Source organism: Bos mutus, chromosome 6 (assembly GCF_027580195.1).
Source record: "Bos mutus isolate GX-2022 chromosome 6, NWIPB_WYAK_1.1, whole genome shotgun sequence".
Classification (NCBI taxonomy): Eukaryota; Metazoa; Chordata; class Mammalia; order Artiodactyla; family Bovidae; genus Bos; species Bos mutus.
Window position 1 is genome coordinate 61,667,203 of NC_091622.1, and position 288,358 is coordinate 61,955,560.

General features: G+C 38.9%; 1 protein-coding gene and 1 long non-coding RNA gene across 3 annotated transcripts; both read left to right on the forward strand.

The window, feature by feature from the left end:
- Positions 1-20,609: 20,609 nt before the first annotated feature.
- On the forward strand, positions 20,610-154,601 carry GRXCR1 (glutaredoxin and cysteine rich domain containing 1). Its single transcript, XM_070372936.1, has 4 exons — positions 20,610-21,011; positions 88,436-88,678; positions 138,970-139,035; positions 154,377-154,601. The coding sequence occupies exons 1-4, from the start codon at positions 20,610-20,612 to the stop codon at positions 154,554-154,556; spliced, it is 891 nt and encodes a 296-aa protein (XP_070229037.1). The 3' UTR covers positions 154,557-154,601.
- Positions 154,602-185,123: 30,522 nt separating this feature from the next.
- LOC138988304 (uncharacterized) lies at positions 185,124-226,173 on the forward strand. 2 transcript variants are annotated; one of them, XR_011464618.1, is made up of 3 exons: positions 185,124-185,260; positions 212,415-212,572; positions 226,077-226,173. It is a non-coding gene; the product is annotated as an uncharacterized lncRNA (long non-coding RNA). The 2 variants fall into 2 exon arrangements; XR_011464617.1 differs by lacking the exon at positions 226,077-226,173 and adding an exon at positions 215,069-216,048.
- The last annotated feature ends 62,185 nt before the right edge of the window (positions 226,174-288,358 follow it).

Sequence of the window (288,358 nt, forward strand, 5' to 3'; positions counted from 1 at the left end):
CAGTTTTCCACACATCTTCAAACATTTATGTATTTAATTTACTTTCTGTCTATATATTTTAAAAATAGAATTTTCTTGTCTCATTACTTCCAAAAGTGTTCGGCAGTGGATTTTTTTTTTTAGATTTAGCACAATATTCTAATGTTATATTCAAAGTTAGGTCTTAATTATTGGACTGTCATCATTTGTTTAACTGATGCCCTGTTTTGTAATATTCAAGAAAATATTCTTCCAAGATAGGACATAAACAAGTCTACAGTTAAGGCAATATAATTATCAAAATAATTAATTGAATCTTGGATATTTGGACCTAAGAAATAGATTCTGACTCATGTCCAAATACCCGTGATTCAACTATTTAATTTGATAATCATATTGCCTTAATGATAGACTTGTTTATGTCCTGTCTTCTTGCTTGGAGGATTCCATGGAGAGAGGAGCCTGGTGCAGTACAGTCCATGGGGTCGCAAAGAGTCGGACATGACTGAGCAACTTTCACTTTCACTGGGATCTACATCTTAGCAATCGTGGAGTGTTGATAAATGAAATATTTTGGTTACAGGAAACTAATGAAATTTTGACTGTATTAAAAGAAGTAATTCATTAAGTAAAAGGATAAACTGAAAAGAAATGAGAACATGAGTTCCAGAGCAATTCTATCAAATTGCTGTGCATGCATGTAGCCAACGGAAATAAACAACACGATCAGGTATATCATATCCTTTATGTAGAGGGATACAGAAACTAAGTGCCTAAACTCATTGAATGGAATTATCTTAGGATAGAATATAATTAAAATGATAAACTCCCCAGTTTTAGCAACTGTTTACTTTTCATGTGCTAAACTTCCTTCTAAGTTTCCTTATCAAGTTGAGTAAAATTAAGCCAATGTTTGTGTTACATTCTTCAGTGATTTAATGTTTCAAGTGTTTGATGTGTGTACTGATTACTCCTTCACACACACCCCCTCCCACACCATCCTTGATACAAAGAGATACTCACTGTATTGAATGTTAGGGTGATACTATGATACTTTCAGATCATCAGTGATTGGCTATAAATTACTTTTGGAGAATTCAATATTGACCTGTTGAGCAAGATATCTGATATTAAAAAGAATTTATTTCAGCAAACAAAAATTAAGCATATTCATAGGCTTTGATTAAGAAGTCTTTGAAAGAGAGTCATTAACCTTTTAGATTGTATGCATGTAATGCACAAAATGATGTACATAAAGGAATTTTAGAAACCTTAGTGTAAGAAAAAGAAAGATGAGTGCTGGTCATTATCCTTTTCTGAAGTATAATATTCTGCATCGTCTGAAATTTAGCTAGACTTTTCTTAAGGGAGTGAGGAAAACTTAGGGAAAAAATGAAATAACCTTACATAAAAATGTTCTCTTTCGGTGATAAGATGTTGTTCACCACGCACTGTGCTTTGTATCAGAGCAGCATAATTTAGGTTACTTATTTATCAAGGACAACTATATCCTTAATAGGAGAGCTCACAGAAGAGTTTATACTAGGAAACATCTCACTTTTTTCTTGTCTACTTCCTTGGAACAAGGGAATTATTTTCTGTGAAGAACACTATGTTTAGAATACTACCATTTTAAAACTAATAATTGCAGGTACCTTGGGAAATGTTAGAGGTTAAAATATTCCTATTCAACCACTCTGTGTTGGTATTTGAACTGTATGACAACTTTAAGAGGAAGATGTAAAGCAAGTCACTTTCTGTATGAGCAAGAATTAGCTTTGTTTGTGTTTGCACAGGCAGGACCAAGGCCAGTGCTGGGTACATGAAATATGCTAAAAATATTTGCTGAATAAATTAATGAGTTGAGAAATTAGGCAATTGAATTTGCAAAGGGAAAAGTGAAAATATAAAGATGAGGATTCACTTTCTGAAAGGTTACCTGCATTCAACTTCAAATGTTTCATTTACATAGGACCCAGCTGTGGGGTCAACAATGAACTGAGAATGGTTTTATCTCTTCGTGTCTCACTTCACTTTCTTCAGTCTGGAAAGTGGATATATTCATATTTAATGCCTATCTTTATTTTCCCTATGCTTCTCTTTTCTAAATTGTTTTGAATTTGTTTTATGTTGCTATAGTATATGCATTTCTATAGACTTCTTTTAGTCTCTGTAAGAATTGTGTAAACATAAATTGAAGTAATGATAGCTGTTTTGCTTAAAATCAAATTAGAGCACCTCTAAGGCTTCAAAATTTCTTTTTTATTAAAAATTTTATTTTATTTTATTTTTTTAAATTTTATTTTATTTTTAAACTTTACAATATTGTATTAGTTTTGCCAAATATCGAAATGGATCCGCCACAGGTATACATGTGTTCCCTATCCTGAACCCTCCTCCTTCCTCCCTCCCCATACCATCCCTCTGGGTCATCCCAGTGCACCAGCCCCAAGCATCCAGTATCGTGCATTGAACCTGGACTGGCAACTCGTTTCATACATGATATTATACATGTTTCAATGCCATTCTCCCAAATCTTCCCACCCTCTCCCTCTCCAACAGAGTCCATAAGACTGTTCTATACATCAGTGTCTCTTTTGCTGTCTCGTACACAGGGTTATTGTTACCATCTTTCTAAATTCCATATATATGCGTTAGTATATAATCACTTGTAAACATATATGAAGGATTATTATTAACAAACACCCTGCTTATCACTGTTCTAAGTAAAATATAAGATTATTTCCCCCCATCATCAGTCACCATTAATGGGCTGCTCTAGCTCCAAAATCTATTGGCCCATGTTAGCGTTAGTGCATCTATTTCATGGGAAATAGACGGGGAAAGAGTGGAAACAGTGTCAGACTTTATTTTTTTGGGCTCCAAAATCACTGCAGATGGTGACTGCAGCCATGAAATTAAAAGACGCTTACTCCTTGGAAGGAAAGTTATGACCAACCTACATAGCATATTCAAAAGCAAAGACATTACTTTGCCAACAAAGGTCCATCTAGTCAAGGCTATGGTTTTTCCTGTGGTCATGTATGGATGTGAGAGTTGGACTGTGAAGAAGGCTGAGCGCTGAAGAATTGATACTTTTGAACTGTGTGGTGTTGGAGAAACCTCTTGAGAGTTCCTTGGACTGCAAGGAGATCCAACCAGTCCATTGTGAAGGAGATCAGCCCTGGGATTTCTTTGGAAGGAATGATGCTAAAGCTGAAACTCCAGTACTTTGGCCACCTCATGTGAAGAGTTGACTCATTGGAAAAGACTCTGATGCTGGGAGGGATTGGGGGCTGGAGGAGAAGGGAACGACAGAGGATGAGATGGTTGGATGGCATCACTGACTCGATGGACATGAGTCTGAGTGAACTCCAGGAGTTGGTGATGGACAGGGAGGCCTGGCATGCTGTGATTCATGCAAAGAGTCGGACACGACTGAGTGACTAAACTGAACTGAACTGAGAGTTAGTGCCTGACTTACTATTTAGTCTTATCCATAAAATGGATATTTCATAAGCCCCTATGCTCAGGAAGGGGCTTCCCTAGTGGCTCAGTGGTAAAGAGTCCACTCGCAATGCCAGAAATGATGGTTCAGTCCCTGGGTTGGGAAGATGCCCTGAAGAAGGAAATGGCAACCCAGTCCAGTATTCTTGCCTGGGAAATCCTATGGACAGAGGATCCTGGAGGGCTACAGATATGGGGGTTGCACGGGTCGGACACGAATTAGCGACTAAACCACTACCACATTCTCATGAATGTTATGATATTAAATAAGATAAAAGGCAGTGTTCTCTGTCTATTTAACGCAGTTCGTTCCTCCCCATCCTCACAGCTGGCAGGTTGCATTTGTGTTGTGAGAGGTGATCAACATGGGCAAGAGAAATCTTGGTGGCTTCAGAGATGCTTCATTCTGAAATATCTGACGGACCCGAGCCTATCCCATAGAAAGGTGAGAGGAGCCAGAGTCTGGCTTTGATCACACAGAGTGAGAGTCAGATGGAGCTGGGGTCCTTGGAGGAGAAGAGAGCAGAGGAGGAAGATGGGGAGGAGATGGGAACTGGAGGAAGAAGTCTTGGATATCCCTCTGAGGCTGACTTTATTGGCTAGAAAGGTGACTCTACGGAGACTGCAAATAAGTGAATGAACCATTCTCGGGACCCCAGTGTCCTGACAGGCTTCTAGTAAAAATACCTGTTTCCAGGTAATGAAGTTCTTTGCTGCCTGTTACTCTGGATGTTAAATAAAAGTGATACGTATATGAATATTGTGGCATATGCTCATATTTCATTGACTCTAAGATGCTATTAATATTAGCTGTAAGATGCATCTTTATTTTATAAACTATTAGGAAAGTAAAAAAAAAAAACCCTGCTTTTTAATTTAATCAAGGTACAATATTTTGTTACTTGAAATTTTTAGTTTAAACATATGGAAAAAGCTTTTAAAGGTATATTTACACATAGATTACTCATATGTATTACTTTTGAACATACATATAAAAGCAAATAAATGTGAAATAAATTAATTAGGATGTTTCTAAATGTGTCCATATGCAGAGTTTAATTATTATGAATCACCTTTCCTCTTAGAGTAATTGATATGTGTGCTTTTTAACATAGGGCTATCAGTCCTTCCTGCAATCAAAAGTACTGATGATGCAGTGTTTCTTAAACATATGCTATGTCATTGTCTCAGAGTTTCTTCCAAGCCAGTGACAAGAGTCTGCAAGTTTAATGTGCAGGCAGTGACAGCTTTGTCATGACTGTCACAGGGTGATCTGATGGTCAGATGCCCAATAATTTCAGAGATGTTAACACAGTGAAAAACGCAAGTCTTAGAATGGATGAAATACTCAAATATCCTGGGACCCTCAGATCCCTCTGTAACGCCTTAGACAGCATTCCAGGTTGGGTCTTGCACATTTAATGAACTGGCGAATATGTGTTGCAGCTTCCATAGCTGGAGCGAACACGTGATTTCTCAGTTACAGTGACTCCAGCCTTCAATAGATGGATGGATGGATGGACCTCAAGGTTCCCAACTCTAAAACCTCCATAATTAAAGAAAAGGGGGTTCAGTGAGTCTCACTTGAAAAATGATACAACTGTTTGTGAGTGTAGCCCCGTGTGGCACGTATTCTCCCTTTGGCTTATTCCGATCATTACCCATCACACTTGAAGCTGCCTAAATATGCCTGACAGATGTCAGCTGCTGCCCCTGCCCCTTGTGAGCCCCAGTGTCTGTGCCCAAGAGCACTGTTTTCTAAAGCTCTCAGTGATTTTTATCTCCAGGATGTGAGAGATGTGGGAGTTCTTATGCGTAGTGGGGACGACGGATGGTCTTCTTAACACTTCATTTCATTTTATTCCCTACTCCCAAAGGAGCAAAGTTCATTCCCAGAGTCCCTTGAATCTTCCAGGAGACTTCTGGTTTCTGGCTGTCATCCTTGCAATATTAGGGCTTCAAAGCATTCCAAGTTTCTGAGAGGTAAACAGATACCAAGATAACATCTCCATTATTCCCTCGCATCCATCACCTATACTCTCTCATGCCTTCCTTGCCAAGGCAAAATATATCACTTATCACTCTCTCATACTTCTTTTAGCCACAAATCAAGAGTGATCCCTGTGCATTGCAACTGGTGCAAAATGAAGAGGCAGAGGAGGTATGATGATCCATGTTCTATCACTAGTTTTAGCCTCATAGGAATGATGTTTTACCGTTTGCACACATATTTCCTTCTTTGTATGAACTTAATCTTAATCTTAGTTTGTTTCTCTCAAGAAGATGATAAACTTTTTGAGAACAAGGATTATCTCATGTATCTTTCGTGAATATCTTCTAGTGGTGGGCAGTCACTGTAAATGATTATTTTTATTTAGTTTCATTTCTAACATGGCATATATTCATAGCGAGAAAAGATTCTATTTGCAAACCAAGCAGATGAAAGCAAGTTAGTTAAATTATCTTAAAGTTTCAAGCTTATGTATGAAAAAGCTCAAAAGCTTTGGAAACTGCATGAACTCATTTTGTAAAAGATGCTGCAAATACATGTCTGCAAAGTCCATCTCTTTAATGTGTATTTGGTACTTTGGGAGAGTTGAATGAACCCTGTGTTTTGTGGGGTGATGTGATTTTTCAACCAAGAGCTCACATTTCATACCCCATCATGTCTTCTCTGCAGGGAAACTCCCTTGGTCTCTCTTGGGCACCACTTTTGTGCTCTTAAAAAACTTTCTAGTTTACTTTTGGACTCAGATTACAATCTTACCAGGAACACAAAAACATTTCCAGATCTCTACATGAACATAGAAAATTTTTTTTTTTTTGTCTTGCTGGCTCCCTGTTTTTCCTTTCCTTGCCAATTTTAACCTTCATCTCAGACAGTAGAATCAACAGGGCCCTGTTACCTTGGCAACAAAGATAGGATAATAGAATTAGAATGTCTCAATGCTTCATGCTAGCATCATGCTCTTGGAAGCAAAAGAAAACACAATTATGAAATATAACTTGTGGTACTTTAAAGTGGCAGTATCCATTCATTTTAACTATATGCCATTTATTAATGAAAGATAATCTATGTTGAACTTTCAGTGATTTAAAAACAGTTCAACCACAAGAATAAGACAGGAAGTCTGTCTCAGGATAAGGTTTTCATATATATATATATATATATATATATCTAGTCAGCTTTGCGTGTTTCTTTTGACATTCTACTTTTTCATCAGTTTAAAGATAATGACCAAGAAAAATTTATCAACAGGGTAGTCTTTGAGAGAGTTGCCATTTTATCTGAAATAGATTTGAAAATTCTTGAAGCTCTTTCTACTTTCTAAAAGCACATTGTCACTATAGAAAAGTAAATTGACACTCTAGGGATTTACACTTCCAAGCTATCACATTCAGCACTGAAACTCTGTTGAAATATGCTGCTGATTTGGAAAGGGGGCTTTTGCTGATGTTTCTAATAGTTTGGCTCCTGTGTTTTTTTGTTTCTGTCCTAATTCTGGAAAATCTTAAGTATAAACCTGGTCTTTATGATATCAAGAATACCTTGAGTATTTTTGGGTCTGATTCAGTATTTTTTTCAACTGACATATAGTTGATTTACAATGTTGTGTTACTTTCAGGTGTACAGCAAAGTGATTCAGAACAATACAAATATACATGTTATTTTCCAGATTATTTTCTATTAGTGGTTGTTATAAGATATTGAATATAGTTCCTATGCTATAGAGTAGATCCTTATTTATCTATTTTATATGTAGTAGTGTGTATCTGTTAATTCCAAACTTCTCAAGCTCCTATTTTACCCTGTCTCTCCTGCTTTCCCCTTTGGTAACCAAAAGTTTGTTTTCTACATCTGTGATACTATTTCTGTTTTATAAATAAGTTCATTTGTATTATTTTTTGATTCTATATATGTGATATCATGTGATATTTATCTTTCTCTCTCTGATTTACTTCACTTATTATGATGATCTCTTTTTCCAGTGCTGCAAATGGCATTATTTCATTCTTTTTTATGGCTGAGTAATATTCCCTTGTGTGTGTGTGTGTGTGTGTGTGTGTGTGTGTGTGTATCTCCACCAAAATTTCTTTACCCATTCATCTGTTCATGAGCATTTAGACTGCTTCCAGGTCTTGGTCGTTGTAAATAGTTCTGCTCTGAACATTGAGGTACATGTATCTTTTTGAATTAGAGTTTTTGTCTTTTCCAGGTGTATCCTAGGAGTGGGATATAGCTGGATTATATGGTAACTCTATTTTCAATTTTGTAAGGAATACTTGTACTGTTTTTCATAAGGGTTGCACCAATTTAAATTACCACCAACAGTGTAGGTGGAGGGTTCCCTTCCCTCTACAACCTCTCCAGCATTCATTATTTGCAGAGTTTTGATGATGGAATTCTCACCAGTGAGGCGACACCTCATTGCAGTTTTCATTTGCATTTCTCTAATAATTAGTGAGGAATTCCCAGATGGCACTGGTGGTAAAGAATCTTCCTGCCAATGCAGGAGATATAAGAGATGCAGGTTTGATCCCTGGATTGGGAAGATCTCCTGGAGGAGGGCATGGCAACCCACCTCAGTATTCTTGCCTAGAGAATCCCATGGACAGAGGAGCCTAGTGGACTGCAGCCCATCAGTTCCCAAAGAGTCCAACATGACTGAAGCAACTTAGCATGCACACAATAATTAGTGATGATGAGCATATTTCCAAGTGCCTGTTGGCCATCTGTGTGTCCTTTGGAGAAAGTCTATTTTGGTCTTCTGTGCATTTTTTGACTGTATTGTTTGATTATTTGATATTGAGCTGTATGAATTTGTATGTTTTGGTAATTAATCCCTTGTCAGTGGCATTGTTTGCAAATATTTTCTCCCATTCTGTAGATTGTCTTTTCTTTTTGTTTATGGTTTTCTTTGCAGTGCAGAAGCTTTTAAGTTTAATTTGGTCCCATTTGTTTATTTTTGTTTTTATTCAATATTTTCATTACTGTAGGTGATACATCAAAAAAATATCATTATAATTTGTGTGAAAGAGTGTTCTGCATGTTTTCCTCTAGGAGCTTTATAGTATCTGGTTGTACATGTAGATATTTAATCCATTTTGAGTTTATTTTTGTATATGATGTTAGATAATGTTTTACTTTATTTTTTTACATGTGACTGGCCAGTTTTCTCACCAACACTTATGAAAGGTCTTTTCTTCATTGTATATCCTTGCCTCCTTTGTCATAGATTAATTGACCATGAGTTTATTTCTGGAGCTTCTATCCTATTCCTTTGATCTATATGTCTGTCTCCATGACCATACGGTAATGCTTTGATGACTGTAGCTTTGTAGTATAGTCTGAAGTCAGGGAGCATGATTCCTTCAGTTCCGTTCTTCTTTCTCAAGATTGTTTTGGTTATTGAAGGTCCTTTAAGTTTCCATACAAAATTTGGAATTATCTGTTCTAGTTCTGTGAAAAATCCTATAGTAATTTGATAGGGATTGCATGGACTCTGCAGATTGCCTTAGGTAGTATGGTCATTTTAACAATATTGAATTTTGCAATCCAAAAACACAGTATATCTTTCCATTTGTATGTATCATCTTCAATTTCTTTCATCAGAATCTTACAGTTTTTGCACACCTTACAGAGTGCAGGCTTTTTGCCCCCTTGGGTAGGCTTATTCCTAGGTATTTTACTATTTTAGACATGATGGTAAGTGGGATTTTTTTTCTTAATTTCTCTCTCTGATATTTCATTTTTAGGGCATGGAAAGGCAACAGAATTCTGTATCCTGCAACTTTACCAAGTTCATTGATAAGCTCTAATCATTCTGTGGTAGTATCTTTAGAATTTTCTATGTGTAGTATCATGGCATTTGCCAACTGTAACAGTTTAACTTCTTTCCAAATTTGTGTTTCCTTTTCTTATTTGATGTGGCTAGGACTTCCAAAACTATGTTGAATAAAAGTGACAAGTGGGCATCCTTGTCTTGTTTCTGATCTTAGAAGGAATGCTTTCCGCTTTTCACAATTGAGTATGAAGTTGGCTGTTGGTTTGTTATATATGGCCTTTATTATGTTGAGGTATGTTCTCTCTATGTCTGTTTTCTGGACAGCGTTTATCATAAATGGATGTTATTTTTACCAAAAACTTTTTTCTGCATCCCATATGATTTTTTATTTTTCAACTTGTTAATATGTGTATCAGATTGATTGATTTGTAGATATTAAAAAATCCTTGCATCCCTGGGGTAGATCCCACTTGATTATGGTGTATGATCCTTTTAATGTATTGTTGAAGTCAGTTTGATAGTGTTTTGTTGAGTTTTGCATCTATGTTCACAGTGGTATTGACCTATAATTTTTGTGGGTGTGTGGTATCTTTGTCTGGTTTTGGTATCAGGGTGATTATAGCCTCATAGAATGAGTTTGAAAATGTCCCTTCCTCTGCAGTTTTTTGGAATAGTTTCAGAAGGATAAGTATTAACTCTTCTCTAACTGTTGGAGAGAATTCACCCATGAAGCCATCTGATCCTGGAATTTTGCTTATTGGGAGTTTTTAAATTATTGATTCAATTTCAGTCCTGGTCTGTTCATGTTTTCTATTTCTTCCTGGTTCAGTCTTGGGAGATTGTAGCTTTCTAAGAATTTGTAATTTTTTTTAGGTTGTCCGTTTTATTGGCATGTAGTTGCTCATAGTAGTCTCTTATGGTCCTTTGTACTTCTGTGGTGTCGATTGTAATTTCCCCCTTTTCATTTCTGATTTTATATATTTGAGTCATTTCTGATTTTATATATTTGACTCTATTCCCTTCCAGTCTGCAGTTTCTGCTGAAAAATCAGCAGATAGCTCTATGGGAGTTCCTTTGTATATTATATGTTGCTTTTCTTTTGATCCTTTTAATATTCTCTCTGATTCTTTAAATTTTGTCATTTTGAATACGGGATGTCTTGGTGTGTTCCTCTTTGGGTTAATTCTATAAGGGATTTGGCGCGTCCTGGACTTGGGTGATTGTTTCCTTTCTCAGGTTAGGGATGTTTTCAGCTATTATCTCTTTAAATATTTTCTCAGACCTCTGTTTTCTCTCTTCTCCTTGGATTCTGGGTTACCTATAATGCAAATATTAGTGCTCCTGATGTTGTCCTAGGGGTCTCTTAAACTGCCCTTTTTCTTTTTCTGTTTGGTGGCAGGGATTTCAACTGCTGTGTCTTGTAGTTCATTGGTCCATTCTTAGTTAGTCTACTATTGATTTCCTCTAGTATATTTTTCATTTTAGTTATTGTATTATTCATCTCTATTTGATTGTTCTTTATATTTTCTAACTATTTTTTTAAAACCTCTGACTTCTCACTCTGTGCATATATTTTCTTGGAAAATTCTTTTATCATCTTTCTAATAATTACTGTTAATGGTTTCTTGTGTAGATTGCCTATCTTCACTTCTCTCAGTTCTTCTTCTGGTGTTTTTATCTTGTTCCCTCATCTGAAATATATTCCTCTGCTACCTGTTTTTGTCTAAGTTGCTCTTTGTATTTTTAGGTATGTGGTAGGTTAGTTATATTTCTTGATCTTGGAGAAATGACCCTCTGTAAGAGATGTCCTATGCTTCCTAGAAGTGCACTCCCCTACGGTCACCCAAGGTATATGCTCTAGTGGCTCCCCCTAAATGGGTTTTTTGGGTCCCTCTGTTGTAGCAGGCTGACTATGTGGGCAGCCTGGTGGGCTTGGTTAGTCTCTGGTCTGGTTGGTTGCCAGGCTCTGTGTTATGAGGATGTTGTTTGCTGCTATTTAGTGGGGCCTGGTAACAAGGTGGTTGGTTGCAAAGCCCTAGTGGGCCCTAGGGCTAGTGATGTCTCACTGTGGGTTGGAGTCAAGATCTCAAATGTTCTAGGGATATTGTCACTGGCATGTGAAGCCAGATCCTGGGGTTAGTGGCAGTTGCAGCTGATTCCTAAAGTCTGATGGCAGGTCCCTGGGATCTCAGAGCTCATTTCAGATCATTGATTGGAGTTCCTAACACAGTTTGGTATGGGGCCTGGGGTGTCCTGTAGGTTATTTTGGCCTGTTAGTAGGTCGGAGGGGCCCAGCTGGTCCCAGGATAGGGTCTGGCTTGCTGTTGGTAGGCTCAGTCCCCAGGCTACAGGATCGTAGTTTCATTCCTTCTGGTATATGCCCCCTATGGGTGAAGCTCATCTGGAACCTAGTGCAGGCTTACTGTTGGGAAGGGCCATGTCTGGCCAGGGATGGGGTCTTGGCCCTCTGATGAGTAGGGGCATGTCTAGAGGTGGCTATGGGCTCAGGAAGTTTTAAAGCAGCCTGTCTGCTGATGATTGGGATTGTAGCCCTCCACTGTTAGTTTTTTGGCCTGAGGCATCCCAGCACTGGCATCTATCAATTGTTGGGTGGGACCAAGTCTTGGCCAAGATGGCAGCACCCAGCAGCATTGTTCATGGAAGTATTTGAGTGTTCCCCAATATTTCTCCCACCAGTGTCTATATCCCTAGGGTGAGCCTCATCCTCATCCCACCCCGCCTCCAAGAGACTCTCCAAAACCAGGAAGGAGGTCTGGCCCAGCATCATATCAAACTACTCCTTTCACCTGGAGGGCTTCCCTGGTGGCTTAGCTGGTAAAGAATCTGCCTACACTGTGGGAGACCTGGGTTCAATCCCTGGGCTGGGAAGAGCCTCTGGAGGGAACAGCTGCCCACTCCAGTATTCTGGCCTGGAGAATTCTATGGACTATAGTTCACGGGGTCAAAGAGTCACAGGTTCAAAGAGTCAGACGTGACTGAGTGACTTTCACTTTCACTTTCCTGGTACACATGAGATTTTGTGTGTGCCCTTTAAGGGTGAAGTGTCTATTTCTTTGGAAATAGAGCCCCAGTTCCATGGGGCTCCTGCAGTTAGGCCCTGATGGCCTTTAAAGTCAAATGTTCTGGGCACTAATCTTCCCAGTGCCAGATGCCCCAGGGTGGGGAGCCTTATGTGGGGCTCAGAACTCTCACACCTGTGGCAGCACCTCCGCAATATAATTATTCTCCAGTTTTTGAGTTGCCCATCCATGGAGTATGAGATTTGATTATATCATGTCATCCCTCCTATATTTTGTTGTGTTCCTTCTTTATGTCTTCAGTTGTTTGAAGAACTTTTCTGAGAGGTTCCAGTCTGTTTCACTGATGGTTGTTCTGCAGGTCATTGTGGCTTGGGTGTGCTCAGGAGAGCAGGTGAGATTAGGATCTTTCTACTCTGCCATCTTGGCCACTCTCCCCAGTTCAGTCTTTTTGATGGTTTATTCATTAATATTTATTCTTGAGTGCCATACTCATTCATCCTATCTGACCTTTCTTCCATCCTGGGGCCTTTGGATTTACTTTTGTTATCATTCTATGCAGAATATTGAGAAGTAAGCATTCCACGTGTAAGTTAAATGTATTTTTAATTTCACTCATTGATTTCCTCTTCATTGGGAATTAAGAAATATCAGATTCATATGCCAATATCCTCAGGTAATAATGGAGTAGTTAAAAAATCTTTTTACCATAAGACATATTTATAAGTATTCTATATACTGACAATCTGAATAAAGAAGAACATAAAAGTGACCTTTCTTCCAATCTTTTGAAAGAGCTTTTCTTTGAAGTTTCTTAGCTATATAATATACAGGAAATTCCCTATTCAAGAGAAAATAGCAAAATCCTTGTTTTATGTTTGAGAATGAAACCTGAGCATATAGCTACTTGGTGCTAAGTTGAATCTCTTGGCTTTTATAAGTTGAAGGTAGCCAAGTCAAGGTTTCAACACCTAAATAAGTAACCTTCATTCATTGTTCTTTGATTTTTCTGGGACTGGATTCTACAAGCAGAGTCTACTATTTACTCTCTAGCATTCAACAACTTTTAATATAGAGTAGATGATGCCTTTAATGACACCAATAGCATTAAATGACTCAGATATTTTGCCTGGAAAGTTGTTGCTGTTCAGTCGCTCAGTTGTGTCTGACTCTTTGCGACCCCATGGACTGCAGCATGCCAGGCTTCCCAGTCCTTCCCTGTCTCCTGGAATTTGCTCAAACTCATGTCCATTGAGTTGGTGATGACATCCAACCACCTCATCCTTCTCCTCCTTCTTTCAATATTTCCCAGAATCAGGGAAAGATTTCCAATGAGTCAGCTGTTCACATTAGGTGGCCTAAGTATTGGAGCTTCAACTTTAGCATCAGTCCTTCCAATGAATATTCAGGGTTGTTTTCCTTTAGAATTGATTGGTTTGATCTCCTTGCAGTCTGAGGACTCTCAAGAGTCTTCTCCAGCACAGCAGTTTGAAAGCATCAGTTCTTCAGCATGAAGTCTCTTTATGGTGCAACTTTCACATCCATTCATGGCTATAGAAAAAACCATAACTTTGACTTTTGCCTGGAAAGTAAATAGACGTTAATTCCCACCTTGTATGTAGACTGGGAGCAGGATAGAAAGAGATGAAAGTACTCATGTTAGCTGTTATTTATGTATCTCCTAAATGTGAGGTTGGTTTGTTCTGACATTCAAACTGAATTTAGCTAGTCTTAATTCAGAAAACATTTTTCTGGTTGCTATTTATATGCAAAACATCCTACAAAATACAGTGGAGAAATTAAAGATGAGAATTGAACTGTAAAAGTCTATTTTGGGAAGCTGTTTCTCTGGGAACTCTTTATTGGTCCTCCTTCATTGGTGGCTATGCTAATTTTAAAGAGTTTAGGTAATTATATAATAGAAATGCTGGGTGCATGTTGAGTCTGCTGAGCAGCCTGGAGACTCTGAGACAATCATGCCTCTCTGGATCCATGGTGACAGGTATAAGCCAGCACTGAAAACCTGTGCTCCCAGTACAGCACTTAATATATAGTCAACAGTCCAGAGTTGTATACAGTGAATAAGATTTTGCAAACTGGAGCCCTTCTCCTAGGATCTAAGTGATGACAGACTGGTTCAGCCTTGAAGACCTAGAGTCAGACTAGAAAAAAATTGCTTTGATTCCTTTTCAGTTAATCATGTTCAATGACTCCACATCCTTCTCACTATCCTCCAAACAGTATAGTCAGCCCTCTGTATCCATAAGGTTCCACAATCATGGTTTGGTTTCAAACAACTGCAGGTGGAAATATCTGAAAAAATTCCAGAAAGTTCCAAAGAACAAACTTAAATTTGACATACACTAGCAACGATTTAAATAGCATTTACATTGTATTAGGTATTATAAGTAATCTAGAGATGATTTGAAGAATTGATATAAGGGAGGATGTGTGTAGATTATATGCAAATACTGTGATATTTTAATAAGAGGCTTGAGCATCCATAAATTTTAATATCTGTGGGGGTCCTGGAACCAATTCCTCAAGATACCTAGGGATGACTGTATGTGTGTTTAGCTGTTTTAAGTAAATGATAAGAATTTATAGCTATCATATGATAACAGCATTCTGAATACGTTGTATATATATCATTCTAGTCAGTCTTGCCAAACATTCTAAGCAATAAAATCTACTATTTGACAAATGAAGAAACTGAGGTTCAAGGTCATTTTAGGGGATGGTATATCCAAGGTTTAAACCCAGCGCTGTGTATACACACAGGCCCCATTCTTAACCACTAATCTATAAACTAAGAAATCATCCCACTTTCTTGTTATGTATTCAGTTCAGTTCAGTTCAGTCACTCAGTTGTGTCCGACTCTTTGTGACCCCATGAATCACAGCACGCCAGGCCTCCCTGTCCATCACCAACCCCCGGAGTTTACCCAGACCCACGTCCATAGAATCAGTGATGCCATCCAGCCATCTCATCCTCTGTCATCCCCTTCTCCTCCAGCTCCCAATCCCTCCCAGCATCAGAGTCTTTTCCAATGAATCAACTCTTCACATGAGGTGGCCAAAGTACTGGAGTTTCAGCTTTAGCACCATTCCTTCCGAAGAAATCCCAGGGCTGATCTCCTTCAGAATGGACTGGTTGGATCTCCTTGCAGTCCAAGGGACTCTCAAGAGTCTTCTCCAACACCACAGTTCAAAACCATCAATTCTTCAGCGTTCAGTTTTCTTCACAGTCCAACTCTCACATCCATACATGACCACAGGAAAAATCATAGCCTTGACTAGACAGACCTTTGTTGGTAAAGTAATGTCTCTGCTTTTCATTATGCTATCTAGGTTGGTCATAACTTTTCTTCCAAGGAGTAAGCGTCTTTTAATTTCGTGGCTGCAGTCACCATCTGCAGTGATTTTGGAACCAAAAAAATAAAGTCTGACACTGTTTCCACCGTTTCCCCATCTATTTGCCATGAAGTGATGGGAGCCGGATGCCATGATCTTCATTTTCTGAATGTTGAGCTTTAAGCCAACTTTTTCACTCTCCAGTTTCACTTTCATCAAGAGGCTTTTTAGTTCCTCTTCACTTTCTGCCATAAGGGTGGTGTCATCTGCATATCTGAGGTTATTGAGATTTCTCCCGGCAATCTTGATTTCAGCTTGTGTTTCTTCCAGCCCAGCATTTCTCATGATGTCCTCTGCATATAAGTTAAATAAGCAGGGTGACAATATACAGCCTTGATGGACCCCTTTTCCTATTTGGAACCAGTCTGTTGTTCCATGTCCAGTTCTAACTGTTGCTTCCTGACCTGCATATAGGTTTCTCAAGGGGCAGGTCAGGTGGTCTGGTATTCCCATCTCTTTCAGAATTTTCCACAGTTGATTGTGATCCACACAGTCAAAGGCTTTGGCATAGTCAATAAAGCAGAAATAGATGTTTTTCTGGAATTCTCTTGCTTTTTCCATGATCCAGCGGATGTTGGCAATTTGATCTCCGGTTCCTCTGCCTTTTCTATAACAAGCTTAAACATCTGGAAGTTCATGGTTCATGTATTGCTGAAGCCTTGGTTGGAGAATTTTGAGCATTACTTTACTAGCGTGTGAGATGAGTGCAATTGTGCGGTAGTCTGAGCATTGTTTGGCATTGCCTTTCTTTGGAATTGGAATGAAAACTGATCTTTTCCAGTCCTGTGGCCACTGCTGAGTTTTCCAAATTTGCTGGCATATTGAGTGCAGCAATTTCACAGCATCATCTTTCAGGATTTGAAATAGTTCGACTGGAATGCCATCACCGCCACTAGCTTTGTTCTTAGTGATGCTTTCTAAGGCCCACTTGACTTTACATTCCAGGATGTCTGGCTCTAGGTGAGTGATCACAGTAGTCTCGTTTTCAACAAATATTTTCTTTAATGCACTCAGTTTCATTTTTGATTTAGAAGTTCTCTGCACTTCAAATGAATATTGAACTGTGAATTTTGATTTGCAAATTCATGTTCGTTAAGAAAATATCGGTATTCGGTAAGCTGAAAAGTTTCAGGGGTAGCTTATTTCCCCTATTTTACTGATGGTTGTGCATGTGTGTATGCTAAATCACTTCAGTCATGTCCGACTCTATGGAACCTTAGGTACTGCAGCCTGCCAGGCTCCTCTGTCCGTGGAATTCTCCAGGCAAGAATACTGGCGTGGGTTGCCATTCCCCTCTCCAGCGGATCTTCCTGATCTAGGGATCAAACCTGAGTCTCTTATGTCTCCTCCGTTGTCAGGTGGTTTCTTTATCACTAGTGCCCTTACTGATGGTTAGTAAATCTTTTCCCCCTCTAATTGCCAATGTAGTTAGAAAATAAAAATTGATATGTTCCTTCCACTCAAACAGAAGTTCTGAGAACAGCACTTTGGGAATAAGTCATGATTTATTGTTTCTCTAGGGACATGTCTTGCTGGAGAAAAGACCATTACTTTGCCAATGACTGGCAATATTTCTGCAAAACCAATAAATAAAATAGTAAATATGATAGCTATAAAATAGCAACAAATGGAGACGTTTTGCACATATTTTTTGTGATCCAAGTGATTAAACAATTATCCTTCAAACGCTAGCAATATGGCTAAAATTATTTTTCACCATGCAGTAATAATCACACAGAATGGTATATGTGGCAATATTTGGAGACAAGATGAGAAAAACATAATTATCTTTTTATGTTATATTTCTCTGCAAATAAGGAAGTAATTTGATATTCTGATTAAAAAACTAATGCCAACAAGAAATATCCAGGCCTAGGTCTAGCTGCTAGAGTACTGTTTCTACTAGGAATTGAACAGGGGGTACTTTTTTCTTTGAATACATCATTAATGTTAATTTCCAAAGTAGTTCTACCTTGGTTAATACAATATTCGACCCTCTATAGCTTCTGGAATTTTTAACTTTATATTTTAAATAAATAAATGCCCAGTGGTGTCAAACTTGAAATATTTCTGTATTGGTAATGTGGTTTTTCATGGGAATGGGGTGTTTTTTCATGTTTTGAGGGGTTGCATAAATCAAGGCTTAGCTTAGGAAGGTCTTGTTAGTCATGCCCTCTTTTGAGAAGAGCTTTGGAAATGGGAATTATTCTTTGACCACTTTGCCTTTTTTTAGGTCTTTGAACAAATTTCTGGTTTTCTGCCTCAGGGGCTTTTCAACTACCATTTCAGCTGAGGAAGTATCTTCAACTACTGTTGCCCACTTCAAGTCTTTCATGATCAGTCTTTTAATTTTGGTAGGCCCTAGTTTAATGCCTCCTATTAGGAGAGGCTTACTGTGATTCTTCTAAAGTAGGTTCTCTTCTTTTATATTTTCTAATTGTATCCACCATTCCCCCTTGGTAATGCTTGTTACAATTTTTATTATTACTTCTATTTGTTTACTGACTGTTATCTGTTTACCTCTAAAGGCAAGGATCATGCTTGTATAGATCCAGCAATTCTTTGATATTTAATAGGTGCACAATAAATATTGTTAAATGAATAAATGATTGTAAGAGTACATCTGAAGGAAAAGAAGGAAATTCTTGCTCAGGGGTGGAGGCCAAACTGGCAAAGCAATGATAATGTTGTTGTTGTTTAGTCACTAAGTTGTGTCCAACTCTCTGTGATTTCATGGATTGTAGCCTGCCAAGCATTTCTGTCCACGGGATTTTCCAAGCAAGAATACTGGAGAGGGCTACCATTTCATTCTTCAAGGGGCCCTCCCAACCCACGGATCAAACCTGCATCTCCTGCTTGGCAGGCGGATTCTTCACCACTGAGATACCAGGGAAGCCTTGATTATAATGCAAGGAATAATACACTGATAGTGGTAAAAGGTGGCAAGTGGAGTAGATGGAAAGTGCTATATTCGTATTGAGCAGCTGAGAACAAATTCTAAGCAGAATGAGAGTGGAAACTGTTGAGAATAGCATTGGTGTGTTTTATTGGTGATGACTAGAAATTAGGTTATTTTAAAAAAGAAGGATTCTGTACATCTTAAAATATGCTGTGTTGAGCTATAGCTAATTTTTCTTAGTATTATGTAACCAATGGAAGGTATGGGTCTTAAGTTTATATATCTTTATATTTACTATTGTCTCCTGCTACCCTTGGGGGGCACTCAGTAGATGCTTGTGGGATATTTATTGCCTGAATGAAAAAAGAATTACAAAGATTACCCACTGAAAAGAACAGGTTGATTTTTATTTTAGCTTAAGACAAGTGTGTGAATTGTAATTACCTAGGGTATATTATACATTAGGATGCACATATTCTTATACCAGCAGATACTTCCATTTACTTGTAGTCCAATGCAGTGGTCATGGCTGTGAATTTCCCTGTGACTCAGACTAGCTCATATATGGCACGATTGCTGATGTCATCCAGCTAGCAGATGGGGAAGAAAGAGAAATAGAATGACATACAGTGTCTTGTCAACTGCCTTGGTCCACAAATACCTGTCACTGTTGCACACATCCCCTCGGCAAAAGCCAGGCATTTGTTCTTTCTTCCTTAAATGCAAGAGGCTAGACAATGTAGCTGTATGTATCAGAGCATCTCAGCTTCATAAACACTGGAATAAATTTCCCAAATTTTTAACATCTCTAGGGACAGTAGTTGTGACTTTTATTTTTAACTCTGTACTGTTAATTACTCTCTGAGTTTTCTGAAATAAGCAATAAGCACAGATTAAGTTTATAATCAGGTAAAAGATTATAAACATTAAAATAAAAGGGTCCATGAGAGCTAGCTGAGTGTCCTCCCTCTGGAGGTTTAGATGGGTTGGGGCACCCACTATGGTGTAAGTTTCAATATGTCTTTGTATCTTAGGAACTTCTTCAGGTGCTTGCCAAAGTGACAGAAAATCCACCGTGCATAGTGTAAGGAGGACCCTTCTCTATGCATGGGTGATTTGGATATGACATTTATCAGTGCTGATCACCTGGATTGCCTTGGCTGATCTGGCTGACTTGGAGGATTTTCCATTCTTCCCGTGCAGTTCCATATTTCCTTTCCAAAACCTTTCCTTCTGTCAAAGAGAGGAGTATTTTCTGCTCCCAGAGTGGGAAGGCAACAAAAGAAAAGTTATTTCTTTTTACAGTCTGTTGAAAATCTATTCTTTAGCAAAACCACTTGTGCATGAAGATGAAGGTGTAGATTGAAAATTCATTGTATAAATGTGGGTGAAATCTAATTGATGATTTAATAAGAATTGATATTGATAGCCCTATGCAAGCATGTGGTATGTTCACTGCCCTTTTTTAAGAGTGTGAAAGACAGAAGGAATAGGCAAAGTGAGAAGCCTATGACACCTCCCATCCTACACATTTGATTCCGTATTTTATCTCTGGTTTCCACTCTGAATTTCAGAGGTATTTCTGCTGCTAAGATCCTTTTCAACACTGACCACTGGCTTCAAAGTTCAAGCCTTTCATTTCTTTGCCTCGTACTTACTTTCTGTTTCACTGCTTGCCATTTTCTTGCACTTGTCTTGCTGAAGAGTCCACCATGGCTATTTAATATTTAAAGGTTGGGATCACTTTGCAGGTTTTAGTTTAAAGGTAACCATAGCGCGCGCGCGCGTGCACACACACACACACACACACACACACACATTCATTATTAATAGCAGAGATGCACTGTAAGTTCTTGGGAATCTTCTTTCCTTGCGATGTTAGTTTCATGCAAGTGCTGCTGTCAGTAGAATTAGGCTCTGATATTGCTATGTGGCAGGTAGACTAATGCAGTAACAAGGGACCCAGAACTCTGTGAACTGTTTATCATGTGGGTGGATGGGACCATGCTGAAGCGGGAGGTGAAGCCAGAGACTGACAGGCCACGGAAAGTCCGATTTCGGATAGCATCGTCTCACAGTGGGAGAGTTCTGAGGGAGGTGTATGAAGACGGACGGCCAGCAGGCTCTCTGGATTCTGAATGTGCCAGTATCTGTGGCCTAGATGGACTCAGTGAGTCTGATGGCCAGCAGAATGGCCACATAGGATCGGAAGGTGATGAACAGGAGGATGACCAGGATAACCTGCTGGTGTTAGCAAGGGCAGCCAGCGAGAAGGGGTTTGGGACAAGAAGAGTCAACATTTTAAGCAAGAATGGCACAATCAGAGGTGTTAAATATAAAGTCAGTGCTGGACAAGCTCTGTTTAACAATTTGACCAAAGTATTACAGGTAAGTCATTGTACTTTGTCCTTCTTTCCTGATCTTTGTTTCTAACTCACTGTCTCAACACCTCTGTTCTCCAGGTTAAAGCAAGCCTCTCTTATTCATGACTATTACACATTTTATGAGTCACTTCTGCATCTGGGCTATTATCTCAACAGCCATCAATTAAAAATATGGTCAAATGCTTAGCAAACTAGATTGATTTCTCAAAGCCAAATTCCTAACATTTAAGTAGTCTTCTAGTACATAATGACTAAAACAGAATATATGTTTCTTAGCCAAGGAAGGGAAGAAGACAGATTATAGTGTTCAAAGCATTTGAACAAAGCTTAGGAATTAATTTCTGGTTAATCACCTTTAATACACCAGTTTACCATTTGTCATCACTTGTATAGACATTTAAACTAGAAAAGATTGAGTGCTACATTGAGTGGAGTTGGATTTAGTTGGAATGTTATGAAGATAAAAGGCTAATTGGACTTTCTCCCTTTCCTGGTGAGATTGCAGATTTCATCTAAGGTACTTTACTCCATTAATTTGCCTTAAGAACTCCAGAGCAATACTTGAAAAAGTTATTCTTCTATAAATGTATAGTTTGGATCCAGATTTTATAGTAAGAAGTTAGTCTTTAAAATATGATAGATTATGCACCATAATGTAGGAATGCATTGTTCATCCTGGGGTCATTGGCAATGATCTTATGTTAATACAAAGTTTTGAAATTGCCTGGGAGCATTGGTGAAATGATTTTCTGTTAAAAACAGGAATCTTTATTTCACGAATGGAATTCATAATCACTACCGTTAAAGTAGCAAGCCAATATTTTTTCATTGTAATACCATTGTATATTATTTTCAATATTTAAATAAAATGATCTCTGGTGATGAATATTCCAGTGCCTCGACATTAAATAAGGACGTGGGAGTGGTGAGGAATTTAACCAAAGACTTTTATTTTTCATTTAAAGGAAGTATTGGGAAAGGTCACATTTAGGTCACATTGAAGATTTAGAAAAGAAACTAAAGGGTAAAAGCTTTTCAGATCAAAGGTTTTTTTCATATATGGAATTTACCTATGACAGATTTTATAGATTAGGGGTGGGGGTTAGAAAACATCAGAAATCGGTGAATGTTTTACTAGGTTGACAATAATCCTATGTGGTGTTCTGGTCATTAGGCTGAGTTCATCTGAGTGCCTGTGTGTTTCTCCCAGTCCAGGAACTGTTATTGCTAAAGTGTAGAGCAAGACACGATAACAATCACATTTGTAATTGTTTGCTTTCTTGTGATTAATTCAGCTTGTCATGACTTCACTTGCTTTATAATTTGGAGGGTTATTTACAAAACTACTGAACTAATTTTGGTCCTTGGATTAGAATTTGTTGTTCAAATCTCCCAAGAAACCTATCATTTATGAGTAAATACCTTAAACCTTCAAAGCCTGCAAGAGGAAAGCTTTTCCTCTCTGTGGCTTTATCCTAATGAGGCTATAAACTCAAATACAAAATAGAGGAAATTCCAAGGTCAAAAGATTTTTATGCATAATTCCATCACCCTATTTTGTTTTTTTATATTTTAATTTTTTTAAATTATGAAAGTATATAACACATTTACAGGAGACTTAGAAAAAACAAAACAAGGTTATATACAGTTCCACTATATATTACAATTATTTTTTAAGTAGATAAATTAAGATTTTTACTTGGAGTTTCAATATCAAACTCTCAAAAATTAATAGAATGAATACACAGAGAAGTAGAAGGATATATTAGGCCTGAAAAGCATTATGAGCCAATTCAACATAATTAAGATTTATACAGTTTTCACAAAACAGTAGGATACAAATTCTATTAAAGTTCCAATGGACTGTAAATTTGGAAACACTAGAACATATCCAGGAACATAAAACCAGGTGCAAAAATTTCATGGTCTAGAGGTATTGAAATCATACAGAGTCTGTTCCCTTATCATTGTAGAATTATGCTAGAAATCAATATCAAAAATATTTGAGGATAACCCACATATTTTCAAGAGCAGTGTGACCTTTACCAAGAGAGATCTTTGGCTTAGTCATGAAATGCCTCAAAAAAGTTAGCTTGAGAAAAGTAGAGAGGGTAATTGCAGAGAAGAAAGCATCTAAATGAAAAACTAACATTAAAATGAGAAATTAATACTAAACATAGTTTATAAACAAAATCCCATGTACTTGGAAACTAAATGACCACTTTCAAATGATGGGTGTATCCAAGAAGCCATAATTAGGAAAATTAGAAAATATTGGTAATAGAGTAAAAAATGAAAAGAGAATTTACTAGAATTTGTTCCATGCAGTTGAAGCTGCTCAACACAGTAAAATACAATGTGGAGTCTTGAGTAAGGTATGAAAACAAATAATAGACACTAGCATAAAATTTGGTTCATCATTTTTTTAAATAAAAATCCAACAAAACTGTCATTTTCTAATAATGTAACCTCATTCTATTCACTCCATGCTTTAAGAAGACAATAATGGTTACTAGCAGAGGTCTCTCAAAGTTTGATATTTAATCAGTTTTTTTTTTTTTTTCCCAAGCTGGTCATTCTTTTTTTTTTTTTTTTTTAATAATTGTAAAGAAATCAGCACGTTATATTCACAAATTGTGGCCATTGTCACTAGTTACGTCATCATTATCACTGCCACCATCTTTGTGGGGATATTCGCCCATCTCTCCAGGACAAAATGTTAAAGTCGCTTCTACCTTATATCAGAGCTGCTAGCTGCACCATTTCAAGGGGTTCCATTAACATCACTGTCTGTGTGAACAGCACAGACATCCACACAGTACTATGCTGAGAGCTGACTTGGATACTGCTGCTTGCTAAGAGATATGTATGTCAGTAAGGGATGACAAATGTCTTAGGCATATGTCTTAGGATGACTGAGTCAGTCATGTCCACAGGCATCCCACATGCAGTATCGGAGAAGCCCCAGAAGGTAAAAGCGGAAGTTACCATTCAATTACACTCATAGGTTGGTATAGGGGCCAAAAGTGCCTCTTCCCTGGATCTCTGTATATTTTCCAAATCCCTTGGGAAGTAATTTAACTAGATGGATTTTACTAGATGGAACTGTAATGTAGCAATTTCTCTCAGGGAGGAAAATCTGAGGAGTCAGGAGTCCTATCTTGGATATTTGGTTAAGTTTCACAAACATTCGCACAGTGAATCTTGAAGAAAGGAACTGTGCTGGAAGATCAGGTTGTTCTCCCTGCTCTTCCTTTAAGATACTAAGTTATAAAATCTTAAAGCACTCAACCTGAAACTTGAGAGGAAACCCTAAATATAAATAACATCTTTGAAAAACCATGCAAATCACTTTGCTTTCTCTCTATTAGTTTTCCATTATGTTATTACCATCTCATAAAACACTGGTGACTTGCAAAATTTTCAACTGTGCAAAGAATAGTCATTGAAATAATTTTTACTCCAAACATTTATACTTCTGAGCAGCATTTATTAATTAATAGGAAGTTGTCTATAAAAAGGATATTAGAACAAATTTTTATTTCATTAGTCAATTAATTGCCCTATAAAATTCTGGGTTATTGAAGGTGTGCAGTATGAATCAAGGTTTTTAAGGGTGGTGATGGACCCAGAGAGAAAAGGTTACCTAGATTATCCAGTGGCCCTTGTAGATTGTGGTTTGTTAGTGAATCACTCAAGGGCCTGGTGATGGTCTAAATTATGACTTTTCAGATGCCTGACTTTTTCATCTCTCCCAGAGATCACAGGATGTAATGCTTAAGAGAGGCCGATTTGGAAATCTGAAAGCCTAGAATATAGTCATGGCCTGGAAATAGGCATGTATCAGAAGCTGTTTAGGTTGTTCTTACATATGGTAACCTGAAGAAGGGCATGGCAGCCCACTCCAGTGTTCTTGTCTGGAGAATTCCACGGACAGAGGAGCCTGGTGGCTACAGTCCATGGGCTCGCAAAGAGTCAGACACGACTGAGCTACTTTCACTTCACTTTGCATATAGTAAAGTTCAAGAATTATTGACCAAGATGTAAAAGGAAATTTTAATGAAAAATGATTCATAGTGTTCTTTATGACTTCATTGTTTAATGAGGAAATAAGAAGATATGTATTGACCTATGATTTTTTACTCTGATCAGGTTAGACTATCAGGAGGGTCTTTACTGAGTCAGAGATAAATAAAGATGTACTGATAGACAGGTTTCCTATTGGTATCCTAATTTATCTATCTCTAGTTGGTTTAGAAACAGGTCCAGAAATCTTACCAGTGTAGGTGTTCTTTTTTAGTTATCTTTAAGAAATTCTGCTATAAGAATATTTCCATCTATATAATACTTTTCCTCATTATTTGAAAATTTTAGAAAATTTATTTTTTGTTTAAAAAATTATTCATTGTTATCTCATGCAAGACAAATTACACAATTGTATTGCTCAAGCTCTCCACCCAGTTCATATGATTAAGTATGAGACACACTTTTCTCTCAGCAGCAACATCATTTCCAAAGGCTCTTACAGTGGTCAATGATGCAGATAATTAAGGTCATTAATGTTTTCTGATTTATTCTTATAAAATTACATTTCAGATGGTAATGTTTTCTTGATCTTATCTTCAAACTTGGTAAGCATACTCTGTTAGAATTGCCTAAATAATTTCCATAATTTTAGTTCCCTCTCTTTCTACAAACTTGACATTTCTGTATTAGAGAAAAATAGATGCAAAAAAGTAAAGTAATTATAGCACACACTATAATTTGGTGGCTCTTTTCAAAGAACTCAAATTAGACATATAACCTCCATCTGTGTATGTCTATGCATATCTCTAGCTTGTGAACATGTATTTATGAGCATTCTAATATTTCAAGACATATAATAAAAATAATAATGCACTTGCAGAACAATTATATTATGCAAAGGGTTTTACAAACATTATTTTGCTTAATTGTACTAAATTTTTTGTGAAATAAGGAGGATATTATTATGATGATGTCTGTTTTTAAATAGCTGGATATCAGAGAAATCAGTTATTTGACCCGAAGCTAGAATACTGTCTTTCACTGTTTTAGTTTTGTTCATTTTTAAAAGTATAACACTCTATACAAAAATTCCTCACTTTGCCTTTTGAAATATTGTAATAACAGATATGAAGATATACAGGAATAAATATATCATGATATGATATCATCTGGTCTTTTGAAATTTCAACAACTGGTTAGAAGATTTTTAAATTTATCATCCATTGAACTTTCAATCTTCACCTAGGGGAGGTTTTTCTGCAGCTAAATAGCTTCCATTCAGTTTTAAGTTGTAATTCTATAACATCATTTGATTGAATTGTCATGACATTGGAGAAGTTGAGACAGCAGGGGAATGGCTTGATTCACTCAAGGAAACAGCTGCTCAGCTTTGCTCACTGACCTTAGCATACAGCTATTTATCTGTATTGGCAGAAGCTTCTGGACATACTTCTTATCCATCTCTGGTTCACTGAATCTAGCTTTGATAATAAAATAATACTCCAGAAAAAAGGAAGCAATACTCTTGATGACTCTTAAGTCCCAGTGGTTTGTTTGGACCACTCTGGAAAAACAATGACAATGGTTAAGGCCGCTTAAGTACTTCCTGAAGGCCAGGCACTGTTCCCATTGTTTATGTGCATTGGCATATTTGCTCTTCATTGCAACTCTATAAGGTAGTATCATTATTAATCAATTAATACAGTTTGTGCTTCGTTTCTGTATATGAAACATTAAATTGTGGGATTTAAAATCATATTTATCTGGGGAAATTCTTATGCAATAGTTTATCAAAACAAGCATCTACTAATGGAAATATTGCCTTCTTAGCTATCAGTAGGCAAGAAATTCTAGGATTTTTGATACAATTTCAAATGGTGCAGGAAGCTACGTTAAGAAATTAGGTGGCATCATCAAAGAAGCAGGAAAAAAAGCACCAGAATATAAGTTGGTACTGTTGTCGTTTAGTCACTAAGTCACGTCTGATTCTTTTGAGACCCCATGGACTTTAGCCTGCTGGATTCTTTTGTCCATGGGATTTCCGAGGCAAGAGTACTGGAGTAGCTTGCCGTTTCCTTCTCCATGGGATCTTCCCAACCCAAGGATTGAATCAGTGGATTCTCCAGTGGATTCTTTACTGCTGAGTCACCAGCTACTGATATATTATTGTGTACAATTAAAGAATTGTTGTAAACTGTAGAGTACTGTGACCACTTTCCATGTGCCATCCCTTTGGTACTCTTTATAACAGTATTTATACTGTGATACTAATTAGGACCTCAATAAATATTTTCTTTGAGTTAATGAATTTAGTGACATACTCTTAGTGGTTAACTTCTCTTCGTGTTTGGAGATTTCTTATATTGGATAGGAATAGAATTTGTATGGTGAAGTATTAGTAGCTTGCTCCCATCAATTCTCTAATTGATGTGAGTTATCTTTAATTGATATGAGTTATCATTAATGTTCATTCAATCCTTTATTTAATAGCCATTTACTGCATATCTATTATGGAGCAGGGACTATGCTAGATAAGATGAGGAATAAAACTTAATTTCTGCCTCCATGGAAGATTGAGCAGTGTATTATGAATGGTTGTATAAAGTGATTCCTGGGAGAATTCAGATACAACACTGGCGTTGTTTCCCATCTCCAGAGGATTCTCACCCTCTGTTTGCTCAATGACCTATCATAGCCATGCCCCCATTCTTCATTTGCCAATGCTTATATTTTTCTCAGTTTTAGTCTTTTTTCTTGTCAGACTGTCATTATATTACATTCTTTTCTTCAGCTACTCTTGCTTTCTTTCTAATTTCATTCTGATCTTGATATAAGAACTGAAGGGTAATCTATACAATTAAAGATACTTATTTTGACCTTATAAGTCCCCAATAGTCAGAACTAGTTACTCTGCCCTTTAGCACTCACTTATCCAAGTCCTGTGAATCTTATTAAAATCTTGTCTCTTTAGTGCAATAAATATCTAAATTGGAATATTTCATTTTCCTCTATTTATCAGAATCCTTGTATCATCATGAATTTAAATTTGTAGGAGCTTGGTTTTGTTTGAAGATTAATTGTGTGAAGATCCCATGAAGCTATTTCAATTCTGACTTTAGAACAACACACTGAGCAAACCTGCAGATTCTACAAGATGACTTGAAATGGTTTGATGAACTCTTACTGGCAGCCCATGGTTACCACACAATTAGAGAATTAACACCTGATGTTTCCAAATTTTATAAAAGCAGTTTAACAGTAGGATTAGACAAACATCCTCTGAGTGGCATATTCACAGTTGCAGAGTTTCTGATATTTTCTCCTAAAACCAGTGTTTTGGATTTTGTATAAAAGCAATATGAACATTTAATGGTGTATAAATTGGCATACTATACAATTATATGAACCCCTCAATCATTATTGCTTGGAATGAATTTTCAAAATGATACACAGAATAAAATATACAAATTTTTTGGTTAAGGACAATTTATTTACATACACAAATCCAGTTCCACTAAGAATGTGGATCCCCTTACTTAGTTTTATTTTTCTAATAATTCATTATCTCACCTAGCTGCTGACAATTTATTTATGTCTTAGAACCTTTCATTAGAAGGAAAGAAGTAGATATATTAGATTGACCTAAAATTTCATTACTTTTTTTCCCCATAAGATGCGATGGAAAAACCTAAATGAACTTTTTGGCCAACCCAATATTTGCATTTTGTTTATGTAATCTCCCCCACAGTTAATAGACCAAATTAGAGAAGAATTCCTTATTTTATTGATCTTTAAACAACAAAATTAGGCCATGAAAGAATTAAGTTCCTCCATTATGTATTTCTTATGTAAGAAATGCTATGGAATTAAAGATCTTTCTCATATGAAAACTCTGAAAGCTTGGCTAGTCCACAGTTGGAAAAAGTAGTGAAAACCAAAGTATTGATTTGCAAGAGATAGTCTGTGTTAGAAGAGGAGGCGCTGGGGATTTATATTTTAACAGGTCAGCAGAAAGAGAATAAGGAGAAGTTAAGAGTCCCAGACCGGTGGAGACTAAATGAAGGTCATCTTAGGAAGGGAAGAGAGGTGATGGGCTTTGACCTTAGAGGAAGTTGGTGGGTCTAGAGATTGGGGTTCTGGGCTTCATGGATTAGAACTGGGTCAGCATGGAGAAGCTGTGGACAACCCTACTTATGGGGCCTGTAGAAGCAACCAATGCTTGACTGCTCGCTGTCTCTGCTGCAGAGCCAGGTTCATATGTCACCCCGTGGCTGTTTCATGAGCACCTCCCTTTGACAGCTACCAGCATATGGCTTGTGGAGCATCTAATGGAAGTGATGCCCTCTTATGTCCTGAGATTCTGCCGAACTCCTTCCAAACTGGCCCAAGTAAACACTCCTCTTTTCAATGACGCAGGACTCACGATTTCCTCCTGAAAAGAAAACAAGGCCTTTGGCATCCAGATTAATCATGCTGGGTATGTGAAAAATAAAGCCTGCAGTAATCCATATTCAGGACTTTCCTGGACAGTGATAATGACTCAATGTATTAGTTTATTACTGCTGTTGAAACAACATGCCACAGACTTAGTGGCTTAAAAGAACACAAATTTATTACTTTACAATTCTAGAGATCACAAACCTGAAATGTCTCATGGGGATAAAGTGCAGGTTTTAACTGGACTATGACCTTTCTGTTCCTGCCTTTTACAGCTTCCGGAGGCTGCGCATTCCTTGGCCACGGTCTCGCATCACTGTGACCTCAGCTTCCACTGTTACATCTCTTTGTCTTGTTCTTCTACCTCCTTTTTTCTTTTATAAAGACATTTATGATTACACTGAGCTTTCCAGTATAATCCAGGCCAATCCTTCTACTTTAAGATCATTTAACACAATCACTTCTGCAAAATCTGTTTTGCCATTTAAGGTAACGTATTCACAGCTTGTGGGGACTAGGGCATGGCCCCTTTGGAGTGGCTGTTAATCTATATACCACAACTGGTAGGTGTAGTAGGCTTATTTTATCTATGAGAAAACTAAGGTTTTGTGGCAGATTAAATTATTGGCTGTTTTTTCTCCCTTTTCCCTGTGGCACACTGATGTAGTTTTGCCATTGCCACCTGAAGACAGGAGTGCACTTCTACGACCTTTGACTGTAGTCTTGGACATGTGACTCTTATTGGACAATGACATCTATTGATGTAGCACATGAAGAGGCTTGAAGTGTGTTTGCACGTTTGGGTTTGCCATCTTGTATGCCTTCATTTTATGTCTGGGCTCTTAAAAACAGCACTATCAATTATTCCCAAGAGTAAGAAAAGAACCAAGTGTGTCTAAGAAACAAAGCCCCAATTTCCTTTCTGAGAGAAAGAAGAAACAAATGTCCTAATTCTCTGGTAGCGTCTTAAATGATTTTTGTGCTCTCTTTCCCTCCATTAATGGGTAACAGTATTATTCTCTGGAGGGAGATGGCCTGGTTTCTGATGCAGAGTCTGAAACTCCGAGCTGAGTATCCTAGGGAAATTTACTTAACTTTTGTAAACCGCAGTTTCCTCTTCAGTTAAGTGGGGATAATGATAGTAACTATTTCCCATGAAATGAATGAACTACTGAGTATATAGCATTTAACATAATGCCTAGCACATTGTACATGGTGAATAAAACTGTTATTTCTGTTATTCATCCCTCAAACAAACTGAATCAATCATTGCTAACTAAGTACTCTGGTAGGCAGTGAGGGCACAGTGATGAACAAAGCATGATTTTATCCTCAGAGGAGCTAAATTCCTTCTCATGAGGCAGATAAACTCATAGTTCCTGTCAAACATGGTGAGTACCGTGGTGTTTACAAACGGACAGAGGCAGGAATTCTGACCCGACTCTGTAAGTCTTTAGAGATGCTCTTCTCCTCATATAACATCTTTTAAAACTAGGGCTTGCATGGGACTTCCTGAAAAGACTTCATGGTACAGCAAGCTTTGCTGGCTGCACTCACTTCTCTTCGGGAAAAAACTCAGCTGCTGGCCCTGGGCTTGGCTTAGCCTCTGCTACACAAACCTGTTTTCCAGAGGCCAGTTCCTCCGTTCCAGACCCTGTCTTGGCTCGGTCCCTGCGTGGGCCTTTGTCTTCCATTCTCTTTCTAACCTCCCGTGGCTGCTAGGCCACAGGTGTGTCAGTTTGGCTCTGTACCTGTGAGCTCAGCCAGCCACCCACGTGCCTTGTGTCTGCGCATTCCTCCACAACACCTGTCATCCTGAAAGCCTGGCTTGCTCCTTCTGGGTAGAGATAACTCCCATCTCTTCTTTAGTAATAGCCTGGATTGACTTTTTATACCTTTCAACCCTAATCCAAGGGATTATTTGTATTTATATGGGATGTATTTTGCTATAAGCTATAGAGTAGACTACTAGACATGGCTTAAAATACATTCATTTTTATCAGTTCAGGCGATGTTCAGAAAAGGCTGTTGCTGAGGTTGTTTGATGGCTTGATAAGGGGGTAAACAACCCAGTTCCTGTTTTCTGCTCTATCGTCCTTGGCTTATTTGTGAAATTCCTCCTGGATCCAAGATGGCTGCCAGACCAGAGCCAAAAACAGAAAGGGAGCAGTGGCAAAAGAGAGCTCCTTTGTAAGTTCACCTCTTCTATCAGAAAAGAAAATTCTAGAAATTTCTCAGAAGCATTCTCTTACAGTTAATGTCCAGAATAGAGTTTTATGGCTACTGCTTGCTATAATAGAAAGCTGGGAATATGAGTTATGGCTTTGCCTCTGTGGCAGAGGACAGCATGGAGCCTGGAGTTCGAAACAGCTGTTGGGTAAGCAGGCAACTGTGCCTGCCACACCGTTACCCAAGATCTCTGTTGTTGTTCAGTCTCTCAGTAGTGTTGGACTCTTTATGACCCCATGAACTGCAGCATGGCAGGCCTCTCTGTCCCTCACCATCTCTTAGAGTTTGCCCAAGCTCGTATCCATTGAATCAGTGATGCCACCCAGCCATCCGGTTCCATCCAGATCTGTGATATGACTTAATTTTTACTTTATACAATTTGGCTCACATTGGACCATGCAGAAGCATTTTAATAGTGATCTTATAGTATAATCTGTGTGCATTGTTTTTACCTGTCCTTGTGTTTTCCTGTCTTTTCAAGTTCATTTCTTAATATTTTTTCAGTATCCATTCCTTTTGATTTCTGGCTGCCATACCTGTTTTTTCAGGCCTAGCCCTTTTTCTTGTTGCTTTTTACCTTTTAAAAAAGTTTTTTGAAGCTTTTTACCAGATGGCTTTCATTATTCTAATACTAGAACTTCAGAAACCTCAAATGACATGTTATTTGTCCAGTCACGTCCAACTCTTTGTGACCCCGTGGACTGCAGCACACCAGGCCTCTCTTTCCCTCACCACTCCCAAAGTTTGCCCAAGTTTATGTCCGTTGCGTCAGTGATGCCGTCAAACATCAAATGACATGAGAGGATGGTAAACAACTTATTATCAACTCATTGCCATAAACATCTAAGTATATTACTTATCTATTATATCTAGAGTAGGGCCTGACTGTGTAATTTTAAAAAGGTGCGTGTCAGCCACACTTGATCTAAGCTGAGCCACCTGAAACAGAAATGAACTTCTCCTATACAGTGCATATGGCTTTATTTTTTCCCTCCTGCTTGCCTTCATTAAATCAGAAACAAAATAAAATACAAAACACAGTGACTACAGAGTCAAACTACAGAGTCATGGGGAGGCTTCCCACAGCTTCCTCCTCCACGCCTGCCTTGGAAGCATCCCCTCAGGGCTCCATAGGCAGGGAGGGGGACTCACTTCCCATTTGAGGAGGACAATGAGACAGCAGCTCTCTGCATGCAGAGCGGGGCAGACCTCTCTCAGCAAGCCTCTTAGCTTGCTGCTGCTGCTTTCCAGATTCCACTAGTCAGAAACAAGCTTTAAAAAAATTATTTAAACAATTCTATTGGTATTAATAATGAGAGCAATCCTTTTTTGAATGCCTGCACGTACAGAATTTAACTTAGGTACCTTTCTTATGGGCTTCCCAGGTGGAGCAGTGGTAAAGAATCTGCCTGCCAATGCAGGGGACTCAAGAGACATGGGTTCAATCCCTGGGTGGGGAAGATCCCCTGGAGTAGGAAATGACAACCCACTCCAGTATTCTAGCCCGGAGAATTCCATGGGGTTGCAAAGTCCAGGGGGAAATGACTGAGCGCACACACACACACACACATCTTTCTTATAATACTATTTCTTCAATCCTTATAGCAAACTTGGAAGTCAGATATTAATTTATTTTACATGATATAAGCTGACAACATCCTGATTTGATGAAAAAGCAATGAAAAAACATTTGTCCTCAAATATTTTGACCTTTGTTTTGATCTTCCATCTGAAATTTTTCCATTATTTTTCTTACTCCAGAGATCTCCTTTGTCTTAAGTTGAAGTTCCCTTGAAGGAGAACCTGTGATTGGATTCTTGAGACAAGTGATTTACTAAGGGAACACTCTTGGAAGAAAAGGGGTGGAGGGTACAGTTTAGGGTGGCAAGAAAGCTAAGCAAAGAAGCAATCTTGTCTAGAGACCAGTTTCAGCCTGAATGCTTGGAATACAAATTATACCATGGATTTGTCCTTGTTTTCAGGAAGGGGCTGGCGTTTGTCATGCCTGTGTTGTCTGTCATTGGCTGTTGGGTGTCTATGTGTGTATATAAATGTCTGTAGTAAAAAGGCATCATCCATTCTGCTGAAACATTGATCCAGAGAAAGGGGAAGCTGTGAGCTTTTGGCAGGCACTATTCACAGTGGCTGGGGGTGGTGGTGGTGGGTGACCCAGCGTTTTGGGGGAAACCTGGAGCATCCACTATAGTCCACTTCTTGCACTGTTCAGACTTATTTGCTTCTCCCATGAAATTTATTCCATCCAGGCACAGCCATGCCCCAGTTAATGGGGGAGCTAGTGGGATAAATTATAACCCCCACACTGTAGCTGGTCTTAGAGTGATTTTTGTTTTATCCCTCTCTTACTTTCCACTGTAGACCTCCTCCTCTTAACTAGCATAACCATAGCTTGCATGGGTGAGTGCCTGTATTCTCAGTCCCAGGGGATTCCGAGCCTCTGGTGATTGGTACCCTCATCAGGCAGTGATTGCTGTACTTGCCCATTTACATTTAAAACCGTGAGTACCAAGAGAGGCACCTGAGCACCAAACTGATTTTTATCTGTCCCTAATATATAGCAGCAGTTTATCCCTTTGACAGTCAGGGTCAATTACCCCATCCAGTGTGATAGCTCCTTTTTTATGACAGCTGGATCACTGTTATAATGAGCCCAAGGTAACCACATGTCAGCTGTAGCTTTAAGTTTAATGGGCCCTGTCCTATGCTGTTTAGTGGAAGTGGCCCCTTTTGGGACCAAGGGATTAATGATAGCTAAAGTTGTAGGAAAGGAAAGCACAAGTCAGTCCCTGTGAGTGATGGTGAATGGGAGCATTCTTATATCTCCCCATTGGTTCCTGGAGCCATGAATTCAAGATATTGGCAATATAGCATCTTATAATGACCACTGGCTTAAGGTGTAATTGGCATCCTGAGGAATGATACCTTTTCCCACAAGGTGTCATCACCAAGCTGATGCATCATCTATGCTTTCAAGCTGCTTTTCTATAGCTCTATCCAGTTCTGGATGATGTGGTATATGGTAGGGCCAGTGTTCCTTCCTATTCAAGTAGCTTACTTGAGCCTTCTGAACATGCTTGAGCCTGATCTTATTTCATTTTCTGATGAATTGTTGCTAGACCTACTCGATCTTAAATGACTTTGTGGTTGTGACAGTATACATCTGTAAAGTAGTATACATCCAGACTAATTATATTAGTCTGGAAGGGTAAATGCTCAGTTTCTACCAGGGGCCTGGCCATGCCAGAAGCTGCTTTTCAATACTGTATAGTTTCTTCTGCAGACAGCATGGTTTTGATACAGAACCTAGAGGTTGCTGCTACATCTTTCCTGGCCAGAGATTTGACAGAGTGTCCTTGTCCACTTCAGACAGCCCTAGTAACATGGGATCTGCTGGGCGCTTCAGGGCTACTTGTACTTTGGCCTGTAGCTGTTGCAAAGCCCTTCTTTTTGTGAGCCTTACTGTAAGACTGGCAGCCTTCTGTGCCTCTTATAAGTGGGTGTGTGTCTGCTAACCCCATCCAGCACTGCACTTTTTACTTAGAGATAGAGGGTGCAGGGATTTCCTTGGCCGTCCTGGTTAAGACTGTGCTTCCAGTGCAGGGAGAGCATGGTGGATCCCTGGTTGGAGATCCTACATGCTGTGTGGTGTGGCCAAAAAAGAAAAGGTGCAAAATACAACAACTCATCCTTTCCATTTGAGGGGAAGTTCCAGCATGCCCCAGATCACGAGACTCCTAAATAATTCATCAGGAGTTGCAAATTCTTGGATCTTTATTGGGATTTTCTCCCACATTCTGGAGCATATGTGTCTTACAGTCAGGCACTTAGTAGTTTTTGCTCATCATGTCTTACTTAGATGAGCTGTTAATACTGGTGGGCCAGTATGTGGTTCTGGGTAATGTCCATAATTGCCCTCCCACCCAAGTCTCCTAGATGAAGGGAGTAATTCTCTGTCTAAAGGGAGAGGAAGCTGAGAACAGTTTGCAGCCACCACTCATGACAACAGAGAGTACCAGAATAGTGAAGGGAAGGGAGAGTCAGGGATAGACCCCACAGCATCCACTACACCCTGGAAACATACAATGATATCTGGAGATAGTGGAGGAATGATGCTGAGTGAGGAAGGGATCAAAATTTAGGATACTGGGATCTCTCACTATAGCACTGCAATGGAAAGCAGTTTCATATTGATAGAAAGGAAGTTGGTTGTGAGAATTCTGAGTAGCCTGAGTCCTTTCCTGTGGGAAATGGCAGTGGTGTGGTGGGAAGAAGATGGTTAAGTATTCATAAAATCTGCAAGTTGGTTGTCAAAACCTTTGCAGTTAGAAACTGGCCATGGTGGGAGTGTTCCTAGCACAGAGATCAGCAAATACTACAAATTAGTGCTTTTTTTTCCCCTCCCCTGGAAGCAGTTTACCAGCAGATCATGGCTACCAGAAGCTTTTTTAAAAGAATCGCAAAATAGGAGAAGGTGAACAGCAAGAGAACCCCAAAATCCAAAATCTAACTAATTAGTCATTTTTCCTGGAACCAGAGCTAGTGCATTTTCCTTTTCCTAAAATGCAATCAGAAAGTGCCATCTGGTTAGCCATTTTTTAAGGTCATTATGTTATTTTCTCATTAAAAAACCCATTTACTTCTGGAGATTGCTTAGTAAGTTTATGTTGCAATAGACATGAAGAAACTCTTCCTATTTTGTTTTCCAGCCCCCAGGCTTGCCTTTGGCTGATCATTTCCTCATGGAACTAAAAATCTAATCATGTTACTCCCTTGCTAAAAGTAAGCAAATTGTTTTCTGTAGCATTTACGTATAAAACTTCTCAGCCTGGGATATGAACCTGAGTTCCTCTCAAAATCAGAGCGTAAAATAAGGGTCTATGTGTGGGTAGTTTTTGGGGAGTAATCTCACGGCAGAAGGGAGAGATTGGGGAGTGTGGGGGAGGAAGGAGATAAAGCCGATACGGAGATGCCGTAATCACTGTCATGGGAGACTAGGGTTCCTTCCATCCTGGTTCCCACTGGGGCCTTCTTGGGATTGTCTATAACACCTTTCAGAGTCCACACCAGCCATAAGGGTAAGTATTTATGAACTTTTCCCCTTTGGTGTGGGTTGCCCCAAGAGGTTTACATGTCCCTCACCCCGTCCATGCACACACTTCTGTGCTGTAACACCTAAAGGCTGGGTGGTCTTCCTCCAGTGCCTCTCATTGAGGAGTTGGAGAAAACCTAGGGCAGAAAGCAAAAGATGTGGACACAAACTTTCAGTGAGTTTCTGTCAGTACAAAGTGACTTGACACTTATATGGGACTGTTTCCTGAAGCCAGGATTGTGGGGTGGAACACAAAAGTCTGCTGAAACACATGACATGTAAGGCTCTCCATGAGTTTCCTTTTTACTCTTCCTGTCTCATCCCTGGACATGGTCTCCTTACAGACTGTCAACACCAAAACAGGTATCCTAGTCAGACCTTTTCATTTAATATAACCTGATTTTTTTTTTTTTTTTTGGTGTATACTCATTTCTTTTTTTGAAATGCTACCACTCTTTTCTCTTAGTTAACACAATGTTTTCAGCTAACACCAGATGTGACTTTTTCCTTGAAGCTTCCGTGGTTCCCCCTAGTTAGTGCTAAATGCTTCTGTAGTTCTTGAAATATCCTTATTATAACTCTTATTACAACACTAACTCTAACACCCAAATCTGTTTACTACCCAGCCTTCCACATAGGTTCATAAGGGACTGTATTTTAAATTTCCATATCCTGAGTACCTAACACAGTACTTGACTATATAATAAATGTTCTTTAGGTACTTGAGGACTAAAAGAAGGAGTGCATTTTGATTTTGTGATGCCTTGCTTTTACCTAAAAAGAATCTCTAATCTAAGTCCATTCCAAATAAGTTAAAACATTGATATATTTTGAAAGCAGTGAGGTAAGTATCCAAATCAGGTCAGATCAGTCGCTCAGTCGTGTCCGACTCTTTGCGACCCCATGAATTGCAGCATGCCAGGCCTCTCTGTCCATCACCAAGCCCCAGAGTTCACTGAGACTCACGTCCATCGAGTCAGTGATGCCATCCAGCCATCTCATCCTCTGTCATCCCCTTCTCCTCCTGCCCCCAATCCCTCCCAGAATCAGAGTCTTTTCCAATGAGTCAATTCTTCGCATGAGGTGGCCAAAGTACTGGAGTTTCAGCTTCAGCATCATTCCTTCCAAAGAAATCCTAGGGCTGATCTCCTTCAGAATGGACTGGTTGGATCTCCTTGCAGTCCAAGGGACTCTCAAGAGTCTTCTCCAACACCACAGTTCAAAAGCATCAATTCTTCAGCACTTAGCCTTCTTCACAGTCCAACTCTCACATCTATACATGACCACAGGAAAAACCATAGCCTTGACTAGACGGACCTTTGTTGGCAAAGTAATGTCTCTGCTTTTGAACATGCTATCTAGGTTGCTCATAACTTTCCTTCCAAGGAGTAAGCAAATAGGTCTCTGATATACATAGATATATATGTATATATTTATATACACACATATATAAATATATATATACACATACACCTATATATGTATTTATACATATGTATAGGCAGCTGAAGATGGAGAAGCTAGCTCTATACAGTCAGCAAAAACAAGACCAGAAGCTGATTGTGTATCAGATCATGAACTCCTTCTTATAAAATTCAAACTTAAACTGAATAGGGAAAATCTCTAGACCATTCATGTGTGACCTAAATCAAATCCCTATGATTATACAGCAGAAGTGACAAATGGATTCAAGGGGTTGCATCTGGAGAACAGTCTGCCTGAAAAACTATGGGTGGAGGTTTGTAACACTGTACAGGAGGCGGTGACCAAAACCATACCAAAGAAAAAGAAATGCAAGAATGCAAAACTGTTGTCTGAGGAGGGCTTACAAATAACTGAGAGAAGAAGAGAAGCGAAAGGCAAAGGAGAAAGGGAATGAACCCAAGTTACAGAGAATAGCAAGGAGAGATAAGAAAGCCTTCTTAAGTGAACAATGCAACAAAGCAGAGGAAAACAACAGAATGGGAAAGACTAGAGAAATCTTCAAGAAAATTGTAGATACCAAGGGAACATTTCATACAAAGATGGGCACAATAAAGGATGGAAATGGTAAGGGCCTAACAGAAGCAGAAGAGATGAAGAAGAGGTGGCAAGAATCACAGCAGAACTATATGAAAAGGTATTAATGACCCAGATAACCACGATGATGTGGCCGCTCACCTAGAGTCAGACATCCTGGAGTGTGAATTCAAGTGGGCCTTAGGAAGCAATACTAAGAACAAAGCTAGTGGAAGTGATGGGATTCCAGCTGAGCTATTTCAAATCCTAAAAGATGATGCTGTTAAAGTGTTGCACTCAATATGTCAGCAAATTTAGGAAACTCAGCAGTGGCTACAGGACTGGTAAAGGTCAGTTTTTCATTTCAATCCCAGAAAAGGTCAATGCTAAAGAATGTTTAAACTACCACATAATTGTACTCATTTCTCATGCTAGCAAGGTAATGATCAAAATCCTTCCAGCTAGGCTTCAATAGTACAAGAACCTAGGGCTTTCAGATTTCTAGCTGAATTTAGCCAGGACATGGAAGCAACCTAGATGTCCATCAGCAGACAAATGGATAAGAAAGCTGTGGTACATATACACAATGGAGTATTACTCAGCCATTAAAAAGAATACATTTGAATCAGTTCTAATGAGGTGGATAGAACTGGAGCCTATTATACAGAGTGAAGTAAGCCAGAAAGAAAAACACCAATATAGTATACTAACACATATATATGGAATTTAGAAAGATGGTAATGATAACCCTGTATGTGAGACAGCAAAAGAGACACAGATGTATAGAATAGTCTTTTGGATTCTTTGGAGAAGGCAATGGCACCCCACTCCAGTATTCTTGCCTGGAAAATCCCATGGATGGAGGAGCCTAGTGGGTTGCAGTCCATGGGGTTGTTAAGAGGTGGACACGACTGAGCGATTTCACTTTCACTTTTCACTTTCATGCACTGGAGAAGGAAATGGCAACCCACTCCAGTGTTCTTGCCTGGAGAATCCCAGGGACGGGGGAGCCTGGTGGGCTGCCGTCTCTGGGGTCGCACAGAGTCGGACACGACTGAAGTGACTTAGCAGCAGTAGCAGTTTGGACTCTTGGAAAGGGAGAGGGTGGGATGATTTGGGAGAATGGCATTGAAACATGTATAATATAATATATGAAATGAATCGCCAGTCCAGGTTCGATGCATGATACAGGATGGTTGGGGCTGGTGCACTGGGATGACCCAGAGGGATGGTACAGGGAGGGAGGTGGGAAGGGGGTTCAGGATGGGGAACACGTGTATACCTGTGGCAGATTATGTTGATGTATGGCAAAACCAATACAATATTGTAAAGTAATTAGCCTCCAATTAAAATAAATAAATTTTTTTTTAAAAAAAGAAAAGGCAGTGGAACCAGAGATCAAATTGCCAACATCCATTGGATCATAGAGAGAGCAAGGGAATTGTAGAAAAACATCTATTTATGCCACATTGACTATGCAAAAGCCTTTGCCTGTGTAGAATTCTTAAAGAGCTTGGAATACCAAACCACCTTACCTGCCTCCTGGAAACCTGTATGTAGGTCAAAAAGCAACATTTAAAATCAGATATGGAGCAACTACTGCCGCTAAGTTGCTTCAATCTGGTTCAAAATTGGGAAAGGAGTACATCAAGGCTGTACATTGTCACTCTGTTTATTTAATGTAGTGTACTTCATGCAAATACAAAAAAGATCTTCATGACCCAGATAATCAATGATGGTGTGATCACTCACCTAGAGCCAGACATCCTGGAATGCAAAGTCAAATGGGCCTTAGGAAGCATCACTACGAACAAAGCTAGTGGAAGTGATGGAATTCCAGTTGAGCTATTTCAAATCCTAAAATGATGTTGTGAAAATGCTGCACACAATATGTCAGCAAATTTAGGAAACTCAGCAGTGGCCACAGGACTAGAAAAGGTCAGTTTTCATTCCAATCCCAAAGAAAGGCAATGCCAAAGAATGCACAAACTACCACACCATTGCACTAATTTCACATGCTAGCAAAGTAATGCTCAGAATTCTCCAAGACAGGCTTTAACAGGACATGAACTGTGAACTTTCAGATGTTCAAGTTGGATTTAGAAAAAGCAGAGGAACCAGAGATCAAATTGCCAACATCCGTTGGATCATTGAAAAAGGGAGAAAAGTCCAGAAAAACATCCACTTCTGCTTTATTGACTATGCCAAAGCCTTTGACTGTGTGGATCACAACAAACCATGGAAAATTCTTCAAGAGATGGGAATACCAGAGCACCTTACCTGCCTCCTGAGAAATCTGTATGCAGGTCAAGAAGAAACAGAACTGGTCATGGAACAAGAGACAGGTTACAAATTGGGAAAGGAGTACATCAAGGTTGTATATTGTCACCCTACTTATTTAACTTATATGCAGAGTACATAATGAGAAATGCTGGACTGGATGAAGCACCAGCTGGAATCAAGATTGCCAGGAGAAATATCGATAACCTCAGACATGCAGATGATATCACCCTTATGGCAGAAAGTGAAGAACTAAAGAGCCTCTATCAAGAGGAGAGTGAAAGAGGAGAGTGAAGAAGTTGGCTTAAAACTCAACATTCAGAAAACTAATATCATGGCATCTGTTCTCATCACTTCATGGCAAATAGATGGAGAAACAGTGGAAATAGTGACAGACTTTATTTTTTTGGGCTCCAAAATCACTTCAGATTGATTGCAGCCATGAAATTAACAGACCCTTGCTTCTTGAGGGAAAGCTTTGATAGACCTAGATAGTGTATTAAAAAACATATCCCACTTTGATGACTATGGTCCATCTAGTCAAAGCTATGGTTTTCCCAGTAGTCATGTGCCGGGAGCCAGCATGAGAAACTCTGCCCGTGGCAAAGGTCATGAGGAAGGAGGTTCGGCATATGCAAAGGCGGGATTGAGCCTCAGGAGTCCCCCTGGAAATTCTTGAGCATCTACCCCCAAAACCAGAGTCTACCTACTTTACTGCTTTGTGCTCTCACCTACACCTCTGACTTTATGGGGGGCTGTCCCCCACCACCTCTCTCGGAGAAGGAGTTAACTTAGAGCTCCAGTTAATAAAGTTCCTGGGCGTGACAAGAGTGTTTTAGTTCACAAACTCCTTTGGAAGTCCTCTAGCCTGCCTGAATAGGTTCTTCCGGCCACATGTGATTGTTCACAGCCTCCCAACCGTGAGAGGCATGAGATGTTCTAAACTGTCTAAATACAGATTCCTTTGAGCAGTTAGAAGATTATTAGTATAGTATAGTGGGTTGATTAGAAATTATATTGGTGAAGGGTTTTCATTTATTGGGCCAATGTTTGCTGCTAAGTTTCCATATCCCTTACCTACTATGTCCCTGAGAGTGTATTGATTAATATAATTGGTGTATAGGAATGTAAGTAATAGCTTTAATGTTTGTAACTTTGGATCCTTGAGTTAATTCTTTTCTTGTTATAGCCCACAACACTTTTGCCCTATAGAAATGCAACTTTATCTAATGCTTTCAGAGGGTGGCGCCTGACTTTAGAATAATCACCTTTAGAGAAAAATAAGTTTTCTGAAGAAAGGGTCATAAAATGTTAACAGCCCTCCTGGCCAGAAGATGATGTAAATCACCTAAACTTTTGCATATGATAAGTTTGAAAGCCTGGCTTCGATAGGGATCAAGGACTGCTGTCCTTGCATGACTCTACCCCTTCCCCCATTATCCTCTATGCACAACTTAAGGTATAAAAACTACTTTGGAAACTAAAGTGCAGGCCTTGCTCACCGAAGCTTGGTCTCCCCATGTCGTTCTTTCTCTCACCTTCTGGCTGAATTCCCATCTGGAGTGTGGAGGCTCGCCAAGCCTAATAATTTTGCCTGGGCTTCTAAGATCTGACCAGGGAGGCCTTAGTGTCTCCTCTCCTTTGGGAGAATGGGAGGATGCCTGCAGTCTACATAGGTGGCTCAAATTCCTTGTCTTGGAATTTTATTGGTTTTCCACGTAAACCAAGTTATTCAGCCTCTTTTCTCCACTGAATTTCTTCTCTGAGCTATCCCTATTTAACCACTTTTTATATCTTTAATTCTGTCATATCCTGATCACTGAAGCCGTCTCCCCTTTGAATTCCCTGGATCCACCAGGGCTGGACCCTGGTAGTCATGTACAGATGTGAGAGCTGGACCATACAGAAGGTTGTGTGTTAGTTGTTCAGTCAAGTCCAACTTATTGTGACCCCATGGACTGTAGCCTGCCAGGCTTCTCTGTCCACGGAATTCTCCAGGCAAGAATACTGGAGTGGGTTGCCATGAGCACTGAAGAATTGATACTTTCAAATTGTAGTGCTGGAGAAGACTCTTGAGAGTCCCTGGGACATCAAGGAGATCAAACCAATCAATCCTAAAGGAAATCAACCCTGAGTATTCATTGAAAGGACTGATGCTGAAGCTGAAGCTCCTATGCTTTGGCCATCTGATACAAAGAGCTGACTCACTGGAAAAGACCCTGATGCTGGGAAAGATGACCTTTGAGCCCCTGTGGTTGTATTCACCTAGGATAAATGCTATTCATGTCAGCATCCTTATAGCATTAGCTTGCCAGCTGAGGACTAATGTTATGCATCTGATTGGCAACACCCATTATGTGTATGATGTCAGCATCAAGAAAGCCTAGGACAATGACTTCTGGCTATATCCTGGGGATTCCAGAGGGGGAAACTCTTCAAAATTCAGAAACTATGTTCAGAAGAGATTGGACAGCTTCAAACTACTCTGTCTAGGAGAAAATCAGTGCCCCAGGTAATAACCCCTGTACTATATGAAAGGTAATTGCTACCTTTTAAAGCTTATTTTACTGAATAGGAAGAAAAATAAGGTAGATGGATCTTGTAAATGAAAACTGTAAGGAAAACTAGCCAGATATGCTTTCTCTTTTATTGTTAATATATCTGTATATATTTATATTAATACGATTGTAAAAGATATTCTCACTATTAGAAATTCATGAAGAAATAGAAAAATTATAGAGGAGAAACAAGAATCATCGAATAATTCTACCAACATAAAACTACTTTTACCTATTTGTTTCATACTCATCCATTCATCTAATAAAATTACATAATGTATACATTGTTGTTTAGTTTAAAAAAATGGATGAATACAAAAGGATAAGGAGGCAACAGAGGATGAGATGGTTGGATGGCATCTCTGACTCAATGGACATGAATTTTAGCAAACTCCGAGAAATAGTGAAGGACAGGGAAGCCTGGCATGCTGCAGTTCATGGGGTCACAAAGAGTTGGACACAACTTAGGGACTGAATAATACAACACAGTGCTGGTTGGAACATTGAGTTGGGGCACATCTAAACCTAAAGTTGCAATGCCATTTGATTGGACATCTCTTAGAGAAAATTATTTTGAGCAGATAAATTAAATTCCAGCCAACAGATAATTCTACTCCCAATCCTACACCTGTATGAATCCACTAATCAAGTATAGTAGTAGTAGTGAAAGTCACTCAGTCATGTCCGACTCTTGTAACCCCATGGACTGTAGCCCGCCAGGTTCCTCTGTCCATGGGATTTTCCAGGCAAGAATACTGGAGTGGGTTGCCATTTCCTTCTCCAGGGCATCTTCCCAACCCAGAAATTGAACCCATGTCTCCTGCATTGCAGGCAGATTCTTTACCGACTGACCTAGGAGGGAAGCCAGTATAAGTCTAAGCCTAGAACATAAATATTTCCTCATGTTCAGAGTTCAAGAGAGTTAACCTTGCTCACATCGTTTCAGGAGTAATGTTACTTAAGCATGTACTTTTGTAAAAAATAAAGGTATAAACCAAGAGATGAGAAGATTTGGAATTTAAGAAATACTGGATCCCACTCAGAAGAGCAGTAAAGGAAGATTCCAGGATGAAAGTCTTCAGCAGATCCAGACAGCAACTGGTTCAGATTAGATTAACAGAATAAATGGTAGTCGAGAAAAGTCCTCCTGCTTAAAGAGGGCTACCTGAGATAACAGGCACTGAAAGCCAGAGGAAACAAAGTAAGCTATGAATGCCAGGAAAAACTACAGAAGCTGAAACGTAGTCATGAGCTGAATATGTAGCCAATAAAATTTGTCATTTTTAAGTTGATAGTTCTTCAGCCTTTTTTGGTCTTTTGTGCCACTGGCATTTTGAAAAATATATGCCAGTTGTTTAATAGAATATTTCTTAATTTGTGTTTCTTTGATGTTTCTTCAAGTTACACATTTTTGGCTGGGATATTATTTAAGTGATAAAATATCATACCTGAAGGTACATGTTATTCATTTTCCCCTAAGAGTGATATTAATCTTGATCACTTTATTATGGTGTTCTCTAATTTCTCAACTGCTTAGTCATTTCCCCCACTTTACTTGCTAAATAATTTGTTGGGAGGTACTTGAGGCTATGTGATTCTCTTGTTCTTCATCAGATTTTTACAACCAAGATTAAGCACCCAATGATATTTGCCTGCATTAATTTTCAGAATTATGTTTGCAAAATGATATTTTTTCCCAACGTGATTGATCAGTATTTTCCTGTAATGAAGACTCTTTGTTTCTCCTTTGTTATGGATTCATTTATCTATTTATATCAGTATGTAGACTCATGAATTCTTATCATTGAGTTATAATCTACCAATGTTTTTATTTTGATACTTTAAATATTCCAGTTTTGGTTAGTGGGAGCCCCTTAAGAGTGATGCTGGTGTCTTTTTGACATGCCTCCATCAATCTTTTGAACATTTCCTTACTTGTGGCACAAGATGTTCTAGGCTGACTTTTCCTGCACATCTCAAGAATCGATCATTTCTCCAAAGAGCTCTGGTACCTTCCAGTGAAGAATGGTATTTGGAAACCAAAATCTGGGTGGTGGATTTGCTCACTGCTGCTGGTCCATCATTATCTGTTTTGTTTTTTTGGTGGACAAAGCTAATGATGACGGTAGAAGGAGGGAGCACTATTGTAATTTGCATTGATTTGAAGCTCATGCTCTTCTCTCCTTCCTAGTGATGCTGAATGTATGGAGCATGTGTGGTATTATTTTGTTCCTTGTTGACATTAGTTTTGTGGGAAGGATGTGTAGAGTGATTTGGATTCAGGAAACCATCCTTATCTGAACACTGATAAGAACTTTTGAGATCTGAGGTTTTCTGCTGTTTCTCATATCCAGGATACTCTCAGTCTCCAGGGTATTTAAAATTTAATTAAAGATTTTCAATGAACTGATGTATGTGCTGATGAAAACTGTGAGAATAGGAGTTTCTGCTCCATCTCCTGACTATCTTTCATTTTAATGGTGTGTCGCTGTTTTAGGGTCAAAGAAGGCAGCTTGGGAGGAAACCAGGCCAATAATTACTCCCTTAAAATGAACACTGATAGGAAGATGGCTTTTGTAACATGCTTTTATGCATTGCTTTCACAGGCTATTGATACATTTGCCATTTTTTCTTACATATTATATATATATCACATATAATATATAGCCATATTATATATATCTTAGATACACATATGAATAGTCAAAAGTGTAATCTGTGGCATTTATAAAAGTCTAATCTGGTTTTATTGCTGGAAGCAGAAATACATAGAGAAGAAAAAAAAGTGTTCCGTTTCCTCAGGTACTGATCGCACAAATGAAAGCTTAGTGTTTCATTCTAATGCGCTTGTGGCTTTCATTAATCTCACACTCACTGCTGATGAATGAAAATTGTTTTGTCGTCCCAGGCAGACTGCTCCTGCAGAGTAATTAATCGCAAATGAAGGGTTGGAACAACTATCAGTGAAAATGTTGTATGTCTGCAGCTCAGCTGGGACTCACCAGCCAGGACTTCATGGGCAGCGACTCATGACTTTATGATTCCTTTCACTTACATAGGGAATGACAAATGGAGCCACTGACACTCGCTTTAATCAAATAGTCTCTAAAACAGGTGGCCAGTCAGGATGAAGGAGGTACAGAGGGCTTCTTAGATAAGAGCTTCCTAGAGTGAATGCATTTCATAGTGAAAGAAGTTGTGCTAGGCATAAAAGCTACCTTAGTATTTCTGGGCAGAAAAGAATCAACTGGGATTATGAAGCATACACCATAGTCTCTAATAGGAAGCAAGGTAAGAATTAGACATAATGATAGGAAGAAAGGAAACCCACGAACTATTCACCTTAAGCTTTAGTTTTGGAATATTATGAGATCTAATGTGGAACCTAACTGGTGAATAGGCATTTTAAGATTCCAGTCCAGCTAACACACACTTGTATCTGAAGGTACAGTGTTTTGGAATCAGTTTTATCTGCATAAGGAGAAGAACATGGCAGCCCACTCCAGTATTCTTGATTAGAGAATTCCATGGACAGACGAACCTGGTGAGCTACAGTCGATGGGGTCACTCAGAGTCCGACACGACTGAGCGACTAACATACTTTATATGCATAAAGTGAAAGTGTTAGTTGCCGACGGACTCTTTGCGACCCATGGACTGTAGCCCGCCAGGCTCCTCTGTCCATGGAATTCTCTAGACAAGAATACTGGAGTGGGTAGCCATTCTTTTCTCCAGGGGATCTTACCAACCCAGGGATCAAATCCAGATCTCCTGCGTTGCAGGAAGATTCTATACCATCTGAGCCACTGGGGAAGCCCTTATATGCATAAAATATTTCTCAAAACTCCTCTGGTGCTGTCTCCCTTGCCACACAGCCTCACTTTCATGAAGGGGGGAGCCTAGAATCACAGTCGTGTATTCTTTTTTTTTTTTTTTTTGGCTATGCTGGGTCTTCATTGAGGTAAGTGAGCTTCTCTCCCGAGTTGTGGCACGCAGGCTTAGTTGTCTGGTGGCATGTGGGATCTTATTGCCTGACCAGGGATCAGTCCTATGTCCCATGTGTTGGAAGGTGGATTCTTAACCACTGGATCACCAGGTATACCCCTGCAATCATATATGTCTTGAGCAACTCTAGTTTTAACAAAGTTTTCTCTTTTTCCCTGAGGCACTAAAATCCCCAGGTCTAAGGACTCCTTGCTTCTCAACATGTCATCTAAAACCAGCAGCCTCAGCATCACCTGGAAGTTTGTTAGAGGATTTGGGGCCACAGCCAGACCTACTAAATCAGAATGGCATTTTAACAAGAGCCCTGGTGATTCCTTTGTAAATTACTGTTTGAAAAACCGTGCTGGTGAGGACTAGACCTGGCCAGTGACTTTATGATATCCCTCCATTCTCTCCTCTATATTCCTAGCTCCATATTCTGCCTCCCACTGTTGTGGAGGCTCCTAACACCCCCTGCCTCTGCCCCTGAAAGTACCCATGGGTTCTGCACCGGTGTGCTCTGTCGTTTGAAGAAGAGGGTGACGAATGAAAGGATGCTTGTTCCCATCTCTGCTTCCTGTCATTGACTTTGTAACAAGTTCCTGTGCTTGACCATCTCTCTTCTGATACATCAGTTCTTTTCCAATAGGTGTCTTGGTTTACTCACATGAATAAAGTACTAGAAGACTCTCCTCTTTGGTCTACATGCTAAATCCAAGGGTGAATCTAAGGCTCAATCTAGGAGCTCTGCTGGCTGTCATTTTAATAATAGCTACCATAATGATTTAATAATGTTTTGAGTTAAAGACAGCTTGAATTAGCTTCAATCATTTTAAAATCAGAAGATTTTACACAAGTCTGTATCAGGGGCATGTCTTGACAAATCTGGGTTCGCATTTCCTCTGTCAGCTAGAGCTGTGTAGTGGTTGGCCTGTCAGACAAAATTGCGTCTTCCATCATGCCTCTGTCCTTAATGCTTTTTATTATCTCCTTAATTCCAAGTCCAGGAGTTCTTGGTGTTTATCCTCATACCCACTCTGTTGTTTTCTCATGCTTGGCCCAAGTCCCTCTTGTTTGTGTTGCCTGCTTATCTTTCATGGGCACGTGGATCTGGGGTCCTAAGCCAGCTTCTTAGTCTTCTTTATTAAACATGGTATTTTTAAAGTGTGCCATTTGCTTTTGTTTTTCCACTTAATACAGGTGCACTGTAGAATTTTCATCCCTTTTCAGGGATAAATCTGGATTCCAAACATAGAACATAAGTCTGTGATACCAACATAGAAAGTTTTGGACCTCTTAGCCATCAGTGCCTTCAGAATTGAAAGCTCAATAGAATATGAAAATAATATATTTGGACGACAGAGAAACTCACTAAATCATGTTTTCTTGGTTGTTCTCACTGGATCCTTTAGAATTTGCTTCACCGGCAGGCACAAGGCCATTTCCAAGAACATGTCACATCAGTTCAGTCGCTCAGTCATGTCTGACTCTTTGTGATCCCATGGACTGCAGCACACCAGGCCTCCCTGTCCATCACCAGCTGCCAGAGCTTGCTCAAACTCATGTCCATCGAGTCCGCGATGCCATCCAACCATCTCATTCTCTGTTGTCCCCTTCTCCTCCTACCTTCAATCTTTCCCAGCATCAGGGTCTTTCCATGTCACATACTGGTTCCAAAAAAAAAAAAAAAAATCCCCAAACTCACTGTTTATTTTCTATCTGGAGCTTAAAATTTTAATTTCTAGGGATGAAAATTCCTACAAGTGTTCCTTTCCATTTATATTACTGATTTGGAAATCAGCTGATTTCTGTATCTGTCAAGGAGTCTAATGCATCCTAGTATGTGATTTGCCATAAAATATATAGAATATGTAGAATTATGTATACCTTCATCCTCTGTGCTCTTTGGAAGGCACTGCAGCCTTTGTGGCCCAAGGGAATGGAGCCTGGACCTCAGAGAGGCGAGTAACCAGTCTGGCTCGCGTCTGGGGAGTAGGCAGGAGGTTTGCCTTGCTGACCATCCACTGGCAGAGCTCTTCTGTAGTGTGCTTCTCCTGCTTCACTGCAGAGGGAGTTTATCATAGGACAATGGAAACAGAGGCAAACACTTCTAGAAGAAGCTGCTTCTCATGAAGTCAGCAGTGTTGGAAAGGTGAAGGGGGAGGTTGGGGCAGAAGCACTGAGCATCTCAACGGAGAACTCTTGAACATGTCTATACACTCGCCCATTCAGCCAAGAAGTTTTTTTTCTTTTACAGCTTATGATGAATTAGTATGAGAACTTAATTTGCTACCCCTGCCATCTGTACTTAATGCATACATCAGGAACAATGACTTTCAAAGTCAGTTATGAAATTATGAAATATATGTTGGGACAAGGTGTCACATAGAAATAGCAAAGAGCAGTGTATCATGTTGAGAAGTGCTAAAGCCTAGAGCACGTGTCAACTTGGTATGTGCAGAGCATCCATGAACAGGGCACAGAGGTTCTGCTTCAAATCACAGCTCCATGCAGTGCACAGGATGGCATCCCCTCTGTCAAACCGAATAAATCCTGAAGGATTTAAGATTCCCTTTCTCCCCTCCTCCCTCCTTCCTTCTTTGCCTTCCCTTTCCCCTCTCCTCTATTTCTTAGAAAATACCTTTAAAATTTTTTTCAGATAATCAAACACTTTTAACTCTTCTCTCATTTCTCATACTGAGCTGTTCCACTAATCCTGATGAAATTCATACTTAGTAGTATGAAGAACTGAAGAGTTCTCTCTGAAATTCTTAACCCTTTTCCTCTGATTTTTCTTCTTCTGTCTTTCTTAGTAAGCAGAGGTCAATAAATTATTCTAGCTCACTTCACTGTGGGGTTATCATTCACTATGGAGTTGCAATAATTTCCTTTTAAATCTCTATCCCAGAAAATGAATGCTTTCAGTACCAACATCCCTACTTTTACTCATTTCTAGATTGTTTTTCTAAAGATCTTCTAAATTTGGAAATTCAGAACCATACCCTGCTTCTGGGTACTGAAGAGCCACACAGGAAACACTTTGACAGAGGGCTGCAGGTAACTTTCTCCTGAGCATTTGGGGTGGGGCATTGGTACACAGAGAAACCTGTAGCTGCACACTCAGTCATCACCAAACTGGTCATTGAATAGTCTGAACTTGATGGGATTCAAACAGTACATTGATTTAATTTTTTTATATCACCATCTGAAACATGTTTAATCCAATCTTTTTTTATTTCATCAACATTGAAGACAAATACGATAATGATTCCAAGTTTGTCTACACTTAAAGCTCTCTTTCTCTTATTTAACCCTTAGATTTTCTCTCTCCCACTGCTGATGTGACTTAGGGCTGGGAAGACCTGGAGAGATGAGAGATGTGGTAGAACATACCACCTGCATGCCTTTCCTTCACCCTCTTCCTTTTCTAGGTCCCTATGCCTATGGTGCAGGAAGGAGAAAAGTGATATAAGGTGACAAGTGTTTCTTTTTTATTTCTTGACTAACACTAGTTGGCTTCCGCAGGTGCCCCTCTGTTGCCAGGTACCCCTAACATTTTTGGGGGCCTGTGTTATGAGTATGGATAGAAGCCAAGACATCCTATGTCTAAATACTAAGAAGTTGTATATCAAGCAAATGAAGTAATGAATAGATGTATTCCATGCACTTATATTGATAGACATTTTTCATATTGACCCTCAAGGCCAGTTGGACTGTGGAGTCCATGAACTCCTTGTAATGTTGTGTTAACATGATGGCATAGAATGAACTGTCCTTGTCCTCCTCTCCACCCATGGCCCAAGGCTACCATCTTTATCTTTCCTGGATTTCACACTGACATTTGCCCTGTAGCCCTGTTAATAGTCACTGCAGCCAACAAGTTCAAGCTCTGTTTTACCTCCTGCCACCTGCTGCAAACAGCCACCCCATGGCTACTTTTTGGGCATAGAGGTTTTATTCTTCAGGGGAATGGACCCAGGGAAGAGGTCTGTGTAAATTCTGAAAGCAGGCTTAGGAGCACTTGGAGAGAGAATTCTGGAGTACTCAGAACATGACCTAGAAGAGGGTGCAGACTGGCAAGTCCCTTTGTCCCTCATCTTGTAGGGATGGGCATGGCTGTAGGAGGGCAAGAATGTTGTCCTTAGAGAGAAGGCTAACCACTGCCTCTGTAATGAACCTCAGGTCTCTTTTATCCTCTCCTTATATAAGGTGGGGGGAGGGGTGGAAGTGGGATGAGGAGGTAGTTGGAAGATGGCAGAACTTGTTTTTTAATAAGCCCAGGAGGGACTGTTGGGCCCTCTTATTAGGTAATTTATGCTCTATCTTCTCAGTTTACAATCTGAGTGACCCATTCCAGAGCCAATAAAAAAATCCCTCAATATCCTAATATGCATGCAGACAAAATACCTCTCCTATTAGAGTAGGTAGCTTTGCCAGTAAAAAAGAAAGAGGACTATTTAGCCAAATATTTATCTTGATCTTTGCTTTCTGTGTATAGAAATTTTCTTTTACTTCACAGTTATACAAATAGCATACTTGTAATTTGGCTTAAAAATGTGTCTGGGCAACAAGCAAATTACCAATTTAATCCCTTCTCTTTCTATCTTGGCCCCATGTTTCTATGCCTCCATCTGTCACCAGGCTAGGCAATGCACATACACAGTATTTGCACAAACACCAATTCTTAAAAATCTCCAAAGATCCTCCAATATTTTTTCTTCTGAGACATAGACAATAGATATTGCTCACTTATTGGAGTACTCACTTTCTGGAGTGCTCACTTACCAAGCATCATTTCATGTGCAAGAGGGAAGGTGATGTACAGTCTCCGATATGCTACCTTTACTGCATCTTCTCTCACTCAGGGGAACATTTCAAAAGCTAGAATGTGAGCGTGAAGTTATTATGGGGATAACCTTGAACTCTATTCTATATTAAAAGGTAAATCCCTGATAAATAATGCAGCTATAATCAGTAATAAACTATCTGCCACCAGTTGCACAACTGATTGTGATACTAAAGTTGACAAGAAATTCCCTAGATGATCTAAAATGCAGCAAGCAATAGAGAGCAACAAAGAGAGAGGATCTGATTCTTGAAAGGGACCCTAATTTATGGAGGGCTCTAGATACATGGATCAGATCCTATAATTTACTTGCAAATTCATCAAGCACTCAGTTACTGACATACTTCATCACAGTTGTCATGCTTTTAGAAATATTTATGTGAAACAAAGGAAGAACTGTATATTAAATCATGTGTGTGTATATGTGTACACACACATGTAATATACCAGGAGTAATAATTGATGGATTGATGATTTTACCGAAATTATCATATTTAATCCTTAAAACAACTCTGTTGATGAGATAAAAATCCATTCCATTTTATGTATAAGGAAATAGATGCTCAGAGAACTTACATAATCTGCCCAAATACATACATGTAAGAATCAATGAACTGGTACGGGCACTATGGAGTATGTTTTCCCCAAGAATTTAAAAGTAGAACTACCATATGATACAGCAATTCCACTTCTAGTAACATATCTAAAGGAAACAAAACAGAGTCTTAACGAGATATCTGTACTCCCATATTCATTGCAGCATTATTTTCAATAGCCAGGGTAGGAGAACAAGCTAAGTGTCCGTCAATGGATGAACAGATAAAGCAAAAACTTAAATCTTCTCACTTAAAAAAAAAGGTAAATATGTGAGATGATAGAATGTTTTAATTAACTCGACGAAGGGGATTCTTTCACAATGAATACTGTAGATCAAATCATCGTGTTGTACACTTTAAGTATCTTAACAGTTTTTTTTGTCAATTATACCTCAATAAAGCTGGAATAAAAAGAATTAAAACAACAAAAGTGGTAACAGGAACAGAAGAAGCAATGACCCCGTGTTGCAATTCAGGCCCTTCTGACTCTAAAACCGATTTCCCGAATCACAATTTTCTGCTGTCCCTTTTTTCTCTATTTCTTTCCTTTACTTAGCAAAAATAAATGAAGCACCCATTACGTGAAAGGTATGTTTCCAGGAGTTGGGTATACCCTAAGGACAATCCAAAATTCCTGCCTTTTGAGAGCTTAAATCTATGTGGAAAGCAAGTAATAATCAAGCAAATATATGACTAAATTAATACACAATGCACCTTCAGGTGGTGGTAAATTCTATGAAAAAATCTCCATAAAATGAGGAGATTGGGAATGACAGTTGTGGTAGACAACAGGCGCAGGAGCAGGGTGCTTTTTCCGGTATGGAGGGCAGGGAAGTCTAAGAGTTGACATGCTTTCACAAGACATGGACTGCTTTATTGAAGGGTCTAATTTCCACTGTGGCCCTGTAAACGGTATGCATTTTTTAGAGGAAACCCTCAGGTGCTTTTTGCAATTTGTTTGTAGGGCTTCCCAGGTGGCATAGTGGTAAAGAATCTGTTTTCTAAACAGGAGACCCAGGTTCAATCCCTGGGTCCGGATGTCCTGGAGAAGGAAATGGCAATCCATTCCAGTATTGATGGCTGGAAAATCCCATAAACAGAGGAACTCGGCGGGCTGCAGTCCATGGGGTCACAAAGAGTTGGACACGACTTGGTGACTGACCACACCAGTATTGACAGTGTTGTATGCCTGTGCTGTGAGCCTTCCCAGTGAAAAAGAAAAGTTTGTGAGCCCTTTCTAAAAGCATAGAAAGATGTCTGAGGATACTTAAAAACATTTTGAGTTGTATATGGCAAGAAGGTACAGATCCTGTGTTTAGATTGAATGCCCCTTTAACTCAGGCAAATATTACATGTTTTGAAAGAAGGAAGAAAATTAGACAAAAGAGAGAGGGTCAGTGAGGAATTTGGGAGGGTGTTAGGGAGGGCAAATTGCTGATGGAAGCAGAATGTGAAAACTGTAGATCCATAAATAAAGCCCCACCTTTGTTTTACTCAAAGACTGCAGAAAACCTTGGAATAATTCAATCCTAGAAGCAAATAGTCATTTTACAAAGTGCATCAGCACCCTAATTAGAGGTTCATTTTAAGAATACATCTCAGCAAACCAATTAACCATATTTTGCTAATTTCATTCTTATTTTTTTCAGCAACTTGCTTATCATTGTAATTTATTTCAGCAATTTCCTTAATAACCTTCTTAGAATGGCACTCTCAGATATAAATGGCTTCAAAAAATATGCTGAATCCGTGCATGTAAAAAATTTACAGTCAATTTCCTTCTTCACAGTATAAATGAAATGGAGTCATTTGGGCTTGTGCCCTTCCGCCATCTTTACAGGGGTTTAATGAGGTGGAGTAGAAGGGCAAGTGGGAGAGAAGAGAAAGCACTTGCTTTGACAGAGGCAGAAAGTGGAGGAGGAGGGGTTGTACTGACAGGCAGCTGGTTCATTTGATCCCTCAGACATTTTCACCACCTCCAAAGATCAGACGCTGAAGCTGAGTTAGACACTTCTAACAGTAAATGAGCAAGAACTGCAATATAGAATACCTCTGGGTGGGAGAAGTTCAGCTCACGCTGACTCATTAATTGCTTCGTTAAATATTGCCATGGGATGAACTGCTTTCACCTAACATTTCAAATCTCCTTGAGAGAAATGTTTCTTTGAAATGCGTTCTAGCCATCTCTCTTTCTACCTGAAGATACAATTTTTTAATATTTATTAATTTTTTGAAATATAGTTGATTTGTAAAGTGTTAATTTCTGCTGTGCAACAAAGACATGTATATATGTATATATATTCTTTTTCATTATGGTTTATTATAAGACATTTGAACATAGTTCCCTGTGCTATACAGTAGGATCTTGTTGCTCATCCATTCTGTATATAATAGTTGGCATCTGATATCCTCAACCTTCCAGTCATCCTTTCCCCAGCCTGTTCCTGTTGGCAACCATAAGTTTGTTCTCTGAGAGTCTGTTTCTTTTTCATAGATGGGTTCATTTGTGTCATATTTTAGATTCCACATGATACAGGATATCATATGGTATTTGTCTTTTTCTAACTTAGTATGTACTAAGTACTTAGTATATACTTAGTACTACACTTAGTATGATAACCTCCAGTTGCATCCATATTGCTGCAAATGACATTATTTCATTCTTTTTAATGGCTGAGTAGTATTCCTCCGTGGATATATATCACATCTTCTTGAAGATACATTCTTGATATTTTTTAAATTCTTCTAGCTGCCCTACTATTGTTCCTACTGCTGCTGCTAAGTCACTTCAGTCATGTCCGACTCTGTGCGACCCCATAGACGGCAGCCCACCAGGTTCCCCCGTCCCTGGGATTCTCCAGGCAAGAACATAGAGTGGGTTGCCATTTCCTTTTCCGAAGCATGAAAGTGAAAAGTGAAAGTGAAGTTGCTCAGTCGTGTCCGACTCTTCGCGACCCCATGGACTGCAGCCCACCAGGCTCCTCCGTCCATGGGATTTTCCAGGCAAGAGTACTGGAGTGGGGTGCCATTGCCTTCTCCCTAGTGTTCCTAAGGGAAGAGTAATTCAACATGGCAGTACTCTATTCTAGGTTTTCACAAGTTTTAAAAAAACTTCTAGCAGAGAGTTAAACTTATTTTGATGTTTCCCTCATTCTGAGTTTCTTTGAGTTCAACTTTGGATATGCTTCAAGTTTTACTATAATTTCCATTTTAGAAGAAAGGAAATTGAAGTACGAAGAGGTCAAGTACTCATCTAAGACCACTGCTAAAACAATATCAGAGCAAATGGCTTGAACAACAGCATTTATTTCTCACAGTTCTGGAAACTGCAAAGTTCAAGATCAATGTGCAGGCAGACTTGGTGTCTAGTGAGAGGCCACTTACTGGTTTATTGGCAGTTCTAGTACTCTCACATGGAACAACAGAGCAATGAGATTCCATGGGGGGTCCCTTTTATAAGGGCATTAATCTCATTCATTAGAACTGCACCTTCATGACCTAATTATCTTCCCAAAGTCCCACCTCCTAGTACCATCACACTGGGAAGTTAGGATTTTAACATGAATTTTGAGGAGATACAAATATTCAGTCCATTACATTCTACCTCGACCCCTCTCCCAAATCATGTCCTTCTCACAAGGAAAATACATTCATTTCATCCCAACAGTTCCCAAAGTCTTAACTCATTCTAGCATCAAATTTATAAAGTCCAAATTTTATCTAAATATCATCTCAAGCAGCTAAGGGTGAATCTTGAGGTATGATTCATCTTGAGACAAAATTCCTCCATACTTTCCATCTAGTAAAACCAAACAAGTTATGTGTTCCCAAAATACAATGGTAGCACAGGCATAGGATAGACTCTCTTTTTCTAAAAGGGATAAACATGGAAGAAGGAAGGGTGACTTGTGATATAGATTCCAATTAAGTCCCAGACCTACCAAGGCAAGCTCCATGAGTTCTTAAGGCTTCAGAATAGTCCTCTTTGATGATTAATCCTGGTTTGATGATTTGCCTTCTGGATCTACTGAAGTGGCAACAAGCCCCACAGCTCAGCATGGCCCTGCTCACTCCATGGCTTTCTGCAGTGGCCCCACCCATGCTGTGGTTCTCTGTTGGAGTAAGAATCATGCCCCCAGGGCTCCTCTGGGGTCCTGTTCTTTGATATCAGGTGGTTGTTGTTCAGTCACTGTCGTGTTTGACTCTTTGCGACCCCATGGACTGCAGCACACCAGTCTTCCCTGTCCTTCACCATCTCCCAGAGCTTGTTCAAACTCATGTCCATTGAGTCAGTGATGCCATCCAACCATCTCATCTTCTGTCGTCCCCTTCTCCTCCTGCCTTCAATCTTCCCTAGCATCAGGGACTTTTCCAATGAGTCAGTTCTTCACATCAGGTGGCCAAAATATTGGAGCTTCAGCTTCAGCATCCATCCTTCCAATGAATATTCAGGATTGATGTCCTTTAGGATTGACTGGTTTGATCTCCTTGCTGTCCAAGCGGCTCTCAAGAGTCTTCTCCAACACTACAGTTCAAAAGCATCAATTATTCAGTGCTCAACCTTTTTTATGGTCCAACTTTCACATCCATACATGACTATTGGAAAAACCATAGCTTTGACTAGACAGACCTTTGTTAGCAAAGTAATGTCTCTTCTTTTTAATACTCTGTCCAGGTTTGTTCATAGCTTTTCTTCCAAAGAGCAAGTGTCTTAATTTCATGGCTACAGTCACCATCTGCAGTGATTTTGGAGCCCAAGAAAATAAAGTCTGTCACTGTTTCCATTGTTTACCCATCTATTTGCCATGAAGTGATGGGACTAGAAGCCATGATCTTAGTTTTTTGAATGTTGGGTTTTAAGCCAGCTTTTTCACTCTCCTCTTTCACATTCATCAAGAGGCTTTTCAGTTCCTCTTTGCTTTCTGCTATGAAGGTGATGTTATCTGCATATTTAAGATTATTGTTATTTCTCCTGGCAATCTTGATTCCAGCTTGTGCTTCATCCAGCCCGGCATTTCACATGATGTACTCTGCATATAAGTTAAATAAACAGGGTGACAATATATACCCTTGACATACTCCTTTCCCAATTTGGAGCCAGTCCTTTGTTCCATGTCCAGTCTAACTGTTGCTTCTTGACTTGCATACAGGTTTCTCAGGAGGCAGGTAAGGTGGTCTGGTATTGCCATCTCTCTTCCCTTGTCTTAAAGAATAACCTGTGTTCTCAACTAAATAGTTCCATGGTCCAGTCCTGTAGGAGCTAAGAAGTCTGACATTCTTCCTCCATTTTGTCCTGTTCTCTCTCTTTCACTTAGTTCCAGTTGAGAGTGTGTCTGCTGGTATAATCCCATTTCTATTCCTGGCTAGTTTTGAGATAGTTAAGTGCATGGTAGTTCCATTCATATTAATCTCCTTATAAACAGTTGGTCAGTCATACCCTTGGTGTTCTATTCCAAACGTACTTTCTCACTTTTTGCAACATGGACAGACTGATAATTTTCCAATTAAGTTCTGCTTCCCCTTTGCTTAACAATTCCATCTTTGATTTACTTCTCTCTTCTTGCTTTTTACCATCAACAGCCAAGAGGAATCAAGCAACTTCTTCAACACTTGCTTAGAATATCCTCAGCTTAGTATCTGATTTCATTTGTTCATAAGTTCTACCTTTCACAAAACCACTGCAACTCAGATACAATTTAGTCAAATTCTTTTCCACCTTGTAACAAGGACTGCATTTTCCCCAGTGTCCAATAGCATCTTATTCTCATCTAAGACCACTCAGAGTGGCCTTTACAATCCATATTTCTACCAACATTCTGTTCATGACCACCTAAGTATTCTGAGAAGATGGCTCTATAGCTCTATTCATTCTTTCTCTACAGTTACTCTCTTTTCTTTCTGAGTCCTCATCATAATCACCTTTATAATTCCATCCCTGGTAATCTAGACTTTTTCTAGAGTTCACTTCAAACTCTTCCAGTCTCTACCATTCAGTTCAGTTCAGTCGCTCAGTTGTGTCTGACTCTTTGCAACCCCATGAATCACAGCATGCCAGGCTTCCCTGTCCATCACCAACTCCCAGAGCTCACCCAAACCCATGTCCATCGAGTCGGTGATGCCATCTAGCCATCTCATCCTCTGTCGTCCCCTTCTCCTCCTGCCCCCAATCCCTCCCAGCATCAGAGTCTTTTCCAATGAGTCAACTCTTCACATGAGGTGGCCAAAGTATTGGAGTTTCAGCTTTAGCATCAGTCCTTCCAAAGAACACCCAGGACCAATCTCCTTTAGAATGGACTGGTTGGATTTCCTTGCTGTCTTCTCCAACACCACAGTTCAAAAGCATCAATTCTTTGGCTCTCAGCTTTCTTCACAGTCCAACTTTCACATCCACCATTACCCAGTTTCAAAACCATTTCTATATTTTTAGGTATTTGTTATAGCAGCCCCTCACTTCTCAGTACCAATTTTTATCTTAGTCACCTATATTAGTGGTAGACAGGATGTCTGAGACATGAACTCAACCAGCATCTAGACCCTTAAACTCTAAGCTCTGATTTTTGGTTTTCAGGGGGTTCTTTACATTAATTCTATGTCCATTCTATATCTCACTTTTATCTGCCCTGCTTTATCACCTGTCATCACTCTTGTTCATTTCTTCATCATAAGACATTTGTGTGTAGGAGATTGTTGCTGCTGCTGCTGCTGCTAAGTCGCTTCAGTCGTGTCCGACTCTGTGTGACCCCAGAGTCGGCAGCCCACCAGGCTCTCCCGCCCCTGGGATTCTCCAGGCAAGAACACTGGAGTGGGCTGCCATCTCCTTCTCCAATGCATGAAAGTGAAAGTAAAAGTGAAGTCGCTCAGTTGTGTCCGACTCGTAGCGACCCCATGGACTGCAGCCTACCAGCCTCCTCCGTCCATGGGATTTTCCAGGCAAGAGTACTGGAGTGGGGTGTCATTATCAATAAGCTTAGAGCCTGAGGGAAAGGGGTTCCAGACTAGTCCTGCACTGGTAAAGAGCAACCTAAGACTTATCACATTTCACTGTACTAAAATTTCATCAGCCACTCTTCATCATGGGGAATTTCTCTAGACCACTGCCCTGTCTGAATCAGGCCTTTCCTCCTCTTTCTTCAGCTTCTTCCTTCTAGCAGGTTAATTTCTAATGTCTTTTCTAAACCAACCATTGAGCCTGTCTTTGCACATCCAGAAGTTTGTGTTGGACACGTGCATTTCTCATCAGGTTCTGTGTGTTTTGCCTTTGCTTTCCTTCATCTCTCTATGCAGTTCATTAGCCTCTGGCACCCAGATCACAGCGCTAACGTTGACTCTCACTGGTTAAATATTGAGGCTGGTGATCAAAATATAGGTTCATGGTTTATATATATATATATACATACATATATAATATTGGTTTCCTCAGATTGGAATATTGTGGCGTCACTGAGGTCTGGGTTAAAATCTCAGTTCCTCTGTTTATTTGCATGCAATTTATTACCTCTCTGAACCTCAGATTTCTGAGAGCTACAGTGGACATAGTAATCAGATAATGTACATGGAAGAACCTTGTACATAGAAAACCACTCAGTGATGCTAATTCTTTCCCTCCATTCTTTCCTTTCTTTTCTTTTGCTATAACAGCAGTAATCAGAGGGTAATCAAGGTAGTAAAAGTTCTTATGAGCCTAAGACATGATTTATGTCTTAGGTGTAAACTCTATAGCAAACAGTAGAAGCAGTGGTGAGTATTATATCTGAGTGATGACATGAAATATAGTGGAATATAGGTAAAGATAAATTGCATGTTTAGCTCAGCCTTCCTGAAACACAGATGAAACGTCGTCGTCGTCTTCTTCTTTTTTTTTACAAATGGGACTTGAACCCCAGTTCTCTAACTTAGCTCTCTTTGAAATAGGCAATAGTACTCAAAAGAGACTGAGGGAGTTGGTTTTCTAGATTAACACTCAGGATATGCTCAGACCAGTAGGTTCGTGTTGCAGCCTGGGATTCTGCATTTCCAACAAGCTCCCAAGTGATGCTCTTGTGACTGGTTCAGGCACCACACTGATTACTCATTCTAGAGAACATCCTTTTAGTATCCAGGGGTTTTTTGGCACCTACTTATTTATTTTCACTTTTAGGTCACAGTCAAACTGACAGAAAGAGTCCCATGTCAATGTTTTGTCAAATGTCAAATGGTGAGAAAGTTGTCATGTAGATCTCCATCCTGCAAGCCCGGTACTTGTCCAGCCTCAAGACTGCAGAAAAAGCCTAGAATCAGTGACAGAGACATCACTGTCTTAATGGCTGTGGGATCTTACTTGTCTAAATAAGGGTCCTGGAGAGATACCCTGCAGTGTGCAGCAGACAACAGGCAGGACGTGGTGGCAGGCTTCACTACTGGGGGTGGGGGAAGTTACCAATTATAGGAGGAACTGACATCCGGTTGGCTTATGGGAACCAGCTGAGGGGCATGCTACTGAAGCGACTTAGCAGCAGCAGCAGCAGCAGCAGCATAGTGGAAATACCTCTGATCTAAAGATGAAACAATTACAGCTGGGTCTGGAACAAGTACATAGGCATTTACTGGTTAGGCTCTTGTGATTAAGAAGGAGGGTCAGTCAGGTGACTAGAGTATAGGTGAGGCAGATACTGGTTGAGCAGGGTATGTACGGAGAGCAAAAGAATAGCCGCCTTAGGTGGCCTGACCACACAGTTCAGGAAGCCTTTTAAGTATGTTACCATATTGAATGCACATTTTCTTATCCAGCTATTCCATCAGCCTGCCAGCTAAAATTTACTGAGTACCGGCTCTGAGACAGGAGTCTTTTAGAAGTGAGACATACAACCATGCTGTGATATCCAGAGAGCATTCTAGTTCATTCCTTTAACTCTCCAGTCCTTTTTGGAACGTCAATACCAAAGAGCTGATGACGTGTCCTTCCTGATTTGATATCACCCACAGCAGCTTCAAATGTGGTTAAAGGCATCTCAAAATTCATAAAGGCAAATTTAAATATGACTCAAACTCTCTGGATGGTACAGCATCACCAGCAGGTGAGCATCCTCAAGATGCAAGGATTGTGTCACACAATTAAGGACCAGCACAGTGGCTCTAGGATAAATCCAAGGTTCTGTTTTGTTTTGTTTTGAGTGGGAGTACAGGGCACTGTGCTATGTGCAGGGACTTAAAGAAATGTGAAGCATCTCTGTCCTCATAGTTGTTTCCAGTTTATTTGTTGCAGTTCCTTTGGCCCTGAAATTACAACCAAGACCAAAGCTAAATGTGAAAGACGTTATGTGCTCCTGAGTGTTAGACAGCTGGCAGCAGTTGGGGATGCCTACCTCTCAGAAGGTTCGCTGGGAAAACCTCCTCTTTCATTGACCACTATCCTACCTCTTGAGATGGAGAGAGAAAAAAGGAGACCAGTGTTTTCTCCTTACTAAGCTTAGGAAGGTCAGTGATGAGAGAATGATCTATGATTCTAGGGAGCCTCAAAGAAGGAGAGATGACCACTTTACTCAACCAGTGGACATGTGCTTCCTGAGAGAGTTTTATAACTTTCCAAAGTGCATAGGAAAACAGCAGAAAGAGAATTAGGGAGAGATGGCATGGTGAGAAATTACTGAGCAGAGAGGAAGCCGGGACACATCCCGTGTCTTGCTCTCAGTTTTAGTAGGTCTGGAAGCGTGGCCCCCCCGCCCCCCCACCATACACCTGGCCAATGATAGTGGAGGCTGCAGTCTTTAAGGAACCAGGGCTTTATGAACAAGGAGCACATGAATCAGAGGGATGTTGCCTGAAACCCTGAGCTGGGCATCAGCTAGAAGGATGGTCACACCTCACAAGGGACTGCCAAAGTTAAGAGGTGTTGCATTGCCTATTCGAGTCAGCATCACGCCCATCTGTCCAAGGTCATGAAGCTAGAAGAACTGCCATGACCCATTATGGGGAAGACAGCGTGCTGACACAGTGAGGCAAGAGGGCTGCCATCCTCTTATCTACAAGAATGAGGAACCAATGCTCTGTAGAGGGAGAAAAGGAAGTAAAAACCTGACCACATGATGTCTCTACCTCCTTCTTCCAACTGAGCCAAAAGCAAGGAGAGATATAGCCAAATGGAGCTGAGGGAATGGGAAGCTCTGCTTTACGTTTAACATTGAAGTTTAAAAATTAATTTTTAATTATTATTATTTTAAATATTCAAGTGAGGCAGTTCTAAATTGGAAAGGAACAGATCAGTTATGGAATCCTTAAGTAGGCTTCTTCACTTAGTAGTATTTGATAAAGCAAAGTTATGAGCATTAACTGGAAAGCTAAAACAGTTTTATGCTGCTTTATACATGTCATACATGTATGTTATATATGTATGATAGGACATCATTGATACATAAAATTACCCACACCATTTATCATATCCTAAGTGATATTTTAGTGATAAACAAGCAATAAAAAAGGCAGACAAGATAAACTGGACAATTTTATCATGAAACAAATGGTAATTCAATTTGACACCCTGCCTCTGCACCACACACACCCACACACATACAAGCAACCACAGAGTCTGTTTTTTATGTCTAAACACATGGATTAGCACTTATTTTCATAAAGTTCATATAATTTCTTGAGTATGTTAATCTCTTGGAGTGAGGATTTTGGGGTTGCCTGAAGCAGAACAAATTCTTTCTCTATCTTAGCAAACAGACCACTACACATATTCCTAGTCACTTGCTCTATCACTCAGTAGAGTGTTTACTTGACTTCTCTTTGTTTTATACAAAATATTTTCACATACCTGTTTGTATTAGACCTGATATGTGAGCAAATTTTGCAGGAATAAGAATCACATATGTAACAGCTAAAACTAGTGTTTCATACAGATCTTCCTGCCTTCAGTCTTTCCCAGCATCAGAGTCTTTTGCAATGAGTCGGCTCTTTGCATCAGGTGGCCAAAGTATGGGAGCTGGGAAAAGTTGAGGGCAGGAGGAGAAGGGGATGACAGAGGATGAGATAGCTGGGTGCATCACTGACGGGCATGAGTTTGAGCAAGCTCCAGGAGATGAAGGACACGGAGGCCTGGTGTGCTGCAATCCATGGGGTCACAAAGAGTCGGACATGACTGAGCAACTGAACAGTAACAGCAACATACAGATCCATGTACAGAGACTTGCATAAGAGTAGATGAGGTCCCATGAATGAGCTCAGTGAAAGCTCAGGAGCATGGACAAAGATTATTCTTATGGTCAAAGATGCTTTTCTTTGAATCTTTCAAAGATTCTATTCTTTGGGATAGAATACTAGTTAAGAATGTTTCCTATGGAGGATTGGGATTCTGATTGGAGACTGCAGAGCAGATTCCATACTCTTAGCTTCTGATGAGGGGAGAAAACTTCTTAAACAAGTTTCTTGAAGAAGCAGATTATTTTGAAATGCCTGAAACCCTGACTTCTCAGGAACATGTCAAGGCAACAAGTATTTATTATGCTCCATATGTTAAACATGGCTATCCCAGTGATAGGTCACCATCAAATGAAAGACATTCTCCACTGTCAAAGAAAAAGACACATGTATGCCTTCAGAGACATGTAAACAATGGCAAAGTTAGCATTTTCTCCATGATGGAGGTAGACCGATTTCTAGTGCTAAGAGGTGGTCAGCAAAAACAAAACTTAATAAACGCTGGCTGTTCCATGGGACACATTTGGAGAAGTAAACTGGAGATTATGCAGTAAGTGACAAAGTCAGCATCATAGACAGAAAGCACTAGAGGAAGAAAGAAAGCAGTGGTTGAGGCCAGGAGAGGTCCAGGAGGGCTTTTTGCATAGTGTGACTTAAGCTAGACTTTGAAAGATGGGCAGAATGTGGAGGGGAGGAAGAGGAAGGAGGCTTTTAGATAGTCAGAATATTGTCAGATAGGCACAGTCTTAAGCAAGTCTCAGAAATGAAATTCATCTCCAGATGAAGAGAGAAGAGCTTTGTGAGAGCAGAGGTTCATGCTGAAGGAGTCTGAGATGCGGGCTGGACATGCAATGAAGGATAAGTAGACTGTATGATAGAGGGGCATGAATGCTAGGCGGAAGCATCTGGCAGGATTAAGAACCTTTCCAAATGTGACCTATTACAGAATGTTCTTCCATGAACTTGCCCCTGTGGTTTATATCATTCTACTCAAGTCTCTCAGAGGGCAGCTTGTTTACACCAATGTATAAAATAAGATTTTTGTGCTTCATACATTGGGCAAGCCTTGTATCAATCACTATAAAGAATCAGCCACTCTTTTGTTTTTCTTTTTTAAATTATGAAAATATTATGCAATTACAGGAGACTTCAAAAATACAGACAAAGTTACATATAGTTCCACTATATATTACAATTATTTTTTAAGTAGATAAGATTGTTAGTCGGGGTGTCAGTATCAGACTCTCAAAAATTAATAGAATGAATAGACTGAAACGTAGAGGGATGCAGTAGACCCAAAAAGCACTATGAACCAATTCAACATATTAATAATGAAGATTTATCCAATTTTCACACAACAGTTCAGTTCAGTTCAGTTCAGTCGTTCAGTCGTGTCTGACTCTGCAACCCCAAAAATCGCAGCACGCCAGGCCTCCCTGTCCATCACCAACTCCCAGAGTTCACCCAGATTCATGTCCATTGAGTCAGTGATGCCATCCAGCCATCTCATCCTCTGTTGTCCCCTTCTCCTCCTGCCCCCAATCCCTCCCAGAATCAGAGTCTTTTCCAATGAGTCAACATTTCACATGAGGTGGCCAAAGTACTGGAGTTTCAGCTTTAGCATCATTCCTTCCAAAGAAATCCCAGGGCTGATCTCCTTCAGAATGGACTGGTTGGATCTCCTTGCAGTCCAAGGGACTCTCAAGAGTCTTCTCCAACACCACAGTTCAAAAGCATCAATTCTTCGGTGCTCAGCCTTCTTCACAGTCCAACTCGCACATCCATACATGACCACTGGAAAAACCATAGCCTTGACTAGATGGACCTTTGTTGGCAAAGTAATGTCTCTGCTTTTGAATATGCTATCTAGGTTTGTCATAACTTTCCTTCCGAGGAGTAAGCGTCTTTTAATTTCATGGCTGCAATCACCATCTGCAGTGATTTTGGAGCCCCCCAAAATAAAGTCTGACACTGTTTCCACTGTTTCCCCATCTACTTCCCATGAAGTGATGGGACCGGATGCCATGGTCTTCATTTTCTGAATGTTGAGACATTCAGAAGTTGTTAAGACAACTTTTTCACTCTCCGCTTTCACTTTCATCAAGAGGCTTTTTAGTTCCTCTTCAATTTCTGCCATAAGGGTGGTGTCATCTGCATATCTGAGGTTACTGATATTTCTCCCGGCAATCTTGATTCCAGCTTGTGCTTCTTCCAGCCCAGCGTTTCTCATGATGGACTCTGCATAGAAGTTAAATAAGCGGATCACAACATACAGCCTTGACGTACTCCTTTTCCTATTTGGAACCAGTCTGTTGTTCCAAGTCCAGTTCTAACTGTTGCTTCCTGACCTGCATACAGATTTCTCAAGAGGCAGATCAGGTGGTCTGGTATTCCCATCTCTTTCAGAATTTTCCACAGTTTATTGTGATCCACACAGTCAAAGGCTTTGGCATAGTCAGTAAAGCAGAAATAGATGTTTTTCTGGAACTCTCTTGCTTTTTCCATGATCTAGTGACAGTAGGATACAAATCCTATTCAAGTTACCATAGACTATAAACCAGAAGATACTAGAATATATCCAGGGACATAAAAGAAGGTGCAAGAATTCATGATCTAAAGGTATTGAAATCATACAAAGTCAAGAATAAGCCACTTTTAAGAGCCTCATTTGAAGAAAGTAAAGGTCTGCTTTATCATCCTGTTGATGGCAGAATATTTTGCTACTCTGATCTCCTAAACAGTGACTTTTAAATTCCGCTGGTGAGTAGGTGCATCATGGTTTTCAGAGAACAAGCTAATAGAATCTACTTTTGCACACTTTATGACATGGTCACATTGTTTGAAATTTATTTTCTAATGAAATATTGTCACAGAGAAAACAGAATGGAATTTAAAATTATTTAAATTAAATTTCTTCTTCCTGAATGATCTGAATGCACTGTCTTATTTGGAAGTCTGGCATTCCTTCCTGTGTTAATAAATGCTTTCTGAAAAATTAGACAATGATCATACAAAGTGGGATAATATGTTTTTTTTAACTCTAAGACTTCCCCAACTCTTATGTTAAATTAAATGTGGTTTTCAAGGGGAGAATGCAATATTGCATGAAAGAACTCCCATCCTACTTTTTATTTCCACGAGGAAAAAATTGTCATTTTATAAAATTCAGTTTAGGAATCGTTCCATCAGATATTTACTTACTTTTCTCCTGGGATTTGTAGTCCTGGCCTATGTTAATTTGAGTGAGGGCAACGTGTAGGATGATAAGTATCCTTCTTTGGAGAGATTGTGCTTCTTTGTCAAATGATAAAAATATTAGAAAATAGGATTGTCACTTTAGTTTTGATATCATTTCAATAAAAAATTACAGTAGGCCAGAATCTGTTGATATTTAAGACCACGTCAGATCAGATCAGTCACTCAGTCGTGTCCAACTCTTTGCGACCCCATGAATCGCAGCACGCCAGGCCTCCCTGTCCATCACCAACTCCTGGAGTTCACTCAAAGACCACATACCAGGGTGAAAATTGGCCTTTAATGACGGAACAGCATCCAGCTCTCTAATTTTCATGAATAATTATCAGAGTTACAGCAATTAGTAATATTTTCACATTAATTAATTACTCATGTTAGATTTTTCATGTTTATCAGCCTCTGTTTTTTAATAAATAAATGTTTTATTTGGAATAATTTTTGATTTATAGAAACATTGTGAGGATAAAATAAAGAGTTCCCAAATATCCCACACCCAATTTCCCCTATTACTAACATCTTAAAACTAGTATAGTGTATTTAACATAATTAATAAACCAATATTGAGACATTTTAGTTTTTATTGATATACAGTTGATTTCTAATATTATATTAATTTCAGGTATACAGCATAGTGATTCAGTATTTTTACAGATTATACCCCATTGAAAATTTTACAAGATAATATTGATAGTTCTAACCTCTGTGCTATACAGCATGTCCTTGTTGCTTATCTATTTTATGCATATAATGTATATCTCTTAAACCCAAACCCCTAATTTGTCCTTCTCACCTTTCCTCTCCTCTTTGATAATCACGTTTGTTTTTTATGTCTGTGAGTCTGTTTCTGTTTTGCTTTTCGTTCATTTGTATTAGTTTTTAGATTTCATGTATCAGTGATATAATATTTGTATTTTTCTGTATGACATTTCACTAAGCAAAATATTCTCTGGGTCTGTCATTGTTGCTGCAAATGCAGGATTTCATTCTTTTTTTATTGCTGAGTAATATTCCATTGTGTGATATATACCACATCTTCTTTACCCGTTCATCTACTGATGGGCAGTTGTGTTGTTTTCATGTCTTGGCTGTTGTAAATAGTGCAGCTGTGAATGTTGGGGTGCATGTAACTTTCTGAATTGGTGTTTTTATTTTTTCTGGATGCATACTCAGGGGTGGAATTGATGGGCTATATAATATCAACAGTACTGTTGTTAATTTTTTTGAGGAATCTCCATGCTATTTTCTACAGTGGCTATTCCAATTTACATTTCCACTAACAGTGTAAGGCTTCCTTTTTTCCCACATGCTTGCCAACATTTGTTATTTGTAGACTTTTTGATGATTAAATTTCATAGTTGATTTAGATTTCCTCAGTGTTCACCTACTGTCCTTTTTCTGTTCTAGGAACACAGGTTAAATAGCATATTTCACTTAGTTTCTCAGACTTTCCTTGGTTTTGAAGGCCTTGATTGTTTGGGGAAATATTGCTCAGGAATGTTGAAGAATATCTCTCAACTGGAATTCATTTGATATTTTTCTCATGATCAGACTGGAGTTCTGTGTTTTGGGGGAAAAAAATCACAGAGGTATAGCGACATTTTCATCACATCGTATTTAATGTACATGCTATCGACTTGACTTAGCACAGGTGAAGCTAAACTTGATCACCTGGCTGAGATAGTGCCTGTCAGATTACTCTCTCTCCCATCTTCCACACTGTGCTTTTTGGGAGGAGGTCACTGTGTAACCCACATTCAAGGACTGAGAAATTGTCTTAGAGTGCATTTTCACAGGGGTTTCTTTTCCCTTCCTCCTGCCAGAGCCTAGGGCATCTTTCTCGGTTCTTTACTGTGAGATCTGTGGGAGTTCCTACAAATAAAACTCATAAAAGTTTTAGGGGCCACCTAAAAGAACAGCCCCTTGCTTTTTCACAATGTCATGCTAGTCCACATTTATCAAAATTATCATTTAAGTGTCCAAGGACTTCAGCTCCAGGTAAGTGGAGCTCAGCTGTCTCTGAATGCATCTGTCTCTCCAGGTTTCAACGTGGCAGTTTGCCTTGCAACCTTACTTCTATGATGGACCCAGAAAAGTCATTGATTTTAGTTTTGTACAACTTTTTCTTCTTATAAGTAACAGCTTCCAAACTCTACATGTTGGAGTTGAAACCAGAAATTCAAACTATTAACTTTTAAGGGTTATCAATCTCATTTGGTATTTTGGATTAAAATAGTTAATTCCTATAATCATTATTGCAGCTATAATATGGTCTAATAATTGGGTCAATTTGACCCAATTATAATTGGGTCAAATATAATTGGGTCAATAATTGGTTTCTATAAGCTTTTTCTAGTTTTATTATTCTGATTTTATGACTATATTAACTTTCATATGACACTGATAAACACATTTTCTTTAATTTTAAAAATTATCAACATTTTAGACAATTGACTTTTTATAAAAAAATATCCTTATTCTTACTCTCTAGTTTTTAATAACAATTAGTCCTCTGAGCACACAAGGCTATTTCAGTAATATAGAGGCATTAAAAATAACTTTTATCATTTATTATTTTAATGGAGTAGAACATTAAATAATGTTGCATATGAAATATTTCCTAACTTTCAAGTATTACTTTTATCCTTTGTTAAGCCTCTTGATTAAGGTTTATAACTTAAATATTGAAGTAATTATGAAATTGATTAAGCCTGGCTTGCTCTATTGTTTGGTACTATTGTAATTCTTATACATACAGAAATGTCAGTGGATTAGCTTGGACAAGTTATTTCAACTACCTATGCTTCAATTTTTCCCTTTGGAAAAGCAGATTAAACAATAATAATAATAATAATATTATATACCTACCTCGTTGCAGAGTTATAAGGACTAAAATGAGTTACTGTAAATTAAATGTTTAGCTAAGAGCTAAGAGACTGATGTATAGTAAGCACCAGATAAATGTTAACAATTATTATTATCTAGATTATAAGGTGGTTTCAATTACCATTACTTGTGATTTCAGAAACACATATGGTTGGAGGTAGAAGGTACTTGAAAAACTATCTAGTTTAGGGATTGTAAATAGTCTGTGGGCTGGATTTGACTTTCAGAGGCTTGGTTAACACAGTGTTTTTAAATTAATTCAAATACTTTTTGAGAGAACATAAAAATCCAGTTTTTCATAATCCCTGCTACCCCCTATTGTCTTATACTATCATTTTGGTTCTCACATTTGCTTTACCTGCATAGCTCCTGAAAAACCTTTGAAAATTTAGTCCTTGATCTACTCCATCCCTCTCATTTAATAGAGAAGCACATGAGTTCCAGAGGGATATAGAAAAGCCTCCAAATTGTGACCAAAGTAGAAATAAGATCCAGGACTTCTGATTCCTAAGCCATTAATTACAACATGCTGCGTGCTTTAGTTAGAATGCTTAGATCAAGTCCCTCTTGAACGACAATAGATCGAAGGACCTAAAATTGAGCTATCATCTTATAATACATATCCATGGGGAGAATGTGTAAATTTTTGAGGACAAAGTTATCCTCGCAATTGAGAAGCAAAATAAAAAACAAAACAAAACAGACTTAAGGTATGTGGCAATATCGCTCTTCCCTTTTTAAAATGATATAGATGAGTCAGGTTAGGAAACTATCAGAATTTTTTTTTTCCTTATTAACTTGGCATAGTTCCTAAATTAAAACAGCAACCTGAGCACATCATTTCAACTTCTGCTCACAAGGTTTTCCGTTCACAGCTTGCTTTTGTGCTCTCTGTAAAAGAGGGAGTCAAGCTAAAATTATTTGTGTGGGCCTGGGGCATTATAATAGAAAACTCTTCTGGTTGTGGGCATGGTAACAACAATGAATCATTTCTACAAAATATAAGAGAAAGAAAGATGACATCATTAATTTTGAACACTCTGAATCTGGTAAGTTGGATGCAATGTGCAGCACATACAAACAGAAAAGTTGGTGAGATGGACGTTTATTTAAATGAGATGAGTGCTTTGACAAGGAATTGGATTTTGTATAAGATTTCACTGTCACATTTCTTTTACAAAACTGAGAAAGGACAGCATAGGTACCTGAACCTGACTTCCTGTCAACTCAGTGGGAGGTTTTAATTAGGAACTCTTCTTTCAGTAAGAAGGAGACAATGAGAATAAGGTGACAAGTCTTATCGGTTGACAGTCATAAGGACTAGGCAAATTTCCTATAGAATTGTTGCTTACCCTCCACGGGGACAAATAGAATATGCTGTTTAAAAAGATGGCAAGAATATCGAGAGACTTCTGGTTTCCGGGATTTGCAATCTGTAGTTTGGATAAGAGTTGTCCGGGGTACTTGCTGCACAGGCAGGGCTGTTGCACTAGAATCTGTGGGCGGGGGTGATGGTGCTAGGACTGCGTCCCAGGAGATCTGAAACAAGTGGTCTGCGGACCATACTTTGAGGAGTGATGGTGAGGCATCTTGTCTCCTGTAAGAATTTTAAGAGTTCATCTTGCTCTCTCCTTCCTTCTCTCCCTCCCCCCTTCCTCTCTCCCCTTTTCCTTCCCTTGCTCTCTCTCCACTTTACTCTTCTCTATTTTCAATTCTAATAGCAGACAATAATGGAAGACTTGAAGATCTGAACTTTGCTTCCAAGTTACTCCCAATCTACTTGTTAGACATAATGCTACTAATAATTGACACGAGGAAGCACAGATTGAAGCACACGGGTAAACAGAAATGTTTGCATTTGCATCTGAATGCAAGAAGAACTGACACAGCCTGTGATGAAATGGCTGAGATGTGACCAATTAGTGGAAAGCACTGCGTTATCGATTTGGGAGGTAGACTTGCTAGGGGTCAATTCTAGTTTTCCACATCACATCTGTATAATCCAAGGCAAGTCATTTTGTATCTCTGAGTCTCAACTTCCACATCTTTTTAAAAAGTAAAAGCTGCAAAAGTGGGGACGGAGGGAAGGAAAAAGGCTTCAAACATATATAGAAAGAATTGATACTTGATTTATGGAAAATGGGGGTGGTGAGGGAAAGTGCTGGAGAAATCAGGGCCTTTCCCAGATTTTCAGCAGTTGATTAACTAGGTTTAGTGGCAATGATGTTAGTTTCAGGCATTCTCAATGCAAGGTATGAAGGCTGTGTCCCTCTGGGTGGAGACGTTATACTGATAACTGGACATCTAGTCTGGAGTGCTGGAGTGCAGTCTGAGCTGAAGTTACACCCTTGGGAGTTCACAGCCTTCAATTAGTTATTGAAATGTTGAGCTCATCCAGAGACAAGGAGGTGGTCCAAGCTGAGAGTCCATGGGATCGAGAATTCTTAAGGGAAGAGTGACTCTAGCTGAACATGAATAGCCAGACACGTAAGAGGAAATCTAGGAAAGATGGATGTTATGTATGCCAATGGAAAACATTTTTATGAGTTTGTGCTTTGAACAAGTTTACAGTCTCCCTGTGACTTATTTACTTTGGCAATGAAAATGAAATAGCAATATCTTTTGCATTTTGTTTTGTGAGGATTATAGTGATAATAAATCTATTCATCTGCTATGATGCCTATAGCATAAAATTCATCAATGAATATTTTTTCTGCTGCGTATGTTGATTGAATTATGAACAAAATGGTTGATATTAAAATCTTCCACCTAATGAGACATTATTTCCTTCAAATATTCAGCCAGGTCTCTTTCCTAATGACTGAATTTCCAAAATCTGATAATTAGCTCCAGTAAGGAGTTCTGCCAACAAAAGTCCGTCTAGTCAAGGCTATGTTTTTTCCAGTGGTCATGTATGGATGTGAGAGTTGGACTGTGAAGAAAGCTGAGCGCTGAAAAATTGATGCTTTTGAACTGTGGTATTAGAGAAGACTCTTGAGAGTCCCTTGGACTGCAAGGAGATCCAACCAGTCCATTCTGAAGGAGATCAGTCCTGGGTGTTCATTGGAAGGACTGATGCTAAAGCTGAAACTCCAGTACTTTGGCCACCTCATGCGAAGAGCTGACTCATTGGAAAAGACCCTGATGCTTGGAGGGATTGGGGGCAGGAGGAGAAGGGGACGACAGAGGATGAGATGGCTGGATGGCATCACCGCATCAATGGACATGAGTTTGGATAAACTATGGGAGTTGGTGATGGACAGGGAGGCCTGGCATGCTGCAATTCATGGGGTCACAAAGAGTCGGGCGGGCACGACTGAGTGACTGAACTGAATTGAACTGAACTGAAGGAGTTCTGATATCAAAGGAAGCAGTGTCTGGTGAAGAATATTTTTATTTTCTTCCTTCTGATAATACTGTGATTAATCTTGTTTGAAAATGCCTGCATTTATTTCTTATTTGAATATGCAGTCAATATCAAGTGCTTATTTTCCTTTAGAAAATTGCATTGGTCATCCCAGATAGTACAGAATACACTTGAAAAAAATTATGACTTTTATGGTTTTGAGTATTATTCTTTACATCAGCTCCTGTAGGCTTCATGTGCCTCACAATTTAGTTTCTTTTATTAAAGCAATATAATTTTGGGAAAATGAGATGAAAAGGCAACATTTTCTTGCTTTTGAAATCTTATGGTTATTTGCTTTGAAGTTGAACTGAAAGACTTAGCTAGGTTCCTTTTTGGAACACATAAACAAATTCAACCTCTGGCTTTATGCAGAAATTTCAAACATTTTTATTTGTGCTTTTCTTTTCATATAGCACAAAGCCCCTCCCTTGTTTCATCATGCTTAGCATCTGATTTTCAGAGCAATATCTAAGGCTTGTTTGACAATTTGAACAAAGCATATTGCAAGGTAAGAGGTAGAAAAGAGTAGAAAAGAGAGATGAGACACACTGAATTGATAAAGATCGAGCAAATCTTTCTTTAATGCACTTGCTTGTTTTTAAACTCTTTCCATCTCTTCAGTAGCAACTTGGAGAAAAGTCCTGCTCACAAATGATTGTATCGAGGTCTTATAAGAACAATGTGTTTCATGCCTGTCTTACTAGAAATACCCGTATTTTGTGTTTAACAAGCCAATAGGTACAATGAGGATTTGGTCTACTAGAGGTTTGAGTGTATTCTTGACACTGTCATACATTTGTGCAAGCTGGGCTAGATGATCTCCAAGTTTCCCGCCTGCTTTAAGATTGTGTAACTTGAAGTCTTTTTATTCCTAAACCTATGATCTGTGACTGTAAAGTCAATCTATCTCTATTTACCTGCCTATATATCTCTCATATGGAGAAGGCAATGGCACCCCACTCCAGTACTCTTGCCTGGAAAATCCCATGGACGGAGGAGCCGGGTAGGCTGCAGTCCATGGGGTCGCTAAGAGTTGGACATGACTGAGCAACTTCACTTTCACTTTTCACTTTCATGCATTGGAGAAGGAAATGGCAACCCACTCCAGTGTTCTTGCCTGGAGAATCCCAGGGACGGGGGAGCCTGGTAGGCTACCGTCTATGGGGTCACACAGAGTCGGACACAACTGAAGTGACTTAGCATAGCATAGCATAGCATAGCACATCTATCATAAACTCAACAATAGTCTCCCTAACCCCAAAGCTGTTTTTATCCTAATTCCCGAATGCTTGGTCGTTCAGTCATGTCTGACTCTTTGAGACCCCATGGACTATAGCCCACCAGGCTCCTCTGTCCATTGGATTTCCCAGGAAAGAATACTGGAGTGGGTTGCTATTTCCTTTTCTAGGGGCTCTTCCCAACCCACAGATCAAACCTGCAGCTCCTGTGCCTCCTGCATTGGCAAGAGTGGTAAAGAATTCTTTACCACTGAGCCACCTGGGAAGCCCCACCCTAATTCCTAGAGTTTGCGAACATGTTGCCTTACAGCAGAAGGGACTTTGCATTTGTGGTTAGCTATGGATTTTGAGATGGAAATATTATTCTGGATTATTGGATGGGACCAATGTAATCACAAGGGTCCTTGTAAGAAAGAGGCATGAAGGTCAGAATCAGAGAAGAGGTGTGACCATGGAAACAGAGGTTGTTACAGTATACAGTTGACCCTTGAACAAGAATGGAGGTTAGGGACACTGACCTTCCACACAGTCAAAAATCCTGTATAATTCAGTCAACCTTCACCGTCCTGGGTTTATTCACACTAGCAGTTTGCATTTGAGGATTCAACCAACGTTGGATCAGATCGTGTAATACTGTAGTGTTTATTATTGAAAAAAAACTGTATAAGTGAACTTGAACAGTTTAAAGCTGTGTTGTTCAAGGGTCAGCTGTACTTTGAAGATGGCAGAAGGGATGGAGACACAAGGAATGCAGGTGACCTCTAGAAGCTGGGGAAAATGAGGCAATAGATTCCCCCCTGGAGTTCTAAAGGGGAGGTGGTCCTGCCAAGACCTTGCTTTCTGCCCAGTGGAACTTATTTGAGACTTCTGACCTCCAGAATTGGAGATAGTTAATTTAGAGATAATACATTTCTGTTGTTTTAGGCCACTACATTTGTGGTAATTTGATACAACAACCCTAAAACATATTAAACTTTAGGATTCATTTCAGTTCAGTTGCTCAGTCATGTCCAACAGAACTGAACTGAACTGAACTGTCCAACTGAACTGAACTGAACTGAACTGCCCAACTCTTTGCGGCCCCATGGACTGGAGCGCACCAGGCTTCCGCTTCCCTGTCCATCACCAACTCCTGGAGTTTGCTCAAACTCATGTCCATCAAGTTGGTGATGCCATCCAACCATCTCATCCTCTGTCATCCCCTTCTCCTCCTGCCCTCAATCTTTCCCAGCATCAGGGTCTTATCCAATGAGTCAGTTCTTTGCATCAGGTGGCCAAAGTATTGGAGTTTCAGCTTCAGCATCAGTCTTTCCAGTGAATATTCAGGACTGATTTCCTTTAGGACTGGTGACTTATGAAACTTTGTTGTTGTTGTGAAGTTGCTCAGTCGTGTCCGACTCTTTGCAACCCCATGGACTGTAGCCTGCCAGGCTCCTCCGTCCATGGGATTTTCCAGGCAAGAATACTGGAGTGGGTTGCCATTTCCTTCTCCAGAGGATTAATAAATCCTATATCTGTCCCTCTAACTTCTTTTTACTCAATGAGATGGGGTAGAAATGGAGTCAAAGTCAGGAAGTGACCTATAGGATCATATAAAGATTTGAGTTCTGTGGTTTACTCAGATCAAATACTGGCTCCATCTCTTGCTACTTGTCTGACTTTAGGCTTGTCACCTACTTTGTTTTCTCATCTGCAAAGCTAAGATAATGATAGCATCTACTTTCCTTATAGAATTAAAGGACTCAGTGCTCATAAGATACATGTATCAGCTTTCTGTGCCAACTTCCAAGCTTCCCATCAATGCTCTCCAGCAGTTTCTTCCCCTAAATACAGTGTTTAGAATCTGGAGAAGAGGATATTTAGGTGAGGTTGGGACCATGAGATTCATAAGAGTCAGAGTGATGTAAGAGTTAAACCTGGAAGCCTAAAGAAGAGGCAGGGATGAGGGATTTGCCTGAGGCTGGTTCCAGTTTTCTCAACCTCTGAGTTTTCACTGGCTTTGAAATAGACTCTCAGTTGATTCTGGGACTTCTACAAAGACTGAGGTCACCTCTTCATAACAATGGCATTTATTAAAGCATCAAGTTGAGATGAGATGCAAGTATTTCAATCTCCAGAGTAGACTCTTATCATATCCCAACCCACTAAAGAGGACTGACTACATTTAGCTGATTATTCAGGCAGTTTCTTTGATGTAGAAAATCCAGAAAGATTTTAATGTTTTATTGTTTGATTTTGTATTCATAATGTGTATGTCTTTGGGAGAATGGAATAAAAAGGGCACCTTTCCCTTTAGGAAAGCACCAGAGTTTTTATAAAATAAAAAGATGAAAGGCACTATGAAAATGGTCAAGGCAGGACCAAGCACTTAGTATTCTGATGCTATTGTTAAACACTTTAGTCCAGTTTCTTCTGGTTTTGTCACCTGAATCTCTCATAGGATGAGAGGGACAATGTGGTTTTTCAGTATCTCCATTTGTAAGATGTTTCTGATTCATTTGCTGCCTGGTTTTTCACTATGGGTAAGTGCATCATTTTGGGATGGGATGCTCCTGAAATGATGATTTTTGGCATTCACATCAATATTGTGTTACCTGAAGAAATGAGCAGAACTGCAAATGCCAATAAATCATGTTTGTGACAATTTCTATAGAAACCAAGTATTCATGTCAGAAGAGAGATTTTTTTTTTTTTTTGATAGAAAGGTGGCTTCCATGAGATCCTAGCTCCTCTTCTCCAAGATGTGTGACTTTAGGGGATAATGATGGCTGGTGTGTCTGTAAAGTTTTATAATTTACAGTGTCTTCAGGTGTCTTTGGGCTTCCCTGATAGCTCAGTTGGTAAAGAATCCACCTGAAATGCAGGAGACCCCAGTTTGATTCCTGGGTTGGAAAGATTCGCTGGAGAAGGGATAGGCTACCCACTTCGGTATTCTTGGGCTTCTCTTGTGGCTCAGCTGGTAAAGAATCCTCTTGCAATGCGGGAGACCTGGGTTCGATCCTTGGGTTGGGAAGATACCCTGGAGAAGGGAAAGGCTACCCACTCCAGTATTCTGGCCTGGAGAATTCCATGAACTCTATAGTCCATGGGGTTGCAAAGAGTCAGACATGACTGAGCAATTTTCACTTTCGCTTTCTTTCAGATGTCTTTTACCTATGACCCTACGACTCCCTCAGGGGCTAGATTATAGCTGTACCTATATGAGAGAAGAGAAAAAGTAATCCCAGGAAAGTAAACTGATTTCCTCAAGTTCATGCAGGTACTAAGTGCCAAAGCAATGGCTCCAGATGGATTTTCTTTCCCCTGCAACATGTTGCTTCCTAAAAAAAAGTTTGATTCAAATAATTAAAGTGTGAGTCTCAATTTCTTCCTATGTAAAGTGTGCATATGGACTAGATGGTAGTGCTAAGCCACTTTCAGTCGTGTCTGACTCTTTGCAACCACATGGATTATAGCCCACCAGTCTCCTCTGTCCATGGAATTCACTAGGGAAGAATATCGGAGTGGGTTGCCATTTACTTCTCCAAAAGTGAAAGTCACTCAGTCATGTCCAACTCTTTGCCACACCATGGACTATAGAGTTTATGGAATTCTCCAGGCCAGAATACTGGAGTGGGTAGCCTTTCCCTTCTCTAGGGGATCTTCCCAATCCAGGGATCAAACCCAGGTCTCCCGCATTGCAGGCAGATTCTTTACCAGCTGAGCCACAAGAGAAGCCATGGACTAAATATGACATTACAAACTCAGACCTGAAGGGGCGATGCAGGCAATGTTAGTGACAGATATTGTCTAGATATAAAGGAAACAGTATTAAATGTGGCAGCAAGAGCCATGTGTCATCTAAAGCGAGGAGTTGCTGTCAAGCTGTTTTTGCAGAGGAAGGCAGCAAAACCAGTGTTGTCAAGTTTTCTGCTGTTTCAAGAGAAGACAAAAATCTAAATTTTCAAGTGAAATATCCCTGTGTTATATTAATGCTAAATTGACAGAATTATGACCCCCTCTCCAAGGTCAAGGGGTGCGAGGGGGCACCTTCATTTCTATTAACTCTGATGTGCTGGAAAATCAGTATTGTTTCAGGTTAACTTTCTGGAAAAATTTATCTCTTTGGTCTGGAGGATTCATTAGGTTCATTGACTTTTCAATTAATGTCTAGGCCAACTCAGTAATTGATTTGGACAAATAGATAACTTTTAAACCATGAAGGGAAATGAAATATAATGAATGAAATAAAATAAAATCCATTTATTTCTGTGATCTTGGAGCATTGTGAAAACAGAATACACTGTACCAAAATCTTTGTGTGAAGAGATTATGCTCATGTGTTTCTTTGATGCCACCGTGAGGGCAGCTGAACTTAAAAAAGGAGGGATTTTTATGATATCTTATATGTATTCTCTATTGTTTTCCACTCTTAGAATTGATGGCACATCCAAGCAAATTTAAGTAGTAATTTAACTCATTAAAGATATTTATTTTATGACCATCATGTAATTATAAAGTTAAACTTTGCCATTCAAACTTAGGAGGTTGATGACTTGTGTGAATTTGGACTTGTTGATAATAATAATAGTGGTAATAGTACTATTGCTGTTGTGTGTCCAAAACATTTTGTAATAATGATATTAATAATAAATAAATAACATTTATTATTTATTATGTATCAGGATTCATGTTAAGGATTTTTTTATTCATTTAATCATTTAATCTTCACAATTTCCCATGAAGTAAGCATTGATGTCTATTTTACAAATAAAAAAACTGAGACTTAAAGAGATTAACTGCTACAAGATTATGCTGTTACTAAGAGATAGATTCAAACCAAGTCTTAATTCAGTGTATGCAGAAGAGGTCAGGAGGTATTTCTTGAGCATCTATGTACCAGGTCATATTCTGGGTTCTTGTGTACAAAATGAATTTCTGCTTTATTTGTGTGTGTGTATGTGTTCAGTCACTGAGTTATATCCAACTCTTTGTGACCCCATGGACTATGCATGCCAGACTCCTCTGTCCATGGGGTTCCCTAAGCAAAGATACTGAAGTGGGTTACCATTTCCTTCTCCAGAGGATCATTCCAGATCAGGGATCAAACCCATGTCTCCTGCATTGGCAGGCAGATTCTTTACCACTGAGCCACCAGGGAAGCCCTTGCTTTATTTAGGTTATGTTTTATTTGTTGAGATGATAAGCCAATAAACATACACAGTAATGTGCAGCAGCACTAAGTATTCTAAAAGAAAGAACTGCATTAGGGGATGGAGGGTCTATTTTACATGGGATGATGAGGGAGGTATGTCTGAGGAGGTGATATGTAACCAGAGACACTGGAATGAAGTGGAGGGAGGAGCAATGGGGATTGCTAGGATGGTCCCTCCGATAGTCCCTCTGTGGTACTATTCACTGCTCAGTTCTGGAATGGTGTGACCATTGGTTGGTTGTATTTAAGATGGTTGTGGAGTATCTTCCTAAGGCTGTAAGCAAGAATTTAGGAGGAAGACTCAGGTTAAAATTCTGGTTCTGCTCCATTTTCCTCTGAGGCATGTAGTCACCTTAAATTTACCTTCAAGTTTCAGTTACTTTGCCTATAAAATTTGGATAATAATCCTTATCTCTTATGATAGGTGAACATTACACATGTAAAGTTCCCCTCTGCAGGCCTGGAACTGTGTGTGTGTGTGTGTGTGTGTGTGTGTGTGTATACACACACAGGAATCATGCAGCAAATAGTAGTTATTATAGTTATTTTATAACCCGTGTCTTAAAAAGGAACATGAGAAGGTACTCATGGTGTTTGTGATCAAAGTGTGGGAGGGGGTATAGCATAGAAAATCACCATTTACCCTCAGAACTGAATAGGGAGTATGGTCAGAGTGGAGTCAGATTCAGAAACTAAGAGAAGAGAGGAGGACGGTGTGGATAAAGTGGGTTTTCACATCACAGTAGTTAAGTGAAATAATTCAAAAGGCACTTTGAAACAAGGCAGGCAGGAACTTATTTATTTATTTAAGTTTAATATTAAGAAGCATCTCAGAATACGCTTACAGCCACAGGGGTTTACAGAGTGGCACGAAGAGGGAGAGAGAGAGAGAGAATTCCTGCCCTTTACTAAGTAAGGCCCACATCCCTGCTTCCAAAGGCAAGTGTCTTGTATTTAAAATTGATTCCTGCAGCCAGTGGCTTGGCCCAATGCCTAATAATCAGGAAATCTGGGTCCAGTCCCAGCTAGCCCTCTGACATGCTGCATGGCTCTGAGCTAATCACTTCCCCTCTTTGCCTTCAGACAGAAAAAAAGGTCTCTGCACCTTGTCCATGTCAAAGGAATCTTTTTAGACTGAAATTAAAAAAGTTAAAAATGTCCCTCCTGGGATGTTGCTATTAAATGTGGGAGCATAATTTGGTAAAGAGACAAACCTCTTTAAATCATCAGTGTTATCTCACGGGCCTTGAATTAGTTCTACAGTGGTCTGTTTTGGCAATAACTTAATCCTGGGGCAGGGGTAACAAAGCAACAGCGTTGTTCAGGGGTTCTGCTTGGCTGGGTGGAAACACATGAACTTTGAAGTGTATGCATCTGGGCTCCAATTTTCTAATTTTGCTGTAACTTTAACTCCATCATCCTGTTGAGGACACTTATTCTCTCTGAACCTAGGTTTCTAGATCTATAAATAAATATACTAACATCATGTAAATTATTGGGAAGATTAAGTAAATGCAAAGTTATTAGCATTGCAGGAGACGTGGGTTAGATCTCTGAGTCAGGAAGTTCACCTGAAGGAGGGCATGGCAACCCCTCCAGTGTTCTTGCCTGGAGAATCCCCATGGATAGTGGAGCCTGGAGGGTTACAGTCCATGGGGTCACAGAGTTGGACAGAACTGAGCACGCACGCACATACACACTGCCATCAGCATTTTAAAATGTCAGTCTTTATTATATTTTTTAGTTTTGTTTAAGAATTGAATTCCTGGAATTGTCTAGGGACCTCAATTTCAGGAGATCTTGTCAAACCAGGGCCACCTGGACAGGCAAATGGTCAAGTGGAAATAACCCACCACATCTGCCCAAGCCTGCGGAGGTGAGTCTACACCAAGCTGACTCTATTGGGGAGCAGTGGGGACTAATTCTTGGCCTGAGGCGGTGGGACTTACAGTGGATGTGGGGTTCTAGAACTGTTCCTAGATGCCTAGATGACTACAAAACTTACTGTCTGACAGTGGTGATTGCCAGATAAGGTGCAGCTTGAAGATATATGTTGGCTATGTAGAAACCCTTCAGTATCATTCACAGCAAGTTCCCTCCCTTGACAACACATCTATCTTTGCTGCGGGTTGTTGTATGGCTTTGGGGCACCCTGAAGATTCATCTTTTTTTAATCAATGGAAAGGAGGCAATAGCTTGCCTTCACCTAGATTGACTCTCTCAGAACAGGCAGGCTGCAGATGCCAGTGGCTTCTTAGCGCTTTCTCAGACGCCTCCATCCTTCATTACGCTATTCCCATGGTAACACTGAGGAAGGGAGAAGAGGGACAGCTAACCACTGAGAGGCTATTTTTAGATTTCTGGCCAGATGCTTTGACAAATCTGTTGAGGGAAAGAAAATGAAGCAAGTGTAGAAGAGGATTATTTTCCCCCAAGACAATATCATTTAAAATTCATATGATAAAACTGGAAGCAACCTTGAGAAATCATTCAACCTGCTTCTACTTATAGAAAGATCTACTTTCAAATCATATAAAAAACTGTTCAATAAGATCATTTTTATTTACTTAATTACTTACACTTTATTTCCTACCTTGAATTTATCCCAGATTCAGTCTGAGTTTCCAGACCAAAGGAGTTGGGAATGAGAATGGAAATGATGGTTCACGGTGTGGATTACACAACCCTGAGAGCATCATTCGTTTCAGTTGAGTTCAGTTCAGTCGCTCAGTCGTGTCCGACTCTTTTCGACCCCATGAATCGCAGCACGCCGGGCCTCCCTGTCCATTACCGACTCCCAGAGTTCACTCAAACTCACGTCCATCGAGTCGGTGATGCCATCCAGCCATCTCATCCTCTGTCGTCCCCTTCTCCTCCTGCCCCCAATTCCTCCAAGCATCAGAGTCTTTTCCAATGAGTCAGCTCTTCGCATGAGGTGGCCAAAGTATTGGAGTTTCATCTTCAGCATCATTCCTTCCAAAGAAATCCCAGGGCTGATCTCCTTCAGAATGGACTGGTTGGATCTCCTTGCAGTCCAAGAGACTTTCAAGAGTCTTCTCCAACACCACAGTTCAAAAGCATCAATTCTTCGGCGCTCAGCCTTCTTCACAGTCCAACTCTCACATCCATACATTACCACAGGAAAAACCATAGCCTTGACTAGATGGACCTTTGTTGGCAAAGTAATGTCTCTGCTTTTGAATATGCTATCTAGGTTTGTCATAACTTTCCTTCCGAGGAGTAAGCGTCTTTTAATTTCATGGCTGCAGTCACCATCTGCAGTGATTTTGGAGCCCCCCAAAATAGAGTCTGACACTGTTTCCACTGTTTCCCCATTTATTTCCCATGAAGTGGTGGAACCGGATGCCATGATCTTAGTTTTCTGAATGTTGAGCTTTAAGCCCACTTTTTCACTCTCCTCTTTCACTTTCACCAAGAGGCTTTTTAGTTCCTCTTCACTTTCTGCCATAAGGGTGGTGTCATCTGCATATCTGAGGCTATTGATATTTCTCCTGGCAATCTTGATTCCAGCTTGTTCTTCCTCCAGCCCAGATTTTCTCATGATGTACTCTGCATAGAAGTTAAATAAGCAGGGTGAGAATATACAGCCTTGATGTACTCCGTTTCCTATTTGGACCCAGTCTGTTCCATATCCAGTTCTAACTGTTGCTTCCTGACTTGCATACAGATTTCTCAAGAGGCAGGTCAGGTGATCTGGTATTCCCATCTCTTCCAGAATTTTCCACAGTTCATTGTGGTCCACACAGTCAAAGGCTTTGGCATAGTCAATAAAGCAGAAATAGATGTTTTTCTGGAACTCTCTTGCTTTTTCTATGATCCAGCAGATGTTGGCAATTTGATCTCTGGTTCCTCTGCCTTTTCTAAAACCAACTTGAACATCAGGAAGTTCACGGTTCACGTATTGCTGAAGCCTGGCTTGGAGAATTTTGAGCATTACTTTACTAGCGTGTGAGATGAGTGCAGTTGTGCGGTAGTTTGAGCATTATTTGGCATTGCCTCTATACTAATAATGACACTGTTGTTGAGCCTCCCAGGTAGCTCAGCAGTAAAGAATCTGCCAGCCAATGCAGGAGACAAGAGTTTGATCCCCTGGAGAAGGAAATAGCAACCCGCTGCAGTATTCTTATCTGGGAAATCCCATGGAGGAGCCTGGTGGGCTATAGTCCACGGGGTTCCAAAGAGACAGACAAGACTTAGCGACTAAACAACTAGAGCAAAAATGGCACTTGCTAGGTTTGTGCAAATATCTGCTTCACTTATTTTTAAAATATGTAAACCCCTCCCATACTCCTTAAAAACCTTCAGAAATTTCTCATTGCTTTTAGGTTAAAGGCCATAGATCTTTAAAGTGTCTGTAAAATACATCTATTGATCCTATATACATGTCCAAAATCATTCAGTATTATTATAATTCTCCTTCTTTGTGTTTCACCTAAGACTTTCTTTCAGAATCTCAAACATGCCATCTTCCTCCACGTCAACCTCTTTACACTTGTCTATGATATTTTGCCTCATGCTCTCTACCTAGTTAATTTTTGTAACTTCTTATCCTTTTAATCAGAGCTCAAATACCAGAAAATGCTTTCTTAACCTCTAAACAAAAAAGACCCTTCTGCCATAGCCTCTTCTAACAACTTGTGCATTTCCTTTGCAGCACTTACCAGCTTATAATTCTATATTTATTTATGTAACATTTTAGGTTTTTCTAAAATTACTTTAAACTATGAGCTCCATGTTGTTAGGAAATTATTTTGTTTGGTCACCATTATATATCTGCTGCTGCTAAGTCACTTCAGTCGTGTCCAACTCTGTGCAACCCCATAGACAGCAGCCCACCAGGCTTCCCATCCCTGGGATTCTCCAGGCAAGAACACTGGAGTGGGTTGCCATTGCCTTCTCCAGTGCATGAAAGTGGAAAGTGAAAAAATGAAAGTGAAGTCGCTCAGTCGTGTCTGACTCTTAGCGACCTCATGGACTGCAGCCTACTAGGCTCCTCTGTCCATGGGATTTTCCAGGCAAGAGTACTGGAGTGGGGTGACATTGCCTTCTCCATTATATATCTAGTGCCTAGTATATATTGGCAACTTATTCTAATGACTGTGTAAATGACTAGCAGTTATTTTAAAAGGACATTAACCTAGGTTTTCTGTCAAGTCAAACTGTCTATGTGACTTACCAGGGCTCCTCAAAATAGAATGTGCACCCAGATTTCTCAGAAAACTTGTTAAAGAGCAGATTCTGATTCAGTAGATTTGGGCTGCAGCTCATGATTCTGCATTTCCAACTGGTGTCTAACTAGTTCTAGAACTTGGTTGCACACTGAAATTGCCATGTGCTGTGTGCTCAGTAGCTTCAGTCGTGTTTGACTCTTTGCGACCCTATGGACTGAAGCCCTCCAAGCTCCTCTGTCCATGGGATTCTCCTGGCAGGAATACTGGAGTGGGTTGCCATTCCCTTCTCCAGGAGATCTTCCTGAGTCAGGGATCAAACCCATGTCTCCTGTGTCTTCTGCATTGCAGTGAATTCTTTACTGCTGAGCCACTGGGGAAGCCAGAAATTGCCATAGGAATTTTTAAAAAAAACTTCAATTTTGAAATCCCACCCTGTGATTCTGATTTAATTGGTATGTGCTTGGCCTGGGCTTTAGGGATTTTTAAAAGTTCCCTAGTTTATTCTAATATCAAATACTATTGTAGAATCATTGATTTCAGGCAACAAAGCTAATTCTCAACAATAGCTGTATAGGAATATTTTTGTTACCCTTTGCATTAGACAGCATTTAACATGGCCACCAAATAAGGATTCATGGTGTTACTGTTTCTTAAATGTATATTTCTTAGAGACACATAGGAAAGTGGTACCAAGCATTTGTTTCCTGGCAGAGAGAATCCTATGTGAGTCTGTTGTGGTGGTAGCAGAATGGTCCAATCTTAAACTTCCCCATTTCTTCACATAGGGGAGCTGTATTTCTTATCAAATATTTAAAACAATAAGTATACTATTCAAAGAAGTGAAGCATTTTGGTAGAAACAAATGCAGCTATAAGTCTTTGCAGCCAGAGGAACAATGCATAATTACCCAGATAATATCATTAGGAAGAAGAGAACCTTAGTGCTCTTCCAAAAGCTGCAACATTTACTGTGAGTTCAATGATTCCCAGCATGTCCATAAATGTATGAAGAGAATCCAGAGGCTCTTGGGCACTTGGTTACCCTCTTTGAAGATCAATGCTTCTTAATCTAAAGCATAGTAAAAATCCTCCTTTTTGTATTATTAATTTCACTAATGTTTTCCACTGATTTGTTTTTGCTTGTGGTTTTAATCTTAAAAGTTCCACAATGTGGATTGTAATATTTTTGCAGTTATAACTTAACACAGTACTTTATTTTAAGCCCTGCAGTAGTTGTTTTCTTATTTTCTCTTACTTAATCTACTCATCAAATATGTTTGGTATCTACTGCTATTATCACATTCTACAGATGCGGAAACTGAGCTAAATGGCTCAGTAACTTCTCAGAGACACAGATGGCCAGAGACATTGTCCAGGAACATATGATATAACTCCTCGGGACTCTCTCCTTTCCAGCGTTAATAAATTTCCGGTCTTTAAGCCAAATTCAGCCTTCAGTGATATTGGTCCAAGGGTCTCAATATATTTTTTAATGAGGTGCTACTATTTAGAAAGCAGAAAATTTCTTATGAAAATCCAGATGTCAGGTTTATATTTACAATAATCTTATCTGACAACACTAAGTGACATGACTGAAATCCTGAAATTGCCTGAAGCTGAGCTCTGTTTTTTCCTTTTCAAATGACACTCTTCCTGCCTCTCACTAGCACCTACCTCTTTTACTCCTGGCCTGCTCCAGTATTCATGACACAGGCTTTGCCCCTCCAGAGCTCTGGTTTTCAACTCAGCCTCTAAATTCTGTTGAGGGAAGAAATGATTCTTATGTCTTTAGTGCATTTTACCATCAGGAAAAACAAAATGTCCTCTTTCTCAGTGAGGTGTAGACCATTGCATTGCCATCTTCATCACTTCATACCTTTTTAGGACTACCTGTGTGTTTGCATCTGGCTGAGTGGTTCAATTTCGTTGAATACAAAATTGTGGAGCTTAGTATCCTACCTTCTGGTTCTACTAGTTAGCTGTTTGGAGTGGTTTCCAATCAAAGTTTTGATTTCACAGGAGTTTACAAGTTGTGTGGTTGTCTTTCAACAACTGTAGCCCCGTGGAGACTCACGTATCCACGTGAGTCTTGAACTTAGGATATGTAGTTGGGTTCTGTTCAGCCTCCTTCAAGTAAGACTATGCTAAAGAGGAAGAGGATGATGTTGTCCTGGTGATGTCAGGACCACCTAGCTGATATGTGGCCTGCAGTGTCAGCAGGGTTTCGCAGGATTGCAGTCACTGATTTCTAATGTAGCAGGAAACACAGACAAAAAAGGATTCTCTTAGGAGTCTTCACCTTGGTTTTGAGAGTTGTTTGCCTCTGTTGCAGGGTACTATTTCCTTTATTCCTTTCCTTGTCTGGCTTTTACCTGCTGCCCACCTTGGTCTTGGTTTCTATACACTCTCTCTGAGCCACTCAACGTTTTTTCCTAGTGGTGGAGACCTCTCACTGCACATGGAAGCCTGTCACTCAGCAGAACTCATGCACACACACTTAAACCTCAGAACAGCCCTATGATATAGGGTCTTTTACTCTCAGGAAATTGTGGCTCAAAAAACCTTAAAATTTGGTAAGTTGATTAGGAGAAGAATTTTCAAATGGTTAAATTTTAATGTTGACTATTCTGTCCCATGTTTTACTTTGGGTACAAGAGGCCACTATCATAATTGAATGATGTCTACAAAAGATGAGAAAAGTAATTTTACCATTCCTTATTTCATCACATGTCGTGCCATGTGAGACATCATCAATTTTAAGGAACACCATTATCTGATATACTACTAAGAAGAGAAAAAAATACTGTCAATTAAATTATGTCATCTAAATTATGTTGATTGTCATTTGTATTGCAATTATAAATGTTCTAAAATATAAAGACATGTCTTAGAATTGACAAATATGGTACTTATTCAACTTGTACACATTTAACGTGTAAGTCATTGGCTGAAATGTTAATTGTCTTAAAATAATGAGAAGAAAGCAAATGCAAAATATTTACTCTATAATGTTTTCCTTCAGCAACCATCAACTGAGCTGGAATTTGACCGGGTAGTGATTTATACCACTTGCCTTCGTGTGGTACGGACGACGTTTGAAAGGTGTGAACTGGTTAGAAAGATCTTCCAGAACCATCGAGTCAAATTTGAAGAGAAAAACATTGCTTTGAATGGTGACTATGGAAAAGAGTTAGATGAACGATGCCGGCGGGTTTCTGAAGCTCCTTCCCTCCCTGTTGTGTTCATTGATGGCCATTATCTAGGGGTAAGTGTCTGCTAAGGAAAATCTTTTTTATTGAACCCAACCAGTGTTGATACCCTTTCACTTTTCACTTTCATGCACTGGAGAAGGAAATGGCAATCCACTCCAGTGTTCTTGCCTGGAGAATCCCAGAAACGGCAGAGCCTGGTGGCCTGCCGTCTCTGGGGCTGCACAGAGTCGGACATGATTGAAGCGACTTAGCAGCAGCAGCAGCAACAGCAGTGTTGATAGAAATCTGCAAACCTATGACAAAGCAACTTGCATCATAGCTACCAGCATACTTACTGATTTTCGGAGTTCAATCCAGCAGTTTTGAGGCACTTACTTCTATCCCAAATGATGTATCATTACAGTGTTCATCCCTACAGAGTCATAGTGAGACAAAATCAGCATGGAATTGTCTTTTTGAATAGAAATACATTTTAAAAATGGTTAGTTGACTTGAGTTTTTAATTGAGAAGCTTGACATATGGGATAAAAACTTTTTTTAAGTGCAGGTAAGAAAAATGGAATATGAGATATGCATTTGTGAATTCTCCTATACTACATCATTAAGCACTCAATTTCCTACTTAATGAAACTGAGATGACAGTCATGAAATGAAATCAATAAGAAATAGGGCCTGTAGCCAGAATTTTATCTGCTTGTTGTTTAAAATGATTCTTGATTTGAGGAATGCAGGAGTGTGAGACACAAATGCAGGCTTACAGTGAGCAGAGTGGAGAATTCCCAGAGCAGCAAAAAACACGACTCCTCCATTGCTCTCTGAATAACACTGTTAGCATAATAACCCCCATCCATCTATGAATGTGTGTCATCGGTAAGAAGCCCAAGAAGGGGGCGCTGGAGGGGACACTTTAGAGAGAGGGAGAGCAAAGAGCTGAGGGACGCCAGTGGCTGGGAGGTAAGGCTGACAAGGTCACTGATCAGAGAACAAAAAAAGTGAATTGCAATAATTAATTTACATGGCATTCTGTATTTTTCTTGATATTTCTGGTGCCTTGAGTGTAGTGAGAAATCAGTACATATTAATTTTTCAAATCTGGTCTTAACTTTCAGGTTTTAGGGAAAGTTAGAAAAAGCCAGAGATTTTTCTTAGCAGGAAATGCTCCTGTTTGTTACAGGGAGCTTGCATCTGATGTCCTGTCTAGAGCCGTGGCTGTTAGAGGCAGTCTGCCATCTTATGGCAAGATTAATGCAGAAAAGCCATGACTCACTAGCTATGACATCATGCAGTCTTACTTTCAACCAGAGCTGGACACAGATTGATTCTGAACGAGAAGAATTTTGATTGAAGTATTGCGCCTGAGGTCCCAGAAACCCACAGCAGTGGAGCCCGAGGTCCCAGAAACCCACGACAATGGTACAGATAATAATGACAGATAAATACATAGATTTTAAAAAGCACTATAGTATACTTTCAGCTCACATGTGTTATCTCATCTAACCATCAGTCTAACTTTAGAAATGAACTCTCTGGAACACTGGTTAAAAGGCAAGATAGCCTTGGAGTCAGGCAGCATTGTTCTGATACTTCTAATGCTGGGAAATGTATAAATCACTCTGTACCTGGTTTCCTCTTTTGTATGAGAATAATAGTAGAACTTTTCTTAGGCTAATGGTGAGGGTTTTATTATATACGTATGCATTATATTATTTTATTATTATGCACATGTGTGTGTGCAGGGTCGCTTAGTCGTGTCCACCTCTCTGAGGCCCCATGGACTGTAGAGTGCCAGGTTCCTCTGTCCATGGAATTTTCCAGATAAGAATACTGAAGTGGGTTGCCGTTTTCTACTCGAGAGGATCTTCCTGACCCTGAAATTGAAACACATCTCTTGTGTCCTCTGCATTGGCAAGAGGGTTTTTTTTTTTTTTTTTAATCACTAGGGCCACCTGGGAAGCCCCATTATTATATAACTATATGTATCAGTTATATAATGATATAAAATATTATTCAGTTCATATGGTTGGATCAAAGTATGTTTTTAATAAATAGTAGCAATTTTCATCCCTGTTTTGAAAAAGAGAATATTCTTTTGCTCCAAGTAACATAGCTGGGTAGATGGCAGGGCCAGGACTCCATGTTAGGTCAGTCCAATTCCCCAAACCCTTGTACTTTGGCACATCACCTCAAGGAAAGTAATTGTTGTTAGTTTGTTTGCTGCTGTATTCTTAGCACCTTGAACAGAGTTTGTCACAAAGCTCTCAAAAACATACATTACATGGCTGTAGGAATGATGCTATATTGTCTCTTCATAGTCTTTCCTTAAGATATTCTTCCACAAGGGAAAAAAATCTGAAGAACATATCCACACTGGGAAGGAAATCACTGGTAAAAGGTTGTGAGATTTGCTTTTTAAACTGGGAAAAAATTCTTCTGACAATGTAAGATATTTCTCACTGTGGTGTTTTAAGTTCTGTGAAACTGCACAGTTGATCTTAGTGGGTGATCACTAAGATCACTTAGTGGTCAATAAGCTTGGCCCACCCACTGCTCTGATTTTAACCATGCTCATCTTCCTACTTCTCAGTCTAACCTGCCCAAGTGCCTCTCCTGTTGTGTGTCCTTCAGTTTCAGGGATAGAGGGAGAGCATGACAGACAAAGGAGGTTGAGTGCGGAGTTCTTTCTCAATGACTTTGTCTCTGTGATCACTTTATTACACACAAAGTAACCTAGAGGTAGAAGAATCACACATGCTACTCTGTTGCTTCTGAAATTTGAAGCTGATTCCCCAAGTCTGAAGAGAGGTCAGACACAGAGATGTTCCACCCCCGCCCCCCTCCCCGCTTTCTTTTTCTGATAAAAGAGGAATTACTTCTAGATTTATAATTCAAAACGGAGATAAACAGTCCAAAACCACTTACATAACAAACTGCCCTCCTCCTGCAGTAGCCACTTTATTTAGATTCCATGCACAATTGCAAATAGAGGACATTGTTGGGCTTGTAGAACCTTTTCCCTATTTGTGCATCTGAAATGGAAGGATGCCCTCTGCTGGGTTTTGGCATGTGGTGAAGCATAATTCTGGAAGAGGATGAGAAACTGATGTTGGTAGTTTCCTTAACATCTGTGATGTTTTAAACAGTTATATAGAACCACTTGATTTACTTAACATTTAAGTAAATGAGAAAAATCAAGATGTGTGAATCAGCTGCACAAATACAAGTGCCTTTAAGGATGGAGAGAGAGAGAAACAGCCAGAGCCAGAGAATGAAGTAGATGCAAACAGAGGAGTATGGAGACAAAGTGTGGGAGAACATGAGATGGAAAGGGAGACGAAAAGGACAAGTCACGCTACCCTATTTTACTGCCACAGACTCAGGGTGGGTGGTGCCAAAGGAGCTCAGTTGTTTTCGTTGAAGGGAAGCTATCAGGGCTCCATCCGAGGGCAAGAATGGAAACGTTGACAAGGATGCTCTTTTTGTCTGATGACTCTCTTCCCCAGCCAAACTGAAACCTGAAGACGGAAATAATGGAACAGTCAAGGGAGAGAAATTACTTTAGAAAGAAGATCTACACAGCCCTGTGATGCTCAGTGGTAGAAGGGGAGTTGGTGGAGGTAGAAGCAAATTCAGCTTGGAACTTCCCTGGAGTTGCTATTGTTGTTCAGTCATTCAGTCGTGTCCAACTCTTTGTGACCCCATGGACTGCAGCACGTCAGGCTTCCCTGTCCATCACCATCTCCCGGAGCTTGCTCAAACCCATGTCCATTGAGTCGGTGATGCCATCCAACCATCTTGTCCTCTCTTGTCCCCTTCTCCTTCTGCCCTCGATCTTTCCCAGCATCAGGGTATTTTCCAATGAGTCAGCTCTTCATCAGGTGACCATAGTACTGGAGCTTCAGCTTCGGCATCAGTCCTTCCAATGAACATTCAGGATTGATTTCCTTTAGGATTGACTGATTTGATCTCCTTGCAGTCCAAGGGACTCTCTTGGACTTTTCCAACGCCACATTTCAAAAGCATCAATTCTTCGGTGCTCTGCCTTCTTTATGGTCCAACTCTCACATTCATACACGACCACTGGAAAAACCATAGATTTAACCATAAGGACCTTTGCTGGCAAAGTCCTTGGAATAAGTGTCCTGTTGTTTTTGACATCAGAAAATCTTGATGTGAAAAGATTATGTCCCAATAGTTTGGACATAAATAATCTTATAAATTCCAGTTGGAAATGAGTTAGAAATTATGTCTTGATTATGGACCAACCAAAAACCTCTACAGTAAGAGTCCACAAAATCCACATTGGAACATAGCTATGAAACATGTAGAATGAATCCTACATGGATTCCAAAATCCACATTGGAACATAGCTGTGAAACATGTAAAATGAAACAGGGGCCTCCTCTCTAACAGAGAGAGGAATGGAAAGGCTGTTGGTCTAGAGGGGTCTCTGAAATTAGCTGATATTGAGTTGTGACTGCTTGGAAATTCTGTATCTATTTAAAGTACTATTTTATTCAATTTAGGAATGAAGAAATTATTATTGAGCATTGCTAGTAGACACACTAGAAATATAGACTCTAGGCTAGTTTAGAGACTACTTCCAACACTTCTCTGCAGAAATGGGTCACCAAGGAAGCCTTTGCCACCATCTGGAAGTGACCAGCTCTAGTAACTTGTTGTCTTTGCCACGGTCCTCACCAGCAAAATAGATGATGTATTCTCCACCCTTCTTTCTACAAAATTCTCTTCCTAAGTAAAGTCTTGAGTGATGTGTATCTGTTTGTGGTCAATAAATAAGTCACACTTGAAAGCAGCAAGAGAAAATGGGAAATGTGCTTTGTAGGTTTCTAGCCTCTACATCCCGATATTCTCTCTGTAGCACAGGAAGACAGTCTATAAAGTGATGGGGTAGGTTACTGAGTGAGACAAACCATAGTATCTGCTGGATATGCTGCTTTTATTTAGTTTTATTTTAACCAGCTTTATTGAAGTACACTTTACATTTAATAAATTGTACGCATTTAAATTGTACAGTTTAACAAATGTGTACACCCATGTATCTACAAACACATCCAAAATATACAGCATTACCATAAGCCCTCAAATATTCTTCATGTCATTTAGTAGTTAATCCCTTCCTCCTGGCCCAGTCACCTGCTAAACATGGGTCTTTGTCTTAACATAGTTTTCTATTCTTCTAATGTCTATGTCTGGTTTCATGATCAGGGTAGTGATGCCCTCATTCAAGTGAGTTTGCAAGTACTGTAGCCTCTGGAATTTTCATGTCTGGTTCTCTTTAATCCTTGATATAGAGCACCATAGCCATTTGACATCCCTTTTCTGTTTTGTGAAAGACTTCTTATACACTGCTATGTAGTGTGGGTCTGCTGTGGATGAATTCTTTCAGTATTTAAAAGTCTGAAAAGTTTTTATTTCATCTTTATCTTTAAGAAATATTTTTGCTGGATATAGAATTATAGGTTGGATTTTTTTCCAGTAGTTTAGAGGTGTTGGTCCTCTATCTTCTCACATTACTTCTAATAAAACATATGCTGTTTCCCTGATCTTTATTTCTTGGTTTGTAACATGTCTTCTTCATCACTGCCAACCCCAACTGCTTTTAAGCTTCTCTGTTTATCACCAGATTTGAGAACCTCAATTATGGTATGTCTTGGTGTAACTTTCTTCATTTTTCTTTTGCTTAGGGTTCAAGGAGATTCTTGAATCAGTTGTTTTATTAGTTTTTATCAAATGTGAAAAACTTTCAGCTATTTTTTAAATGTTATTTTTATTTTCCCTTCTTTCTCTCTTTTTTTCAGAGGCTTTAATTACATCCCTATCAGGCTGCTTGAAGTAGCTCCATAGCTTACTTCATTTCATTTTGGGTACTTTCTATTGCTATGTCTCCTGGATTCCTAGTCTTTTCTTATGTAATATGTAATCTTCTATTACTCCCATCTGTGTGTTTTTTTTTTAATCTCAGATACTGTAATTTTTATCTTTAGACATTTGATTTCTTTATTTTTTTTTTTTTTTTTAATTTTGAGGGGCAAGACCCAAGTCCTGACCCTAAGTGACAGATCCAAGGATCACAAACAACCACGCCCCAGTGGAGTCTTAACTTCCTCCGGTCTGGGCCCCTTTGCCACTTTCAACCACGGACTTTTTCTGATTTCTTTAAAAAACGTATTTTTCATGTCTCTGCTTAACATGTTCAATATGTTTTTTTAGCTTTTTGATCATATAATAACTTTTAATCTGTTTAACAGTTTCATTATCTGTGTCAGTTCTGGGTTGGTTTTGAAATTCTGAGTACTGTTTTCCACTTCTTTCCCTTCCTGGTAATTTTTGCTTGAATTCCATATACCTGGTTGGATAAAAGTATTTTTATTGGGATATTTTTGTATTCAAAAAAAAAAAAAAAAATATATATATATATATGTATATGTATATATCCTTGTGCTTTTTGCTGAAAGGCAGTCATGTTACTTGGAAATAGTTTGCTATTTTGGGTTTGTTATTAAGATTTTCTAGGTGTCTCAGTTCAGTTCAGTCACTCAGTTGTGTCTGACTCTTTGCAACCCCATGGACTGCAGCACGCCAGGCCTCCCTGTCCATCGCCAACTTCTGGAGTTTTCTCAAACTCATGTCCATTGAGTTGGTGATGCCATCCAACCATACAAAACTAATTATTCCTTAGTATTACTTTGCCAACAAAGGTCCATCTAGTCAAGGCTATGGTTTTCCCAGTGGTCATGTATGGATGTGAGAGTTGGACTGTGAAGAAAGCTGAGTGCTGAAGAATTGATGCTTTTGAACTGTGGTGTTGGAGAAGACTCTTTCAAGTCCCTTGGACTGCAAGGAGATCCAATTAGTCCATCCTAAAGGATATGGGTCCTGGGTGTTCATTGGAAGGACTGATGCTGAAGCTGAAACTCCAATACTTCAGCCACCTCATGCGGAGAGTTGACTCATTGGAAAAGACCCTGATGCTGGGAGGGATTCGAGACAGGAGGAGAAGGGGATGACAGAGGATGAGATGGTTGGATGGCATCATTGACTCCATGGACATCAGTTCAGTTCAGTCGCTCAGTTGTGTCTGACCCTTTGCGACCCCATGAATCGCAGTATGCCAGGCCTCCCTGTCCATCACCAACTCCCGGAGTTCACCCAAACTCATGTCCATTGAGTTGGTGATGCCATCCAGCCATCTCGTCCTCTGTCGTCCCCTTCTCCTCCTGCCCCCAATTCCTCCCAGCATCAGAGTCTTTTCCAATGAGTCAACTCGTCGCATGAGGTGGCCGAAGTATTGGAGTTTCAGCTTCAGCATTAGCCCTTCCAATGAACACCCAGGACTGATCTCCTTTAGGATGGACTGGTTGGATCTCCTTGCAGTCCAAGGGACTTTCAAGAGTCTTCTCCAACACCACAGTTCAAAAGCATCAATTCTTTGGCACTCAGCTTTCTTCACAGTCCAACTCTCACATCCATACATGACCACTGGAAAAACCATAGCCTTGACTAGATGGACCTTTGTTGGCAAAGTAATATTTCTGCTTTTCAATATGCTATCTAGGTTGGTCATAACTTTCCTTCCAAGGAGTAAAAGTCTTTTAATTTCATGGCTGCAATCACCATCTGCAGTGATTTAGAGTCCAAAAAAATAAAGTCTGACAGTTTCCACTGTTTCCCTGTCTGTCTGCCATGAAGTGATGGGACCAGATGAGTTTGGGTAAACTCCAGGAGTTGATGATGGACAAGGAGGCCTGGCGTACTGTGATTCATGGGGTCGCAGAGTCGGACATGACTGAGCGACTGAACTGAACTGAACTGAACTGATGGGGCTGTGATCTTTTGATAACTTTACTCAATACCCCAGTCTGGCTGGTGAAAACAGGTGGTATTCCCAACCCTTCCCCCCAATACTGTCACTTTTCATACTTTCAGGTGGTTCTTTGCTGGCCTTGAGTAGTTTCCTTACATGGATGTACTAAACATTACTCTGCTGAACTCAAGCTGGGCCCTCTGCCCATCTCTGGAGTTCTCTGTGAAGCTCTTTACTCTCTGTCCTATGAACGCTAGCCATCTTAGCTTCCTGGGCTCTAGGTCTATTTCCTTAACTCAAGGAATCTACCTGGTTCTGTTTAAACTCCCCCTTCTTGAATATAACTTGAATAGCTATTATGATAATAAGCCTGGGAGTCCATAGAACTCACTCATTTACTCCCTGCCTCTCAGAGGTGATAGTTCTTTGTTGTTTAATGTTTACTACCATATAAACAATCCATTAAAAATCAATGTGCTGTGCTTGTGCTCAGTCGCTCAGTTGTGTCTGACTCTTTGCGACCCTACAGATTGTAGCCCACCAGGCTCCTCTGTCCATGAGGATTCTCCAGGCAAGAGTAGTGGAATGGGTTGTCATGCCCTCCTCTAGGAAATCTTCCCAAACCAGGGATCAAACCCAGGTCTCCCGCTTTGCAGGCAGATTTTTTTACCATATGAACCACCAGGGAAGCCCATTAAAAACCATTATACTGTTTATCAAAATGAATCATTAAGTGGTCCACTTTTAGGCAGTATAACAAAGAGAAATTTTCAGGCTTGATGTCCATGCCATTTATGAATTACATTTTTTTCTGAATAACAATGATTCATTTTTACAAAAAACATCTCTAAACAAACAAAAAGTCCTGAAGCCTTAAAAATTAGGGGTTTTATCTTTTCTCACATAAAAAATGTACAGGAAGATGCTCCTGAGAGGGTATAAAGTTCCATGATGTCACCTAAGACCACTTTCTATTTTATAGTTCTTAGCACATACCTTCTATCTTTGAGGTTTAATGGACCTAATGTTCCTATAATTAATATAAGTATTGATATCACACTTGCATTCTAGGCAGGATGGAAATGAGAAAGAAAAGAAAAGAGAGAAGTACATTCTAGCTAAAGGAGTGCCCTTTTAAATAATCCATCCAGAAATCTCACCCAACTTTGTTTTTTACTATTCACTTTTGTTGCAAAATAGAATTGTACTCTTCCAGAGGGACACACTGATATGTTGAGAAAAAATCCAGGTTTTTCTTAGAATAAAGTATCATGGATATTGAGTAGGAAGTTAGTATCTGCCACACTGAGCAAAGATCTTTTTCAGTAGTTGACTAGAATAAGCTTCTTCAGGTTGCATGTTTTACACTAAGTGTTTGCTTGAATCAGACAACTCCCTAGTATGCATTCTGTTAAGGAGGGTTGCAGAGATGGTGGACAGATGGGAGGGAATCTTTGGTAAATTTGGTGTTTCTTTATGGGAATGCATTATATGCAATAATAACTATTTTCATAAACCATCAATGTAAAAGTGTTTTGTTAGGTTTTGAAACTCTTTGGTTTTGAACCTCTAAAATATTTACCATATATCTGTGAGAAGTGGTTTATAAATGTTAGAGTTATATGCTTTGAAAATCTGTTGAAAGTTATAGACCATCTCACTGTACATAAGATACAATCTTCTTTAAATATCAAGGGTTTCTGAGAATTTATCCCTAGATAATTAACTTTTCATTAAAAGGAGCACTTTCACGATGGTACCTACTGAATATACCCCTGCTTCTTAGTTACCTTGAGTATTTTATCAAGTAAGCAACTCACTTCATTATAAGTAATTACCATCATACCTGATTTAGATTCTTTAGCATTTAATTGTGGAATAGATGAATTTTAGATCTTTATTTTTTCCTTTTTCTTTGAAATTCATCTTTTTGGTCATTTCCTTGATTATTAACATTTTCCCCAGAGATCTGGATGAAAGAAGAATCCCTTGAGCTTTCAGATCTACTAATTTTTCATGGACCTGATTTGGTAATAGGTACAGCAGATATTCAATCTTTAAGCATCCTTGTGCAGAGTCATGGAATATTTGTTCCTGGCCTGTTCACTGTACTTCAGAAAGTACAGGATGGGGAAATTTGAAATTTAAGCTTTAAGTCAAGCTCTTGGAGTATAAATGAAGCAATAATCTGTCATGTGATTGCTTCCTTGTCCTTTTTTTCCTGAATAACTGAGGATTTTTTTTTTTAAGTTTTTATTTTTGTATTGAGGTATAGCTGATTAATGATGTTGTGATAGTTTCGGGTTAACAGCAAAGGGGTCCAGCCATACATATACATGTACCCATTCTCCCTCAAACTTCCCTTCCATTCAAGCTGCCACATAACATTGAGCAGAATTCCACATGCTCTACAGTAGGTTCTTGTCAGTTATCCATTTTGAATATAGCAGTGTGTACAGGCCTATCCCAAAGAGCAACAACAACAGCGATAGTAAAAGCTAACTTGAATGATACACTCTGCTAAGCTTTCCTTGATCTATTAAAATAAAAGTGTAAATAGTATCCCTCTCATTTCTATCACCCCAAATTTTGTTAGACAAATTAAGAAACTTAGAGAAAATAAGAAACTCTTTAAATACCTTCAGATCACAAGCCAGGATTCAAATTTAAGAGTGTTGGACTCTAGAGCTCAAACTTCCACTCTTCAGCAGCATATTTACATTCTGAGTTATTTCATCACTCGAAAACACTCCACATTCAAGATCTTGACCTTAGAAATGTCCTGCTCTGATCACAATTTTCTGTCCTTCACTCTCTCTCCATTACTGAGCTTGCTCTTTACTATTGGTATTGTTTATCCTTCCCTGTTTCTACTGTAGGCACACTTGATCTCACTCGTTTCCCTATATTTCTGTATTCATGAATATAATAATATCTAGTCTGTTTCACTCACTGAATCAGCTCTCTTGACTTTCCACATTTGTCAGTTTCCAGTCTGGTACAGATTCCTGTGTTTTTCTTCTCTTATTTCAGCACATCAAGGACATTATTGGAAAAAAATCTCAAAATTTTAGCAAAGAAATCTACAACAAAGTTGTATCATCAGCATTATCTAGGCTCACTATTTAATACTCCTGAGAATATCTTGTTGGTTTTCTGTTGTGGTGCACATAACCAACTGCTTTGAATTGTTTTCTAATTTCCCCCAAACAGAAATTTCATTGACATCTCTTCATTCCTATTTTCCACATCTGTTATTATCTTTCACTTTTTCTAGTCTTCAAGTCTCTATACAGTCACAATCTTGTAGGGTCTGTTAATTTTTTTACAGATATTTTACTTTGGCATTAAAAAACACAGAAGACTTCTTCATTATTAGCCTTTTATTCCAATTCTTTGGTTTTGATAAATGACCCCACAATTCTTCCAGTCGGTTGGACTCCAAATCTCAGTTTTCTTTGATACCACGTCATCCTCTTCCTCATATCTAGTCACTTGTCAAGATTTACATTGTATTCCATGGAATCTCAATTTTCACATTGTGGGAGCCCCTCCTATAAAGGAGTAGCAAAGCAGTGGAAGCAGACATCTGAATGCAAGGGTAAGCTGTTTGTCTTACTGGAATGGATGCTTGTCTAGTTATTTAATCTCTCTAAGGTGAAGATAACAAAATACTAATGACTGGGTATTTTGAGAATTATGAAGCATAAAAACTCGCAGTGCCTGGAACATGGCACACACTAAGTAATTCTTTGCTAATATTACAGCAAGAGCTTTAGAGAAAACTTTACATTTATGGGCTGTAGGTGGAAAGAGAGAATGAAGAGAATTAATATAGGATTGGATCAAGAAGTCATGAGAGGAGAAAAGGTGCAGAGTATTATTCTGAGTTCACTTTCACATGTTAATTTCCAAGCAGTCTGATCTATGAGGGCAGGATGCTGCACAGCGTCTGAACTTCTGCATAGTGGTAGTGTTTTAAATATAAAAACTATCGTCAAGGTCATGTTTCAGACACTAGTTTCATTTGAGCTGATACGTGGGCTACTAGCAATATTCCATTGCCATTCATGATACCTTTCCATGAATATTAAACATAGTTATTTAAATAGTGTTACTTTTTTGATTTTAATACTAAGCAATTAAAAATGCTAGTTAAAACATATTAATAATAGTTTATAACATATGAGAGTTAAAAATTATTAACAATATACCTATTTCCTCTGAAAATGAAAGAGAAGGTTTACGTACAAGACACTATACCATTATAGTTTTTTCCTTACAATATGAAACTTTGATTTTCTTCCCTCTCTTTTTAATAGTAAGCCTAATTTTACCTTTATTCAACTCAGAATGAATTTCATTGTATTAACATATGAACAGATGACATCTGATTTGCTCTTATTTCTAAAACAAAGTTATTAAATCTAGAGTGTGTGCCCATCTAAGAAATAGACTGGGTGAAGGAATTAATGCTTTATATTCTCCTCTTAGCACCTCCTCTCTCTCATATTCTCTCAGATTAAGACCACTGGGAGACTGGTGGGACAACTATTAAGATGAGGTTGCAGAAAATCTACTTAATTACTAGGTTTCAAATGTGGTAGATAAATACATGTATAAGTTTCATACAGAAGATTAGAATCTTAGAAGAAATCTTACATGTCATCCTGTCTAATGTCCCTCTCACCACATAATTCTTTCTACCATAACCCTGGGCAGAGATGAACAATCTTTGAACACACCCAGTGACAAAACCTCATACTGTTCAAGTCAGTCTATTGTGGTACTCCTGTAAATATTAGAATTTTTTTTCTCATGTTGATAACAAGCCTGTGTCTAACTTCCTTCACCCATTAGTCTTAGTTCTACCTAGAGTAATTAGAATTAAAATTGTTCCCTCATCCGCTTAACTAAAACTTTGTATACAAAAATGTTGGCAAGTTTTCTCCTTGGTTTATTTCATACTTACTCTTATCTCATGACTTTCTGAGCTTCAAAATCATAATTATTCTCCTTAAGACATATTCTAGTATTTGAGTGCAGCACCCAAAGCTGGAACCAATCCTCTAGATGATTATTTCCTCAGTAGGATCTCTATCCCTCTAATAGTGGTGTCTAGGTTTACTTTAAGCATCATCATGCTGAGTCTGAGCTCACTTAAAAGAATCATGTAATTTTTAAGTGAACTATTTCTCAAGTGAACTCCTAAAACCCTTGGATTTTGTTGCATTTTACTGGGTCCCAAGACCTCTTTTCCATGGATGTGTAGTTGCTAGACAGTAATTAATATCACAGGAAATAAATGTTTTTTAATGAAATATAACCTATGATTTTTGATAACTGTCACTCTCTTTCTGTAAGCAGTTCATTCTGATGCTAGTATCATTCCTCAGATCAGGAAGCAAAGAAGTTATCAAATGTCTCAAACTTCCATCCCCAGAGAAATATGCCCATGGGACTGAAATAAACTGTAGTCAAAGTTAGGGTGCTATGATGAAAATAGTTGTAACAGTTAGCTTTTGCTGTGTAACAAATCACCTCAAAACTTAGTGGCTTTAAAGAATCACTTTGTAGACTGCACTTTTGGCTGGGTTTGGCTGTCTTTTGTGGTCTACTGGTCGATTGGCCAGAGGTGGGTAGTCTAGGATGACATCAGTTACATGTGTGGAAATTGGCTTCTCAGATTTCCTCTTTCCTAGCAGACTAGCTGGGGAATGTTAAATGGAAGCAATGGGATTTCTAGCAGTGAAAGAAAGCAAGCCCTAAAGCTGAAGCCCACTTCAAGCCTTGGATTGAGTCTTGTTTGTTTTTGTCCTGTTTACTAGAGCAGGTGACATTGTCGGGTTCAGGTTTAAGATGCAGAGAACAGACTCCACCTGTTGATGGGAGGGCTGCCTGCATCACATTGGAAAGGGTGTGCCTAGAATGAGAGGTAAGCCGGTGACAGTGACCCTTGCAATCCACCGGGGTGAAGAACTTCATTATCAAACCCTGACTTTCTGCCTGAGTCACGTGTGCTCAGTGACATTTTCATGTTGGAGGACTGCATACTTTTGATTGACTAAAGCTACTTAATTATACTTTAGCACTCCACAAGCCCGAAAAATATTTGTAGAGCAGTTTGGCATTCAAGTACATCTGTGTGGAACTAAACCAATGTACCAAATCCCGCTCAAGTTTCCAGAGTCACATTCTATCATCTTGTTCCTTTAGTAATCCTGTACCCTCCAGTAACATCTTGTGATATCCTTGATCTATTGACCAAATCTTTGCCTTTCGCCTCACAGATTTGTTTTTCTGTCACTTAACCTCACAAATGGAGAAGGCGATGGCACCCCACTCCAATACTCTTGCCTGGAAAATCCCATGGATGGAGGAGCCTGGTAGGCTGCAGTCCATAGGGTCACTAAGAGTCAGACACAACTGAGTGACTTCACTTTCACTTTTTACTTTCATGCATTGGAGAAGGAAATGGCAACCCACTCAGTGCTCTTGCCTGGAGAATCCCAGGGACGGGGGAGCCTGGTGGGCTGCCGTGTTTGGGGTTGCACAGAGTTGGACACGACTGAAGTGACTTAGCAGCAGCAGCAGCAACTTCACAAAAGTAATGCAGAAGTATTATGATTATAGTTTCTTCATCTCATATTTTGGATGCTAAACTTAATTCAATGACATGAAAAGTCATATAATAGTAAGTACCTTGAAATCTGTTTATGCACAATTCAACTTTACTTCAACACTTAGAGTCTATTAAGGAGAGGGGAACTTTGAGGCATGCTGGTACTAAGTATTTCTAAATTATAAACCTAAGGAACAGCTTCACCCATACAGTCTTTCCTTAATATGTATCCTGGCTTTGCTACTGAATCAAATTTAGGTCTACTTGGCTGTGTGCAGTAAAGCCAATATATTGACACCAGGTTGTGGTGAAGTAAAGTGCAGCATTTATTGCAGGGCCAAGCAAAGAGTATAGGTGGCTAATTCTTAGAAGACTTGAACTTCCCAATGGCTTTCAGGGAAGGGTTTTTAAAGACAAAGTAAGGGAGAAGGTCATAGGATGCCTGATTAGCTTGTGGACATCCTTCTGTTGGTTGATGGTGAGGTAACCAGCTGTATTTCGAGAGTCAACATCACCAGCCTTCCAATTGGTCTGAGGTCTACAGGGCTGTGGTCAACAGTCAGTTGACTTTGTCTTACCTGATGTGGATTTGAGTGTCTGCAAAACAGTTGAAGAACATGGCTCAGAATGTTGTCTACAGTCCTTGAGAGGGAACTAAAGATCCTTGAAATTCTGTTATGGATAAACTACTATTATTTTGTCTTGCTTGACTGTTTGCCTTTTGTGCTTCATTTTCTTACTTCTCTGATTAAATTTGTACTTTGGAAATCAAGGAAGGCCTGATTGAAGAAGTTTTTCTACAAACAAGAGGCAGGCAGAGGATGGGCTGGGGGAGGTGTCTGTCCTATGAAAGTCCCACAGCATCCTCCTCAGTTTAGCTTTATCGTTTTGCACATTTTACAAATTAAAAATCCATTGTCACATTTTCCTAAGATTTTGCCACTTTAGTTTTTCCTTCTGTAATTTTCTGTGTGCCAGGATACTTATAAAATATCTGGTAGTTTCACTTTTTAGTTATTTCTATATGTCAAATCCTGAGTCTTAAATTTTGTCCTTCGGACCATGGTTCCATACAAGTACAAAATAGCATTTATTTTCAACTTGGGCATAAGTTAAAAGAAGACATAGAACATGCTACCTAATAAGGGACTCCAGGACCCAATTTATCTACATCTCAACTTAGATATAAATTGCTAAATATTCTTAATCTGACTGAAAAGAAAATGTAGTTGTGCCTGTTTTCTTATTTGGATTTAAAGAGACATAAGGCTTCCCTGGTAGCTCAGCTGGTAAAGAATCCTTGTGCAATGTGGAAGACCTGGGTTGGGAAGATTCCCTGGAGAAGGGAATGGCTAACCACTCCAGTATTATGGCTTGGAGAATTCCATGGACTGTATAGTCCATGGGGTTGCAAAGCGTTGGACATGACTGAGTGACTTTCACTTTCAATATATGCATTTAAGATTTTTTAAAAAATTCTAGAAATGTATGAAAATAAATTAATGTACCATTCTGTGAGTAGGTGAAAGTTAATAGAAAATTTAATGTCTCTATTTTTAATAAACTGATAAAATCAATTTTAATTAAAACTGATTAAAATCAGTTTTAATAAACTGATTTTGAAATCGGTATCTCAGTAAAGAAAACTTTGGTTGATAATGAACTCTGTATCTGCTCTTGTGTATATAGAGATTTACTATCTTCTCAACCACCAGAGGGCTCTCACAATATAAGAAAATATATTAAATGTGTAAGAAAATAAATGGAAATAGAAGTCATTTTTTATATATCTTTTTTAGTGTTCAATTAAAAGTTAAATAACTTAAATATATGGATTGCATATAATATTTCAAATCCAGATTTCATTTCTAGAAATGAAATAGGAGGAACTGTTTAAACATGATAATTTAAAAACTTAAAACAATGAGCTAAATCCTGAATCAAACGTTAATACCATTCATTTATGTTTTCACTGGAAAAAATTAATGGAAAGTGCGTGTATATTTTCTCTGAGAGATTCTAGCCCTAAAGACCTATTTTTCTATAAATATCTAGTTTGTTACTTTGGTATCATATATAATTACAACCTAGTGAACATCCCACACAGGATTTGACAAGGTAAATAGCTCTTGTGCCAAGCAGCACACTTCCTTATGCTCAGGTAGGATTGCGATACATTGTGCTATGGTTTTGTTGAGTTTTTAATCACTCCTTGGACTCCCAATTTGGTTGAGCTTAGCCCAAGATGCCTTTCTTTCTAAAATAAAAAATTAAGCTAATGACATGACCATATGTTTGGTCCTGATGGTGTTTATTCTCTGGATCAGATTCAAAGGATGAATCGAATGAATAAAATGAAGCAAACCACTTGTTCAGCTACAAGCCCTGAAATACTAAAGTCAGGGGCTTATTACTCGCCTCCTTTCTGGGCTGTAATCAAGACGGGTCTTGCAGGAAACCAACAAATTTCCCAGTTCTCGTCCATTTGTTGTGAATTTCAACCGGTCTCTTAGACTCTTGTGACCTGTCTCAGGGACTGTGGAGACTGAATCAGAATTAGTGATTATCAGGACTTCCCTGCTGGTCCAGTGTTTCCCACTCTGCGCTTCCAATGCAGGGGGTGCGAGTTCCGTCTCTGGTCAGAGAACTAAGATCCCACATGTTGAGTGGTATGGCCAACAAAATAAGAATTAGTGGTTATCAAATTGTTCTCTGTGGTTCCCTAGAAGTTCCTTTGACTCTTCCTTAGCGGGTATCTGATGGATGGTATGAATGGGAGGGATTTCAATCTTTCTTTGAAATGCCAAACCAAACCCTCACATCCATACCTGTTATTGTATTCTACATATGGTCTCCCTTGAAAGATTTGAATAAACAAAAAGTTCAGCTGAAGGACTTGGGAAAACAAAGAAAGAAAGGTGTAAAGTTTTTTTTAGCAGTTTCATCATATTTGAATTTCTTGGGTGGGAGAATTACAGGGTGGGAGTGGTGGATTACAATCAGACGGGATGGGTTTGGATACTTCTTTTTGCACTGTCTCTAGGCTATAGTGAAAGTTATTGCCCTGACAGGCCTGGGAGGAACAAGGGGATGAGTCATTAAGCAAACACTGAGTGCCCTCTATATACAAAGCACTGTACACTATTTAGATTCAGAGATTTTTTCATACATAGGCCCTGCCTTCTAGAGTCAAAATTTAAGGAGAGTGTGTTGTGGGGGAGGGGGGAGGGTGCATATGGATACATATTGTATCACTATAAGCTCAGTTCAGTTCAGTTCAGTCGCTCAGTTGTGTCCTACTCTTTGCGACCCCATGAATCACAGCAGGCCAGGCCTCCCTGTCCATCACCATCTCCTGGAGTTCACTCAAACTTATGTCCATTGAGTCGGTGATGCCAGCCAGCCATCTCATCCTCTGTCATCCCCTTCTCCTCCTGTCCCCTAATCCCTCGTTGTACTCATTTAACATACACAATTGCACTCATCTCCCACATTAGCAAAGTAATGCTCAAAATTCTCCAAGCCAAGCTTCAACAGTTTGTGAACTATAAGCTTCCAGATGTTCAAGCTGGATTTAGAAAAAGCAGAGGAACCAGGGATCAGATTGTTAACATCTGTTGGATCATAGAAAAAGCAAGAGAATTCCAGAAAAACATCTACTTCTGCTTTATTGACTATGCCAAAGGCTTTGACTGTGTGGATCACCACAAACTGTGGAAAATTTTGAAAGAGATGAGAATACCAGACCACCTGACCTGCCTCCAGAGAAATCTGTAGTAGGTCAAGAAGCAACAGTTAGAACTGGACATGGAACAACAGACTGGTTCCAAATAGGGAAAGGAGTACATCAAGATACATATTGTCACCCTGCTTATTTAACTTATATGCAGAGTACATCATGAGAAATGCTGGGCTGGAAGAAGCACAAGCTGGAATCAAGACTGCTGGGAGAAATATCAATAACCTCAGATATGCAGATAATACCACCCTTATGGCAGAAAGTGAAGAAGAACTGAAGAGCCTTTTGAAGAAAGAGGAGAGTGAAAAAGCTGGCTTAAAACACAACATTCAGAAAACTAAGATCATGGCATTTTGTCCCAGCACTTCATGACAAATAGATGGGGAAACAATGAAAACAGTGACCTACTTTATTTTCTTGGGCTCCAAAATCACTGCAGATGGTGACTGCAGCCTAAAAATTAAAAGACACTTGCTCTTTGGAAGAAAAGATATGACCAACCTAGACAACATATTAAAAAGCAGAGATATTAGTTTGCTGACAAAGGTCCGTCTAGTCAAAGCTATAGCTTTTCCAGTAGTCATGTATGGATGTGAGATTTGGACTATAAAGAAAGTTGAGTATTCAAGAACTGATGCTTTTGAACTGTGGTGTTGGAGAAGACTCTTGAGAGTCCCTTGGACTGCAAGGAGATCCAACCAGTCCATTCTATATGTATTTTTAGTCTTCTGTTGATGTCCTTTAAACATTTGGATTGTATTTTAACTTTTTTCTCATTTAGATTTGCAAGCTATAAATATATCAAATATATTAACTCTTGTTTCATAAAAAAAATAAAATAAGATAAAGGAAATCAGTCCTGGGTGTTCATTGGAAGGACTGATGCTGAAGCTGAAACTCCAATATACTTTGCCCACCTGATGTGAAGAACTGACTCATTTGAAAAGACCCTGATGCTGGGAAAGATTGAAGGCAGGAGGAGAAGGGGAGGATAGAGGATGGGATGGTTGGATGGCATCACCAACTTGAGGGACATGAGTTTGAGCAAGCTCTGAAACTGGTGATGGACAGGAAAGCCTGGCATGCTGCAGTCCTTGGGGTTGCAAAGAGTCAGACACGACTGAGTGACTGAATTGAATTGAAAGCTAGTTGTGCTAGGTTGTAAATTCATGGTGAAGAAATGTTTATTTAGAAGGAGAAGAAGAAAGACACATATCCATCAGGGCAATGAAGGAAGTTTCTAATAAGGAGGCAGCATTTGTGCTGTGCTTGTGAAGTGAGTAGGATTTCAATAAGGAGTGGCAGCAGAATACCCAGAATTTCATGCCACACATGTTCCTAGCACAAGAGATCTCTAGAGAGAAATCTAGTGCTATGCCTAACCTGTGAACATCTTTGATTTCTTCTAATGAGATGTGATTCAGTTGAGTTCTGAGAAGGATGTAGATGGTGAAATCCAGGGCAAAAAGAACTCTAGGGACTTATGGGGATTTCCTTGAATAAATAACAGCTCAACTTAGATGTCTATAAAAGGTTAGCTTTCTCTGACATATATAAACATAGCTTGACTCCATACTGATTGCATTGAGTTTCCTTATGATCTTTCTTTGAGGTTTCCAGACAGAAATCCTCAAAGGCTTTGGGGTCCACTGAGAGCAGGAGATTTCCTCCTTGTTCTTTTCATTGGGTTCCTCAGATGTCACACATGGTTCAGAGTGTGCTGTGCTCTGGAGCTTGAAATGACCCTAGAGCTTCAGGTTTCAATTTCCCCTTGAGTGAGTCAAGTGAGTCAAGAGAGTCAAGAGAGTGGTCACACACATGTAGCCAAAGGTGTGAGAAGGTGGTTTGAAGGACCAGGGTATAGGAGAGTGCCATGTTGGCATGGGGACTCTGGTTGAGAATCCTGGCTCCACTCTATTATATTTTATCCCTGGGAAAAAAGGGTAAGAGCTACCTTCTAATAAAAATGAGAAATAAATCAATTCCATTCTGTCATTGACCAAGAGCACTGATGCAGAATGACAGCAAATCTCAGTCCTTTCTTGGGCAAAGGATGCAATAAAATATCTTAAAAAATAACAATATCTTTTTTTCTTGAAGACTGTTAAGTCTTGTCTACTCTTTCACTTCAGTTGGTGTGGAACTGAGGTTCAGTTCAGTTCTGTTCAGTCGCTCAGTCATGTCCGACTCTTTGCAACCCCATGAATTGCAGCATGCCAGGCCTCCCTGTCCATCACCAACTCCCAGAGTTCACCCAAACTCATGTCCATCGAGTCGGTGATGCCATCCAGCCATCTCATCCTCTGTCGTCCCCTTCTCCTCCTGCCCCCAATCCCTCCCAGCATCAGGGTCTTTTACAATAAGTCAACTCTTTGCATGAGGTGGCCAAAGTACTGGAGTTTCAGCTTCAGCATCAGTCCTTGCAATGAACACGCAGGACTGGTCTCCTTTAGGATGGACTGGTTGGATCTCCTTGCAGTCCAAGGGACTCTCAAGAGTCTTCTCCAACACCACAGTTTAAAAGCATCAAATCTTTGGTGCTCAGCTTTCTTCACAGTCCAACTCTCATGAACTGAGGTTAAAGGGAGGTTATTCACAATAAATATTCTCTCAACATCACTTTTTTTCCTAGGTTCAAACACATATATTTAAAATGCATTACAATTCGTAGTATACTAACTTATTAGAGTATTATGAGTGAAAATATAATTGAGGGTTTGTTATCTTTTTTTATTTTGTAGAAAGACACTTGATCCATTTTTCCTGAATTTCCCATCACTGATTAGTTAAATACTTTTGAAGTCACCAATTAATAAATGAGTAAGAACCTGTTGTGTTTTGCCCGGCCTTTTGGAAGATTTAGTAGTAAAATAAGCTGTGATGGTTGCACACCAGAAACTTGTAAGACTGTGAAGACATGTGTATATATATGGAGTATACATAGTTGTTTTTTTTTTTTTTTCAGAGTATAAGTGCTATAGGATATCCAAGGAAAAAAAGATTAATGAAAGATGGAGTTATCTGGAAAGACTTCTTGAGTTCATAGGATTCTGTTCTTTTCTAATCCATTTATCTCTATATCTAGCTCAGCTTTCTGATGTAGTGACCTTGAGGAGAGAGGGTCTATGTCACCATCTTACTCAGAAATCCATATGACTGTTTCCAAAAAAAATTCTGGCATACAACCATAGGCTTGGCATTAAAATGAAGCTGATCAAATGTCCTCTTCAGAGGGCTAAATAATTTATTGTGATTGATAATTAATAGGAGAAAGGGGAGTGCTATAAGTCAAAGCTGGAATAATCGTTTTATTGAAATGTCCATTTCTCTGCACACCACAAAGTCACTCTTTCAAATTAATTACAACACAGATGACTAACTTAAGGAAATTTTGTGCTTTATATGTTATAATGTAAGATGTATTATGCTGCAGTTATTTTTCCTACTTTTGAAAATTGCCAACACTTTATTGTCCAGATTCATAACTTTCATTGTTTTCTCTGGTCACAATTTCTCTGCTTAGAATTCCATTATTAGTTTTGAAAAGGGTTGAAAATTAGATTTGTTTACATTATACTTGATTCATTCATGGTGGATCATGCCGTTTCTTCAGTGACCTCAAAGCCCTTTTGTTTTATACTGGGACTCAGAAGCTTACAAGATTTAGTAACTTGAGTCAGGCAAATAGCATGTTGAGAAAAATGACTTTGCATTGTTATAGCAGGAGTCCCCAGCCCCCAGGCCATGGACTGGCACCGATCGGATCCGATCCATGGCCTGTTAGGAACTCGGCTGCAAAGCAGGAGGTGATTGGCAGGTGAGCTAGGGAAGCTTCATCTGCATTTACAGCCACTACCCATTGCTTGTATTACCACCTGAGCTCCGTCTCCTATCAGGTCAGAGGCAGCCAATAAATGTAATGTACTTGAATCATCCCGAAACCACTTCCCACCTCTGTGGGAAAACTGTCTTCCACGAAACCGGTCCCTGCTGCCAAAAACCTTGGGGACTGATGGTTTATGGTCTCATTGTTGTTCAGTAGCTCAGTCGTGTCCGACTTTTTGCAAACCCGTGGACTGATACTGATACTATAGTATCAGTACATTCAGAATATTAAAGTGAGGTGAGTGTGAGTGGGGGGTGTAAACATTCACATGTTTTACTATGGTTACTAAAATATAATTAAAATGGTTTTCTTAAAAAGACTTTAAAGTATTTTTATAAAGATGTTAAAATGTGTGTGGTTCTTTGGTTTATCTATTTTTAAAGTTTCTTACATTTTTTTTTATTGCACTCCCAATTTGGGGAGAAGAATAAAAATGTAGTTTTTCTGAGAAGTTCTTTTTTATTCTCCTTTTCTTTTTTTAGCAAATATCACACATATTAAAATGCATTTCAGCTTTGAAAATGGCAAAGTTCCCTTTAATCAATGGTGGGATTTCCTCCCTTCTTTCTCCCTCTGTTTTTTCCTTCCCTCCTTTCTTCTCTTCTTCCTTCCTTTCCTTCCTTCCAACTGAAGAGTGTTTTATCTGTCACAGGTAAAACATACATGAAATTAAAGGAAGAGCTGAAAATATGCTCCTGACCAGATGGGAGTAGTCCACTTCTGTAACATCTCAGAAACACTCCCTTCATCTTTTTGTTATCCGTCTCTTTCTTGCTTTTTCTAGGTTCTGGGTTATTAATTCCTTGATGTATCTCTGCTTGAGCTGAAAAAGTGGGAAAATATAGTGAGGGTACAGAATTTTACCTTATCCTATTGTGTCAACGTCTGAACCGTAAGCTTTACTTTCTAATGATTAATTTTCAACTAAGAAACATTGTGTGCGTGTTTGTTACGTGTGTAAATCGCTCAGTCATGTCCAACTCTTTGTGACCCCATGGACTGTAGACCCTCAGGCTCCTTTGTCAGTGGGATTCTCCAGGCAAGAATACTGGAGTAGGTTACCATTTCCTCCTCCAGGGGATCTTTCCAACCCAGGGATCGAACCCATGTCTCCTGCATTTGCAGGTGAGTTCTTTACCATTGAGCCACCAGGGAAGCCACATATCATAATCAAAGATTTATCTAAATTCACAGAACATACAACACCACAAGTAAACCCTCATGTACACTGTGGACTTTGGGTGATAATGATGCATTCATATGAGTTCCTCAGTTGTCACAAATGTCCCATACTGGTGGGGGATATTGATAACAAGGTAGGCTATGCATGTGAATGTGTAGGGAATATGTGGGAAACCTTTGTGCTTTCCTCTCAGTTTTGCTGTGAACCTAAAAGTATGCTAGAAAAATTGTCTTTAATAAAAGAAAAATATAATGTTATTGCCCTAATGCAATCATGTTCTTTGTTTCATATTGCCCTCCAGTTTATAAGTATATGCATATATGTACTTTTATGGAGGCATTCACGTTAAATGGACCATTTTTACAGTGTTTGTTAAGCATATTTTATCAAGAGCACTTTTCACTTTCCCTAGTACTTGTAATTAAACCTGAGAATTATTTTATTATGTCATATTGGTGACACATTTGAATTTGTTAAAAAATTTCCCTCTTGTTGGAAATTGAGGTTTCTAGTTTTGAGGTTTGCTTTATAAATAATGTGAATATAGACTTTTGTTCCTGTAGAATTATACTTTTAAGACAAAATTCCAGAGATGGGAGAATTGAGTTATTTTTGTAGCTTAGTATATTCAACAACAAATTTGAGTTTTTCTTCTTTGCACAATTTGAAATGTGCTTTTAATTATAAAGTTTTAAAATGTTTATTTAAACATGTATTTTGTTAGCATATGTAGAAATTATTTGTTTAAAAATATTTCTGGTGGCAATAATCTTTTTTGTTTGGAAGGGTAAGAAGTAGTATATACTATTTTTCCCATTCTTTTTGACTTTGCTGGAAATACACACTTGCACAATTACGTACCAACCACTAGGAGTCACTAGTTTACCACACCCTCATTGCAAACTGTATGCAGAATCCTATGGACACAGCTGAATCAAGCGGCATTGAGGCAAGCCACGTATAGTGCACATCTTACTAAGATGCAAGCACATTTAAAATACTTTAAATAGAACATGAAGTATATGCAAGCCAAGCTTTAGATCAATAAAACGAATTGGTAAATTAGGAAATATTTTAGGTTGTTAGCAGTTCTCTGCTAAGGTGATGTGTGGAGTAAACAGTTTTTATCTTTGAAAAATTGGAGGGTCAGTCAGCTCAGGATAAGGTCTCCTTTAGTCTGAGAGCTTAAAAGTTGTGTAAAGCAAAACTATGATATACTTGCCCAGGACAGATGTCAGACAATACCAGGCTTTACCTGCTACTGTTTAATCTTAACAGAGAACGCCTCCCATATAAACATCCTGAAGCTTTCAGGGCTCTTCATCATGCTACTCTATCATGGGCAGCATTTAATCAATAAATGGATGCTATTTTTTCAGACTAGTGATATTACTTTAGAACACTGTAGAAAAAATCATGTATTTTTTAAAATATGTTTTTCAAGTTGAGATTTAGGGTCAAAATGATTTCATTAGAAGCAAAATTATTATGGAAGAGAAGTAGAAATTTAATTTGATTTATAAATCCTGCTTTATATGCAATGTCACAGAACTCTATCTCTAACATAAATAGAATTATAGTCATCTGTCCTTGTGACTTGTGGTTTGCTCTGCTGTGGCTAATACTGTCTGATTAAAAATACACATTATGGCAGAGTAGAAATATCTTTGGTTACAAAATGACAGGGAACAAAACAAAGACATAAATTTACTATGTTCAGTGCTATTTTATAATCCTAATAAATCATCTTTAACTTTGACCTAAAGTTACATGGAGAATAAATTGTCTTAGTTTTTCCCAACTTGTGCCTTTTGATATGTGGGCCCTTTGGCTTGCACAGTGAAGAAGTCTTGACTAATAATCTATTTAGAGGCTGTATCTTTATAGCTCCAGTAAAATAACAGATTTGCCTGTGACTAAGCTTTTCTTTCCTTAAAAATTGTCAAGTATTCTCTTTGTTGTGAATTTAGACAGCAAAACCATAAATTCTATACATTTAGATTTACTACGGAGAGCTGTCATCTTTAATTATTAGTGTTTTGAGGATGATTCTGTAATGTAGCCTCAAAATAGCAATTATGAAAGACGGTGAAATAACGTACTGATTGTATAAAAAATAAACTCCAGTAACTATTGTAAATTTTGTACATTAATATTTTATACTAATAAAACAGACATATGACTAAAATATGACTGCCTTATACTGTGCATGTATATTCCTCTGTTTATCTTTCCTCACAATGGAATGGCCATCCTTGGTTACTGTCTCTTAGACCTCAAGTAGTCTTGATTCTACTTCCTGAATATTATATATCTCTCCTCCTTTTCATAACAGTTCCTACTACGTTAGTTCAGTCTCTTATCATACTTGGTCTATAGCCATTTTGCCAATTTGTTGAGCAGATGAATGACGTACAAAGTTCTCTGTATGTCTCTGGATAGCTTTTTGGATATATATAGCCTGGCAAGCTGCAGACTGTGTAGTCTTTTTTAATTAAAAAAATGGAAATATATTTGCATATAACATTGTGTAAATTTAAGATGTACATGTTATCCTGATACTTTTATGATAATGGTTACTATTGATTACAGAGTAGATCTGGAAATTGCAATTTTAATAAACAGAAACATTGTGTTCTGTTTATACAAGCCATCTCCTGGCAAATGTTCAAACTCCTACTAAAATTTGTGGCAGAAGAGAATCAAGCATGTAGCTGAAATTGTATTTAAAAAAATCTATTTTTCTGTATTTTCTGATGCTTTGACATCTGGGGCCTTGCTGACACTGGAAGGAGTGCCCTCCTGGAGAAAGTTACTTCCTAGAGAGAGCCATTCATATGCAAACCAATGACCCTGAGACCATACCCTCAGCCATCTTCTCTCTCACACTCAGGGCCTCTATCCCTTTGCTCCAGTCATTCTAAGGTTAAGCTGGCCACTAGACAACCCTTTTCCCTCAGGGTTCACTACAGCTATTCAAATTAGCCAATTCTAAACCTGCTCCGCCTGCTTTGCCTTTCCTGTGGAAACCACAAGAAAGCCTCTTGCCCATTTTCTTTGGTCAAAACCTGTATTCAGTGCTTGGTCCATGCATGACCTGGTGTGCTCCTTCCTCTTGACAACTCTGAGTATTATTGCTATAAGAGCTCCCCTGGTGGCTCAGATGGCAAACAATCTGCCAGCAATGCAGAAGACCCAGGTTTGATCCCTAGGTCAGGAAGATCCCCTGGAGAACGGAAAGGCAATCCACTCCAGTATTCTTGCCTGGAGAATCCCATGGACAGAGGAGACTGGTAAGCTACAGCCATAGGGTTGCAAAGAGTCAGACATAACTGATTGTATGTTGCTGCTGCTGCTGCTTCGAAGTCGCTTCAGTCGTGTCTGACTCTGTGTGACCCCACAGACGGCAGCCCACCAGGCTCCTCTGTCCCTGGGATTCTCCAGGCAAGAATACTGGAGTGGGTTGCCATTTCATTCTCCAATGCATGCATGCATGCTGTCGCATGTTAATTGTCTACTAGTTGGCCTCACCATATCTGAATATAAAACTTATAAAATAGGAGAGAGTTTATTACTTTTTAAAAATCTTACATTTATTGAGCCCTTTGTGACAGGCACAGTGGTAACTGCTTCACATGCAAGATCTCACTAAATCCTCCGAGCTTTACGAGGTAGATGCTATTATTTCCCCTTTTAAAAATAAAAGGACTGGGGTTGTGAGAGATTAAGAAATCTACCCAAAGATCCACAGCAGAAGCGGTGGAGCAAAATCTCAGTTCAGTTCAGTTCAGTCGCTCAGTCATGTCCGACTGCAAACCCATGGATTTTATGTAGCACACGAGGCTCCCCTGTCCATCACCAACTCCCAGAACTTGCTCAAACTCATGTCCATCGACTTGTGATGCCATTCAACCATCTCATCCTCTGTCATCCCCTTCTCCTCCCGCCTTCAATCTTTCCCAGCATCAGGGTCTTTTCAAATAAGTCAGTTCTTCACATCAGGTGGCCATAGCATTGGAGCTTCAGCTTCAGCATCAGTCCTTCCAATGAACATTCAGGACTTATTTCTTTTAGGATTGACTAGTTATATTTCCTTGCAGTCCAAGGGACTCTCAAGAGTCTTCTCCAATACCACAGTTCAACAACATCAATTCTTCGGTGTTCAGCTTTTTCATGGTCCAACTCTCAGATACATACAAGACTACTTGAAAAACCATAGCTTTGACTAGATGGACCTTTGTCGGCAAAGTAATGACTCTACTTTTTAATATGCTTTCTCGGTTGGTCTTAACTTTTCTTCCAAGGAGCAAGCATCTGTTCATTTCATGGCTGCAGTCATCATCTGCAGTGATTTTGGAGCCTAAGAAAATAAAGTCTGTCACTGTTTCCATTGTTTCCACATCTATTTGCCATGAACTGATGGAATCAGAAGCCATGATCTTAGTTTCTGAATGTTGAGTTTTAAGCCAACTTTTTCACTCTCCTCTTTAACTTTCATCAAAAGACTCTTTTTTTTTTTTTATTACGGCAAATCTTCACAATAAGCTTAAAAGGCAGGTATTTTAATTCCCATTTTTTTTTTAATTTTTTATTCCTTTATTTCTTGTGTGTTCCCCATCCTGAACCCTCCTCCCTCCTCCCTCCCCATACCATCCCTCTGGGTCGTCCCAGTGCACCAGCCCCAAGCATCCAGCATCGTGCATTGAACCTGGACTGGCATCTCGTTTCATACATGACATTTCACATGTTTCAATGCCATTCTCCCAAATCTTCCCACCCTCTCCCTCTCCCACAGAGTCCATAAGCCTGTTCTATACATCAGTGTCTCTTTTGCTGTCTCGTATACAGGGTTATCGTTACCATCTTTCTAAATTCCATATATATGCGTTAGTATACTGTATTGGTGTTTGTCCTTCTGGCTTACTTCACTCTGTATAATAGGCTCCAGTTTCATCCACCTCATTAGAACTGATTCAAATGTATTCTTTTTAATGGCTGAGTAACACTCCATTGTGTATATGTACCACAGCTTTCTTATCCATTCATCTGCTGATGGACATCTAGGTTGCTTTATGATAAAAACTCTCCAGAAAGCAGGAATAGAAGGAACATACCTCAACATAATAAAAGCTATATATGACAAACCCACAGCAAACATTATCCTCAATGGTGAAAAATTGAAAGCATTTCCTCTAAAGTCAGGAACAAGACAAGGGTGCCCACTTTCACCATTACTATTCAACATAGTTTTGGAAGTTCTGGCCACAGCAATCAGAGCAGAAAAAGAAATAAAGGGAACCCAAATTGGAAAAGAAGAAGTAAAACTCTCACTATTTGCAGATGACATGATCCTCTACATAGAAAACCCTAAAGATTCCACCAGAAAATTACTAGAACTAATCAATGATTATAGTAAAGTTGCAGGATATAAAATCAACACACAGAAATCCCTTGCATTCCTATACACTAATAATGAGAAAACAGAAAGAGAAATTAAGGAAACAATTCCATTCACCATTGCAACGAAAAGAATAAAATACTTAGGAATATATCTACCTAAAGAAACTAAAGACCTATATATAGAAAACTATAAAACACTGGTGAAAGAAATCAAAGAGGACACTAATAGATGGAGAAATATACCATGTTCATGGATTGGAAGAATCAATATAGTGAAAATGAGTATACTACCCAAAGCAATTTATAGATTCAATGCAATCCCTATCAAGCTACCAACAGTATTCTTCACAGAGCTAGAACAAATAATTTCACAAAAGACTCTTTAGTTCTTCCTCACTTTCTGCCATAAGGGTAGTGTCATCTGCATATTGAGGTTATTGATATTTTTCCCAGAAATGTTGATTTCAGCTGGTGTTTCATTCAGCCTGGCATTTTGCATGATGTACTCTGCATACAAGTTAAATAAGTGGGTGACAATATCCAGCCTTGAAGTATTCTTTTCCCAATTTGGAACTAGTCTGTTGTTCCATGTCTACTTCTAACTGTTGCTTCTTGACCTGCATACAGATTTCTCAGGAGATAGATAAGGTGGTCTGGTATTCCCATCTCTTTCAGAATTTTTCACAGTTTATTGTGATCCACACAGTCAAAGGCTTTGATGTAGTCAATAAGGCAGAAGTAGGTGTTTTTCTGGAACTCTCTTGCTTTTTTGATGATCCAGCAGATGTTGGCAATCTGATCTGTGGTTCCTCTGCCTTTTCAAAATCCAGCTTGAACATCTGGAATTTCTCAGTTCATGTACTGTTGAAGCCTTGCTTGGAGAATTTTGAGCATTACTTTGCTAGCCTGTGAGATGAGTGCCATTGTGCGATAGTTTGAACATTCTTTGGCATTGCCTTTCTTTGGGATTGGAATGAAAGCTGACCTTTTCCAGTCCTGTGGCCACTGCTGAGTTTTCCAGATTTGCTGGCATATTGAGTGCAGCACTTTCACAGCATCATCTTTTAGATTTGAAATAGCTCAACTGGAATTCCACCTCCTCCACTAGCTTTGTTCATAGTGATGCTTCCTAAGGCCCACTTGACTTCACATTCCAGGATGTCTGACTCTAGGTAAGTGATCATACCATCTTGATTGTCTGGGTCATGAAGATGTTTTTGTATGTGTATTCTTGCCACCTCTTCTTAATATCTCTGCTTCAGTTAGGTCCATACATTTTCTGTCCTTTATTGTGCCCATCTTTGCATGGAATGTTCCTTGGTATTTCTAATTTTCTTGAAGAGATCTCTAGCCTTTTCCATTCTATTGTTTTCCTCTATTTCTTTGCATTGATCACTGAGGAAGGCTTTCTTATCTCTCCTTGCTATTCTTTGGAACTCTGCATTCAAATGGGTATATCTTTTCTTTTCTCCTTTGCCTTTAGCTTCTCTTCTTTTCTCAGCTATTTGTAAGTCCTCCTCAGACAACCATTTTGCCTTTTTACATTTCTTTTTCTTGGAGATGGTCTTGAGCTCTGCCTCCTGTACACTGTCATGAACCTCCATCCATAGTTCTTCAGGCACTCTGTCAGATTTAATCTCTTAAATCCATTTGTCACTTCCATTGTATAATCATAAGGGATTAGATTTAGGTCATACTTGAATGGTCTAGTGGTTTTCCCTACTTATTTCAATTTAAGTCTGAATTTTGCAACAAGGAGTTCATGATCTGAGCCACAGGCAGCTTCTGGTCTTGTTTTTGCTCACTCTATAGAGCCATTCTTTGCATCTTTGGGTGCAAAGAATGCAATCAGTCCGATTTCAGTATTGACCACCTGGTGATGTCCGTGTGTAGAGTCATCTCTTGTGTTGGTGGAAGAGGGTGTTTGCTGTGACCAGTATATTCTCTTGACAAGACTCTATTAGCCTTTGCCCTACTTCATTTTGTACTCCTAGACAAGGCTTTCTAAATCCAGAGTCTGTACTCCCAGCTACCAAGCTTGATTATGCTTTCTATCACTCTGCTGTACTTTGCCTAAAAAATTGCCAAATTCCTCCATTCCCTTTCTAGTCATATTTTTATTGATTGAAAGATTCCTTTCTTTTATTAATATAGAAATAAACTTGAAAGGTATGTATACTGAAACTTCAACCTCATCAGTAGAGAGCTCCATATGTTTTTCATAATCAATATGCTCCATGTACATATAACTAAGTAGAGCCAAAGACCAATTCAATCTGTCTCAAAAAGTGGAAAATATGAAAATCACAGTCTGAAGACAATATATTACAGAACTACTAGTTAATGATAAGTTTTAAAAATACAAATGACTGAATATAAATTCATCAGAGGTCTTATAAGAAAAAAAAAAAAAGAATCTCTTCATGTTCTTAAAAAGAAATAGAAAAACCACAGAATCTGCAACAAGACAAACTTGAATCCCACATTTATAACATTTCCCAAAAGGAAATCATTCGTTCTAAACATTACAGGTGCTTCCTGACTTTTTCATAAGGCAGAAAAGAAATAATTACCTCTGAAAATGTAAATTTAAACTGAAGAAAAATATTTTTCACTTTTATTTTTCTTACCTGTAGTCATTGGTTCAATTTTGTATGTTGCAAAGAAATTTTACAAACTGGCTTAAAAAATGCTTTAAAAATGCTTAGCAAATTAGTAGATTTTGGGCACATGTACCTTTTTAAATTCCTTTGCACAACAAAGGAAACTGTAAACAAACGAAAAGATTAGAATGGGAGAAAATATTTGAAAATGAAGCAATCAACAAGGGATTAATCTCCAAAATATACAAACAGCTCATGCAGCTCAATTAAAAAAAAAAAAAAAAACAGTCAAGAAATGAGCAGAAGATCTAAATAGACATTTTTCCAAAGAAGACATGCGTTCAGTTGTTCAGTCATGTCTGACTCTTCGTGACCCCTGAACTATAGTCCTCCAAGCTCCTCTGTCAATGGAATATTCCAGGCAATAATACTGAGTGGGTAGCCATTTCCTCCTCCAGGGATCTTCCCAATCCAGAGATTGAATTGGAGTCTCCTGTGTCTCCTGCATTGGCAGGCAGATTCTTTACCATTGAGACACCTGGGAAGGCCCCCAAAGAAGATACCTCAGTTCAGTTCAGTCGCTCAGTCGCGTCCGACTCTTTGCGACCCCATGAATCGCAGCAGGCCAGGCCTCCCTGTCCATCCCCAACTCCCGGAGTTCACTCAGACTCATGTCCGTTGAGTCAGTGATGCCATCCAGCCATCTCATCCTCTGTCGTCCCCTTCTCCTCCTGCCCCCAATGCCTCCCAGCATCAGAGTCTTTTCCAATGACTCAACTCTTCGCATGAGGTGGCCAAAGTACTGGAGTTTCCGCTTTAGCATCATTCCTTCCAAAGAAATCCCAGGGCTGATCTCCTTCAGAATGGACTGGTTGGATCTCCTTGCAGTCCAAGGGACTCTCAAGAGTCTTCTCCAACACCACAGTTCAAAAGCATTAATTCTTCGGCGCTCAGCCTTCTTCATAGTCCAACTCTCACATTCATACATAATCACAGGTAAAACCATAGCCTTGACTAGACGGACCTTTGTTGGCACAGTAATGTCTCTGCTTTTGAATATGCTATCTAGGTTGGTCATAACTTTCCTTCCAAAGAGTAAGCATCTTTTAATGTCATGGCTGCAGTTGCCATCTGCAGTGATTTTGGAGCCCCCCCAAAATAAAGTCTGACACTGTTTCCACTCTTTCCCCATCTATTTCCCATGAAGTGATGGGACCAGATGCCATGATCTTCGTTTTCTGAATGTTGAGCTTTAAGCCAACTTTTTCACTCTCCACTTTCACTTTCATCAAGAGGCTTTTTAGTTCCTCTTCACTTTCTGCCATAAGGGTGGTGTCATCTGCATATCTGAGATTCTTGATATTTCTCCCAGCAATCTTGATTCCAGCTTGTGCTTCTTCCAGTCCAGCATTTCTCATGATGTACACCTAGATGGTTAAAAAACACATGAAAAGATGCTCAACATCATTAAATTATTAGAGAAATACAACTCAAAACCACAATGACATATCACCTCACATAGGTCAGAATAGCCATCATCAAAAAAACCTACAAACAATGAATGGAGAGGATGTAGAGAAAAGGGAACCCTTCTACACTGTTGCTGCTGCTAAGTCGCTTCAGTCGTGTCTGACTCTGTGCGACCCCATAGACGGCAGCCCACCAGGCTCCCCCGTCCCTGGGATTCTCCAGGCAAGAACACTGGAGTGGGTTGCCATTTCCTTTTCCAATGCATGAAAGTGAAAAGTGAAAGTGAAATCGCTCAGTCATGCCCGACTCTTAGCGACCCCATGGACTGCAGCCCACCAGGCTCCTCCATCCATGGGATTTTCCAGGCAAGAGTACTGGAGTGGGGTGCCATTGCCTCCTACACTGTTAGTGAAATGTAAATTGGTGCAGCCTGTTCTGTATGGAGGTTTTTTAAAATACTAAAAGTAGAGCTACCCTATGATCCTGCAATCCCATTTCTGGTCATATATCTGGAGAAAACCATATTCCAAAAGATACATACACCCCAGTGTTCATTGCAGCAGTATTTATAATCACCAAGACCTGAAAGCAACCTAAATGTCCTCGCCCCTTTCTTTGAAAGGAAAGCGATTCTTTGTTTCCTATACAGCAGTGAAGCCATTCTCCTGTGCTCCTTCTGAGCTTCTACTCCTATCCTAGCCCCAGGCCCACTTTTTTCCCTCAAGATACCCCCAAATTGGGACTTCTCCCCAAAACAGCTTTAACCCTTAAAAGGTATCTTGCTTGGAGCAATTGCTAGAAAATTTAAAAGTTTGTATAAAATCATCCTACACTGAATTAAGAGAATAGCGTCAATTCACTAACTGCTAAGCAGCAAACTCTTAAACCAGTCCAGAGTATATGGTTGGCTTATTGGTTTGTAAGCATCAGTTAGTAAACAACAAGCCCACTGAATTCCTAAGATGGTTGGATATCAGATGGTCGCTGGAGATTAACTTCTATTTAATGTACATTTTTTTAACCTGTTGTGATGTATCAGCCTATGCTGATTGGGTTATTACCAAAACATGTTGGGGGAAGGGTGAAGACTATATTATCAGTTCATACTTTTTCCAGTCATATACTAGGGACAGTGTGTATAGCTATAAGCATTTCTTTCCTTCTACAATTTAATTCCTGCATCTTTCTCAGAGATTACTGATACCTTTATAATACCTTCAAAGTTACCTTCTTTGGTCATCTGTCAACTGCATTTGCAATGAGACTCTACTTTGTTCCTTTTGCTTGCCCCAAATAAAGTTGTCTTGCTTATAGCTTTTTTCTGAATTCACCTTGAGCAAGGGCTAAGGAGCATCAGGACTCAGTGGAGGATAGTTTGACATTAAGCTTGATGCTAGACTTTGCAAAGGGTGCAGCTTATTCCCTTCATTGAGTTTTTGACCCTTGAAAAGGATCCAGTTTAAAGCACTGATGTCAGGAATGAAGGTGAAGGTGAAGTCGCTCAGTTGTGTCCGACTCTTTGCAACCCCGTGGACTGTAGCCTACCAGGCTTCTCCGTCCATGGGATTCTCCAGGCAAGAATACTGGAGTGGGTTACCATTACCTTCTCCAGGGGATGTTCCTGACCCAGGGTTCAAACCCGGGTCTCCCGCATTGGAAGCAGACGCTTTAACCTCTGAGCCACCAGGGAAGCAGGAATAGTGACAGTTATTTATTTTGCACTGTGAGGAGAGATATCTCAATTTATGTGGAGTTTTTCTGGAGAAGAAATCTATTTTTACTCTTCAAAATGTAGACTCTTAGCAGTGTATGTATCTTGCCGAAAACTTCTGAATGGTTTGCTTGTAATTGTTTGGGCTTGTGTTGAATATCCTTCTTATATTTTAGCTGATTTTGTCCCTCACTGCCAGCCTACTGGAACCAATGCTATGCTTTTTCCTGTTTCCTGTCCTCTGTAATCCTTCTTGTAAATACCAGGAGCAAAGAGATGATAGTTTATTTTGGTCTCACAGGAAATAAAGGTACTGGTACTTATGCTCTGATGTAAATGAGACCTGTATTGAGTGACAGTTTAGTCTCTGAGATATTTTCTTTAATTCAGTTAATTTTAAAAATTTAATCCTAATTTACTTAAAAACTTTAATTTAAAAATATATTTTTATTTTGCAATAACCTTTGAGAGATTGGTTGGGTCCATTTTATTATCTGTAGCACATTCTTTAGCTTTAATTATATGTCCTCTTTTCTGTGGACCAATGTGTGTTTATTATGTTGAACCATAATAAGTAGCACTAATGGCAATGCCCTGTTGTTCAACCTTATGTTGTTCAAGAACAAAGAATCGCTGCAGGAAGGGAGACTGTGACCAGATTGCAAATTACAGGCTTTAAGGAGCCAGCCTGCAGTATTTCCTCTTGCTGCACCGAGTTATCCTACTCTAATATCTGTGGGAGACAGTACACTTGGGGCATGAGAAGCCAGATATGGGGAAGGGCACCAGGACTTAGCATCTTGCTTTCTGTTCCTTGGTTCTGATGGGAAGGATTTTTGTCTATCAGGGAGGCCAAAGTTTTGAAAAGGAAGCCCACAGCATGAAATTTCATTCAGAAGTATTTAGGAGACATGCAGATGCGTCTGGCTCCATGCCAAGTGCCAGTTATATACAATGTTGAATTACATAGATGTTGTCCTGTCTCATGGAGCTTACATTCTACTGGGGGAGAGGAACAGGCAAATATTAGGAACATGTGCTAAATTACAGATAGAAAATTACTATGAAGTTAACAGGGTCTAAGATTGAGAATAATTAGAAAAAGGGTTTATTTAATTTGGGTGATCAGAGGAGGTCTGTTTTAGGATCTGAGACTTGAAGCTAAGACTTGGAACATTACAATGAGGCCGCCATAAAAGCCACCCTGGGAGCTGTGAATTCTGATGGTAGAGCTTTTGTGCACTCAAGCAGGTGCTGATGCTCTAAGGCAGGAAAGAACTGGCATGTTTTGGGTGCTGTAAGAAAATTAAAGGGAAAACCAATGGGAAGATCATGAGCTTGACACAGAAGTGAGGCTGTGAAAGTAGCTTAGAGAATTAGAAGGAGACATGCTGCACAGGATCCTATAGATTATGGTAAGAGGTCTGGCCTCTGGTATAAATGGAAGACAAAAGTATTCAATGTTTTTAATGAGGGGAATGGCAAATGAGGTGACCATTCTGGCTTTGTAAAAGGTTATTCTGATCTCTGCGTGGAGTAGAGATTGATGGCGAGCATGAATAAAACCTCAGAAATAGTGGACCTTTGAAACAGAATGTTAGCAATAGAAGTGATGAGAAATGGATGGTTTCAAAATAAACATTGTAGGTGAATAAATAGCACTTCTTGATTGCTTGGATGTGGGGTGATGAGTAAGGAGTCAAGATCAACTGCTAGAATGTTGATTTGAGTACCTGTCTACTTGGTGATGTCATTTATAGTTTAGTAACTAAGTAATTGGCCTTAAAGGCCTGGATAGTTTCCATATGAGGATTTATGCTTTGGGTCTTAGAAGCAGCCTCATTTATGCATTCTAATAAAATTCCTTGACATTATTTTCACACCTCATAATGTCTTAACTGGTTAATTTTATATTTTCATTTTTTTTTTTGTTTTATTTTTAAAATGTTTCTGGGCTCTCTTTATCTTACTTTTCTTAGTCTACTGTGACTTTGGTTATATTATTTTACTTCACTAGTATATCTTTCCTAGTTTTTATTTGCTTAGTTTCATCTAGTTTTCACTGATTACATTAAACTTCTTTTTATTCTTGGAATCTGCTTTTAAATTTTACCTTTTACTGTTTTAGGTATGCTTTCATTTCTCTTAATTTATTTTATCTTATTATCTAGTATATTATCTTTTATCTGTGACTGTACTTTGCCTTATTAAATGGGTGGAAGATAAATGATCATTTCATGGATTAGCCCACCTTTTAAACAAGAGACTATATATTTACTCTCTAGAGTCCCTGAAACAGTCCCGAGAGCCTAGGTCCTTTAACAAATAACCTCTGTTTCCATCTATTTGCTTTTGTGCTTCACAGGAAGGAAAATAGAGATGCACAGGTCAGAAATTTACAGCATAAGTTTGCCTGCACTGAGGGCATAATGAGATGCTGAAACACTCCATGAGGCTTAAGAAATGACAAGGTCTAAAATCTATGTTCTTTACTATCTACTATCAGTTAACATTAGACAAAATTTATCATATACTGCTTTTATAGTGTTTTAGTGCAATAATAATAGTAATAGCAAGTATATTAACAGATATTATTATTAACCACTTTCTATGTTCTGTATTAAACAGTAACAACATGTGTTAGTATCATGCTTTATCCTCATAGTATCCCTTAAAGATAGGTATTATTTTTAAAACATATATATGTATATATTTATAAGTGAAAAAAGTGAAGTTTGTTGAAGAAAAGCATAGACTTTGGAGCCAGGCAGACTTAGATTAGAGCTTTCCTGGTGGCCCAGATGGTAAATATTCTGCCAGCAATGCAAGAGACTCAGTTTTGATCCCTGGGTTTGGAAAATATCGAAGGGAATGGCTACCCGCTCCAGTATTCTTGCCTGGAGAATCCCATGGACAGAGGAGCCTGGCAGGCTACAGTCCATGGGGTTGCAAAGAGTTGGACATGACTGAGCCGCCAACACACAGAGATTTAGATTGCAATCCTGACCTTGCCAACTGTTAGCTGTAGAGTGACCTTGAACAGGTACTCATAATACTTTTACAATTCCTTTGAGTCTTATGTTCTCTATTTTTACAACTAGGATTTTAAAAGGCAGCTTGCAGGGAAGCAGTGCAGATTAAAAAAGTGATGCTTGCAGAGCACATGTTCATTAAGCTTCTGCTTAGAGGAGAGGCTTCTCCTAGGCTCTGCTACGGTGTCACTGCTCTAACTCCTTCCTCTCACATCCCTTGAGAACTGCCCTCCTGGCATTTTCCTACCCACTGAAACAGCCAGGAGATGAATCACAGAAGCCTTGTACTCTGAGAAAATTGTAAGCTAGGTTTCTTTGGAGGTCAGAGAGGCCAGAACAAAAGAAGATGAGAAAGGAGTACCAAGCTTTGTTCTCAGTCCTGATTTAGAGACCTGAGTTGATTCATCCTTCTTGAACTTGCCTTCAAAATCAGTGCCTTGATTTGCTTTTCTGGAACGGGAGATAGTCCTGGCAAGAAAAGCCCCTGGTAAAGTGGAGGAAAAGAGCCTAAAAATAGCTATAAGAATTCTCTCTGAACAAGGTTATTATTGTCACTCTATTTTACTTTTCCCCTAAATCTTGTAGCTAAAAGCAACAACAACAAAAATAACTTAAGTTTTGGGCAGTACCCAAGAATTTGTGCTGGTTTCTAAGTCACTCCCTCTGATGTCTTCCTCATCCTATCTCTTTGTCTCTATCTCTACCTTATCTCAACATAAATCTCTCTCTCTCTCTCTCTCTCTCTATATATATATATATATAAGCACATCTATACTTATATATGCATACATATCTATATGTCTATATCAGTCTATATACATATTTTTCAATCATCTATGTGAATCATGCATGTGTTTGCGTGCTAAGTCACTGCAGTAGTGTTCAACTCTTTGTGGCCTCATGGACTATAGCCTGCCAGGCTCCTCTGTCCATTGGATTCTCCAGGCAAGAACACTGGAGTGGATTGCCGTGCCCTTCTCCAGGGGATCTTCTTGATCCAGTGATCGAACCTGTGTCTCTTACATCTCCTGAACTGGCAGGCAGGTTACCACTAGTGCCACTTGGGAGGCCCAAATCATGCATAGGTTATTCTTATAAACAAGGTAGACGATGTATATTTGTCTCTCAAAGAAGTCTGAGTTGGAGGTAGTGCAGGGGTACAGACTGTCTCTTTTCCATAAGTGATTCTTCTAAATTACTGCACCTCCCTTCAGGGTGAGCCTCACTCCATGGTTCCCAGCTTATTTAAAAGAGAAAATATAAGAGAATCTGCCTAATTTAAGAGTGTGGCTTGGGAGCAGCTTGCATTACTTCTGCTCACATCTCACTGACAAGGACTTAGTCGTATGGCTGCATCTAACCACACAGAGGCTGAGAAAAATAGGCTCTCACTGTATGCTCTGCCCAAAGAGGTCTCAGAGGATTTTCTAACTACAAAGGAGACTGGAGCATGGATAATAACAGTGGAGCAGAGGTAATTAGTATTCTCCCCATACTATTATAGATGGAAGATAGTCCCACTGTGAGAAGGTCACTGCAGTTGATTTCAGAAAAGAAAGCAACTGACAATGTCTTTGCAAATGCCATTTCTGAAATTAAGCTAAATGAAACATCCATGACTTATACAAGTTTGCCGAAAACAAGAGGAAACACATATTTTAATTTCCAAGGCTCTATGTGTGCCTGTTTAGTTGCTCAGTTGTGTCTGACTGTGACCCCCATGAACTGTAGCCGCCAGGCTCCTCTGTTCATGGGATTTCCCAGGCAAGAATAGTGGAGTGGGTTGCCATTCCCTTCTCCTGGGGATCTTCCAGCCCACGGATCGAAACTGGGTCTCCTGAATTGCACGTGGATTCTTTACTGTCTGAGAGACCAGGGAAGCCATGCTAAACACGTAAGAGGCATTATCTCATTTATTTCTTACAATTCTGCATGATAGTTATTTTTCTCTTCATTTTATAGCTGAGAAGGCTGATGTTTGGAGGGATTAACTGCCCAAACTCACACAGCACATAAGTAGCCAAGGCAGGATTTAATGTGTGGCTGAGCCCACCAGTTTAACCCCAGTGCTACAACCTTCTCAGTAGATCTTGTTACTGGTATGATTTCCTTCCCCTTAGGATTAAAGGAGGATTACCATCATCCTTATTCTCTTGTTCTGAAGATACATAATAAATGGACTCCTAATAGAATGAAAGGAATCATCTGATTTGTGGCTGATTGGGTTCATTACTTTCTGTTTTTCTTTCCAGATTCATTCTCTCCTTCTCTGGTCTGCTGTGGGCAAACTTAACAAACCGCACCACTCAAATGCCTTGAGTGTCTGATTTCAAGTGCTTTGCCCTCTGACATCAGTCAGAAGGAGACTAGAGCAGGAAATCTGAGGGAGGCAGGAAACTGCAGTATTTATTTTCTCTGCTCCCTTCATTCTGAGGTGCACCTCAGGCAGACCTTGAATTCCTCTGTGGTCCCTTTCCCACGACCACATCTTTTGTTGGGCTCTGTATTCATTAAGTTGGCTTAAAGCTCAACATTCAGAAAACTAAGATTATGGCATCTGGTCCCATCACTTCATTGGAAATAGATGGGGAAACAGTGGAAACAGTGTCAGACTTTATTTTGGGGGCTCCAAAATCACTACAGATGGTGACTGCAGCCATGAAATTAAAAGACACTTACTCCTTGGAAGGAAAGTTATGACCAACCTAGATAGCATATTAAAAAGCAGAGACATTACTTTGCCAACAAAAGTCCGTCTAGTCAAGGCTATGGTTTTTCCTGTGGTCATGTACGGATGTGAAAGTTGGACTGTGAAGAAAGCTGAGCACCAAAGAATTGATGCTTTTGAACTGTGGTGTTGGAGAAGACTCTTGAGAGTCCCTTGGACTGCAAGGAGATCCAACCAGTCCACTCTGAAGGAGATCAGTCCTGGGTGTTCCTTGGAAGGACTGATGCTAAAGCTGAAACTCCAGTATTTTGGCCACCTCATGTGAAGAGTTGACTCTTTGGAAGACTCTGATGCTGGGAGGGATTGGGGGCAGGAGGAGAAGGGGACGACAGAGGATGAGATGGCTAGATGGCATCACTGACTCGATGGACAGGAGTTTGGGTGAACTCCAGGAGTTGGTGATGGACAGGGAGGCCTGGCGTGCTGCGATTCATGGGGTCGCAAAGAGTCGGACACGACTGAGCGACTGAACTGTGAACTGTATACATTAAACTCAAACGTAGTAACAGCTTCCTCTTTTTGCCAGCACTTGGGTGCTTCATCAAGCCTGTTGGTTTACTTAATGCTGTTCATACTTCTGTAAATGGGTCCCTCATTAAGTGCTCTTCAGCTAAATTGTTTGTACATCCAAGTTTCCTTCTGGGATCCTGAAAGTTGCATTTATTGGGTTTATTCTCATAAATTAAACAAACAAAAATATTAGATAACCCATGACCCTTTTACATGGTAGAACTTTATAAAAAATAGTATAGCTCCTTTATTTCATGAGCATGAATTTCACTACAGCGATGTCTTTCTAGGTAGCAGCTAGGTGGGAGTGGTGCTTTGATCTTTTGATAATTTTACTATGTTGCTGTTGTTCAGTCGCTAAGTCTTGTCCAATTCTCTGCGACCCCCTGGACTGCAACACTCTAGGCTCCTCTGTCCTCCACTGTCTCCTGGAGTTCGCTCAAATTTACTAAGGCAGTAATGACAAAATAAAGTAATTTTCACTGACTGCTGCAGTGATGATTCTTCAGTTAACCCATCTGTGTTTAAATATCCTTGGATCCCATCTGGGTTAAACCCCATTCAAGTAGGAGCTCCCTCCTATTGATGAAATTTTAACTGACATTTTGATCAACTAATTATATTTCTCAATTATTCTCACCATATGAGTCTTTCTCAAATATTTTTCCTGCTGAGTAATTAAATATCCATGTGTCCCAGAAAAATAATCAACTCAATTTTCATCAACAAAGTTTTTCACTAACTGTTCCTTTTTGACTCCTCAGAGTCCTAGTTGAAAGCTTGCTAAATCTCCAGTAATAAAGAATACTTTAGCCATTCTACAACTTAGCTAAGAACTTTTATTGTCTGGAAAGTCCTCAAGTATGTCACCTTTCAATAGGTTACACAAATGAGTTTTTCATCCCACTGTTTTATTTAACCCCCCCTTTTATTACAGTCCCTTTATGGTGGCATTACCCCAAAACAATTGTGAGACTCTTGTTGATTTGCATGTACCTTTTATTATTTATTGAGTGTGGATGGAAAATGTTTGTGAACCAGATTTCGAGAGCTTGAAATCGATTCTAGCTTATAAATGTCCTTGGGGAGTTCAATAATAATAATAATAAACAAGTAAATGACTACTATTTATTGAATTCCTATCATGCATTATACAAAGTTCTAGACTCATATCATTTCATGCCATCTTTCCAACAACACTGTACACATTATTATACACAATTTACAAATAAGGAAACTGAGTCTTAAAGAGTTTTTGTCCAAGTTAATTTGTAAGTGGAGACACTGGGATTTAATCTGGCATCTTATTAAAAAATCCTTTGATTGTAAAAATAGACAAGTTGGACTACCTCAAACTAAAAAGCTTTTGCACGGCAAGGGAATCCATCTATAGAATGAAAAGTCAACCTTCAGAATGGGAGGAAATATTTGCAAATCATACATCTAATAAGGGGTTAATATTCAAAATATAAATTCAATAGTGAAAAGGCAAATAGTGCAATTAAAAAATGGGCAGAGGATCTGAATGAACATTTTTCCAAATAAGACTTACAGATGGCCAACAAGTATATAAAAAGGTACTCAGTGTCCGTAATCCTCAAGAAAATGCAAGTCAAAACCATGAGACATCACCTCACACCTGTTAGAATGACTGTCATCAGAAAGACAAGAAATGACAAGTGTTGGCAAGGATGTGAAGAAAAGGCAACCCTTGTACACTATTGGCGAAAATACAAATTGGTGCAGCCACTATGCAAAATGGTATGGGTGTTCCTTAAAAACCTAAAAATAGAACTACCAAACAATCCAGCAATTCCACTGCTGGGCATTTATCTGAAGAAAACAAAAACACTAACCCCAAATATATATGCACTCTCAGTGTTCATTTCTGCATTATTTACAATAGCCAAGATACAGAACAACCTAACTGCCCATCAATTGATAAGTGGTTAAAGAAAATAAGATACATATATGTTTTTCAACCATAAAAATGAAGGAAATCTTGCCATTTGTGATCTCATGGATGGTCCTTTATGGCATTATGCTAAGTGAAATAAGTCAGAGAAAGGAAGCTACAATATGATCTCACTTATATGTGGAATCTAACCCCTACAAGACAAATTAAAAAAAAAAAAAGAATCCCCCGAAGTCATAGATACAGAGAACAGATGGATGTTTGCCAAAGGTATAGTGGGCAGAAATAAAATGGGTGAAAAGGAGTCAAAAGGTACAAATTTCCAGTTATAAAACAAATAAGTTATGTGATATTATGTACAGAATGGTAACTGTTGTTAATAGTACTTACTATACTGAATATTTGAAAATTGCTAAGAGAGCATATCTGAAAAGTTCTGATCACAAGAAAAAATATTGTAGCTATGTATGATGATGGGTGTTAACTGGACTTCTTATAGTGATCATTTCACAGTATATACAAATACCAAATCATAATGTTATACACCTGAAAATAGTTAGATTTTATATGTCAATTATATCTCAGTTTAAAAAAAAAAAAACTTTGTGAGCTTAATCATTGTATTCTAAAATTCAATTTACGAGGCGAAAATTTTGTGACACAGTAGGTGACAATCTAAATCTATTAAATAATGCAGTCTTCTGGCTTATTCTGCTCAACCCTCAATACTGTTTTCTTTTAGCTTGGTAACTTGGTATCACTTTTATATGATTTGATATTAATATTAAAGCAAAAGGAGAGGTGGCCTTCTTCCATAAGAAAGACAATAATACACATTGTTAAGAACATCTATTTTGATGATATGGATTTACTATAAAAAACAATCAAGATTAACCTCCATAGGAAGTTTTGTTCTTTAGAACCACACTGAAAAAATTAATTACATAAAACTAAAATCAGTCTTTGGCAGGTATTTTCTAACACTAAAAGTCTGTGTTATATAATTGCACAAAACAAGTCAGCTGGTTTAATTTTACGCTTACTTCTCCCTGCCAGGGACAGAGGAATACTGTGATTTTTAGAATGAAATTATCCACAGGAGCCTTTACTGGTTTTTTTAGACACTGGTGGGATACTGCTTCAGCTGTTTTGAACATTTTCCAAGTCTAAGTGTTTCGTGTAGAATACCAGGGCCTCGGTGGAGTTTGCTCATGTGCTGGAGACGATCCAAAGCTAATTCCTGAAGTCAATCCTGCCTTTGTCAGCTGGGCTCAGGTGGCCTATCTCGGGTGGATGTAACCTTCCATTCTGGGCCACATGGCAACCATAACAATACACATTTGTTGAACACATCCTTTGGCAGGCATCCTGCTGCGTAGTAGTTGAGTTGCTTAAACACCAGCTCTGCCATCTGCTCTCCTGATTGCACAGCCGAAGGATCCTTTAGCAGCCAGGGCTTGACAGTCCTAGCCTCCTGGGCTTCATCAGAAGTCAACTGCCAGTGGTTTGTTCTTTGCTTCCTATCATGTGCCCAGATGAGAGAAGTGGTAACTAGAGGAAATCATTTGCATTGTCTTCATCCCTCTGTCTACTCTAGGTATCTGTCTTTCTGTTTTGATCCCTTGCAAGTTTACCTCCACCAAGGTACATGTTGATTCATGACCTTGTTTATTTTCCTTTTTAAGTGGCAATTATTATAAGAAACTGCCATTTGGAGTTTATTACTGCATTTACTACAAAAAGATAGAAGACATAAATCTAGCAAATATTTATTGAGTGTGTATAGTGCACCCCACAAAGTGGTGGTCCTTGAAGAAGTTGTAGCCCCTGTCATCACCACTAGGATTGCTGTGCAGTGGGACACAGTGTGGTCTAACAGCACAGAGGTGGGAAGGACTGATTTTTGTCTTAGAAAATCAAAGACATTTCATTGAGAAGGTAACATTTCCACTGGGTTTGGAAGGATGTACAGGAGTTTCCCAGAAGAGGATGGTGAGGATAGGAGAAACTTTGGGCAAAAGGATGGAGCATGAGCAAAGGTATATTATATTATGCAAGGATGCAGTGTGTCCAGGAAAATGGGAGAAATTCAGAGTATCAGCATATGGTATTAGAGCACAGGGCTGGAAAGGTTGGTCCAAAAAGATAGTGAAGGCCTTTGTAGATGGTGCTAAGGATGTTGGGTTTCATCCCAGTTACTCAAAGATATAATAAAATATGGGGAGAGAAATAAGTGCAGGGAGGCATTAGAGAGGGAAAAGGAACCTGAAAAGCAGGAGAGATGAAATCATATATTGTTTGGTTCAAGAGCCATTTCTGTATTGACCTGGAGACTATGGGCTTCTCTGGTGGCTCAGTGGTGAAGAATCTACCTGCCAATACCTGCAAATGCAGGAGATCTGAGTTTGATCCCTGAGTCTGGAAGATCCCTGAGAAGGAAATGGCAATCCACTCCAGTATTCTTGCCTGGGAACTCCTATGGATAGAGGAGCCTGGCAGGCTACAGTCTATGGGGTCACAAAGAGTCAGACACAACTTAGGGTCTAAACAATAACAAAAACAAATACTAGTGTTTTATAGTTAATAAAAAGGCAAGGGTTATTTATTATATCAGCCAATTCTTCTAAAATCTTATGTAAGGCATTGCATTGTGTAAACTACTATGCTAAGGAAACTTTGTTTCAGTGGAGGATCTGGCTCAGAATGAAACTTAAGGCTCAATCATAGATATCATTTTGTGTTTTACATATGCCACATCATCATATGTAAACTATCAAAGTAAGTATTATTATCACAGTTTTTGAAATGAAGAAACTAAAGTATGAAGAGCATAAGGGAGGTACCCCAGGCCTTGTATTTGACTAACAGAAAGGCCTGGGATACTGCCCTTATCATCACACTTCAGTGTCTTCATTTCAAAAATCATGACAATAATACTTACTTCACACCGATGATTAAAAGAGCCAGTGTCTGTAAACCACTTAACATATCACTATAATCATTATTTTCAGGAAGATATTAATTTTCAGAAAAAAACATGATTCTACATTAATTGAAAAATATACTAGAAATATTTCCACAGGTATATTGGCAGTCTTGGCAAACTGCGCCAATAAATAGAATCATTACTTAATTTCTACTTGCGTGGACTTGTATGTGGAGTTATATTTTAAAAGCAACAAACTCACATGTGACATTCCTAGCCAAATACCAGCCAGGAAAAAAGACTATTTCCCAAGAATGCTGATGCTTAAGGAAATGCTCTCCCTTTTATGGACACAAGGGCTTCATTATTGGCCAAGTAATAATTGGAAAGCTCTCGATGGAAAACAGTATGGAATAAGACCTTTGGAATATGTAAATGCAGTGCAGACAGAGTTACTTTGGTAAATATCAGGTTGGGAGTTACCCTGGTAAATGTCCCAAGTCTCGGGTTGGGAGGAATCTAATTTTTCCCTGCATTGGCAGGCACTGGCAGGCAGAATTTTTACTGCTGAGTCACCGTGAAAGCCCATAGTCTTTGCCAATGAGGCTGAGATTCCCATCCTGTTGCTGCTGCTGAAGAGCAGAGAGAACACCATTTGATGCCTTTGTCCTCCCTGTAGGATCTTGCACTTAGATTCAGCAAGGACAAGGTCAGGTGGAGGGTGCAGATGTGGAACCCTGTGGACAAGCAGGCAATTTTGGTTGTTATAACAGCTCAATACATAGCTCAGGGACCAGCGGGTTCTTCCCAAGGAAACCAGGGGAGGTCCGGCCACGTGGAGCTGTGGCAGAGGCCACATTGAGCAGCTGCAGTGAGGAGGGTGGAAATTCTTAGCTCCTAGGTCTCTATTAGAGAGCAGAGCTTTTTCTCCCTCAAGAACTTGGTCTACCATTTGTGCTACAGGCATGCAGATGTCTCCAAGAGCATAGACTCTCCTGCCTTTCATTATTACATGGCTTATGTGAGCACAGCCTGAGTTTCTCATGAAACATGGAATCTGCTCCTGTAGTACTGATGGTGCTGGAATGATTTGGCTGCAGAGAGTAAATTTCATGCATCTCAGGGTAGTGAGATAGTCCTTTCCTGACCTGCGCATGGTATTCTAAACAGCAGACTAAGGCACCTTGCTAAGATAAGGAAAGATCTGGGAAGCAGATGCATGATGGCTGCATGGGTACATTCATATGTTTTGTAGTCCCTGGGGTACATTTTCTTTCATTGAAGAAAAATGAGTGATATATTCTCCTTAATGCTTAGTTCAGGTACCAAATTTCCTGAGGCTTTTCCCATTTTAGTTTATGCAGAGAACCCGTGTCTCCTGTAACTCCTAAAAGAAATAGAATGTAGCACAAGTAAAATACACCAGTTATCACCACATTTTAGGCTTTTAATGTTTTGTTTTGGTGTTTCCTTAGTTTGTTCTCACTCTAAGTCAGTCATATCTGTATTCCTGGCAAAACCACTGACAAACAAAGGAATATAATTTGTTTTCCGTAGCCCTATATATTCATTCACTATGCTTTGTTGGACATTCCTGATTGTGATTAAGATGATATGTGTGCATGTGTGCTAAGTCACTTCAGTCTTGTCTGACTCTCTGCCCTACCAGGGCTCCTCCAGGCTCCTCTGCTTATGGGATTCTCCAGGCAAAAATACCGGAGTGGATTATCATGCCCTCCTCCAAGGGATCTTGCCAATCCAGGAATCAAACTCACATCTTCTGTCTCCTGAATTGGCAGGCAGGTTCTTTACCACTAACACCAATATAAAATAAACTGAAGTAAATGAAATGCAAAACTAAAGGCTCCTGTACATCCCTGGTGGAGTTTCCTGCCTGTCTTAAAAGTCTCACCTAATCTTCAGAGTCCAGATCAAATGCCACCAACCTCAGAAAGTCTTTTCTGCTCCCCATAAGCAGATCTTCTTTTCTCCCTGCTGGGATCTCCTGGTTCATCCTTTTCCTGCATCACTCATTTAGCAGGCATCTCCCATTCTCCTTGAGGGTTACTTGGTTGTGTGTTTACATAAAAATGTATTGTAATCTCCTAACATGAGGGCCTTTTTAAATTTTTTAAATGAGTCTTTGTGTTTTTCACCCTGCTCAGCACAAACAGGAATCCAGGAAGTATTTTTTTTATGTGATGATATTTCTGTCTGTCTTGTACCGGGGTCCAACCCCGTTGGATCCAACCCCATTGGATCCAGGGAATTTGAAACAGGGACAGCATTGGTGAGGATCAGGAAACAATTGCTTAATTAAATGTTAATTAAGGATATAAAGAGTGGTTAAATAAGGATAGCTCAGTGAGGAAATTCAGTGGAGAAAAGAGGCTGAATAATTCAGCCAGAAGGTGAGAGAAAGAACGACATGGGGAGACCAAGCTTCGGTGAACAAGGCCCGCACTTTATTTCCCAAAGTAGTTTTTATACCTTAAGTTATGCATAGAGGATAATGGGGGAAGGGGTAGAGTCATGCAGTAAGCCAGGCTTTCTTCCTGTAAATTTATCATATGCAAAAGTTTAGGTGATTTGCATCCTCTTCTGGCCTGGAGGCCTGTTAACATTTTAAGACCCTTTCTTCAGAAATCTTATTTTTCTCTAAAGGTGATTAGTCAGGCGCCACCCTCCAAAAGCATTAGATAAAGTTTCATTCATACAGGGCAAAGGTGTGGTGGGCTATAACAAGAAAAAGAATTAACTCAAGGGCCCAAGGTTACAAACATTAAAGCTACTACTTACACCAATTATATTAATCAATACACTGCCAGGGACACAGTAGGTAAGGGATATGGAGACTTAGCAGCAAACATTGGCCCAACAAGTGAAAAACCCTTCACCAATACAATTTCTAGTCAATCTTTTAACTGCTCAAAGGAATCTGTATTTAGACAATTTAGAACATCTCATGCCTCTCACAGTTGTGAACTAAAACACTCTTATCACACCCAAGAACTTCATTAACTGGAGCTGTAATTTAACTCTTTTTCAGAGAGAGGTAGTGGGGGACAGTCCCCGTAAAGTCAGAGGTGTAGGTGAGAGCACAAAGCAGTAAGTAGGCAGACTCTGGTTTTGGGGGCAGATGCTCGAGAATTTCCAGGGGAACTCCTGAGGCTCGATCCCGCCTTTGCGTATGCCGAGCCTCCTTCCTCATGACCTTTGCTACGGGCGGAGTTCCTCATGCTGGCTTCCAGCAGTCTTGATTAATCAAAAATGGCATTCATGAATTCTCAGTCGCTCGTTGTGTCCAACTCTTTGTGACCTCATGGACTGTAGCCCCATCTGGTTCCTCTGTGCATGGGATTTTCTGGGCAAGAATACTGGAGTGCGTTGCCATTTCCTACCTCAAATAAAAAATGGATTCAACACTTATTCTTTGCCAGGGATATGATGTGAAAAAGGCAGAGGTGGTCTTGTCTTTGATAGAAAATAATGATGTCTTCCTTCTTTCCCCTCTATGGCTGGATGTTGGGAAATAGAGTGGGAAAAGGTAGGTAGAGGCTGGAAGGGAAAGGAAAATGGAGTAGTTCCAAAAGACACGATGGGTTTGTGGGAAAGTGCATACATTGCCTCTGTTTTCCTTTTTCACAGTAAAATTTTAAAAGTTGAAAACATTAGCTCTCAAGTAAATTCCCTGCTGGTGTTCTAGTTCCAACTCTGCTTTTTCTCTGGGTGACCTTGGAATTGTTATTTAATCTCACTGAGGCTCAATTTCTACTGTTATGAGAATCCACCACATCAAATTAGATGATGTCGGTGTCTACTCACAATAGGTACTTTTGTGGATGCTTAGTAATTTTATTATTACTATTATGCATGACTCTAAGGAGGGGAGGTCCAGGACTGCCTGGAAGAGGGCAGAGGTAGCCCAGGCTGGGGATTTGCTCAGAGGCTTCCTTTCCCAGGTGGCTGGCTTCAGCTTCCTGAACAACTCTGAAGGGTATGCTGGAATCTTCCATATCTGGACTTCATCTGATAGCTGTGGGTTCCCATCGCTCAACTTCTGCTGGCAATCCTCCTTTTGCCCACCATTAGCCTTACTAGAGGGGAGAATATGTGAAGAGAAATTTCTACTCCTTTGGTTTCCTGCATCTAGGTTTTGTAGTTATTATTTAGTTGCTAAGTCATGTCTGACTCTTTTGCGACCCCATGGACTGTAGCCTGCCAGGCTCCTCTGTCCTTGGAATTTCCCAGCAAGAATAATGGAGTGGGTGACCATACCCTTCTCCAGGGGCTCTTCCTGACCTAGGGATTGAACTTGCATCACCTGAACTGGCAGGCAGATTCTTTACCACTGAGCCTCCAGAGAAGACTGGTTTTAGGTTTATTTAGATCTGAAGTGACAGAGAAGGCGATGACACCCCACTCCAGTACTCTTGCCTAGAAAATCCCATGGACAGAGGAGCCTGGTAGGCTGCAGTCCATGGGGTCGCTAAGAGTCAGACATGACCTAGCGACGTCACGTTCACTTTTCACTTTCAGGCACTGGAGAAGGAAATGGCAACCCACTCCAGTGTTCTTGCCTGGAGAATCCCAGGGACGGGGGCGCCTGGTGGGCTGCCAGGGGTCGCACAGAGTCAGACACGACTGAAGCGACTTAGCAGCAGTAGCTGCAGCAGATCTGAAGTGAAAAATCCTGTTCAGTATTTTCTGGGTTAAACTTTCCCGTCTAGAACTTTTTTTCTCAAATACTAACAAAATGGATTTTCTTTCTCCCCTACCCTCTCTTGTTAATAGGGTGCTGAGAAAATTTTGTCAATGAACGAATCAGGAGAACTGCAAGACCTCTTAACCAAAATTGAGGTAATTGTGCTTTTAGCAACTTATTTTTAGTAATCAAAATGTTCAACACATTCTGATTGTAATTGAGTTCCCCTAATTGAATTTTTCCCTGCATGTTCTTACAAATATGTAACAGGATACGTGTGGCAGTTTTAATTTGCTACCACCTGCCGTGAGGTTTGCTCCAGCTAGAGTGACTTTAGTGTTAGTGTCTAACAACCTCATAGTATTAGGTGAAAATTCCAGTCAGCTTTATTAGAACCTAATTCTCTGTTATAGAGATGTTGATGAGGTATTTCAAGTCAGGCCATTGTCTGGAAGCACAAATAACGTTTTTTATGTAAATTATTTTCCTTTTTCCCAAAGACCAGCTCACCATTTCTAAAGATAACAGAAAAACTTATTTCTCCAAAAGTGCACCTTTTGATTTTGTTCCTGTACTTGTAATTACAACATCTCAGAAATATTTATTTGGATATATAATGTATCAAATCAGTATGTACCCAGAAAGTCTTTAATATCTCTCAATTTTATCAGCCTATTTCTCTCTATATGTAGAATTAAATTATATATATTTTATAGCCTAACTGGGTCATCTTGAGAGTCAAAAAGGTGCATTAGTAATTTTTCTGGGACAGTGAACATGACTCAGACTTTCCCAGGTGAACCATGCAATATGGTTACATGGATTGGAGGTGCCATGGCCAGCTCTTTGTGGTCCAGTCTCCTTTGCTGACCTCTTTCCTGATTTTCTTCCATTCCTTCCACTTCATGGCTTCTTACTCCCTTTCCTTCTGTCTGCCTAGCCTGCTATTGTTCCATTGCCTCATTCTCCTCCACCATCATCAAGGCCCCTCTGTGGCATCACATCTTTCCTACATCATTCCAGATTTCTCCCACCTTTGCATTCCTGTATCCCTCTTTTTCTCAGGTGTTTATCACAGTCATTTAATTTTTCTTACCTCTTTTCTTTGAACATTTGAGTCGTGTCCCAAATGAACTATATGCTCCTTGGTGTTAGGAATCATGTTTTATTCATATTGTAATCTTGCCCAGAAGGACAAATACAATGATGGTGTGTACATCATAATCTAAAACTCCTCTCAGCTCTAAAATCTGTATAGATGGGTTTGTTTCTTTCCTTTCATCCCTATACTGTACTCCAGTCCCATCAATTTGATGAAACCATCAATTTTGGTTAATATGTGCCTTTTAATTTAAGTGATTTAACTCAATGTGTATTATTATTTTCTTTGCATACTTTTATTTGTACAAATGATGTTATGTAACACACCTAATTGTGTTTCAAATTCCTTTCTATAGGCACTATGCTTTTAAGAACCACCTATATTACTTCATGAACCTTTCATCCCCTCTTTTAAATTGCTTCATACTTCTCCAGGACAGTACAATTGAATCCAGCTTTCTCTGATGATGGAGATGTTTTTACTGTATCCTATCCAACATAGTAGTCACTGGATGCATGTGGCTATTGAGCACTTAAAGAATAGTTAGTGTGACTGAAGAACTGAATTTTTAATTTTATTTAACTCTATTTGATTTAAATTCAAATCAAGTAAAAATTTTTAAATAAGTAATATGATTAACCGTATCTGACAAATAGCTTATATTTTGGACAGTGCAGCTGTACGTGGCTCCCATACTATTTTTTATCTACTCATCCACTGATGTCCTCTAACTTCCCCTTCAAATAAACTGCTGCAAGGAGTAACCTTGACCACGTTCGTTTGTGAATTTCTCTGAGAGTAGAAATCACTGGATAATAGCTTGTGCGTATCCCCACTTTTTCAGGTAGTGCCAGATGGCTCTTCATTATATTTGCACCATCCAATACTCCCTCCTACAGAGAAAGAGGTTTCCTATGTTCTCACATTCCCCACAATTGTTTTACATTGTTCCATATTTTTTGCCAAGGTAGTAGGGATAAAGATATATAGCCTTATCGTTTTATTAATGTTTTTCTGATAACCGTTGAGTTTGGGCATTTCCTTGTATGCTTGTTAAATTTTTAAATTTCTTCTTCTGTATGTTGTATATTACCGTAAAGCATCTGCCTACAATGTGGGAGACCCAGGTTTGATCCCTGGATCTGGAAGATCCCCTGGAGAAGGAAATGGCAACCCACTCCAGTTCTCTTGGCTGGAAAATCCCATGGACAGAGGAGCCTGGTAGGCTACAGTCCATGGGGTCGCAGAGTCTGACACGACTGTGTGCAACTTCACTTTCGTTTTTTCTTTTCTTTATGTTGTATATTCTTATCCTTTCCCATTAAAAATCTTGGGACTTCTGCTGTTGTTGTTGGCTTTCAGAAGATCCTCTATAATCTAGATGTTAACTTTTTGTTGGTTTTAATTATTGTCAATATTTCCTTCCCTATTTTTAGATTCTTTCTTGGTGTCCTTCATCCAATAGAAACCTTCTGATATAACCTAACCCACCATTTGTCCTTATTTTTGTGCTTTTTAACTTTTATTTATGAAGTATCCTTCTGTCTTAAGGTCAGAAGATATCAGCCTACATTTTCTTCTGTTCACTTTATACTTGTTAACATCTGGTTCTTTCATTAATGGAGAATCTATTTCCATTTTCTTATACATAGTGAGATTTCCAGCATCCTCTATTAAATAATATATTATTTATTTATTGCTTTGTTTTGCCAATTTTCAATTCAGTTAAGTCACGCAGTCATGTCTGACTCTTTGCCACCCCATGGACTGCAGCACACCAGGCCTCCCTGTCCATCACTAACTCCTGGAGTTTACTCAAACTCATGTCCATTGAGTTGGTGATGCCATCCAACCATCTCATCCTCTGTTGTCCCCTTCTCTTGCTTTCAATCTTTCCCAGCATCAGGGTCTTTTCAAATGAGTCAGTTCTTCGCATCAAGTGGCAAAGTATTGGAACTTCAGATTCAGCATCAGTCCTTCCAATAAATATTCAGGACTGATTTCCTTTACGATGGACTGGTTGGATCTCCTTGGAGTCCAAGGGACTCTCAAGAGTCTCCTCCAACACTACAGTTCAAAAGCATCAATTCTCAGCACTCAGCTTTCTTTATAGTCCAACTCTCACATCCATACATGTGAGAAAATGGATGGAATTTTCTATTTTCTACTGGAAAAACGGTAGCTTTGATTAGACAGACTTTTGTTGGCAAAGTAATGTCTCTGCTTTTTAATATGCTGTCTAGGTTGATCATAACTTTTCGTCTAAAAAACAAGCATCTTTTAATTTCATGGCTGCTGTGACCATCTGCAGTGATTTGGAAGCCCAAGAAAATAAAGTCTGTCACTGTTTCCACTGTTTCCCCATCTATTTGCCATGAAGTGATGGGACTGGATGCCATGTTCTTAGTTTTCTGAATGTTGAGCTTTAAACCAACTTTTCCACTCTCTTCTTTCACTTTCATCAAGAGGCTCTTTAGTTCTTCTTCACTTTTTGCCATAAGGGTGGTGTCATCTGCATATCTGATGTTATTGATATTTCTCCTGGCAATCTTGATTCCAGCTTGTGCTTCATCCAGTCCAGCATTTCTCATGATGTACTCTGCTGCTGCTGCTAAGTCACTTCAGTAGTGTCTGACTCTGTGCGACCCCACAGACAGCAGCCCACTGGGCTTCCCCATCCCTGGGACTCTCCAGGCAAGAACACTGGAATGGGTTGCCATTTCCTTTTCCAATGCATGTTGCTCAGTCCTGTCTGACTCTTAGTGACTCCATGGACTACAGCCTACCAGACTCCTCCATCCATGGGATTTTCCAGGGAAAAGTACTGGAGTGGGGTGCCATTGCCTGCATATAAGTGAAATAAGCAGGGTGACAATACACAGCCTTGATGTACCTCTTTTCCTATTTGGAACCAGTCTGTTGTTCCATGTCCACTTCTAACTGTTGCTTCTTGACCTGCATACAGATTTCTCAGGAGGCAGGTCAGGTGTCTGGTATTCCCATCTCCTGAAGAATTTTCCACAGTGTGTTGTGATCCACACAGTCAAAGGCTTTGGCATAGTCAATAAAGCAGAAGTAGATGTTGTTCTGGAACTCTCTTGCTTTTTCAATAATCCAATGAATGTTTGCTGCCAATTTTATATTATAATAATTCCTCATATATATTCAGGTCTTTGTCTGAGCTTTCTAATAATTTCCCTTGATCTGTTTGTTCCTGTTTTACCAATATTGTACTATTTTTATTCCTGTGGTTTAATAGCACTTTTTAGGATCCTATAGAGTGAATGTCCCTCATTACTCTTCTTTTTAAAGACTGATGATTTATCTTAGCTATTCCTGGACTTTTTTCCTTTGAGTCTATAATTCCTTTATTTGGCAACTTGATTAATACTATCATGCTATATATTAACATAACCTCTCTCTCTCAGCTCAAAGAATCCTGGAAAGAGGATTTTATTCTCTTCATTAATTCTGTCTCAATTCTACAGATGCCATAAATAATCCAGAAACATTTAAGTCTATTCTTAATGTTGAAATACAATGGTATGGTACTGGCTTCTACCATTCATAGGAGTTGTAAGAGCTATACCTCTGTTGGGCTGCTTTGTCCATATAACAAAACTGGTAGAGAATTTTCAGCCATCCAGATATCCCTAAACTGCCGGTGAAGGTGCTAGGGTTTAAGCCAACTTACCCAGGGGAAGTGACTAGCCTTGGAGAAGCAGTTGGAAGAACCAGTAAAAGTGGACAAAAGACAAGATTCATATCCAAGCACATCCAATTCTTCTGATTAGCTTTTGGCAATAAAATAGGAGTTAAATATTCCTGAGGTAGGAAGCATTGGATTTCTTTCTAAGTAGCAGTACTGTTCCTATTCCTGGTATTATATGTATTAAGTTATTCAAACCTCAAAGTAACACTGCAAGGTGGGTTCTGTTACTGTCTTTGTTTTTCAGACAAGGCAATGGAGGCCCAGATGATTAGGTTAGTTGCTCCAGACCTTGTAAATAGTGTTTGACTCACGATTCTAAACCTGACTCCTTGATCTTAACCATGAATCTGTGCTTCCTTCACTCTCAAATTAAGTGACAAGTTGGTGTCTGGGAAATCTGACCATATGTGACAGGACCTAAGACCCAAGGGAGAAGTTTACTGGGAGATAGGCAGAGTATTAGGTCCAGGGAACAGACTGGATTTTTAACACTTGGCTCTTATGCTAGTATGGCATTGTACAGAGAATGGGCAAATAAGCAATACCTTTAGAGAGAAACCAGAGAGCTCATACCAAGCTCCAATTTGCTGTTACTAGGGTGCTGCATAGCAGACCATGACTCCCCTGGTCTTTGTAATTCAGGCCCCAGTTTCTAACAATTACCCTAGTAATGGAGAGGAAAGCGGCTTAGTGGCTACAGCTGGGTCCACAAAAATGGTGTCAGCAATTCATCTCAAGTTTTCTGGCCTAAGAATTCTAGCATACATTCCACCCAAGTGAAACTTGCCCTGGGAAACTGAGGGGGCATGATTCGCTGATGAAGACTTGTCAGTGGCTTCAAACATGGGTAGCAGAAGCAAGTGAAATGTGGCAGTAGCTGGTACGAGACTTGGGTTCAATAAGGCTAGCTGAAAGAAGATTAAATGACTTATTTTATGCAAGAGAATACTTGGGTGAAAAGGATGAATAAAAACACCATTTGGGGGGTAAAATTTATTTGTATATTTATTTATATTAATAAACAAGCTAAAGATCAAAAGAGAAGAGTGTCCAAGTATTCCCCCCAAACAATAACTGAGATGGACAGCTGATCCTGCTGGTACCCACACAGAGGAAGTCAGGGCAGCCCTGAGATATATTAGCAAGCACCTTGTTATGGCAGACGCTGAATTAAAGATCTCAGATGGTAGAGAAGCTCTAACGCGCTTTTCTGCCTTGTTGTTTTTCTAAAGATTTGACGAAACATTTTGATGTCATTGCTATGAGGCTGCCAATATAGCGTTCACTTTCAGTACTTTTTTTTCCCTTATAAAGCCTGATTTTTCATTCAGGAAGAACAGAAGTAAGATTCTCAACTACACACCGAGGATGCTGGAAATGGCACAGGCTGTGCATGTCTGTGTAAGGCACATGCTCCAATGTCTGTGTAAGGCATTGGAGCTATCAAAGGCTGGCCTGACCATCCTTGGAGAGGCAACATTCTGGGTGATGTTCCCTCTCCATGGAGTGGGTGGCCACAGCATGTTCAGAGATTAAAGCAGCAGAGTACCATCTACTTACCTAGGCAATCAGGCCACATGCTCTGGGTGCCTCTTCCTGAAATTGGAACATCTTTTTAAATAAGGTTGTGGCCATACATCCCATTGGATCAAGAATCAGATTCACAAATCTGGCTTATACATTTAGGAATATAACAACATATTTCCACTGTGTCAGCATTTCATAACTCTGAAAATCAAGGATCAGGAATGATTCTGCTTATTATTGGCTTGATCAGACAGAGAATAGCCTCCTAGGCACTTAACAAGCAATTGCTGAATTAAATCGTTGTTCAGTTCAGTTCAGTTCAGTTGCTCAGTCGTGTCCGACTCTTTGTGACCCCATGAACCGCAGCACACCAGGTCTCCCTGTCCATCACCAACTCCCGGAGTTTACCCAAACACATGTCCATTGAGTCGGTGATGCCATCCAACCATCTCATCCTCTGTCGTCCCCTTTTCCTCCTGCCTTCAATCTTTCCCAGCATCAGGGTCTTTTCAAAGGAGTCAGTTCTTTGCACCAGGTGGCCAAAGTATTAGAGTTTCAGCTTCAACATCAGTCCTTCCAATGAACACCCAGGACTGATCTCCTTTAGGATGTACTGGTTGGATCTGCTTGCAGTCCAAGGGACTCTCAAGAGCCTTCTCCAACACCATAGTTCAAAAGCATCAATTCTTTGGCGCTCAGCTTTCTTTTAGTCCAACTCTCACATCCATACATGACCACTGGAAAAACCATAGCCTTGACTAGATGGACCTTTGTTGCCAAAGTAATGTCTCTGCTTTTCAATATGCTATCTAGGTTGGTCATAACTTTCCATCCAAGGAATAAACGTCCTTTAATTTCATGGCTGCAATCACCATCTGCAGTGATTTGGAGTCCAGAAAAAAAGTCAGCCACTGTTTCCACTGTTTCCCCATCTATTTTCCATGAAATGATGGGACTGGATGCCATGATCTTAGTTTTCTGAATGTTGAGCTTAAAGCCAACTTTTAATGGTTTACTATAGTTTAAAACAAAGTATGTAGACAAAGGTGGATCATCCAGAGATGACTATAGGCCAAGTGTTCACTTTTGTGACAATCTGTTATGTGGAGTGAGTCTGATTCATAGATAACCTGGATGAGGGAGTTTATGGTTACAGAGAGTCAGATAAGTTGCTTCTTCCTTGGCAGAACACTTAAGAGAGTTCCCAGTACTTCTAAAATAGGATTAGATGGTCTGAGGTTAAAAATAAGAATTGCATTCATTCCTTAATCTTGAAAAAAACACTAAATACTCTTGATCTTAGCATCCTGTTTCTGCATTAGAGAACAGCAAAAAGCTCTTCTTATTTATGAAATTTGAGTTTGTGCCACAAAAAAAACCCATTTCACAATCATTCATGAACTCCACTCTTATCCTCTGGTCCATTGTTAGAGGCTAGGGAATTCTTGGGGGCTTCAATTTAGATGACTGTGGTATGAAGTGGATATATTCAAAGACCACAAATAAATTCCCTAAAATAAAATTAATATATAAATACTAAAAGTTACATCATCATTTTTATATGGAATCACAAACAGGCCAAAAGAAAGAAGAAAGAAAGAAAGAAAGAGAAGTCGCTCAGTTGTGTCTGACTCTTTGCGACTCCATGGACTGTAGCCTACCAGATTCCTCTGTCCATGGGATTTTCCAGGCAAGAGTACTGGAGTAGGGTGCCATTTCCTTCTCCAGGAGACCTTCCCAACCCAGTCTTCCAGACGCTTTACCGGCTGAGCTGCCAGGGAACCAAGGCCATCTTCAAATAATGCAGAATCTCTACAGCGCTATAATGAGATCAGCCTTCTACTTGATTGTTGAGAAGATTTAGAGTGAATTCATGTAAAGTGAATAGAACATTGCCTGGTATGTAATAGCCACTCAATAAGATTAGTCATTATTAGTTAATATTTCACTAATAAATCCTTATTTGTAGCTGAGAGCTACTTATTAAAAGAACAGGGAAATTTCTTGCTCACTGCTGTATCTCCTATGCCATACATAGTGCCTAGCAATGTGAACTTATTTGTGGAATGAGCCTGCTGGATTTTTATTTTTTTTTAAGTCCCTGGCCAAGAATAGATGAACAGATAGAGATAAAAGGGAGGATGATTTCTTACTCCTTTTTTCTTAAATTCCATCTCTAAAGAGTTGGATATGACTGAGCATGAGCACTACTACAGCCCCCAAGGCACATGCTTCCATCCAAACCACTGTGAAGAGGGGGGCATTCTGTAGATTCAGCACTCTTACTGGGTGCTGTTATCAACCAGGTCTGCCTGGTTTCTAGCTTTGCTGGGTGTCAGGACACTGAAGAGCTACTCTAGATTTCTTAACTGTTTGAAGATCAAATTGTCTGTAGTCAACCTCTTCACTGAAAGTGGAAATCTGTTTTCAAATTTCTCTGTGATCTGAACATTCACTTTTACTCATTAAAAATCTTTGTTTCATCATTTGTAAAATGAGGTAGTCTCTATTACATCAGATACTGGATATAGACTCTTGTTGGGCTGCAGCCTTCAGGCCTGCAGTTACTATATTTGCTGAAGAAAGAGCCCACAGTAGGTGACAGAGACATCAGCAGTTTAATAGATGGGAGATCTTACACATCTTTCTTACAAGAAAGAAAGCTGAACACTGAAGAAATGATGCTTTTGAGCTGTGGTGTTGGAGAAGGCTCTTGAGAGTCCCTTGGACTGCAAGGAGATCAAGCCAGTCAATCCTAACGGAAATCAACCCTGAGTATTCATTAGAAGGACTGATGCTGAAGCTCTAATACTTTGGTCACCTGATCCAAAGAGCTGACTCATTAGAAAAAAGACCCTGATGTTGGGAAAGGTTGAAGGCAGGAGGAGAAGGGGATGATAGAGGACGAGATGGTTGGATGACAATACCAACTTGATGGACATGAGTTTGAGCAAACTCTGGGAGATGGTGAAGGATAGGGAAACTTGGCATGCTGTAGTCCACAGGGTTGCAAAGTCAGACGTGACTAAGTGACTGAACAACAACACATCTGAAGCAGAAGGGTCCTGGAGCAACATCCCACTGCTGGGAGGCAGATGGCAGGCTGGACACAGCAGCAGAGGTCTTCACTCCCAGGAAGAATAAGGAGACTACCAGTTATAGGGAGAAATATTGTAGATTGGCTTATTGGTTACTAGGGGAATTCAGCAGAGGAGGATTTCCTCTTTTATCCCCTTAGGCTATGTACCCTCCTGGGGCAGAGTTCTTCCCTTCATTAAACTATCAAAGGGGAGCCATTCTCATCTAAATATTAGAACAATGACAAACTTGGGCAAGGGACAAGTATATAGGTATTTACTAATCAGGCTCTACAAATAAGAAGGAAGGTCAGGGGCTTCCTTGGTGGTCCTAGTGGTTAATTAAGAATTCACCTGCCAATGCAGGAGACACTGATTCAACTCCTGGTCCAGGAGGATCCCACATCCCTTGGGGCAACTAAGGCCATGAACCACAATTACTGAGTCCAGGTGCAGTAACTACTGAGGCCAGTATGCCCGGAGCCCATGCTTTGAAACAAGGGAAGCCACTGCAATGAGAAGCCCATGCATTGCAATGAGTAGCCCCTACTTGATGCAACTAGAGAAAGCCTGCATGCAGCAACGAAGACCGAATGCAGCCAAAAATAAAAAAATAAATAAAATTTTTAAAAATGAAGGAAGGTCAGTCATGCAAGTAGAGTGTAGGTGAAGCAGGGACTAACTGAGCAGTGGATGTAGAGAGCAAGAGAACAGCCATGTTGAGTGGCCTGACCATACAACCGTACGTGCTGGGTAAGCCATTCTTTTTTCTCCCAAGTTTATGGCTAAAGGGCTGAATTTTCTTGAGAGTGGAAATGGCCTCAGAATCTTTCCAATGCTGTGCTCCAAGACATCAGAATTCACATGTGAATCAAAATACACTTACTCTCCTTTTCTTACAGTGGCAATGCTTTAGACCAGAAGACCAAGTATAGAAGTGGTGTTTAAATAAAATGACTATATTAGTGGTAGAAAATGACTGTGTCATGTGACCACAAGCAATTTAACTTGAAGCAGTAGTTAATAAAAATCTCTTCAGATTAGGATTTATTAATAAAATAATGGCTATTAGCCATTACTGAGTAGCTACTATGTGCCAGACAGTATTCTATTCACTTTATATGAATTTACTCATTAAATTGTCCCAACAACCCTATAAGTAAAAGCAAATTTTACCATAGCATTGCATAATTCTGACAAAGTTGTTTTAGGATGACCTTGGTCTATCTGTGATTCCCTTTAAAATGGACACTGTGGCTTTTAGTGTTTATATATTAACTTCATTTTAGGAAACTTATGTGTTCTGAATTGCAGAGAAGTAATTAAATAGCAGACTCATCATATATTTAACATTTGATATTTTGGCCCTTCGAAAGTAATCTTTGGAAGTCATGCTCCAGGCCCATGATATAAGATAATGTTACGAAACCAAATTTGGGTCCACTTGCCCAAACAGTAAACCCAATCTACTCATACCAGATTGTGGTGAAGGAAAATATAGCATTTACTGTGAGGCATCCAGTGTGGGGCCAAGAAAGAAGTATGGACAGCTCACATTTGAATTTCCCAATGACTTTCAAGGAAGGATTTTTAAAGATAAAAGGAGGGAGAAGGTCATAGGATGCTTGATCCACTCATGGATATCCACCTGATTGGTTGGTGGTGAGGTGACAGGGTGAGTTAACAACCTCAACCTTCTGATTCCAACCTCCCTGGGGTCTACATACTAGTGATCAGCATGCAGTTCACTTCTTCCACTTGAGGCTACCCTGGTGGCTCAGATGGTGAAGGATCCACCTGAAGTGCATGAGACCGGGATTTGATCCCTGGATCAGGAAGATCACTTGGAGAAGGGAATGGCTACCCACTCCCACTCCAGTATTCTTGCCTGGACAATTCTAAGGGCAGAGGAGCCTGGGGGGCTCCAGTCCATGGGGTCGCAAAGAGTCTGACATGACTGAGAAACTAAAACTTTATGTGGCAAGGTGGGGGTGGGAATCTTAGTATCTGCAAAACAATTCAGGTCAGCGATATGGCTCAGGATATTATCTTTTGCCCTTGAGGAGTAACAAAAGGAGTTGACTTTATTACATGGTTCAGTTCAGTTCAGTCACTCAGTTGCGTCCGACTCTTTGTGACCCCATGAATCGCAGCACACCAGGCCTCCCTGTCCATTACCAACTCCCAGAGTTCACTCAAACTCACGTCCACGTCAGTGATGCCATCCAGCCATCTCATCCTCTGTCATCCCCTCTCCTCCTGCACCCAATCCCTCCCAGCATCAGAGTCTTTTCCAATGAGTCAACTCTTTGCATGAGGTGGCCAAAGTACTGGAGTTTCAGCTTCAGCATCAGTCCTTTCAAAGAACACGCAGGAATGATCTCCTTTAGTATGGACCTCCTTGCAGTCCAAGGGACTCTCAGGAGTCTTCTCCAACACCATAGTTCAAAAGCATCAATTCTTCGGTGCTCAGCCTTCTTCACAGTCCAACTCTCACATCCATACATGACCACTGGAAAAACCATAGCCTTGACTAGACCTACCTTTGTTGGCAAAGTAATGTCTCTGCTTTTGAATATGCTATCTAGGTTGGTCATAACTTTCCTTCCAAGGAGTAAGCATCTTTTAATTTCATGGCTGCAGTCACCATCTGCAGTGATTTTGGAGCCCCCAAAAATAAAGTCTGACACTGTTTCCACTGTTTCCCCATCTATTTCCCATGAAGTCATGGGACCAGATGCCATGATCTTCGTTTTCTGAATGTTGAGCTTTAAGCCAACTTTTTCACTCTCCACTTTCACTTTCATCAAGAGGCTTTTTAGTTCCTCTTCACTTTCTGCCATAAGGGTGGTGTCATCTGCATATCTAAAGTTATTGATATTTCTCCCAGCAATCTTGATTCCAGCTTGTGTTTCTTCCAGTCCAGAGTTTCTCATGATGTACTCTGCATAGAAGTTAAATAAGCAGTGTGACAATATACAGCCTTGCCATACTCTTTTTCCTATTTGGAACCAGGCTGTTGTTCCATGTCCAGTTATAACTGTTGCTTCCTGACCTGCATATAGGTTTCTCAATAGGCAGGTCAGGTGGTCTGGTATTCCCATCTCTTTCAAAATTTTCCACAGTTTATTGTGATCCACACAGTCAAACTATTATTATTATTTTGCCTGACTGTTTTCATTTGTTTCTGCTTTTTTTTCACTTTTCTGATTAAATTTACTCTTTGTAACTCAGAGAAGGCTAGGAGGCTAAAGCTTTTCTATAAACAAGAGGTGGAAGATGATGTGGGAAGGTGTTTGTCCCCAGGAAAGCCTATAGGGTTGTGTTTGGTTTCAATAATTTTTAATTTGATTGTGTGTGTTTATTATTTCTCTGTGTTAAAAGCCTGGTATTTGGAGTAAGTGACATAGATGGTGAATGAGCCTAGGAAACTCCTTAGCACTCACATTCATTCTAGCTTTGTTGTTCTTTGCTTGCCAGCACAAATGTATTTCATGGGAAAATCTTAAGCTATTGAAGAATTTTAAAATATTGAAATGTTTATACTTGTTGTTAAGGTTTATACTAGTTAGTAAATAGCTACTACTCTAAGACTCCCAAGCAGCTCTCCTCTTCCATAAAAGCAACTACCCTATAAGGGTTGCCAGATAAAGTATAGGCTGTCTGCTTACATTTAAGCCTCAATTAAATTATGAATAATTTTTTTAGTTTAAGTATGTTCCATATAATCTTTGGCATATCTACACAAAACTGTATCTATGGTCTATCTGATATACAAGCTAACTGGGCAACACATATTTTTAGTTGCAAAATTTGATGATCCCATTCTACTTGAAATCCAAACCTATTTACAAACAAGTACATCCTACGGTGACATCCTAGACTCAGGGTTTTATAAGTCCTTTCTGACTAGTTGGTGTTGTTTCTGTATAAGTCATTAAATATTTTTAACATAATCTCTGGCCTGGTTCTAACGCATGTCAAGGGTCTGTCTACCTTATCATAGCCTTTCTAAACTTTGATAAGAAGAGCATTACTTACTAATTCTCTTATATTTTGTTTTTAGACTACACTCTTTCTTCACTGCTTTTGTTTTTATATAAAGCTTTTTTCTAAAGACATTTTTGTATCATGCAAAATTGTAAGTTCGATGCACCACTTTTTGGTCAACTCTTGCACAAGGAAATGACAAAAATCCAGCTACAGAGAAACTAAATTGCTACATACAGTCTAACTTTTTGGAAGAGCTTTGAATCTCTACAAACTTGACAACGTTTCTTATTTGTGTCCTTCAGACTAGAAATCACTACTTTCCATCAAAGTAATTCTGTGGCTAAAAATAAGATATGACATGAATTTTGCTATCTCGATCTAATAGCAAAGTCAAATGGTAACTGTAAATGAATCTTACTGAATACAGAATATGCAGCTCTGAAAAGTGGTCTGGAAATATATAAATTTTAAAGCAATCAGATCCTTAATGTTTCTTTCCCAAAGCACATTTTTATGAGAAAATTGTAGTTGCTTTCTAGGAAAGAATTTCTTGCTGGGAACATGGTGGGTTAAACCTAGTTAATTGGTTTCCTTTTCCATTGGATTTTTTGGGGACTTTATTAAGTACAATTGTGAATTTCCAGAGAAAATCTGTATGTATGTCTAAGTATGTAAGGTATGTTTATCTGAGTGTCTGTGTGTGCATGTGTGTGTGTGTATCTATATTTCCCAAGTGTATTTTGGCAATTATTCTTGTCACAAAAGCTGGCTTTCAGACATAGCTGAAAGTTCCTATTTTGCAAGTCAGAAGCTTGTTTTAACTCCCATTCTCTTTGTATTCATTCTGTAATGGCTCCTAAGCTCCCACCAGCAGATGGTTTACACTTGTGGACTCCAGCAGAGGTTATATGTTCAAAAAAGCGAACGGAAATGTGTATGGAAATCTTCAAAATATCCTTAACATGCTGGCTCAGTAGTAAAGAATTAACTTGCAAATGCAGGAGACCTACGGTTCGATCCCTGGGTCAGGAAGCTCCCCTGCAGAAGGAACTGGCAACCCATTCCAGTATTCTTGCCTGGGAAATCCCATGAACAGAGGAACCTGGGGGCTACAGTTCACAGGGTAGCAAGAGCTGGACATGACTTGCAACAACAGCAACAACAACAACAGCACGCTTCCTAGTTAATTTCATTATGTTGTAATGGGTACTTTATTTTTACTTGAGGTAGAAAGGCTGATAGTTATGGTGGGTAGTTTTATGGACTTAGATAAGTCTCAAGATTTCTATGTCTGTTTCTTCAAATGTAAAACGAAGGTAATGATATTAGAGGAGGGCATGGCAATCCACTGCAGTATTCTTGCATGGAGAATCCCCATGGACAGAGGAGCCTGGAGTGCTACAGTCCATGGGGTCGCAAAGAGTCAGACACGACTGAGAGACTCAGTACAGCACAGCACAATGATGTCTGAATTAGCTGCTTTACATAGGAAGGTATTCTTATGTGTGAAGGATGAAATGAGAGAAGATTCTATGTAGTGATGCATTTGGAAGTGCTTTTTAAAAAGCAAAGCATTATTTATACGTTCAATATGATGATGGAGCTTCAGTTGACAGAGGCTCCTCCAATCCATCTTTTATTTTTACTTATTTTCCAGACTCACTATTAGTGCTGCTATTCTATAAACAAAGATACAAAACTAGGAAGCGATACTAAAAGGAAAATTACAGTATTTTCCTTTAGGGCAAATTACCATCTTCTGAATTTCTTTGATTTGTAAATATGTGTTTTCATATGATGGATTTCTGGAAGTTTTCAAATGATGTGCCCTTTAACTTAAAATGTACCAACCTTTACTCGCCAAGCTTGTGTTGTTGATGGCCATCAATGAGACAATAAAGGAAATGTTAGAGAGCATTTCCTGTGCATCTATTGTATATTATAATGGTAAATGATTGCAAGTCCTCCATCATCATACGTTGGTATTGTTTTATAACGGTCTATAGTACAGAAAGACAGGAAGGCTGATGGCATTGTCATGCTAACACAAATCCTATCCTTCTTGTCCTCCTGCCACCTATCCAGAGAGTGCAGCATCCACACGAGTGTCCCTCCTGTGGGGGCTTTGGCTTTCTTCCGTGCTCTGTCTGCCATGGAAGCAAGATGTCAGTGTTTCGAAACTGCTTTACAGACTCTTTCAAGGCCCTGAAGTGCACGGCTTGCAACGAGAATGGTCTTCAGCGCTGTAAGAGCTGTGTGGGTTAGAGTCCACACCCACAGAGCACCTGGTGTCATTGACTGAAAGCAATAATTTGGTTTATACTTTTTTCTTTTTTAATGGCTATGTTTCTGGATTAATCAATAAACTTTGTTTATTATAATTTCCTTTGTTTGGAATTTTTGCCATGACTACGTTCATTGATGTGTTAAATAAATGTTTATTCAACAGCTACTGTATGCCAAGCCCTGTGCTAGACCCTGGATTCTAACTGGAATTAATGGAGGACCTGATAAAATTCCAAGATATTCAAAGTCTGATTCCCTAACTGTGTTTGATTTTCTAAAGAAAATATAAATATATCCAATGGTGTCTATCACAATGCCACCTGTTGTCTAGGATCAGTTCATTCAGCTCTCCAGATGCATACATTTTATTAATATGTGAACCTCAGCTGTAGGGGAGAAGAGAGCTCTGGTTAGTGGAAAAGAATATCTTACTTATGCTTAAGCAGTAAATTATTTTTAAAGCTGTAAAAGTAGTCTTGGGGCTGATGATATTAATGATAAATCATTAATGTTATTGAATGTATTTCAATAGCTGCCAGACTTCTCTGAATTTATATTTTTAAATAGCTGTTTTCTACTATTGCCACTCTCTTGAGCTGGACACAAAATACTATATAGTTTGCACACATAGTAGAAAATATTAGCAAAGTAGACAAAAGTACATTTTACTATAATTATCAGCTAATATCTACCTGTACACATGTCTGTGCTCTGATGGATTCCTTTATGAATGATTTTTAATAAATCAGCTTCATAATATCTGTGACAAGTTAATCAAAATATTTTACATCTTGGTTTTGGAAAAAGATATAGATATTTACCAAGTACTTTCTAGTCAGCCAGCTGTGGAATGCAAGACAAAGCTTTTGCTTTCATGGAGGTTACACTCTTAAGAAAGAGGGAAGTATTAAATAGATAACCATACACAGGATGAACCTTGTAACTACTACAAAAATAGTACAGGGTGCTCTGGGAATGTGTAGCAGCAAGGCAAACCTGGATGAGTTAGGAAATAGTTTAAGAGTAGACTTTGTTGAGTGACTGATATTTAAAGAGACATCATGGGTAGTTGGAAGCCAATTGGTCAAAGAGTAAGAGAGATAATATTTTAGGTAGAGAAATAGCATATTTGGGAACTCTAAGATCAGAGAAAAATTTTTGTTTGAGGAACTGTAAGACATCCAATATGGATAGTTATAATCTGGTAATAATGGAGCAGTTTTTGGCTGACTAAGCCTCCTGCTATACACACATTTACTCTAAACAAAATAAGAAAAAACAACTGTTGAAGATATTGGAAAGCAACTAAAACTAGAAAAGAATCAGAAGGATTTCAGTCACTGGAAGAAAGGAAACAAAATAAACCCTACATTTATCCAGCTTACCCTCTGAGAACACTTCCCAGTTTGCACAGAATATAGATCGTAAAGAAAATACAAAGTTACTGATTTGAAAAGATAAAACTGGAATTTGAGGCTGCAGAGTACCTGGAATTGAATGGAAAATTTTAAGAAATGAGAGAACCCAAGAGAGGGGAGCATGTAAGTCTGCTCATAAATTCCACTGAAGTCCTTGGCTGATTCCTAACGTCCATACACAGAGGAAAGAAGTGTCCAGGAGGTGAAAGAATTGAGCAGAGATTTCAGCAGCTGCCTGTACTGCAAAGTAAGAATTTTGAGTTGAAGTGGTAAACAATGAATATTTCCTGACCTCTCAGAAGGGCCCTATCTTAAGGCCAAGAAGTAAGGGCTATGTTGTAAAGCTAAGGGAAGAAACAAAACAGACTTGCCCTTGAAAGACCTAAAGCCAAATTTCCATGGTATTGTGATATTTTTCAATATGTGATTGCCTGCAAGAACAAAACTCAGTACTCAAGGAAGAGAAAGGAGTTTGTTGAATATGAAACTCTACAGCTAGCAGCACACTTAAAGGTAGAATATTAAATGCTTTACCCCTAAGATCAAGAAGAGTGCATGAATGTTCACTCTTAACACTTCTATTCAACATTGTGAAATAAGGCAAGAAAAAAGTCATAAAAATTGGAAAAAATAAATCTCATTGTCTGTAAATAATGTGATTGTGATACAGAAAATCAAAAGGATTATATAAACTAGTAAATTCTAGAATTGTTGTTGTTAAGTCGCTTCAGACATGTCCGACTCTGTGCGACCCCACAGATGGCAGCCCACCAGGCTCCCCCGTCCCTGGGATTCTCCAGGCAAGAATATTGGAGTGGGTTGCCATTTCCTTCTCCAATGCATGAAAGTGAAAAGCGAAAGTGAAATCACTCAGTCGTGTCCGACTCTTTGCGACACCATGGACTGCAGCCTACCAGGCTCCTCCATCCATGGGATTTTCCAGGCAAGAGTACTGGAGTGGGGTGCCATCGATAAAGCTTGCAAAATAATTAGATTTTCTCTTTATAAAGAAATTAGAAGTATATACAGCAACAGAGTATAAAACTAAAACAATACAATTTATAATAGTATCAGAAAACATCAAGTATGTGGAATACATTTTACAAAAGATGTTTATATTTAAAATTGTCTATATTTAAAATTATGACATAGATTTTACTGAGAAATTATAGAACCCAAATACATGGAGAAATATACCATGACTTCATGGATCAGAAGTCATCATTTTAAAGATGTATATAGTTCCAAAATAATCTCAATTAAAATCCTATAAAATTCTTTGTATAATCCAACCAACAATTCTAAATATATATTATAATTCTAGCATTCTAGAATAGTCAAGAAAGTTTTGAACAGAGAAAAATAAGTATAGACAAACAGATCAATGGGGTGAACTAGAAAATACAGAAATAAACACACATATTAACATCAAATTGATTTCTATTGATTTTTGCCAGTTCAAGACAATGGGAAATGGAGAATCTTTTAAACAAATAGCGCTGGAACCACTAGATTCCTATATGGAAAAATTGACCTTGAAAACTACTGCTACCACTTCTACTACCTCTAGTGCTGCCACCCCTTGGGGTTAGAGACCAAGGTACTGCTTAACATCCCACAAAGCACAGGACCACACCTCCCCTCAAAAAAAGATTGCCTAGTCCAGCCAATAGTGTTTAAATTGAGAAGCGATTGACATGTTAAAGCTAAATCAAGAAAATATCTTCACAGTCGTGGGGTAGGCAAAGATGCTTTCAACTAGTCACAAGATATCTAAGTATAAAAAATGATAAATTGTTCTTAATTAAATTTAAAATCTCTTCATTGAAAGACCATGTTTTAAAAAATGAAGATGGAAGCCACAACCAGGAGAAAATAATCACATCATAAATATCTGCCATCGGACTTATATCCACGTATGAAAGTGGAAGTGTTAGTTGCTCAGTTGTGTCTGACTCTTGCGACCCCATGTACTATAACCCACCATGCTCCTCTATCCATGGAATTCTCCAGGCAAGAATCCTGGAGTGGGTTGCCATTTCCTTCTCTAGGCGATCTTCCCCAACCCAGGGTTTGAACCAATTTCTCCTGCACTGCAGGCACATTATTTACCATCTGAGCCACCAAGGGAAGCCCTCATATCATATATATATATACATATATGTATTTCTGAAAAACTGATAATAAAGACAATCTAATAGAAGATGGATAGTAGACACATCACAAAAAAAGATACGTAGGTGGCCAAAAACAAAGAGGAAATACATATCATTAGTCATTAGGGGAATGCAAATTAAAGCCACAATGGGATACTGCCATATAAAATTTGGAATTGCTAAAATTAAAAAACCGAAAACTTAAAGTTTGGTGTATATATGGGATACCTTAAATTCTTATACACTGCTAATGAGAATGTTAAATGGTGCAAGCACTTAGGAACGCCATTTGATTGTTTTTAATAAAGGTAAACACCTGTGCTTCCCAGGTGGCGCTAATGGTAAAGAATCCACCTGCTAATGCAGGAGACGTGAGTGTCATCCCTGAGTTGGGAAAATCCCTTGGAGAAGGAAATGGCAACCCACTGCAGTATCCTTGCCTGGGAAATCCATGGACAGAGGAGCCTGGTGGGCTACAGTCCTTGGGGTCACAAAGGTCAGACACGACATAGTGACTAAACAACAATAAAGGTAAACATACTCTAACTGCATGCTCAGCAGTGTTACTCCCAGTTGTTTATGCAACAGAAATAAAAACATACGTCCACATTGTATCAAAGTTTCATGGAGGCTGTGTTCATGAGAGACAAAAAGCAGAAAGATTTCAAATGCCCACTGACAGGAGAATTGACGAGCAAATTGTCATGTACTAATACAGGTAGACACTGCCTAGTGAATGGATGAATCTTAAAATCATTTTATGAATAAACTTGTCCAGATACAAATAAATGTACTATGTGATTCCACTTATATGAAGCTAAAGGATAGGAAAAATTAATTTATAGAATGGCTTCATCACAGGTGGGAGGCAACAGGAAATTAAGTATGACCAGAATTAAGACAATGGTACAAGTTATCGCTACTTGAGAGTAGATTTTTCTCTCTGATGGCAAATAGGAAAGGAGTTTCTTGCATCAGTGAACTGTTTCTTATCACAATTTGAACACAGTTCTGAGGGCCTATCCAGACATTCCTGACTATTCAGGCCGTGACTGAAGTGAAAGTGTGTCACTCCATCGTGTCTGACTCTTTGCGACCCCATGGACTAGAGCTTGCCAGGCTCCTCTGTCCATAGAATTTTCCAGGCAAGAATACTGCAGTGGGTAGCCATACCCTTCTCCAGGGGATCTTTCTGATCCAGGAATCAAACCCAGGAATTTTCTGTGTTTCTGCAAGTCCAACTGTGGTCGAAATATTCTCTCGTCTGGGGTTTCAATCAGGCTGGAGAAATACGACAGTACAAGGGGTTCTAATTTTCAGGCCCCATCTTGGACTATGAGTTCAGAAAAATAAAAATTCATTGATGTTCAATTGTGTTCATGAGGAATTGGTTTCTATCTTTATTCTATTTTTCATGCACTAGCATGGAATTAAAATGTTATGTTTTCTGCTAGTTATTTGTGAGGCTCTAAAGAAGAGCACTATGAAAGATTAATGAAATTTAAAAGAAAATCTCAGGCATCTCGTAGAATTGCAGAAGTTAATGAGAGCAACAGGCTCAGAAAATATGCTCATAATAGCCTTAAACATAAATTTGTGTTAACTTTTAGAGAGAATTTGGTTTAGACACTGCACATCTATCTGTCTCAGTTTTATAATGTAAATGTGAGGTAATTAAACCTGATATATTTATTCAGCACTGTTGTCATGTGGGATTAATTAGAATATATGGGAAAGTACTTTAAAAACACTGTACTGTACAGAGGCATAGAATAAAGTCCTAATTACCATGAAAATTATGCACCTTCAGTATATCCTTTTACTGACCAGATAAGGAAATGAACTTACATTTATTGGACACTTCTGTCTGCTTGACTTTTTAGAAGGTATCTCATTTATTCTCACAACTGTAACACACTATGACTCAGAATGTTAATTCATTTCTCTAAAGTCTTGAAATTTACCCAAATTTGTCGTACCCTAAGAGTCCATATGAGCTGCCTTTATTTTAGGGATAAAATGGGAATTCAGTCAAGTGAAGGGCAAAGTTGCCCCAAAATAAACACCTACAAAAATGGTAGCGCTGAAATGAAGACAAAGGTCTGTCCTATGCTTCTGTGCTCTTATGATTTCCTCTCTGCAACTATTCATTCATTTCAAAAGCCAGGAAATGCTGGTTGTTGGCAAAGGACACAGAGTAATGCAATCAGGCTGTGAATAAATATTTTAAAAAGATTAAGAAGGGGAAATCAAAAGATGACACATACCTAACAATATAAATAAATGGTAATTTCTAAAATCTTCTTGTCATCCCAGGATCTTTTTAAAAGATAAATCATTGGTATCAATTACAGTTTTGTCCGGTGTCTCATGCACAGATCTCGGACATAGCAGAGAAGATAGTTTTTAGCTTCTCAAAGCAGAGTGAAAAATTTAGACTTTTTAGCAAGAAATATCAGAGAAGGCAATGGCACCCCACTCCAGTACTCTTGCCTGGAATATCCCATGGACGGAGGAGCCTGGTGGGCTGCAGTCCATGGGGTCGTGAAGAGTCGGACATGACTGAGTGACTTCACTTTCACTTTCACTTTCATGCATTGGAGAAGGAAATGGCAACCCACTCCAGTGTTCTTGCCTGGAGAATCCCAGTGATGGGGGAGCCTGGTGGGTCCCCATCTATGGGGTCACACAGAGTCGGACACAACTGAAGCGACTTAGCAGCAGCAGCAGCAAGAAATATGATTATAACATTCTTTTATATTTGGGCATTGTTTCACCTGATATTTTGTAATTTCCTCACCTATAGTAATTTGACAATAATTTTTTGTTTGTACGTGACTTCATGAAGTAATCTCTAAGGTATTAAACTTAGTTTCCATAGAATAAATATATTCCTCTTTGTGTTCAGATTTATAATAACCTATTATACTTAATTAGTCCCTCAGTTATGTCTGACTTTTTGTGACCCTATGGACTGTAGCCCGCCATGGATAGAATTTTCTATCCATGGAATTCTCCAGGCAAGAATATTGGAGTGGGTTCCCATTTCCTTCTCCAGGGGATCTTACTGACCCAGGGATGTAACCTGGGTCTCCTGCATTGCAGGCTGATTATTTACTGTCTGAGTCATCAGGAAAGCCCTAATGTTATTTACTTATATAATTATACATATACTTATAAACCCAACTGTAAGGCAACAGATTTGGGAAGAAACAAAGGATGCTTAAGAGATAGATTTATTTGCTGCTAGCAGAAATATGCAGGCAGAGAGGAGTGTTTCTCCTGGTTGCAAGCATTCAGCAGGCTGGAAGCATCAGAAGGAATGTATTACAGAGGGCGTAGGGAGCATCTGCCAACCTGGAAAGTCTGCAAAGCAGAAGTTGGCTAAGAAAACTTTAGCTAACTGATGTGATGGTAACAGTAACCAAGGGCATTTAATAACATGCTAAAAGTCATTCATCCTCACCTTCCTCAGTGCCCTTCAGGTTCATCAGCAGCTGGTATTGCTTAGCTACCGGCCTTTCTTAAGTGCATGCAGCCTGTGTTTGACTGAAGACTCAATTACTTTGGAAGATACCTGGTTCTTGGCAAGGGTGAAACACTTCCACATCTGCTTCACTTAAGAGATAGTTTCTCTCTTTGTCTGGCTTATTTCACTTAGCACAATGTCTACTGCATGGTCTCATTTATATGTGGAATCTAAAAAGTTGAATATATAGTAGCAGAGTGTAAAAGATTGGTTACTAGGGAACGGGAGGTGGGGCAAATGGAGAGATATAAATCAATGGGTACAAAGTGGTAGTTCTATTGGATCAGTAAGTTTTGTAAATCTAGTGTATAGGATGATGACCATGGTTAGTAATCCTGTGTTGAATACTGGAGATTTGCTAGTTGAGCAGACTTCTGGTGCTCTCACCACACAAACATGAGTGCAGGTATACACATAAACACACGCACAAAAGGTAATGGTTAAGTGATATGTTAACTTGACTGTAGTAATCATTTCACTATATGCATGCATGATAAACCGCTTCAGTTCAGTTCAGTTCAGTCGCTCAGTTGTGTCCGACTCTTTGCAACCACATGAATCGCAGCACGCCAGGCCTCCCTGTCGTGTCTGATTCTTTGCGACCCCATGCACTGTAGCCCACAAGGTTCCTCTGTCAATGGGATTCTCTGGGCAAGAGGAATAGGTTGCCATGCCCTCCTCCGGGGGATCTTAATGACCCAGGGATCAAACCAGCGTCTAAGTCTCCTGCATTGGCAAGCAGGTTCTTTACCACTAGCCACTTGTGTGGCCCCATTTCACTGTGCATATGCATGTAAATCATCATGTTGTACATCTCAAATATATATAATTTATATTAAAGTAAAACACTAAATTTAAAACATTTAAAAAATAGTCTCAGTGAACATACTGAAGCTTTTTTGCTTTATTGGAAGCTATTCATGAATTCTTATCAGTAAGCACCCCTCTTCAGAGAACCACTGGAAATTCTTTGATGGGAGAAAACGTTTTTTTTTCAACTGTTGAGGAGTATCCATGTTTCAAAGTATAATTCCACTAAGAAAAGAAAGAATGAAAACTTTTCATTCTGGCCCTATTCTGAACTTTTTGTACTTTTCCATTAAAAATAGTACAGAGCACACTGGAAAACTCAAAACCCATGATTCAGTAGCAAGGTGACTTTAAAAGAAATATAGCTTTTGGAGAAGAATATAAGATATCCTGAAATCTTTGCTTATATGTAGCAAAACCGAAACCTAGTCTTAATACTAATCAATATCTAGAAAAATCCATATTGATTCTTGACACAGCACAGGCCTCATTTAGCATTCTGTGCTCTTAAGTATTTACTCTTTTCCTTTCTCTTTTCTGTGATCTTAAACCTTTTCTTTCCATCCACTTGTTAGAAGAATATTAATATCAATGTTATCTGAGCATCTAAAAGATAAGATCCACTTAAAAAAAATACAAAAAGACAGTTCAGGTAGAAAGCAAAATATCTGTATCATCTAGAAAATGGTGCTAGATATAGTGACTATTGTATACAATAAAAGAAAATATTACGATTAATGGAAAATAGAGATCTTTTAAACTTTTTAAAAATAATTTGCTGATTGCTTTGGTCCCTGTTTTGAGCATGGTATATTTTTGTGTGTTGCTTTGCATTTCATGGACGAAGATGTGAAGCCTGAAAAGCCCTAAGGAGAAGCACAGGTGTCAAATCTAAGGTGCTGTTTCCTGGGAGACCAGATGCCACTCATGGCTGTGAAGTGTACATATTTGCTTTGGCCTTTAGAAGTCTGTTTTGAGTGGTTTCCTGTCTCTTGTAGATTTTGTCTGGAAACAAGAATTGTCAATATATTTTCTGTCACATTTTTGCTTTCTGGCTAGGAAATATTGTAGCATGTATTCACAGGGAAGAGAAATCTCTCTGTATTTCAGAACATTCTTCCCTAAGGTAAGGTTGTCTGTATTCTGTATTTTTTTCAGAGTTGGTATGGATGCTTTGCTGTTATAAATATGTGAATAATTATAGCAGTGTGTTACCCCCACCAAATGTGTCCTCTTCCCATTTTCTTCTCCTTTTATGTTTGCAGAAATGGAAATTGGGGAAGATCTTTGAGCCTTCTTATAAAGTAGAAGTCTCTGAATAAAATATTTAAATTTATCAACAATGTTATTGTGATAAATAATTGTCGAAAACTCTCTTGAGTTTCTGGAATCAAAACTAAAAGTGAGACTCTCAGTTAAGAAATGTTCCAGGCATTGTGAGGGCTACAAAATGAATATAATGTGACTTTGTCCCTAGCATGATGTGGTGGATAAGACAGTTACAGTTAAATAGAATACACACTCCGTTCAATGCAGGTTGTTGGTTCTCAGATGTCTGGTAAGGACACTAAATAGTATGAGATGCTCCAAAGGACAGAATATCTGAACATGGGAGTGTTTTGGGGGGGCTTAGCTTAAAGCAGTGCCTTTAATAGTATCTAGAATTTCTACACATAAAGATGGCTGGAAAATCATGCCCAGCTCTGAACTCAGGCGGGTGGAAAACGAGGTACTTAGCAGCAGTGCTGGGCAGTTGGCAAACATCCATCACAGGTTCTATGTGATCCTAAAGAAGACGACGATCCCGGTATGTCACTGTGGTTAGGAGCACAGGCTCTGGATTAGGACAGCTTGGTTTTGAATCCCAGTTCTACCATTTACCAACTGTGTGACTTTAGGCAAATTTCTTATACTTTCTGTGCCTAAATTTTCTTATTTATGAAATAGGAATAACACTAATAACTAACTCATAGAGTTATTAAGAGTATTAAATTAACACACACAAAGTACTTGTGTACTTTTTAGTACCTGTCACACTGGATTAGAGATTGGGAATACTGTAAAATCTTTGAAAGCACAGGGCTTTGTATTCATCCTGTAAGCAAGGGATGCCTTTTCAGTCAAGTTATCTATTCCAAGAAAGATTGGTTTGGTAAAAGACAATAATTGGATGTTAAAAGAAGTAAGGAAATTGGGAAGTAAAAACTTAAGTGTTTAGAGTTTAATATACACTCTTCTCCAATGACACTGTACGGGACTGCTGCCGCCAAGTTGCTCAGTCGTGTCCGACTCTTTTCGACCCCATGGACCGCAGCCCGCCAGTCTCCTCCATCCATGGGATTTTCCAGGCAAGAGTATTGGAGTGGGGTGCCATCGCCTTCTCCAGTACAGACGGGACTGGTTTTTGCATAATCAGAATGTATTAATCTGGGAACCAACAGGGATGAATCCTCTCAATATTACTGCTATATTTTGGCTTCAAATATTTTTGTTTCTTGTCCCCATGATGTCAGGCTATCGATATCTTAGTATTCAAAGGAGTGCTTTCATTGGGAGCCAAAACAACAGTTTGTGGAAATGAAAGTCGAGACATTGATAAGGTCATTTTTGGCTTTGGATGACGTCAGATCTACAGAAAAAAAAGGTTACTGTTTGATTGATTGGTCTTGTTCGTCAATGGAAAGTAGTATTGCTGCTGTCCAATGTGTGTAGGCAGGAGGCTGTCTGGAACCGGGCAGTTTCTCAGACACCTCCTCCTGCTGCCACAGTCAGTGATAAAGGTTAATGGAAGATGATAGTCTCACAATAAAAGCAGAGCGATCCTAAGGTAAGATAACCTGGAAATACAGGTTTGGATCACTCTACTAGGAAAAGAACCCAGCCCACTAGGTGCTGACTGAGAGAGACTTAACATGAAATAAAATGAGGAGGAAATCTGTCAATATAAACCATGTTTTATGACCAGTTGTAGAAATGAGAGTAGTGATCCACACACTATCACTTCCCCATTATCGCTACATTTTTCTTTACAAGTATCAGCTAACCTCTGTAGTCTCTCCACCTCTTTACCTTTCCCTACTATTTTCCAGAGTATGGAGTTACTAACTACCTTTATAACTGAGTCCATATTTAAATTTAGCTTCATATGAAAACCATGTCAGATTTTGTCTCTATCTTTGGGTCAGCTTCATTCCTTCTCCAGTTCAGTCATATATCTAGGGGTAACCTGGGTTAGAATAAAAAATTTATAGGTTCTTGGTGGAAATATTTTCCAGCATATCCTGTAGCTGATGAGAAAAGTTTTGTTTTAACATTAAGCTAGTTTATCACCGTGCTTTGGAGAAAAGCGCCTGTGAATGAGAGTGTGAATTAAAAAAAAGTATAGATTTGAGTCCTCTACTGTGGCCTGGGTAGAAATCTGGATTAGTAAGTGTACCCCAGTGAGAAGTGACAAGTACCAGTCGTCAAAATGTGTAGGGTGTACCTTCCTTCACCAGTGGCCTGTGATTATGAAAATCATGCCATTAGTGGAATAATCAAATAAGCAAAATGGATTAAAGGTTTAAATGGTCAGCTAATGCTCAGGGAAGCAGACTCTCCCCATCCAGAATTTTGGAAAATCTGAGGTTACGTGAGAGATATTTGCTCCTTACTAACTCCCTGATAGTTAGGAAGAGGTTGACCTACGTAATTCGAAAAAAATCAAAGAAATGTTACAGTAGGTTTATGCCAGCATATTTTTCTTTTCAAATATCTTAGTAGTAGAAGTGATTTTTGATATACATAAAAACTTACTTCTGAATGTTACATTTCTACATGGTTATTGTAGCTTTTTGTAAAACAATGGACAATAGGAAAAAGAAATTACCATAAATACACACTTTGATGTTTCCTTCAGAACTTTTCACCTATATCTGCATGAACTGTGTAAATTTCGATCATCCTCATTTCCCAGCACTAATGAAGTATAAGGAGCCAGAGATCAAATTGCCAACATCCACTGAATCATCAAAAAAGCAAGAGAGTTCCAGAAAACACCTAGTTCTGCTTCATTGACTATGCCAACGCCTTTGACTGTGTGGATCACAATAAACTGTGGACAATTCTGAACAAGATGGGAATACCAGACCACCTAATCTGCCTCCTGAGAAATCTGTATGCAGGTCAGGAAGCAACAGTTAGAAATGGAGATGGAACCACAGACTGGTTCCAAATAGGAAAAGAAGTACGTCAAGGCTGTATATTGTCATCCTGCTTATTTAACTTCTATGCAGAGCACATCATGAGAAACGCTGGGCTGGAGGCAGCACAAGCTGGAATCAAGATTTCCAGGAAAAATATCAATAACCTCAGGTATGCAGATGACACCACCCTTATGGCAGAAAGGGAAGAAGAACTAAAGAGCCTCTTGATGTAAGTGAAAGAGGAGAGTGAAAAAGTTGGCTTAAAGCTCAACATTCAGAAAACTAAGATCATGGCATCTGGTCCCATCACTTCATGGGAAATAGATGGGGAAACAGTGGAAACAGTGTCAGACTTTATTTTTGGGGGCTCCAAAATCACTGCAGATGGTGACTGCAGCCATGAAATTAAAAGACACTTACTCCTTGGAAGAAAAATTATGAGCAACCTCAGTTCAGTTCAGTTCAGTTCAGTCGCTCAGTCGTACCAACCTAGACAGCATATTAAAAAGCAGAGACATTACTTTGCCAACAAAGGTCTGTCTAGTCAAAGCTATGGTTTTTCCAGTAGTCGTGTATGGATGTGAGAGTTGGACTATTAAGAAAGCTGAGCACTGGAGAATTGATGCTTTTGAACTGTGATGTTGGGGAAGACTCTTGAGAGTCCCTTGGACTGCAAGGAGATCCAACCAGTCCATCCTGAAGGAAATCAGTCCTGAATATTCATGGAAGGACTGATGTTGAAGCTGAAACTCCAATATTTTGGCCACCTGATTTAAAGAGCTGACTCCTTTGAAAAGACCCTGATGCTGGGAAATATTGAAGGTGGGAGAAGAAGGGGATGACAGAGGATGAGATGGATGACATCACCAATTCAATGGACATGATTTAGTAAATTCCGGGAGTTGATGATGGAGAGGGAGGCCTGGTGTGCTGCAGTCCATGGGGTTGCAAAGAGTCAGGCATGACTGAGCGACTGAACTGAACTGAATGAAGTATAACTGACCAATAAAAAAACATGCATAATTACACTGTACCTTGTGATATTTTGAAATATGTATGCATTTTGAAATTATTACTACAGTCAAACTAATTAACTGTTTTTAATCACCTTGCAGTTATCTTTTTGTATGTGTACAGTAAAAGCATTTAAGATTCAGCCTCTTAGCAACATTCAAATATATAATATAATATCTTTGTGACCCCATGGACTGTAGCCCACCAGTCTCCTTGTCCATGGGAGTTTTCGGGCAAGTGTACTGGAGTGGGTTGTCATTTCTCTTCTCCAAGGGATCTTCCTGACCCAGGGACCAAACCCACATCTGCTGTTTCTCCTGTGTTTCAGGTGGACTCTTTATCTGATGAGCCATTGGGAAGCCTATTGAAACAAATGGTAAAAACATTTAAGATCCAGTGTCTTAGCAAATTTCAAATACATATAGTGTTGTTAACTATAGTGACTATCATTAGATCTTCAGAAATTTTTCATTCTACATTACTGAAACTTTGTGTCCTCTGACCAACATCTCCTAGCCCCAGCTCCTGGTCACCACCATTTTACTCTCTGCTTTTGTATACATCATGAATATAATTATAAATGTAAACTTTCTAGATTCTAAATATAAATGAGATAATGCAGTATTTGTCTTTCTGTGCCTGACATTTTGCTGAGCAGAATAGTCTCTGAGTCCATCCATGTTGTCACAAATGACAAGATTTCTTTTTTTCTAAGGCTAAATAATAATATTTCATGGTATATAAGTACCACATTTTCTTTTTCCATTCATCCATCAATGGATGCTTAGGTTGTTTCCATTATATTGGCTACTACAAATAATGCAGCAATGAACAAAAGAGCATGGGTATTTCTTTGAGACATTGACTTCATTTCCTTTGAATATGTACCCAGAAGTAGTATTGCTGAATTATATGGTAGTTCTATTTGTATTTTAGGAATCTTAGCACAGTTTTCAATAGCAACCACACCAGTTTACATTCCAACTAATAATACACAAGCATTCCCTTTTCTCCACACCTTTGCAAAACTTATCTCTGGTCTTTTTGATAATAACCATTCTGGCAGATATGAGATGACAGCATCTCATCTTTATTTTTATTTTCTTAATGATTTGTGATGTTGAGCACCTTTTTCTGTGCCTCATGGCCATTTTATTTCTTTTTTGAATGAACATTTATTCCATCTTTTCCTCATTTTTAAATCAGGTTATTTGTTTTCTTGCTATTGACTTGTTTAAGTTCCTTATGTATTTTGGATATTAAGCCCTTATCACATGTGTAGTTTGCAAATCTTTTCTCATATTATGTAGGTTGTCCTTTCATTCTATTGATTATTTCCTCACTGTGCAGAAGGTCTTTGGTTTGATGCTGTCCTATTTGTCTAATTTTGCTCTTGTTGTCTGTACTTTTGGGGTCAGATGTTTAAAATCATTGCCAACCAATGTCAAGAAGCATTCTCTCTAATCCTTATAATAGTTTTACATTTTCAGGTTTTATATTTCAAACTTTAATTCATTTTGAGTTGATTTTGTATAAGAGTGAGATAAAGGTTTAGTTTTATTCTTCCTCATGTGTATATCCAATTTTCTCAGCACTATTTATTAAAGAGACCTTCTCCTCCCCGTTGTGTGTTCTTGGCATCTTTGTTGAAGATCAATTGATCAAAATATGTGGATTTATTTCTGGGCTTTCTATTGTGTTCCATTGGGGGGGGTGTGTGTGTGTGTGTGTGTGTGTTTTAATACCTGTTTCATGCTATTTTGATTACTATAGTTTTGTAATATACTTTGAAATCAGGTAGTATAATATCTGCTGCTTTTTTCTTCTTTCTTAAGATTTCTTTGACTGTTCAGAGTTTTTTGGTTCCAAATGAATTTTAGAATCGATGTATATTTACATATTTTCTATTTCAGCAAAACAATGCTATTGGAATTTTTATGAGAATTGCACTGTCTGGGTAATGGGTAGGTGGGTCTGGTGTCTGGGTTCATAGGGGCGGGCCTACAGACTGTCTTTGTAGGGGCAGCTCTGAAGCTTGGGTCCCCTGGGCCCAACCTGGTGCTGGAACAAGTCTGGTGCCTGAGTCCACAGGGATGAGCATGGTCCTGAGTCTGAGGCTGGCCTCACACTGAATATCCAGTTGTATTTATTAAAGAAAAGTAACATAGGATTTAGATATGGCTTGGTGGAATGTACTAGTATTGACGTTTCATCTGACAACTTTAAAAGAGGTTTTAAATTGAATTATTCAGTGATGTTTATGGGCTAAAATAACAATCCAGTGAACAAATATGAACAAAAATTCATGGCAAGTATAAATATGACTTTCCCCCAGACAATTTCCCTGACTGCATTTGCACGGTATTGCTCAAAAAATTCTATCAATTCGTCCTTGCCCAGGCAGTCTTAACACAAAAATTACCAGTATTTCTAGACTTTTTTTTTTTTTTTGCATATGGGTGGCACTATAGATTATGAGCTCAAGTATAGAATAGAAGATTTGACATTCTGAGATATGAACAAACTCATGTGATTCAATGTTTTGGACAAGGAACTTGACTGTAAATTTTTAGTAAAATGTCTCTTGAGATCTGATGTAGACAGGGGCTCTCTTTTGAAATTTTTGTTGCCTCTTATAAAAGGCTTGTGGGGGAAGATGCTCTAACTCTTCTCTAAAAGCAATTTTATTCGACTTTCTCTGAGCAGATGACAGCCTCCTGCCATCATCCTCTATTGCTCTTTTTTCTGCTTTTTCCTCTTCTTTGAAGATTAGTTCAGCATGTGGGAATAGAAATTTCTTATTTTCTTTCATGTTTTCTTCCTCCTCATATTGCTGTCTTAAGAAAAGCCAAGTGATAAACTAGAATTTTTTCTAAAAATATGATGCTTCACAATATTCAGAAAATATACAAAACATTTCCCTGGTAGTTTGAAATATAGTCTCTAAAAAGTCAAAATTTGGATTTTGACTAGGTGAACATGCTTTGGAATTTGAGGTATATCTGCCTAAGATATAGGAAAAATTGGTTAAAAATAAAAACATGTAATTAGGTTCATACTTTTTTTCTCTACATAGTAAACAGTAAAGTTAATCAACACATGAAAATTAAATGTAATTGAAATAAAATGATAAGTTTTTGTTTTTTGGTGTTACAGACATCTTCAAACTCTTGCCAACATTGCAGATCTGGGTTAAAGGTAGTGACATTTTTCATGGTCTGAAAGGTTGTGCATGGTGGTGAAATATGCATTACTACTTTTCACTTCTTGACATACCACATCCTGGAATCCTGTTTTTGCTTTAATAGACATTGTTCTATAGTAAGAAAATGAGTTAAGGAAATTACTGCCACTTGAAAAACAAATTTTTTGCTTGAAACTCTAACTAGGGATAGAACAATATAGCACAGCCCACTGCTGGGTGTCAGATTCTGCTGAAAGACTTTCAGAAAACCTTTGATAATTGTGAATCTATCCTCACCAACATCTTTTAATTAAATATAAGCTTCATCTCGTAACTTTCATAAATTCTAGCCCAGAGAATAATCAGCTAACTGTGGACATGTTTATTTTAATGTGTGAAATTCATAGTAGAATTCAGTGCCTTTGGTTTCAAAGAGAAAAGAGAGCTTCAGCAACTGGGTTTCACAGACCATGGAAACTCGAGCTGGATGGGCCACTGGTGAACGAAAGACTTACTTACTGCCTTTGGGCTGCTCGTTTGGAGCACTTCCTAGATGTGCACATGTTTTCCCAAACCATTCATCTTGTATTGAATTTCCTACAAACATACTGAGACTTCTGTCCCGTTGCACAGCCCACCTAATGCTTTATTCATTGGATTTGATTTATTTATACTGTGCTTATTCCTCCCAATGCTCTGATGTGAACTTAATACAAATTCAATATCCAAGGCAAATCCAGCAGTCAAAACTAGTTTTAATAAAAACAAATACTTACCAGGAAAGTATGGGAGGATGAGTCATGTGTTATATGCTAAGGACCTTATCAGTAGGCAGCAATAAGGGTTCCCAAGGAGTTCTGAATGTATTTTTTTTTTTTAAAGATGCTTTATCCCTGAAAACTTTTAGGGGACACACTTGGATTGACAGTCACATTCAAAGTAGTACATTAAAGGGAAAGGCAGAAGTCTTGAAGGCAATTTTTTGATGATGACTGAACTGTCAGTCTTTAAAACTAACTTATGACTGTTGCCAAGTTTCATTCCCACCGGCTTTCAGATATATTCAGGGCAAATGATATTTTTGAAAGTAATGACATTATATTATTCTAAAAAGAAATATAAGCAATGTTTTGTGGGACTTCTGAGTTTGAAAATTTTGTTCACCATGAGTGAAAGTGATTAGATTCTAGATCATATAAGCAGAAGTATTATTTAAGATGAACCTGATGCAACCGAGGATCTTGAATTTAGTTGTAGAGTGGCTAGACCATGGACTCAGGAGGATGGTACATAGTAGAGCTTATGAAAAACAAAGCTGATAGCAGATTAAAATTATCTTTTTATAAGATGTGGTGCAATGGAGAACACAGATCTTTTGTGTATTCTAGGTATAAAATATTTAATATATAAATTAAAGCGGTACACAATTATTGAAAGAGTTGGGGTCAAGGGAGCCACAATTTAAGACCTCAGTCTGAAACCTCAAGTAGATGGTTAAGTTCTCATCTGAAAGCTTCTGGAATTCTTAAGCATCTCCAGGAAGGTCCCAACAACCTGCTCAGGTTTCAGTGGTGAGGCTGGTGGTTCTTGGGTTCCCTAGGAAGACCCTGGGTCTCATGTTTGTCCACACATCTGAAAGAAACTGCCTCTGGAAAAATAATCACTTCATACAAATCTCATGCAAATGCTTCTCACTGGCAAGTCCTAACTCAGAACTAGGCCAAGGAGAGGATGGTGGGAATTATAGACTATAGTCCTTACCTTTACAGTGCTTACCTATAGTCCTAGAATTGACTTTGGAGGGGAAAAATAGGTCATGATAAATTGACAGTGGACTCTCCAGCCTAGTTGTTAATGGTAACTTCAGGGAAATATGGGAAATTATGTTTCAGATATAAAAACCTGAAATATATTGACAAAGTAGACATTGGAGAAAGAAAATTGAACATTCAACGTACAAAGTATCTTCTATTTGTATAGGCAAAATATAGAATTCCTTCTCAGTTTTACTTTAAAATTTACTTTAGTAAAGTACTTTAGAACTTTAAAGTACTTTAAAGTTCTAAAGTACTTTAGAACTACTTAAAGAACATGACCTAAAAGGACAATTTGCTTTACAGTGGTTTAGCTACAGGTTTCTAAGGTGGGTGTATAGTAAGTATCTGCCCAGCTCATGAACCAATAATCTCTCCTTTGCTAAGGAAACCTATGAAAACCCGAGTCCCCAAAGCCACATAATGAAATCCTTGTTGATAAGTTGCTTGGATCATGGGAAGGCATTTGGCTCAATAAGTTTGTAAGATTCTTCCTCCAGGGAATTTTAGGTGAGTGTGGGCTTCTCTTTTTTTGTGTGTGTGTGTAATAAAGTTTTATTAAAGTATAAAGGAGATAGAGAAAGCTTCTGACATAGGTATCAGAAGAGGGCAGAAAGAGTACCCGCTTGCTAGTGTTAACAATGAAGTTATATAATCCAAAGAATATCTGGAGGTTGTAAAGACCTCATCAGACCTACTCCCATAATTAACATTTTAAGATAACACTGTCCTTAGGCAAGATACATCCTTGTAAAGACCAGGTCTACTCCCATAATTAACATTTTAAGATAACAGAAGGTTGAATCCAAAGACTATCCTTAGGCAAGATACATTATTGTTATATAATCCTAAGGAATGTGGAGAAAGAAAAAAATTTGTCCTTTCTTCCTCCTTGAGAATTCCAGACCCCTCTCTCCTTGGGGACCCCTAGACTCCCTATCAACCTGCCTAGGAAATGACTCTCTCATTCCCCCCTTTTCTTTTAGGAGAATTATGTTGCCTAGGGAAAAGGGGTGTCATTCTCGTTCCATAACTACTTCCGAGCTGACAAGGGGTGTTGTCCCTAAATTGGTGAGGCAACATATTCTCCTAATCCTCATATTGAGGATATCTGATCCAGGGGCCCCAAATAGTAGTTGGAGGAAGCTACAGCAGTAGCAGGAGTTTGAGCAACCATTTGTAACTTAAAAGCTTTCATGCGGCTAGAAACAAATCCAGTTATACAATTACAGATGCAGGGAGCAAACAGCAAAAACAAAACAATCAGAATCAAAATTAAAAGTCACATTATGTCTGTAGTTAAAGTACAAAGTGTTACACCAGTCCATTTTAGGGTTGGTAGATGTCATCAGATGAAGAAGAGGCATCGCATGTGATTGTTGTCGAAGGTATTCACAGACTTGGAGAAAGTCTTTTCCTTGAAGTGGGGATGTCCACCATGGGAAGCCTTCCAATGATGAAGAGGGGAGCGCTCTGCAGACTCAGCAGTTAGACCGATTGTGGAATGCAGCATAGGAGTGAGCCCAGGACAGGAAGACATTGTCTTGAGGATCAAATGGCAGACTCAGGATATTTGGAGTCAGCAGAAGTAGACTTACATAGATTATCAGGCCCATCCGCTGCCCTTTGCTTAACTCTAGAGCTCGGGTCAGGGCCACAAGCTCCGCTAACTGAGCACTGGTTCCCTGGGGGAGAGATTTTGCTTCCAAAACCTGTTCAGCAGTCACCACGGCCCGAACAAAAGAACTGTCATCTGTAAATATTTCCATGTCAGGATTGTCTAATGGGGTATAAGTGTGGGCTTCTCTTGAACATACCAGAGCTAACCTTGGGAACTCTGGACTAGCCAAAGTCTGCATGCCATGTGGACCGGGAAGGTGATCTGTTGTTGTTCAGTCACTAAGTCATGTCTGACTCTTTACGACCCCGTGGACTGCAACACGCCAGGTTTCCCAGACTTTCACTGTCTTCCGGAGTTTGCTCAGATTCATGTACATTCAGTCGGTGATGCCATCCAACCATTTCATCTTCTGCTGCCTCCTTCTCTTCTTGCCTTCAGTCTTTCCCAGCAGGGTCTTTTCCAATGAGTCAGCTCTTCGCATCAGGTGGCCAAAGTATCAGAGTTTTAGCTTCAGCAGTAGTCCTTCCAGTGAATATTCAAGGTTCTATGGAGACAGACAAGTAAAAAGCAAGTCCAGAGAGGAACAAGTTAGGGGTACAGTGAGAGCTCTGCTGCTGCTGCTTAGCCCCTCAGTCATGGGACTGTGAGAACCTATGGACTCCAGGTTTCCAATTCCTTGTTGCAGTCTCTTTGGAGACCTGGAGTCACTACCCTTGGATTCTGCAAAATATCTGTGTCTATCTAGCAAATTCTACCTCCTCCATCAGTCTAAGCTATATTTTTATTTTTCTTCATGTGTCTCAAGTTGCCTTCTGTTAACTGAAATCATAAACCACTAACCAAGGATGTTCATTACATTTAAACTACTATTCAATTCAGGAATATGTCAATTTAATTCAAGAGAGTCTTTAAAGAACAAAATAATGCCATTATTGCCTTCATATTCCCTTTTTGATACATTAAGTCGTTTCCACATTCTTATTTTTCATGCTGTCCTATGAGTCTGGAACTTTTACCTGACTACTTCTCTCCTTTCTCCCATCTTTCTAACCTATAAGAAGATGAAAAGAGAAATAAAATTTGAAACTCAAACCACGTGGTTATAGATTTGCTATAAGTGCCAGTAAATGAGAGACAATTAAATTTAATTACAAAAAATGAGGCTTCTCGAGGCTTCAAGGTAGATGTTCCTAAGCCTGTGGGACAAATAAAGTACAGCTTTATCGCTTAGCAATATAATCAAAGCTACACTCCAGAGAGAATGCACTGAATTTCACATCAAATGACAGATTGCCAACTTCTCTTCAGCAAGATAATTGGCCACACTGGTAAGAATATTATTGCTAATATAAAATATTGTAATAGGTAATAGGAAACCTGAACCAGGAATGGCAGATTTAGAAATGAGCTAAAAATCTGACAGAGAAATTTTCATTGTAATTGACTGTCATATAAGGCAAAAGAGAAATAAGTGAAAGACAGAGAGAGGGGAGCATTTCTTGTTGGCATAAGCCTTTACTGAAAAAAAAATTAAGAAATGTATATTATTGCCAATATGTACTTCATCATTTTTATAAGAAAAAAATGACAATTACTTCATGTATTATTTCTAAACATTGCTTTTGTATTATTGCATTAAAGCTAATTTTATTCACTTAGGCCAAGACACAATATGTGACCACAGAAACATTCAACAGGAAACATTTATGTCCTAAATAATTCAGGCAGCAGAAGAATTTAGATTACTTTAGTTTCTTTTAAATAATTTAGGGGTAGCTCTTAAAGACACTGAATAATCCACCCATGAACTGAGGAGCAAAATTATGGTGCATAATTTTTAATATTTAAATCATAGATGTCTTTTCTCTTTTATTCCAGTATAATCAGTCTGAAAAGAATTCTTTTAAAAGGAATGGGTTATGAGTAGACTCTCAAGATATCAGCTCTTAACAGCTTATTGACACTTTGGAATGTTTTGCAAGGAGCTAGAAGAAGGCAATGGCACCCCACTCCAGTACTCTTGCCTGGAAAATCCCATGGACCGAGGAGCCTGGTAGGCTGCAGTCCATGGGGTCGCTAGAGTCAGACACGACTGAGCGACTTCACTTTCACTTTTCACTTTCATGCATTGGAGAAGGAAATGGCAACCCACTCCAGTATTCTTGCCTGGAGAATCCCAGGGACGTGGGAGCCTGGTGGGCTGCCGTCTATGGGGTTGCACAGAGTCGGACACGACTGAAGCGACTTAGCAGCAGCAGCAGCAGATTGTAGCCTAATCTAAGGCCCAGCTAGTATAAAGTCTTGCAATGCTTCTCTTGTATGATGCACTTTACACAAATCATTTTCCCTTTTCTCTGTATTTCACATTATATGTTCCTATATCTCCATTGCAGACAGATGGTAAAGAGTCTTCCTGCAATGTAGGAAACCCGGATTCCATTCCTGGGTCAGGAAAACCCCCTAAAGAAGGGAATGGCAACCCACTCCAGTTTTCTTTCCTGGAGAATCCCATGGACAGAGGAGGTTGGCAGGCTACAGGACATGGGGTAACAAAGAGTCAGACACGGCTGAGTGACTAACACTTTGACAGTCCCCTTGAATGTTTGGGATATTGCTCCTAAAGGATATTAGTCCTTTGGCAATTAAAAATGCTTTCAATGTTAGAATAGAATAAGGTGTGTTCAGGTACACCAGAGTCAAAGGTTTTGGTGTAGAATATTTCAAAAACTTTATAGGAGATGTGGATGATGAAGTCACAGAATTCCTTTCCTTGACCAATGGCCAATCAAGCCATTTGCTCCCATCATTATGTGAATTGAATTGTTTAGTGTTAAAACACAACAACAATGCATAATTAAAATTGAGCTAAGTTATTAGGATAAGGCAAACTTTCAATACATTTACATAATGAAGTGGTTGGGTTTAGAAATTTTGTTTCTATAATAGGATTTTATTAAATACATAACCTTAAAATAAAGAGAGACAAGTAAATTAAATACTTATAAGCTTATTACGTTTGCTAGCTCATTAAATTTAAGTAAATAAACAGGTAATTTACCCTTTCAGGGTTGTTTTTTTAAATGCCTCCAAAGAGAACAGTTGCAACTTGCTTTTTAAATTTTTTTGATTAATGTTTTACAGGTTTTTCCTTTGTTGCTTTTTTTTTTATATTGGCAATATTTTAGTTTATTTGAAAGTCAACTGTTCTGAGATATAATTGTATATGATAAAATTAAGATTTAGACTTTTATCAATAGTATACACCTGCTTAACTACCATCCCAATGAACACAGCACATTTCCATCCTTCCAAACAGTTCTGCTGTGCCCATTTGCTGTCAGTCCCTCTTGCTATCCCATCCTCCAGAATCAGACAGACCTGATTTCTATTATTATGTGCAGTTTTGCATGTTTTAGAATTTCTTACCCACAAAATCATACTGTAATTATCCTTTTGTGTCTACTTTAGTTCACTTAGCATAATGCCTATGAGATTCATTGCTATTACTGCATGCATCAGTATTTCTTTGCATTTACTTAACTATCGGTATTATGTCACATAAATGCACTACAACTTGTTTATGCTTTTGATGGACTTTTAGGCTATCTCCAGCTTTTGGCTTTTGTGATATTACATTAAATTAAATTATTTAATAAAATAACTTAAATAAATAATTGAAATTCTGAAATAATTTCAAACAGATAACATTTATAAGAATACACAAAAAATTTAGTTTTCTTCTAGTTATTTAAGGATTAGTTGATGATCTAATATTACATTATGCCCAAATAATTTCGTGTATAATTCCTATAAACAAGGACATTCTCCTACATAATCACAGTTATCAAAATTAACATTGATATATTATCATCACTGATCCCATAGGCCCTTCTTAAAGTTCGCCAGCTTCCCCGAGTTTAAACCAGGAGTGCGGGTTACAATTCCTTTAATGCCTTTCCATCAGAAACAGTGATCAGTCTGTCCTTGCCTTTCCTCATGTGAATAATTTTTGAAGATGAGAGTCAGTTACCTTGTAAAATGTTCTTCAGTTGGGATTTTGCGTGATGTTTTTCCATGATTACATTCAGGTTATGCATTTTTTTGGCAATAATATCAGAGAAACAACTCTGTCTTCTTTTCATTGTTTCTAGTTAGGTGGTACAAAATTTTAATTTATCTAGTTATGCGTGATGTTAACTTGACCATTTGATTAAAGTGACATCTGCTATGTTTCTCCATGTAAAATTACTCATATGTCCTTTTGTGATTAATAAGTATTTTTTAGAGAGTGACTGTGAGACTATATACGTTCCCACTGTACATCAAACTTAATTCATTTTAGCATCCACTGATATATCTTGGGTAAACTGATATTACTATATCATATTGTGATTTTTCTAATTCTACGATTTACTTCATATTTATTAGTTGAAATTATGCCAAGACAAAATGCTTTCTCTTATCAGTACTCATTCATTCATTTATATTAGTATGAATTCACAGATTCATATTTTTGTAAATGGCTTTTAATTTGCTAATGACTATTTACTAAATGAAAAATGAAAGTAAGTGTTATTTGCTAAGTTGTGTCCAACTCTTTGCAACCCCATGGACTATATAGCCCACCAGGTTCCTCTGTCTATGGAATTCCCCAGGCAAGAATACTGAAGTGGGTAGCCATTCCCTTCTCCAGGATATCTTCCCAACCTAGGATCAAATGTGTGTCTTCTGCATTGCAGGCAGACTCTTTGCCATCTGATCCACCAGGGAAATAGTCATTATTTGTTATTCAAATTGTTCTAAATATGGCCAGAGAGTCTCAATGGGCATAACTCTCCCACTTTAATTTTTTTTTTAATTTTAAAGAATTGGAAGATAATTTCTTTACAATGTTGTGTTAGTTTCATCTGTACAGCAAAGTGAATCAGCTATAAGTATACTGACGTCCTTTCCTTCTTGAGTCTCTGTCCCACCCCCCCAACCCATCCTACATCTTTAGGTTGTCATAGGTCGCACAGAGTTGGACACAACTGAAGCAACTTAGCAGCAGCAGCAGCAGAGCACTAGGTTGGGCTTGTGTTATACAGCAACTTCCCACTAGCTATCTATTTTACATATGGTAATGTATATGTGTCAATGCTACCCTCTCAATTTATCTCCTTCCCCCACTATGTCCATAAGTCTATGTCTGCATCTCTATTCCTGCTCTGGAAACAGGTTTGTCAATATAATTTTTCTGGAGTCCATGTATATGCATTGTTATACAATATTTGTTTTCCTTTTTCTGACACTTCATTCTGTGTAACAGGCTCTAGGTTCATCCACCTCACTGACTCAGATTTGTTCCTTTTTGTGGCTGAGTAATATCCCATTGTGTGTGTGTGTGTGTGTGTATGTATATATATATATATATATCTCATAACTTATTTTATCTATTCGTCTGTCGATGGGCATCTAGATTGCTTGCATGTCTTAGTTATTGTAAATAGAACTGCAGTGAACATTGGAGTACATGTGTCTTTTTCGATTATGGTTTTCTCGGGATATATACCCAGAAATTGCATTGCTGGGTCATATGGTAGTTTTACTCCTAGTTTTTAAAGAAATCTCCATACTGTTCTCCACAGTGGCTCTATCAGTTTACATTTCCACCAGCTGTGCTAGAACGTTACCTTTTTTCCACATCCTCTCCAGCATTTATTGTTTGTAGATTTTTTGATGATGGCCATTCTGACAGGTATGAAGAGATACCTCATTATAGTTTTAATTTGCATTTCTCTAATAATGAGTGATGTTGAGCACCTTTTCATGTGTTTATTAGCCATCTGTATGTCTTCTTTGGAGAAATGTCTGTTTAGGTCTTCTGCCTATTTTTTAATTGGGTTGTTTGTTTTTCTGATTTGAGCTACATGAACTGCTTGTATATTTGGGGATTTGTCAGTTGCTTCATTTGCAATTATTTTCTCCTGTTCTCAGGGTTGTCTTTTCTTCTTGTTTATGGTTTCCTTTGCTGTGCAAAAGCTTTTAAGTTTAATTAGGTCCCATTTGTTTATTTTTGTTTTTATTTGCATTAATCTAGGAGGTGAGTAGAGAAAATTATGCTGTGATTTATGTCAAATAATGTCCTGTGTTTTCCTCTAAGGGTTTTACAGCTTCTAGTTTGATCTTTAATCCATTTTGAATTTATTTTTGTGTATGGTGTTAAGAAGTGTTCTAATTTCATTCTTTTACATATAGCTGTCTGATTCTCCCAGCACCCCTTATTGAAGAGACACTCTTTTTCCTGTTGTATATTCTTGCCTCCTTTGTCAAAGATAAGGTATTCACAGGTGCCTGGGTTTATCTCTAGGTTTTCTAGCTTATTCCATTGGTCTATATTTCTGTGTTCATGTCAGTATTATACTGTCTTGATGACTGTAGCTATGTGGTATGGTCTGAAATCAGGAAGGTTGATTCCTCCAGCTCCATTTTTCTTTCTCAAGATTGCTTTCGCTATTTGGGGTGTTTTTTGTTTCCATATAAATTGTGAAACTTTTTGTCTAGTTCTGTGAAAAATGCCATTTATAATTTGATAGGGATTGCACTGAATCTATAGATTGCTTTGGGTAGTACAGTCATTTTCACAATATTGATTCTTCCAATTCAAGACCATGATATACTTCTCATCTGTTTGGCTTGTTTTTTATTTCTTTCATGAGTATCTTATAGTTTTCTGTATACTGGTCTTTTGTCTCCTTCAGATCAGATCAGTCGCTCAGTCGTGTCGCTTTGCAACCACATGAATCGCAGGTAGGTTTATTTAGATAATATTTTTAAGTTAAAATTTTTGTTCTTTAAGGTCTTCATTATTTTTCAAATACTTTCTTCTTTCTAATACAAGATTTTCCAGGCTAATTTTTTCAATTTTCTTCAGTTCAGTTCTTAGCTTGAGTTTTTAAATTGATCATTTCATCAAGGAACTCTAGTTTCTTCTAATGGAAATATGTATTTAGAAACCAGTATCTGAACACTATACCTAGTGTTTGTCTCTGTTGGGGTGTTGCTGCTCCAGGCATTCTCAGTGGACAGAGGAGATATTTATCTATCTAGTCATATTGATTCCTTCAATTCCAATTCAGCAGCGATTGCATAATCTTCAATGTATTCCTTAGTGAATTCATCCTTCCAGTATGTTTCCAATCTCCTATTGCTGCCACCACCTCCTTACTACTTATGAAGATGTTATCCCCTTGCTTAGGCTCTGCTGTCGACCTGCAGAGCACCTGCCAATGAGCAGACACACTCTTCATCACTCCAAATGGCCACACTCTTCCCAGCCTACACTGACATCTTCCTTGCTTGCCTCCTCCTAATGGCTAAATTATTCAGAGAGAAAGAAAGGAAGGAAAGAAGGTAAATGGGTGGCAGTTATATTTAAATAGCTTGTCATCTCACAAATTTTTGGAGTTATCTATCCAAATTGCTACTTCAGGGTAACAAGCCTAATATAGAGAACAAACTGTGCCTTTTTTTATTTTTATGTAAGGAGCATGCTGATTAACATATTATTAATTTGTAATGATTGAATTTAACTAACAACTATAGTATCAGAGGTTTAGAACTAAATGAAAAATTGAAATTCATCACCTATGCCAGGTAGGATGGGATGAAAAATGTAGAATGAAGTGAAATGAAAGTCACTCAGTCATGTCTGACTCTTTGCGATCCTATGGACTAAGTCCATGGAATTCTCCAGGCCAGAATACTGGAGTGGGTAGACTTTCCCTTCTCCAAGGGATCTTCCCAACCCAGGAATCCAACCAGGATCTCCTGCATTGCAGGCAGATTCTTTACCAATTGAGCTGTCAGGCAAGAAATCTAGAATAACTTTCCTAAAGTCATAATTAGGAAGCAGCACTTCCCAGGTGGTGCTAGGGGTAAAGAATCTGCCTGCCAATTCAAGAGACAGGAGAGATGTAGGCTTGATCCCTGGGTCAGGAAGATTTCCTAGAGAAGGAAATGGCAAACCACTTCAGCATTCTTGCCTGAAAACATCTCATGGACAGAGGAAATTGGTGGGCTACAGTTCATGGGGTGTAAGGAGTTGGACATGACTGAACTTGCATGCAAACTCAGAATATTTCAGTTTAGTTAACAAAAATTCACTTACACAACGTTTCATAGTGGTAGAAGTAGGGTTCAAATACAGATTGTAGGATTCTTGGGCTTCCCAGGTGGCTCAATGGTAAAGAATCTTGCTGCCAATGCAGAAGCTGCAGGAAATGTGTATATGATTTCTGGGTTGGGAAGATCCCCCGGAGGAGGAAATGGCAGCCCACTCCAGTATTCTTGCCAGGGTAATCCCATGGACAGGGAAGCCTGGTGAGCTACAGTCCATGGGGTCGCAAAGGGTTGGACACCACCCTTATGGCAGAAAGTGAAGAGGAACTAAAAAGCCTTTTGATGAAGGTGAAAGAGGAGAGTGAAAAAGTTGGCTTAAAACTCAACATTCAGAAAACGAAGATCATGGAATCTGGTCCCATCACTTCATGGGAAATAGATGGGGAAACAGTGGAAACAGTGTCAGACTTTATTTTTCTGGGCTCTAAAATCACTGCAGATGGTGATTGCAGCCATGAAATTAAAAGACGCTTACTCCTTGGAAGGAAAGTTATGACCAACCTAGGTAGCATATTGAAAAGCAGAGACAGTACTTTGCCAACAAAGGTCTGTCTAGTCAAGGCTATGGTTTTCCCAGTGGTCATGTATGGATGTGAGAGTTGGACTGTGAAGAAAGTTGAGCGCCGAAGAATTGATGCTTTTGAACTGTGGTGTTGGAGAAGACTCTTGAGAGTCCCTTGGATTGCAAGGAGATCCAACCAGTCCATTCTGAAGGAGATCAGCCCTGGGATTTCTTTGGAAGGAATGATGCTAAAGCTGAAACTCCAGTACTTTGGTCACCTCATGTGAAGAATTGACTCACTGGAAAAGACTCTGATGCTGGGAGGGACTGGGGGCAGGGGGAGAAGGGGAGGACAGAGGATGAGATGGCTGGATGGCATCACTGACTCGATGGACGTGAGTCTGAGTGAACTCCGGGAGTTGGTGATGGACAGGGAGGCCTCGCGTGCTGCGATTCATGGGGTCACAAAGAGTTGGACACGACTGAGCGACTGAACTTAACTGAAAGCAACTGAGCACACACATATGTACGATTCTAAGTCTTTTCTGCTATGCTGGAGAACCTCTCTTTATTTTGGGCAGAGGTCCACACAATCTGTTACTATTAAAAAAATTGGCTTAATAAAAATATAGTAATTTCTTGTTTATATTCAGGCATAATTTAGAGGTATTATGAATTCAGTTCCAGACCACTATAATAAAGCAAAAATTGCAATAAAGCGATTCACACGAATTTATGGTTTTCAGGGCACATGAAAGTTATGGTAACACTATACTATATTCTGTTAATTGTACAATAGTACTATGTCTAAAAAAACAATTTGCATATTTTAATAAAAATATTTTACCACTGAAAAGATGCTAACAATCTTCTTAGTCTTTATCTTTCACTGGTTGTCTCATTTTAAAAAAATTAATTTATTGAAGTATAATTGATTTACAATGTTGTGTTAACTTCTACTGTATAGAAAAATTGTTCAGTTACATACACACACATTTTGTTTTTCTTTTTCATTATGGTTTTTTCATTTGGATTCTTTTCATTATGGTTTTCTTTATAGGAAATTGAGTATAGTTCCCTGTACTGTACAGTAGGAACTTGTTGCTTATTAATTCCAGTTGGCATCTGTTAATTCTCACCCCCCACTCCATCCCTTTCTTCCCCTCCCACTTGGCAATCACAAATAGGTTCTCTGCATCCATGGGTCTGTCAATTTCATAAATAAGTTAATTTGTGTCATGTTTTATACTGTATGATATGTGTCTTTCTCGTTCAGACTCACTTCACTTTGTATGATCATCTCTAGGTCCACCCATGGTGTTGCAAATGGCATTATTTCATTCTTTTTTATGGCTGAGTACTATTCTATTGTAGATATGTACACATCTACTTTACCCATTCATCTGTTGATCAACATTTAGGCTGTTTCCATGTCTTGGCCTTTGTAACTAGTGCTGCTATGAACATGGGGGTGCATGTATCTTTTTTGAATGATAGTTTTGTCCAAATATATGCCCAGAAGTGGGATTATTGGATCATATATGGTTGCCTCATTGTTGTCAGGGTGGTGGCTGCTGAAGGTTAGGAATGATTGTAGCAATTTCTGAAAATAAGACAACAGTGAAGTTTTCTTCATTGATTCTTCCTTTCAAGAGCAATTTCTCTGTAACATACAGTATTGTTTAATAACACTTTACATACAGTAAAACTTCTTCCAAAATTGGAGTGAATACTCACAAACTCTGATGCTACTTTCATGGTGCTTTTGTGGCTAAGTCATGTCTGACTGTTGCATCCCCAAGGGCTGTAGCCTGCCAGGCTCCTGTGTCCATGGGATTTCCCAGGTAAGGATACTGGAGTGGGTTGCCATTTCCTTCTCCAGGGTATCTTCCCAACCCAGGGTGCTTTAGCAACTAAGTTTATATAATATTTCTAATCCCTTGTCATTTCAACAATGTTCACAACATCTTTACCAGGAGTAGATCCTGGTAAAGATCCATCTCAAGAAACTACTTTCTGTGCTCATTCATAAGAAGCAATTCTTCATCCCCTAACATTTTATCATGAGATTACAGAAATTCAGTAATATCTTCAGGCTCCACATTGAATTCTAGTCTTTTTTTTTTTTTTTTTTACTGTTTCCATCACATCTGCAGTGGCAGGAACCTCCACTGAAGAATGAACCCAAGTCATCTACAAGGATTTGAATCAACTTCTTCTAAGCTCCTGTTAATGTTGATATTTTGACCTCTTCTCATGAATTATGAATGTTCCTAATTGCATCTTGAATGGTGAGTCCTTTTCAGAAAATTTTCAATTTAGTTGCCCAGACTCATCAGAGGAATCACTATCTGTGGCAGCAGCAGCCTTACAAAATGTATTTCTAAAGTAATAAAACTTGAAAGCTGAAATTACACTTTGAGCCACGAGCTGTAGAATGGATGTTGTGTTAGCAGTAGTCATGTCCATCTCCATTAGAGCTCTTGGGTGATGAAGTGCATTGTCAGTGAGCAGTAATTTTTTGAAAGAAATATCTTTTCTTTTTCAGCAGTAGCTCTCAACAGTGGCTTTAAATTTTCAGAAAATCATGTTGTGAACAGATGTGCTGTCATACAGACTTTGTTGTTTTATTGATAATTATAGGTAGCACAGATTTAACATAAATTTTAGGGCCCTCATATTTTTGGAATGGTAAATGAAGATTGGTTTCAACTTAAAGTCACCAGCTGCATTATCTCCTAACAGAGAGTTAAACTATCCTTTGAAGCTTTGAAGCTGGGCTTTGATTTCTCCTCTCTAGCTATGAAAGTCTTAGATGATATCTCTTTCCAATGTAAAGCTGTTTCATCTACATTGAAAATCTAGTATTTAATGTGGTCACCTTAATTTATTATCTTAGCATGATCTTCTAGATAACTTGCAATGGCTTCTACATCAGTACTTGCAGCTTCATCTTGTATTTTATGTTATGAAGATGGCTTTTTTCCCTTAAACCTCATGAATCCACCTTTGCGAGTTTTAAGCTTTTTCTTTTTTCTTTTTTTTTCTGCAGCTTCCTCATCTCTTTCAGCCTTCAGAGAATTGAAGAGTTAGTGCTTTGCTCTGGATTAGGCTTTGTCTTAAGGGAATGCTGTGATTGTTTTGATTTTCTATCCAAATCATAACAACTTTCTCCATATCACCAATAAGCTTACTTTCCTTTCTTATTATTCATGTGTTCACTGGAGTTCAGTTCAGTTCGGTCGCTCAGTCGTGTCTGACTTTTTGCGACCCCATGAATTGCAGCACACTAGGCATCCTTGTCCATCACCAACTCCCGGAGTTCAATAAAACTCACGTCCACCGAGTCAGTGATGCCATCCAGCCATCTTATCCTCTGTCGTCCCCTTCTCCTCCTGCCCCCAATCCCTCCCAGCATCAGAGTCTTTTCCAATGAGTCAACTCTTCGCATGAAGTGGCCAAAGTACTGGAGTTTCAGCTTCAGCATCAGTCCTTTCAAAGAACACCCAGGAATGATCTCCTTTAGAATGGACTGGTTGGATCTCCTTGCAGTCCAAGGGACTCTCAAGAGTCTTCTTCAACACCACAGTTCAAAAGCATCAATTCTTCGGTGCTCAGCTTTCTTCACAGTCCAACTCTCACATCCATACATGACCAATGGAAAAACCATAGCCTTGACTAGACGGACCTTTGTTGGCAAAGTACTGTCTCTGCTTTTGAATATGCTGTCTAGGTTGGTCATAGCTTTCCTTCTAAGGAGTAAGCATCTTTTAATTTCATGGCTGCAATTACCATCTGCAGTGATTTGGAGCACAAAAAAATAAAGTCTGACACTGTTTCCACTGTTTCCCTATCTATTTCCCATGAAGTGATGGGACCAGATTCCATGATCTTCATTTTCTGAATGTTGAGCTTTAAGCCAACTTTTTCACTCTCCTCCTTCACCTTCATTAAGAGGCTTTTTAGTTCCTCTTCACTTTCTGCCATAAGGGTAGTGTCATCTGCATATCTGAGGTTATTAATATTTCTCCCAGCAATCTTGATTCCAGCTTGTGCTTCATCCAGCCCAGCGTTTCTCATGATGTACTCTGCATATAAGTTAAATAAGCAGGTTGACAATATACAGCCTTGACGGACTCCTTTTCCTATTTAGAACCAGTCTGTTGTTCCATGTTCAGTTCTAACTGTTACTTCCTGACCTGCATACAGGTTTCTCAAGAGGCAGGTCAGGTGGTCTCATATTTCCATCTCTTTCAGAATTTTCCACAGTTTATTGTGATCCACACAGTCAAAGGCTTTGGCATAGTCAATAAAGCAGAAATAGATGTTTTTCTGGAACTCTCTTGCTTTTTCCATGATCCAGAGGATATTGGCAATTTGATCTCTGGTTCCTCTGCCTTACTAAAACGGGTTGAACATCTGGAATTTCACGGTTCACATATTGCTGAAGGCTGGCTTGGGGAATTTTGAGAATTACTTTACTAGCGTGTGAGATGAGTGCAACTGGGTGGTAGTTTGAGTATTCTTTGGCATTGCCTTTCTTTGGAATTGGAATGAAAACTGACCTTTTCCAGTCCTGTGGCCATTGTTGAGTTTTCCAAATTTGCTGGCATACTGAGTGCAGCACTTTCACAGCATCATCTTTCAGGATTTGAAATAGCTCAACTGGAATTCCATCACCTCCACTAGCTTTGTTTGTAGTGATGCTTTCTAAGGCCCACTTGACTTCACATTCCAGGATGTCTGGCTCTAGGTGAGTGATCACACCATTGTGATTATCTGGGTCGTGAAGTTCTTTTTTGTACAGTTCTTCTGTGTATTCTTGCTACCTCTTCTTAATATCTTCTGCTTCTGTTAGGTCCATACAATTTCTGTCCTTTATCGAGCCCATCTTTGCATGAAATGTTCCCTTGGTATCTCTAATTTTCTTGAAGAGATCTCTAGTTTTTCCCATTCTGTTCTTTTCCTCTATTTCTTTGCATTGATCACTGAGGAAGGCTTTCTTATCTCTCCTTGGTATTCTTTGGAACTCTGCATTCAGATGCTTATATCTTTCCTTTTCTCCTTTGCTTTTCACTTCTCCTCTTTTCACAGCTATTTGTAAGGCCTCCTCAGACAACCATTTTGCTTTTTTGCATTTCTTTTCCATGGGGATAGTCTTGATCCCTGTCTCCTGTACAGTGTCACGAACCTCTGTCTATTGTTCATCAGGCACTCTATCAGATCTAGTCCCTTAAATCTTTTTCTCACTTCTACTGTATAATCATAAGGGATTTGATTTAGGTCATACCTGAATGGTCTAGTGGTTTTCCCCACTTTCTTCAATTTAAGTCTGAATTTGGCAATAAGGAATTCATGATCTGAGCCACAGTCAGCTCCCAGTCTTGTTTTTGCTGACTGTATAGAGTTTCTCCATCTTTGGCTGCAAAGAATATAATCAATCTGATTTTGGTGTTGACCATCTGGTGATGTCCATGTGTAGAGTCTTCTCTCGTGTTGTTGGAAGAGAGTGTTTGTTATGACCAGTGCGTTCTCTTGACAAAACTCTATTAGCCTTTGCCCTGCTTCATTCCGTACTCCAAGGCCAAATTTGCCTGTTATTCCAGGTGTTTCTTCACTTCCTACTTTTGCATTCCAGTCCCCTATAATGAAAAGGACATCTTTTTGGGGTGTTAGTTCTAAAAGGTCTTGTAGGTCTTCATAGAACCGTTCAACTTCAGCTTCTTCAGCGTTATTGGTTGGGGCATAGGCTTGGATTACCATGATATTGAATGGTTTGCCTTGGAAATGAACAGAGATCATTCTGTCATTTTTGAGATTGCATCCAAGTATCACATTTCGGTCTCTTTTGTTGACCATGATGGCTACTCCATTTCTTCTAAGGGATTCCTGCCCACAGTAGTAGATATAATGGTCATCTGAGTTAAATTCACCCATTCCAGTCCATTTTAGTTCGCTGATTCCTAGAATGTTGACATTCACTCTTGTCATCTCTTGTTTGACCACTTCCAATTTGCCTTGATTCATGGACCTGACATTCCAGGTTCCTATGCAATATTGCTCTTTATAGCATTGAACCTTGCTTCTATCACCAGTCACATCCACAACTGGGTATTGTTTTTGCTTTGGCTCCATCCCTTCATTCTTTTGGAGTTATTTCTCCATTGATCTCCAGTAGCATATTGAGCACCTACTGACCCAGGGAATCCCGTTTCAGTATCCTATCATTTTGCCTTTTCATACTGTTCATGGGATTCTCAAGGCAAGAATACTGAAGTGGTTTGCCATTCCCTTCTCCAGTGAATGACTCTGTCAGACCTCTCCACCATGACCCGCCTGTCCTGGGTGGCCCCACACAGCATGGTTTAGTTTCATTGAGTTAGACAAGGCTGTGGTCTGTGTGATCAGATTGGCTAGTTTTCTGTGATTATGGTTTCAGTGTGTCTGCCCTCTGATGTCCTCTCGCAACACCTACTCTCTTACTTGGGTTTCTCTTACCTTGGACGTGGGGTATCTCTTCATGGCTGCTCCAGTAAAATGCAGCTGCTCCTTACCTTTGATGAGGGGTATCTCCTCATGGCTGCCCCTCCTGACCTCAGACATGGAGTAGCTCCTCTCGGTCCTCCTGCTCCTGTAAATTTCATTCAAGAACATTTCTTTTGCATCCACAACCTGGATGTTTGGTACAAGAGGCTTAGTTTTTGGCCATTCTTGACCTTCTTCATGGCTTCCTCACTGAGCTTGATCATTCTAACTTGTGACTTAAAGTGAGAGATGTGTGACTATCCTTTCACTTGGACACTTAGAGGTCAGTATAGGGTTACTAATTGACTTAATTTCAATATCTTTCTGTCTCAGAAACTAGGGAGACTCAAGGAGAGGGAGAGAGAAAGGGAATGGAGCAATCAGAAGACACGCATTTGCTGAGATAATTTTGCTGTCCTATATTGATGTGGTTCATGGCATCTCAAAACAAACTTCAAGGGTAACATCAAAGGTCACTGATCACAGATTATCATAACAAATATAATAATAATGAAAAAGTTTGAAATATTTCAGATTACCAAAATGTAACACAGAGACATGAACTGAGCAGATGCCATTGGAAAAATAACAACGATAGACTTCCTCTATGTGGAAGAAAGATATAGAATGTTTTGCTTGAGAAGTCCTAGCAAAAGCTCCATCATGTTTCGCTGTTTTTCAATATGTCATAAGTTCATCCCTTGACCACTGTGGCTAATTAGAGCTGTCTGCTGAAGTCAAACCTCCCGAGTCCTCAGGCAAGCTAGTAAAGTAGGGAGAACACAGCTTTCTACAGGAACTTTGGAATATTGTTTTAGAAGAAGAAAACTAAAGGAATGTTAGGAGACAAAAGCAAAGGATTTTACTAAATGTAATCCTAAAGAATTATTATCTGGTAAAGCTCTGATTCTATTGTAGCTAACTGCCATATACACCGCCCCAAAGGGCCAATGTACCTCACACAGGAATATTTCGAATGTATCTGAAGTTTTATGGTCACATCATGGCCAAGAACATGGGCATCCTGTGGTTTAAAAAGGGGCCATAGCACTAGGCTACATGTTCATCAGCATCTCTAAAGCCTCGGCATTGTGCCAGTGAAGGGGCTGATGATTTCAATCACTTTTCCCCAAGCTTTCTTCACGCTCATAACTTACACTTAGCTCACTTCTTTCCTTTCATATCTTCCATCACTTAGTTCCAGATTCTTACCATCTTTCTAATCTTCCCTCTCCTAAGCAGAGAATGAAATCTCAAAAGTGAAAAAAAGTCAAGTCCTAAATTTCTCATTTTCTTCCAACATGCTCACTGAAAAAGACAAATTCTTACATTAAAATTCATATGTCACATTTCTCCTCTTAGGACTTTAGTAGGTGCATGGTTTTTGCCTAGGGATAATCAGGTATAAGGGCTTCCCAGGTGGCACAAGTGGTAAGGAACCTGCCTGTCAATGTAGGAGACATAAGAGATGTGAGTTCAGTCCCTGGGTCAAGAAGATGCCCTGGAGGAGGGAATGACAACCCACTCCAGTATTCTCACCTGGAGAATCTCATGGACAGAGGAGCTTGGTGGGCTACAGTCCATAAGTTCACAAGGAGTCAGACAACTAAAACGATTTAGGATGAACGCATGTGATCAGGTATATTTATCTTCCCATTAAGTACCAATTTGACATATTCTCCTAAAGCAGGTTTTGTCCTGTGAACTCTTGAATAGTTTTAAGACTGGGTTATTTTGTTTTAATGAAAATTATGAAAAAAAGTTTTTAAGTGTAAATTTATGTGACTTTTAAAAAATTCCATAGTCAACGTCAGAAAAAAGTTAGATCAAGAATAAGTTGAGGAAGACTAAACAGAATTATTTGTTAATTCACTTCATGCCAGATGTCAGGCCCAGTATTACCAGCATACTGCTGTTAATTCAATAACTTCTTTCCTGGGTATAACTCAGTTTTGGGACTTATCTCTTTCAGTTAAACATTTCTTTAAAGTGTTTTTATCTCTAGCGGTTAAAATTTTGCTAAACTTGGCCAAACATGAAGGTCAGACATTGGCTTATTTTGGGGTCTCAGAGTTGTAGCGGATTTTTAAGAAGTTGGGAGTCCCCCATGAGCCATCATAGCTCATCTCTCTACCAGAATGTTGCTGTCAGAATCTTAGCCAAATTTTCTTCTACCTATTTTGCACATGTGACCCACTAGTCTAGAAGCTCATGACCACCAACTCTTGAGTATCTTTTGGTCATAGATCAGCAGATCAATGTTATTTTGAGTTAAAAAGAATATATAATTGTGTATTTATATTTACTTGATTTTCTCCAAGTTTCTATCATGATCTTAGAGTATAAGAAGAGATTATAATGTCTACAACATTCATTAACACTTGACTCATAATTTGTTTCCATTCAATGCCAAGACACCCAGGGTGAATACATCTAAATTGATATGTATATATATATATATATATATATATATATATATAATATCAATAAACATCAGGATTCAGAATCATGGGCTGGGCTAGTTACTTAAAAAATAGAAACTGTTGTTTTAGTGGGGGTTGCTTAAGCCCCACATTCTGAAATAGCTGACCTAAAGAATTGGAGAATGCATTGAAAAAGCATTTCATTTCTCCCTCAGAGGACCTACTACCTAGGGTCAGACAATTGGGCACTTCACATTCTGAAGTAGAGCAATGTGAAAGTTCTTTTTCAAAAACTAATAAACAAGAGAAAACAAACTTTATGTAGCCTTCAGTCAGTAAAAAGCTATAATGGCATAAGCTATAAATAAGCTATAAATGGCAACAGTTCTTTTGAATGATGGCCACATTAGTAAACTAAATTGAATTTGTGTTGAGTCATGACATAAGAAACCTTTTACAAGCCTTAGAAAAGCATTGGAAATAATCATTGTTGAGAAATATATCATGGTATGCACTTCACAAACACCACCTTTAATTAGCTGCTCTTATGTTTGAAGAGCAACTGACTTTACCTGTGACTACAGATCCAAGATCTAAATGTCTAGGTGTCTGTCTACACCCTAGAACATAATTTGCATTATGACTAAACGGGGCCACATATTGGCACTAGATTATATCCTGGTTTATTTTGTTTGCTCATCAGCATCTAACATATTATTTGGCACAAAGAAAATTCTTAATAAATATTTGCTGAGTTGCATCAGTAATCACCCCACATTGAAGTTTTTACTGTAGTACATTGTGATAGTTTATTTTTTTAACAAATGAAATAATGATTTTATTTATATATTCCACAATGTAAAAAAGTGTTTTGCTTTGTTTTTACAATATCTCATTTGATGATTCTTTTTGCTCATACTATTAATATTCATTATTCTACGTAAAAAAATTTTATTGAAGTATAGTTGATTTACAAGGTGTTAATTTCTGCTGCACAGCAAAGTGATTCAGTTATACATACATATATTCTTTCTTATATCTTCTTTTCCATTATGATTTATTATAGGATATTGAATATAGTGCTTTATTCTATACAGTAGGACTTAAAAAAAATTGATTCATTGAGGGTGGATCCCTGTCTTTCAATACAGAATTCCCGCAGTTAAGCGTTGGGCTTAGCTAGAAGAGTTCAATAAATATTTGTTCCACAGAAAAATGGAAGTTAAATTAATTATGATACCTTTGAAAAGGACTAGGTGAGAAATGCTTCAAATATGAGAGTTGAAGTCATTGAAACCAGAAGTCTATGGTAGATTTTCCCAAAGACAGACTACAAATTATGGAGACTCAAATTTATATATATTTGACTTCCTATCAGCATGGCTTATGAGCTCTACTCATAAACTCATAAACTTGTTATGCCTGACACTTTAAAATCAGAAATGCTTAATTCTTTACCAGCAACTATAAGTCATTCACTTCCACTGCTGATTGCACCGGAATATTTTCTACTTGGAGAATATTTTCTACAAACCAACTCCCTCACCCTCCCAGTAATATCTCCCAATACAATACACATTATTTGAGATTTCAGTACCAAGATAATATGTGTTACTATTTACATCCTGATTGTTTTCTCTTATGAGATCGAGCTGTCCTTTTGAGATTTTGCTTATTTTTCATCACCAAATATCTCTTGAGCCTATAAAATGTCCTTCCTTGTTTCCTGAGTGTGAATAAAGAGTCACAGCTTCTAATCCTTCACCTGTAAATCATCTGTTCAGGTCTTTGACAGTGTGGAGCTGATGCAGTGTGGTTTTGCTTGTCAATGTATTCCTCCTGATCTGAAACCACAAATGTTTTCTTCTGAAGACTCTCAGTGTCTCAAAGGTGGGCTTGTGATGTTCCATAGCCTTTGATGACACATACCATGGCACAGATGTGGGAGTGACAGGGTTTCTTTTATACATTACATGGTGTTGAGTTTTTCCATGAACAGAGTTATATGTAGGGAGACAGAGGAGATAATTGAAGTAAAAGTATTTACATTTATGAAATGCTTTCAAATATATCAATATTATGTAATGATGGGAATATACAGTTACAAATTTTCTAAAGTAAATGCTCTAAGAAAAAGAAGGGGAGGGGTATATTTTCCTTTACTGTCAACAGGGAAATTTTTAGTGTTTATTTGTCCCTGCAATGTCAGAGCATTTATCACTTTCTGATTTATACTGTTCTCATTTTCAACATACGTTATCGATACAGCCAGTGCCCTTTCCATAGCCCCTCATGCCCAGTATGGTCTCCGTATACACAGTGTTGCTAACTGAACACCTCTGACTCTTCTTCTGAGGGCTTTCAGCTCCAGAGAAAGGCGAGTTGACAACTAGAGAATTAATGCCCCCAGAGCAGCCTACAACCAACGATGGATGGGAAGTTGAGGAATGGATACTCCAGTCTCTCTGTCCGTTGGCACAAATACCTCTGAAGTTGTTGTCTCTTTGCTTGCCAGTGGAATATGACATTCTCAAAAGTGAATTTCTTGATAATGCACTTCTTTTGGCTCCTTTCACTTCTCTGTTTTGCTCCCCAAACCTCAGGGATGTTTCCTGGGATGCCTCCTGAGAGAAATGCTTGTGTTTAAATCCTTGCCTCATCATTCTGATGGAACTCGGAGTCCATTCATACTGCAGTGAACTGAGAGCAGAGATTCTAATCACCTATCATTCATCTCACAGCATAGTTCCAACAGACTTGCACAGACCTGACATTCAATACTGGGTGAATGGCTTTCTGAGTTTGCTCTAGTGATGCATTTTGCTATGAACACAGATTGGTTTGTAATATTAAACAGTTCCCGACAATCTTCAAGGCATGCTACTAAGAATGAGGTAATAATTATCATGTATTGAATATCTATAGTGGTTGGTAGATTCTGAGGTAGACATTTAGAAAGTGCATCTTATTTTATCTTCATAAATTAAGAACTAGTTAAAATGGACAGGTTTCTGTGGTTAGATTGCCAGGTTTCAGGGTCCATTGCAATTCTGGAAACCTCAGAAAAAGAACTTTCCTATCTATGCCTCTTTCATCTCCTATAAAATGGGATGAAATTTCCTACCTTTTCAGTAGTCACCCTAAAGCTGAGTTTCCCTGCTGAGTTTATGATTAATCTCTCTATCCCAAATTTTATTCCTTTTCTTGCCCTGCACCTGTTCCTTCAAGATTGAAGAAAATAGGTCATTATAACTGAGCAGGACTCTATAGGGCCTTCCTAGGACAGACCCCTCAATATCCTCTGCCTGCCTTTTGTCTGTAGAAAAATTTTATCCTTCTAGGCTTTCCCTAAGTTCCAAAGAGAAAATTTAATGAGAGAAATGAAAAAAATGCAAAAGCAAAGGAAAACAATCAAGCAAGACAAAACAATAATCATTTAGCTATTAAGCAAAGCCAAGACATTGAGTTCCTCCTCAAATGCTATAGATAACATTCTGAGTCATATCCTTGAGCTGTGTTTCAGATACTGAAACCCAGCTATTGAAATTTAACTGCATACTAACCACAGGCATATACATAGACCTCAGACAACTTGGAACCAGGTTGAAGATGTTGACTCCTAATGACCTCATTACCAAGCAAACAGAAGAGCGTCCACAAGATGATCAGGCACCCTGTGATCCTTTCTCTCACCCCTTCTTAAAAAACCCTTCCCTGAGATCTACTGGGGGAGTTCAGATCTTCTGAGCATCACCTGCCTGTATTCCTTGCTTGGCACCCTGCAGTGAATGCTTACTTTCCTTCATCATTACCTGGCATCAGTAGATTGGCTTTTTATTTAAAGCCTCACTGCATGAGGGTGAGTAGAACAGGTTTGGTTAGATAATAGAATGAATGAATTTGATATTATCGATACAAAGTTACAGTAAATAAAATGATTTTTTATTTTTGCATTATTGATAATTTTTTTTTCTCAAAAGATTCCTGTTATCTCTCTCATTTCTTCATTAAGTATCTATGGAATATATAATATACTCCAGATATCATGGTGAGTATTGGGAATTGATAGGGCCTACATGGGTGCTCATTGTTAAAATGGCTCATTATGTTGACCTCGCAAACAAAGGATAAAGTCACAGTGACCCTTGAGATTGACCAAATTGCCCAATAGACATTCTGTTTCCCTGCTGGTGCCTAACTTCTCAAGGCTGTGAGACCACTGGATTCCAAATCTCTGGCTATGTGAGTGCAGGACTCAGCTACAGGCTAAAAATTAACCATCATCCTTTCAGAGAATTTTTCATTGGCAGGGAGGGTGTAAGAAAGACCCCGTCAGAAAGAGAGGACATCGGTTCTCCTTAACGTCCAGTCATCCTCTCATTTCCCTTTAATAAATTTCCCTTTTCTTTGCCTAACTGCCTGGCTCACTCTCTTTTCTCCACACTCGCCTTACAGGAATATAGCAGGGAACGAGGGAAACACAGCTCTTGTTTTCATGGAATAGATTTTACAGTTTTGTAAGGATGACAAACACCCAATTTGTACAACTAAAGATAGTATCATAAACTGTGAAAATGAATGATTATATCAATATTTACCAGGGAGGCATAAGATTGTTTGAGAGGTCTGGAAAGCTTGCCTCAGGAAGTGACTTGAAGAATAAGTAGAAATTAGGCAGTTAAAGAATTGGGGGCTGGCTGGGGAGGGGTAAGCATTCTAGGGAGAGGAAGCAGCTTATGGGGATTCTCCCAAGTGGCAAAACTCTGTACATTTAAGGAACTGAAAGAAGCCCAGTGGAGCTGGATCTTAGTATTTTTAAATTCTCAACATCCTAGAAAAACCTTGCTTTCACTTTTTCAGTAATTTAGTTTCCTTGTACCATTTTGTAAATTTTTTCAATATCAGAGAGCCCTCTTACTCACCTTGAGGTATCCAAGACTTAAAAAAAAAAACTAAAGCTTAATAAAATAAAGTTAGTTCTTACTGACTCAGAAGTAATTTTTCAAAAGTTCTTGGATTTAAATATTCTTTTGTCAGCTCAACTTTAATTTCAGAGGTTTTAGGAAAAGAATAATTATATGCTAATTCTGATCTCAAAATGTCACTGAGAATTATTAACCAGAAAAGAAAGGAATATTGTATTTAAATATTTTCTACCAGAATAAAATTTTTTTAAGAAGGTCTTACTATTTTGGATTTTGAGCATTATCTGAGCATGCCTCTGTTCATATTATTTAATGTTTCTAAATATTTAAATAAAAGTCCCAGGAAATTCTGGTGTTAACAACTTTATGTATGATAAAATTCACACTATTTTCATTTGTGTGAAATAAAATATTTACTAATTTATAATGTAAATATTTATAAAATAATACAATTAGCATAATAACAATAGTTTGATGTGTGAATTAAAAACATTACCTGCCACGTGTGCATGCTGAGTCGCTTCAGTCCTGTCGACTCTTTGCAGCCTCATGGACTGTAGGCTGCCAGGCGCCTCTGTCCATGGGATTCTCCAGGCAAGAATACTGCCATGCCCTCCTCCAGGAGATATTCCTGACCCAGGGATGGAATCCATATCTCTTATGTCTCCTGCATCATCAGGTGAGTTCTTCACTACTAGCGTCACCTGGGGTATCTGCCATATCAGTAAACAAAGGATGTTGCAGTCATCAAGTCATCACATTAGAGCTATCCCCAAAGGGCAAGCCCTGAGAAGACTCAGAATGAGTAAGCATAGGATACTGGCCCCAGATAGGTGGGTGTACATCAAAGGAATGATTTCAGTGAGCCCAGAATCTTGCATCTTCCCATATACAAAGAACTAAGTTCCTTGAGATATCTGGCTTTCTTTAATTAACAGTTTTCTTTTAATATTCTGTACCTGGTCTTTATTGCAAAAACTCCTGTAAATCCTGCCTTTCCCGCTTCCTCTTTGGAACAGTCCCTCAAAGTTTTCCGAGATACTGTGTTGCAGGCTTAAATCCTCATTTTTGTCACCAAATAAAACATAATTCTTAAATTTTAGATTTTGATTTTTTTTCTCAGTAAACAGATATTACCCATGAATAGGAAGGATGAGTTTAAAGTCTTCTTGTTTTTAATTTATAATTTCATGCTAACCTTTTTATCAGTTAAATGAGAGAATCCATATTTTAGCACATAGTAGCATTAATTTTTCTGTTGCTGCTATCTAGCTATGTATCTTCTCTATGTTTCTCTCCAAGTACTTTCCTATTTACCTACGAGAACCTTAACAGCTTCTGAAAAGCAAACAAGTTTTTTTTTTTTTTTGATTGATAGCAAATCACAAAGTAAGGTTGACCCTATAATATAATGGACATGAAATCTTTCTCCATAAGCAAAGCTCAGCATCAATAATGACAAAATAGAGATCATTGGACACCTTGTATCTGAGTAATTCAAGTCCAAAATTACTCTAGATATTTCTTTCTCTTCCTTGCTGTTATTTCTAAAAAAAAATCAACCAATCCTATCATTATGAACACTTTAAAGACAGAACAAAAGTTGCAACTTTTGTTGCAATGTGGTGGAATCTAGTCACAAAACACATCTCAGAGGACATGAAAGAGAGTGGAGTACAGTTTATTTCTCCAGTGGGTCCAAGGCACATCAGTTCCCAGCAAAGACCCTGATGTTTCTGAGAGGCCCAGTTTTATACCCCCCACTACATGACTGGTTACATGTTAGCAACCTCTTTGTTGTATAATACTGAGTTTTACAACAAGTAGGTGCTAGGAGAGCAAACAATTAATGTTAAAGCGGGGAGGAGGGGGTCGGTAATGATTATACATCAAGGGGGGATGTCTCCATGGTTAATTTAACAGAGGCAGCCTGACCTCAACTACAATCTCCATTTGTCATCTGTAGGGAGGTAAGTCTCCAGGAAACCTGGTTTTCACTAGCAACGGTTTCCTCACTCTTGGGCAGGACTCTGTGTGAACCCATAGACAGCAGCCCACAAGGCTCCCCCGTCCCTGGGGTTCTCCAGGCAAGAACACTGGAGTGGGTTGCCATTTCCTTCTCCAATGTGTGAAAGTGAAAAGTGAAAGGGAAGTCGCTCAGTCGTGTCCAACTCTTCGTGACCCCATGGACTGCAGTCTACCAGGCTCCGCTGTCCATGGGATTTTCCAGGCAAGAGTACTGGAGTGGGGTGCCATTGCCTTCTCCAAGACAGGCTTCATGCAGCTCCTAATGAAAACCACAGACAACTGCCTTCATTACTGGTGTTCAGAAAGGGTTTTCTTCAGTCTGTGAAAGATCTTCCTTCTCTTTATGTGTTCTCAGATAGACTTCCACTGTAAAATTTATTCTCTTTCTTTAGGAGACACACCTCCATATATTCAGTGGGTTTGGTTTTGGGAAACAACAGCAAAGAAGGAGATTCTTTGCTTTCAGTGCTGCTACAATATATCCTTGATGCATAGATAGATAGTACAAATTAATATTGTTTAAATGAATGAAAATGTAGCAGAATGTACAAGAACAAACGAATACTTTCAAATTCTACCTGAAACATGGTAACAAAAGAAGCAGTAGTTAAGTGAATGCTTTGATAATTGTTTTGATCATATTTAATGATACAAGATAATTAAAATACATAGAGGAATTAAAACAGTATTATATTTTACATATCTCTGTCTATCTACTTATCTATTTTCTATCTATCATCAACCTGTCCAGGCTTTAAAGATCTCTGAGGAGTTTTTTAAGTGGAATTAGCCTTTTGAGACCAAATTTTAGCTGTAGCTTCTATCATCTGAACAATGGATTTAAGATCCCCAGAGTAGTGACCTCAATTATTTCTCCAAAGAAGTATATCCCTTATGCTGACAAGATAGTGAGCATAAGTACTTCAGTCTTCTTTTTTCTCCTATTTTGATTTATCTGGCCCTTGAAGTTTCCCGAAAGAGCTTTCTGATGCTCCAGAAGATTGCCAGAACCCAAACAAGAAGAGTTGTCTTTCAAAGCCCCAAAGTTGTTCCAGAGCAGTACTCCTTGTACCTGGACATTTACAAAGGCTTTCATAAAAACAGCTATTTCAGCCACTCTCTGACCTTTCTCTTTTGCAAATACTAACATTTTACTGCCATCTCCATCTTCTTACATCCTGCTTTTATAAGAACACACAGTAATTTGGGCGAGAGCCTGTCTCAACGCACATACAGTCAAAGTCGATCTCTCCATTTCAATAGCTCTCCTAAAATAGTAATTACTGCAGACAGAACAACGGTTCCTGAAATGTCCATGTCCTGATCTCTGGAACCTGTGGATATGTTGCCTTACACAGTGAAGTGAAATTAAATGTCCTGATCAGATGACCTTAAAATAGAGATATTATCCTGAATGATCCATTGTATCTAAATACAATCATGAAGATACTTATAACTGGAAGAAGGATGCAGAAGAAGAGTATCAGAGAGCCATGTACTTCCATGAGCATGGTTGGAGATGCAATGCTGTTGAGTGTGAAGATGGAAGAAAGTAGCCAGAACCAAGGAATGTGGGTGAAAAAGACAAGGAAACAGACCCATTCTAAGAGCCTCCAGAAAGAAATGCATCCTTACCAGCACCTTGATTTTGGCCTGGAGAGACCCATGGCTGATTTCTAAATGAAGGAATTAAATGATTATTCACTATGAAATGATTATTATAGTAAGTTTAGTGAACATTGACCATCTCATATAAGTAAAACATTAAAGATATAGAAGAAAAATATTTTTGACTTGTAATGAGAACTCTTAGGATTTACTATCTTAACAATTTTAATATATAACATGTGACAGTGTTAATCATATTTATCATGTTGTACATTATATCCCTAGTATTTATTCATCTTATAACTGGAAGTTTGAGCCTTTTGACTGCCTTCATCCAGTTTCCCCTCCCTCACCACCCACCTGGAATAACCACAGATCTGATCTCTTTTTCTATGAGTTTGTTTGTTTTTGAAGTATAATTGACCTATGACTCGTTGTTGATTCCTGGTATACAACATAGTGATTCAATATTTCTTTACACTCTAAATTGATCACCAAGATAAGTTTAATTGTCATTTCCCCAGTGGTTTTTGAGAAAGCTTTCTCATATTTTTCAGCTTCCCTTTCTGTTAGATGTGTTTGTGTGGCTGTCTTCTGGTCAGTGAAGTGTGAGCTGGCACGGTGTATACCTGATGCAGTCCAGGCCCTTTGAAATCTCCTGTTCTCCATCCACCAGTTTAAAACAGGGGAATCCAGGGGCTTGGATAGAAAGACCCTGGGCCTCTGCTGTATGCATCTGTCATCCTAAACTGGACTATAATTTGAGAAATAGAGTAGCAGTGTAGCCTGATAATAGCTAAGTCACTGTAAATTTTGGTGTTGTGGGTTACAATAAATAGCCTGCCCTAACTGGTAGAGGTCCTCCTTTTGTCTCTGAAGATAAGCTACCTAAATCTATCAGATTCATTTTTGCTCTATGATACTATACATTTTAGGCTTTGGAATACCTCATGGGTATACTCTGTTGGGGACTGAAGAAATGGCATTGAATCTGGGACCAGGATAGAACATGAGGAGGCCTGGATGTATAAGCCTCTCTCTTTATTCTGCATATTGAACATGTAGGTGATGCGCATGTATGCTGATCTTTATGGTAGATTGAAAAGATTATCAGTTGCTAAAAATGGTGGACTGCAAGTTCTTTCATCTGTGACCATGTGACTGTTCTGCAGAGTTAAGTTGGGAGGTTTGGGGAGGGTAGAAGTGAGGGAAGGAGCTTTCAGGGAAGGTAGAGAGCAGTTTGAAAGATTAAGTGTTGAGAAGAAGACCGTTCATGGTTTTTCAATTAAAGATGACCAAAGTTCACCAAGGCTCTGGGATGCTCAAGTCCACCCTAGGGCATTCTATCAATATGAAAGTAAAGATGGAGGCCAATGGCAGCAAGGCCACTGAACTTGACTGGGGATATCTAGAGGACAAATAATAAAAATGTCAGTGAGGTTACCAGGTAATGGGTTAGAGGTGAAAATTGTGAACCTGGCGTTGAACATATCTAAGGAGACGGAAATTGGTCATATTTTATAGATTAAACTGAAGAAGCAGATAACATTCAACCAAGAAAACAATAAAAAGTGGAGTGATATAGAGGAAGGGAAACTGGTTTGTCTCCTTATTCAACAGTGGAGTGACCCTAGACAAGACACATCTCATCTGAGTCTCTGATTTCTTGTCTTTAGAGATGGGGATTTTATTGCCAGACTTGCTACAGAGACCTATTGGGGGCAATCAAATTAAATATGTATGGGGACACATTTGGTAATATGTAAAATTCATTTCAAAGTAATTATTGTGTCTAGAACTCTTATGACTCCAGATTAGCTAAGTAAACCAAGACATGAGTTGGCAGTCAGTGGGAAAGACTCCAGGGTAGAGTACAGAAAATAGACTTTGAGATGTACACATGTGTTGTAAGTAATAATTATATTATTTTTAAAAGGGTTTTTTGATCATCTCTCTGGTACTGACTTGGAATAACACTATGGCAAGACATGTGCAGGTGGAATAGATTTTTTACATGCACAGTTTCTAGAAAAGGGAGGCATCCCATGTAGGGAGCCATGGGAAAAACTCCAAGAGAGAGAGCTCAACTAAACAGGTGGGGTGCTGAGGGGGTTGCTGTAGGCAAGTGCCGTTATTGGAAGTCACAGTGGAGTAGGCCAGCGAAAGTGTAAGGGTGTGTTTGAATGGCAGGAGGTCACAGTGGGGGAGGGCAAGAAAGAGAACTTGGGGCAAAGACCAGCATTATCACACTGGTGTATCTGGCCACCCAGACAGGATGCTTACAGTCAGTTTGGTGGATGTGAGCACATCAAGAAACAGGACGTTTAAAAAATTTATAATACAACGTACCTGTTCCAATTGGATTGCCAACTTTATCAAAGTTCCTACATCTCAGTACTTCCGTGGTGGTTCAGTGGCTAAGACTCTGCTCCCAGCTCCCAGTGCAGGGGGCCCAGGTTCCAGAAACTGTATTCCACATGCTACAACTAAGACCTGGTACAGTCAGGTAAATAAATATTTAAAAAACTAGAAGCTCCTTTGTCTCAGTGGCGAGTTAGAATACCCAGTGAAACAGCAAAGCAGGTAAGGGGATATTTTTCATTCCAACTAGGATTTCGCCCTAATGGAAGTTGACCGTCAGACTGAGCGTGGACGGAGGCTGCTTTCTTTTCCCATGTGTCTTATCAGCTGCTTACCAGAAACTATTGTTTACCCAACCACTGGTCTCATATGGCTCAGAGAATAATTCAGGTTAAAAAAATAAGTATAACCTTATGATGAAAAGCATTGACTCTGTGGCCAGACTGAGTGGGTTCAAATCCTAGCTCCTCCATTTACTAGGTGTGTATTATAGGTGAAGTTATTTAATTGCTCTGTTTATTCGTGAATAAAATGTGCATTATTTCACATTTCAGTTCACAGGACTATTGTCAGGATGAAAAGAGTTAATATATGTCAAGTGAAGAGTAGTGGCATATACAAGGTAGTTAATGAATATGAGCTACCATACTTTTATAGTTATTGTTATTACCAAGGAAAGAATTCTAACATGGGTCCAAAGACCTGAATTCTTGCCTATATTTGTCAGTGAAAGTGACAGAAACAAAATCAGGCTAAATTAAACAAAATGTAGAAGTCATTTACTGGCTTATTTTAAGAGTAAGTCTGATTTTGTGCAGTTAGATGCTACATTCGGTGCTTCTCTGGTGGCTCAGATGGTAAAGAATCTGCCTGCAATGCAGGAGACAGTTTTGATCCCTGGGTCAGGAAGATCGCCTGGAAAAAGGAATGGCTACTCACTCCAGTGTTCTTACCTGGAAAATTCCATGGTCAGGGGCTACCATGGGGTCACAAAAGAGTCAGACACCACTGAGTGACTAACACTTTCACTTTCAGATGCTATAATACGTTCATGAATTTAAATGATGACCTCAGATATCTCCTTGCGTGTTCTCCTTTAATTGGGATTAGTTGTTAGGTAGACATTTTCTCCATGACATGTGGTGACCTTTGGTAGGTCTATGTTTCCAGCTAAGCAACCAGCAGAGAATGAGATCACCTTTTGCTTTATGAATCCAGCAGGAGTTAAAAAACACACTATGAACCTGTGAGTGGTTTAGTCACTTTAATACTACCTGATCTAGAGAGGGAGAGTGGTGGTTGCCCACACAAAATCAGGGTACTATTTTAAGATAAGATTTTAAGATAACTAATGCTGAGCAGGCAAAAATACAGGAGACGGCTTGCTGTAGACCCACCTCTGAAATTTACTAGCAATACAACCTTGAACTTGTGACCCAAGCTTTCTGAGTTTTAGTTCTTCAACTATATAATGGGATTAATGCCAGCTCTATCTAATTCACTATGTCAATAAGAGGGTTAAATAAAAGACTGTGAGAGCCCTTTGCAAACAGCTCTATCTGAGCATAGGGAAGCAATATTATCTTTATTATCTTCTGCTTGACTTTTCTGGGGTTTAAAGCATCTGTCACCTCCACTATCTTCTGTTTATTTAAACTGATGTGCTGGAAAAAAAAATTCCTTCTTGAATCTATTCAGAAAAATACTAAAAGCCAAATACAAGGCAGCCTGGACTTCTATAGATTCTATTAATCACATCAGCCCAACTCAGCACACTGTCATTTATCATTACTCTTTGTTGATTACACGTCAGCCAGTCTTCAGTCCACTTCAAGGGAGCCCTACCAGTCCTAATTCATTCTAATTAGTGAGACTCTGCATCTCTGTGACAGAACAGGAGACATTTTGCTCAAGAACATTTTTCCCACAGTGTAGTAACTGCATTCCTTCGTTTTGTCTAGTCTGTTAATTGCACTTAAAATGGAACTTAAGTTTACATGTTGCAATGTGCTTTATCACTCAAAGTACACTCTCAGGGAAAACTGATATAATCTTTTTTTCTTTTTTCTTTAAAAAGTATTTCATTTAATTTTTTTTTTTTGTTGTTAGAAATGGAAATGATGAGTATCTATAGTTCTCAAGACTGCCCTCCTTGACATGGAAAGGATGTATTAATATTACAATACAAGCACCAGTAGCCCCTTTGGACCATCTCATCTTACTGTAAGCGTAATTGTAGATGAATAGTGCTTTTCATGGAGAAGGCAATGGCACCCCACTCCAGTACTCTTGCCTGGAGAATCCCATGGATGGAGGAGCCTGGTAGGCTGCAGTCCATGGGATTGCTGCCAGTCAGACATGACTGAACGACTTCACTTTCACTTTTCACTTTCATGCATTGGAGAAGGAAAAGGCAACCCAGTCCAGTGTTCTTGCCTGGAGAATCCCAGGGACGGTGGAGCCTGGTGGGCTGCCATCTATGGGGTTACACAGAGTCGGACACGACTGAAGCGACTTAGCAGCAGCAGCAGCAGCAGTGCTTTTCATGAAAAAAAAAAATGATTTTGTAAACTGAAATTGATTCACTCACTGAATCCTCATCTAAGAATCCTTGTGGGGTAGGTTTTATAGTACCCTTTATACAGATTAGGAAAATGAGGCCTGAGAACAAATGCATTTAGCATTACACAGTTTGGAAGTGGTAGTAGCAAGACTCAGACACATCTGTTAATGGCAGATGTCCACGGCCACACCCTGCATCCCAAATGGGAAGGGCTGGAGGGCAAGCTGTGCTGTCTGCAGGGAGGCCGCCTCTAACTGGCGTTTCCACTCACGGCAGGTGGCTGTGCCCAACTGGTATACATGCAGGTTTCAGTGACAAGGGCAGGAAAGGGAATCTGTCGTGCTCTGGGAGCTCTGAATCAAGGCATGGTGAGTCAGGTAGGTCACTCTGACTCTTGCGAAACCTGGAATGGGTGGCTCTTAATTCTAAAAATATTCTCAGCAATTTTAAGGAGGTACAATTAACATCATCTACGATATTTAATAACGCTACTTGATAACTCTTGTCATATTTAGACACATAGGAACCCATCACCAAAATCAAGATTATGAAGATATTCTTCACCCCTTTCCTTTGTCTTTCTGTCCCTTGAGAATCCCTTCTACTCTCCCCTCCCACATCACTCCCCCTACCTCCAGGCAACAACTGATCCACTTTCTATTACTGTAGATTAGTTTTCAGTCTTCAGAATTTTAGTAAATGAAGTCTTATTTTTCCTTCTGGTTTCTTTCACTCAGCATAATAATTTCGAGGTACATCTGGGTTGTGGCATGTATCTATACTTCATTTCCTTCTATTGATGAGTAGCATTTTGATGTATGAATATATCACAGTATCCATTTACCTTTTTGTTTAATGTTATTAAGTATAGTTGATTTACAATGTTGTGTTAATTTCTGCTGTACAGCAGAGTGATTCAGTTATACATATATATACATATATATATGTATATATGTATATATTATTTTTTCATGGAAATCCCTGGTGGGCTATATATAGTCCATGGGATTGCAAACAGTCAGACATGACTGAGCGACTAACACACCACACATTCTTTTATATAGTCTTTTCTATTATGATTTATTACAGGATAATGAATATAATCCAGTGTGTTGTACAGTAGGATCTTTATTATTTCATTTTTTTGGCTTACTTTAGGTTTTGTTTGCTTTCTTTTTCTGGTTGCTTCAGGAAGAGGCTGAGGTCATTGATTTGAGACTTTCTTTCTTCTACAAGTGTTTAGTGCTAAAAATTTCCGTTTAAGTCCTGCTTTAATTGGAGAAGGCAATGGCACCCCACTCCAGTACTCTTGCCTGGAAAATCCCATGGATGGAGGAGCCTGGTAGGCTGCAGTCCATGGGGTCACTATGAGTTGGACACAACTGAGCGATTTCACTTTCACTTTTCACTTTCATGCATTGGAGAAGGAAATGGCAACCAGCTCCAGTGTTCTTGCCTTGAGAACCCCAGGGATGGGGGAGCCTGGTGGGCTGCCTTTTATGGGGTCACACAGAGTCGGACATGACTGAAGCGACTTAGCAGCAGCAGCAGCAGCCTGCTTTAATGGGATTCCACAAATTTTGATACATTGTGTGTTTATTTTCATCCACTTCAAGATACTTTTAAACTATCATTTTATTTATTTTTGACTCATGGGCTATTCAAAAGTGTGTCATTTAGTTTCAAAGTATTTGGTGATTATCCAGAGACCTTTATGGTTTTGAAAGAATTTAATATTTATGTGGTTCCTTTTTCTCATTCATTTTATCAGAGAGTTTAAGATTTATTTTTTTTTACTTGAGTTATTTGAAGCACTATTATTTAGTGCTGTTATGTGGTTTGCCAACCATCCAAATTTTGTTTTGATTACTGTCAGTATACTCCTGTTTCTAGAAAACTAACATCCTGCTCAAGACACCTATATATAGGGCCATTATATCTTGGTTCCCCTAAACCATTGAGAATCACAGATTTCCATCCAGAAAGTGAAACACCCATGTGAAGAATCTGTGACAAGACATTTCAGCAACTCGAAGTGCTATGAGGATTTCTCCAGAAAATCCCCAAAGACCATTAAAAGGGAGTCAGTTTTGAACATGAAACATTCAGAGAAACAAGGTAATCCTGATATTATCACCTTAAAATCTGAATATGGTTTTATTCTCCTAGGCCAGACCCTGGAGGAATCAGATATCTCGGCTAGTAGTGTGAAAGTAGAGGGTTTGATGGCAGGAGAGAGAATTAGAAGCTGTCGCGGAGCCCTGTGTCTCTTCAGGTGCCACCATCAGGGAAGACTTGTGGGGAGAGGAAGCTTGAACTTCATAGCTTGAAATTTACTACCTGAAGGTGGAAATATAACTTATTAAAAAGTCTATTCGGGTGACTAAATATGGCTAGAGGAACTTTTATTACCTGAGAGTGATAAAAAATATTGCACGTATATTTTCATTATCATGAGCAAACACCAAGAGTGGAATTGTGGCACCATATGGGAAATAAATATTTAACATTTTAAGAAACTGCTAAGCCATTTCCCAAAGTTGTTATAACCATGTTACCTTTTCTCCAGTGGTGTGTGAATGTCTCTTTTGTTCTAGAATTCCTCTGATACTTGATATGGTCAGGTTTTTTTTTTTTTTTTAACTTTACAATATTGTATTGGTTTTGCCATATATCAAAATGAATCCACCACAGGTATACATGTGCTCCCTATCCTGAACCCTCCTCCCTCCTTCCTCCTCATACCATCCCTCTGGGTCGTCCCAGTGCACCAGCCCCAAGCATCCAGTATCGTGCATCGAACCTGGACTGGTGACTCGTTTCATATATGATACCATACATGTTTCAATGCTATTCTCCCAAGGAATGCTTAAACTAAAACCACAAAGAGATGCCACTATACACATATTCAAATGACTAACATTTGAAAACTGACCATATGATGATGTTAGTCATTTGAATATGTGTATAGTGGCATCTCTTTGTGGTTTTAGTTTAAGCATTCCTTGACTGAACTGAACAAAAATGATGTTGAGCATCATTTCATGTGCTTATTTGTCACTCATATATTGTCTTTGGTTAAGTGTCTATTTAAATCTTTTCCCGATTTTTAATTTGATTGCTTTCTTATTGTTGAGTTTTGATATTTAAAAATATATGTTTGTTATATCAGTCCATAATATATATGATTTGCAAATATTTTTTTTCAATAAGAGTAGAGTTTCAAATTCATTCTTTTTGAATTGTGTTTAATTTTGTATGTAAGAAATCTTCACCTAACCCTAAGATACAGAAGATATGTGCATACAAGGTTTTATCTATGAATGTTCACAGCAGCTTTGTTTATAATAGAGAAAAACTGAAAACAACACAAATGTCCATCAACATGTGACTGAATATGCAAATATGTTTTATCCATACAATGAAATACTACTCAGGCAAAAAAAGAATGAATTACTGAAACATGTTACAACATGGATGAATCTCGAAACAATTATGCTGAGTGAAAGACATAAAATTTAAAAGAATACAGGCTGCATGATTCCATTTATCGAATACCCAAGAAAATTCAAACTAGTTCATAGTCAGAAGCAGATCAGTAGCTGCTTGTAGACAAAAGTTAAGGGTGGAAAGGAGAGTGGGAGGGAATAAAATGGAGCATGATGAAAGTTTGGGGTGTGATATGCTAACTTGATTGTGACAGTGGGTTTTATAGTACATACTTACACCTTCCATATCACAACTAATCAAACTGTTCACTTTAAATATTTTCAGTTTACTGTATGTCTGTTAATCCTCAATAAAACTGTCAAAACAAATGTTTGATATCTGACTGTGATTTCCTCCAGAACTCAGGAAAAGAACTTGCCAAGTCTAAATGGATGATTAGGGATAAAGAATATCATTTTTTGAATGGATTCGAAGTATTTTGCTTGTTCACTGTATCGGTTACATAATTTGAAACCTGAAAAATCTACATAAGACTCGGCAGAAAAGCTAACAAAAATTGTGGTTTGCACATACTCTTTTGGCTTTTACTTCTGATACATCCACCAAGAACTCTGAGCCACTTGGATGACATGGTCAGACACTGATATGATGGGAAGGAATCATGTCAAATTAAAGCATAATTGCAAATTGCACAGCTATAATTAAAACAAATATTTCTATGATATGATGTGGCAGTTTGGTCACAAATCTGAAGTAGTTATGCAGAATTTTGTAAATGGAGTGGAAAAAGGGCTGAGATATCTAATACAGAGAAGAAAGTGGGGTAATTTGGCAAGAACCTCTTGGGTGGTAATTTAAGTCCACCTCCTTCCCAAATAACTGTGCAAATTGATATCATGAGTGATAATTTAGATGAAAAGAGGTTTTAATTTACTGTTCTGATGAAAGCTGGACAAAACTTACTAATGGCCATTGAGACTGATTAACATTGAAAGGATACGATATTCCACAGTAGCCAGTCGCTCAGTTGTGTCCCACTCTTTGTGACCCCATGGACTTCAGCATTCCAAGTCTCCATGTCCTTCACCATCTCCTAGAGCTTGTTCAAACTCTTGTCCATCGAGTCACTGATGCTATTCAACCATCTCGTCCTCCTTTGTCCCCTTCTCCTCCTGCCTTCAATTTTTCCCAGCATCAGGGTCTTTTCTAATAAGTTAGTTCTTCACATCAGGTGGCCAAAGTATTGTAGCTTCAGCTTCAGTATCAGTCCTTCCAATGAATATTCAGGACTGTTTTCCTTCATGAATGACTGGTTTGATCTCCTTGCTGTCCAAGGGACTCTCATGAGTCTTCTCCAACACCACAATTCAAAAGCATCAGTTCTTCGACACTAAGCCTTCTTATGGTCCAACTCTCACATCTGTACAAGGCTACTGGAAAAACCTTAGCTTTGACTAGATGGACCTTTGTTGGCAAAGTAACATCTCTGCTTTTTATTATGCTGTCTAGGTTTGTTATAGCTTTTCTTCCAAGGAACAAGCGTCTTTTAATTTCATGGCTGTAGTCACCATTTGCAGTGATTTTAGAGCCCAAGAAAATAAAGTCTTTCACTGTTTCCATTGTTTCCCCATCTATTTGCCATGAAGTGATGGGACTGGATGCCATGATATTAGTTTTTTGAATGTTGAGTTTTAAGCCAACTTTCTCACTCTCCTCCTTCACCTTCACCAAGAGGCTCTTTAGTTCCTCTTCGTTTTCTGCCATAAGGGTGGTGTCATCTGCATATCTGAGGTTATTTGGTATTTCTCCTGGCAATCTTGATTCTAGCTTGTGCTTCATCCAGCCCACCATTTCACATGATGTACTCAGCCTAGAAATTGATTGAACAGGGTGACAATATGCAGTCTTGACATACTCCTTTCCCAATTTGGAACCAGTCTGTTGTTCGATATCTGGATTTAACTGTTGCTTTTTGACCTGCACCCAGGTTTCTCAGGAGGCAGGTAAGGTGGTCTGGTATTCCTATCTCCTTAAGATTTTTCCAGTTTGTTGTGATCCACACAGTCAAATGCTTTAGAGTAGTCAATGAAGCAGGAGTGGAATTTTTTTGGAATTCTCTTGGTATTTCTATGATCCAGCAGATGGCAATTGATCTCTGGTTCCTCTGCCTTTTCTAAATCCAGCTTGAACATGTGGAAGTTCTCAGTTAACATGCTTTTGAAGCCTCACTTGCAGAATTTTGAGCATTAACTTTGCTAGTGTTTGAGAAGAGTGCAATTGTGCAGCAGTTTGAACATTCTTTGGCATTGCCCTCCTTTGGGATTGGAATGAAAACTGACCTTTTTCAGTCCTGTGGCCACAGACTGGCTATGGCCCTGTTTATTTTCACATTGAACTAGAACAAACTCTATACCATTACTTGTTTGCTTGGCAAGAAGCTAGCATTACACTCTTGAGGTTCCCCATTCTGAAATGATTAGTAACTCAAGATCCATATATAATCCAAAAGGAAGTTTCATGATTTTTCTTTCCAGCAGGAAAAAGTTTTCATCTTCCCCCAGTCCGTCACTGCTATTAGTGTCCTTGATTCTGGATGCCCCCAGACTAGCTAATCGGACATTCCCAGCATGTCCATTGTTGGGGCTTCATGATGTAACAAAGTCTCCTTCCTGGATTCCATGTCCAAAGAGGAAGATGTTATAAGTTGTAGTGTTCCCTCTGGATTTTCTGGCCATGGCCCTAACAGCTGCGCCTCTCGAGTCTGTCCTGGCAGGAACACTCTTTTTCTTCAGTCCTCGTTTCTTATAGGCCCTGGCCTTGGAGTGGATTCAGGTATTTACCTGGTGAAATCAGCAGATATTGAGAGCTTCCCAGTCCCAGGATGTAGGAAGTGGGCCAGTTTTACACCAGAGACTTAGATAATCTGTTTTAAATTTCCTGAAATCTTTTGGTTCATTCTTTTTTAGCATGTCACCAACTTTTTAAAAAAAGCCACAAAGTTGAATAGCCTACCAGGAAAAGCCTATATTATAAAAATCTCAAGTCCTGTTACCCTTCCTGGAAGTGAGACCACAGAATACTTTCCCTGATTCTGCCTCCTTATCTCCCTTTTGTCCAACATGCCCTTTCTTGCCTTAGCATTAAAAATATATAATTCTTAAAGTGCTTGATTTGACAGTCAATTAAAGAATATAGTATAAAAGTTAAAATGTTGATTGAAAGACACATGCCTACATCTAAGTGATAGAATAATGGGACTATACATTATACCTCTGCAATAAAAATATGAGATGTGTGGTCATTGTAGCAGCAGAAATTCTGACCCATCCTTCTGTGAGCTGACTTGTAAACTTTTAGCTTAGGGTCAGTGCAAGCAGGTCAAAAAGTATCCTGCCTATGCTTCATTGAAGTTTAAGGATTTCCATAAATAGTGCATTTCTGTCACAACTGAAAAAATTCAGTGAAATGAATATATGTCTTTTAAATATTGGCTTTTACTCCTGAGAAGTAAATGTACCTTCTCTACACAGCTGAAAATTCACAATTTGCCTTTTGTCTGTAGGCTTTGGTATCTCTATTGACATAACACATCTTATTCTAATGGAATCATGGGAGTATCACCTATGACAGCCTGGTTACTTGCTCAGGTTAAATGGCCTTCCTTGCCAGTGGCCCATCCTATAGGTCTTCAGGAGCAGAAGCCATCATGATGCTTCAAAGGTATGCTTGAAAATTAGTGATAGTATGATTTTTGGAACATATGTCATATGTAAAGGATTTGACTAATTCTTGCAGGGTCTTTTTTTGTTGTTGTTGATAAAGTCATGTTTGATAATTAACAACATGTTAAGAGTGTAGCCTATTTATTAAAAACAAAGTTCTATTGTATAGCACAGATAACTATATTCAATATCCTGTGATAAACCATAATGGAAAAGCGTATTAAAAAAGGATGTATTATATATACATATATGTATAACTGAATCACCTTGCTGTACAGCAGAAATTAACATAACATTGCAAAGCAACTGTTTTAATTAAAATATTGATAAAGGCCGGGGCCGGAGCCGGGGTCCGAGCCAGGGCAGCTCTGCCCCGAACACGGCCAGGCTCTCAACTGGTTCTGCTGTTCCTAGCGACGGCTCGTGTGCGCCGCCTGCACGGGGCTGGGCGGCCACTGCCGGGGGCACCGCATCCGCCGGGCCGAGAAGCGCGCAGAAGAGCTGCGGAACAAGATTGTGGACCAGTGTGAGAGGCTGCAGTTAATTTAAAAAAAAAAAAAAAATTGATAAAAAAGAGTGTAGTCTATTTCTAAAGATCAACAAAATTAGAGTTGTATAGGTCAATGTCAAGTTCCTTCTCCCTCCAAAACCAAAATCACATCAAGAACTTACATCTAAAGGTATAATTAATTAAATGCAGGGGGATGGCTGCACAAGAGATGGAAGACTGACAAAGCCAAATGAATGTGAGACAGTCCAGAAATTAGCCATGAAGGAGGCCTGAACCATCTAAAAATGGAGAATTGGGTATTGTTTGAACCCAAGTTTTTCCCACCCTCCCTACCAACAGTAAGCTGGAACCACACTAGACCATGGAGGAGAAGTAGGGAAGAAGATAAATACCCTGATTTCTCTTTATCTCCCATCTCGCAGAGGCCATCCATTGGTGGAACCCTCTGGGTTTCAGTGTCAGAACAGCTTGTGAAATACACCCTGCAGAGATTAGATTCCCTGGGGTAGGCGCAAAGGAAAAATGAGGAGAAATGGATCTGAGAGCAAACTGGTCCAGGATCAGCACAAGAGAATAAGAGGATAAGCCACTTACTGACATATGTCTGTTAACATAGAGTAATAGAATGTGCGTGCCTACGTGCTAAGTTGCTTCAGTAATGTCCGACTCTTTGCGACTCCATGGACTATAGCCCTTCAGGCTCCTCTGTCCATGGGATTCTCCAGGCAAGAATACTGGAGTAGGTGGACATGCCCTCCTCCAGGGGATTTTCCTGACCCAGGGATGGAACCTGCCTCTTCTGTGACTCCTCCATTGCAGGTGGATTCTTTACTGCTGAGCCACGGGGGAAGCCTATGTTAATAATAGAATACATATTAACAAAGTTAATTTAAAACAATTACTGAGGAAAAGGAAATAAGTAATAAAATGGCTTGGATGGTAAAAAAAAAAAAAAGTAAAAAAATGCCATGTATTTTGAATTCAAAGATGGGTAGAATGGGTTTGGATATATGTAATTTGTGACATCTTTTCCTTATGGAATTACAAGGGGAGGGAAAAGAGAAGGTTGATTAGACATGAAGAGCCTGAGTAAGACTTCTCTAGACCAGAAGGCTGCAAACATTTTCTGTAAAGGGTGGGATAGTAAATATTTTTGTCTTGAGGGGCCATAGAGTCTTGATGTTAACTACTCAACCCTGACACCATAGTGAGAATTCAGCAATAGACGTGGTGTAAATAAGTGAGCATGATTGTGTTCCAACAAAACTTTATTTCAGAAGTAGTGGAGGGCTGGAACTGGCTCATAGATTGCAGTTTCCAAATCTTGCTCTAGAAAAATTTCTATCAAAACATTGTTTCTTTTAACTTTCACTGTTTAGAGACAGACAATTCTTATTTACAGGCTCACACAGTAAGCTTGGGTTTCATATCTCCGTGGTTTGAATTCCAGCTTTGGCATTTGGCTCAGTTGGTAAAGAATCCACATGTAATGCAGGAGACCCCAATTCAATTCCTAGGTTGGGAAGATCCACTGGAGAAGGAATAGGCTACTCACTCTGGTATTCTGGCCTGGAGAATTCCATGGACTACAGTCCATGGGGTCCCAAAGAGTTGGACACGACTGAGTGACTTTCACTTTTTGCCATTTGGCAACTGTGGGAATTTTGGCAAATTATTTAATCTCACTGATAAATGAGGGTCAGGATGACACAGATGGGGTTGTGTGGAAATTATGAGATTATATCTGTAAAGTACTTGAGATGATGCAGGGCACTTAGAAAGAACTATTACATAGTGATACTGATATTTGTTGATCTTATTACTTCTAGTTGTCACTATTTAATAGATATTTCGTTCCAATGGAATGGATTTATGTGATCTAATACACATATTTAAACATTTTCACCACCAAAAAATAGGGTAATACCTGACGTTTATCCTAGCACTTACTACTAATAAAGCTGTTGTGAATCTTTATTTCAGTACTTATTATCTACAAAGTACAGCCAAATTGGGCTTCTCTGGTGGCACTACTGGTAAAGAACCCACTTGCAAATGCAGGAGATGTAAGAGAGTGATGCAGGTTTGAACCTTGGGTCAGGAAGATCTCCTGGAGGAAGACATGGCAACCCACTGCAGTATTCTTGCCTGGAGAATCCCATGGGCAAAGGAGCCTGGCGGGCTGCAGTCCACGGGGAGTGACTGCAGACTGCAGAGAGTCAGGCATGACTGAAGCGCTATAGCATGCATCACACACAGCTGAATTACAATCCAGAACACTGAAAAGAGAGTTCCAGAAAAACATCTACTTTTGCTTTATTGACAATGCCAAAGCCTTTGACTGTGTGGATCACCACAAACTGTAGAAAATTCTTAAAGAGATGGAAATATCAGACCATCTTACCTGCCTCCTGAAAAATCTGTTTGCAGGTAAGGAAGCAACAGTTAGAACTGGACATGGAGCAACAGACTGGTTCCAAATAGGGAAAGGAGTACGTCAAGGCTGTAGATTGCCACCCTGCTTATTTAACTTCTATGCAGAGCACATCATGCGAAATAGTGGGCTGGATGAAGCACAGCTGGAATCAAGATTGCCGGGAGAAATATCAATAACCTCAGATATTTTTTCTTAAAAATTAAGAAAATGTTAGATATATAACTAATTCATAAGATACATGTAGATACTAGTCAATTTTTCCACTTACTACCATAAAAATATTCATAAATCTATTATAAAAAGTTAAAATTTACCCAAACTTTTGCAAAAAAAATCCTTGCATACCATACATGGCAACATCCATTACAGTTGACAATATATGTTATATATTAATACATATAGCGATCATATTGCTGCTTCTTGTTATCAGTGTGTGAACTGTTATATCTGTAAATAAGTATGCATTTCTTTTTCACATTATCTTTTCATTTTTGATGTCTGGTGTTAATAATATGTATAACAGCTTCGGCATTTTGTATCATGTAAGACAACATTGATGTAGGTACTGACAGATAATTCATCTTGTAAACAGATGATACAAACTTGCAGTATCAATAAATATAGTACAGTAAATATCATGCACTTTTTCCTCCTTATGATTTTCTTAACAGTTTTTTCTTTTCTCTAGCTTACTTTATTGTAAGAATGTAGTATAAAATACATGTAACATACAAAATATGTGTTAATCAACTGTTTAGATAAGTTAATCGACTTTTACATCAGGTTTCCAGTCAGCATTAGGCTATTAGTAGCTAAAATTAGGGAGATTCTAAAGTTATACGTGGATTTTTGACTGTGTGGGGAATTGACACCCTTAATCCCTGCATTACTCAAGGTCAATTTGCTAATTTGCAAGCAATTGGTACATATATTAAGTGTGGCAGGTGCTCAAAACAAATAATAAGTCAGCTCACAAATGGCAAAAAATGCCTGTGTATTAACCATGCTAAACAGTTAAATTGACCCCAGTTGTATTTTTACCTCCCTGGTGATCTCTGGCATGATCATCTTCAGCTGAAAAACTGGGTCAAAGAAATGTACATGTAGCCAAGTATTCAATTCAGTACATTGTTTAGAGCTCTGAAAGAGATTAAAAACAGGAGAAACAAAGGTTATTGAAAAATTAAAAATATCTAGTTCAACAACCCTACTTCAGAGGTACAACTGAGACCTAGCAAATGTCACAAAACCAGGTGGTGAGAAAGCCAGGACTGGGACTAATGCTCTAACAACCAGATTCCCTAATTCATTTTCAGTTTACTTTTCAGGCCGATATTGAGTCTCTCTGGACTCACCCAATGTTCGATTTTAATTTTCCAGATACGTTGATTTTATTTTTTCATATTTCAAATACAGATTTCATCAAAGTCGATCTAGCCAAACTGGTTGGTCCACTCTCATTCCTTAATAGCTTATAGCTACAAAAAGACAACAGTCTCTATAAAACAGGCCTGTGTACTCCACAGATGCTGGGGCCTAATGCATGACAATGGACATGGAGCTCACAGCAGAATCATCAACCAGCTGACCTTTAACGAGGTGTTTATACCCCATAATAAACACATCAGCACATTCTTAAGTGAAACTATACATAATTAAATCCAGAACATATAAAAGTTTTATATATGCTCAATCAATGGTCCTACACAAACAGCATTTTTTCTTTTCTGTTTGAATAAATTCAGCCAGGACCACAGAGATTTGCTCAACCTCTTTCCTGGAAGGAAAGGTGTTGAAGTAAACTCAGTTGTGCATTTCCGAATAAAACTAGAACAATATAATGATTACCCACCACATTCATTTGAGGACACAAAATAACAGCTTTTATGGACTTCTTATAATTTTTTAAAAGTTTGTTTCTAGTGCCAATAAAATAGAGCACCAGCTGGTACTTAGGCTTATCGAAAGAATTCATTGTGAAATAAAACCTTTAATACAGTAGCATATGGTCAAAGCAAGGTATACAGTAAATGGTATTACTTTGTTGCCTTTTATGATTTATTATGATTTACTCTTTTGAAATTCTCACTCTTTTGAAGCCAGCTGTATCTAGATTCTACAAGTAAGTCTCTTGCATATAAAGCAAAAAAATAACTTGTCCCAATTACGACAAAAAATTAAGTCAAGTCAATATTAGGTCTAAGGATCCCTAAACCTCTTTTGATTGGAGAAGGAAATGGCAACGCACTCCAGTATTCTTGCCTGGAGGATCTCAGGGACAGGGGAGCCTGGTGGGCTGCCGTCCATAGGGTCGCACAGAGTCGAACACGACTGAAGTGACTTAGCATCAACAGCAGCAAACCTCTTTTGATAGACTGAGCACAGTCTACTGAAAAACTGTAAAAACAAAGGAAAAAAAAAATAAACAAAAACTCTCAGAGAACTTAAAACCAGGAGCAACCCTTTGAGCCATCCAATCTATCACTCATTTAAGGAAGCGTTTCTCTCTAAAATGTTGCTTACAACAAGTGTAACTGTTAGGTTTTAAGTGAAATCTCATTTGCATTTCTAGGCAAGACTCCTTGGTCCTTATTCTCTGTCTCTCTGGAGCTTACTTTAACTAGGAGCCGTATTTCAACATATTAAATAAAGAATCATCTAATGCAAACTGTGCTGCTATAATTCCCACTGAAACTCCATTAGGCAAAGGAAAGCTGTCAAGTATAAAATCTGCTGATCCTTAGGGATGAATTGGAGGACATTTTTCCTTTAATGGCTTCATGCTTTGCCAAGCCATAATTCACTTATATTTCTGTCAACAGCTTCATCAGGGTGTGTGTTTGACTTTCCTGAAAATGACATGATGGCAACTTTCTTTACTATGCAAAGTTATCACCTTGAAATCTCCATGTGGGAAAATGAAAGCTTTTAGTCAACTCTGCTGTGAAGGAAGACATTATAGAAGTTGGCTCTTGTGTCACAATAAACATTTTAGAAACCTTAAACTAGGCAGCACAAACTGAGTGATTTTAACCACCAGAAATTGTAACAATTTTTCTGAAGTGCTTTTCTTGGATTGCATTATAGCATTAAGAATTGAATTTAAAAATAAAATTCTAGCAGATTTACAGAGTTAATAAAATAATGAAATTATTGATAGGAAGAGATTAAAAGGGACACGATCTGTTCATTTACTTTTAACCTTTTAGAATAATGCAGGAAATATTGTAGTAATATTTTACATGTTGTCTCCCTATAAAATTAAAAGAAATATATGCTCTTTCCTCCTTCTTCCCCAGGGAGTGGATGTATGCATTAACATTGTAATGGGACTTCGATATTTATGTAAAAAAAAAATTACAGAATGAACATATATATTTACATGTATGCATCTGATTCTGCAACTCTATAGACTGTAGCCTTCCAGGCTCCTCTGTCCATGAGATTCTTCAGGCAAAACTCCTGGAGTGGGTTGCCATGCCCTCCTCCAGGGGATCTTCCTGACTCAAGGATTGAACCCATGTATCTTATGTCTCCTTCATTGGCATGTGGGTTCTTTACCAGTAGTGCCACCTGGGAAGTCCATTTACACATATATATGTGTAAATGTATATATTTATACTTATATGTATGTATATATGCATATAATCCATATCCCTGGGAGTGGATTTAAGTAAATTAGCATTGTAATGGAACTTCGATATTTACATATAAAAAGCTTACAGAATGAACCTTACAGAAGGAACATATATATTTACATGTATACATATATATATTTGGGCTTCCCAGGTGGTTCAGTATTATAGAATTGACCTGCCATTGCAGGAGATGCAGGAGATGGGGGGTCAATCCTTGTGTCAGGAAGATACCCTGGAGGAGGAAATGGCAAGCTGGTCCAGTATTCTTGTCTGGAAAATCTCATGGAGAGAGGAGCCTGGCAGGCTGCAGTTCATGGAGCAGCAAAGAGTCAGGTATGACTGAGCACTCATGCATGATATATACTCTATATACGTGTATATATATATATGTATATAATCCACACATGTATATACACAGAAACACATATATGTTTGTGTGTTTATCTGGAAGGATAAGCCTGCTACCAGAGCTGCTGTTGCTGAGTCATAGTAAGAAGAGTCTAAGTCTTATGCCAACATTTAGTTGTCTATATCAGGACCAGGTGAGAAAAAAACACTGCTCATTTGGAAATCTGTGCCATGATTCTCTTATCCAGAGATGAACACCTAGGAGTGAAATAAAAAACACTGTTTTCCCTGCGTCTTATGTTTCCTGCTTGCCAGTTTCAGACTCTTCACACTTTTCCTCTTCTGCAAAGTTATTCCCAGAAAGGGATCAATGTTTGCAATAGAGAACTCTGGGTGGTTGAAGCACTACTTGGACTAAAAGAAAACAGAGAGCCATTGGGGAGCAGACTTGGAGGAGAGAATGCTTGCTTGTCAATAATTTACAGGAATAGCAATGACCCTGTGGAGACACAATGTGCTTCCCAGGTGGCCCTAGTGGTAAAGAAGCTCCCTGTCAGTGTAGAAGACCCAAGAGATTCAGGTTCGATCGCGGAGTCTGGAAGATCCCCTGGAGTAGGAAATGGCAACCCGATCCAGTATTCTTACTTGGAGAATCCCACGGGCAGAGAAGCCTGGTGGGCTACAGTGCATGGGGCCTCATAGAATTTGACACAGCAGAGCATGCGTGCAAACTGTGGAGACTCAGTGGAGGAGAGACACCTATGACATCAGAAACTGCTACTACCAACTTGCACGACAACCAAGGGAGTAGGAGGAAACCCTGATGGGACACTCTTCTATAGAAAGTGGCCTCCGTGGTCTTCACTAACCTACGAGGTTATCAATTTTCACAGGTGGAAAGGGGTGTCCCATTTTCATGTCACGTGGAGTTCCGAAGCCACAGAGCCTGAATCAGTATTCAGATCTATGTATCTTACTGAGAAAGAAGTGAAGGACTCTGAAAGTGACGGGGCACGTAGCCTAGGGAAGATGTGGTATCAGCAGGAAGCTAGCTCCTGCCTGATCCCACAGGGAGCTCTGGAGTAAAATGACAGAGTTGATTCAGCTCTGAAGCAAGGGTGGTCTCTTCCATTCTAGTCTCATTGGCTGTTGACTGCTTGATGGTGCAGGAGAGAGCAGAGAGGAAGGAGGTCAATCTGTCCTGATAGGTTGCTTTCACCTGCAGAGAAAAATTCTCTAGAGAAGGGTGCATTTATGAACTCTTAGCAGTCAACATGGAGAAGGCAATGGCACCCCACTCCAGTACTCTTGCCTGGAAAATCCCATGGGCAGAGGAGCCTGGTAGGCTGCAGTCCGTGGGGTTGCAAAGAGTTGGACACGACTAAATGACTTCACTTTCACTTTTCACTTTCATGCATTGGAGAAGGAAATGGCAACCCACTCCAGTGTTCTTGCCTGGAGAACCCCAGGGATGGGGGAGGCTGGTGGGCTGCCTTCTATGGGGTCTCACAGAGTCGGACATGACTGAAGCAACTTCGAAGCAGCAGCGCCAGCCAACATACAATAAGAGACTGGGGCAGGATTCTAAAAGCATATACTGCAGTTCTCTATTTGTGCATTCTGATATTGCTGGTGGAGTGAAATGTCATTGTGAGTTCTTTTCCATTTTAATTTTTTTCTACAAAATAATGAAGTGATGTCCTGTGGATCAGAAAATTGTATAACCATCTTATCTCACACTTCCAAAAGGCCATGGTAATTCTTACTTTAATGCAAGAACTATATCTGCTTCTTTTGAGTTTTTTCTCCCAATTTTCATTTTTATCCCAATTGTTTTTTTTTTTCCCCTGTTATGAAATACCCTTCAGGCCATAGAGGAGACATTTAAACTTTCTCCACCACGTTCCTCTCATGCTGAGGCCCGTTAGCCTTATATCAGAATAATTGTTTTTTTCTCATTATCACTGAGTTTTAGTGCTGTCCTGTGTCATTATTTGTTTTAGGAAGTGAAGAACAGAAGATTTTCTAAACAAACATAAAGCATGTGGATACTTACTGATTTGTCTGTGGGTGAATTAAGGAAATCTGACATTATCCCGCTTGAGATCTAGCATTATTCAAGTATTTGGTGCAGAGGGCTCTAAATAAAGACTGAAATGAAATTCAAGATCATAGTTTCTTCAGAATTTATGGACAAACAAGCAGTATATTTCTTCTTCTTATAGATTGTAAGTCTAGGCTAATGAAAAATCAATGACTGGAACTCACTGTTATTTGCCCAACAAATGTTTACCTTCTATTTCACTTTTCACTTTCACGCATTGGAGGAGGAAATGGCAACCCAATCCAGTGTTCTTGCCTGGAGAATCCCAGGGATGGAGGAGCCTGTTGGGGTGCTGTCTATGGGGTCGCACAGGGTCGGACACGACTGAAGCGACTTAGCAGCAGCAGCAGCTTCTTTGCTAAAGGTGCTCTGAATTTGTTTGAGGTAACAACCTAGCAGGCCCTAGGTCCTAGGTCTCAGTTTGTGTAAGCCTAAAATGCTAGACATTTTCCCAATTTTTCATTTTCCTTTGTAGTTGGCAGTGACTATATCACTCCCTTATGAGATTAAGCCCCAAGCGTAATTCTCTTGGGGGAAAGGCAGGGGCAGTTTTGAAAAAATATATACTGTGACTCCTCCCTCTTTGTTCCTGAGTTACAAGTGCTATATCTGAAAATATAGAAGCCACTTGTGATCACTTCTCAGTAGGGAAAGGCCTACTGAGTCATAGGGACACTGTTCTGTATAGCTTGGCTAAATAAATAAACACTAAAAAATTTGTGATTTGAGAAAAAAATATAAAGTCCCAATTATTTAAGTCCACTGTGTGTGAAAGTTATTCTTTTTAATTAATTTTCATTGGCGTATAGTTGCTTTACAATGTTGTCTTAGTTACTACTGTACAGCGAAGTGAATCAGCTACACATATACATACATCCCCTCTTTTTTGGATTTCCTTCCCCTTTGGGTCACCACAGAGCACTGAATGGCATCTGTGCTATCCAGTAGGTTCTCATTAGTTATCTACTATATTTTTCTATTACATACACCTGAACACATTCTTAACAGATATTTAAAAATTTGAGGGCTCTGCACTTTGTCACTTTTTGGTGGACCATGGTGTAAAATGCACAAAGGAAGGATTAGTTAGTTTATACAGATACTCTATCATTTCAACAAATCTTTATTCATTGCATATCCTCATCACAGTTGACATTTTTTTCTTGCTTCTTTATTCGGTATTTTTATTATCTGTCTACAAAACTAGAATGTAAGTCCCTCAGAACATGGGCTTCATGGGTCTCATTCACTGTTTCGCCTCCATTCCCAGAGGAGTGCCTACCATGGAAGAAGCATTAGCCAATGATATCTTGTTGGCTTAACAAATGCATTCCCAGCCTTTACTGAAGCAGAAGCTAAGACTCAGAGTGTAAGGCAGAAATATTTGGCCATGGACTTGCAGAGTCAGAAATTCCATTTCCATGGAGTAGATAAAATGGAGCCTGAGGGGGAAAGTAGGGTGAGGGTAGGAAGAGGAATGTGGAAATGAACAACTAGGACTGGAGAAAAAGTTATGTAATTAGTGGAACTGGCTAACTGAGAAGGGGAAGAAGTTTCCATTTCCCAAGCAAATGGGAGGGCTTCCCTGGTGGGTCAGTGGTAAAGAACCTGCCTGCCAATGCAGGAGAAGCAGGTTCAGTCCCTGGGTCGAGAAGATTCCCTGGAGAATGAAATGGCAACCCGCTCCTGTATTTTTGCCTGGGAAACCCCACAGACAGAGGAGACTGGAGGGCCAGAGTCCATGGGGTCACAAATAGTCAAACATGACTGAGCAACTAGACAGCAACAAGCAATAGGGATGGACTTCCAGATGAGCCGTCGTCAGTTCCAGTCACCTCATCTATCTTTGAAAAGCTTGCTCTTGATCAGACAGTGTGATCATAAAACTTTAAGACATAAAGGGGCTGTGTGTAAAGACTTAGCTAAACAGTTTATTCCTTCTCTATGAAAATTTGACCCTCAGCTAACTTCCTAGTTTTTTCCTCTGAAAATTTCATAAAGATGAAAAGTCAACTATGTTACTAGACAGCATTACTTATGGTATTGTGTTGGTCAAAATGTTTGGTTGGTGTTTTCTTTAATATGTTATTATCTCTGGCTGATCCAATATAAACACATTTTATTGGTAAATTTCATTTGGGATTGAAGAAATTATAAATAAAATAACTGATGGTAATGCCATTATTTAGGGCTTTTCTGACTGTGATTGCTCTTGATGCTGAATATCCCTTGCAGGAATCTTGGAAAATATGTCTGTGGAATTTGTGCAAGAGATAAAAGTCTCTCCAACTTGCCCAACATGAGTATCACCCCCTTGCACTTGGATAAAGCAACAATGTTTACAACTGGAGTTGACATTTAAAGTTTATGGCCTTGGCTTCAGTTGAGGATCTCTGAAAGAAGTCCATTTTCTGTAGTGTTGTTTTCCATATCATGTAATGCTAATTTATTTGGTAAATCTCTCTCTAACCACTCCATATGCATAGCGCAGTTCTAGATGAAAAATGCCTGCAATAGATAATTCCTGTTTCCAACATCTTACAATTAATAGGGGGGAATAGATATGAAACAGATTAAGTAACCACAAAATTAAACCAATATAAAAACTACTGCACAGACAGTAGATTATACAGGTGATCAGCAGAAGGGTACACAAGTGAAATCTCTAAGATTATACAGAAAATATAACCGTGGATTTGGGTCTCCTTTCCTGTTAGTAGCAATAGATTGTACGTACATATGCTCACCTAACTTTTAATCTTATTGACACAGTTTTCAGCTTGTGGCTCTCATTTTCCAAATACTGCAAATAACTTTTTAATTTGGTTGAGTAACAATAATAATATTAGATTTTTAAAGTATATTGTAAAGTGTTTTTTCCTAGTTCTTATTCACTGAAAAGCACTGCTATTGTTTTTGGTGTATACATGTACTCCTATTATTATTTATTAGATATTGATTTTTTACTCAAAAATATTTGTTTAAAAAGGTAAGTTTATTATCTATCATTGAGGAAAAAAAACTATAGTTAATAAGCTAGAATATAGTTGTTAAAATATAAAAGAAAAACAAGTTTTAAAAAATAACTGTGATATATAAGTAATACTGAGTCTGACAAATTTTACCAATATTTTTCACTTTAAAATTGTTCAGTGAGGGTTCTTTATGCTAGGCTTATAATGAAGGTATATTCAGGTTGATTAGTTTGAGATGAAGATAAGATTTTACAGCAAAAAAATACATGTTAGTTTTGGTGGAATCACAACCCAATGGTACAGATAATTGGAAAGAATTGAAATATTTAACTGTCTTCTCTCTTAAAATCTAATGTTGGGAATGCTCTTCCGAAGACAATGCTATGAAAGACTTTTCAAAACAAATTTTGTTGATGAAGTCATCTGAAGTAACTCTCACCTGTTAATTTTGTGAACAGGTCAAGTTTTGGAAAATAAAGAACGTAAAGGCAAATTTTCCCTTATTCATGAATTACTGTCATCTGGTTTGGAAATCTGTCTGAGCCACCATGGAAGCCAGGTCATTTATAACATTTCTTAAATGCCTCTGCATAATGTTCATAATACATTTAGTGAATTATTCAGATGAGTTCATTAATAAGCCATTTAGACACCAAAGATCCAAGCTGGCTCAATAAAGTGTTGTACTCCATAGCTCAGTTCCTCAATTATTCCATTTACTTTTCTTGCATATGGAATGCTAATGAAAGCCTCTCTTGTGAGAGTAACTGTAAGTTGTTCAAATGGGAAAATATATCTGCACTGCATGTACGTGAGCAAAGCAACTTGTAACTGACAATTTTCTCCAGAAAGACTTAATGTTCTTCTTACAATTCAGACAGATGAATGAAAATGCCTCTTCATAAAAGCCAATGAGCCTCAGTATGAACTGCTTTATACTGACTGTCCTTCTCTTCATAAAGCTGAGAAGCAAGCTGGGGATTTAGTGCCCCGTTCTTAACATGACTGATGATTTTAGCAGATTGATTCAGTCTGGTCTTTGAAGACAGTTCAAGTTTGAACCCTGGCTCTATTACTCGAGTTCTATCTTAGAAGCAGGCCAAACTTGAGCAAGTTAACATTTCAGTGCCTAAGTTATCTTATGTGAAAATAGTGGTAATAAAAGTATCTAGCCAAAAGAGTTGTGTGAGGAATAAGTATATTGGTAAACATTAAGTTCTTGGAATAGTATTTGGCATATAATAAGTGTTAAGTGTTTGCAGTTGTTTTATTTTTTCTTAAAATGTTATGTGCGATGGACTAAATTGTGTCACCACCAAATTCATATTTGAAACAGTAATTTCCACTGTGACTGTATTTAGAGATAGGGTCTTTAGGAAAGGTAAGGTTCAATGAGATTATAAAAGCAGGGTCCTAATCTAACTGGGTTGGTGTCTTTATAAGAAGAGGAAGAGATGTCAGATCGCTTTCCCTCTCTTAATCCTTGCAGGAACAGAGATAAGCCTATGGGAGGACACACAGTGAGGAGACTGTCTGCAAGGCAAGAAGAGAGCTTTCAACAGAAACCAAATTTGCCAACATTTGATATGGATTTTAACACTCCAGAACTTTGAGAAAACGAATTTCTGTTGCATAAGCCACCCAGTCTGTGTTATCTTGTTATGGTAGTCCTGGAAGACTAATACACTATACCTACTTTGAAAGTCAATGCTTCCTTGTGCATACAACAGTAATAAAATAAAGTAAATATAATATTTACTTTCAGAAATGACAATTTCAATATATTAAAAAAAAAAAAAGCACGTGTTGCTTTCTCTCTAGCAGGTTGGCACCAGTCCTGAGCCCTTTCAGGGCTCTGCTGCTATCAGGACTGCTATGTGGGACTCAGTCCTGTCCTCTAGTGGACTGGCACTGGCCTTGATTCTCCCTGGGCTGTTCAGACAGCCATGAATGAAACCAGCCTTGCCATCTAGCAGGCCGGCAGTCACTGCACAAGGCATGGTCTCATAGGTAACTGGGCTGGAGGCCAGATTAGCTTAGTAGGGCAGCCAAAGCAGTCAGCCTCACTACAACAAAAGTGTGCAATCAGCCTACAGAGGAGGCACCTGTAGAGCAGATAACTCTTGCAAATAGAGAGAAGGGTGTTGCCGAACCCCTTAGAACCTCTCCTATATAAGGCCACTTCTCCAAGATCAGGAAACACATATGGCCTACTTAACACATATAAATAAACACAGAGAACTGGGTAAAATGAGGAGATGGAGGAATATGTTCAAAATTGAAGAATAGGTGGCTTAGATAGTAAAGCGTCTGCCTATAATGCAGGAGACTCAAGTTTGAGCCCTGGGTTGGGAAGATCCTCTGGAGAAGGAAATGGCAACCCACTCCAGCACTCTTGCCTGGAAATTCCCATGGACGGAGGAGCCCGGTAGGCTACAGTCCATGGGGTGGCAAAAGTCGGACACGACTGAGCGACTTCACTTTCACGTTCTTTCACTTTCAGAAAAAACTAAACAAAGAACTAAACAAAATGGAGATAGCCAATCTACCCAATAAAGAGTTCATGGTAAGGATCACAAAGATGTTTACTGAACTCAGAGGAAGAGTGAATAAAAACAGTAAGCAGTTTAAGAAATAGTTATAAAATATAAAGAAGCGTTAAATAAAGCTTAATAATATAATAACTGACACAAAAACACACTAGAAGGAATCAACAGATTAGATGATACAGAGGAACAGACCAACCATCTGGAAGATGGAGTAGTAAAAATCTGAACAGAAAAAAAAAATTAAAAGTGAATATACTTTAAAAGACTTCTTGGGACAATATCAAGTGTGCTAACATTCATGCTGCAAGGGTCTCAGAAGACGAAGAGAGAGAAAAGGGTGGATAACTTATTTGAAGAAATAATAGGGGCTTCCCTGATGGTCCAGTGGTTAAGAATCCACCTGCCAATGCAGAGGACACGAATTTGATTCCTGGTCCTGCAGTATCCCACATGCTGCGGAGCAACTAATCCTGTGTGCTGCCAAGCACTGACTCTGCGCACCTAGAGACTGTGCTTCACGACAGGAGAAGACACACACTGAGAAGCCCACGCACTGCAACAAGAGAAAGCTTGGTGCAGCCAAAAATTATAAGTAAATAAATAAAAACTTTAAAAAAGAGAAGTAATAACTGAAAAAATTCCCTAACTTGGGGAAGAACACAGACATTAGGTCCAGAAAGCACAGAGAGTCCCAAACGAGATAAAACCCAAAAGAGGTCTACATTCAGACACGTTATAATTAAAACACTAAAAATTAAAGATTAAGAGAAAAACTTAAAAGCAGTCAGAGAAAAGGAGCTAGTTATATACAAGGAAACTCCCAGTGGGTTATAAGTTGACTTTTCAGCAGAAATTTTGTAAGCCAGAAGGGAGGGACATGATGTATTCAAAAAGATGAAAGGAAAAACTTGTACTAAAATCTCATCACTTCCTAACTATACTATTATATATTTGTATAGACAATGCTTTCAAGTAAGATTATATCCATTGTATCTGTGTAGTGGAAATCTTATATAATAGTGTACTACTGTGATTATAATACGAAAGCATCTATACACGGATATTTTATATCACAGAAATTGGCAAACTTTACAATTCAGGATTTGCTTTATTGTTTTATTTATTGCTTTGTCTTCAGAAGTGATAGAGAAAAGTTAATAAAGTAAATTAAATTGAAAATTGTGTTATTTCTGTTACCTGTTAAATTATGAATGGCATACATGTATAAAATTGAGAAAACATCCTTCCATTATTCAAAACTATTGCCTGATTTAGGAAAGATGTCACTCACATTTTTGATGGATGAGTGAAAATCCATTATTCATATTCATTGTTTATTTTTATCTTACTTCTACAAAAACAAAAAGAGATAACTGACATCTATGTCAAAACTGCACTTGATCATCAGTTACAAACATAAATTGGCTGTAGATATGAGTTTGACAAAAATCAATTAAAAAATCTATGACTGTCCATTATTTATAAAGAATTTACAATAAAAAATAATGCATACTTTACTATCATTTGTAAATTGTGAGCTACACATTTTTTATATCAGCAACATTTATAAATATATATACAGACAAATATATATATATATATATATAAAATATATATATGCAGACAAATATGCACATGTACACATCTCCTTTGCTGGAAAGATGATTGTTAAACATTTACCCACACACCATCAGTAAGCATACCTAACCAGTTTGGATAACTCATGTATATATATCAGTTATATATACTATGAACAAATACTATATTATTGTTCAGTCACTCAGTAATCTCTGACTCTTTGCAACCCTAAGAAATGCAGCATGCCAGGCTTTCTTGTATTTACCTATCTCCTGGAGTTTGCTGAAACTCATGTCCATGAGTCAGTGATGCCATCCAATCATCTCATCCTCTGTCACCCCCTTCTCCTCTTGCCCTTAATTGTTCCCAGCATCAGGATCTTTTCCAATGAGTCGACTCTCTGCATCAGGTGGTCAGAGTATTGGAGCTTCAGCTTCAGTATCAGTCCTTCCAAAGAATATTCAGGGTTTATTTCCTTCAGGACTGACTGGTTTGATCTCCTTGCTGTCCAAGGGACTCTCAAGAGTCTTCTCCAACACCACAGTTTGAAAGCATCAATTCTTTGGTGCTCAGCCTTCTTTAATATCTCTGTTTTTAATACACTGTCCAGGTTTTGCTTGGTTGTTCAGTCGCTCAGTCGTGTCTGACTCTTTGCGACCCCATGAACTGCAGCACACCAGGCTTCCCTGTCCTGGAGTTTGCTCTAACTCATGTCCATTATGTACATGATGTCATCCAATCATCTCATCCTCTGTTGACCCCTTCTCCTCTGACTATACAGACCTTTGTTGGCAAAGTGATATCTCTGCTTTTTAATACGCTGTCTGGGTTTGTCATAGCTTTTCTTACAAGGAGCAAGCAACTTTTAATTTTATGGCTACATTCACTGTCCACAGTGATTTTGGAGCCCAAGAAAATAAACTCTGTCACTTTCCACTTTTCCCATCTATTTTCTGTGAAATGATGGGACCAGATGCCATGATCTTATTTTTGAATGTTGAGTTTTAAGCTAGCCTTTTTCACTCTCCTCTTTCGCCTTCACCAAGAGGCTCTTTAGTTCCTCTTCATTTTCTGTCGTTAAAGTGGTATCATCTGCATATCTGAGGTTGTTTATATTTCTCCTGGCAATCTTGATTCAAGTTTGTGTTTCATCCAGCCCAGAATTTCACATGATGTACTCTACATAGAAGTTAAATAAACAGGGTGATAGTATTCAGCCTTGATGTACTCCTTTTCCAATTTTGAACCAGTTTGGTGTTGCATGTCTGGTTCTAACTGTTGCTTCTTGACCTGCATACAGATTTCTTAGGAGGCAGGTAAGGTGGTCTGGTATTCCCATCTCTCTAAGAATTTTCCACAGTTTGTTGTGATCCATATAGTCAAAGGTTTTAGTGTAGTCAATGAAGCAGAAGTAGATGTTTTTCTGGAATTCCCTTGCTTTTTCTATGATCCAGAGGATCCTCTTGCTTTTTGTAAATCCAGCTTGAACATCTGGCAGTTCTTGGTTCTAGTACTGTTGAAGCCTAGCTTGAAGGATTTTGAGCACAGTCTTGCTAGCATGTGAAGTGTGTGCAGTTGTATGGTAATTTGAACATTCTTTGGTATTGCCCTTCTTGGAATTGGAATGGAAACTGACCTTTTCCAGTCCTGTGGCCACTGCTGGGTTTTCGAAATCTGCTGGCACATTGAGTGCAGCATTTTAATAGCATCATCTTTTAGGATTTGAAATAGCTCAGCTGGAATTTCATCACCTCCTGTTTTGTTTACAGTGATGCTTCTAAGGACCACTGGACTTCGCACTATTATTATGCTATTATATTCACTATTAATATACAATCATTAATAGTTAATGTGTTTTAGAAAAATAAAATGTTTACCAATTTTAGGCTTTAGATTCTTGCTTCAAAGTTGCACTGACAAGGCCACTCCTTTTCCATGAAGAGAAAGCAGCAGAGTTTATTCTTGGTGTTCCTGAGTAATATTTCTTTCAACTGTTTGCTGAAGTCCTTCAAATCTTGTTTCTCCATGGTCTTCTCTTGATTCTGATCTCATCTGAATGGATCTCAGTACTTCTTTTACTTCATTTGGCCCCAAAACAATGACCACAAGTCCATTTCCTTTCACTTTCCTCCACACCTCAGACAACCATAGAATCAGTACTTCTTGAAGCAGCTGTCAATGACTTAGAATTTCTTAATGATGTGTCATCGATTTTATTCTGGAAATTATGCAATTGCAAGTAAACAGATTTATTCATAAATCATCGGACCATGACTCATGGAAGAAAGTCCCCATAACTTTTTTCAAGTGAGGATGTAAGCCTTCTAGAAAGACATTAATAATTATGTTTCACTGATTGCATATTTTAGCAAGTTTTTAGTTTTGCCAGGATGCATAAGGAAGTTGGATGCAAGCAGAAATCTGTGACTATTATGAAGTAGGGTTAGTAGTGAATTATTTTAAATAGGATTTGTGGAGAATTACCACAGCAATGAGATGGATTACAAAATTAATGGTAGTTGTACAGCCATAGATTGTTGAATTATTAATTATATATAAAAAATACTCCGTTGGCATTTTGCTATAAAAAGGATTATTCAATTTAAGCTCAGACTTAATAAAATGCTGCACTTGTTAAAAATCAATTGTATACATTACAAGTCTTTTAGTGATTTATAATACTATTTCATGTAATACTAAAAATGTCTTATTGAATAAACTGATTAACTTTTAGCTTAGAAAGTGTGAAGTATGGGTTTTCAGGGTTGTAGAGACGGTGAAGAAATGTTCTTACAAGGGCAGCAGAGCTCACAAGTTAGTAAAGAAACAAGCCCAAAGCATATGAAAGATATCTACTGATAAACGCCAAATTTGTACTGAAGATAATAGCACTCCTGCTTCCTGTGTGTATGCTCAGTTGTGTCTGACTCTTTGCGACCCCACGGACGGTATCCCACAAGGCTTCTCTGTCCATGGACTTTTCCAGGCAAGAATACTGGAGTGGGTATCCATTCCCTTCTCCAGGGGATCTTCCTGACCCAGGGATCAAATCTGGCAGGTGTATTCTTTACCACTAGTGCCACCTGGGAAGCCCAGATAATAGCACGACTGGTCAATAACTGTTGATGCATACATGGTGTTTAAATTATACTGGGTGATGTTTTTAATGTCTTACATATAAATTCAAATTTAGATTTCAAAACAAGTCTAGAGTTAGGGGGGCTATTATTAAATATTTTTAAATATGAAGAAACATAGTCACACATAATATAAATTACTTACTGTATCAGGTAGTTGGCAAAGCTAGGACTTGAACCTGGGTGGTCTGACAACAAAATCTGTGCTCCTAATTCTCATTCTATACCATCCAGCCCAGGAGTCTGATCATTGCTATAAAAAAGCAAGGGGAGCACTGGTCTTGACTGAACAGCTGGGGCATGCATTGGAACTTGAGGAGAGATAGATGAAAAAGATTTACTCATTCAAAATGTTTATTGAGCCTCATTTATGTCCCAAGACCTGGGCTAGGATCTAGATGTAACTCTGAATGAGATACCAATCTCATTGTGTTTCTGACCACTTAGAACTTATATTCTAGCATTAAAAGGATTTCACATATGGAGAATAGTATGAACAGGTTTTAAGAATAGGATATGCATTCACCACATCCAAAAGAAAATAAAAATGAAGAATAAGGTTATTTAGCTCATGATTCTTCAGGTCAGTGATCTGGGTTTGACTCACCTGACCCCTTTTTCTGGTCTGCACCAGGTTTATCTGATATCAACTGGCCTGCACTCAATTATGAGTCTCCAAGATTAGCTGTGGAGAAGGCAATGGCACCCCACTCCAGCACTCTTGCCTGGAAAATCCCATGGATGGAGGAGCCTGGTAGGCTGCAGTCCATGGAATCGTGAAGAGTCGGACACGACTGAGCGACTTCACTTTCACTTTTCACTTTCATGCATTGGAGAAGGAGACGGCAACCCACTCCAGTGTTCTTGCCTGGAGAATCCCAAGGACGGGGGAGCCTGGTGGGCTGCCGTCTATGGGGTCGCACAGAGTTGGACACGACTGAAGCGACTTAGCAGCAGCAGCAGCAGCAGCAAGATTAGCTGGCTGTTGCCTGATTTCAGATGACTTCATTTTCACATCTAGCCGTTGGCTGACTATAAGCTGGAGTGACAGAGGTCCTGTGTCTTTTATCCTCTAGTAGGCTAGCCTGGACTACTTACTCACTTAACAATGGCATTATAAGAGCAGCAGGGAAGAAAACTCCAATGAACAAGCAATTTTGAAGTATTTGCTGGAGTTACGTTTGCTAACTGCTTTGTCCAAAACAAAGTCACAGGTAAGCCCAGAGTTGGAATGGAAGAGTCTCAGAGTTACAGGGCTGGAGTGTGACCATTAAGGAGAGATGAAATTATTGCCATTTTGAAATGTATGACAGGATTGAAAGGAGTTTGTTATAACAATGCTACATATTACATTGTTTTCTTTTTTGATATGTGCTTAGTTGCTCAGTTATGTCTGACTCTTTGCAATCCTTTGGACTTTACAACTCCATGAACTGTAGCTCAGGTTCCTCTGTCTATGGGATTTTTCAGGCAAAAATGCTGGAAAGGGTTGCCATTTCCTTCTCCAGGGCATCTTCCCAACCCAGGCGTCAAACTCTCATCTCCTGTGTGTCCTGCATTGCAGGTGGATTCTTTACCTGCTGAAGCATCAAGAAAGTTCCCTTCTTTTGGACTAATAAAGCAAAAGCCAAATAGTGATTTATCATTAAAAAATTTAAAATAATTGATTAAATTAGATGTTGCTTTAATAGAGTTCAGAGTATAAATTTAGAAACTTACTAACTTACCAAAATATTAGTTACTTGGTCATTAGTTTTTCACATTGTTAATTTCTGATTAATATATTAAAAAGAGGTTACCAAATTATAACATGACAAATATCTCTTTTACTTAGAGGCAGCTCTGCCAAATATAGTCGGAGAGGGCTGAGGACTTAATTAACTGTATTACACATCTTCCCCCACTGTCAAACCAGAGCAGTTTTGTCAGATGTGGTCTGATCCATTTTCAATTAAAATAAATTTATCAATATGTGCTTGAGAAAATATTCTTCACAATCCCTGAGAAACAGATGTGGACATAACATAATGAACTATTAGAAGCTGTCTAATTAAGACTGAAATGCCTAAATATAATTAATTCACCTATTTTATAATGTAATTCAAGATAAATCAATAGGCTTTTTTTAATTTTTTTTTAAAGTTTCTATTTGACTTTATTTTTCACTTTGCCACATGTCTTTTCAGTATTAGCCAAATAGGTTGCCAAATCACCACTGAATTTTAGAATCCTTTTCTGAAAACATATTCAGTTAATCTGAGAACTGCATTACAATTGATGTGCAGTTCAGTTCAGTTCAGTTCAGTCACTCAGTCGTGTCCGACTCTTTGCAACCCCATGAACCACAGCATGCCTGGCCTCCCTACCCATCACCAACTCCCGGAGTCCACCCAAACTCATGTGCATCGAGTCGATGATGCCATCCAACCGTCTCATCCTCTGTCGTTCCCTTCTCCTCTTGCCTTCAATCTTTTCCCAGCATCAGGGGTCTTTTCCAGTGAGTCAGCTCTTTGCATCAGGTAGCCAAAGTATTAGAGTTTCAGCCTCAACATCAGTCCTTCCAATGAACACCCAGGGCTGATCTCCTTTAGGATGGACTGGTTGGATCTCCTTGCAGTCCAAGGGACTCTCAGGAGTCTTCTTCAAACACCACAGTTCAAAAGCATCAATTCTTTGGAACTCAGCTTTCTTTATAGTCCAACTCTCACATCCATACATGACTACTGGAAAAACCATAGCCTTGACTAGATGGACCTTTGTTGGCAAAGTAATGTCTCTGCTTTTTAATGTGCTGTCTAGGTTGGTTATAACATTCCTTCCAAGGAGTGTCTTTTAATTTCATCTGGTCCCATCACTTCATGGGAAATAGATGGGGAAACAGTGGAAACAGTGTCAGACTTTATTTTTGGGGGCTCCAAAATCACTGCAGATGGCTTTTTCTTATTACATGTAATTCTGCCATACACTGTATTTGGGAAATTATGTTATTTATGAAATGTCATTTGATAAAAGGCATTGCATTCATTTCCTGGGACTGTCATAACAAGGTACCAGAAACTGGGTGGCTTTAACAGGAGAAGTTTAAGTCTCTAGCTCTAGAGGATAGAAGTCTGAAATCAAGGTTTCTGCAGGATTGAGCCTTCTGAAGGCTTTGAGGAAGAATCAACTCCATGCCTCTCTCCTAGCTTCTGGTAGCGTTAGATGTCCACTGGCTTGTAGATGCTTTCTCACAATGTCTTCATAACATCTTCCTTCTGTATGTTTTGTTGTGTCTAAATTTCTCCTTTTGTTAAGGATAGAAATCAGATTAGGCCCATCCCAGTGGGCTCATCTTAACTTTGTCATCTGGCTAAACCCTATTTTCAACTGAGGTCATGTTCATAGTTACTAGGGATGAGAATTTCAACATCTTTTTGCAGAGACAAATTTCAACATGTAACAGTCATGATGCTCCTTTAAAGAATGTACATCTAATTCAGTTGTTTCAGTTTGGAAACAATGAAATGAGAATTAAGAAATAATATGAAAGTAATTCTATTAACTTCATTAGGTATTAGAATCTAATTTTCCCTATATACATTTTTTTATAAAAGAGAATGATACATACCACTAAAATTAACATTCTGAAAGCTATCATGTATGTTACTTCTTTCATGGTAATAAGTAGATAGTAATATAAAATAAAATGAGCAAATATTTCATTTGGTATAACAGGTTTTAATTATAATATTGAGTTCAAAAATGCTAACTCTGGCAGTAATTAAATGAAAGCTTTACCTATGGGTTTTAACCAATGTTATCAGGAAAGACATCAAGAAAGGTAGTCCTTGAAAACATTTGTTACCTTTAAAGAACCAGTGTCACAAGCTTTTACTGCTTCATCTGTTTGAAGGTGTTTTTCTGTTTTAAACTAGTAAATGATGAATTCTAGAGATGAGTATTGAGAATACATGAAACAAATTGCTGCAAAAAACCATCTTTAGTGTTCAATATTTATTTTCAATGCTTCCTTTTCTCTATGGGACTCTGCTTCAAAAATCTATGCCTTCTTTGACAATAGATTGACGTGAAAGAGGCAAGTTTGTCAAACAAAAGGATATCTTTACCCAACTCAACTACCTACCTTTCAGTATTCAGAAAGTTACAGCCCAGGGCAAAATACTCCATTACCAATATCATGATCCCACTTTAATAGAAATGTGTATAAATAAGAGAAAATTAGAAGTCCTCTGTGCTTATGGCATTTTGATTTATCACAGAAAAAGGGGTCTTTAAAATGAATAACTTGAACCATATATTTGTTGTATATTTCACCCTGCAGGGCAGTTTTCTTACCAAGATTTGGAATGGGTGAGGTTGTTCCTTTCTTGTGAAATTGTAATGAGGGCGTTGTGAATGCAAGTATGTTCCCAGTCATATCAGTATTTAGGGGAAAAGTTATGAAAGTTGAGGATCTGGAAAATAATTTATTTAAAATTGTCTATGCCTACATAATACTTTGACAGTTACACAAGCCTTAGTTTGAAAATCATCCATGTAGTGGACCCTCCACTTGGATTTTGTGTTTCTGGCATTGGAGCTCAAGCTTGAAGCCCTATTTAAAGCAGTCCCTGCTCTCACCCAGGACTCTCCTGGTCCAAGTGTTCTCTCACCAGGCACTCCAAGCACAGGTTGTGAAGAACCTGGCCCCCCAGCACAAACTCACTTCTCTATTTGCCTCCTGTTGCCACTTCCCCCAATTCACTCTCCTGCCTTAAGGGGTGTGGTGCTGAGCCCAGGTTGGTATCATTTTCATTGAATGTACATTTCTCCTTTCACTGTGCCCCCTAATACAGGGCTCTGTCTCTTATCTTTTTTGGAGCTTCATACACATGTGGATGTTAAAATGAGGTCTTCATTTTAACTTTAAGACTGCTTGAAATGTGGAGTGAAGAGGTAAGAAGAGATAGGCACTGAGGGTCTGAGCATTTCTCTCTTCCCTTTCTCACGATTTCTGAGTTTAGAGGAAGTAGACTTAGTGTTTTTTCCTTCCACTGCATGGCTTCCTCTCTCCTTTGAGCTTTGGGTAGCAAGACTCAGGCTAACTTTTACCAAACTAAGGAGAGTCCAGTCCATAAGAAGTATTAATACTTAATACATATTTGTTAAATGATTGTTTGAATCAGTGAAAAGATGACCTCACCTATATGCCGAAATGATTGGCAGAATCTGATGTTTTAGACTGAATTATAGATATGCTAGTATAATAGTTCATCAATTAAAAATCTTACATTTTTAGTCAAAATGGAAGGACATCTCAATAATAATGGGTCCTAACAATGACTTACAGAGAAGTCAGTGGCACCCCACTCCAGCACTCTTGCCTGGAAAATGCCATGGAAGGAGGAGCCTGGTAGGCTGCAGTCCTTGATGTCATTAAGAGTCGAACACGACTGAGCGACTTCACTTTCACTTTTCACTTTCATGCATTGGAGAAGGAAATGGCAACCCACTCCAGTGTTCTTGCCTGGAGAATCCCAGGGACGGGGGAGCCTGGTGGACTGCTGTCTATGGGGTCGCCCAGAGTTGGACACGACTGAAGCGACTTAGCAGCAGCAGCAGCATCAGTGACTTCTGGGCTTCCCAGGTGGCACTAGTGGTAAAGAATATGCCTGCTAATGCAGAAGATGTAAGAGATACAGGTTTGATCCCTGGGTTGAAAAGATCCCCTGGAGGAGGAAATGGCAACCAACTCCAGTCTTCTTGCCTGGAAAATTCCATGGACAGAGGAGCTTGGCAGGCTACAGTCCCTCGGGTCTCAAAGAGTGGGACACAATTGCCCGACTGAGCACACACGCAAACAGCAGTGTGACTTCTCGTAATCATGATCCATGTCACCATCTTACCTCATCATTAAGAAAGAGAGTTTTAGTGACTAGCAAAATCATGTAGATGGAAATGCAAAAGAGGCAAGTGCATTAATATATATTTTCTAAAGTTTCCACTACAATTTACATATTTAACTTAAAGTTACATATTTAACTTAAAGTATATTGCATTTTCATAGTTCACTGATCAATTAATTCCTTTAATTTCTGCATCATGAAGCAACTGTGCTGTGCTTAGTCTCTCAGTCCTGGCCAACTCTTCAGGATCCCATGGACTATAGCCCACCAGTCTCCTCTGTCCATAGGGATTTTCCAGGCAAGAATTTGCATGCCCGTCTCCAGGGGATCTTCCCAACCTAGGGATTGAACCCAGGTCTCTCACATTGCAGACAGGTTCTTTACCATCTGACCCACCAGGGAAGCCCAAGATTACTGGAGTGGTTAGCCTATTCCTTCTCCAGGGCATCTTCCTGACCCAGGAATCGAACCAGGGTCTCTTGCATTGCAGGTGGATTCTTTACCAGTTGAGCTACCTGGGAAGCCCCATGAAGCAGTTATTTCATGTTTACTATCAGCACCTCAAATGAAGCATCATAAAATTAAAGCTCATGACTCCACCGTTGTCAACTACTCTCTCCCCAGGATTCCCCATCTCAGCCAGTGGCACAGCCGTTTACCCAATTGTTCTGTCCAAACACACAGAAACTGTCCTTGATTCTTCTTTCCCTCATCTCTCATACCCAACCTATAATTCAGACCTGTCAGTTCTACCTCAAAATTTCAGAATGTACCTTGGATCTCAATATATCTTTCATTACCTCTTCACTGCTCCCAGCCTGAATCTAAATCATCATCAACTCTTAGCAGCATGATTTTCCTAACTAGACTCCAAAATAGACACTTCACACCTGATTGCTTTTTGTCCATTACCCACTATGCTTCATTACATTCTTCACAGTGCTTGTTATTCTCTTAAAATATATCATGTTATGTAGTTGTTCTCTGCTTGTTTGATTATTTTTGCTCCACCAGAATGTCATTTCTGTGAGAGCAGATGTCTTGCCTGTGTTCTTCACTTATGTATCTCTACTGCCTGGATGGGACCTTATGCAAAACAGAGCCTCAGTTCTATTTGTGGAATGAATGAATGATCAAATAAGAGAATTCTCTAACTATGGGGCTGTGCCCGTGCAATTTTTATAACAGGGGAATCATAGTGATCACATAATTCAGTTTTGATAGGTCCTTCTGGCTTTTAAAGCATTGGGGACATGAGGTAAGTTTTCAGAGTATCGTAATATTGCAAGTAAGACTCCTTAATGTGGAAATGGAAAGAGGGACTTATGATATGTTTAAAGGGAAGAATCGATGTGACTTGAGTGGTCAAACATGGCCAAATTAGGTAGAGGGGTGAAGTTAGGAAGTCACCTAGGTTTTCAGCTAAGGGGACCTGCTGGTCTGATCACTGAGATGAGAAATGGTACGGTAGTTTGGTTGCTAAGTCATGTCCAACTCTTTTGTGATCTCATAGACTGTAGCCTGCCAGGTTCCTTTGTCCATGTGACTTCCCAGGCAAGAATAGTAGAGTGAGTTGCCATTTCTCTCTCCAGGGGATCTTTCTGACCCAGGGATCAAACCTGCATCTGCTGGACTGCAGGCAGTCTCCTGCATTGTAGTCCAACTCTTTATTGCTGAGCTACTGGGGAAGCCTGAGATGAGGAATACAAGAGACAAAACGTGTTGGAGTGAGGGAAACTCAATTGTAAAGAGCATCTTTCTTTTTTAGGATATTCTGTTACAGATATTTAGAAAACAGTTGGAAATAGAGGCTGAGTATAAGGAGAGTGGTGATGACTGGAAATTCAGCTTTGTGAGACTGCTTAAATTTGAGTGCTGACATCGAGTCAACCAAGGAGGGTAAAGACAGAAAGAAAACTTACTCCAAGGGCAATTTATGTTTGAGCAATGGGACAGAGGTGGTGGTCTAGTGAAGGATATCAATATTTTCTCTCAACAATATTCCCAATGGTTACTTTTCATGTGCTCATTACTCCTTTCAAATGAAATCTTTCTGAATATGCTGTGTTTCCCAACTGGTGTACTGTTTATAGTGTTTCCTCTTCCACAAATGCCTTTTCTCCATTTCCATTCAATTAAATGGTGTTTGTTCTTTAATGCTAGTTGTGTTTCCTTTAGCCTTTGACCTTATATTTTTATGAGAGAAAAAGGAAATCTTCAATATTATTCTGTGAATATAGCAAGTTTTCAATGACTATTTAATAATGACATCTATCTTCAATATGTAGATTGCATTAATATCCCTAATTTTTCACTGGTCCCTGTGTCTGTGCCCTTTGCCTTGTCACTTGGCAGTGCTTCTCCACTCTGATGCTGGTCTCAGCTGTGTGACTTTTTTTGGCCAATGTTAGGCAGAAGTAATGGAATGCCTAGTATTTAAGAGACCTTGTGTATTTCTGTATGCTATGGTGCTTCTACCATTCTCTTGAGAAGGATATGACTGCGCTTGCATGCTAATTGTGGGGAAAGGATGTGGGCAAATATTAAGTCACTCCATCAAGCCCTACCTAAAACAAATGAACCTGCAAAAGCATGAGAAATAAATATTCATTGTTGTATGTCATCAAAATATCATTATTTGCAATGATTCCATGGTAATGATTTTAGGGGAATAGCTGATTAACACAATTTCAAAGTGGAAATAAATTCTCTTCAATTTAAGAAAAAAATAAGAATTACCTAATGAAAATAAAGAGTCACCTACAGCACTAGATGAATAGACTTTTAAAACAAGCTTGCAAAAACTAACATGTTTGAATGAGTATGGCCCTCAGAGCCTTCTTATTGCTAGATCATTCAATTATTTTAATACTTTTGCTATAAGTTAAGAATTCTCTTTTCAAAATACTTTCAGAGTCAGTTTATGAATCAGTAAAGAAAATCCAGGTTATTTATTTCCTACTCATACTTTATGAATGCAGAAAACAAATATTTTTTAAAGCTTATTAACACACTTCTAAACACAACTGGATGTTGACCTAGAAGGCTTTAACTTCCTCAGCTTGATTAAACTTTAGTTAGGTTTCTTCCTTGATATAAGCCCCTGACCCCATCCCTCCTTTTTTTTGAACCTTTACTTTAGGAACTTGAAATTATAGATTCTTTTTTTTACCACTTGGCATATACATTTCTTAGCCTTTTGCCAGTTTCATAACCCAGGAATTTCTTTCTCAGAGACCTGAGAGACATCCTTTTGAAAGTAATTATCAAGAAACATAGCACCCCTATCTTTCAATCTCTGTGGGAAGGTAGGAACCTGACAAATAAGCACCAGTTAGCAAATGTAAATAGCCTGATCTTACGGACCAGCCTCTACTCTGAAGTCCTGCATTACTTTGCCACTAGCTCATCCCCCACTTAGAAACCTGCCATACTGTGCTCCAGTAGCGGTGCATGCGTGTGCTCAGTCATATTTGACTCTTTGTGACCTTATGGACAGTAGGCTGCCAGGCTCCTCTGTCTGTGAGATTTGCCCAATAAGAACACTGGAATGGGTGCCATTTCCTCCTCCAGGGGATCTTATCCAGGGACTGAACCCATGTCTCCTGCATCTTCTGCATTGGCAGGTGGATTCTTTACCGCTAGCGCCAGAGGGGATGTCTGTGCTCCAGGAGAGTTCAATCTGTCTTCCCTATTGTAAAAGTCTTGGGTAAAATTTCCCTTGCTTGTTTAACTGCCCAATGCAAATGGAAGTGATTTCTTATCAATTCTAATCTGAGAAATTCTTAAAAGTCAATTTCCTTTTGTTCTCATTCCTTTAGAGAGTTTTATGTTTAGTCATTTCTTAACACACTAAATTGACATTTTACGATTTGAAAGTACATACATCTTCAGGAATTAAGTTTCTTCTCTGTTGAATTCATCTCTTTACATTTTGCTAATACTGAAGTAGCATTCTCTCTTCATAGATGCTTAAGATGTTTAAAAGTGAAATACAGGCATTTTCTTCACTGCAACTCTGATGTGAGGGATATTTTGCATCCCTTTTCAACAGGGTATCACACTATCCAGTGGTGACGTATTTGGGGTAGGCAATTGTTCTCCCTTAATGGATCTCTTTAAAAGATGCCATAATTAATTATCATCAAAAAGAAAACAGCTGTGATCAAAATTATCTTTGCTAACCAGTGGAATTTCTGAGCCTTCTTGGAGAAAATTTTGAGATTCTCAAGGTTCTTTCCACTGATTATATCAACTCTGAGTAATCATTTGAAGCTGGTTTTTAAATTTTTTAGAACTGTCTATATAGTTGCCTTTCTTAAGGTCAGGTATTTCATGATGTGGGGAAGAGAACAGAGATTTTTCTGGGTATAAATTAAACAAAGTTGAAGAGAAAAATAAAATAGAGCTTAAAATTTTGTCTTTACATGATAGAAATATATTAAAGTATGATGATATTAATGCATTTTAAACCAAATATAGGGGAAAGAGAGCACCCCTTTTACAGACCATATACAGACAAGGAACAAGGCGGGATGAAGAGAGGAATTTCTCATAACTAATGGTTCTTCAGTACTCATTTAACACAGGTATGAGGCTTTGTGCATTGGTCCGTAGACTGCACATGGTATATTTATTTATTGATTTAACTTTTTGAATCATACATTGGGATACTTTTCCTGGTAATCATGTCTATGCAGAGGACAATTCACTAGCTTTTCTATAGCAGTGTCAGCAGGTGGCAATGGTGTGCTTCTAGTAGGTGATGGCCTGATCTGTCAAAGATGGCTTGATGGGCTATGCAGATGCTCTCCTGTGTAGATGTCTAGGGATGAAGAAATGTGAAGCCCAATAAAAATCTGAGATACACAACTCTTTCAGTATATACATAAATATATATACATACATATTAAACACATATACAGATAACAGTTTATATTTGTAATTACAAATATAATCATGAGTTATTTCTTTGAAAAGCTGCCTAAAAACAAAAATATGCATTTGGAATTATTCAATATAAATTTTTAAAGATTTCCAGGCCTTAGTTTCTCTAAATTTCTTTTTAAGTTCTAGGCTAATTCATCTTCTCAGGGCCACAGTATTTTATAGGTAGAGAATCAGGAAAATCGACACTGTGCTACAGAGTGTAGCTCCTCAAACTTTCACGCAGCACAGGTCACTTAAGGATTTTGTAAAATGTGGATCTTGACTCAGTATATCTGGTGGGGCCTGAGATTCTATATTCTGAGCATGCTCCCTGGTGCTTCTGATGCTGCAGGTCCTCACATTACACATTGAATAGCGAGGCTAATCAGGAATCCACATGGGACCTATGTCTAGCTCTGGTAATCTTTAACTAGATATGTGATCTTGGTGAGGTCATTTCATCACTTTGATTCTCTAATGATGAAACAAACAGAAAAATAAAGTAATATCTCTTCTGGTTTTTTGTTTGTTTATAGAAAGTATCTCAGAATCTTGTGAAATACTGAATCATCTATTAAAGAAAATATTCAATTATTTTTATATTTAGTCCATCAGAAAGTTGAATATACCAATTTGGAAATTTTAGACAATGCTGGACACATGAAAATTAAATTACTGGCTAAATGAGTAAAGTATATTTAACTCATATTTTTGTTTTCTGACTGAATATTAATCCAAAGAGATCATTAAACTATAGAATGAGTCCAATGAAAAGTATCTAAAATGAAAGCATTGACAACAAAACTAAAAATTGGATGAAATACTTCACTTAAAAAAAAAGAATGAAGAAACAATACTTCTAAATACTAAATTACATAATTGTGATTTTAAATGGTACCCAAGGAAGAAATGAGAAAGAATGTTAGTCATTTAATTATATAATTATGATAATAAATTAATATTCCAGTGGGTATATTGAGATCTTATTTGATGCCTATGGTGTCAGGGGGAAGGGGTTTAGAGACGGTATGGACCCACACAGGCCTTGCTCTTTTGTCTTCCTGCTAGTGTGATACCTGGTTTCTTGTTTACCTGAGTAAAAGTCCCCTGACATACACTCTTTGTCTATATGTGTCTCAGCAGGAGGAAATAGACTAATAGCAGTTTTATTTGTTTGGGCAGTTGGTGGCTCAGACAGTAAAAAATCTGCCAGCAATGCATGAGACCTGGGTTCGATCCCTGGGTCAGGAAGATTCCCTGGAGAAGGAAATGGCAACCCACTCCAATATTCTTGCCTGGAGAATTCCTTGGACAGAGGAGTCTGACAGGCTACAGTCCATGGGGTCCCAAAGAATCAGACACGGCTGAGCTACTAACACATGTAATGCTTGAATATTCAGCAACTGAGTAGTTGCAATAAATGGCTTCTCAAGCTGTCAGGCAAAATAAAGAAGGATGCAGCCATAGCCTTGTACCCAGAAGTGTTGTCTTCAATCATTCGCTCTTCAAGTATTGTTTTCTTAGTGATAACTTTGGAATCTCCAAAGTTAAGTTTGGATAACTTACTCAATTTCTCTAAGCCTCAGTTTCCTCATCTATAAAATGTGAGTATTAGCAGAACCTAACTTTATAGCACTGTAGAGAAAATTCGATGAAATTTAATACACAGAAACATAGTTCTGACATCAGAAGTCATAAATGCATATTGACTGCTGTTATTGCATTTGCCAGTATTGTTATTAGCAGTTATTATTGCTGGATTGCAGTTTTTCTGAATTCTTAGATTGTGGTTACTCTGGGCCACATTAATAGCCAGAATTCAATATTATTGCAATTTTACTATTTCAGTCTTCTTTTAAAATTCATTATTTTTCTCTTAGATATATTTTTAATCTTCGGCAAAAATTTTACCCTCCCTTAACCTAGAGTCATGTTAACTGATTAATTATTCTAACATCACATAATTCTATAAATATTTTTAATATTTTATATAATTGTCATTACTAATAATTTCTGCAGTTTTTCTTACAAAAGCAGTAACCATTTTTTTTTGTTTTTTTTCACATTGACCTTGAAGAACAAAACAAGCTGAATTTTGCTAATGATGAATTTTCCTAAAGGTAAATTGAAACTTTCAAGTTCAAGTGCAGTTAGTGAATTTTATGTGTGCTAGATGCTTTGGTGGAGCTATCTTTTCTAAGACCCATATCAATTCCATAAAGGAAGGTAGGTAGATGTTGCATATAATTTCCACAGATGAAGAATTAGATTTAAAATATTAATTCAGTTCTTTTCCCACACCCACAAAATTTATATGTAGAGGAGAAGAATTTCAAGCCCAGGCCTCATTATGGCACATCAAGCACTCTTTTTCAAAATCATGAAAAATCTTTGAACTTAACTATTAGATCTGGGTGCGTGCTGCACGAGGATGCTGAGTTCAGCTCTGAGAGTATTCATCAGCTTGATCAAGTAATCACAAGCTGAGAAAATTATAGATATTAGTGCTATCAATGGGAGGAGCAGACTGTTGGTACAGATGGTGAATTGGAGGTGGAGCCAGAACGATCAGAGAAGGACTCTACTCACTTTATGGATGAGAACACTGAGGTCCTGACAGATAGAAAAGACTGGCTGAGTTCACTGAGACAAGTGATAGACCAACACCTGGACCTACATCTGGCCCCCTCAGGATCGAGGCTTTCTTATTTGGTGTCTTTTGAAACTTAAAATTTTTAGGTAGCCTTGTTGGTTTCAAAATTCGGTAACTATTTTCTCAGATATATGTAGCACTATAAACATGTGTGTTAAGAAAAGAAAAGGAGGTCTTTTTCCCTCAGAAAAGGTATTAAGAATAAGTATCAATAACCTCAGATATGCAGATGACACCATCCTTATGGCAGAAAGTGAAGAGGAACTCAAAAGCCTCTTGATGAAAGTGAAAGTGGAGAGTGAAAAAGTTGGCTTAAAGCTCAACATTCAGAAAATGAAGATCATGGCATCCGGTCCCATCACTTCATGGGAAATAGATGGGGAAACAGTGGAAACAGTGTCAGACTTTATTTTTCTGGGCTCCAAAATCACTGCAGATGGTGACTGCTGCTATGAAATTAAAAGATGCTTACTCCTTGGAAGGAAAGTTATGACCAACCTAGATAGCATATTGAAAAGCAGAGACATTACTTTCCCAACAAAGGTTCATCTAGTCAAGGCTATGGTTTTTCCTGTGGTCATGTATGGATGTGAGAGGTGCACTGTGAAGAAGGCTGAGCACTGAAGAATTGATGCTTTTGAACTGTGGTGTTGGAGAAGACTCTTGAGAGTCCTTTGGACTGCAAGGAGATCCAACCAGTCCATTTTGAAGGAGATCAGCCCTGGAATTTCTTTGGAAGGAATGATGTTAAAGCTGAAACTCCAGTACTTTGGCCACCTCATGCGAAGAGTTGACTCATTGGAGGCCTGGTGTGCTGCGATTCATGGGGTCACAAAGAGTTGGACATGACTGAGAGACTGATCTGATCTGATCTGATCATATTTAAGGATACTATATTAAAGTGAATTTTTGTGATATATTAGTGCATATATTTGTATCACTATTCCTATCTATCTGGGGGAAGTAAAGAACTCTTTTGTCAATGCAGGAGAGATAAGAGACCTGGGTTCAATCCCTGCATCAGGAAGATCCCCTGGAGGAGACCTTGGTAATCCACTTCAGTATTCTTGCCTGGAGAACCGCATGGACCCTGAGGGCTACAGTCCATGGGGTTGCAAAGAGTGAGACACAACTGAAGTGACTTCAGTTCAGTTCAGTTCAGTTCAGTTCAGTCGCTCAGTCGTGTCTGACTCTTTGCGACTCCATGAATGGCAGCACGCCAGGCCTCCCTGTCCATCACCAACTCCTGGAGTTCACCCAGACTCACGTCCATCGAGTCACTGATGCCATCCAGCCATCTCATCCTCTGTCATCCCCTTCTCCTCCTGCCCCCAATCCCTCCCAGCATCAGAATCTTTTCCAATGAGTCAACTCTTCGCATGAGGTGGCCAAAGTACTGGAGTTTCAGCTTTAGCATCACTCCTTCCAAAGAAATCCCAGGGCTGATTTCCTTCAGAATGGACTGGTTGGATCTCCTTGCAGTCCAAGGGACTCTCAAGAGTCTTCTCCAACACCATAGTTCGAAAGTATCGATTCTTTGGCGCTCAGCTTTCTTCACAGTCCAACTCTCACATCCATACATGACCACTGGAAAAACCATAGGTTTGACTAGATGAACCTTTGTTGGCAAAGTAATGTCTCTGCTTTTCAATATGCTATCTAGGTTGGTCATAACTTTTCTTCCAAGGAGTAAGCATCTTTTAATTTCATGGCTGCAATCACCATCTGCAGTGATTTTGGAGCCCCAAAAAATAAAGTCTGATACTGTGTCCACTCTTTCCCCATCTATTTCCCATGAAGTGATGGGACCGGATGCCATGATCTTCGTTTTCTGAATGTTGAGTTTTAAGCCAACTTTTTCACTCTCCACTTTCACCTTCATCAAGAGGCTTTTTAGTTCCTCTTCACTTTCTGCCATAAGGGTGGTGTCATTTGCATATCTGAGATTATTGATATTTCTCCCAGCAATCTTGATTACAGCTTGTGTTTCTTCCAGCCCAGCGTTTCTCATGATGTACTCTGCATATAAGTTAAATAAGCAGGGTGACAATATACAGCCTTGACGTACTCCTTTTCCTGTTTGGAACCAGTCTGTTGTTCCATATCAAGTTCTAACTGTTGCTTCCTGACCTGCATACAAATTTCTCAAGAGGCAGGTCAGGTGGTCTGGTATTCCCATCTCTTTCAGAATTTTCCACAGTTTATTGTGATCCACACAGTCAAAGGCTTTGGCATAGTCAATAAAGCAGAAATAGATGTTTTTCTGGAACTCTCTTGTTTTTTCCATGATCCAGCGGATGTTGGCAATTTGGTCTCTGGTTCCTCTGCCTTTTCTATAACCAGCTTGAACATCTGGAAGTTCATGGTTCACATATTGCTGAAGCCTGGCTCGAAGAATTTTGAGCATTACTTTACTAGCGTGTGAGATGAGTGACTTAGCACACATGTATGCATGCATCTGTCTGTCTTCTATCTAAAGATATAAAAAAATTAGATGTTAACCATGTCAAATTGAAGATACTTACCACAGCCTATTATTAAACTTCTGCCTGGCATCAGGGATGATCTCAAGGTAGAGACTGGGCTTTCCTGGTGGCTCAGACAGTAAAGAATCCACCTGCAACATGGGAGAACTGGGTTTGATCCCAGGGTTGGGAAGGTACAACCAGGGAGGATCCTGGAGAAGAGCATAGCAACCCACTCCAGTATTGTTGCCTGGAGAATTCCATGGACAGGAGGAGCCTGGTGGGCTACAGTCCATGAGGTTGAAAAGTTAGACAGGGCAGAGCGACTAAGCACATAGCACAAGGCAGAGGTCACTAACTATACCCCAAACACCTGAGATACGACCTTCAGGGGAAGTGGTCTGGGAAAGGATAATAGGAATCATATAGAACTTTGCGGGGTCTTTCTCTTTTACTGAGATACAGTACAGTCAATACAAAAAGGAGCATGTATTGACCCTATCAGTTCTGTTCAGTTCAGTCGCTCAGTCGTGTTCAACTCTTTGTGACTCCATGGACTGCAGCACACCAGGTCTCCCTGTGTTTACCAACTCCCGGAGTTTACCCAAACTCATGTCCATTGAGTCGGTGAGCCCATCCAGCCATCGTATCCTCTGTCATCCCCTTCTCCTCCTGCCTTCAATCTTTCCCAGCATTAGGGTCTTTTCTTTCTTTTTTTTTTTTTTTAATATAAATTTATTTTAATTGAAGGTTAATTACTTTACAATATTGTATTGGTTTTGCCATGCATCAGTGTGAATCCGCCACAGGTATACATGTGTTCCCCATCCCGAACCCTCATCCCTCCTCCCTCCCTGTACCATCCCTCTGGGTCGTCTCAGTGCACCAGCTCCAAGCAACCAGTATCATGTATCAAACTTGGACTGGAGATTCATTTCATGTATGATATTACATGTTTCAATGCCATTCTCCCAAATCATCCCACCCTCGCCTTCTCGCACAGAGTCCAAAAGACTGTTCTATACATCTGTGTCTCTTTTGCTGTCTCGTATACAGGGTTATTGTTACCATCTTTCTAAATTCCATATATATGTGTTAGTATACTGTATTGGTGTTTTTCTTTCTGGCTTACTTCACTCTGTATAATAGGCTCCAGTTTCATCCACCTCCTTAGAACTGATTCAAATGTATTCTTTTTAATGGCTGAGTAATACTCCATTGTGTATATGTACCACAGCTTTCTTATCCATTCGTCTGCTAATGGGTACCTAGGTTGCTTCCATGTCCTGGCTATTATAAACAGTGCTGCGATGAACACTGGGGTACACGTGTCTCTTTCAGTTCTGGTTTCCTCGGTGTGTATGCCCAGCAGTGGGATTGCTGGATCATAAGGTAGTTCTATTTCCAGTTTTTTAAGGAATCTCCACACTGTTCTCCATAGTGGCTGTACTAGTTTGCATTCCCACCAACAGTGTAAGAGGGTTCCCTTTTCTCCACACCCTCTCCAGCGTTTATTGCTTGTAGACTTTTGGGCCACAGCCATTCTGACTGGTGTGAAATGGTACCTCATAGTGGTTTTGATTTACATTTCTCTGATAATGAGTGATGTAGAGCATCTTTTCATGTGTTTGTTAGCCATCTGTATGTCTTCTTTGGAGAAATGTCTATTTAGTTCTTTGGCCCATCTTTTGAGTGGGTCATTTATTTTTCTGGAGTTGAGCTGTAGGAGTTGCTTGTATATTTTTGAGATTAGTTGTTTGTCAGTTGCTTCATTTGCTATTATTTTCTCCCATTCTGAAGGCTGTCTTTTCACCTTGCATATAGTTTCCTTTGTTGTGCAGAAGATTTTAAGTTTAATTATGTCCCATTTGTTTATTTTTGCTTTTATTTCCAATATTCTGGGAGGTGGTTCATAGAGGATCCTACTGTGATGTATGTCGGAGAGTGTTTTACCTATGTTCTCCTCTAGGAGTTTTATAGTTTCTGGTCTTACATTTAGATCTTTAATACATTTTGAGTTTATTTTTGTGTATGGTGTTAGAAAGTGATCGTTCCATTCTTTTACAAGTGGTTGACCAGTTTTCCCAGCACCACTTGTTAAAGAGATTGTCTTTGATCCATTGTATATTCTTTCCTCCTTTGTCAAAGATAAGGTGTCCATAGGTGCGTGGATTTATCTCTGGGCTTTCTATTTTGTTCCACTGATCTATATTTCTGTCTTTGTGCCAGTATCATACTGTCTTGATGACTGTGGCTTTGTAGTAGAGCCTGAAGTCAGGCAGGTTGATTCCTCCAGTTCCATTCTTCTTTCTCAAGATTGCTTTGGCTATTTGAGGTTTTTTGTATTTCCATACCAATTGTGAAATTATTTGTTCTAGCTCTGTGAAAAATACCGTTGGTAGCTTGATAGGGATTGCATTGAATCTATAGATTGCTTTGGGTAGTATACTCATTTTCACTATATTGATTCTCCCAATCCATGAGCCTGGTATATTTCTCCATCTATTAGTGTCCTCAAACTCTTCCAGAAAATTGCAGAGGAAGGGAAACTTCCAAACTCATTCTATGAGGCCACCATCACCCTAATACCAAAACCTGACATAGATGCCACAAAAAAAGAAAACTACAGGCCATACTGTATGTATGTTCACTGATGAACATAGATACAAAAATCCTTAACAAAATTCTAGCAATCAGAATCCAACAACACATTAAAAAGATCATACACCATGACCAAGCTTTATCCCAGGGATACAAGGATTCTTCAATATCCACAAATCAATCAATGTAATACACCATATTAACAAATTGAAAAATAAAAGCCATATGATTATCTCAACAGATGCAGAGAAAGCCTTTGACAAAATTCAACATCCATTTATGATAAAAACTCTCCAGAAAGCAGGAATAGAAGGAACATACCTCAACATAATAAAAGCTATATATGACAAACCCACAGCAAACATTATCCTAAATGGTGAAAAATTGAAAGCATTTCCCCTAAAGTCAGGAACAAGAAAAGGGTGCCCCCTCTCACCATTACTATTCAACATAGTTTTGGAAGTTTTGGCCGCAGCAATAGAGCAGAGAAAGAAATAAAAGGAATCCAAATTGGAAAAGAAGAAGTAAAACTCTCACTGTTTGCAGATGACATGATCCTCTACATAGAAAACCCTAAATACTCCACCAGAAAATTTCTAGAGCTAATCAATGAATATAGTAAAGTTGCAGGATATAAAATCAACACACAAAATCCCTTGCATTCGCATACACTAATAATGAGAAAATAGAAAGAGAAGTTAAGGAAAAAATTCCATTCACCATTGCAATGAAAAGAATAAAATACTTAGGAATTTATCTACCTAAAGAAACTAAAGACCTATATATAGAAAACTATGAAACACTGGTGAAAGAAATCAAAAAGGGTCTTTTCAAATGAGCCAGTTCTTCGCATCAGGTGGCCAAAGTATTGGAGTTTCATCATCAACATCACTCCTTTCAATGAATATTCAGGACTGATTTCCTTTAGGATGGACTGGTTGCATCTCCTTGCAGTCCAAGGGACTCTCAAGAGTCTTCTCCAGCACCACAGTTCAAAAGCATCAATTATTTGGGGCTCAGCTTTCTTTATAGTCCAGCTCTCACATCCATACATGACCACTGCAAAAACCATAGCCTTGACTAGACGGCCCTTTGTTGGCGAAGTAATGTCTCTGCTTTTTAAAATGCTGTTTAGGTTGGTAATAACTTTTCTTCCAAGGAGTAAGCATCTTTTAATTTCATGGCTGCAATCACCATCTGCAGTGATTTTGGAGCCCCCCAAAATAAAGTCTGCCACTGTTTCCACTGTTTCCCCATGTATTTGCCATGAAGTGATGGGACCAGATGCCATGATCTTCAGTTCAGTTCATTTCAGTCACTCACTCATGTCCGACTCTTTGCGACCCCATGAATTGCAGCACGCCAGGGCTCCCTGTCCATCACCAACTCCCGGAATTCACCCAAACTCACATCCATCGAGTCGGTGATGCCATCCAGCCATCTCATCCTCTGTCGTCCCCTTCTCTTCCTGCCCCCAATCCCTCCCAGCATCAGAGTCTTTTCCAATGAGTCAACTCTTCGCATGAGGTGGCCAAAGTACTGGAGTTTCAGCTTTAGCATCACTCCTTCCAAAGAAATCCCAGGGCTGATCTCCTTCAGAATGGACTAGTTGGATCTCCTTGCAGTCCAAGGGACTCTCAAGAGTCTTCTCCAACACCACAGTTCAAAAGCATCAATTCTTCGGTGCTCAGCCTTCTTCACAGTCCAACTCTCACATCCATACATGACTGTTGGAAAAACCATAGCCTTGACTAGACGGACCTTTGTTGGCAAAGTAATGTCTCTGCTTTTGAATATGCTATCTAGGTTGGTCATAACTTTCCTTCCAAGGAGTAAGCGTCTTTTAATTTCATGGCTGCAATCACCATCTGCAGTGATTTTGGAGCCCCCCAAAATAAAGTCTGATACTGTTTCCACTGTTTTCCCATCTATTTCCCAAGAGTTTTCTGGTAACAAAATCTTATCTCCAACACTCTGTAAACTAGTGACTGAAGCACAGCAGTTACCCATTAAGGGCTGATTACACAAAATGAGGACTATGAAGCGAGTGAAGTCAACCACACAACTACAGTATGAAACTGGATGCCTTCAAAGAAAAGTCCATCACATTCAGTCCTTGGCGGTGGGATGCTGGTATGAGGAGTGAAGAGCAAACATAGACACAAGAGCTCACACAGCAGTCAAGCTTAGGCAGATCCACAGACTTATCCTCAAATTTACGGTTGCTATATATGAAGCTTTTGTCCAATTCTTTCTTCCCCTAGACAACTCTAATTCCTGAGACTGAACCTCACAGTGATGTATATTCAAATAGAAAGCTATGATGACTGATTCCTTGGGGCCTCTGAGGACTAAATGTCCATGGGTAGGGGGGTGGTTGCTCTGCATTGCAAATTGTCCTGGGGTGAGGAAGAGGAGAGAGGTCCCTAAGTTAAGGAGAGTGTTCTTTACTGATATCACAGTATTAAGCCAGTCATGGCCAAGCTTGCAAACCCCAAAACTCCTTTTTACTGACTTTCCTCTATGTATTTGAAGTTTTTATTTTTGCTTCAGTGTACTTACTAGGTGTAAATAATTAGCTGTTATATTATTCAAATTCATAAAATCATTAATTAGATTTTTGAATACCCTAAGATAATTAGTAGTACCACACTGAGTGGTGATCATTTTAACCAAGGCAAAACTCAACTAAAACAAAGCCTGTTGTTTTGATTCCCACTCCCCGACCTTCAGAAAGATACTTTGCAGCATCCAAGAATAAAGAATATTGACTTACAAATGTGTTCTTGTTGCAACTGGAGATTAGCCAAAGGTTTTTAATAAAGGATTCTTGGTTGTGACAGAGCTCCTGAGGAGTCTTATTATTTCCCACTCACTAATATCTCTATAACAACAGCAAATATTCATTATTTTATACATTTGTTCAACAAATATTTATTGAAGAGCTAGTAAATGTCAGGCACAGCCTTAAGTTTTAGAGATACAGAGATTTATCATAGTGTAAAATCTTTCCTAAAAGATCTTATAATCCAGCAGTGAAGACAAGACAGCCTAGTACAACAAAAATGATAATTTACTGCCTAATAAGACCTAGATAATTCTGCAAATGTACATATAACTAAAGCTTAGTGAGCATTTATCATTTTTCAGGTTATTCATAACTACAAGGCCACATAACTGCTGCATGCATTGTATAGGTGGGGAAAATGAGGCAAAGAGAAGCCAAGTGTCTTACTAGAGATCATATAGTTACAAAGAAGCTGAACCCAGATTCGAATCTTACACTTTCATGTTGCTTGACCCTAACAATGATTAGATCATAACAGTTAATTTTTCTGGGATGATGGAAATTAGACTCTATAGGATGGAGAAGTAATTATTTGGAATTTAAAAGATAGATGATTTTCAAATGGACTAATGAAGTGATGACTAAGAGGCTACCATATGGATGTTGCTGCAGTTCAGAAATGAGACGACAGGAACCTGAAGTCAACAGGGTCAGTTAGAGAGGAGAGTGGATTCTGGTTGCTGAGTGGGTAGACCCTACCACGTGTGGAGAGAGGTTAGGTGTGGGGAAAGTGAGGTCAATGTGCAGTGAGTAAGATCCAGGAGAAAGGAATTTAAATGACATGTTTTAGATTTGAGAGACAAGTTGCCTTCAGGGAAAATTGGGAATATGTAAGGAAGAGCAACAGACCTTTTTGGGAGGTTGAAGGAGGTAATGGAGGTAAGCAGGTAAGAAAGTACATGAAAGTTTAATTTTGAATATGTCTTGAATGTTGTCATTGGATATACAGATGCAGTGTATAGTCAGATTTAAGATAACATTCGTCAAGGAGTTGTGTGATAAAGTCATATTTGGGAACTATCAAATAACCTAGAGCAGAGTTGAAAATTCTCTGAAATGAAATAATGACCACACTTTGTTGAGGATTTCTTATCTTGCAAACATGGTATTAAATATTTTATGTGCCTATTTTTATTTCAGTTCAGTTCAGTTGCTCAGTTGTGTCTGAATCTTTGCAACTCCATGGAGTGCAGCACTCCAGGCTTCCCTGTCCATTACCAACTCCTGGAGCTTGCACAAACTCATGTCCATCGAGTTGGTGATGCCATCCAACCATCTCATCCTCTGTCATTCCCTTCTCCTCCCGCCTTCAATCTTTCCCAGAATCAGGGTCTTTCCCAGTGAGTCAGTACTTCCCATCAGGTGGCCAAAGTATGAGAGCCTCAGCTTCAGCATCAGTCCTTCCAATGAATATTCAGTACTCATTTCCTTTAGGATGGACTGGCTTGGTCTCCTTGAAGTTCAGAGGACTCTCAAGAGTCTTCTCCAACACCACACCTTTCTCCTTTGCCACAATTCAAAAGCATCAATTCTTCTGTGCTCAGCTTTCTTTATAGTCCAACTCTCACATCCATACATGACTACTGGAAAAATCATAGCTTTGACTAGACTGACATTTGTTGGCAAAATGTCTCTGCCTTTTAATATGATATCTAGGCTAGTCATATATTTTCTTCTAAGAAGCAAGATCTTTTAATTTCATGGCTGCAGTCACCATCAGCAGTGAATTTGGAGTCCAAGAAAATAAAGTCAGTCATTGTTTCCATTATTTCCCCATCTATTTGCCATGAAGTGATAGGACCAGATGCCATGATCTTAGTTTTTTGAGTGTTGAGTTTTAAGCCAGCTTTTTCACTCTCCTCTTTCATGGTCATCAAGAGGCTCTTTTGTTCTTCATTTTCTGCCATAAGGGTGGTGCATCTGCATATTTGAGGTTATTGATATTTCTCCCAGCAATCTTGATTCCAGCTTGTGTTTCATCCAGCCTGGCATTTCATATGATGTACTCTGCATATAAGTTAAATAAGCAGGATGACAATATACAGCCTTGACATATTCCTTTTCCAATTTTGAACCAGTCTGTTGTTCCATGTCCACTTCTAACTGTTGCTTCTTGACCTGCATCTGTCTTCTTGACAGATCAGGAGGCAGGCCAGGTGGTCTGGTATTACCATCTCTTGAAGAATTTTCCACAGTTTGTTGTGATCCACACAGTCAAAGGGTTTGGCATAATCAATAAAGCCAAAGTAGATGTTTTTTCTGGAACTCTTTTGCTTTTTCGATGATCCAAAGGATGTTGGCAATTTGCTCTCTTGTTCCTCTGCTTTTTTTAAAACGAGGTTGCCCATCTGGAAGTTCTCAGTTCACATACTGTTGAAGCCTAGCTTGGAGAATTTTGAGCATTACTTTGCTAGCATGTGAAATGAGTGCAACTGTGAGGTAGTTTGAACATTCTTTGGCATTGCCTTTCTTTGGGATTGGAATGAAAACCTATCTCTTTAAGTCCTGTGGCCACTGCTGAGTTTACCAAATTTGCTAGCATATTGAGTGCAGCACTTTCACAGCATCATCTTTTAGGATTTGAAATAGCTCAGCTGGAATTTCATCGCCTCCACTAGCTTTGTTAGTAGTGATGCTTCCTAAGGCCCACTTGACTTTGAATTCTAGGATGTGTGGCTCTAGGTGAGTGATCACATCATCATGGTTATCTGGGTCATTATGATAAGTTTTAAATTTTTATTTATTTATTTATTTTTGATACTTTTGTTTTTTTATTATATATATATTTTTACTTTACAATATTGTATTGGTTTTGTCATACATCAATGTTTTTACGTAGTTCTTCTGTGTATTCTTGCTACCTCTTCTTAATATCTCTGCTTCTGTTAGGTCCATACCATTTCTGTCCTTTATTGAGCCCATCTTTGCATGAGATGTTCCCTTGGTATCTCCAATTTTCTTGAGGAGATCTCTAGTCTTTCCCATTCTTTGTTTTCCTCTATTTCTTTGCATTGATCACTGAGGAAGGCTTTCTTATTTCTCCTTGATATTCTTTGGAAGTCTGCATTCAAATGGGTACATCTTTCCTTTTCATCTTTGCCTTTAGCTTCTCTTCTTTTCTCAGCTATTTGTAAGGCCTCCTCAGACAACCATTTTGCCTTTTTGCATTTCTTTTTCTTAGGGATAGCCTTGATCCCTGCCTCCTGTACAATATCAGGAACCTCTGTCCATAGTTCTTCAGGCACTCTATCAGATCTAATCTCTTGAATTCACTTGTCACTTCCACTGTGTAATTAATCATAGAGAGATTTGAATCAGGTTATACCTGAATTATGACCAACCTAGATAGCATATTGAAAAGCAGAGACATTAGTTTGCCAACAAAGGTTCCTCTAGTCAAGGCTATGGTTTTTCCTGTGGTCATGTATGGATGTGAGAGTTGAACTGTGAAGAACGCTGAGCGCCAAAGAATTGATGCTTTTGAACTGTGGTGTTGGAGAAGACTCTTGAGAGTCCATTGGACTGCAAGGAGATCCAACCAGTCCATTCTGAAGGAGATCAGCCCTGGGATTTCTTTGGTAGGAATGGTGCTAAAGCTGAAACTCCAGTACTTTTGGCCACCTCATGCGAAGAGTTGTCTCATTGGAAAAGACTCTGATGCTGGGAGGGATTGGGGGCAGGAGGAGAAGGGGACTACACAGGATGAGATGGCTGGATGGCATCACGGACTCAATGGACATGAGTCTGAGTGAACTCTGGAAGTTGGTGATGGACAGGGAGGCCTGGTGTGCTGCGATTCATGGGGTCACAAAGAGTCGGACACGACTGAGCGACTGAACTGAACTGAACTGATACCTGAACGGTCTGGTGGTTTTCCCTACTTTCTTCAATTTAAGTCTGAATTTTGCAATAAGGAGTTCATGATCTGGGCCACAATCAGCTCCAGGTCTTGTTTTTGCTGACTTTATAGAGCTTCTCCATCTTCAGCTGCAAAGAATATAAATCAGTTTTATTTTGGTATTTATATCTGCTGATGTCCATGTGTAGAGTTGTCTCTTGTGTTGTTGGAAGAGGGTGTTTGCTATGACAAGTGTGTTCTCTTGGCAAAACTCTGTTAGCCTTTGCCCTGCTTCATTTTGTCCTCCAAGGTCAAACTTTCCTGTTATTCCAAGTATCTCTTGACTTCCTATTTTTGCATTCCAGTCCCCTATAATGAAAAGAACATCTTCTTTTGGGCGTTAGTTCTAGAAGGTCTTATAGGTTATCGTAGAACCATTAAACTTCAGCTTCTTAGGCATTAGTGGTTGGGGCATAGACTTGAATTACTAAAGAACAGAGATCATTTTTATTTTATCCCCATAATAAATCCATATTGCACATCCTGATGTAGTTACAGATAAAATTTAAATATTTAAGAGTGGATATTAGAGCGACTGAATGTGGTGAAAGGAAAAGAGATACATAATTAAACATGGAAATACTAAAGACCTGTGCATGCTTGCTAAGTTGCTTCAGTTGTGTCAGCTCTTTGCAACCCCATGGACTGTAGTCACCAGGCTCCTCTGTTCACGGGATTCTCCAGGCAAGAATACTGGAGTGGGTTGCTGTGCCCTCCTCCAGGGGATCTTCCCCACCCAGGGATGGAACCAGCATCTCTTATGTCTCTTGCCTTGGCAGGTGGGCCACCAGCACACCATTCAGATGCTGGTGGACTTGTGCCTTTTTCCCATAGATGACCTGTAGGAATACAAGCTACCAAGATTATGTGCTCCTTTTTAAGCATTATACGCTCAGATGCTTGGTAACTGTGTTTCATTTCATTTTATTTTCTATCACTCTGATACTAAGAACACAACTACTTTTATTTCTTTTTAATTTGAAGGAGGAAATGGCAACCCACTCCAGTATGTTTTCCTAGCAACAATACTGAAGTGGGTTGCCATTTCCTCCTCCAGGGGATCTTTCCAACCAGGGATCAAACCCACGTCTCCTGCAGCTCCTGCATCGCAGGTGGATTCTTTACCGCTGAGCCTCCAGGGAAGCTAATATTAAAGACTGAGGGTCAAGCAAGAGACTTAGATGGAGTGATGAGAGAAAGGAAAAAGCATGAAAACTTGTGTTAAAGTGGAGAAGTAGAGAGCTTCAGAGTTGAGTGTCCTACACTACAGAAAAGCGAGTAACACAGGCACTATAGGGGGTGGTTGTATGTCGCAACGGCAGACATCAGGCTGTAGTAGATTTAAGGAGTAAACAAAAGCAGAGACATTGTGCTCAATTTGTTTAAGAAAAGTCTGATTGAGAAGATGGGAAAGGGAAGAGTCAATGGAATAGTAAGATCAAGGGAGAATTTTCCAAGCATAGGGAGGATTGAGCCTGTTTATAGCATATGAGACAGGAGCCAGTGGGAGAAGAAGTGTTGATAATTGGTGGAGAAATGTTGGAGGGGAGAGGAGAAAGTAGAAGATAGCAGAGATTTGCAGTGAGAAGGAGAGAGGAGAGTGATCTAAAATTAAACGATGGAATTTTTCCTGAGGATGAAAATGCTGTGGCTTTTCTTTTCTTTTTAGTTTTATTGGGGTATAGTTGATTTACAGTGTTGTGGTAGTTTTAGATGTACAGCATAGTGATTCAGTTATACAGATACACATGTTCCTTCTTTGTCAACTTCTTTTTCCATGTAGATTATTATACTGTGTGTGCTAAGTCACTTCAGTTGTGTCTAATTCTGAAAACCCATGGTCTGTAGCCCACCAGGTTCCTCTGTTCATGGGGTTCTCCAGGCAAGAATACTTGCATTTCCTTGCATTGTAGTGGGTTGCATTTCCTTCTCCAGCAGATCTTCCTGACCCAGGGATTGAACACACGTCTCTTACATCTCCTGTACTGGCAGGTGGGTTCTTTACCACTAGCGTCACCTGAGAAACCCACCTGGGAAGATGCACTGCATAGTGATTCAGTTATACATATACATATGTTCATTTTTTTTCAGATTCTTTTCCCATACAGATTATTCCAGAATATTGAGTATCGTTCCCTGTGCTATAATAGTAGGTCCTTGTTCCCTGTGCCATAGAAGTGTGGTGGCTCAGACAGTAAAGAATCTGCCTGCAATGTGGGTAGACCTGGGTTTAAACCCTGGATTGGGAAGATCCCCTGGAGAAGGGCAAGGCCACCTGCTCCAGTATTCTTGCCTGGAAAATCCCCATGGATAGAAGGAGCCTGGCTGGCTACAGTCGATGGGATCATGAATAGTCGGACACAACTGAGAAAACTAAGCCTAGCACAGCACAGTGTGTGAATGTCAATCCCAAGCTACCAATTTATCACCACACTGTATAGAACTAAGTCAGTGTTTGGTTACATAGCATCACTGATTCAATGAACATGAGTGTGAGCAAACTCTGGAAGATAGTGAAGGACAGGGAAGCCTGGCATGCTATAGTCCATGGGGTCACAAACAGTTGGACATGACTTAGCAACTGAACAAGAGCAAAATGTGTGGAAGTAGCAGTTGGAATCTCACCTTTAAAAAAGTCTGTGCTGTTTTGAGTGGTTATGAACCAAGGGACCATATGGCTCTAGGCTTCCTCTGTACAGATGAGGAAAATGTAGCCTTAGGAAGGGAGCTCCAGTCAGATTTGATTTTTTAACTCCTGTTCTTCCTTGTTCTCCACTTTCCTCCTTCCCTGCTTTTTCACCCTTTTTTTTCCTTCTCCTTCCCTCCTCCCTTCCCCATTATTCCTTTATTTCTCACTTAGTATATTAATGAACATTTTTAAGGTACTTGACATCATTATGTCCTCTATCTCTATTTAAACAATATGTTGAATACTGTTTTCTACTGTTAAAAAATAAAATTCAAGAAAATAAATCCGAAGATTTAATTGACTTTATTCAATGATTCATAATTTGGGCAGCAGGTCCCCTGACCCCTCTAGCAAGGGTGCTTAGGGGTTGTAGAAAATGGAAGGTTATTATAGGAAGGAGGGTGGAGCAAGGGAGTTACTAACAAGAAAAATGAAAGGATTAATTCAGTCCAGGTTATCTTCTTTGGGGAAAAAAAAAAAAAAAACAGCAGGGTTCTTTGTCATGCAGATTACTTCACTGGTATAGAGGTGTGCTAAGTCCTTGTGATCCTATGGACTGTAGCCTGCCAGGCTCCTCTGTCCATGGAATTCTCCAGGTAAACATACTGGAGTGGATTGCCATTTGCTTCTCCAAGAGATCTTCCTGACCCAGGGGTCGAACCTATCTCTTTATGTCTCCTGCATTGACAGGTGGGTTCTTTGCTGGAGTTGGTTAGAAAACTTCATATTGGATATTTTAAAGGTCACATTTCTGGGAGGAGTTGAACCTGAAGTTAAGTATTGGTTTGCTGCCATGGGGGCAAATGTCACCATTTGGCATTTGTTATTTCTTCTTAACACTCCTGAAAATATGCACACATTTTCTCCAGGGTAAAGGAGAACACCACTTCAAATTCTATGTTGCTTTGAATTTTTTTTAATGGTGAATTTAACTCAGGCTACATAACTGACATCTCTAAGTGGGCTTCCCTGGTGGCTCAATCTGCTTTCAATGCGGGGGACACAGGTTCTATCCCTGGGTGGGGAAGATCCCCTGGAGAAGGAAATGGTAACCCACTCCAGTATTCTTGCCTGGAAAATCCCATGGGCAGAGGAATCTGGATGCTTACATCTCTAAGTAGAGATTGAAGAAAGAGATGGTATATATTGGAGCTTGTGAAAATTGCATATATTCACGCCCACCTTGATTTTTTCTTTTTTTTTGTATTAGAAAAAAAATAGGTCTTGGTCTAATTGAGAGAGTATTAAGAGGAAAACATACATGGCAATAGTGTCCAGGACATCTTGGTGATTTGATGTCCCCTAAAGCAAGTGCCATGATTTTATTTAACCTTCCCTTCTATCACAAAGACTACTAATGAATATATTAATTTATTAATTTTTTCCTATGATTCGTCCTCCTCCTCCACCCTCATCCCGACTCCATAAAGAGCTCTGTGATCTTTTGGTGACAACATCACCCAGTGAAATAAGAGAATATATGGAAATCAAGGTTATCTTATTTTCTATTTGCAGAATCGGCAGTACCCAGGTTGATATAATCCAGCTATCTTATTCCCTGTGGACTTTGTAGAAGAAACATCAATTTACTTCCTAACTGAATAGATTGACAATTTCGTCTTTTATTTTGTGTCTTGAATTGATTACTTTTATTGAATTGACTGCCTCACCCATCAGTTGAGATTCTGTTAGTAAAACAAGAATTGGCTATATACATATTAAACTAACTTATTTAGGGAACAAAGTAATTTCTTTGAGCAAAAAAGATTTTTGTTAAATAGCAGTTTCTAAAGCCTCTTCCAAAACAGAGAGACCCCCTTAGGAGGAAAAGTTGCTGGAATAGAATTTTCATCTCTCTACATTGGGTTATAAAAGTGAAAAAGAAGATCCTATAGCTTGTGTTGCATAACAAATGAGGCTTATGTAACCCGAGTGTTCTCTGGCTTGACCAACTTATGACTATCCCACATCATCAACAGTAACTCTAAATATCCAAGTTTCCAAGGCATCATCCTATGTGCTTGAATGACAGAAATTAGCATCTCTCAACTTGTCCTCTAGCTATTTTGAAGAGTTCCACAGATAGCAGTCACATGGGTGCCCAGAAATAAGTCTTCACATGATTCTACTTCAGCCCCCAGACATGCTGCCACGATGCTGCTCTGCCCATGATGGCTGTTGTGGTGTCACCATTCTCCGGGCACAGCGGTCCTTCACTGGTGAATGCTCTTGTCAACACCATTATAATCTTAAGGGATCCAGCTCTCCCTTTGTGGTGACTAATCGCAAACCTAGGAGAGATGGATTTGCAATTCTACCCAGAAACACAAAATCCAAGCACTAACTTTTAACTTGCCTCTACTTAGTGTTCAGAACCATAGAAATAATGTGAAATTTACAATGTATACGTACTACCGTATGTGGAAACACTGACAGAAATCAGCACTGCTCCTTTCATCAGGAAACCTCGATCTGCTGATCTTTGGTTTTGTTCTTTGGCACTCCCATACATTTTAGACTAAACAGAGTATTATTCTTAACATCTAGGTGATGCATTCTCTCTCAATAGAGCATGAGAGGACCACTGGAAATTCAGACTCCATCAAACTGTGCCAAGTTCAGGTCCATGGTCAGGACAGTCTCTCCTGCAGTGAACGTGAAGGAAAGACATACACTTACTTCCCCATGGCACCTTCCTTATCTCTTTGCTCTTTCTACTTCAAGCAACTGTTTAAACAGACAACATCTAATTCTGCAGAAATGTGCACTTATAGGCATGAATAGAGAACTCAACCATATGTGATAAAGAAGCATTTGTTACATAAGGGAAATGATCAACAGACAACCAGATCTGGCTACCCATCACAGAGTGTGACAGTGTTGGAATGAAATTGTCCCAAAGAGTTCCCTTTCTGGAAAGAGACTTTGCTTGGTGTTTAACTAAATAGACTGATTAAATTTTTTTCCAGCAAAAAACAATCTTCTGGGGATTGTGAAAGGAAAATCAAAATGGGGTTGATATTGTTTAGAGAGCTCTCAAAAATGGAGCCACGAGGTCATTAAGGAAGTCTGATTTATACATATCTCAGTTGGGATGGAATCTGACCTTTTGATTCAATGAAGTAATCCAGAACATCTGTCAGTAACTCAGGATGCTTATAAGATCCTTACCCTAAAATTATTCATGACAATCATCTGTTTTTCAGACTGCTATGTTAAAACAACTTGTGAGTCCTTAAGGATGAATATTTTCTGACTTGCATCAGAGTCAATCACCATTCTCACCAGGTGACTTTTAACAGCCTCCTGGCATTTTGTTTTTATGAGTCTCTGGCTCTTTCTCAGAGCACTCTTTCGGGGTTACCGGAATCTGTGTCTCCTGAATTGCATTTCTTCTTCTTCTTTTTTTTTTTTTTTTTGATTTATATTTATTTTAATTGGAGTCTAATTTCTTAAGACCATAAATAAACTCCTTTCTTATTGGCAGCCTGTGGGATCTGAGGCCACCTCCAGGTAGATAGTGACAGAATTGAATTCAGTTGTAGGATACTCTGGAGAAGGCAATGGCACCCCACTCCAGTACTCTTGCCTGGAAAATCCCATGGATGGAGGAGCCTGGTAAGCTACAGTTCATGGGGTTACTAAGGGTAGGACACGACTGAGCGACTTCACTTTCACTTTTCACTTTCATGCATTAGAGAAGGAAATGGCAACCCACTCCAGTGTTCTTGCCTGGAGAATCCCAGGGACGGGGGAGCCTGGTGGGCTGCCGTCTATGGGGTCACACAGAGTCGGACACAACTGAAGCGACTTAGCAGCAGCAGTAGGATACTCTACTGTTGTCTGGTCTGGTACTGCTTGATGGTGATGTTGGGGAAACTCTCTCCTCCACATATTCTGACCCCTCCAGGGTCAGAACCCCTAAATACACACATGATACATTTTCAACATAAATTCAATTAAAAAACAGGTAGCAAAAGTTAATTTTAAAATATTGGCAATACAACTATTTTCTGTTTCTAAATTAGATTCAGTTCAGTTCAGTCGCTCAGTCATGATATCCTTCTACATATTAAATAAGCAAAAAATAATACCTTATCTAGATAAGTATATTAGTAGGGGCAATACACATTCTTTTTCTGCTCTTGATTCAGTGAAGAGGGCTTCTCTCTAAGTGCCTCTCTTTTCTCCTTTACTTACTACATCTCCGTAATACTATACATGCTAAGTGACTTCAGTTGTGTCTGACTCTGAGACCCAATAGACTGTAGCTCATGAGTCTGTTGTTCTTGGGCTTCCCCAAGGTCTCAAGTGGTAAACAATCTGCTTGCAATGCAGGAGACCTGGGTTCAATCTCTGGGTGGGGAAGAAACTCTGGAGAAGGAAATGGCAACCCACTCCAGTATTCTTGCCTGGAGAATCCCATGGACTGAGGAGCCTGGTGGTCACAGTCCATGAGGTCGCAAAGAGTTGGACATGACTGAGCAAGCACCCATGCAGACTGTGGCTCACCAGGCTCCTCTGTCCATGGGATTCTCCAGGCAAGAATAGTAGAATGTGTTGCCATGCCCTCCTCTAGGGGATGTTTCCAAGCCGGGGATCAAACCTGTGTCTCTTATATCTCCTGCACTGGCAGCAGGGTTCTTTACCACTAGTGCCATGTGGAAAGCCCTGTAATACCATAATCAACGTTATGCTAAAGCTCAGGTCATGTTGTCGTGCAGTTTGTAAATGATCAAGGTGGGCTGGCAGGATTTCTGAAGACCTGATTTCACATTTCAAATCAATCCAAATCTGTAGATTGTTGTTGATCAAAGTTTAATATTGATGAAGATCACTCTGGATCCTAAGATACACAGGGACAATTAAAAGAAAGGCAGCTAATCATAATGCTTTAGGTTTGTTGGTGCTAATTTCAGCTCTCTGATAATCAGATTTCTGATTTGATCCGGAGAATGACTGCTGATGACAGAGAACGCACTGCCCACCTACCAGCTTACTAGGATGGGGCTGTTACCATTTTGCTTCCTTGTCTCACCTCTTCCACCTTTCTCCATCTGAGGTTCAGGAGTTTTATCTTACCCCGCTTAATAACTGGGAGTCCGGAATCAGGAGAAAAGTCATTCACAGTACATGTTACACATTAATTCACAGTATTAGATAATAGAGTATCTATTGTGGCAACATTTACTACATCTGATTTGTGAATTTGAGAAGAATAACTGGATGTTCTTTCTTAGTGCTGTCCTTCTTTCTCCTGGGGTCAGTTTGCTTGAAGGAGCATGAATCCTGCTATCACACATGCACCACACAGGACCGTTCCAGTTGAGTTTGTCAAAAATAGATGACTAAGTCTTTCAGATTAAGACTTAGAATTTGCAAACCTACTAGGAAAACAGACTTAAAGTCACATTCTTCAGTCTAGCCTCTCTCAGCAAGAAAAGGGATAGTGAAACCATGGGACTTCTGGGCAAAGAAGTATTTCTGTCCCCTGGTTTCTTGTTTGTAGAGAGCAGACCCCAGCCTCATGACCTTCCCTGAGCTCCAAAAGACAGATTTGAACAGCTGCTAATCAAGGGAGGAATAGCCAAGAAACCACCTGTTGTTACTGTTGTTTAGTTGCTAAGTTGTATTCAACTCTTTGCTACCCCATGGTCTGCAGCATGCCAGGCTTCCCTGTCCTTCACTATCTCCCAGAGTTTGCTCAAACTCATGTTCATTGAGTTGATGATGCCATCTAAGCATCTCATCCTTTGCTCTCCCTCCACTCCTCTTGCCTTCAATCTTTCCCAGCATCAGAGTCTTTTCCAATGAGTTGGCTCTGCATCAGGTGGCCAAAATGTTGGAGCTTCAGCTTCAGCATCAGTCCTTCCAAGGAATATTCAGGGTTGATTTCCTTTAGGATTGACTGGTTCGATCTTCTTGGTGTCCAAGGGACACTCAAGAGTCTTCTCTAGCACCACAATTCAAAAGCATCAATTCTTAACCACTTGAGGCAACATTAAGAGAACCAGAGAAGCTCAGCAAGGTTACCTGAAAGCAGATTAGAGGAGTGCAGTCCCTGCACACATCCTAATCTTATCAGCAATAATTCACCCTTAAACTGTTGTCAAAAAAATCCTCATCAAACTCCCCTGGGTTGGGACAGGAGGCCACTGTGTCTTCCTTTGCCTGGCAAAGCAGTAAAGCTATTCTTTACTACCTCATCCAAAACTCTGTCTCTGATATTCCATTCGGCACCATTGCACAGAGGCCAAGCTATTGGTATAGATAGTTTGATTTCCCAATTTTCTTACTGAAATGTAAGCTTTATTTTTCAGAACCTGGGTAGAGAGGAAGGATAATATGGTTACTTATTAGGCTGTCCTTCAAGATAATATTATTCATAACATAATGTTAACATAATACAATGTTGTATGTCTACCTTTGCTCCTTAGACCCACTCTCCGTCCTTCACCATGTGGATCATTATTAACACTAATATATGTGGTTACTCCAAGGCCTCTAAGCATCTAGGTGAAGTCTACCAATAATGACTACCAACAGACACTCGAGGGAAGAAATAAGAAATCAAGGTATTTATTCCATAATGAACTTGCATGATTGTGGTTTCTAACAGTCTATGTGCTTGATCGAAAGTTACTGTGCCTCTCAAAGCATTTAACTCTGCATTTCTCTCTCCTTCTTGTTTCCAGTAATTATTCCCTCTCCTTGTATGTTGAGTCTAGGGTTAGTAAGAATTTGGTTGCTGTCTAGGATTAGTTCAGTATGCCTTGTCATTGTTCTACAATGATATCTTGATAAATGCTCCCTTTGTTAATAAATTCCTTTTGGATTATTGTGCTTTGCATGAACCATATTTCCTCCTTGGAAACACACACACACATACACACACATATGGAACAAACCATTCATTCATTTACCAACTCATGTATTTAATAAAAAAATGCTTTCTGAGTATCTTTTATGTGTTTGATGCTAGAAGTCTAGAAAAAAGAATAATCTCTGCCTTTGAGGAACCCACAGTCTAGGATAAGAGAAAGCAAGTAATTCAAGCCAAGAAGACAAGTGCTTTAGTGTGAGAATATAAGAAAGTGCTACAGATCTTTCTGGAAATGTTGTTAAATGCTTCACAAAGAAACCACTATTTGAGGTGTGTCTTGAGGGAAGAATTAAGAGTTTTCCCTTTGGACAAGGAGATGATGGATAAATAAATAACTTTTAAAAGAATATACTACAATTGAGACAGACAGAAAATTCAATGTTTAGGAGCCTTAGCATTTTTATTAGAGTGAAATGGAATAAGGATTAGGTTTGAAAAGTAAACTAGAGAAGTATGGATCTAGTAAACTAGATCCATAATGAAGAATTTCAGTTTTATTTTTTCAGTTTTGTTCTCTTGTCAATAGAAAATCATCAAAGATTTTTAAATAAGAAGGATGTGATCAGCTTTGACTTTTAGATCTCTACTATAGTGATCATGAGAGTACATCATGAGAAACACTGGGCTGGAAGAAGCACAAGCTTGAATCAATATTGCTGGGAGAAATATCAATAACCTCAGCTATGCAGATGGCACCACCCTTATGGCAGAAAGTGAAGAGGAACTCAAAAGCCTCTTGATGAAAGTGAAAGAGGAGAGTGAAAAAGTTGGCTTAAAGCTCAGCATTCAGAAAACGAAGATCATGGCATCTGGTCCCATCACTTCACGGGAAATAGATGGGGAAACAGTGGAAACAGTGTCAGACTTTATTTTTTTGGGCTCCAAAATCACTGCAGATGGTGACTGCAGCCATGAAATTAAAAGATGCTTACTCCTTGGAAGGAAAGTTATGTCCAACCTAGATAGCATGTTCAAAAGCAGAGACATTACTTTGCCAACAAAGGTCCATCTAGTCAAAGCTATGGTTTTTCCAGTAGTCATGTATGGATGTGAGAGTTGGACTGTGAAGAAAGCTGAGTGCTGAAGAATTGATGCTTTTGAACTGTGGTGTTGGAGAAGACTCTTGAGAGTCCCTTGGACTGCAAGGAAATCCAACTAGTCCATTCTGAAGGAGATCAGCCCTGGGATTTCTTTGGAAGGACTGATGCTAAAGCTGAAACTCCAATACTTTGGCCACCTCATGTGAAGAGTTGACTCATTGTTAAAGACTCTGGTGCTGGGAGGGATTGGGGGCAGGAGGAGAAGGGGACGACAGAGGATGAGATGGCTGGATGGCATCACTGACTCGATGGATATGAGTTTGGGTGAACTCCGGGAGTTGGTGATGGACAGGGAGTCCTGGTGTGCTGCAATTCATGGGGTGGCAGAGAGTTGGACACGACTGAATGACTGAACTGAACTGAACTATGCGGCTGCTGCTGCTAAGTCGCTTTAGTCGTGTCCGACTTTGTGCGACCCCAGAGACAGCAGCCCACCAGGCTCCACCATCCTTGGGATTCTCCAGGCAAGAACACTGGAGTGGGTTGCCATTTCCTTCTCCAATGCATGAATGTGAAAAGTGAAAGTGAATTCGCTTAGTCGTATCCGACTCTGCGCGACCCCATGGACTGCAGCCTACCAGGCTCCTCCATCCATGGGATTTTCCAGGCAAGAGTACTGGAGTGGGGTGCCACTGCCTTCTCTAAAGATCTCAAATAAGGACTAATTTGCAGACAAATGAACTCACATTTTAAAAATAGAGTGTATGGTGATATGGTGACAGGGTAACTAAACTTATTGTGGTGATCAATCAGTACATACAAATATTAAATCATTATATTATACAACTGAGGCATACAATGTTACATATCAGTTATATCTTAATAAATAACCAAAATAATTTTGTGGCTATAAATATTAAAGCTGTCAGCATGTGCACATCAAAGAAAAGCAGATACCATGTATAAATCCGAACAATGGCAATGAATGGCACATATGTTTACCAAATGCTGTCAAGATCTGAATGCATAACATTAAAACAGAAAATGAAATGTAAAAGGTTTTTAAAAAATAAAAACAAAAAATTAAGGTTAATAGCAAACAAAAAGGATTTGATCAAATCATACATGGTGTTATGTTTAACTGCTGATAGTAGTTCTTATTACAGTTTTAGCAAACATACAATAATGTCTAATTCATTTGGATTTCATGAACTCAAAATGGGTGATGAATTGAACACAGGGTGGGTTGAGGGTCCCCATCCACCAGTAGAGTTTGCTGAGCAAATGAACCGTATTAACGGAATTGTGGGAGAGTATAGTCAGCTGTCTATAATTTACGTGCCAAATAAACATAAAATAAAAAGGTAAAGTTACAGAATCAAGTTATAAAGCTGAAGGGATCTGAGAAATCATACAATCTAATTTCTTCTACTTACCACTGGGCAAAGGTGACTTCGAAAAGTGAAGTGACTGGCCTGAGGATGCACTCAGATTCTCTAGGGAACTCTCCCTGGCAAATGCTGTGTGTGCCTACACTAAGGTACTAAATCTGTATTTCATCAACACTTACTCAATGATTGAACTGATTTCTGTTAGTCCAAATTAGAGAGGTTTTAACTGTAGTACTTAATTTCAGTATATCATTCAAATTCACTGAGCCTATCACTTCTGTAGTGGATGGTGATTGTGTGGTTCTAGACATAGTCATTGTACTCAGTAAAGTCTTTTTGAAACTTAGCTTTGCTTCACATGATTATAAACTATGAATGACCATAAAAGAGGAAGCTGAGAAACAGCAAAGAACCTAGTGGAAGCGGCATGCAAGGTGGGCTTGATTTTCCACTGTGTGGCTGCCAAAGACCTCACCCCATCAGCAATTCTCTCCTAGAGAACAGCCAGGGCAAAGTCACCCCAATGCAGGTGCTGACCTATGCAGTCGCTTGCTGGGAAGACACTGGCAGGATCAGTGCAGCCTTTCTGGAAAGCACTGTGCACCCATGTGGAAAGGAAGGAGGAAGAGAAGGGAATTCCCTAATTACTGGGCAAATACTACAAACATAACGGCAGCTACCTCCTTGCACTCTAAGCACAGACTAAGAACTGAGTGGGGCAGACTTTGCTTTTAAAACAGCAAAAGCCTGGCTCACATCAAAGTGTACAGGTTCAAAGTCTAAAGTCCCAAGAATTCTGTTCATCTAGCAAAAATAACAGAACTATAGTGATATTCAGTTCTGGGCTGGCTTGGGAAGTCTAGTATTAAGAAATGAGAAGCATATTGTAATGGTCTAGGCATGAGATAAGCTGAAACTTAACAAAAGCAAAATGGTCTGACTCTATGTGGCTTAGGATTGCACTTAACACACCATCAGGTAAGGCTCTAAACAATCTCTTTATAATTTTTTTCTTTGGGTGGGCCTCATTTGCTTTCATTTTCATATAGGTCAAAAATTTGTTCAGAGAGTTAGGTTGCATTTAAAAATAATAAATGTTGAAAATATACTATTAAATTATAAAGAAGTAAACTATCAATACAATCATTATGTAACTACTAACAAAAAGAATGCTACTGTTTGATCATTCAAGTAAAGGTCACACTCATTTTATTTACATATGAAATCTTTATTTCCATTTAAAGATTATGGCAATTTTATGTGATATGTTAAATATATTATTTTCCTATTCTCATTGAATTCTCCATTTTTATATTTTTACTCCAGTTCATCATGCAGTTACTTTCTATACCTAATCTGAGCATCACCAAAGACAACTGCTATCCAAAGTGTTATGACTTGCAAATAATTCATATAGAGCTGAATGTCTCTGATAGATGAATATCTCTGATGAATGAGAGCTACTTATCAGTGCTTACCATATAATGTAATATGAAGCTGATTAGTATAATTTTTCAAAAATAATTCGTTGTCTAAGATGAAGATAAAGGATTAAGTATAAGATGTTTCTAAAGCAAACTAGGGTAAATTAAACATTACATATTTAAAAGTTTAAGCACCTCAAGCTAATATTACCTTGAACCATGGTGACAAATGTCATTGTGTTTCTTCTGGGTAAACAGCGGAAGTTCAATATTACAGTGACAGCCACAAGTCTTAAATAATTACCTTGGAATGTTAGATGATAAGGTATGCGAGTTGTTGAGTGTTTCTTTGCTTTACACAAAAAAGAAAGCAGGATAAACCATGCAATTCAAGGTCTATTTAAACTACACCAAGATAAATAGAAAATGTCAGCCAATCAAGAGAATATGAATTTTCTCCTCCGAAATCACAGTTTTTTTCCAACTAAAATGGAATCGTGTTTTTATCATGACAAATCAATTGAATAGTTAAGGATATTTAGTATGAACTGATTGCTTTGATTCTTCATGCCCTTTAATTAACTCGAACTATAACTTTCATTGCTTTGATGGACAACCAGCTTTATAGCACTGTAAAAAATCTGCTTCATATTTGTAAGAATTTATGAAATTTCAGTGCAGTTCAAAAAGCATTTGTTGAAATTACTATGTGCTTTACATTGAGCTATGTACAACAGTTTTATGAAGTAAATAAAAGGAGCAGAAATATAACTAAAAATCATGATTGCTAGACCACATAGAGTGGTAATATCATAATGCTTGACACAGAAATAATAAATAGAAGTGCGTAGCTCTCAGAGAGGGGGTGGTATCTATCTTGGTATTACTAGGTGTTTCCATAAAGATGCAAGTGTGAAGGCAACCTGAACAGAATGGGCAGAAAATGTAAAGGCACATGTAATCACAAGTAAATTGGTATCTTGGGGGCAATGGAACATATAAGTCATGAAACTAGATAGCTGGTTAAATACAACTCATAAATGCTTCTATTTGCTAAATTGGGACTGTATCTTATAATTAACAGGAAACCAATGACTGTTTTCAACAGCGAAATAGCTTGACTAGTTTTGTTTTAGAATGATTTCTTTGAGAGCAGTTTAGTGAAAGGATTTTAATGATGTAAGCAACATATATGTCAAAATAGATTTAGGCAAGAGAAGATTCTAAGTAGCTCCATAGTGATCCTGAAAGTTTGACATGTGATAGGCATAACATAAATGCTGATATTTTTTCATTTGCTTTTTGCCTTTTTTTTCTTTACTCACAGATAGATATTAGATCTTGGCCATGTATTAATATTGCAATAGTGTTAAAATACCCTTGGGTTTTATGCCCTTAATACAGTAAAAAAATAAATAGTCCATTAAAAAAAATCAAAATCTTATAGTTTTTAAATCTTTCCCTTTCTTGGTTAAATTTATTTTTAATTATTTTTTGTTTTGATGGCATTGTGAATGATATAGTTTTTCTTTTTTCCCCCTTAAATTCTAGTTGATTTACAATACTATATTAGTTTCATATGCACAACATAGTGATTCAGTATTTTTATAGATAATATTCCATTTAATATTATTATAAAATATTGTCTAAATTCCCTGTGCTGTATGTATATCTTTAGACTTTATTTTACACATAATAGTTTGTACCTCTTAACTCTCTACTGCTATCTTGCCCATACCCCCATGTATATTAAAACCATGATGAGATATCTCCATACACCTGTCAGAACAGCTAGTATCAAAAAGACCATAAATAACACATATTGGCGAGGATGTGTACCAAAATATAATTGTGTTGTTATTCAGGTCAGGAAGCAACAGTTAGAACTGGACATGGGACAACAGATTGGTTCCAAATAGGAAAAGGAGTACATCAAGGCTGTATATTGTCACCCTGCTTATTTAACTTATATGCAGAGTACATCATGAGAAACGCTGGACTGGAAGAAACACAAGCTGGAATCAAGATTGCTGGGAGAAATATCAATAACCTCAGCTATGCAGATGGCACCACCCTTATGGCAGAAAGTGAAGAGGAACTCAAAAGCCTCTTGATGAAAGTGAAAAAGGAGAGTGAAAAAGTTGGCTTAAAGCTGAACATCAGAAAATGAAGATCATGGCATCCGGTCCATTAACTTCATGGGAAATAGACAGGGAAACAGTGTCAGACTTTATTTTTTTGGGCTCCAAGATTACTGCAGATGGTGACTGCAGCCATGAAATTAAAAGACTCTTACTCCTTGGAAGCAAAGTTATGTCCAACCTAGATAGCATGTTCAAAAGCAGAGACATTACTTTGGCAACAAAGGTCCGTCTAGTCAAGGCTATGGTTTTTCCAGTGTTCATGTATGGATGTGAGAGTTGGACTGTGAAGAAGGCTGAGTGCAGAAGAATTGATGCTTTTGAACTGTGGTGTTGGAGAAGACTCTTGAGAGTCCCTTGGACTGCAAGGAGATCCAACCAGTCCATTCTGAAGGAGATCAGCCCTGGGATTTCTTTGGAAGGAATGATGCTAAAGCTGAAACTCCAGTACTTTGGCTACCTGATGCGAAGAGTTGACTCATTGGAAAAGATTCTGATGCTGGGAGGGATTGGGGGCAGGAGGAGAAGGGGACGACAGAGGATGAGATGGCTGGATGGCATCACTGACTCTATGGACGTGAGTCTGGGTGAACTCCGGGAGTTGGTGATGGACAGGGAGGCCAGGCGTGCTGCCATTCATGAGGTTGCAAAGAGTCGGACACTACTGAGAGACTGAACTGAACTGATTTATAATAATGAAACATTGGAAACACCCTTAATGTTCAATAGTAGAAAATGGATTCAGGAAATTATGCTATGTTAATGTTGCCTGGTCACTAAAATATGTTCACAAATCATTTTTCATACAATAGAAAAACACTTAGTATAATCATGACAGGGACAAAATTTATTAACATGACAGGATACCCCATCTTAGCCTTGCATTACACCTTCTTAGGATAGGCGAGACTTTGCAAACCCAGTTCTCAGACTTTTTTTATTCTTTCTTTTCCTTTTTTTCTTTCTCTCTTTTCTTCCTTCTTTCCTTTCTTCCTTTCAGTTTTATGTATATGTGATTCAGAATCACAATATGATAATGTCTGAGAGTCAGGGGGAAAAGGGATAATTCAGGTGGGGTGACTCATTTGAAACAAATGGCTGACAGGTTTAAGATAAGAGAAAGCATTGGACTGGAGTTTTACAGAAATTTAGGTTTAACGTGAGAGAGGTGCAAAAGTTTCAGACTTTGGGAGTGGTAGGTCTTCCAAGAAACTTGGTTGCAATGTTCTTCAAGACATGAAAGAAAGGTTTGCTTCCTTTCTGATGACCATTTGTGCAGAATTACTTTTCCGAGTGTGATTTGTAACTGAGAGCAAATCTAACTCCGCACTGGATCTATAAATTTTGTGCTCTGTTGCCTGTGCTTAGTCATGCTGGCTCTGCACCTTTGTAAAGAACATTGAGTATAGCCTGAAATACACATGGTAGCTCATTCCCAAGGCCCTACCTCCCATTGTTTTCTGCTTAGTCATGTCCGACTCTTTGTGACCCCATGGACTGTAGCCTGCCAGGCACCTCTATCCATGGGATTCTCTAGGCAAGAATACTGGAATGAGTAATCATTCTTTTCTCCAGTGGATCTTCTTGACCCAGGGATTGAACTTGTATCTCCTGCTTATACTTGGATTCTTTATAGTCTGAACCACCAGGGAAGCCCCTGCCTCCCAGACTTGACCTTTAAAGGCACAACACCTTTCATTTATATAGAGATACAACATTGCAGAACAGGGAATAACATTTTTCTTGTTGGAGGTTTGCAGTAACATTGTGACCAGATCTACGGGGACAACTGCAAGAACAACGAATAATAATATCCCTTCTGGGTCTAGATGGCAGCAAGAAATTTGCAAAAACTAGCCACTCCCCCAACCCACTTTCTGTTCCTCTTTTAGTATAAAATAAGCCTGGATTCTAACTTGGGTAAGATGGTTCTGTGGGACATTAGTCTACCATTTTCTCCATCTGCTGGTTCCTAATAAATTCACTATCAAACACATCTTGTGTCTCAGTTTATTGTCCTGTTATGCAGTGATCCAGAGCCAACAAAGGTCCAAATAGTCAAAGCTATCGTTTTCCCAGTAGTCATGTACAAATACGGGAGTTGGACCAGAAAGAAGGCTGAGCACTGAAGAATTAATGATTTTGAACTGTGGTGTTGAAGACACTTGAGAGTCCCTTGGACAGCATGGAGATCAAAACAGTCAATCCTAAAGGAAATCAACCCTGAATGTTCATTGGAAGGACTGATGTTGAAACTAATACTAATACTTTGGCCACCTGGTGCGAAGAACTGACTCATTAGAAAAGATCCTGATTATGGGGAAGACTGAAGGCATGAGAAGGGGTTGACAGAGGATAAGAAGGTTGGATGGTATCACTGACTCAATGGAAGTGAGTTTGAAAAAGCTCTGGGAAATGGTGAAGGACAGGGAAGCCTGGTGTGGTGTGGGCCATGGGGTTGGAAAGAGTTGGAGATGACTGACTGAATAACAACAAATGTAGTGAGGAGCATGAACCTGAAGCAATTTCATGTAGGTGTGAGACAGATGTGGTCTCTGATTTGAAGATACAGATATAGCAGACTATTTTAATAAGAAAAATTCTCAATTGCTGGGCTTCCCAGGAGGTGTTAGTGGTAAAGAATCCACCTGCCAAAGCAGGAGACATAAGAGATGCGTGTTCAACCTCTGGGTTGGGAAGATCCCCTGGAGGAGGAATACTCACTCCAGTATTCTTGCCTGGAAAATCCCATGGACAGAGGAGCCTGGTGGGCTACAGTCCATGGGGTCACAAAGATTTGGTCAATTAGTGAAAGAAAAGGAAATTAAAAGAGGAGAAGGAATAAGTGAATGAGAAGAGAAAAAAGTAAGGAAATCAAAGGGAGAAGAACAAAGGAAGGAAAAAATAATATATATATATAATCATATTTTAATAATTAATGACTGATTAGAAAAGTCTACCAGATTCATAAAATCTACGGTTTTTTCAGTGATTGTGCTTGCTTGACTGGACATTTGTTTTTAATTTTATTCTTAAAGTTTTTAGTACTTTTTTTTGATATTTTCCATAATTAGATCATATGTATTCTTAATTTGGGAATCTTTCATTAAAAGTGTCATATATGGTAGATTTTCACCACTTCCTATGTTGGATGGATGTTTTAAACAGAGTTTATTGTTATAGTAGTTTTGAACAAGGAAATTTATGGTCACACAAGGAAGGCATTACATCAGAGTTGATTTCATAGTACCATCTGTAAGAAACATATTGACTTTATATGGAGGGTATAACTATTTAAATTTCTTTATTTTCCTCATTATATTACACAGCAGAAATCTACCTAGGGTTTTGTATAGTCTGATTTAAAAGATTTCATGCTATTGATACATTCCAATTTCTTACTGTGTAAAATCTTGTACTTTTGTGCTCAATTTTATCATGAATCATTTCCTTATTTAATAACTCTGCCATGTGAGGCCATGATATCACTGGCTAAATGTTTAGAAAGTCAAAATCAATGATTCTTCATTTCATGGATTTAAGTAATTTCTTACAACAGAAACAATAATGAAAGATGAACTTTCCCCTTAGAAAATATTGTAAAAAAATAAAATTGATATTTATTTAGCATCTCTTTTTGTTAGGTATCGTCCGAACTAATTAATATATATTAAATGTAACCCTCTCCAAGTAGGTTATAGATAAGGAGACAGAGCTTCAAGGAGATTAAAGAATCTGAACGTGGTTCCCCAGTCAGTGATGGGGTTGTACAGCTGATAAGGAATTTCTGCCTTTTATTTCTATTATATTGTAGTACTTTCCTCATTAATTAAACTATATAAATGAAAAGTAACATTGGTTTTAAAACCAAACAAAGAAGAATGAAAGAGCAAAAACATTTCTCTTATTAAGTCAAATGGGGACCAAATCCTATGGAAATTCAACTTTAATTCATGATTCAATCCATGCTATAACTCCCACTTCACCAAGTCTTCATTTTCTTTTTCCCTTAAAGACTCAGACACAAAAACAGAATTGGGGTAGACTCTTCTGATTTTTCCAGATATATTCAATTCTGTCTGAATCACAAATGGAATGCAGCATTAACTCACAAGCTGGAAGCTCTGATATGCTTCACATCTCTTTGAAACTCTTTGAGTTAATTATTGTATTCTATGACAGTCCTCTGAAATATTTATAAAAGAAACCAATATTGTCATTTTTTCCCTATTCATTCAGGTTAAAATAACAGGTTTATGTTCAATAATATCTGCATAAATATCTTTCAGTGGAAAGAACCTGAGCTTGTTAATAAATTATTTTTACTTTCTGTTTGATAAAATGATGAAGACAACAAAACAATCTTTTTTAAAAATAGTTTATTTTAAAAGTAGACATCTTCCAAAGATGTTTTGGCATCAACAGTCTTTCAGAATAATTTTATTTTCTATTTCATTCTATTCTACAGCAATAATGAATGTACAAAGGGGATCCTGATTACTAAACCAAGAAATAATTGGTTGGCACTTATTTTAAAGAACTCAGACAAGCACCATTTTCCAACATTTTCAGCAAGAGTTAAACAAGTTTTCTACTGAAAATATAATTAACTAGAAAATAGCTTTTATAAAACACCCCATTTCTAAGATCTTTTACTGAATGAATCTTTGTGGAATTTTCTTTTCTATCATTTTTTCTTATTTCTATGTGGTGATAGCTGTGTAGCCATCACCCTTTGAATTTTCATTAAACCATCATAAAGATATAACTTAAGATTATTTATAAGTATGCTAGTTGTTTTTATCATGTACAAAATATGTTTCATTGATGATTACATAGGAAATATTCCTCAGTTTGGGTTGCTTGTTGATATATATCTGCATAAAAGTTTTTCTTCATTTTCAGAGAATATGTCAAAACGTGAAAAATGATATATAAACAAATGGTTAAATAAGACTTCTAAGAACAGTATCCAAAAAAAAAAAAAAAGAAGATCCAAGGAAGAAATTTAACTTGAAAATTATAGCTTCAAGAATACATAATGTTAAAAGAAAAAGAAATAGAAACAAACTTTAACGTTGTCATTAGACTGTTCATGTATTTTCTTATTCTAATTTGTACTTTCAAGAGTTTAAAAAGTACTCTGAAAGAAATTTATCTGTAAATGATACATAATATAGCTGCTTAATAATATTTTACAAAAAGAGGAAAATAGTTTTACTACAAGGATAAAAATAATTTGAACACTCTTTGCATTCAAAGAACATGGGAATTTATATTCCTAACATAAAAATTTATATTGCCTTAGAACAAGCTTGTTAAGGAAACCAGTCTTTCGGGTGGCAGAATGACACATATGTCACTACACTGTGTGGGGATGGATTAATGAACTCTGAACTCTTGAGATCTGTTTGATAGCTCCATTGCTATTGTTGTTTAGTCACTGTCATATCTGACTCTTTTGTGACCAATGGACTGTAGCCTGCTAGGTTCCTCTTTCCATGGGATTTCCCAGGTTAAGAATACTGGAGTGGATTGCCATTTCCTTTTTCAAGGAATTTTCTTGACCCAGGGATTGAACCCATACCTCCTGCATTGGCAAGCAGATTCTTTACCACTGAGTCAACCAGGAAGCCCTTATAGCTCCATACATGTGTGCAGTTCAAGATTTTGATTTCTATCATCAGAATTACATCTTCAGTGGTCCCTAACTTGAGACTATATCTCTTCTTCAGAAACAGTGAAGAATCCTACAGGCATGGGATGGGAAAACGAAATGTTGCTCTTGATAAGATGATTATATGCAGTTAGATGCATTGCTGGGAGAAATATCAATAACCTCAGATATGCAGATGACGCCACCCTTATGGCAGAAAGTGAAGAGGAACTAAAAAGCCTCTTGATGAAAGTGAAAGTGGAGACTGAAAAAGTTGGCTTAAAGCTCAACATTCAGAAAACGAAGATCATGGCATCTGGTCCTATCACTTCATGGGAAATAGATGGGGAAACACTGGAAACAGTGTCAGACTTTATTTTTTGGGGCTCCAAAATCATTGCAGATGGTGGCTGCAGCCATGAAATTAACAGACGCTTACTCCTTGGAAGGAAAGTTATGTCCAACCTAGATAGCATATTCAAAAGCAGAGACATTACTTTGCCGACAAAGGTTTGTCTAGTCAAGGCTATGGTTTTTCCTGTGGTCGTGTATGGATGTGAGAGTTGGACTGTGAAGAAGGCTGAGCGCCAAAGAATTGATGCTTTTGAACTGTGGTGTTGGAGAAGACTCTTGAGAGTCCCTTGGACTGCAAGGAGATCCAACCAGTCCATTCTGAAGGTGATCAGCCCTGGGATTTCTTTGGAAGGAATGATGCTAAAGCTGAAACTCCAGTACTTTGGCCACCTCATGTGAAGAGTTGACTCATTGGAAAAGACTCTGATGCTGGGAGGGATTGGGGGCAGGAGGAGAAGGGGACGACAGAGGATGAGATAGCTGGATGGCATCACTGACTCGATGGACATGAGTCTGGGTGAACTCCAGGAGTTGGTGATGGACAGGGAGGCCTGGCGTGCTGTGATTCATGGGGTCGCAAAGAGCTGGACATGACTGAGCGACTGAACTGAACTGAACTGAACTGAGATGCAGTAATATTGAGATAATTTTGCAATGTCTAGCTTATACTTTTAGTAAATCAGGATGCTACCTTTACTTATAATTTAGATTGGAATATGGAAGATGACCAAGCTATTTTTATATATATAAGAAATTTGCTATTTTTTATTTTAGTGGGGATTACTGAACAGCTGTTCTCTGGATAACTGTAACTAGAACCTTAGGCCTCAGTAGTTTTAAAAATTCTTGAAAGTGCCCTTGGCCCCTCTCTCTACACCCATTCTTTGTTGAAAATGGAAATGTGGAAATACCTCATTGAATATCTGAGTGTGTTCTCGGTTATATGAATGCACAAGTACCCAAGGTCTGTCTCTGACATCATCCTGCAAGCAACACTTATTTAATAAAGGCATATCCTGACTCCCTCCTGTAATCAGCTCTCCAGAGGAATTTAATTTTTAATTAACTGCAGCAGAGTGTTTACTTTTGCTTTAGAACTGATTAAACAGAACTTTGTTATTTGTGTTGCAAAAAGGGGATATACGTCTAATTAGACAAGGGGGAATTTACTTTCACTGACTTGCATCTAGCCAAAATAAAAGCAGACTCTGAAAGCAAGGGTGCTTGGAATATTCCATAGCAAGTTGTGCAGGGGTTAGGCCTTTGGTAATAAACTTGTTAACTGCTGAGTTCTAAGCTGTGTATTCACTAAATTACTTGTTAGGATATTCTATTATTTGTTTTAACCTTCATGAATTTTTTTCTCCAGTTGCTTCCACTGAACTTTTAGGATAAAAATAAAATACTTCCCTCATTGTATTAGTCAGGTTGCCATAACAAAATGTTATAGATTAATGGCAGAAACTTAGTTTCTCAAAGTTCTGGAGTCTAGAAGTACTAGACAAAGGTCTGGCAGGGGTGTTTTCTGGTGAGGATTCTCTTCTTGGCTTGACAATCACCAACTTCTGGTTGTATCATTGCATGGCAGTGAGAGAGTGAGAGCAAGCTCTCTGGTGTCTCTTATAAGAACACTTAATTCCACAGGTTGGATTTCCCTAATGGCTCAAGCAGTAAAGCATCTGCCTGCAATGCAAGAAACACCTTTTCTTTTCCTGGGTTGGGATGACCCCCTGGAGAAGGAAGTGGCAACCCATTCCAGTATTCTTACCTGGAGAATCTCATGGACAGAGATAGCCTGGTGGGATACAGTCCATGGGGTCACAAAAAGTTGGACATGACTCTGCACATGCACAAAAGGCTCCACCCTTATAACCTCATTTAACCTTAATTATCTCATAAAGGCCCTAGCTTCAAATATAGTCACACTGAGCATTAAGTCTTTAACATAGGATTATTTTGAGAGGCTGAAACAATTCAGTCCATAGTACTCATGTAAAGTTTCTATTCCCTCTCACTCATTATCTTTATCTTCTTTTAAAGGCCATTGGAGACATCCAGATTGAATATTCTTTGCTCTTATCAGCACAACATATTAAACTTTAAGAGTAGAGACTCAGGGCTTCTTTTGTCCTGGCCCAGGTATCACAGCTTTCTGTCATCTACTCCTTTAAATATATGTCATATTTCAGCTTTTCCTATTTCAGGAAGTAGAACTATCAGAATCCCAATAAATACATCTTATCTGATAATATAGGAAAGCCAGGAACACTGAGTAATAAATTGAACATGTGACCAATCACCTAGTATTTTTCCCTCTGACCAGAAAAGTTTAAATCTTGAAGACAAAGCTTGAAACAGAATGTTTCTTAAATACAAAAGCCACTTTTCACAGTAACTTTCAAAAACCATTTTTCTCTGCCATAAAACATATCTCTTCAATCAGATTTTTAAAAATATATAGCTTTTAAGGGAAGGAAACAGGCACTGAGGGGTGTATACATGACATATGTAGACATACATGTATGTCTACGTGCATATGTCTATGTGTATGTCTATGTGTACTTTGTGCACACGTGATTACTTTAATTCCTTAAAAAATTCTCTGTAGTAAGTTTTTTTAGTCACTCTCTTTTAGCTGCTGAAACTAAAGTTCATACAGAAGTAACTTTTTTTTTTAATTTACAAACTTTGTAAGTTAGAAAAGATAGGGTTAAATCCAGCTTTCCTTTGTTTGCAAATATTTCCCCATATTCTTGGGTTGTCTTTTTGCTTATGGTTTCCTTTGCTTTGCAAAAACTTTTAAATTTAATTACGTCCCACTGTTCATTTTTGTTTTTATTTTCGTTACCTAGGAGGTGTATTAATCTCCAAAATATTCACACAGCTCATGCAACTCCATATCAAAAAAAAAAAAAAGCGACAATTCTCTGGCAAGTCAGAGAGCTGGGGATTGGTCTACACAGAGCTCGGTAAACAGACTGCAAGAGGCCTGGTTCAAGTTCTTCTCCAGGGCCACCATGCCTTCCATGGTGTCCAGGGCTTCACCCCACTCATCTTGGGATGTTGTTGGCCCATCTCAGTAGAGTGAGAGCAACCTCTGCACTGATTTCATGTCTACAAGAGATGCTGGGCACCCTTAAGCTTCTCCTTCTGACTTACAGAAGACGTGGCTCAAGCCCTCTGGAGTCCTACCATCACAGTTGAAATATAAGCCCAGAGAGAGGGTTTCTGTTGATGAGTGGGCTTGGAAACTGACTGCTAGTAGCACCAGTGAGGTGCCCCTGAGCTCTTTGAATTCACTGTTCTTCTCATCCTTACTGAGGACCTCGGGAAGCCCTGTAGCAGTCCCAGAGTGATGGGACTCCCTTCCTGGCCTGAGATACCCAGTTAGCACCTGTGAATCAGAATTTCATCTTCACAGCAATAAAACATCTATCCTTTGCATCTGTGACAGCCTCCCCTGTAATTTATGCATTCTATGTGATCAAGCCCTGAGCCTTTGGAGTGGGAACACTGACTCCAAGACCCTAGACTACCAGAGAGCTAACCCTAGGGAGTATCAAATAGTGAGAACTGACACAAAGGAAACTGCTTGAATACAAGACCTGGCAACACCCAACCACCAGTAGCACCCTGTGTAGGATGCCTCATCTAAATAATAGACAAAATAAAAATACAACCCCAATCATCAGCAGACAGGATTATCACTTCACTCAGCCTTACCCATCAGAGGAAAAACAAACAAACAAACAGCACAAATCTCACCCTATATGAAGCTTACACAAACCACTGGACCAACCTTAGGAGGGCAGAAGCTAAAAGGAAGAAATAATTCAACCTTGAAGCCTGGGAAAAGGAGACTGCAAACACAATAGATTAAAAAAAGATAATGAAAAGGCAGAGAAATGCTACACAAATGAAGGAACAAACTGAAACACAGAAGTCCAAATAAATGAAGAGGAAATAGGCAAACTACCTGAAAAAGAATTCAGAATAATGATAGTAAAGATGATCAAAAAACTTGAAAACAAAATGGAGTAAATTCAAGGATCAATTAACAAAGACCTAGAAGAATTATGAAACAAGTCGCCAGTCCAGGTTCGATGCATGATATTGGATGCTTGGGGCTGGTGCACTGGGATGACCCAGAGGGATGGTATGGGGAGGGAGGAGGGAGGAGGGTTCAGGATGGGGAACATGTGTATACCTGTGGCAGATTCATGTTGATATATGGCAAAACCAATACAATATTGTAAAGTTAAAAAATAAAATTAAAAAAAATTTCAAAAAAAAAAAGAATAAACATACAGAGACAAACAACACAATTACTGAAATTAAAAATACTCTAGAAGGAATCAATAGCAGAATATCTGAAGCTGAAGAACAAATTAGTGAGCTGGAAGACAAAATGCTGACGATAACTTCTGAAGAGCAGAATAAAGTAAAAAGAATGAAAACAACTGAAGATAGTCTCAGAGACCTCTGGGACAATGTCAAGTGCACCAACATTCAAATTATAGGGGTCCCAGAAGAAGAAGAGAAAAAGAAAGGATATGAGAAAATTTTGAAGAGATTATAGTTGAAAATTTCCCCAACATGGAAAATTAAACACTCAATCAAGTCCAAGGGGCACAAAGAGCCCCATACAGAATAAACCCAAGGAGAAACATGTCAAGACACATACTAATCAAAACTAAGAAAGACTAAACAGAAAGAAAGAATATTAAGAGCAGCAAGGGAGAAGCAACAAGTAACATACAAGGGAAACCCCATGTGCTTAACAGCTGATCTTTCAGCAGAAACTCTGCAGGCTAGAAGGGAATGGCAGGATATATCCAAACTATTGAAAGGGAAAAACCTACAACCAAGATTAACTGTACCTGGCAAGGATCTCATTCAAACTTGATGGAGAAAAAAAAGCTTTTCAGACAAGCAAAAGTTAAGAGAATTCAGTACTACCAACCAGCTTTACAACAAATGTTAAAGGGACTTATATAATCAAGAAATACAAGAGAAGAAAAAAGATCTACAAAATCAACCCCAAACAATTAAGAAAATGGCAATAAGAACATATATATATAAATAATTACTTTAAATGTAAATGGACTAAATGCTCCAACCAAAAGACATAGATTGGCTGAATGGATTAAAAAACAAGACCCATATATATGCTGTCTACAAGAAACCCCACTTAATACCTCAGGACACATACAGACTGAAAGTGAGAGGATGGAAAAATATATTCCATGCAAATGGGAAGCAAAAGAAAGCTGGAGTAACAATCCTCATATCAGAAAAAATAGACCTGGAAATAAAGAAGATTACAAGAGATAAGGAAGGACACTACATAATGATCCAGGGATCAATCCAAGAGGAAGACATAACAATTGTAAATATCTATGCACCCAACATAGGAGCAGCTCAATACATAAGACGAACACTAACAGACTTAATAGGAGAAATTGCCAATAACACAATAATAGTAGGAGACTTTAACACCCCACTCACACTAATGGACAGATCATCAAAACAGAAAATTAATAAGGAAACATAAGGCTTAAATGATACATTAGATGAGATGGATATCATTGATATCTTTAGGACATTCCATCCAAATGCAGAAGAATACACCTTCTTCTCAAGTGCACATGGAACATTCTACAGGATAGACCACACCTTAGATCACAAATCAAACCTCAGTAAGTTTAACATAATTGAAATCATATCAAGCATCTTTTCTGGCCACAACACTATGAGATGAGATATCAATTACAAGAAAAAAGCTGTAAGAAACACAGACATATGGAGATTAAACAACACATTTCTAAATAACCAACAGGTTACTGAAGAAATCAAAAGGGAAATCAAAAAATTTCTAGAAACAAATGACAAGGAAAACATGACAACTCAAAACCTATGGGATGAAGCAAAAGCAGTTCTAAGAGGGAAGTTTACAGCAATACATTTATACCTCAAGAAAAAAGAAAAATACAGAATAGACAACCTAACTTAACACCTAAAACAACTGGAAAAAGAGGAACAAAAAAACCCCAAAATTAGTAGAAGGAAAGAAATCATAAAGATCCTTGTAGAAATAAATGAAAAAGAAATGAAAGAAACAATAATAGAACTAAAAGCTGGTTCTTTGAGAAGATAAACAAAATTGGAAAACCTTTAGCCAGACTCATTAAGAAAAAAAGAGAGAAGAATCAAATCAACAAAATTAGAAATGAAAAAGGAGAGGTTACAACAGACAATGCAGAAATACAAAGGATTATAAGAGACTATTATGAACAACTATATGGCAATAAAATGGATAACCTGGAAGAAATGGACAGATTCTTAGAAAAGTTCAATCTTCCAAGACTGAACCAGGAAGAAATAGAAATTATGAACAATCTAATTATATGCACTGAAATTGAAGCTGTGATCAAAAATCTCCCAAAACCCAAAAGCCCAGGACCAGATGACTTCACAGAAGAATTCTATCAAATATTTAGAGATGAGCTAATTTAGCCTATCCTCTAAAACTGTTTCAAAAAATTTCAGAGGAAGGAACACTTCCAAACTCATTCTACGAGGCCACCATTACCCTGATACCAAAACCAGACAAAGGCAACACAGAAAAAAAGAAAACTACAGGCCAAAATCACTGATGAACATAGAGTAAAAATCCTCAACAAAATGTTAGCAAACAGAATTCAGCAACACATCAGGAGGCTCATATACCATGATCAAGTTAGGTTTATTCCAGCAAAGCAAGGATTCTTCAATATACACAAATCAATCAATGTGATACTCTATATTAACAAATTGAAAGATAACCATATGAAAATCTCAATAGATGCAAAAAAAGCCTTTGACAAAATTCGGCACCCATTTATGATTAAAACTCTTCAAAAAATGGGCATAGAAGGAACCTACCTCAACATAGTAAAGACCACATATGATAAGCCTACAGCAAACATTATTCTCAATGGTGAAAACTTGAAAGCATTCCCCCTAAGACCAAGAATAAGACAACCATGTCCTCTTGCCTGGAAACTCCCTTGGATGGAGGAGCCTGGTAGGCTGCAGTCCATGGGGTCATGAAGAGTTGGACATGACTGAGCGACTTCCCTTTCACTTTTCACTTTCATGCATTGGAGAAGGAAATGGCAACCCACTCCAGTGTACTTGCATGGAGAACCCGGGGATGGCAGAGCCTGGTGGGCTGCTGTCTATGGGGTCGCACAGAGTCGGACACGACTGAAGCGACTTAGCAGCAGCAGCAGCAGCAGAAGTCCACTCTGAACCTAGAGTTGATGTTTGTGGAGTTTAGGGAGTGACTGCTGGCCATATCATTGTACTGGACTTTGAAGTATTTGAACAATTCCAATATCTGACTTAGCTCACAGGGGTCACACAGAGTCGGACACAACTGAAGCAACTTAGCAGCAGCAGCAGCAGCAGCAGAAGACCCCTATGATACTACAATTTCTTTCTGGGACTTGGCATACAGTTAAGCACTCATGTAGGTGTGAACTTGTGGAAAATTGCTGAAATGTGTGGTTGCAAGAGCAGGAAAATATAGGGCCACAAAGCTTCAGGATATCACAGATATAGATAAATATAAACACACATACATAAATATTCATATTAAATATTTTCAACAAACAATCTAACAGAAGCAAAGAGATTAAGAAGAGGTGGGAAGGATACACAGAAGAACTATACAAAAAAGTTCTTAATCACCTTGGTAATCACGATGGTGTGGGCACTGACCTTGAGCCAGACATCCTGGAGTGTGACGTCAAGTGGGCCTTAGAAAGCATTACTATGAACAAAGCTAGTGGAGATGATGGAATTCCAATTGAGCTTTTTCAAATCCTGAAAGATGATGCTGTTAGAGTGTTGGACTCAATATGCCAGCAAATTTGGAAAACTCAGCAATGGTCCAAGGACTGAACAAGGTCAGTTTTCATTTTAATCCCAGAAAAGGACAATGCCAAAAGAATGTTCAAATTACCATATGATTGCACTTATTTCACATGCTAGCAAGATTATGCTCAAAATCCTTCAAGCTGGGCTCCAGCAGTACTTGAACCAAGAACTTCCAGATGTACAAGCTGGGTTTAGAAAAGACAGAGGAACCAGAGATCAAATTTCCAACATCCATTGAATCATAGCTTAAACAGGAGAATTACAAAAATACCTGCTTCTGCTTCATTGACTACGCTAAAGCCTTTGTGTAGATAACAACAAACTGTGAAAAATTCTTAAAGAAATGAGAATACCAGATCAGCTTAACTGTTTCCTGAGAAACCTGTAGGCAGGACAAGAAGCAATAGTTGAAGCCAGACGTAGAACTACACACGGAGTTCAAAATTGGAAAAGGAATACATCAAGGTTGTATATTGTCACCCTGCTTATTTAACTTCTAAGCAGAGTACATCATGTGAAATGCTGGGCTGGATGACTCACAAGCTGAAATCAAGATTGCTGGGAGGAATATCAACAACTTCAGATATTAAGATGATGCCACCCTAAGGGCAGAAAATGAAGAGAAAATAAAGAGCCTCTCGATGAAGGTAAATGAAGAGAGTGAAAAAAACTGGCTTAAAACTCAGCATTCATAAAATAAAGACCATGGTGTCCAGTCCCATCACTTCATGGCAAATAGAAGGGGAAAAAATTGAAACAGTGATAGACTTTATTTTCTTGGGCTCAAAATCACTGTGGACAGTGACTGCAGCCGTGAAATTAAAAGATGCTTGCTCCATGGAAGGAAAGATATGACAAACCTTGACAGCATATTAAAAAGCAGAGCTATCACTTTGCTGACAAAGTTCCATATAGTCAAAACTATGGTTGTTCCAGTAGTCACGTATGGGTGTGAGAGTTAGACCATAAAGAAGGCTGAGAGCTGCCAAGAATTGATGCCAAGAATTGATACTGGAGAAGACTCTTGAGAGTCCCTTGGATTCAAGGAGATCAAACCAGTCAGTCCTGAAGGAAATCAGTCCTGAATAGTCATTGGAAGGGACTGATGCTGAAGTTGAAGCTCTAATATTTTGGCCACCTGCTGTGAAGAGGTAACCCATTGGTAAAGATCCTGATGCTGGGAAAGACTGAGGGCAAGAGGAGAAGGGGGCAATAGAGGATGAGAGTGTTGGATGACATCACTGACTCAATGCACATGAGTTTGAGCAAACTCTGGAAGATGATGAAGGACAGGGAAGCCTTGTGTGCTGCAGTCCAGTGGGTAGCAGAGTCAGACACGACTTAGTGACTGAATAATGAGTCAGAAGAGAGTTAAGGAAAGTGATGGTTAAATTCAACTAGCTATCTTCTAAAATAAAAAAAGGCATTCGTGATTATTTTGTTGAATTTTTTTTCCCTAGAAAGTCATTTTCTTACTTGCTTTAAAACATGATTCATTTGCGAGGAATATAAAAGAATGTGGCAAAGCTGTGAACTAGCACGTAGCTGTCTTCAGCTTTCTTTAGATGCTCTAAGCTCACTTCCTATTCTGGACACACCAGTGTGGAGACTTAAGAAGACTAAGCAAAATTTTTAATGTGAAGACTCCAGTCTCCTACACAAAAGAGCTGATCTTTAATTTCCAGGGACAATTTATGAGAGAATTTGTTCAGTTAATGACATATCAA

Excerpts from the sequence above, each read along its gene's own strand:
- GRXCR1 (XM_070372936.1), top strand. The coding sequence starts at position 20,610 with ATGTGGGTGGATGGGACCATGCTGAAGCGGGAGGTGAAGCCAGAGACT. Across the intron at positions 21,012-88,435 it reads ATTTGACCAAAGTATTACAG|CAACCATCAACTGAGCTGGA; the intron begins GTAAGTCATTGT and ends GTTTTCCTTCAG. Across the intron at positions 88,679-138,969 it reads TTGATGGCCATTATCTAGGG|GGTGCTGAGAAAATTTTGTC; the intron begins GTAAGTGTCTGC and ends TCTTGTTAATAG.